This window comes from Rhinolophus sinicus, linkage group LG03, assembly GCF_036562045.2.
Source record: "Rhinolophus sinicus isolate RSC01 linkage group LG03, ASM3656204v1, whole genome shotgun sequence".
NCBI classification, from domain to species: domain Eukaryota; kingdom Metazoa; phylum Chordata; class Mammalia; order Chiroptera; family Rhinolophidae; genus Rhinolophus; species Rhinolophus sinicus.
The window spans coordinates 19,324,699-19,613,056 of NC_133753.1; the positions used below are offsets into that span (position 1 = coordinate 19,324,699).

Genomic DNA, 288,358 nt, shown 5'->3' on the forward strand with positions numbered 1-288,358 from the left:
GGGACATAATTCTCAGTATCAATCATCATTGTACAATATGATAAGTAGGTAAAAGATGAGGGTGATGAGACCATCTGCATTATTATGCTCAGAAAAGTAGATAGTCCCTCACTGCAGGACTGCGTTATAAACTGGCCCTGTGCAAATTGCTGGAGCAGGTATCAAAATGTCATAATTCTTTGTTGTCGGTGGTTGTCTTATGCATTTTAGGATGTTTAGCAGCATTCCTAGCCTCTTTTTAGAGGGGGAGAAATAACAAATATACTTTCTGGGAGTGTAATAGGAATTCAGAAAAGGTCAAGGGAGATTTCATAGAGGAAGTGGGTTATGAATAGGATCTTGAAGGATGTTTGGTGTTGGCACATCAGGTCAAAGAGCTCAGTGATTAAGGGGTTACTGTTTTCTACCAAAAGGAAGTTATTGGTACCTCAATGAGAAAAAATTCCGTAAGCTACACTATAACCACTGAATGAATCATGAAGATGTTTGGTGTTGGCACATCAGGTCAAAGAGCTCAGTGATTAAGGGGTTACTGTTTTCTACCAAAAGGAAGTTATTGGTACCTCAATGAGAAAAAATTCCGTAAGCTACACTATAACCACTGAATGAATCATGAAGATGTTTTACAGACAAATTTCCCTGATGTTGCAGACCTAGGCATAACTTTAATATTTACTATGTAGGTAGAAGTGGAATTTGGAGGCTATTGTGTGCTTCTTCCCAATACCATTCACGTGTGGACCTATACCACTCAGTGAATTATTTCTCCTCCACTTTTTCCTGGTTCTTGTCTTCTCTTGTCTCCTCTTCTTCAATCCTCTTTTATCTCTTGCTTGCCTTCTGTTCCTTTATTCTTTTTCCCATTCCTCCATTCCCTCTTTTCCTCTTAGATTAGGCTAATGGAGGCCTGTGAGAAGAGAGTCCTCAGTCATGACCAGTGTATTAGTTTCCTGTGGCTGCTGAAACAAATTTCTGCAAACTGGTGGCTTAAACAATGGAAATATATTATCTCATAGTTCAGAAGTCCAAAATTGTTGTCAGTGGGCAGAAATCAAGGGCTGTGCTTACTTTGGAGGCTCTAGGGGAAAATCCATTCCTTGACCCTTCCAAGTTCTGATAGCTGCTGGCGTTTCTTGGCTTGTGGCTGATCCCTTCCTCCAGTCTCTGCCACCAGGGTCCCATGGCCTCCTCTGTATGTCAGATCTTCCTCTGCCTCCCTGTGTCAAGGCCACTCATGATTACATTTAAGGCCCACTCAAATAATCCAAGATAATCCCCTCATCTCAAAACCCGTAACTTAATCAAATCTACATATAAGGCAACATTTACCAATTCTAGAGATTAGGACTTAATATGTTTGGGCATATTGTTCAGCCCACTGCAATCAGAATAACACAAAGAGTCATTTTTTTCACACATAGTAGACAGTGTTGAGTCCATGTTAAACACCATATGAGCCTCTCTGGTGGATGGCACTTCCCAGCATGAGAAGGAGTCATACCTCTTTATGTGTCTTCTGTTCATTGGAACAGTGTTCTGTGTTTCAGCAATACATCCCTGCCAAGGATTGAAGAACAGAAAGGGACCCATTGTAACTGTCTCGTTCCCAAATAGTGAAGGTCAGGACCGAGAGTGTGTTCCTGACAGAGAGCTCCCTATTTTCCTCCTTAGACTTTGATGCCTGCTTTTTGGTAAGGAAAGCCATCCCCTGGGCTTAGTAGGTTCTGGTTCAAGTTGCCAAGGTACCTTCTTCAACTCAAGGTGGAGGAGATACAGAGAAACTCACAGAGAGGATTGATAGGAATCCTCCCTGCTAGAGATACTGCTAAATTCACCAGAAACATTGAGACTGTGAAAACAGAGATGTGTTGCTCCCTTCACATTTAGCTTTCTTTAATCCCATCACCCACAAAGTATCTGGGCCAGGATGAGGAGGGTGAAATATAAAGGAGCATGAAAATTCATGTCACTTTTTTCCTACTCAGTATCAATTATAGGCAGACCATTTTCTCCTGCTAGGTCCTATGGGGCAAGGAATCCAGATAAATTTGCAAGCATTAATTTTTATGGGCTCTAAAGCCCTTATGCATCCTTGCTCATCTATGCTCAAAATTCTTATTCAATGAATTTTAGCATAGTGATTCTAATGAGAAATATTCTTTTAAAAGATCATTTTAACACAATTCTAAGACACACTGAGTTGTTATAACCCCATACATCCAATAACCACTTTTACTTTTTTTTCACATTAGCTTATTTGATATTAAATGGGGTGCAGTTTCTATGGGGATATTTGGTTTCCCAGTAATATTTGACTAGTGACCTCTTCTGCCCCATGGGGGAATTATCTCAGAATCTCTGTTGACCAGGAGTGCATTTTCTCAACTCAGTGTTTCTCAACCTCATCACTATTGAAATTTTGGAGTAGATAATTCTTTGTTGTGGGGTTGTCTTGTGTATATTAGAATGTTTAGCAGTATTCCTGTCCTCCTCCCTCTAGATGCCGTCTCCTTGGCAAGTTGTAACAACCAAAAATGTCTCCAGACATTGGCAAATGTACCCTGAGGAGGGGGCAGAATCACCTCCAATGGAGGATTACTGTTCTAGCTCTATTATTTCTAGCCTTTATGGATCCCTTACTAAGTGCCAGTCACTAAGTGGGCATGTACTAAGCACTTTATTTGTATTAATAAATTTGAATTTTATGAACTTTATTATTCTCCCTATTTTATCATTATTACCCCTATTTTACAGATATCATTATTATTATCCCTAGTTTACAGATAAGGAAACAGAGGAACAGAAGTGTTTGAACAAACGTGCTATGATTACACAACTTTTAAAGAGTGGAGCCAGGATTTGAACTGGTCGTTAGGATTTAGAATTCACGCTCTGAGCCATGATGGTACGGCTGCTGTCTGGTGCTCACTTAAGAATATGTTGTTACAGACTTGAAAAGCATCTTCCTTTGCAGTTATTCAAAGGTTAGATATAAATAAACTATAACAATGGATGGAAGGATTAGGAAAAATCCTTGATTGAGATTATACTATGAGCATCCTGAGACTTACATACGTATAATTTATTTTGTTCCATCCTCACAGTAGCCCTATTAAGTAGATATTGCTACATTTTTTATATGGGCGAACTTGGCTCCAGAAAACTAAGTGATATTCTCCAAGGTAACAGCCAGTATAATAACTGTCAGAAACAGAATTTGACCCAGTGCCTTCTGACTTCTAAGCCCATGTTCTTCTTATTTTACTTTCATACCTTCTTTGGGTTTTAAAAAGGTGGAGGGAAGGGCATTTATAGGTTCTTCATATATATCTTCTGGTCCAGCCTCTTACCCTGTACAAATTCCAAATTACTTGGAGCTGACACTTAGAGATTTTGAGCTCTCACTTTCCTTCCCCAAAGCCTTCTGACAGAGTCTAGGAAAATGTGCACGCACAAGTGGGTGGGCATGAGCACCCGTAGACCTAATGTAGATCCCGGCTCTCCCACTTTACTGTTCTGACTCTGGGCAAATTACATACTAACTGAGAGCTTCAGCTTCCTTATTTGTAAACATGGAGCTAATAATAGTGTCCACGCTGCAGGGTAAAGATTAGACATAACATATGAAAATTCTAATATTAGTTGGTACCATTTTGCTTATTAAAATCACAAGCTATGCATTTTGCCACTTTCCTTTTTGTTCCCTTCCTTTGGAAGCACTGGCAGTGTTTCCACTCCAATTCTTCCTATCCCCATCAAGGATATCTGGTAACCTGCCATTTAGAAATTCATTAAGATTCATTATTGATTAACATGAAGCAATCTTGGGAGCAGACAGAACATTTGAAGTCTTAGTTAGCTAAATACACTTCTGAAGACTGGTTTGGGTACCTGGAAAAGCGATATGAAAACAAGGAGACAATGAGTTCACAAGATTGTTTTTCAGACAGATCATGTGAAAAAGATTATTGTGGAAGATAGCATCCCTGATCTGTATTTACAGAGAGCAATAATGAATAGTAAGAGCTTAATGCAATTTTTCTTTCTTTTTGGATTGAGAAACAAGTTTTTGTTTAGGTATAATTGACATGCGACATTATTATTAGTTTCAAGTGTACAATATAATGATTCAATATTTGTATATATTGCAAAATAATCACAGTAAGTCTAGTTGACAGCCATCCCCAAACATAATTTTTTCCCTTGCGATGAGGACTTTGAAGATCTACTCTTTTAGCAGCTTTCAAATATACATATAGTATTAACTATAGTCACCATCCTGTATATTACGTTTCCATGTCTTATTTATTTTATAACTGAAAGTTTGTAACTTTTGGCCCCATAAAATTTTGTTTTCTTTTATAAAAGGCTGAATTTTGAGTTAGATAGTTGAGACTTAACCTAGAACATTTTTATACTATAGATGTAGGAATGTGCATTTGTGTGCATGTGCAAACATGCGTATAATTGAGGAGCGGGATGGGAAGGAAGTACACGAAACATTAAGGAATGTAATTCTGTAGGACAATATTGTGAATTTCACAACTCAAGTATATGGGAAGATATTAATAAAGTTCTTGGTACTTCTAAATGAAGCAAAAAAAAAAAAATCCTACATTTCATAGGAATATGTTTCACATGTACTCAACTCAATGGATTGAGACCTTGCAAGGTGACCAGTTACTCAAGGGAGATGTCTTTAAAAAAAAAAAAAGTTGATGGAGAAGAAGGTGTTCATATCTAGTTGCCTTGCTGAGAATGTGGGTCACAGTTTAAAGAGATTCCAAAGGTAATGTGATAATATGGCATGTCTACTCAAGGGCAACCAGTGGAAATGTTCTGAATCAAAAATAACTCAACATTTGAGAATTCTGAGAGGACATTCAGTACGTCTCCGTCCAGAGAAATTGGGAAGGAGGGATTTGTTAGTTTGCTCCAAGAGATTAAACTTAGTATGTTATACATTATTTGTTGAAAATGTTAAATCTCATTGCTATTTAAATTTCAATGCAATAAAGACTTCAGGAAAAGCTGATATGTATCCGGCAGAAAACAGTTAAATGATTTAAAAAAGATGTTTTTGCAGTCTGCGTGTAAACCAAGGCTGTGAAATTCAATTAGATGTAGGTAATCATGCTATCACATTCTGGTTATCAGAAATGGTCATGGTGAAATTCTGCCATGGTATACTGGATATCTGCCATTTCAGCAAATGCCATTATAATAGCAGTCTGTGCATACCGGTAGCTGAATGATTGCTAAACTTCTCTTTTGTTTTCACTCAGTAATGGGTACCATAAAATTTCACCCAAGAAAGGGACTTGGAAACAACTCCCTTGTCCTATTACGACAGAATTTGACCTGACCATTTTCTTTGTGCAATCAAGAAATGAAGATAAAATGACAAAATTATTCCAGTTGTTAGTCCCTGGAAGTCACATATGTTCATTCTATAATCTGGTGTGGGAATCAAGGAATAAAGAATTTTTGTTTTGTTTTTGTTTTTTTTGTTTTTGTTTTCCAGAAAAACAACCTATAGCTTCAACTATGTCAGAGGAAACTTTATTTTTTAAAAAAACTTTATAAAGAAGAAAACAAGAAAAATCAGATTAAGAAAGTAAAATGTTAATCTAGGTAGGAAGATGACAAAGAGAAAGGCAATATGGGCTCATAATTTTATGGAGGTAATTGATTTGGAAGATGAGGTAGTGGATCAAATATGGAACCTGAGTTTTCTTTCTGGCAGTGATATGCCAGTCAGCAAACCATCATTCTAAAACAGAACTATATTATGGTTTATAACTTGCAGGTGAAGAGAATAGATAACCTCCCTTAGCCTTTTATAAGAGCCAAGATAAGCCATTCAAGGGAGAGACAAGTTTCTAGGAAAAGGAGTTACAAGAACCTATCTCCCACTAACTGTCACTTGGGTCACTGAAAATACACATACATGCCCAGGATGTGCATAGATGTATTGGAAAAGGTGGCAACATTAACCCTGCGTGCTGCAGAGTGCAAAACACTTTAAAGACAAGGGACAGTGAGAGAACAAGAAGCCAATCAGAGTGAAGAGGATGTTTGAGCAGGGGGGGAGGGGGGCATATAAAGACTGTGTTTGCGACTTCTCTCTCTCTCTCCCCTGTCTCTGTTCTAGCTGACTTCTGGCAATCTGGGCAGGTATTTTCAACTCCAAGAGGACAAAGGGGTCTGGTGAGTCCGGGGTCAACTATACTATATTTACTCGCATATATTTTGCAGTTGCTCTGCGAGACTGGTTAAATTCTCATTGCAAGGACCAGCGTTCGCAATGTATTCTACTTGTTTACTCTGCACCTGCTTAAGAAGTCTGCCATTGACATGTGAGCTCACAAATGCACATTCAAGAAATGAGTGGAATATGTAGCTGTCACTGCTTCCTCTCATTCTCTCTGTTTGGGAGAGGCCGGGATGACACAGGCTTCCATTTGTGAAACAGGGTGGTGCTCTCTGCAGCCTATTTGGCAAGTACACGGATGTTAAATGAGTCTCTGCTTTTGGAGGTCTCCTTTGGAGGAGAGGCAAATTATGGTTTTAAGGTGTCACATTTTGAACACACTGTTCTCTAGGAACTGTTTTCATGTGAGTATCAGAAAATAGAAATATTAGTCTAGAGAAGAAATTCCAACTTTTGGAAGACCTATGTCTCAGCTGTGAACATTTCTTAATGCCTGGCGCTGCTCCTGGAGTGATGCTTTGGTTAAGTGATGAGGCCAAACACAGCAGCAGAACAAGTATGGCAGTGGTATTCAATGGTTAGCTCTCGCTCTTTGTTTCCATGACATCTGTGCAGAGATTTTTTTTTTAACCCATTTTACAAGTTATCATTTTTTTAAGGCTGGGGGGAGGGGAAGAATCTCAAATGCCATTCTTTGCTTATCCCAATATTAATCTAGTGATTACTCTGTGAGTTTCAGCTTGAGATAGAGGACCATCTATATGAATCTGTGCAATAAAAATAGTCTAACATATTTGTTGTTCACGTTGAGGATTGAGGCCATACAATGCAATGCTTTACTTTCGATTGTTTTAAAATAAAGATCAAAGGAAATTGATGGATGGTTTCAAAATACAATGGTATTGTTCGAACTGAGGATCAAAGGTGTTTGTATTATCCTTTACCTCACAATGAAATTAATTCCCAATTTACTTACATGTATATAGAAAGGAATGTAGCTCACTTAAAATTATTTTAGGAGGGAAGATAATTAGGACCTTAATAACTATTGGGTGGTATGGGACTAGGTAAAGGAACAACTCGTTATTCTCATGATTGTTACTTTGTTCCTTATTCTCATCATTAAAAGTGATCACTAAGAAAAAAGTTCAAAAGATATGTTTGATATGTTCAGTCTATATTCCACCATAACCTTGTGCTCTGATAACAGTCCTGCGGACTTCAGGGTACAAGCCTAACGTGTGCTTGTGTTCCACTGTGGGAACTTGACACCTCCCAGATGTTCCTTCTTGAGAATTCGGGCTGAGCTAGCCTATTGACTTTATCACCCAGAAAGGGAGAGACAGAGAATTGGGATATGGGTGAAACCATCTGGTTCGATGTAAGTCATTGTCAAGATTCTAACTTTTATCTGTGAGGCGCAGGGAGGGGGGAGTTCACAGGTATTCAATAAGTTATTAGTAACCTTTATTATAACTACAAATTCTCCTTATCTGTTTTGCTTTCAGCCATCAATGAAGAGCAGGAGGGTTCTTAAGAATACTCCTTAAATGTCAACTACATTGACTTTGTTTTGTTTTAAAGCTTCTCATTTCACCTTTGCATTGTGTGCTAATCTATGACTGCCTTGACTCATTTTAGAAGCTTCCAGGACATAAACTCTACATAGTACAATTTTTAATTTAGCAAATTGTGTGTGTGCATGTGTATATATGAACACATACATGTATAGGTGGCTTTATATTATTAAGAATGTTAGTTTTTCTTACATAACACACACATGTGCATACTATTGTATATTTATATAAAGCGTATTATTTTCCAAAATTCTTCTCTTAGATGATCTTATTTTGCACTTCCTAATCACCCTCTACAAAGGTTAGATGACTTGCCCAAATTCACTCTTAGTAAGTGGGAAAGCCAGGGCTAGCAATGAAGTTTCCTGATTCCTAGCCAAGTGTTCTTTCCACTACAACAGCTGTCACTGGTTACTGGGAAGTCAAGGGGAAGAAGCTGATTTAGCTTCTCTGAAGTTGAAAATTATTGATAGTGACTGAAAAATCAAAACTGCAGTTATTTTTCAAGTTAGTTGATTGAAAACAGTCCTATCTGTAATTGAGTTAAGTGGTGTAAGTAGCCATGTGTGATAACGTTGATATGTTCTGTCTATATTGCACCATCACCTGGTGCTCCAATTCTTTAACATTACCTATCTTTTTGATTAACTTTTTTGACAACTAAGCCATCTCATAGCTATTCATTATACTAGTAGTAAAAATACGGATGCAAGATACCCTATTACTGAAGAATATGCAAAACTAGAATCCTGAACCATATTTTACCCCAATTGCCAAAAGAGTGGCACTATAATGAAATTCTATTTTCAATACTGCTCTTTAGTCAAAAACAATTTTAACGGAAGTCAGTAATTATGGTATACAAATTGATAGTATTATTTCAAGGTTAAAATTTGGTGAATCATTATTTTTTGACATTCTCTTTTGAGACCCCTGTTTCTTTATCTAATTTATGGTTAAGTCTAATAACAGAGGTAAAGCAAATTAAAATGTCTTTAGTTTGTTCAACCAACACTCACTGGCAGGGTTAGTAAAAGAAATGGAAAATTGCTACTTCATTACAAACAGCAGGATAATCATAACCAAAACCAACCAAACGGACAATTAAATATTCTCTGTTAGAACTCAAAATACTGTTACCACATAAAGAGCAATGGAAAAGTCCTTGATAATAACGTTGGTGTGATAATGAGTATTCAGAAAGTTCAGACTGACATGTTAGACTTTTGTTATCAAAAAACCTGTTTGCCACATTCCTTGAGAGGTTAAATACAGTTACTATATGACCCATCAGTTGCATTGCCAGATATATACCCATGAGAAACAAGAGCACATATCCACAAAATAAACTTGTATACAAATGTTCAAGCAGCATTATTAAAAAAAAAGAAAAAGAAAATTTGTCCCATAAGGTCCTAAAGGTAATTTTCACAATTGAAACAATCGTGTGTTTTTTTTCTTTAAAAAAAAAGGTAAATTCTTGGTTCCATTGGGGTAGAGGGTAAGATTTATAATGACAAGAACAAAACAAAACAAAACACCCAAATGTAGTGGCTTACATAGATAGAAATGTATTTCTCACATTACATTTCTGCTGGTCCAGGTGATGCAGTAGACTGACTCCTCTAAGTCATGAAAGGACACAAGTTCCTTCCTTCCTGCGTTACCATTTCCCAATGTCATGCTCAGCATTACCAAAGCTGGGTCTGTATCACATCTGTGCTTCAGCCCATAAAAGAAGGGATAGTAGAGATCCAAGAGCAACTGTCTTTAAGGAGATGACCCAGAAATGATATATCAATTCCATTCTTCTCCCATTATTTGTAACTTCAGCACATGAACTTACTAACTAGCTTCAAGGGATGCTGGGAAATGTAGTTTGTAGCTAGGAGGCCATTTTCCTATAAAATGGGGTGGAGGAGGAAGTTTGGAGGGTGGAAGGGTGAATAATTTCTTTCAATTATTAAAAGAAAGTGGAGAAAATGGGATAATGGAGAACATCTAGTAGTACCTGCCACAGGCACAATATACAACATTAAATGCATTTATTCAAGCAGTAATAATGAATCATCAAAGACATTCAAACACTTAAAAAATGAATTAATGCTGGTAGTACTTGCGTTATTTAAAAATAGTAGTTCTCACGTTTTCTCAGTCTATGTGCCGCTTCTTTTGGCTCATAGGTAAAAGTTGTGCCGGTCGGTCATCTATACTCTGCACAAAGATTTATCTGTGTACCTGGCTCTGTTTTTAATTAGAAGATAGGAAAGTAGTTTCTAGTTTTTACATAACACAGTAGATTAGACAGGCATGCCATTTTTTTTCTCTTTAATATTACTGAAGAATGAACTTTCTACTCATCACCTTCCTTACTTCCTATTTTAGGAAGTCACTACTCCCATTGGGCTCCCAACTTAAACACAGTGCAGACTTGGTTTACCTTCCTCTCCTCTGTATTTGCCATCTACAGACTCAGCATATCCTGTCAACTCTATTGCAGAAACATTCTCCAATTCACCTGCCACCCTAGCTGGGCCTTTATCATTTTGAGCCTGGAACTGTTTCCTAACTTGTCTTTCTATAATCAAGTTATCTTTACTTCTTCTTAGTTACATATATATAACTAAGTACACTTAGTTATACTTACTTATACAAACTCTTCACATTATTACGAGGTGGTCACCCCCAAATAAATAAAAGCATCCAGGCACAATTCTCCCATCCTTAAAACATTCCATTTGTTCTTTGATCTCTATAGAATAATATCTCAGTTCACTACTTTGACATACAAAGCTCTTCTCAGTTCAGCTGTGGCTTCATCTCTCATCACTCAGCTCCCACCCAACCTAAGTTCTATCCAAACTTAATGCTTTGCTAATCTCCAAACCCAACTGCTTTTTCATGCCTCTATACTTTGGTACATGATGTTCTTGTGACCTAGAGTAGCCTCTCCCATTTCTTTCTGTCTGAAAACCTTCTACACTTAAAAGATCCTATTATAATTATGAAGTTACTTCCCCACATGAAGTTGGTCATCCTTCTTTGGTCCCATAGTACTCTCGTGTATCTTAAGTAGTATCATAATTATGTGTTTACAGACCTATCTCACCCAGACTATACCCTCTTTTGATAGCCTTATACAATGCCTGGCACATAATAGCCAGTCAGCAGATGTTTGATTGGGAACAGTGAACTGAAGACTCAGTAACGAGGCATAGCACTTGTGATCCATTGGCCGTTGAACAACAAAACAACTATTTGTTGAACAGTTACTCTTAGAAAAGCTCTGTTGCTTGGTACTATGAGGGGATCAAGAAAGAATAAAATAATCCTTGCCCTTAAGTCTTTGTCCTAGCTTAAACTTTAATTAAGCATCTAAGACTGATATTTTGAAAATTAGAATATTTATGTCCCTTTTTAATTGTTATTATTTTGTTTCTATTAAATTATCAAGTCCTTGAAATGGACTCTGTTTTCATCATTGTATCCCCAGCTCTTGTCATTGTTCACGTAGGAGGTATTCAAAAATCTGTGTTGAAAGATAAATCCATAAGGAGTTTTCACAGAGCGACTGTATTTAAAGTAAGTCGCGTAGCCTCTATAGATACTTTTGGAGATGAGATGAAGATATAGGTACCAAAAGAAGATTTAGGTCAATCTGAAACATCTTAAATGAGGATTTAAGAAGACTGAGAAAGTGTGGAAGTCATGTCAAGGATATAGAGAAAATGCATTGTATTAACCAGCTACTGCCATGTGAAGGTTGCCTAATAAACCACCTCAAAACTCAGTGTCTTGTAACAGCAAACATTTATGTTTACACTCGTAGATCTGCTGATGTAGACTGGCTTAGTCGAGAACCTCTGTGTCAGGCTGCGGGTCATCTGAGCTGGGGATGGCTCCGGGCTGTGGTGCAGGTGTGCTTCTTATGTCTCCATCCTTGTGGTGTCTTATGGGGGGAGGGTATGTGCAACCTGAGTGTGAGAGGGACAGGAATAATGGTGACTAAGGATGTGCTTTCATTCATTGTTCGCAATTATCCTTGCCCTTCCTTTGTTAGAATTGTATATGTATACCCTTTGCCATATGATTTTGCAATGCTTCCACTAGCATGAATGGAGGATACTTCCCAGCCTCAGGGATGTTGGGATTGGCCATGTGGTTTGCTTTGGCTATGGAATGTGGGCAGAAGTCATAGAGTGCCAGGTTAAGGCTAACACCTCAAGAGACATCTTGATTTTCTGTTCAGCCTCTTGTGGCTCTGCTCTTTGCCATAAATAGAACTTGCCTCCAAATCCATGGTGATGGAAGCAAACTAAGGTTTGGTGGTAGGCACACAATGGAGTATACAGATGTTGTATTATAAGGTTGTACACCTGAAATGTATATGATGTTATTAATAATGACTCCCCAATAAATTTAATTAATTTTTTTAAAAAAGAACTTGCCCTTGTATAGCCTCTGGTCCAAAGGGGGATGAGAAATATGTGGTGTCAATTTGTTCCTGACCCAAAGCTTAGTTTAGAGCCCAGCCCATTACAGAATGAAGCAAATCTGCCCCTGCTAACCCTCAAAGCAGTGAATGAGAAAATATACCCTATTGTTGTAAGACAACAAAATATACCCTCTTGTTTGCAGCAATAGCTGACTAATACAGGTGTGGAAATAGGCAAAAACAGGTAGTATTCAGAAGTTATGTTGGAGAAGAGGCTAAGGATTTGTTGAGTGGAGGTATGAATTGGATGTGTGATTGACAGGATAAAGGAGCAATAAGGGAGAAAGACTCAAAGCTGATTGAGTGGTCAAGTCCAGGTTGAATGCTGATATCATTGGCTAAAATAGGGAAGTCAAGACAGACTAGTTCAGTACCCATAGACTGTTAAAACCAAATGAGATTTTGAAATTATTTTGGAGATTGCAATCTCTAAGGCAGAATTTGTCTGCAGCATGGCCAGTATAGTGTTTGTTTGTTTTTTTAATTTGAATGTATTAGGTAAATCATGTACTCTCAAGTTCTTTACCTTCCTGTGCTCTTCTTAATCACACTCCATAGCTTTCAATGCATTTGAGTTCATGTCCCCTAATAATCCCATCACCACTTATCCCCAGGTACATTGATTTTAAGATGAATATGAGATACCTGAATTACAATGATGACAGCGTATGAATTGAACACTTATTATGGGTTCAGAGATTATTCTAAGTGCTTTAGTCATCTATCTCATGAATCCCCATTTCATAGATAAGGCAAACGTAAGTGAAGTAGCTTGCTGAAGGTCAACAGCTGCAAGGGGAAGAGCCACGATTTGACAACTGCAGTTTGTTGAACAGTTTCCACTAGGTCAGCTCAAACATGAGACAGGGATTATTTTTGTGTAAACACTTTCCCCAGCTGTCCTATCTTTACTCCTCTTTCCTTTTGCGGTAGCAAATCCCTTCACGACATCTTAGCCAGATTTATAACTTCCCAGTCACTTTCAGGTGTTAAAGGACTGTCCAATGTAAAACTCCAATCTCTATATCAAATCTTCTCCTTCATGATCAACAGGTTGGTCTAGAGCTCAAGGGAACTGAAGGAGACGAGTGGTGGTTTTCTCTCACTCCTCTCCCACTCCTGTACCTGGCAATGTGTGGCCTTTGTGGGTGTATTTGAAGGGGGATTGGGACAATGATCTGGTTCTCTTATTCTCTTTTCAAGGTCTGTGACCTCTGCTGTTGAGTGATGGCTGGTGAAAATAATAGAGGAATGGCAGATGTTTATGGATTCAATCACCCAGGTTGTACTTCTCTTTCTGTAGATTGTCTTTGCTTCTCTGGCCAACACAAACTGGCCTGCTATGTTATTTGTATAACAGGTGTCCAAATGCTGATTCTATAGTATGTAACATACTATACAAGAACATAGAGTAAGTTCTTTGTAAACAGCGTGGGAGTAGGATTCCCTGAACCGTATTACACCTGAGTTAGGAGTTCCAGCTCTGGCTCTACCTTGCCCACCAAACTCCCATCCCCAACATTATACATTATAGCTTCTTGATCCTGGGCCCCCTTGACTGGGTAACTTCCAAGGAAAGCTCTAGTAGAAGTAAATACCTCCAAGAATACTTCCAGGGGAAACAAACTCAGCATCCTTGCCACACCACAAGGTAGCATTCCAGAGGTTCTCTTCCACCTACCTTCTCCAATCTAACCTTTCTCACTAATTCTTTCACTTAAGAGAGCCTGATATAGACCAAGTCAGCTACCCAGGCAGCCATTCAAAGAGGGGGAATAAGAAAGCTAGCTTCCTCTTTCTACAGGCATCCTCCAGTCATCAAGAGCAGGTCTCTTTTCACTTGGCTGTGGTATGGTTCAGAGGTGGTAGATTTTATCTCAGGCCATCTCAGAGTCAGCACTCTTGACTCACTATGCAATCTGCCAACAGAGAGAGAGGTAAGGTCTATAATATTGACTTTCCCTGGAACTGATAGTTGAAGCTGTAAGGATGGGTGAACTCTCAGCGAGAAAGAATGTAGGGAGAAGGGTTGAGTGCTAAGGACTATCACATTTGAAGAGTGAAAGGATGGGTGGAAGCAGAGACAGTCTGAGAAAGAGAATTTTGCAACAGAAAAGGGCCCTGTTCAATCCCCTCATTTTTCTATATCAGAAAGCAGAAGGAAAAAGAGGTGGAGATTTGCTTAAGGTTACACAGCTGATTTGTCGTAGAGCTTTGACCAGATTCCCCTGGTTGCTGGTTACTGGTGAATTTTCAGAGAAGTAGGAAGAGCTTTGGATTGCCTCTAATTGGGAAATCAGATAACTGGGCTTGTAAAGTGAACCAAATTGTTTTTACCCAGAATCCCAGGCCTTCACTTTGCTGTGGGGATGTGTCTATAAAGATTAAAGTAGCCTGGTTTTTGAATAGCTGTTTACTGGAAGCCTGTGCCACTTTCAGGTGGGAATGCTGGAGTCACTAGAAGTCTGGCTTCTAGGTAAGTGGAATTGTGATCAAAATCAGTCTGTGCCTGGCTCCTTGGCAATTCATTGGCTTAAAGAATTATGGCGATGGCTGACAGAAAGAAAGGATTCTCATGCAACAAAAATGATTTCAAAGGAAAACTTTGAGTGTGTGACTTTTCAAAACCATAGATTAGAGCTGTCTAGTACATTCTTTGTTGCATGTTCAAGATAGAAAACCTACAGGTGAAACTGCTGTAAAATATTCTTTCAGTACTTAAAAAAGTAAACTACTCAGATTTATTTTCCTTCAAATAGCTGAACCAGGCAATGATTCTTTGGCAACATACTGTTAGAGAAACTATGGGGAAATAGATATGACAACTCCAGGGTGTATCATATAAACCTACATGAACCCCTGTGAAGGGCAACTTTTCAATATTTATCATATTTTCAAATGCACATGTCCCTATTGACACAGCAAACAGATTTCTGGAAATTTATTCCCCCTGAATATGGCTTAGTTACCACTGATATTATTTACAAGGATATTGTTTGAACAGCAAAATATTGGAAACAACCTAAATATCAGTTGGGGAGATGTTAGATAAATTGTGGTATAACCATAAAACGAATTATTATATACCTGTAAAAATAAAAATAAGGTAATGATGTGGAAAATATATATCTTGTTTATTAAAAAAAACCACCAAGATACACAAAAGTTTCTAGAGTATGCTGCCTTTTGTGTAAGAAAGGAGGAAAAAATATATATTTGTGTTTGCATACACAAGAAGCAAATAAATGTGGTTGCCTGAGGATGGAGAGGGATAGTGTGGAAGAAAGACCTTTCACTGCTTATATTTTTATATATTTTTTGAGCTGTGTGAATGTATTTTCTACTAAAACATTTAAAAACAAAGTAATCACTTTTAGGTACCTTTTTTTTTTTCTTTAGAAATAGAGTCTGCGTTCAGTTACTAGATAATTTACTCATTTGTGGATTATTGATTAACATTGTTGGTGTTTGGAGAAAAGTTAGATGTAAGCATCAGGTGTTTTGAATTCAGGTCCATCAATGACTAATTGTATGTTCTGAGATCAGTCCTTTCTTGTCATAATTCAGTTTTCTCATTAGTAGAATACTTTAAGCCAGATAGTTTCTGTTCTCCTACTTATGAGTCACTTTTTTCTTTCCTTTAATGAATGATTATGGAATGCAAAACTATCCTGACATTTCCCTTTAAGGAACTTCATTAGGAATAAGCATGGTGGCATTTTGGCATCAGGATGCTTTGGTTGTAAGCAACCGAAACCCACTCAGGTTAGCTTAGGTACAGAGTAGCTCAGAGAATCAAGGAAGAGCTGGAAAAAAACAAAGAAGCAATATGTATATTCCTTCCAAGGCAACGCTATTGGAGCACTCCTTTCAACTTGCTTATGTGGCTGTGTGTTTCTGATCAAGGTTCAGATTCCCAGGAGAAAAAAGAAATATCTATCTGAAGTAAAGGGAGCAAAGTCCTGTCATTGCAGCCACTCCAAGAGCTCATGTCATGAGGGATAAATGATTCTCCAATAAAGGGATGCTGGGAAAACAAAAGCAATGTCTGTCCAGGAAAGTGTTCTTCTGAATAGTGCTACTCTTCAGCCATGTGGTCGATTGGAGCCGATAGGCTCCATCTCATGTCTCTACCTACAAGTCAAGATCAACATAACAGTTTGTGTGAAAACAGCTAAAACCAGGGTAAATTGTGCTATTGCTATAAGAAGAAATTGTATCTTAAGCCACTATATCATTGTTGTAACCTAAGGTTGAGGAAAAACTGTTCCAGCGGTTGGAGGATAATTTTTAAAATTGGCAAAAACTTAAAATTCACATGCATTGAAAATAGTGGCCATGATGTTTTATCTCATAAGAGTTTAAATATTTCATCACTAGTCACTTTTGTAAAGGACTACAGTGTAACAAAGATGTTTATATTGAAATTGTCCATCTTTAAAGCAGTTGACTTCTTTTCACTGGAACTGGCCCTGTTTGTTGCTTCTTGTTCTTCCTCGCAGTAGTTACTGTTCCAGGTCTTACAAGAGGCCCCTGTAGAAATGCTTTCTGAATTGGAAGCAATCTCTCTGATTAGTCAATATAATTCCTGCCTCATACAGATGAGAAAACCGAATCCCAGAGAGGTTATATAAGTTGTCCAAGATCATGCAACTAGTTCCACAGCAATGGAACTAGACAATAGACAGCTTGAATGTGAGATGGTCTTTTTTACTGTTTCATGTCAGAGACTCAGTCTAGTTCTAATTCTAGTTGGATCAAGCCTAGGCATGGAGAGGTGAGCATCATGTGTCATTCTCTGGCAACCTTCTAGGAGTGTCTCAGTCTTTGTGCTATTCTAAATATTTTCTTTCATTATGGTCTTAAAAACTGACTTTTAAACACATTACCAGGTTCTCAGAGATGTGATCCTCCAGTCTGTCCCTGGCCACTCTCTACACTGTTAGGACAGTTTAGAAGCTTATGTCATCGTGTTTACTATCTTTCTGTATTCCACTGGGGGATATCCTTGCATTTCAGTCTTCCCAGCTCTTCTAATAAAGAGGTGCTTCATTATATCAAAATTCTAATAAGAAGGGTGATCCTTACTTCCAGAACAAACACACATATTTCTTGTTAATTTTTATATAAATTTCTACAGTAGAAAAAAACCATACTTCAGTGTGTCTAGTTTTACCTTTATTTTTGGCAGTTCCTTCAGAGCAGAATGGCATATTGTGGAATATATCCAGGTCTCCGTAGTCAATGTAAATATAATGAAGTTAGTCTTTCTTCCTTTCTTCTTTCTTCCTCCCTTCCTCTCTTCAACCCTGTCCTTTTTCTCTCTCTTTCCTTTTTTCTTTTGTATTTTATTTACCTTGAAAGAAAGCATTCTTGTCTTCTCTGGTAAGCTGAATTACTCCTCCTCGTCGTCTGAGCTATGCCCAAGGTATATGCAGCATGTCCCCAGATGGTTAGACTTGTCTGTTCTTACATCCTGTCTGGTATGTGAGACATTGTTACAGCCACTTGAGATTTCGGGTACATTTTATGCAGTTATTCCTGTGGTCATTTTGTTTTTTTAAGGATCCTCTTGAGATCCTCAGACCTCCATCTTCTCTTCTGAATAGTGCTGTTTGCAGTCTTTTGGTTTGTCTTAATTTTGTTTGATCCAGAATCATCTGTCTTCTTCCTCCTTCCTTTTCTCTGTATCTCTCCTTTCTTCTTTCTTTACTTCCTTCTGGATCCTTTTCACTCATTCCCTAATTTATTTGTTGAATAGATATTTTGGGGTCCACTATTTCCCAAACACTGTGAAGTCAGAAATGAGTATCTTTTTCCTCTCGTAAAATGGGGAAAAGAAGATAACCTACTTTGTAGTATTCTGAGAGATAAGATACTATGTGTAAAGAGCTTAGAACAGTGTCCAGTAGTCAGCAAGTACTAAAAATGTTAGCTGTTATTATTTTGGTCAAAATAACTGCAAGGCCCCATGTCTTCCTTTTCATATTCAAATTTGTTCTTGTACTTAACATGTTTTATTTTTCTTTTCTCGGAGCTAGACCTCTAGCCATTGGTATTTATAGTCGTTTGTTTTATATTACTTGTTCTGATTTGTACTTTTTCCATTTTAATTACTCTATCAGACTTCCTTTGAACATTATTTTCCTATCTCCTTTGAATTTTCATTCTGCTTTGTCTATTTATCTCAGGCTGTGTTACTGCTATGCTTACAATAGCTCTGCCCTTCATTCATTCAACAGGGAATATATGCTCGGCACTGTGCAAAGCCTTGGAGAGGCGGGGTGAACCAGGCTCACAGGCTCTCTGCTCTCCTGAAGTTTTATATTAGAGTAGAAGACAAACTAAGTAAACACATAAACAATATAATTTTAGATAGTGACATGTGTTATGAGGAAAATAACATAGTATAATGAAGTAGAGAATTGGGTTTAGGTGAGTATGCAAGGTTGTTTTTTTTTTTTTTTTTAATAAGATGATTAAGGTCTCTCTGAGTAGGTGACTGAGCTGAGAACACAATAAAATAAGAAAGGGTGAAGAGCACCACAGGAAAAAAGAAGAACAAGAGTGAAGTGGAAATGAGCTATTTGTGGAACAGAAAGAAGACCACTGTGGCTGTAGCAGAGCCAGAGAGGATAAGGTGGAGAGGAGAAGATGCTGGTGAAGTGGAAAAGGGTCAGATCACATTGGTTTCTGTTTTCCGTCCTCCTATTGGATCACTCCTTTCTATAGTTCTATAGGGAAGGCCCCTATAGCACTGCTTATAGAAGACTGTAAGATTTGGTACTGATTTGGGATGTTATTGAGGGTTATACGAGGCCATCAGATGGTTTTTGCCCAGGGAATGAGAAGACATGAGTTTGAAAGATCATTTGAGCTACTGTGTTGAGAATAGAACTGTGAAGGGAAAGCGACCAGTAGAAGCAAAGGACCAATCAGAGGCTATTCTTTTGAGTTAGAATGGTGTTTTGATTTGTTAAATCCAAGTGACCCAGACTGACTGACACAAGATGTTTTATTTCATATATAAAAAGTTCCAGGGTGTGTGTTGTTTCAGCAACTCAGTGGTATCTTCAAGGAATACGCTTTGCCATCCCTGGATTTTGTTTAATCCTCATGCAAGGCACAGGTAGTTGCTGTAGCTCTGAGCATTATGCCCTAAAATGGCCCCATCCAGAGCTAGGAGAGAAATTATTACAGCAGGTGTCGGTCTCTTAGCAAGTGTCTTCTCTTCTAAATTTTCTCCATACCTCTTTGACCAGAGTTGGTTACTCCTGAACCTATCACTGGTAGAAGCTATGGAATTATCAGTATTTACTTGGCCAATGATTTTGAGATGGAATGGATAATGGAGAGTCAGCCTCTCTGCTGTAGTCCGGAGGGAGAAAAGCACCCAATGCCTAGCGTAATGTGTGGTGTACAGCAGGACCTCAACCACAACTAAACCAAGACCAAAGCCAAGCTAATGCAATGACTCTGCTTCTTTAGACACTTTAGAAAAACCTATATCCCCAGGAGGCATTTCTGTTTCCAAATAAGTTTGTCTCGCCTATAACATAACAAAAAGATATTCAATTCACTTTTCAAGTTTGCTTACAAAGAGAGTATTTGAATGTGTCTTGTATGACAGGTAATACTCTGGGAAGTTTACACGGAGATCTGTGTTAGACTGCCACCATCCTTTGAAATAGGTATTTCTAAATCCATTTTGTAGAACAAAAACTGGGTTTAATTACATTGATGAGGCTCACACAGGAATTTTTGTTCTCCAAAGTCCATGTACATGCTTCTCTAATTTTAAGAATAAAAATATTTTTATGGCCATAGTTGGATCTGCATACTTGAGACTTAAAAATATTTGAATAGATAACTTGCCTAGATCTTGATAATTGAATCTCATTTTTAGCTTCCAAGGACTTACAGGCAGTATGAAAAGCAATAATCTTCAAATTTATCAAGTAAAGATCAAAAGTGATATGTCACCTAGAAGCAGACTTCACAGGCGTATCTCTTCTATCTGACAAGTCACATGTAATAAAGACAGTGATTAATTATGTTGAAAATACTTTGGTGGGAGGAAGGTGTTGTTTTGTGGATATTAAAAGGGGTATTATGAAAGACAAAGTTGACAAAAAAAGCAGACTCTTTCCACCTGAAGGTAAGTTATTTATTCCACTCAGTTTGGTGTTTTGTCTTGGTGTTTCTAACCTCTGCTGCAGTGTGTATTCTGCACAGATATTGACCAAATCATAGCTACTGGGATGTAAAATTAGGTAATTTAAAGATTCACTTCTGATTCCTAAGATATGCTCCAGAGCATACTGTGATATGCTTTAGGGCATAAAATGATCTCAAGATGGGTCTAAGGGGGAAAAATATCTCTGCAGTAAAAATAAATATTGCATAGTGGTGCAGTGGTGAGAAAATAATGTTCTTAAAAATTTTCTGAACACCTGTACTTTTCATAAAATCAGGTTGTAAGGCAGGAAAGTAAGCTATGTCAATTGTTGACTTTATTATACAACGGAAACTAAGTTATTCAGTATCTTATAAATTGTTCCCATCAGTTCAAAGCTAAAATTCACTTTGCTTTTTACTAAACTAGTTTTGGATCAATGTGTGGAGCTAGAAATAAATATAAAACCTCTGAGAGAGGTTTGGTATACCCAGATTTTAATTTGTCCGTGGTAATGAGCAAAAATGGAGATGGTAGCCCTTGAGGGTCCAGTTCTAAAGAATAGCGTATTGGTGTAGAAAACAAGATAATTCTACCAAGGCTTTGATTGATCTGTCATTTGCATAATCAGGAGTAAAGGACAGTCTTAGAGTATAGTCTTCCAAATAACTTTTATCTGTGTTACCAGAAAACAATGAAACAGTGACTCAGTGCTTCCTGAGCATGTTCATTTCTACCCCCTGGCAGAGCTTCTAATAAGTGAACTGATCAGAAAACAGTGGAGGAAAGTAAGCAGAAAGAGAAACAAGGAATCTGGGTTAATTTCCAAACTGAATAATCAGCTTGGAAGAAAAGAGAATTGGCAAGGCTGTATAGAAGGTTCCATGATTCCTTCATTCCTATTGTGGCAGCAGTGTGTGAGCTGGCAAGAGAGACCTCTAAATACTATGGATAAACCTAATCATTTCTCAAAGGCTCCCATTTAACTCACTGTAATTTAAGATTACACAGCCCTACTTGCCCTGCATACATCCTCTTCTGTGTTGAGTCTACAACTTTACTTGAGAACCTAACAATCATTGCTCTGAATGGTGTGTTAACATGGAGTGTTTTGTAGTTGGTGACATACTCGGGGATTTGCAAGCTTGGCCCGGGAAAAGAAAATCTGTCTTCTTTCCCTGAATCTTGGAAAAACTTGGCCACTATCTCAATGGCTCATATTCCTGGATTGCTTGTCCCAACCTTCTTTTTATGATTAATTTTTTTTTTTTCTGCTCATTTGTGTTGCCCCAGCTTGGTGCAGGGCAAAGACCTCAGTGAGACTCACAGGCTTATGTCCCAAACAGCTTATATAGTGCCCTACAGAGCAGAGATTATTTGAATCCTTTGAAAACCTGCAGAGCTGCTATTGATATACTGATTTTACACATAAGGAAATGGAACTCAGAGTTTAAATTATTTCCCCAACTTCACAGAGTGTCAGAGCCAGGATTTTGATACAGGTTGGTCTCATGCTGAAGATCACGCTCTTTCCACTAACTATACTATGTTATCTCCCAGTTTTATATAAAGGTAAAAAGGTAAGCACCTTTTCCATTGTATAATAAAGTCAGTTTCCACTGTATAATCAAGTCAAGAGGTAAAGTGGAAAGTCGTCTTCAAGTAAGACGGTGTGTGGTATGTAGTAAGCATTTACTAAATATTTCTTGAATGGAAAAAAAAAAGGAATTAACTAGCAGTTGGTTTCTGGATTTTTTTTTTCCCCTTTATACTTGCTAAGTATTTAAAAATGAGCATTCACAACTTTTACGATTACTAAAAGAAGGAAAAAAAAAAAAGAAAGGAAAAGGGGTTACTCTTTTCCATAAATGAAGAAAATGTTTCCAGAAATAAAAAATGCCTGTAAAGTTTTGGATAAGGAATGTTCTTCAAAGGTCAAATTATCACTGTGAACACTGGGTCAATTATTATGGGTTTAGTGGGTTCAGTTCTTAGAATGGTCAATGTCACACAGCGACCTTGTAATTCTCTTTCTCTGGGTCTCTCCATCTGTGAACAGATTTAATCCCTGTCACCCAGCTGGGAGAATGAGATGTTCTAATGAGTACAGGGATGTAAAGTGCTCTCAGAGGCTTGGATAAAAGGCTCTGACTATAGAGAACAGTGGTATAAGTAAAGTTGCAAGCCAGAACGCATTCAACAATTACTTGATTTATAGCCCACAAGGCTTTAAACACATCATAGAGAAGTAGAGAAGGGAAATAAATGATTGCCAACATGCAGCCACAGACCTTGATATATAATAATTGCATAGGAAAAATTATACTCTGTGAAAAAACTACCTTTGAGGTTCTAATGTGAGATGAGGAGCTACCTCTACTTTTTGGATCTGAAGCATAAGGTAAGAGAGATACACATAGATTTTTGAAATTTGGAAAACAGAATTTTGGAAGGGAAATCTTCAGTTCCAATGATTTCTAAATTTAGAGATGTGTTGTCAAAGAAAATACTGGGACCAGAAGCTTAGCTTAATAAATGACACAGATGATGTAGGGCAAAAATGCTGAATCCCATGCCACGTCATCAATTGCATGAAAGAGTTGTCCTAATGTCTGGAGCAGCACTGTTCAATAGAACTTTCTATTATGATGGAAATGATATCTTTTGAGCCATCTAAAACAGAAGCCACTAGCCATGTGTGGTTATTGAAAACTGGCCAGTGTGACTGAGGAATTAAAATATTAATCTTTAATTTTAAATAATCTGAATATACATGTGAATAGCCACAGGTGACTACTAGCACAAGTCTAGAGACAACGTATCGGAAGTTCCTATTTCCTGGCCCCTGTTCTAAGCATGGTTCATTCCCATGGTCATGATGGCTTGTCAAATTCAATAGGGTCAGGAAAGCCCAGCACTCTTAGAAATCAGACCTCAGTGGGAGAAGATTCTTTTCCCCATTATTCCATGACTCTAGAAATTCTTAAGCCAGTGCATCCTCCCACAATAAGGAACCCAAAGACCCCCTCAAGTAATTGTTGGCTTCTTCATTGAATGACTACTTCTCTGTAAATAATGGCAAGGGACAGACTGACCTAGGACTTTTTAAGAACGCTGATTCCATATGAATCCCTCTGTATGCATTCGTATTCACATACACATTCATTCGCTCAAAAATTATGGAGTGTCTATCATGGGGCACCTGATGTTCTTTCCAAGATAATTTTCCACTGTTAACATTTTGATGTGCTATGTCTCACCTCCACCCCATATGCAGTTGGGGGTTGCATAGCATAGAGGAAGGATCTTTGGAATTAGACCAACCTCAGACTTAGCCCTGTTTCCCAGAACAGGGTTTAGCAATTTTTTTTTATTGTAAAGGACCACATAATAAATATTTTAGGCAACGTGAGTCATATAATTTCTTTCACAACTATTCAGCTCTGCAGTTGTAGTGTAAGTAAAGCATAGATGATACATAACCATATGAGCTTGGCTGTGTTCCAATAAAACTTTATTTATAGGCATTGGAATTTGAATCTATATGTTTTTTTCTGTATCACAAAATATTATTTTTCTCTTGAAGTTTTTCACTCATTAGAAAATGAAAAAGTTATTTCTTAGCTCATGGGCCCTACAAAGACGGATGACAGAATGTTCGGCCCATGGGCCGTCGCAGTTTGCTGACTTCTGGCCTAGACCATAACACAGTCATCCCCTTTACCCCTGGTTTCGCTTTCTGCAGTTTCAGTTTCTCAGGATCAACTTTAGTCTGAAGATATTAAATGGAAAATTCCAGAAATAGTTCATAAGTTTTCAGTTGTATGCTATTCTGAATAGTGTGATGAAATCTCATGAGTCCCACTCCATCCTGCCTGGGACGTGAATCAGCCTTTATCCAGCGTATCCTTGCTCTATACACCTTCCGTTCATTAGTCACTTAGCCATCTCGGTTATCAGATCAACTGTCACAGTAACGCAGGGCTGGTGTAGCCCTTATTTTACTTAATGTCCCCAAAGCGCAAGAGCAGCTGTGCTGGCAAATCAGATATTCCAAAGGGAAGTCAGAAAATGTTTCCTTTAAGCAAAGAGGTGGAAGCTCTCAACTTAATAAGGAAAGAAAAAGATTGTATGCCGAGGTTGCTAAGATCTGCAGTAAGAACAAAATTTCTATTCATGAAATTGTGAAGAAGGAAAAAGAAATTTGTGCTATTTTTGCTGTCGCACCTCCAACTGCAAAAGTGACAGCCACAGTGTTTAAGTGCTTAGTTAAGATGGAAAAGGCATTAAATTCGTGGGTGGAAGACATGAACAGAAAACGTGTTCTAATTGATGGCAGCATGTCGCTCCAGAAAGCATTGAGCCTATAGACAGACTGCAGCAAGGGACCCCCTGAAATGAGTGGCACCAAGCCATTTCCTGGAGGTAAGGGATAGTTACACAGATCCAGGAATAGATTTAGACTGAAAAATAAAAAAAGAGAGGAAAGGGTAAAGGGTGTTAAATATATGGTGACAGAAGGAGAATTTGAGTGGTGAACACACAATGCAATATACAGCTGTTGTACCATAGAATTGTACACTTGAAATCTATATAATTTTACTAACTAATGTCACCCCAATACATTTAATAAAATTTTAAAAAGTTAACTGGAGGGAGAGACCACATTGATATAACTATTATTACAGTATTTATTCTATTTTATTATTAGTTATGGTTAATCTGTTACCATGTCTAATTTATAAATTAAACTTTATCATACGTATGAATGTGTGTGTAGGAAAAAACATAGTATATATATATATGGTTCAGTTCTATCTGCAGGTTCAAGCATTCACTTGGGGTTTTGCATTCCCCGTGGATAAGGGCGGACTGCTGTAAATGAGAAAATACATATGATGTAACTAAAACTTCTTTATGAACGCTTTAGTAACCCTATAATCCATCGTGTGTGTGTGTGTGTGTGTGTTTGTATATTGGTTTTCTTTATCTTTGGATTTTTAAGATTTTTCCAAGTTTTAATCATTAACATTAAGATGAATGTCTTTGTTCATAAAGACTTTTATTATGGATTATTACGCAAATTGTAAGCCATAAATATTTAAAGATTTTTATTATGGTGTTGCCAGCTTGCTTTCCAAAAATTTTACAAGCTGTATTCTGCAGTAGTCCTGAGTGGTCTTTTGCAAATTTCCTATAGGTAGCTCTGTAGCTTAGTTACCTAGGTTCTTAATCCATATTTTAAAAAGTCCTGCAAACCTACTTTAAAGACAAGTAGACTGAAATATCCTAGCTGGAATATTTGCAAACAACTGAAAAGTGCATAAGTACTATTTATTGAATTAAAACTCCTCCTGCTAGGAATCAGACATTTCTGCCAATAAAACAATAGGCATGGATTTATTTGAAAACATATGAAAAGTTGATCTTATGTGACATGTATATATTTGGATATGCCATGAGTCACAGGAGAGTCTCTTCTTGAGAATTGGTCCTGAAAGATTTAGACAATTGTCTGAAGCCATATTTATGAAACATCTATAATATGGGCTGCAAGTCCAGTCCACAAACCACTGATAGTCTGAGGTCAAGTTTTCATCCTTCCATAGAGAAATGCATAATTGAAGCTAATGCTATTCAATTTAAATGTGAAGATCTACTTTTTGTTGTTGTTAAAATGTCTTTTGAGAAAATATGTTCTGTAAAAATTATTTTTCACAATGATATTTGACAAAATAAGTAACGTCACATCCTATGGGTCTTACCTAAATCAATATTTAAATATGTATTACTGTTGTATTTTATATATAATGTGCATATATACGTAACATTTCCATGAAATATATTAGTCTAGGATTACTATGTTTAATATTAACAATCTGTGCTAGTTGCTTCAAAAATATAATTTACCTTTTACAGCCATGTGAGTTAGGTATTATTATCTCTTTTTGTTTACCGATAAAGAAATGCAGGCTAAGAGAGGTTAAATAATGTACTTGAAGTCACACAGCCAGCAGGTTGCGTAGTGAAGACTTAAATTTAAAGATTTTTTTCACTATCTATTCTGCTTCTTTATATACTACCACATAAATTACTTTAAATTATTAGTAACATTTTGAAGTCCCTCCCAACCCCATGATCCCAATCATTTAAAAAAAGGATTGTTTATCATTGACTTATGAAAATAGCAGAAGAAGCACATAGGAACTGTCACTGAAATCTTAACTTCTATGATACAGCTATTCTTTTCATGGGCTTATTTATGATCTGTTTTTATGGGTAGGTGCATAGTCCTCTTATGCACATCAATTCTACCACCCAACAAATGATACAAAATTAAGTTTGAAAAAGAAGTCATTGGGGTCATGCCGTGTTTCCCAGAGTGAATTTCCTTCAGTTGTACAGTCATTCTGCTGGAAATAGGGTTACCTGGGACATTGGGAACCTCACAGCTACTTTCTGTCTTACACTGGTTATGATGTGTTATTATACTAGTTGGGATTGGAAGTGATGGGTAATATTAATTAACATTAATATTAAATAAAAGTTGTGATAAGTGCCTCAGTGGAAAAGGACAGGATGCTAAAGAAAAGTGCGTAATGTTATAAGGTTTCTCTCTTTGAGTGGAGCTCTGGGGAGGGAGGTTTAAACTGAGATTGTGGGTTATGATGAGGTCATTCCGGTGAAGACTGAGCAGAAAGGGGGTCCGCCTAGGAAAAAAGCAGCACACAAGGGCTCTGAGATGCTATGATCAAGGGAAGAATGGCTCAAGTGGAGACTGGCACTAGGGTTGGCAGCCAGGATGTGTGGGACATTTGAAATTTATATCCCAACAGTAATGAGAAGCAATGTGGGGGCTTAAGCAGCAGAGTCACATGGTGAGATTTGCATTTTAATAAGGTTACTTTGGCTGCATCCAGAATGGATTGGAAGAACAGAAAATATGCAAAGCAGTCATATTAATAATCTTGTTGAGCCATAATGGGGGCTTAAAGTAAGGTGGTGACGGTAAAGGTGGAGTAAAATTGATGTTTATGAGCATTATCCAGAAGACAAAATTAATGCTTGAGCTTCTGGGAACAGTAATTTATCCTCTTTCTCTATCCTCTGAGATTGGAATAAATTGGAGAAAGTTGACCCATGAGACAATTACATCATTCAAGGGGAGCTTAGGTGTGTGACCGATTATTTCCTCATGAATTCTGTCCAAGTCTAGAATGTGAAATGACTCTCTAAGGGAGTGTTATAGCCCATAGATCCACTTTCCCAGGATTGCTATCTTATATCTGTGCAGGCCCATCACAGGAAAGAGGGACATGGGCTTCCAAACTGCTTCTGCAGGCCACACCTGGGCTCTGATCCAGGTGTGAGTCCTCCTGGAGACAGAAGAGCAGAGCGCACCCACTTTTAAAAAACATTCATTGAGATATAGTTTATGAAGTGTGGTAAACAAAATAATGGAATCCCAGAGATGTCCGTAACTTAACCCTGGAACCTGTGCATAGGTTACCTTTCCTGATAAAAGGAACTTTGCAGAGGTGATTATGGTTAGGGACCTAGAGATGGGGATAGTATCCTGGGTTATCCAGGTGGGTTTAATCTCATGACATGAGTTCTCAAAACTGGAAAAACTTTTCAACTTGGGTTAGAAAGATATGACAGTGTACTAAGGGTGAGAGAGATGTGACTTTGCTAACTTTGAAGATGGATAGGAAAGTAATACACATGCCATAAAATTCACTTGTCTAAAGTAAAAAATTCAGTAGTTGTTAACATAAATATACATGATGTAATTGAGTCTTAATAGATTTGCCTGTTCTGGACATTTAATATAAATGGAATCATACAATGTGCAGTCTTTTGTGACTGGCTTCTTTCACATAATCTAATGTTTTTGAGAGTCATCCAGGTTGTAGCATGTATTAGTACTTAATTAGTACTTAAACACATTGTGCTTATCATCAGTTGAGAATTTGGGTGTTGTTTTTTTTTCACTTTTGAGCTATTATGAATAATAGTGCTATGAAATTCGTGTACAAGTTTTTCTGTGGTCATAAGTTTTCATTTCTCTTACACATAAGTACGAGGGAAATTTCTGGATCACATTGTAACTCTGTTTAACATTTTAGGAGCTGCCAGATGGTTTTTCCAAAGTAGCTGCACTATTCTACATTTCTACCAGCAATGTATTAATATGAGGGCTCCAATTTTTCCACATCCTCACCAATACTTGTTGTCTGTATTATTATTATTATTATTATTATTATTATTATTACTTTCATCCTAGTGGGTGTGAAATAGTGTCTCATTATGATTTCAACCTTGCATTTCTTTAATGATTAAGTATGTTGAGCACAGACGATGAATTAAGTTTTCATGTGCTTATTAGCTGTTTGTGTAATTTATTTGGAGAACTGTTCAGATTCTTAGCCCAGTATAAAATTGGCATTTATCTTTTTATTGTTGAGTTATAAGAGATTGTCTTTACACATGCTGGATAAAAGTGCCTTATAATATACATAGAATTTTCAAATATTTTCTCCCATTCGGTGTGTGGGTTGTCTTTTTCATTTTCTTGATTGTGTCCTTTGAAGTATAAAAGTTTTTGATTGTGTTGAAGTCCAGCTTATCCAATTTTCATTTTTCTGCTTGTGCTGTTGGAGTAACATATAAAAATCATTGCTAACCCAAGGTCACAGAGACTTATGCCTTTGTTTTCTTCTAAGAGTATTATAATTTGTTAAACCCATTTTTTTAAGTTATCAATTACATTTAGATCTCTGATCCACTTTTAGTTAATTTTTATATGTCATATGAGGTAGGTGTGTTCAACTTCATTCTTTTGCATGTGGGTGTCCAATTGTCCCAGAACCATTTATCAGAAAAACTATTCTTTCCTCTATTGACTTATTTTGGTCCCTCTGCTGACAATCAATTGACCATAAATGTGAGGTTTTATTTCTAGATTCTTAATTGGAATTAATAATTTCACTGATTTATTTGTCTGTCTTTGTGCTGGTGCCACCCTGTCTTGATTACTGTAGTTTTTAGTAATTTTGAAGTTGAGAAGTATGAGTCTTCCAACTTTGTTCTTCTTTCTCAAGATTGTTTTGACTCTTCTGTCTCCTTTGCATTTTCATATGTATTTTAGGATGAGCTTGTCAGTTTCTATTAAAAAAGAACAATCCACTGGGACTTTAATAAAGTTTGCAGGGAATCTGTAGATCATTTACAGTCATATTTTCATATGATATATTTTGATCCATGAACGTGGGACGTCTTTTTGTTTATTTAGTTCTTCAATTTCTCTCAATAATATCGTGTAGTTTATAACATACTTAACTTTTTTTTTTTAGTTAAGTTTATTTATGTTGTAGCATAAATATCCAAAGATGGAACTACAGAATGGCCTGGCCCCTTCTCCTAAAGTCACCAATTCATTTCTTTTCCTCTAAGGAAGGTGGGGAAAGGTGGGATGAAAAGAAAACTAGAAGTGTTATTTCCTTACAATTCTCTGTTAGGACCAGGAGTTCTGTCAAGGCCACGTGACCAAAGAGAAATAAGGATTCTCTCTACTAGAGAGAACCTGATGATTGATTGGATGTAACAGTTAAGGGAGAAGAAAGCATCAAAAATAATTCCCCAGTTTCTTGTGTGAGCACTTGGAAATACAGTAGTACTATTAGATGGGGAACATTCAGAAGAACCACTTTTGGGAGAATAGATTGAGCTTGTCTTTGGACATGTTAGATGTAAGGTGCCTTTGAAATTTATGAAAAAGGACGAATATGTAGTATAGCTATGGACCTCCGAGAAGGCTAGCGGCAAAGTTAACTTGGCTTACTTAGCATATTAGTGGTAAATGAAAATGTGCAGAGCAGTTGGACTCAAAAGGGAAGTTTATATGAGAGGAGAGCCTGGAGCTAAGTTTTAGAAAACTGCATCATTTACTGGTGAGGTAGAACAGGATGAGTTGGGGAAGTTGAGAAGAGGTAGAGATGTCTATAGTAGGAGGAAACGGGAGATTGGAGTGCCCTGAAATCAAGAGTAGAGAATGTGTTAAGCAGGAAGGATCATGTCGAATACCATAGAGAAGTCAGGTAAATACAGAGAGCTAGACCAAATTTGGTGAAATCGAGGTGATTGTTGACCATGGCAAGAACTGTTTTTGGGGATTAGTGGTAGGGTGGAGACAAGATTCCAAGGAGCTAATAAAATATAGAAAGAGACTAAAATAGAAGTAGTGACTGTGAATAAAAACACAGAGAGAGGTAGCTGGTGAGGGAAATGCAGTTGAAGATTTTTTTTTTTTCTTTTTAAGAGAAGAGAAACTTGAGAATGATTAAATGTTAACGCCAAAGAGGCCACAGAGAGAAAAAGGATGAAGATGAATTAATGGGGCTGAACAATCCATAGGGCTTGATTCTTAAGAAGGTAGGTCTGTCAGAGGACCCATAGTACAGATGGATGGATTATCCTCTTAAATGAAGAGATTATCCATTCATCACTGTGGAAAGGCTATCACATGTGTCGATGCAGGTACCTTTTAGGTGTTGCTGTTTGTGAAGGCTTCAGTTTTCTCTGTGAAGTAGGAGGATGAGGTCGCTGACTAAAAAGGATTGGGCAGGTGGGGGAGGCTGGAGATTTAAAGAGAGTAGAGAGTTGGGCATATTACTTACGATGAATGAAGGAGTGAGTCAACAAAAGAGGCATCACAGTATTGCTGGATAGTATTCAAGATTCAGTGTTCCTGCAGGAGCAGGTACTATGGAGATAGAGACAAGCAAGTGATGTGATTGATCCTAAATGCAGATGACTGGGGCAATAAACCTAAAATGAAGATGTGGTGGGTCTACACTGAGGTCCCTTCTAACTCTTTTCTTGTTTCCAAGAAGAGTCTAAAATTAGTAAAAGCATCTTCCATGTTAGGTATTTGCGAAGGACTTGAGGGTTATGAGCAACAGTAACTAAATGCTCATCTTCATTTCCCCACAAGGCTAGACAGTGTTTCCATTTCTGTTCAGTTATAAAAAAAGAGCCAAGGACAGCTTTGTAGAACAAGGATTTCTACCTCAGTTTCCTCCTCCAACTGCCTGGTTCTAGCAGCCCGGAGTACTTTCTTGCTGTCATGCGATTGGTAACTACCATTCAGAATAAGATCCCAGACAGAAATTTGTGTCACCCCGTTGGAAGAGGTCATTGGAAGAGATGCAACTGGCAAGGTTAATTTTGTCATGGGGTATGCAAGGGCATGTGGCAAGCTGGTGGTCCCCACCATATCTAAGCACAGAGCCCACAATCCTTGGTTGTGATCAGAAGCATGGGGAAGGAAGCAGTTGCACTAAAAGTTATCATGAGGTTAACTGTATTGAATCGCAGGCCTGAAGTTTCTCTAGCCATAAATAATTCCAGAATGCCATGGCAGCCTTGCTCTGTTACCCTCCTCCTCATCTCCTCCTGGTGAGACTTTTATGTGTGTGTGCCTTGGCCACTTCACAGTTACCCTGTGAAGCATATGGTAGTGGAAACATTTATCACATTATGTGCTGAAAAAAGTAAAAGAAATGGGAGTTGGCTGAACTGAACCAGTAAAGCAGGGACTGTTGATCAAGGAGTCGAATTAACTCTCAGATAATAACCATGTGGTGAGCACATTTGTCACCAGACTGAAATATTAGGTGTGTTTCTCTCTGTATGTGTTTTAAAGAAAATTAGTTGTCTTAAAATGTTGTGGGGAAAAGCACTTAATGACAGAGTATAAATCAATGCTTTTGGTGGAAAATCAGAATGTATTTTAATTAATATTAATCTCTCATACTTCTTCAAGGTCCAATATTTAGAAATGACACAGCTCATTTTGATAAGGAGGTTGGGAAATATTTTACTTTCAAGTAACAGACTATGAGTAATAATGGTTGGAAGTATTACCGCTTGGTCATGGTAATAATGATAATAATTATTACAGCTATCATTTATTACTTTGTACTTGGCACTCTGCTAAGCCCTTTGCACACATTGTATCATCTAAGCCGCACAACAACCTTGTGAGCTGGTACTGTTATGTTATGATATTTATTTGACAAGTCTATTTAACTAGCAAGAAAACTGGGCACTACTAAAATGTCAGGGCTGGAATTCATACCAGAGTATATCTGTCTTTAGAGTCCATGCTGTTCTGTGTTCTGCCATTTCCTCTGTGACTGTACTATCTCCATGCCTCAGTTTCTTCTATATAAAATAAAAATAATTAATAGCATCAGTGTCATTGGGATTTAAGGATTAAATGACACAATGCATGTAAAACTCTGATAACAATGCCAAGTACATAGAAAATACTCAGGTAAATGTCAGTTGTATGGACTGCTCTAGAGTAAATGATGTATCTATTAATATCAGAAGTTTTGCGGCTTGTGTTCCTGATCATCTGTCCCTTTACTCATTGATCTGCTTTCTTGCAGTAGCTTGAACAGGGCTGACATATCCACTGACTCTTTCTTGGGATCCAAATCTCACATCAGCTAGCTGGTGCACAGGGCTACAGTTTATGGAACTAGAATAAAATAAAGCCTAAATGGCCCATAGGGAAACCACATTCATAGCCACAGTTTTGTAACAATGTGCTGTATTCAGCTAAACAAAGGCTGTGAAAAGAAAAGATGGCGTTCAGCAACGGGCTCTTTGAGAAGAATGTGGTTCATTAAAATCCACAGCTTTCTAAAGTGGGGCAGCAAAATCAAGACCACCATAAGAAAATTTGTGAAGGTCCATTGTATGAGGATTTCTAGGGCTTGAGATCATCTACAAGTGAAAGAAACCAGACAGAAAGAGAGCATTAATGGGTATAAATGGTAATAGCTTCTTGTCTTCTTATTCTTCTTTTTAATCTTAAAGGAAATGACCTGAATACTTGACCCATCATTAAGTATGAGTTTACTTTGTAAAAAGATTTTAAACCACAGATTCAATTTTAAAGAATAGTTATAGGACTATTAATTTTCTGTTTCTTCATTAGTCAATTTTACTGTTACTGTTTTCCTAGAATTTGTTCTCAAATATGTTGCTGTAAAGTGGGACCCGATATTCTTTTATTATCTTTGAAATATTTGCAGCATTTTTACATAAGTCTTCTATTTTACTCCTAATTTTACTTATGAAAGTATTCACTTATTTTTTGATAAACCTTGCCAGTGTTTTGTCAATTTCATAAGTTTATAAGAACTTGTAACTTATGTTAAAGACTTACATGTGTATATGAATTAACACAATTAACTTTATAATTTTTTAATTTTATAAGAACCAACTATTTTATTTGAAGATTATTTGTATCCTAAATCTGTACTAATAGTTTTTTACTTTCTTTGATTGTGGATAAACTATCTGTGCTCAAAGCTAAATCTAACCCCTTCATTTGTACATTACATTTCATTCCTTTGTCCTACTCAAAGGCATTGGTCTGACAATTCTTTCTCTCCCTGCATCGTCATATTTCTGTCTTGTTATTGGAACATTTCTATCAGCATAAATATGCTCTTATTTCTTCATCTTACAACAAACAACATTCTCTTGACCTCACTACTTCTTCCAGCTGCTGCCCTATTTCTCTCTTTCCCTCTATAGCGAAATCTTCTTAAAAGTTGTCTGCACTTGCTGTTTCCAATGAATGTATCCTCTCAGTTTATTCATTGAACCCACACTAATCGGGCTTCTGTACCCCTGCTCTGAAACTCCTTTTCTCATCAGTGTTGCTAAAATCTAGTTGTCCTTTTTCTATTTGACTGATCAGTAGCATTTGACACAGTTGCTTATTCTTTTTTCTTCCTGTGGCTTCCAGTACACCACACTCACCTGGTACTCCTACTGTGTTTCTAGCTACTGCCTCTGATTTCTTTTGTTAGTTCTTTCTCTCATATTTTATATATATATATATATATGGCAACTTAGCAGGCTCTACCTTCAAATGAACCTAGCCTCTCCCCTTTAATCAAGGGATTCTAGGCTTATGTATAGAAACTGGATGAGAGGCTATGATACTGCATTGTGTCAACTCATGCCTGGTTTCTATCAGACTTGGAATTGTTCTTATTTTATAGGTCAAGTAACATTTTAGTAAGTTATCTGTGCATTTCATTTCTAGAGACACTAATCCATTTGCCAGTGCCAAAGATATCAAAACCCATGGCTTACCACTTTATTCCTTCTGGCCATTATGGTAAATGCTTCCATAACGTCTTTGTCACTTAAGCACTGACACTTGGCCTCTGCAATCGCAGGTTCCCACTGAAGATCGGGGAGCACAGCTCAGTGGCAGCATCTCCCACTTTGGTCCCTACAAAGGACAGCAACCAGAGAGCTTTTCCAAGATTTTGGTTCTCCCCACACCAACGTGAACAGAATGTCCTTTGAGCTCTCCCAGTGAATGTCACGTGGATTAAGGGTGGTGGTGTGAGACTGTAGGTCGCCTCTGATAAATCTGCTCTACCACTCTTTATTTCCCCAAGCCTTTTGGATCTGTTATTCTATGTTTGCCAGGGACATCCTGGCATCTCAGTCTCATTAAATGCAGGATATTAGAGTCAAGTGTCACTCAATCAAAATAAACTATTAGAACCACTTACAATTAACACGTTCAATTCAGACACACTCCTCAATGCATCAACAGCAATAAGTCTAGTCCTTTGCAGATTTCTGGTTCCTCCTCCTTGGTCTAATACCCTTAGAATACTTCACAGCATCCCCTGTTCCCTCTCTGCATGTGTTCCAGGCCACTCAGAGGATGCATCCACACTGCAGTCGTCGTCGTCTTCATTGCCGCAGTGCTGAAGGACAGTAGCCACTTGGTTTTCCAAGGACCTGCTTTAGTCGGCATTTCACCACAATCAATCACAAGTGATGCTTTGATGAATCACATGCCAGTGCATGTCGTGGTTCACTAACAATCCATTTCCCATTCACAAGCAGCTCAACACTCATGCCAGCCGGCAAAATGACCAAATTAACCATAGCGTGCTATGTTAATAGTCTCTTTCACGGGACTGTTCCTAGTGCCAACATCTTTATCAGTTAGGGTTCATCAACACCAAAGCATATCAGGTTTTTTAAACGCAAATTATTTAGTTTAATGAATTATTAACTATGTCTAAAGTTATTTATGTAACAGAAAAAAGAGAGAGCGGGAAAGAGATCACTGAAGTGTCACAGAGGTAGCGGTTGCAGGAAGCAGCTGCCACCCTTAGGGTTGAGGGCAGGGGGCAAGGAATAGAGGTTGGAAATTTTAAAACCTAGAAGGTGGGGAAAAGACCATGGTGCTGAAAGTCAGACTTCTGATGAAGTGGCCCTGATTAGCTGGGTCTGTCTGTCTGTCTGTCTGTCTGTCTGTCTGTCTGTCTGTCTCTCTCTCTCTCTCTCTCTCTCTCTCTTGTTGGTGGTAGTGGTGGTGGGTGATGAGGATGGTTTTATGAGTATTGGAAAAGCTAAAAACTGGATTCAGCAGCTGAAAAGGATGGCAGCTACCAAGGTCAAAAGCATTGCTGGGGATGCTCATGGGAATAAGAACAGGTCGGAAGCAAACAGAAATCCTACAGCAAACAATTGGTGACATTTTGGGGCTTGTTACTTGCAGTCAAGCTACACTTTAAAGAGTTACAGCTTAGAACATCACTGTTAAGGCAAAATGAAGAATAAGTTCTTAGAAATGTGTGAAAATAGCACATGTCCAATAGAGACAAAAGAGTGGAAGAAGATATTACCTTTCTGTCCCTCTTACTCTGTGCATATCTAGAAGCAAACGTTTGTGTATATGCATATGTATGCAGGCAAAGCATTTTGGGTTAATCCATATGAACACCCAATTTATATTTGCCACCTTATGATATTTCTTGACTAGAAACTGTTGTATCAAGGGAATTAGTGAATGTATAATGTCAAAATATCACCTTTTACTGTGTATTTATTTGGAGCACTTTAGGGTGAGAAATATATTATTCTGAAAAAAAAATGTGCAAAATGTGGTTGAACTTTTCAAGAGCTGTAATGGTGAAGAGTTGCTAAATAGCTTTATATTTGCTAACTCTTCACTTGAGATTTAAGTGTGGCTCGTGGGAAGGAAGAAGTAAAGTGGCTTTGTTTTCAGACACATGTGTTTATCTTGAAAATCGTAAGGGAAATCCTGCAATATTGCTGACTAATATGAAAGTTGCAGGATGCCTGGTCAATGCAGAAAAATTAATTGTATTTCTATATATGAGCAATAAATAATTGGAAGTTCATATGTGAAAGTATAATAGCAATAAAAGCATGAAATATTTAGACATGAATTTATAAAATATATGAAAGATATATGCTTTAAACTGTAACAAGTGTAAACTGTAGTATTTGCTAAAAATATTAAATATATTAATATTAAATTAATTCATCATTAATTGCATATATTAAATTAATTGAATATATTAAATGTATAATATAAATATTGATATTAAAATAGTAAAAAATTATGTTCTTTAATATGAAATATGTCTCATAGAAATATTATTTATGAGAGGAATATAAAATAAAGCCATAAATAGATACTATACAGGTAAAATATAGTAAGTAAATATAGTATCTAAAATAAAAAGTACTGACAATACCAAGTGTTGGTGAGGATGTGGAATAACTGAAAAGTTCACACATTGCTTGAGGGAATAGAAATGGTACAACCACTTTGGCAATCAGTTTTGCAGTTGTTAATGAAGTTAGATATACACCCATCATATAACCCAGCAATCCCACTCTTGAGAATCCAAAGAAATGAAAACATATTATTGTCCACACAATAAATTGTATAGAAATATTCATAGAAACCTTGTGCATAATAACCAAGAACTGGAAACCTCAAATGCCATAAAAAATGTTATGCTAAACAAAAGAATCCAAATACAAAAGACTGTATGGTAGCATTCATGTGAAATTCTAGAAAAGTCAAAACTACAGTGATAGCGAGCAGACCAGCAGGTTGTGGAGATCAGGGGAGAGGGTTAACTGTAGAAGCGGAAAGAACTTTTTGATGTGATGGCAATATTCTGTATCACGATTGTGTGGTATTTATACAACTGTGTACATGATTGGTTAATCTCATCAAATTGCTCATTTAGAGCTGGTGAGTGTTATTGTAGGTAAATTGTACCTTAAAAAGCTGATTATTAAGTTTGCAAAAGCAAACTTTATTGTCTTTCATGACAGTAAGAGTAATTTACCCTTTCACTCGAAAGGTAGTCCCAATGCCTCTTGTCACTTTCTGAGGAAACAAAGTGAGACGACAACAATGAAAGAGAATTCAACTTTCAAAATTTCCCTTAACTCAGAGGAATATACCCATAAAGTGTAATTTCACCTGTTCATTCACCAAGGAAGTAAGACTGTCTTCAAGCATACATATATATTTTTTTTTATTTCTGGAACATGTCTCAGACTCTTTATTAAAACCCTTATTAAAAATATCATTTTAAGTTTTGTTTTCACTTGATATTTTAACAATTGGTGTGACAAGGTTAATAGTTTTTATTAGTGAATATACAGATATTCTGTGTGTTGTGTCATCAAAGAAAACATACTCTCTAAAAGAAAGAAATGCTCTGTGTTTTATTGCTTCTCTATGCACAAATCAGAAATGACAAAAATGCACCTCATTTTATTTTGTTAAAATTATGAAGTTTGTAGAAACCTTTAAATTTATAATATGATCTTTGAAGGGTTGTGGAAATCTTTAAATCTATAATATTATTTTTGAGAGGAAGACTTATTTATTTTAAATGATAATGGCATTTGCTTAGGTTTATATGCTATACTAGATTTTTATATACATTAGCATAATTTAATTTTGACTTGTTCAGACAGGTGTTTTTTTTTTTAATATGGTCTATCCTTGAGAATGTTTCATGTACACTAGAAAAAAAATATAGTCTGATGTTCTAGGATGAAATGCTCTATAAATGTCAATTATGTCCATTTCATCTACTGTGCCATTTAGGGCTGCTATTTATTTATTTTCTGTTCGGATGATCTATCCATAGCTGTCAATGATGTATTTAGGTCCCCTAGTATAAATGTATTTTAGTCAATTTCTCCCTTTAGTTCTGTTAGTAGTTGCTTGGTATATTTCAGTGCTCCCTGATTGGGGGCATAAATATTGATAACTGTTATGTCTTCTTGTATAGTCTTCTTTATCATTATGAAATCTCCATCTTTGTCTCTTGTTACCTTTTTATTCTGAAGTCTGGTTCATCTGATATCAGTATGACTACACCTGATTTTCTCTGGATACCATTTGCTTGGATTGTTCATTTCTACCCTTTCACTTTGAGTCTATATTTGCCCTTGTAGCTGAGATGTGTCTCTTGGGTTTAGTTTTTTGATCCAATCTGCTACTCTGTGCCCTTTTATTGGTGAGTTCAGTCCATTTAGTTCAGTCTATTACATTTAGGGTGATTATTAATATGTGAGGATTTCCTGTCATTTTATCTTTGGTTTTCTGGTAAGACTGTGTCTCCATTGTTTCTTTGCCTTTTTGTTGTTGTCTATTTCTGTGTGGTGGTATTCTATGGTTTTTCCCTCTGTTTCTTCTTTTATTATGTTATACATTTCAGTTCTGGATTTTTTTTTGAGTGGTTACCATTAAGTTTATATAAAAGAAAGTTTCATATTTAGAGTATTCCATTTTCTTCAGCATGCTTACTTTCTCCATTCCCATATTCTGGTTCAGGCCTTTACTCTCCCCACTTTTATGTTTTGGTTGCCACAAATTATCCGTATTTATGCTGGTCAAATAGCCTCCTTCAGTATTTCTTGTAGTGCAGGTCATGTGCTAGAAAATTCCCTCAGTTTCTGTATGTCTGGAAAAATCTTTATTCCTCCTTCATATCTAAAGGATATCTTTGCTGGATATATTATTCTTCGCTCATACTTTCTCTCTTTCAGTAGTTTGAATATTTGATTCCACTCCCTCCTGGCTTGTAGAGTTTCTGCTGAAAAATATGATGATAATCTAATGGGCTTTCCTTTGTAGGTTACCATCTTCTTTTCCCTGGCTGCCTTGAGGATTCTTTCTTTGTCATTGACTTTAGACAGCTTCAATACAATGTGCCTTGGAGAAGGCCTGTTTGGGTTGAGGTAATTAGGTGTGCTATTTGCTTCTTGGATTCGAGGATCCAGTTCTGTCCACAAGTTTGGGAAGTTATCATCTACAATTTGTTTGAATATACTCTCTGTTCCCCTCTCTCTTTCTTCTCGTTCTGGTATGCCCATTATTCTTATATTGCTCTTTCTGATGGAATCAGAAAGTTATTGTAGAGTTATTTTGTTTAAGTCTCAAGTCTCTTTCTTCTTCCATCCGTGTCATTTCCAGTTTTTTATCTTCAATGTCACTGATTCTTTCCTCCATATTGTCAACTCTACTACCTAAGCTGGCTATTTCATTCTTCATTTCTTTTATTGAGTTCTTAATCTCCAGAAATTCTATTTGGTTCTTTTTTAAAATTTCAATCTCTTTGGTAAAATGTTCATTGTATTCTTTGATTGTGTTTCTGAGTTCATTAAACTGCCTGTCTGTGTTTTCTTGCATCTCGTTGAGTTTTTAAGAACTACAATCTTGAATTCTCTGTCATTTAAGTCACATATTTCCATGTCTTTAAGTTCATTTTCCGGAGACTTTTCATTTTCTTACTGAGCTGTCCTGTTACCTTGGCTATTCATGACAATTAATGATATATTATTTCTCTTCCTAGACATCTACAGGAGTGGGTTCTACAACAGATTGATAGAAAGAGGTCTTTCTTTTGTTTTCCAGTAGGTATTAGTAGAATGTTTTATTTTCTCTCTGACTGCAGCCTGGTATTTTTTTTTTAATTATTATTTTTGGAAGAGAAACTGAAGCTAAGAAGGGTGAAGTGACTTATTCAAATTCACAAAGCTGTTAAGTGGTAGAGCGGGGATGTAAACGAGATCAGTGTCCCTGGCTTCAAAGTCTACATTCTTCTAATGCGAGCACACACTGCCTCCAAAACTAAGGAGGTGAAGATTGAGGGGGAGAGAAGAAGAATGATGTACTGCTCTGGGAGAAAGTAAAAATTCTGGGAGCTTCAGAACACAGCCCTGCTCCTTAGGCTGAGAAAACCTAGAATTTCTAAGACTTTAGACCCAAGCATTCTGAGTACCAGGAAACACGGGTGTTTGTGCAGTGCAAATTAAATCAGGCTCCCTGAGGGTAGACCAAGGACTGATATATGTGTATATATGTATGTACATACCTCTGTATGTAGGCACACACACACACACACACACACACACACACACACACACACACTGTGTTAGTCTGCTCGGGCTGCTATAACAAAACTCCATAGACTGGGTGGCTTAAACAATAGACATTTACTTTTCATAGTTCTTGAGGCTGGAAGTCAAAGATAAGGATGCCAGAGGGTCAGGTTCTGGTGAGAACCATCTTCCTCGTTTTCGGACAGGCCACTTTCTCTCTGTGTTCTCCATGGCAGAGAGTTATTTCTTGCTCTTCTCTTACTCATTAAATATTTTTTTTTCAATTACAGTTGACATACAGTATTATACTAGTTTCAGGTGTACAACATAATGATTAGACATTTATATACCTTACAAAATGATCACCCTGGTAAGTCTAATACCCATCTGATATCATACATAGTTATTACAATATTATTGACTATATTCCCTTGAGGGTTAGGGGGATGGGTGAAAGGGATTAAGACGTACAAATCGCCAGTTATAAAAATCGTCACAGGTATCTTTCTTCCTCTTCTTATAAAGATACTAATACCCATCATGAGAATGGGCTCCACCCCCATGAATTCATCTAAACTGAATTATCTCCAGTGACCCCACCTCCAAATACCATCAACTGGGGCTTTGGGCTTCAATATATGAATTTTTGGGGGACACAAACATTCAGTCCATCACACACACACACACACACACACACACACACACACACTCACACACTCACACACACCCTGCTGATTCTAATGTGCAGCCGAGTTTGCATTAGGACACTTGCTCTTAGACTTTAAAAATCACCTGGAGTATTTGCTAATAAATGGGCACCACCGCCACAGTTTCTGACTCTCTAGGTCTGGAATTGGGCTCCAGAATTTGCATTTTTAAAACGTTCTCAGGTGATGTTTGTGCTGGGACTTGACTCTGCGAACTGTTTTCGAAGTTGCTGACTTCTGATGTGTATAAGCTAGTAGAAATTATTTGCAACTAATTTTAATCAACTCTTGATTTCAGGAATTCAGTTCACAGAAATTCTTTTATTTAGTTACAAGTATTTATTGACTGCCACATAAAGGCTAGGCCTCCTGTGAGGTTCAGGGCGCACCCTAGGAAGTAAGGCTGATAGAAAGTCTGCTCTCAAGGGACTTCTGTTTTCTTGAAACCCAAGACTGAATGACTCACTCCTTTGTATTTCTATTGCAGTCTCACTTTATTTTGTATTTGTCTGTGTATCTCCCCACCTATGGTGGGATTTCCTTGACAAATTGTATGTCATTCTTTCACTCATTCATTCATTCATCATTCATTTATTTATCAGTTCACCATATAGTGTACTTGCAAATGAGATCCAGAGTAAAAGCTACAATCTTTGTCCTTAGGTAATTGCTTGTGTAGCCTTGAAGGCAGCAAATAGAAAACTGCAAGACAGAGCAATACATGTGAAAGAGGCTATGGAGGATGTTGTTGTTGCCGTGTCTCCAGTCCCTGCCTACTGCTCCCTTGCCTCAGCGGCTGCAAATGCTAAGCTAAGGTTTTGTCCCTCTCACCTTTTGTTGGAGACTGGCTGATGGAAACCATCTGCCCTGGAGATTGCAGAGAGATAACCACCTCCCTCCTTCCTTCTTGGACGAACAATCGACTTCTGCCAGCAGAACAAAATGGGGGGAGCAAGGAAGTCAGAGAGATCTGCAAAGGATCCCTTAAATGGCTAATGTGACCGGGAGCATATTTGCCTGGGATGTGAGCCTGAGTGGTGCAGGGATGAACACTTTTCAGTGACCCAGGAAACCACTGAATGCTATCTTCAGACTCTAGGGATTTTAAATGGGTAAGGGGCGTGATCACATTTCCATTTTAAAAATCATCGCTGTGACTGAAGGGGGGATTAGAGGAGACTAGGAGTAAAGTGAGTTTGGAGGCAACGGAGTAGTGGTTAACTGTCCTGGCTCTGGAGCTGGGTTTCCTGAGTTTGAATCCCTGATCTTTTACTACCTGTAATGCTTTGGGTCAGTGTCACGCAGAGCTTCCGGAGGGATCTCTGCTCCCGCTCCCCACATAAGTACGCAGGATATGGTGAGGCCATAAAGGAACACCCACGGAGCCATGGGTAGGGGAGTCATACCACTATAGTCTCACTGGAGGCTGGATTCACACGACATGTGACCTGCTGTCCACTTTTCTGCCAACAGACCGACTCCTCTCGCTAGCTGCAATCCGCCGTGCTAACTGCAATCCGTGCTTGCTAGCTCAGCCACCATCTTCTTGCTAGCCCCCATTTTCTGCTAGCGTAGCCACAGCAGTTATATTAGTGGCCAATGGCTCACTGGTTACAGCTGACGGCCAACTAGCCACAGCTGATGGCCATCCAATCACAGTTGATGGCCATTTACTACCTGAGCCAGCACCTTTCTATGTGAGGCTGAGAGCCTGGAAACTGCTTTCTGGGGCTCTGTCCCCACAGTCAGTATATGTAATTTTCTTGGTTCTCTCAATTTCCTTATCTGTACAATGGGGATAAAAGTAGAATTCACACTTTAAGGTTGTGTGAGGATGCAATTAATAAAATCATGTTACACACTTAGAACAGTTTCTGACTCATAGAAAGTATTCAACAAATGTTGGCTATCATTATTGTTTTAATAGTAGTGGTAGCAACAGTAGCACAAGGAGAGAGAGAAGTAGCAGCAGTAACCGTAGTAATATTTAGATGAGAAATGATTGGACGCTAAAGAAGGAAAGGGGGAAGAATTTTGTTTGATATTTAAGTTTTTTTAAGTCTTGGTGACAGTTTCGTTTAGGAGAGGTAAAAAGTAGCTTGGGCCCTGGCTAGATAAACAATGGTGCCGTTTCCTGAGCTGGGACCACAGCAGGAGATGCTGATTTTAATGGGAAAGTTGGAGTTCAGTGTTGTATATATTGAGTTTGAAATACATTTGCTACATCCTTGGAGAGAGACTCATATGTAATAGGAGAGGTTATACAGGCCTGATATTGGAGAGACAGAGACAGATTAGACTTGAGATAAATATCTGATAGTCAAGAGTATGTTTACAACTATTGCCTCTTTTGGGTGCCCACATTTTAAAATTAATAATTGAGAAAATAATTGGAACAAAACAGCTTAACAATATTTAAGCAGAAGAGTAGAATGGAAGCCTCAGGAGGACCCAGCAAAAAACAATAGAAAATGCAACCTTAGGAAGAGGACGTGGTACACCCCAAATCTCAGGTCGAACCAATAAGGTCTACTATGTCTGTAAAACTGCAAAAATAGATTCTCATTGTCTAGGAAATGTCTGCATTTCCCAGCCGCAGAAGGAATAAAGAGTATAAAAAGAGAAAGTTTTACGTTTAAAGTCACAGATGACATTCCAGTGCGAGGTGAGGGAAACATCACATTTGAAACCCACGTTCCCTTTGATAAATTTCTTTTGTACACAATGGCTGAAGCAGTTCCACAGTGTGTAATACTAGCTTTGTAAGAAAAACTGACTTATCTCAGATGTTTAAAACCAAAACCAAAACCAAAACCAAAAGCATACAGTTATCATAAAAGGCTACAGTGATCTAAAAATTAAATGAACACATTAGAAAACATTATAAAAAAGAGGAAAGGGTAAGTATAATTGTTCTGGCATCAAGAGTTCCCGTTCCTCTGCCAGAATTAGGTAAAAATAAAAATAAAAAAAAAAGCTATAAAAAATAAAAATAAAACAATTAGGCTTAAATTGTATCTTACAAAACTAAGTGTGTAAGGCATGTAATATTACTTTATTTCTTTTAAATCAAAATTAAATTGGACGCCAATCGTCAGTACCTCAGAGATAAAGGTACGTTCACTCTGGCTTATTATTGGGACTCCCTCCCTATTTACAAGTGTTATGCAAAGAATATTTGGTCAAGTCGGTGTTTCAGGGCTTCATTCTGGTTACCATTGTTGCCTTTCCTCATGCTACTGTCAGGGCCTAGGAACCTGAATTGTCAACCGAAAATTGCAGACTTAGAAAAATATATTTCAAGAACAAAGAGGGAAATCAAGAGATTTTAAAATGAAGGAAATCTAAGAGAATTTTTTGCCAGCAGATCTAGCTTATCTTAAATGACTAACTAAAGGAAGTTACCTGAACAAAAATTGTGTTCGATGGCTAAAACAAAATTATAACACTCTTTGATATGGCTCTGAATATATGTAGAGAAAATATTGATTACAGTTATAAGTGGGGGGAGGATAAAGGGACATAAAGCAGGAAAGGTTTCTATATGTCACTGAAACTGGTAGAATGACTGTGATAAGTTATGTCTAAGTAATGTAATACCTAGAGCAACTACTAAAAAAGCTAAACAATGAGGGAAACTAAAAAAACGCTATTGATGAACTAAAATTGAATTTTAAAAATTTACAAAAAATCACAAGAAAACCAGAAAAAGAAAACAGAAACAAGGAAATAGAATAAACAGACAACAAAAATAATGGCAGCTATCCAATTTATCTATTTTGTTGTTGCTTTTGCTGTTGGTATCATATCCCTGAAACCATTGCCTAGACTAAATTCATGAAGATGTACACCTACGTTGTCTTCTAAGAATTTTATAGTTTAGACTTTTACATGTAGATCTTTGATCTATTTTGAGTTTATTTTTGTATATGGTGCAAGGTAAGGATCCAACCCTTGACATTCTGTTGAGAATCAATTGACCGTGAACAGAAGGACTTATTTCAGGATTCTTAATTTTATTTCATTTGTCTCTAGGTCTATGCTTCTACCAGTACCATACTGTCTTGATTATTGTAACTCTATAGTAGGTTTTGAAATTGGAAAATGTGAGTCCTCCAATTTTGTTTTTCTTTTTCAAGTTTATTTTCGCTACTCTGACTCTCTTGCATGCATTTCCTTATAAATTTTAGGGGCAGCTTATTCATTTTTGCAAAGAAGTCAGCTGGTATATTGATAGGGACTGCACTGAATTTATAGATCAATTCAGGGAATATTGCCATTGTAACAATGTTAAATATTCAGAACCATGAATACAAATGTTTTTTCCATTGATTTAAGTATTTAATTTCTTTCAAACTACTTTGTAATTTTCCAAGTATAAGTTTTGCAACTTCTTAAATTTATTCCTAGGTATTTTACTCTTTTTGATGCTATTTTAAGTGGAATTATTTTCTTGATTTCTTTTTTTATTTGATCACTGCTACTATATAGAAATACAATTCATATTTTATATTTTGATATATCTTGCAACCTTATTGAACTCATTGATTAGCTCTAATAGTTCTTTGGTGAATTTCTAGAGGATTTTCTAGGTACAACATCATGTTTCACAATTAGAGATAGTTTTACTTCTTCCTTTCCAATCTGGAGCCTTTTATTTAAATTTCTTGACTAATTGCCCCAGCTAACATGTTGCATAGAAGTGGCACGAGTGGACATCTTCGTCTAGTTTCTGATATTAAATATGATGTTTGCTATCGGCTTCATGTAGGTGATCTCTTGTGTATATTTTCAACACCAAGGCGATCATACTAAGTTTGTTAATTTTTAGCCTGATTTTTTCACTCAATATACCACACACATTTCTCCATATCATTAAATGGTCTTGTACGTCACTGTAATGGCTGCACATCATTCTACTATATGTGGCCACATTTTAAAATTAATTATCTTGTCCATTGGTCTGAGGTTAGTTATTCTGAAAATTATTCCATAAGCCCATGTGGTTATATCCATGGTTGTTTATATTAGACTAAAATCTGAGAGGTAGCATATCTGGGTCAAAAGGCATGGACCTGCGATAGATTTTTCTAATTCAGTGTAATGTATATTGTACTTGTGTTTTTCTCTCCAATGGAGTCGTCAGCTGATTTTAGAACAGAGCCCAGGTTTTACTTCTGAGCATCCTCCATCGTACCCACAGCAGGACCATTCATCTGAAGGTGCTTAGGGAAGACACTTAAATAACTGGATATCTCTGCAACAAATTGCTTATTCTTAAACTTCCCCATCATCTCTAAGATATTTCAGTGGTTTTCCTTTTACAGGCTTTTATAATATAAAATACTATATACCCACACCTTTTGATAACATTACTATTATTTTTTAAAATACTTTTCTTTAGCCAACTGTATTTTATACTCATTACTTCTATGGTGTCTAATTATGAAAGATATTGCAAGTCTTTGTCTTCTTTTCTTTTTTCCTTTCTATGCAAGGCAGAGCAGGAAGTATCAGCGACTTGGTTCTTAAGAATCCAGTGTTTAAATAGTTCAGGGTTTGGTGAGTAAATAGAGTTGGTAGAAAGTTTAGTTTCTTTTAAGTTAATAGCTGGATTGAATGAGTATCTTTGGCTTGTCTAAACAATCTCACAGGTAATAACAATAAAAGCTTGCAACTAATACACACAAATTAACTGAGAAATTGGGTGTGTTTAGTAGACGGTTTGCAGGGAGGAGACTGTGAGGAGCAAGCTGAATTAAACAATGGGAGGGGAGGAGCCATTTGAAAGAATGGGAAAGGGGCCAAAGGAAATTCATGACAATCTGTGCCTAGTGAATCACACAGGAAAAGATAATGGTTATTAACTGTGAACAGTCTGAGCTTTTATGCTGTTCGGGTTTACTGTAAATTAGTTTGGGGGGCACTGTGCTAAGGAACAAATGACACTTTGTTTAAAGAGAGAGAGAGAGAAATAGTCCTCATACTGGGCTCTGTTTTACTTCAGAGTTGTTTTCCAAGGAGTACTGTAAGAGCCTTTCCTGAAATGTAACATTTCAATGCCTGGAGTTTCATGTCTACGTATAATTTATCTCATACATTAAAAGGGAAAGATGCTTTTATGAAATTTTAGTCACCTGTTAGGAAAATCCATGTCTTTTAAAGTTTAGAAATTCTAGGGTTTCTTATCAAGACATCTACATCTGTATCCCCAGCTTCTTAGCAAGGAATGTAAACACGCCAAAGTTTAGTTCCTTTATTAATATTTATTGAGGTGCAAAATGGCAGTGCTGTGCAGACCTGGGCAGCACAAGGTCCTTGTGCCTGGAAATTTTAGATTTTAGATTTCAAGTAGTGAGATGAAAATAGAATAACACAAGCTCATAATGATGCGGTATAAAAATGTATTGTGCAGCTTTTATGGATCTGAACTGCTTAAGACCAAGACCAAACCAAAACACGGAGTACCTATAATATGAAGAAAAGCTTTAGAGGACCTATGGGGGTAGTGGCTGGAGAAGCCAGGTAAAACAAGAATGGATCCTGTTGTGCAAAGAGCCGGATATTCTGGGTGAGATGGGGGCTTGAGAAGAAAGCGTGGGACACCGGTCAGCTATGATCTCCAGTGCCTCTTGATTCCGTATCAAGTTATAAAACAGGAAAAAGATGTGTTTCCCCGGTTAAGGGGAAAGAAAAGAAAATTTTAGGAGACGATAGGTTGGTATAAATACTGTATGGGAACGCAAAGAAAATAAGGACTCAAAGCTGTGGATCAGTATGATGAGCATGACACTCAAGAGTTCAGCATCCTCTCCCAGGGGCGTGGTGCAGCCTTTGTGTCCTGGAGCAGTCCACAGAGAAGGCTTGGAAGGGACTTGCTAATGGTTGACGGACTAGAAGGGGACGTAGGGTGCTGAGAAAGACACTAGTAAAGTTATCAGTTACTGGTGCGTATCTTCCCTTTATCTTCAATTTCTGGATTCTGAGAGCCTTCCTCATTCTTCTCATGGCTACTACTCCAGTAGGATTATTACCTATCTATGCCTGAGCCATTATACCAGACCCTTGCTTGGCCTTCCCTCCTTTTGCTTAACCATTTTTTTATACTGATGATCAGTCTTTTCAAAACCCCACTTTTAGCATGTCTGATCCTGCCTTCTTGAAGTTCCCGCTTCAAGTTCGTACTTTACTAATCATTTTTCAAATGCTTCCATGAACATCTATAAAGCTTATTTCACACAGTTCTTTTCTCAAATCTTTAGCTCTTGCCTAAGTCAGAGTTTTTATTTTTGCTTCTGTGATTTTGCTTAGCTGTTTTCTCAGCCCACTTCCCTCTGTTTAGATTCCACTCAACCTTCAAAGCCCAGTCAAAATCCTATTTTTAACAAAAAACCTTAGGCTAACTACTGCAGCTCACAAATATTTCTTTATTTTCTTTTCTCTTTGCCAAGATATAAGTCTATTAACTGGGATGCTGCAAAAGAAATTACCTCATTTCACATTCTGTTGAATACAATGGTTTCTTATATTTCCATTCTGCTTTCTAGCCATAGAGGAAACATTTTGATAATGGAAGCCATTCTGAGATTCCCATAGTACGTCAGGCAGTGCTGGGCACCAAGCAGTTAACTCATAGCACATGCTCCTTGACTGAAGAAGCCATATTGAATAAGATACAATGTTGCAAGTATGCAAAGTATAGGAAAATGATCAAAATTGAATGGCATGAGTCAGAGACAGTTTCCAAAAAAGATAATATAATTTTGCAAAAGCTTTTGTTCCTTCTTTCTTCAGACTTTGAATGGGAGGAAGGGGTAAATTCTAAATATTATATGGTCCATTGTGTTGTTTGGTACAAACATTCTAGGGAAAATGGAACCTGGAATATTTGATGGGCCCTCCAATTATGGCATGTCAACCTGGCGTGTGCTTTATTTTCTTTTATGCCTCAGAATGTCTGTTCTTATTAATAGTGGAGGTTATCCAAGGGCAAAGAATGTGTAGTCCTTTTGACCAAGGGCTACTTTCCAAAAATAAAATAGCTCACTAATTATTATCTCTTCTGTCTCCAGTCCATTTCTGCCATACACAGCAATGAAGGATTCCATTAAAAAACATTACTATTTTATTAAAAATGCTAAATTGATCTAGTATTCTTTTTAATTTCCCAGTGGGTTTTGAAGAGATTATGGAACCATCTGTGTGTGCCCAGAAGTGGTAATAATAATAACAGAAGACTCTACCTCAACTTTGGTGGCCCTTTCTTTTTCAAAAGTGACCTGAGTGGGGTCATTGTCGTTACTGATTATAATTGTCTATCTTCTTCCAAACTGATAACAAGGGACACAATATTTCTCAATACTCTTAGAACATAGTGTAAAAAGGAATGCTTACTGAAGTAAGCAGTTTATACAGACTACTTCATGGACTTATTCAGTAATCAGAGTTTATCAAAAACTAGAGCCAATTCATTCTTAATTTGTTTTTACGCACGGTATAATCTTTAGTAGGCTGGTGAAACTTATGAGCAAACTTTTGTGCCAGTTATAAAGCTATTGTTCCTTAGCTTCAAGCCTACTATTCTGAAATCCAATTTGCGATGCTGAGGCTAAGACTTTGCAAACCACATTGCAGCATGGCCACCTGACTTCCCGCTAGGCTACGCCAATGGAGGGCTCTAGTCAAAAATGACAAGGCTGGAGGAGGAAGAAGAGATTTTCTCCTTCCTGTTTGTTTCCTGCCTATTTCCTCTTGCTGTGCTATACTTTTCCATCGCTGCATCAGCAGTGTTTTCCCACAACAACAGCTGAATTCATTTTGCAGCTTTTCCAACATTGCAGAGTTGGGTTGTGGCACCACCTCAGAGACATCAGCACCAGCTAGAACCCTCTGCAGAGAAGTCCGAGTTTCAGTTCCACTGGGTCGTCCTCTAGATGTCAACCTCTTCCCTTTGTTCTCCCAGACCAAGGAATGAGGCTGCCTTCTGCAGTAGATACCTCCATAATACCTTAATGCAGTGGTAGGCAAATTTTCATATGTATTGTCTATAGATGCTTTTGTTCTGTAAGAGAAGAGTTGAGTAGTTGTGATAGAGACCCTAGGACTGCAGAGCTGAAAGTTCTATGGTATCTGGCCATTTTTACATAAAGTTTGCTGAACCCCGTCATAGTGTTATTCTCACCTTTTAATTAACAGGTTTACACAGAACTAAAAATTTTTGTATTAAATCCTCTGTTCAAACAATTGATATGATTTCGCTCTCCTGCTTGGATTCTCATCAATACAAAACTTGGTTCCACAAGTGGTCCCAGGAAACAAAGACTCCAAATGAAAATTTGGGACTGATTTGGTCATGTTCGTGGACTTGAACACAATGCTGAATGAAAGTAGGTACTAGTAAGTAATCCATGGCATTCAGTATCATCTCATTTAATCAAATTATCACCTATGATTGACTGTGATGAAGTGTCTACTAAACAAGTGCCTACTAAGCTACTGAACTTGACCACTCTGGCAGTAAGGATGACTATAAGGAAACTGATGTGGTATGAATTTTCTGATTGCACTGGAACTCTTACAGAAAGAAAATGGCTAACTCAGAGACTTAGAATTTCTACTGCAGCCCTAAAAGAATATTTTATTTTTTGTAGCCAACAGAATTAACATTGCTAAACATCAAAATTTAATTGGACAGGATGCACAATTACAAAAAAATGTTATTCACAGCTTTTCCAAGTCTTTCAAGTACAAGTACTGAATCTGACTTGGGAAGAAATGTACCCCTATTTAGTCTGGTGAAATCTATGAATCCCTTCTCAGATTATTGCTTTTTGATGCATAAAATAAAATGTATAGAATCAAAAAGAAAACCAATTATATTGAAATATGGTAAAATGTAAATATGGTAAATGTTTCGTTTTGTTTTGTTTTTTAAAAAAAACAAAACCAAAGAACGTGTTCTTTCACATAAACACTGAAAGAACAAGATCAAAAGTAGGTCTTCTAAGTGCCATCATTTTGAACACTCTTTCTACTTAATATCCCAGAGTTAAGTGTTACTTATAACATTAGGGAGATGAGGAGGGTGGAGAAATATCTCTGGCATTCAGCTTTAGGTTAGATAAACCACATTAACTCTAGACTTTTACTATAGTGCATTTTTTTCTTCCCTGGATTTTCAATCCTTTCAACATTCCCTTTGACCAGTGACTTGTGCTAGGGTTTTCCCTCGGTATATACAGGAACTAAGAAGACTACACAATGTAGAAGTATTCTGTGTTTCTTCTATATGTCCTTTGCTTGTACCTGCTTAGCCATTCTATTATCATGGGAGACTATTTCTCCAACCTCAAAGAATGTGTTTTATTTATTAATTCTTTTTCAAATTCTGCTCACTCAGTGAATGATTCAGAAGGAAAATGCTCAGATTCAGGTGAAGAGAGTCATGCCAAATACTTGCCAGACCACAAAAACTTCAGCTGCCTGGACTAAAAGCTGATTTCAGTTGCTTAAGAATTTGGGGGTGAAAACGCTGTTTGTAGTGAACTTGTAGAAATTCTGCAAATGTCACAAGGACAGGGATCGTGTCTGTCACTTATTCAGTTGAAGAACCATTTAACAGTCTGCTTTAATGAATTGTTTTATCTCTTTATCATCATTGGTTAGACTGTTAGACCCTCCAATAATTTACAGTCTCAAGGGTTACAGTTTCTTTCCCTGGAGACCCTGAAATTCTGCCCTGATAATTCTGTTTACGGAAGATGGTTTATTCTGTTCTGCTTGTGCTTTGGTCTTCATGCCCTAACCCAGTGGTTCTCAAGTGTGAGTATGCTTCCGAATCACTGGCAGGCTTGTTAAACTATGGATTACTGAGCTCCCCACCAATAGTTTCTGATTCAGTCGGTCAGGGGTAGGGCCTGACAATTTGTGTTTCTAAATAGTTCGCAGTTGTGGCAAATGCTGCTGGTCTGAGGACCACACTTTGAGAACCACAGCTCTAACCAGCCACCAATACCCACTCGTTCCAGAACATTCCACTTTTGTTCACAGATAATATGTTTCTATTCTCTTTTTCCTATTTTTGAGATCATTTCCCTTCCACTCATTTTAAAATATGATGCTAAATGTGCTAAACACGTGTAAGTCTTACCATGTAACTTAACAGCTTTCAAAATAGGTAGCTTTCCTCTCATATTAGTCATATGGGGGTTATAGTGATGTACCTAGTTACCTACTAGTTGGTGGTTTGGCATCTCCAACTATCACAGCCATGCTTCTAAATTATGCAAGCTCAAACAGACAAGGACAAATCAAGGGTCATAGTAGAATTCTGTGCTGGGATCAAGCTTATTTCTGTTCCATGATGGAGTTCTTCACCCCAGCAGTATCATTTGCTCATCACCCCTGCCTCTAGCTATCAGTAGAGGTGTTCCCTGAATACTTGTTTTGGGAAACAGGAGGGTTCATAGTTCCATACAGTGATTCATTTATTGTTCCCAAAGTAGTTTCAACTCAGTCATGCCTAGGTTGTTTGAGAGATCTCAAAGTAGATCATGAAGTTGGTCATCACCAACAGGCAAGAGGTGTAAATATAACCCATGCTAAGTGTGGTATAAATGCCAAGGAAGCAGTTTATCTTGTTCAATTCCACTAAGGGCAAGTGACACAGCAGCTGCAGACCTGTCCATAGTGGCCTGAGGCGTACATGCCGGCACTTTGAGGTTCTTGGCTCTATCTCCACTAGTGGGAAAACCTTGCATGTGATCAGAGCAGCAATCATAATGGGACTTGACAAAGTAATTGAGAGAGGCAGCTGCGTTTGCAATGCTGAGGACTAATTCAATGGATTTTCTTCCCTGTCTTCAGCAGCATTCAACAGCTTCTTTGGTGACCAGCTACGTCATTTGGCAGCAGGCTCAAGTGCTCACAACTGCACAGAGCAAGGAGCATTCTGAACAGTGATGTTCCAGTTTAAAAGGACAGAGCTGCAAACAAAGGTAGGGTTTTATTTTGGGTAAGATCCTTTCAGCTGCACAAAATCTCATGCCCGACCACATGCCATTCACCACTCCACACTTACAGCACTGGGCATATGTCTTCACTCTCTTATTCTTCAGTCCTGAATGGGGGGTGGATAGCTGCTGTCAGCATCCTGTCCTGAGTTTCCTTTGTCTTTAACTCTCTCCATGTCCCATTTTCCTCTTTGCTTCTCTTCTGTACCACTTTAAGCTCCTATCCCCTCCTTCTTTGGGGGCCTGTGTTTTATTAAGATGATTATTTTTTTTGATAGTGGTTTGGTTCCTGGAGTGTAATATTCGGTGTTTTCTTTTGATGGGAGAAAAGTCAGTTTTTCAGCCTTTACTTGGAGTACAGAGTAAGACCAGCTCTGCCTTCCCACAGGTTTATAGTAAAAGTAACTGCCTACAAAATATTGTGATACTGCTTCATTGCACTTGTCACAGTTAGGAGTTGTGTACATTTGAGTAATTATTTGTTTGATATCTGTCTTCCTCACTGAACATAGGCCACTGTTTTCTCCACTATTGGGTCTCTAATGTCTATCAGAGTGTCTGGTACACAGCAGCTATATAATAATATTTGTTATGGAGAAGGAAAGAATGTACATCTCAAGTGTACCAGTTGAGTCATGGAAAAACCTTGGCTGATCTTAACTACACTTTGGAAACGGTGCTCTGCTTTAGAAAGGATTGTGCAAAAAGACCTAAATTTTATGAATGAGTTTGGTTTTTTGTTATTGTTATTTGTTTGTTATTTTAGTTTATTTTGAGACATTCAAGTGATGGTATTTGTTGGGTGGAAATAGACGATATATCACTCAATAAGAAGAAATATTAACTATGATGAATTATACAAACTTTCTATTCGAGTAACTTGTTACTGGAATATATTTACTGCTAGAGCTTTATGTTATGTTTATTAAAACTTTGGAAATACGGTCTATACTAGTTTTGCTAGGGCTGCCATAAAAAAGTACCACAAACTAGGAGACTTAAACACCAGATATGTATTGTCTCTCAGGTCTGGAGCCTAGAAGTCCAAGATCAAGGTGTCCTTGATCAAGAAGTCCAAGATCAGGGTTGGTTCCTTCAGGGAGAAATCTCTTCCATGCCTTTCTTCTAGCTTCTGGTGGTTCCTGGAAATCTTTGGCCTTCAGTGGCTTGCAGAAACATCACCCTGATCTCTGCCTTCATGTTCACATGGCATTTTCCCTGTGTATCTGTGTCTTCTTATGAGGACACCAGTCATATTGGATTGGGACCACCCTACTCTAGTATGACTTTATCTGAACTAATTACATCTGCAACAACTCTGTTTCCAAATAAGGTCACTTTCTGTGGTAGTGGGGGTTAGGACTTCAACATAGGAAGTTTTTTGAGTGGACACAATATACCAATAACATGATCCAGTAAGATACAGCTGTTGAACAAAAGATGTATCTGCTCAGCCAGAATCTCCATCCGTAAATACCTCCCCATGTTCCCTGCCAACTCCTTTCAGTGGCAGAGTTTCAATCTTTTTCTGATGTGGGTTTAGGATGATCCTGGCTTGGCAATTAACTTTGATTTAACTAGTGAACCTTTTTCAGAGAACCAGCCAGCAGGTGGGTTGCCAGCTGGCACATCTCTCTGTGCCATCTCCCGTGACAGGGACACTCCATGAGACAGTATGAGAAAACTTCTAATGTCTACAGAGAGTGTAAAAATTCTCCTTCTCATTGGCACATGCAAAGCAGTCCCCTCTGCTCCCCTAGTGTGTGAAGAGGGCAAGTGAGACTTTTAGGGTAATGTCTAGCTAGTATTTGCTACTCAAAACTCTGACATCAGCAGACAGAAGAGTTCCTATGAAAAGAAGAAACTAGGGTGATGAAATACACTGGAAGCATCTGACACAAATATTTTACTTCACCATAGAAAAGGGGAAAGTAATGTTTGACTTCTGGCTGAATGTCCATGAGAAAGACCAATATTTAATCTTGTCTCTGGCATGTTATCAAGAGAACATGTTACATCACTTGCCTGTAGCTTCCAGGTGCTTAAAAAAGTAACTGGCTGAGATACAAGGGCTTCCCAAATTATAAAATTCAGAGCAAGTTGGTTGTCCCTGTTGATGCAGACTGTGCTGTAAAGTGCATCCATCAGCGATGCAGTCATTGCCACTGTTTTGGGATCAATGAAGAGAGGGAGGCAGCTGAGCCATCACAGCCAGGGCAAATGGTTTGGCCCATGGTGAGTTAGCAACAGAGGGTGAACTCAAATGGGGATCTCTTGCCGAATGGGCCAGAGTGTTCTTTAGCAAACAATATCATTTGGTGAATGAGTGAGGAAAGAAAGTCAGTGATAAAACCAAATAATTTAGGAAGCAAAAAATGCAAGTGGTGAGAATAGGTGACAAGCCTGAGAAAGTATTACAAAATGTGGCTGGCTTCTGGTCCTGACCACGCATGCAATCCCAACAAGTTACCCCCACACAGTGGGTCTTATTCTTTCTCACCTGGAAGTAAGGGTAATGGGATAACTCATTTCTAAGGAGGTTTTAGGATAAAACTTCCATAATATTATGATTTCAAGCCAATTTATTAGAGTCTCAATTCCATATATCTTTAGTTAGCCTCGATCTGTCTTGATAGTCTTAATGTTTTATATATTTAAACTTCCATCTAATTGGTTCTCATATTTTTATAAATAATAATTAAATTTTTTCCTTACTTCTATGTTTTTAGGGTGTCATTGACACAAAATATATCCCAAAACTATTTTATACAAAGCAAGTGGCCAAAATTAGAAATATATACACCGGGGGTGCCAAAAACCTGTATACAAGTAGACACTTTGGTCAGCGTTGCTCAAGCAATAGTTCACCGTAATCAGAAGTGTCTGGATTCTGATGGTAACCACTTTGAATACCTCTTGTAACTGCAGAAGTTAAATGGGACTTGTATTCATCTTTTGTTATTGGTATACATTATTACAATTTTAATAGTTTTTTCCTTTCTTAAAATGTGTATACAGTTTCTTGGCACACTCTGTATATGTTTTGCCATGTTTCTGAAGCTAAGTATCTTAAAAAGATTAGCTTCGATGACATAAAATAAAATTGAATCCCCTCTCCCCACACAATAACAACAACAACAACAACAAAAATCAGTGCGTTCTAAAGCAAGCCCCTTGGTGTATATACGAGTACATAAGATCCTGCCTCCAGTTTTTCAAACTATAATTGTGAGGATCACTAGACATAAATAAATAAGTATATAAGGAGAGAAGAAGTGCCTATGGAAGATGAGCTTCAAGACATATACTGTGAATTTAAATCCACAGTATACGGATTAGATGGTATTTGGAAGTATAGTAAGAGTCTTCCCAGTGAATGTCTAGTTGAGTCAGGCCATTTTGAATTAGCAATCAATGTAGCGGGAATTTAGCTCAGGCAAGAACTTAACCTCCACACAGAAGATCCTCATAAAAGTGCTAGTTGGGGCGGCCGGATAGCTCAGTTGGTTAGAGCGCGAGCTCTCAACAACAGGGTTGCCGGTTCAATTCCCACATGGGATGATGGGCTGTGGCCCCTGCACCTAAAGATTGAAAATGGCGACTGGACTTGGAGCTGAGCTGCGCCCTCCACAACTAGATTGAAGGGCAACAACTTGGAACTGATGGGCCCTTGAGAAACACACTGGTTCCCAATATTCCCCAATTAAAAAAAAGAATTAAAAAAAAGTGCTAGTGAGCAGCAACCATAAATGCTCTGGTGTTAACACAACTCTGTGATGCTGTGTTACTCAGTCATGTTGGATGGTGGGAGGCCATGTTGGATAGTGGTCAAGAGGATAGGCTTCCTGTAGTCCAGTCGTTGTTTTAAAATTTTAAAATACTATTTCCACTTCTCACAACTGTGTGACCCTGGACTAGTTATATCATTTTCTGAAGTCTCAGTTTCCTCCCTGTAACTTAACGATGGATCTCAGTACCTATTTCAGTTTTCTTTTGTGCATGAGGATTACACAAGATAATAAATGTGAAGTGTTCAATTAGAGTGGCACATAGTAAATGTGTAATAAGTATTAGGTAATAATTAATATTATACTTGTTCTGATGTCCTCCATCTTGGAGAAACTGAGTCCATCCCAGGAATAGATTCAGAACCCAATGACTTTCTTTCAATGGAGAACAACATTTCAAGTATCCCAGAACCTACCATCACCTGATAGATCCAGATCTGAAGAGAAAAAAACATCCCTGAGGTCACGCATGGGTACGGTGGTTCTGCTGTTTTAGGAGCGCCCAGTCCATTACAAGTCTAAACAATGTGGTCCTCGCTCTGAGCAGAAAACAGTGAGCAAGGAAACATCTGTTTTGTAAGAAGACAATTCAGACTTGGTTTTCAGGGCCTTTCATAGTCCCAAACTTATCAGCTATGGCAGTAGCAGCAGTAAGAATTACTGACTTTGGCACCCAGAGATTGTGAGAAAATAAAAATGGAAAAGAAAAGGTAGTTTGCAACCTCAAGGTGAGTAAATAGAAATGGGGTAGGAAAAGAAGCCTAGAAAGACATGAAACAATCTGAATGAATCTAAACATACACCCCTAGATATATGGAAATGCAGAAATGACTTTCAGAGGCTGCCCCACTCAAGTAAATGCCTGGCCCCTCCTTGAGCACATCTAATGGTGGGGTATTTCATTCTTCTTAAACATCTCACCCACTCTCAGTAGGGACTAGCTCTATGTAACTTTGTAGAGACAGTAGTGAGGAGAAAAAACAAATCATTCTAATCGTGGTTTGGATCTGGCTCCATTGTTTAATACTTCTGAACTTTGGATGGAAAATAGGACATGCATGCATGGACATCATAACAGTATCTTCTTCAAGGGGTTGTTGCTGGTATGCAATAAAATAATACATATAACTCATACAGCACAATGCTGGACACATGACTAACACTAATGGAACCAACTGAGTGTTCAATTACTGTTGTTATGATTATTCAGCAGGACTGTCTGGCTCCAACATTCTCATCTTGAACGATTGACTTCATCTCTCTGTACTTTTATTGCCTCCTCTGTAAATGGGGATTCCAGGAGCATCTATGTCATGGAAATGTTGAAAGAATTAGATGAGTTGATACAGATAAAGCTCTGAGAATAGTACCCGACACATAATAGGGGCTCATTCAATGTTACTCCTTATTGATGGAGATCTTCTGACCAGTTGCTACTTCTGTTTTCACGCTGTTTGCACAATGAGCGTTTCTCTCAAGCAGAACTTGTGTGACCTTTCTAGCTCTCTCTCTCCACGAGAACTCTTCCAACGTAGGATCAAATTGAAGCAATAGGTTTAAACTTCCACATTGCTCATGTGCCTCCCAAGAGGATGAGAATAAATCCACTTCCAGGGAGGAGACCTGAGGAAGAGGAAGACAGTAGTTTCAGTGCGATATAGAAGGAACATGAAGTATTCTGAGAAAGGTAGGCCCAAGGTGGGGATGACAACGTGGTTTGTTTGGGAGCCTGGCACTGTGGCAGATACGTGAATGGCTCTGATTATGGGGAACTTGCTCTGCCAGATGCTGCCTTTCATAAGTGTGAATTCCACTTAGGTAACACTTGGTACATACCCTTCTGTATCCAAAGCTTGCTCTTTACAAGTTTTTGGCAAAACGTGGTATTCACTGGTAACACCCAACCTATTCTATATTTATTCTGAGTGCACAGGACTAATGAGATAATCATAGCCTGGGGCTTAAGTGGTTGAAATCTCTAAATCTCCTGACCTATTCATAATCTTTCTTTCCAATATTATGTAAATCTCATTAAGATACATTTTTTTTATTATTATTCATGTTATGGAAAAAATTGCTTTTTTTGTCATTGAAAGAAAAGTTGGCAAGAGACCACGTGTTTTGTTTGAGCTACTTGGTTTTATTTTCATGATCAAATAAAGGAATGTGTCCCCAAGTGTAGGCAATTCTTTTAGCAGCAGTTCTGCTCAGCCTTTTGCTTTTCGAGCAAGGGAGCCTCTGTGAGGGCCTGAGGGCACTGGTGTGAAGTTGAAACACTGCAGAGTGAGGACTTGGCCTGTCTTGACTCTTATTTGGGAATGGTTCCTAGAAAGACATGGGCCCATGCACCACAATAGGACAGGAACCCCGTAGAGAACAAATTAATTCTGATGAGGCTCTACCTAGAATCCTCTGGCCCTTTGCCTAACACATCTGTCTGGGCACCAATCACGTAAGATTATATGTTTGTATACTAAAAATTGCAGGGGATTGGAGATTATAGAAATGTTTTTACAGAAGTGACTTAATCGAATGAGTTTTCCTAGGCAGAGATGACATCAGCATTAATGGAACTTTCATGACATTCCCCATTTATTTAATCAGTTGTTTGATTCATGACATATGGTACAACTTCATAGCATATGAAGTGGTTCTGTAATTCTCTTTGAAGTTTCTAAATTATTTTGAGGGGGGAGGTTGCTGCCTAATACTAAATAAAATTTCTTGAAACCGTGGTCTCTGCTATGGGATGAGGCAAGGAAAATATTTAACCATTTTGTGTGTGTGTGTGTGTGTGTGTGTGCGTGTGTGTGTGTGTGTGTGTGTGTATGTGTATATGTAACGCCATACTCCTTCCCACGTATCTTTCATTTAAGGTAGCATAGTCAAAACAGCCCTTTTAGAGAAACAGAAAACCAGGGTTCTCTTCCTGTCACTGCCACCAACCAGTATGCTATGGCGAATGGGCCACTTAACTTCTTTGGGCCTCAGAAGGGAAGGGTATAGACCACATGACCCCTGGATTATGCTTTAGCAGTCTGTGAAGTGCAGCAAACCATTGGCTTTAGCCTTCAGGGGACTACTAGGACTGTGGCCTCTTGGGCCAAGCAGTCAAGGGGGTAGAGAAGCAAGGAAATGGGAAGGGGGACTTTTTAATGGGGTACAGGAGGGAACCTGGGGTATGGAGGCAGGGTCTGTCCTTTGCTCTCTAAATGTCCTCACCTCCCTATCCTGAGCAGTAGGGCTAAGACTAGGGGAGCCAGCATTGTTTCTCCTGCCTTTACCCCATGTCAGCTCCTCCAGGAAAGAGGGTGCAAGTCCTCCATAATTCCCTATATGATTCATTCTTAAAGGGCATCACTCTTAGCGTTTTTATGCTAGAGGATCAAACACATTTGGACTGAGTCTGAGTCTATGTTTTTTTATTCATGTCATGTCTTAATATGTTAGACATGCAGATAAAAATTTTAGTTTCTCAAACTTCCAAACTCTGTGTTTCCAAAAGCATGAAGTCCTGCAAGCTACATAGCTGAATAATGACTTAAAATTTCACTTTTCATTTGACTATTTGTATTTATAGATATAACCTTTTTAGATCCAGCCTTTACTTAGTGACACATTAGTGGCGCATAACAAGTCTTAAGTAACTTAAAAAAATTTTTCCCTAGAACACTTTATCTTTAAGTATCTTAATGAGATTTAGACTTCCAACCTTAATGTACTATAACTACTAAATGAAGTGTGCTGGTCTCCATCAGATGTAGGCAGAAGGCATCTTTATTTTCTACTCCCCTAATCTTCTTATATCCCTTTTAAATCGATTGTCTCTCTAGGCAGCCCTTTTGGGTAAAGGACCTTAAACAGCTCTCGCACAGCTGTTTCCCATGGGCTATGGACCCCGTGTAGTACTGGGGAAACATTTACGCGTTCTCTTCTCTGCTATCAGTGCAAGAACAGTTTGTTCTCCATACAGCCCTCAAAGTATACACTACAGGAAGCTGCAGCTAGCTTCTTGCCTAGAGAGTTTTTTTTTAAGCATGGGTCTCACATTGTACCCTGTACCCTTACAAACTCTAAAAGAGATGCAGGCCAAGCTCCCCAAGTGGTTGTCTTGAAATGTCTTTCATTTTACATGAAATAAACAGGGAGTCCCCACTGTCCCAACTTCCCCATTGGCAGGGTAGGGGCATGTGGAGAGGGAGATTCACTGAACTCCAACAAATCCCTCCAAAAAAGTCCTCTCTCCTTGCCTCTTTAACCACGATCCTTTTATCCTCTTGAGAACGTTGGGCTAAAACTGCAAAGCTAGTTTTGTCTATTTCCTTTGCAGGTGCTATATAGATATTCTGACACCTCAATTTGTGCCATTATATTATATTATATTATATTATATTATATTATATTATATTATATTAATTATATTATATTATATTATTATATTATATTATGCTATATTATATTATAATTTCTATTCTATTCTATTCTATTCTATTCTATTCTATTCTATTCTATCCTATCCTATCCTATCCTATCCTATCCTATCCTATCCCATCCCATCCCATCCTATCCCATCCCTGCAGGCTCCTGAAAGGTAGAGGCTTTGTTAAGCACATTTATATTCCTTACAATACCTAGCTCAGTGCCCCGTGTAGTAGGTACTCAATATATGTCCGATGAACAAATGAGTGAATGAGGGTAAGCCTTAACCCCGCTTGCCTGGCTTTTTGAAGAATGAGCAGCTTCTGTTAAACGGCATACACTTTCAAGTTAGTCTCCTGCATTCTACTTCTCATGTAAGTACTGTTATTAAACTTCTAAATCCTTAACAGAAGGCTGTTTTTTGGCAGTGAATGAACTCCTTTTGTCTTCTGTCCCGTGAATATCCTAACCACTTTGTCACTTTGATCTAGGGGGCATTTCATCCTCAGAAATGCAAAGGAGTTGGCAACTGCACAAAATGGGTCCTATTTCCTACTGCCATAAAATCCACTGCTCTTGAGCCTTTGCCCGCCCCCTTTCATGATAATGTGGAAGCCACTAAATTGCAGTTACTGGCTGTGGCCACGACCGTCAAAAAATCGTGAATGCCATGTGGATTTGAGGCTTGCTCTACTAAAGAGTCCACAATGGCTTTACTGTAACTGGGTTAACTAGAGCTTGGCAAACAGCGATCCAAGAAGGGTGATACCACCCCCTCCCCCCTTCCAGGATGTTGGCCTGATCTTCTTGTATTTGTGCAACTGGCCCATCCAGAGACCCACAAAAACTGGGAGGAGGGCCCTGGTGAGGGCTAATCTCTCTGGGTCAGGTTGTCCTTTCTCAGCTCTCTTTTCACACAGCCCCTCTTCCAGCGATGCGAAGTAGGTTAGAGGATAGCTTTTTTTCTTTTGCTATTTGAAATACAGCATTTAGGGTCATGCTCTGAATAATTTGTGCTTGTTAGAAATGACTGTCTTCCTCTTGAAGCAATAACAAAGAACTACATTTAAATTAAATTCAGCCAAGCAAGAGCCTCACCACAAAATCAATGGAGCCAGGCATTCTTCTGAGTTATTTTGATTTTTTTTCCCTCTGTAATATTCTAGGATATAAATCAGCAAAGAGATCCCAGAATCTAAAAACTGCTGGGCCATAGTTCATAATGTTTTTAAAATATTTGTTAATATTTGGGATGAGTATGAAAAGTTAAGATAAAATATTAGATGCAATCATCTTTGCTATCACTCAGTTTTATGTTTGGCAAATTTTTTTCCCCTCTATTTCCTAGTATAAAATTTCAAGTATAGATGCTTTGAAAGATAGCTTCCTTTAGTTATTAAATCTGTGAGACCTCAAGATACCAAAGCCATGTCAAATACAGTTTTAAAAGTTTGGCTATGCTACATAAATGTGTTCTTATACACATACCAAATGTCGCATCAGTAGTGAGCGACGAGCCATATGGTGGCCTCATGTGCTGGGTAGAAGACTTGTTATGTCAAAACACAGAAACATACCTGTTTTCCTGTTAAAGACTTTAGTTTTGAAGGGGCAGCTTACATTCACAGCAAAATTGACAGAGTTCTCATATACCCCAGCCCCCACGTGTCCCAGACTCCTTAATCGTTAACATCTCCCACCAGAGAAACATATCTATTTGCAAAATATTCTCTATTCACAGTGTCTATATTAAACGCTACTTCAGTACTCAAAGAATTCAATATGTATTCGAATGCATCACAGCAGTCACACTTTCTAGTTTTTCAAGATCGAAAAACTAGACATATAAATATCTGGAGCTTCCAAACTTGTAAAGTCAAAAAAGTTCCATCAGTTATTTTGATAATTTGCCTTGCGGTTGCTCTGTTCCAATTAGGGACTAATCCTGTCTAATAAACCTGATGAGCAGGTTAATTATTAACACTCACTGAAAAATTAAAGTCCTCATATACGTCACCTTGTCAGTATGACAGACAATATCATTGTTATGTCGTTGTAGGAACATGCATTTCTTTGCTATGTTTCTGCTTTCAAAACAAAGAGGAGATCCTTAGTTTTAGTCAGTACAGCTACTCTGAGCAGTCATTCTACCTGGTTTTTCCACCGGGTATCTTTTCTATGCTTGCTGTTCTCATTGCAGAATTCCTTCTGTGTGGCTTTTGCCCTGGTGTCCCTTAAACCCAATACATGTCCACTCCTTCCATATTCACTTTATAGCCACAAAGGAAATACGTCTTCTTTTCTATCAGGTCACTCCTCTTCTCCGTACTTCTTTGTTTTTGCCCCCTCATGTCCTCTCCCAGCACAGGCCTCCTCTAGTGACTTTGACCTTGAGAAGCCTTGCTCTAAATTAAGGGTGATGTCTCTAGGAATGTATACATTATTTCTTCAAGCTCTGAAGTGTGTGTGAGAGAAGACCCCTTTTCATGACGGAAGAAGATACATTTTGATTTCCTCTTAGTTCAAGCATCAAATTTTTCCTGAGTACTTTCTCTCTGCTGAGGTCAGTTACCTTCTACCATCTCCAGCTCCACCTCTGGGGATCCCTTCTGTCTTTGCTAAAGTGTCTATCGCCAATACTTCTCAAACTTCGATATTATTAGAGGCAGCAAGGTTAACTTCCTGAAGCCTGCTGCCCCAAAATATAGTCTTCCTGAACCCATCTCCAGAAATGCTGGTTAACTCCGTTCGTCGCAGATGGAGTTTGGGAACCATTTCACAAACATGATTCTTAAATGGTCACCCTGGTAAATGCTAGTTTCCATCTGCTCTGTCTGTGGCAATGTTACATTTGTGACCTCAGTAAGAATTAAGGAAAACTTGTTGCTGTGCCTGTAAAACTGTGAAGGGGGAGGAGACAGTGGATGGGGGAGGGTAGTTGAAAGACAAATGCTTTTATTTTCTGACAAACATTTGGATTCTGGAGAAGTTCCCATCTTACCATGTTTCAGAATATATTGTTCCTTTGTACTGAAGACACAATGCTGTTGAGATGAGGCTGATTAGCTCATTCTAGTCTCAGGTTTAGATACCTGGCCCCACCCCCCACTCTTTTAATATTCTATCCAGAGTAACTCAAGCATGGCCAGGGTGGTTGTGATCTATGGACCCAAGTGCATGCCGTTTGTTGCCAAAATACCTCAACCCTGACCTCAAAGAACCCATCTTCGATTGATGAGGCCACTGCTATTGAATTATTACTCTGATATTTGTTCTTAACATCTAGAACTTAGGAATAACTTCTCTTTTGAATACTACAAAATGTATTGAATAAAATGTTATTTTTTTGTACATTCAAATGTTCAAATTTAATCCAATGAAATAATTAAACATAGCCATGTCACAATAGCGGAAAGTTCTAATAACCGTTTACTTGGATAATGCTAAATTTTGAGGGCAAAATGTTATAAACTTTGGAAAAGGATCAGTAACTGAGCTTATATAGGGGATTCTTGAGTTTGGAATGGTAATCCCATCTGGGTTTCTGCCTGTACCTCTAGGTGTGGGTTATATTTGAGAAGGAAATTTTCAGCTCAGGAGATAAGCCTGGGAGCCAGGAGTATTAATCACTAGGAAAATAAACTTGGCTCCAATGTCCCAACCTCTTGACCTGCCCACCCAGGTGTATGGATGGAAGAATGAGGAGTTGGTATTTTAGAACGCTTCTTGACAGATGGGAAGGATATCCAGCCAAGCAGGGAAACATGCTATTTGTAGAACTTGACAATTCAGCTGCCAGTCAGTGTCAAAATGGTCCAGCCAGGCAGGAAGGATCTTGGCAACAGGTATGGGACTGAATGATGGGGATTTAGTCAGCATGTCTCCAGCCTTGAATGGGCTAGAAACATTAAGGAAGGATCCCATATTTTAGAGTGTTGCCTGGAGGATATGGGTGTCATGTCGTTTTCTTTTGGCTCCTAATGAGCTCTTGACCAATAGCAAGTTAGTGTCTCCACCCACTCAATAGGCTTAAGACCCTTTTTCCAAACAAGGTGATTCATCAATTTTGCAAAAGTGAGGTTTAACTTTTTCTGTATTTGTACCCAAAAAAGTCAATTTCTTTTTTTTATTCTTTGATTTGGAAATTATAATTGTTTGTTTTCCTCAAAACATTTATGAAATCAACACTATCACATCATGAAGGTTTCTAACACAAATAGTTCCAGTACTTTGAATCTTATAAATGAATGATCTTTACTGCTGAATTTTGTCTTTTGTATATTACTAGAATTTTTATTAATTTTCAGTTAAAGATATAAAATGAAACCTTATAATACATCTGAACCCATGAATAATTTAAATTAAAAAAATGAAAACCTAACAAAACCTCAAAAAAAGAATATGAAAGTTTATCTTCTCACTCTCATAGTTATTTTGATTTATTCTGTAGTCATGAGAGCTTCATGAAAAATTTACTATATTATGAATAAAGCTGGAGCTTTATTTACTGCACTGCAGCCCAACACTCTCTGGTTTACTGAAAGGTTGAGATCAACAGAGTTCCACTTGAAAATAAGGTTATTAGTTGCCTTGGAGTAATTGCCTTTATAAGGCAATAATTTTTTAGATATGACACCAAAAGTATGAATAATCAAAGAGTAAATACTTGAAATAGATTTCATCAAAACTAAAAACTTTTGTACGTCAGTGGGCACTATCAAGAAAGTAAAAAGGTGACCTGTAGAATGAGAGAAAAATATTTGCAAATTATATATCTGATAAGGATCTACTAGCCAGAATACATAAAAAAAAACTATTACAACCCAACAATAAAAAGACAGGTAACTCAATTAAAAGTGGGCAAAGAATTTGAATAGCCATTTCTCCAAAGTAGATATAGAAATAGCTAGTAAGCACATGAAAAAATGCTCAGTATCATTAGACATCAGGTAAATGCAAATCAAAACCACAATGAGATACTACTTCATACCCATTAGGATGGTTTATAATAATAATAATAATAAAAGAGATACTAAGAAGTGTTGGTGAAGATGTAGAGAAGTTGGAACCCTCATGCATTGTTGGTAAGGATATAATGGTACAGGCTCACTGAAAAACTGTTTGGCAGTTTCTTATAAGTCGAATATAGAGTTATCATATGATACAACAATTTCATTTCTAGAGAATTTCACCCCTATATACCCTAAAGAAAGGAAAGTATATGCTTAAAAAAAACCAAAAAAAAAACAACTTGTACAAGAATATTCATAGCAGGAATATTTGTAATAACCAAAAATAGAAACAACCCAAATGCCCATCAACTGATGAACGGATAAACAAAATGTGACATATCTGCCCAATGGAGTATTATTAAGCCGTGAAAAGAAATGAAGTAATGATCCATTCTACAATATAAATCAATCTTGAAAACATTGTGCTAAGTGAAAAAGATGGACACAAAAGGGCACATATTGTATGTGTGATTTTATTTCCATAAAATGTTCAGAATAGACAAATCCATAAATACACAAAGTAGATTAGTGGTTGCCAGGATCTTTGGGGAGAGGGGCGTGAGACAGACTGCTTATGCAGATGGGGTTTCTTTTTGGGGTGATAAAGAGTTTCTGGAATTGGATAGTGGTGATAATTGCACAACTTTGTGAATATACTGAAAAACAGTGAATTTTACACTTTAAAAGTGTCAGTTTTATGGTAGGTGAGTTATGTCTCAAATACATACTGTGTTTCCCCGAAAAAAAGAGCTAGCTGGGCCATCAGCTCTAATGCGTCTTTTGGAGCAAAAATTAATATAAGACCTGTTCTTATTTTAATATGTTCTTATTTTTAATATATTAAAATAAGAACAGGTCTTATAGTACAATATAATATAATATAATGTAATATAATACTGGGTCTTATATTAATTTTTGCTCCAAAAGACGCATTAGAGCTGATGGCCCGGCTAGGTCTTATTTTCGGGGAAACACAGTAGAGGTGAACTTGCTTCTATCCACCAGTATTATTGCTGTATTCACTTTAGTTATTATCTTCCTTTGTCTACCTTTTCCTAAAGGAAGATTTTATAGTGGTAAACTAAAATCATAGATGAACAAAATATTAAAAAGCAGCAATTACTTTTGCTTTTTAATTTTTTAACAATCTTTTTAGTTTAGATTACTTTCAGATTTACAGAAAAGTTGCAAAGACAATATAGAGAAATCCTGCATGTGCTTCATCCAGCTTCCTCTAATGTTAGCATCTTACAAAACCATGGGACCAAGACCAAAAACTAAGAAATTAACATTGATATTAAATAAATTCCAGACTTTATTCAGATGTTATGAATTTCCCCACTAATGTCCTCCTTCTGTACCAGGATCCAATCCAGGGTACCACTTTGCTTTTAGTTGTCACATGTCTTTAGTCTCCTCTGATCTGTGAGGGTCTTACTTTTTCCTTGTGTTTCATGACCTTGACAGTGTTGAAGAGAATTGTTCAGATATTTTATAACATATTCCTCAGTTTAGGTTTGTCTAATGCTTTTCTAGTGACTAGATTGAGGATATGGGTTTGGGGGATGACGATCACAGAGGTCGCATACCTTTCTCATGATATCATATGAAGGAGTACATGGTATCCACAAGATATATCACTCGGGATATTAACCTCGATCACTTGCTTAAATTAGTGTTTGCCAGGATTCTCCACTATAAGCTTAGTATTTTTCCCTTTCCGTACTCTGTTCTTTGGAAGTGAGTCATAAATCCAGCTTATATTCAGGACAGGGTGTGGGGAGATTAAGCTCTACTTTCTGGGAGAATGTCTTAGTCTATTTGGGTTGCTATAACAAAATACCATAGATTGCGTGGCTTGTAAAGAACAGAAATTTATTTCACACAGTTCTGGAGGCCAGGACGTCCAAGATCAAGGCACCGGAAGATCGAGTCAGAGCTCACTTCCTGATTAATAGACAGCTATTTTCTTTTTGTGTTCTCACGTGGTGGAAAGCATAGAAATCTCTCTGGAATCTCTATTATAAGGGCGCTATCCCATTCATAAGAGCTCTACTTGATCAGCTTCCAAAGGCCCCATCTCCCAATACCATCACGTTGGGGCTAAAATTTTAACATATGAGTTATGGGGAGACACACACATCCAGTCCCTAACAACAGGAGAGTATCTATATACATTACCTATAATTTTTCTGTAGAAAAGACTTGTTTCTTCTCTTCTACATATTTACTCCATCATTTATTTATACCACTCTGGACTCGTGTATTTATTTTATATTTGTGGTATAATCCAATTGTATGTTATTTATTTTGCTGCTCAAATTGTTCCAGCTTCGGCCATTGGAGCTCTGTTAAGGTTTTTTTTGTTGTTGTTATTTCTTTGAAGTTTTTAAATATTTAAAACTTCTTTTCATAGAGCACTTTCTTACTTTCTGGCACTACAAATGCTCTAGGCTCCTCTTGTATGCTCCCTGTGCCACACCTAGAATCAGCCCAGTTTTTGGTGTTTTTTTGTTTTGTTTTGTTTTGTTGTTTTTTGTTTTTATTGGAGAATGGTATGAAAACCAAGATGTAGGTGCTGGGTATAAAAGCAGAAATGTTTGCATAGTGAGAATATGTCAGGTTGTGGGAAAGGAAGGGATCAGCTGTCAGGTAAAAGAAAGAGGAGAAAAGAACTGAGGGAGTGGGTTAGATGTTAGTTGATGATTGAATGATGCATTGAAGCTGGAGATAAAACATGGCACCTACTGGGTGACCCTGGGGAAGCAGTATATGTGAATATGCATGGCAACTCAACACAGGCATTTTAAACTGATAGCGAAACCCTGGGATAAATATGTAACAAGTCACCTTTGAAATTGAATATGCTATGCAATTTTACTAGAACAATTCATAGCTGACCTTCCGACCCAGCTTCATTTGGATTCCCCAAACTGAGGACTGCTTGCTATTGCTGTCTTTGCCCAGAATTTCCTTTTTATGAAGTAAACTCAAATAGTCACTTAAAATATAAATGGGGGTAATAACGATAATGATAACTAGAGAGTGCAATTGTTTGGGATTCTGAAGCTCCTGCTTGTGTTTTATTATTATGACTTTTTTTATTTTGTCCCAGGCATAGGAAGACTGGATACCAGGCATGCAAATAGCTGTGGTGGAGAAATTGGAAGGGGGAAACCGTGTGAAAGTCACGGTACAGCAGGCAGGGAAAGCACTGCAATTCTGTTCTCTCTAAACCTGAAGTGCAGAGGCTGGCTATATGGCAGATTGTAAAGGAAATCTGCTTAATAGGAGAGCAACGAGGTGGACAATCTTTGCCGTACTTATATTAACATATGGGCCCCTCACAAAATACATTTTGAAAATGCTGGCAGACACATTTTTTTTTTTTCCCAGAATGAAAACTGGAGAGTGCAGTTTTTTAGCAACTTAAGATTTAGAATTGTACTATAGATAAGCTAGAAGTTATAAAAAAAGCCCTTCCTGAGTCAGCTAAATGGTGAAATGAAGTCTCCCAAAGTTGGTTTAGCACGGGTGGGTAACATAATAACTGAGGAATTGTTGATTCAATCCATTTAGGAGATAGAATCAATGTTTGGATTCCACCTCCTTATTTGCGGAGGGTACCTGAGGGGCCTCCTGTAATTAACAATACATTGTTGTGCTTGTAGAGTCCCTTTTATCTCAGAAACCTATGGTCCTGGAGGGAAAAGATCTCATGTTTACCTTAAACAAAAGTAAATGGGATCTTTCATTTGATTTATACAACTGTGTTTTCCCACTTCTCTCTGTCTGGAGGCAGCGTGGCTAGGCCTCAGTAGGCTGGGCTGAGGATTTATCTTGCCTCAACTGATTGCTTGCTGCATGGCTGTCTGCCTATTGTGCTTGCTCTGGGCTCAGCTGTGCTTCCTCCACAAATTCATATGTTGAAGCTCTAGCCCCTCGTGCCTGAGAATGTGACTGTATCTGGATAGAGAGTCTTTAAAGAGGTAGGCAAATTAAAATGAGGTCACGAGGGTGGGTCTGATCCAACATGACTGGTGTCCTCATTGAAGAGGAAATTTGGACATAGCACAAACAGAGGGAAGACAGTGTGATGCGACACAGAGGGAAGGTCTCCATCTACAAGCCGAGAGAGGCCTGTAACAGATCTTGGTCTCATGTCTTCAGGCGGCACCAACCCTGCTGACACCTTGATCTCAGACTTCTCAACCTCAGAACTGTGAGGCAGTACATTTCTATTGTGTAATGCAGTCTGTGGTACTTTGTTACCGTAGCCCTAACAAATTGATACAGTCCTATACAGAATTATTACAGGAATCTTTTCGGGGAGAGAGAAAACTAGTATTTGTTGAGTCACTTGTATAAAAATACATAAATAAACTAAAGAACTCCCTTAATCATCACAACTACCCTTGACTTCATCATATTAATAAATAAACGGACAGTTGGAGAGAACAGGTAACTTGTGTAAAAGCAAAGAGCTGGTGGTGGAATAGATTTAAGCTCATCTCTTCCACTTCCAGTGCTCGTCCTTTTTACTCTGTCATTGGAACGAAACTGCAACAGGTAACCCAAGTCCAACCCTTAGTATAATTCCACAATGACTTCAACAAAAGATATATTTACTTATATAGGAGTAAGCCCCAGGAAGCTGTAATCAGAAAAAAATCCAAGCCTCTCAATGAAGGGAACCCCAAGGATGACAACAACCCTCTTAATAATCCATGAGTTACTTTGGTCTCCCACTAGATGGTGCTAGAGCCTGTTTCTATGTCCTGAGGTAGCATGGTGCCAGGAGCTCAATCCAGTATTACTTTGGGTGTTTGGGCTATAAATTATTTTGGTTTAAAATTTCTTTCCTATTGATGTTCATGTTTCTTATAATTGAGAAAGGGAATCCTTAAAAGTGCCAAAGTTAGAGAGTTATCCACCATAGTTGGATGGCAGGAAACATACACCATGTTCATAGTGTGAATAATACCTCATCCAATGAACGTAGGACACTTTTTTATTTACGGAGAGGTCTTTAATACACCAATTCGTGGTTGAATGCATAGAGAACAAGGGATTTAAAATTGTTCTATTTCAGTTCCTCTAGTGATTGATTCACTCTGGGGAGAGGCATATAACTGCTCTCTGCCCTAGTTTTTCCATTTATAAAATAGAAATAAAATATGGGACACTTACTTCAAAGGGCACTCAGAAGATGAATGAGGTAGTGTCTCTTAAAATACTCTGTGGTTGTCGGAGAAATAGACTTATATCCTCTTTGCAAATAGTGCAAGAATGATGATCCCTACAACTTGACTTTGACACATCAATGCTTATTTGAATCTTTTAAACCCACTCGATCACAGATTCTCCCCCAAGTACTTTCACTACTGTTTTCCTCAGTAAGATAAAAAAGGCATCCACATGATGAAAACTACCATTTGGGGAATGGATTAATAGGTGCCTTTCAGTTTCTCAATGGAAGAATTTGTTTTGCCCTCCAGAAGTAATTTCATCTCTAATTTTCCCCAAGCTCAAATGCTCTGCTAAGGGTAACATTGAGGTAAAGTTTCTGGGTAGTCTCTTTATTCATAGTGAGCGGGAAGGTTTCCACTGTACTTTGTTTTCAACCTATTTTCCAGATGTGTTTAGAAAGGCACATTGGAAGATGCATTGGGAATGAAACACTATGGCTTTATCAAACTAAATAATATTTTGTAGGTTTGAAATATGCTATAGACTAAATGTGTCTCCCCAAAATCCATATGTTGAAGCTAAACCCCCAAAGTGACTATATTTGGAAACAGGGCCTCTGAGAAGGTAGTCAACTTAAATGAGGTACAGACATATCTCAGAGACATTGCAGGTTCTGTTCTAGACCACCACAATAAAGCAGGTATTGCAATAAAGGGAATCATAATCTTTTTTTTTTTTGGTGCTTTTTGTTGGTGGAGGATTTTGCCTTCAATTTGTAAAAAAAAAAAAAAACAGCACATCTGTCAAGCACAGTGAAGCAAAGCACAATAAAATGAGTTATGCCTATAATAAGGTGAGGCCCCAAAGAATAGGATTAGTGTCCTTAAAGAAGATTCCCAGAGAGGCTGCTCACTCTCTTTCTCCTCTCACCCAAAAAACCCAGCAACTTCCCATATGCGCACAAAATGGGATGTCAGCCTCAAAGCCAGGAAGAAAGCCCTTACCAGAAATCAACCATGATGAGATCCTGACTTCCAGCCTCCAGAACTGTGTGAAAATAAATGCCTATTGTTCAAGCCACCCAGTCTGTGGTATTTTGTTATGACAACCCAATATGACTAAGACAAAATATCTAAGAAAGGGGTTGGCACACTTTTACTGCCAAGGTTCATGTAGGAAATATTTTAGGCTTTGCAGTTCATACAGTCTTTTGCACAACCATAGCAGTATGTAAAAAGTGAATGAGGCTCAATAAAACTTTATTTATAAAAACAGACAGTGGGCCATATTTGGTCACAGGCCATAATTTGCTGGCCCTTACTCTAAGAAAACACAAAAACAACTTAAAGTGGATGTATTCAAACTTTTTCCTCAAAGGCAAATTTTCATTATCACTAAACAAACACAATGTAGTGACAATTAATTGTCATTTCCACTTCTTAAAAGTCCCAACCTATAATTCCCACAAGTAATAATATAGTTACTTTTAGGCAAGAGGCCAATGGGCTAATGGTTATTTCTATGACTAAGTCATATAAATTCTGAATCTCCTAAATTTTTTTGTATCTCCTAATCCAATAAAAACAATCTCTTTAATATTTTGTTTTTTTCCTACATGCAACATTCAGACAGCGTTATTTATGGCCAAAAATGTAAGTAGCCTGTCTTTCCAATGTAGATAGCAAGTTCATTGTCAAGCCCTTTTATAGCTTCACATGTGCCAGTTCTGACAGTCACCTTCCCTCACCCCTTTCTTTCCATGCTGCCAAGCACTTAGCTAGGTTTCTCCTTTTCCTATCCATGGGGTATAATTATTTGAAAATGTCGCCTCATTGGCCGCCATGGCCCTACTATGACTGCCAAAGTTTTTGGCTCGATTGTTCAGCTACAACCACAACCACCATTTACAGCATGCTTATTATGTCCCAGGCACTGGGCCAACTGTTTTCCTAATATTATCTCATTTAATTGTTATAACATTCCTATAAATAGGTATTATTATGTCTGTTTTGTAAGCGAGGATACTCAGGTACAGAGCATTTAAGCAAAGGACCTGTAATTGAAGCACTGGCATTTGGTTTGAAACCCAAGAGTGTCAGAATCCAGAACCTGTATTTTATTCACTCCTCTCTGTTGTCTCTCTGTAATGCATGTGCTTTGAATATGCTGTTTCTCTTTTCTTATACCCCTGTAATACCCCAGAATATAATCTGTATATAACTCTCAACCCTCCAAAAAAAGCTGTGAGCACTGGAGGTAGGATGTATTATACATTATTTTAATGAAAAGGATCTGGGTATTTCATTTTTGTGAATTTTATAATCTAATATCTTGTAAAGATGGATTTTTTTTTTTTTTTTTAGATCCATGCATGTACTATCTTAGTGCATTGTTTTCCACTGAGTTAAATATGGGTCAGTCAACACTGTGTCAATATCCTTTTATCTATGTCTTTTATTAAGACTATTGACTCATATAAAATAGGGATGATTTAGCTTTGTTTTTTTTACCTGTAAGGGAACATACTACTATCTGGGAAAGTGGAAAGATCTCGGGCTTCTGTGTTAGGCAGAACTTGTGTTAGCCTTTTATTTGCTTCACATATTACATAACCTCTTGAGACTTGAGTATCTTTAGCTATTAAATGAGTTAATAATATGTCTCTACCAGGGTGATTGAGGTTTAAACTAACATTTGTAAAGTACATAGCATAGTGCCTGACACATAATAGGCTGCTAGTAAATGTTAAACCTCTAATGGCATTGATCAGATGACAAGTATCTTCAGAAAGGGTATAAATGGATCAGCTGAAAATAAATGATTATTGTATTTCATGAGATGTCAGAACCATATGTACGTATTTTTGAGGTTGAATGTTGTTGTGTGTTTAGGAAAAATGTAGTTTTCTCATTTGGAATAAAAATGACATTCTGGAAGTCCTTGATATGACAGGGAGCTTTTTCAGAACAGCAAACTGTGAGACACATGGCTTAGATTTATCTTTGAAATACGCAATTTAACTTTTAAATGAAGGGGAAAAATGCTTGGGGCAAAATGTGTTTTTGGTTTTTTTGCAGACTAAACACCATGAACTTCTCCCATCTCTTGCATATGTACTTAGTATATACTTGGGTTAGCAGATCAGGGCAGGGATGCAGAAATTAACTGAGCCCTTATTTCATTGTATTTATTATTTAAGCCATCATGTTGGGTCAGCAACTCACAGTGCTGACTTGGAGGCAGTCCTCTGAGACAAGAAGTGGAGGATACAGCCAGATTTTTCTTGCCTAAACTGCCCCTAATATATCAACCAATTATAGGGATCAAATGTGATCATCACTCCTGATTTGCTTTGTGTATTATCTGAGGGAAAATGAAAATAGGAGACAGTTTCCTTCCCTTCCTCCCATGTCTATTGACTTGATCTGCCATTAGTTAGTGTCTACTCATGGGATGCTAAGAAATTGTGGTATTTATTGGAACTACACATGATTAAGGAAGCAAATCTAGGAAAAAAAAACAAACTCTAAACTGCGTTAAGACAAATATGGTATATTATTTAGGGCTTATCTTATATTTGTGGACCGCTGTACCAGCAGAGCCTGTGAGTATTTCCCAATCTGGGCCTCAGGTCGTGTTGACTCGGAACACAGTTAGGAGCTGACAGTTGCACAATGAAGAGAAGGAGTGACAGGAAAGAGACAGTCACCTAGGCTATCTGGCCCCTGAAATGGGGCTGCCACATTTAGCAAAACAAAACAAAACAGGATGCCTAGTCAAATTTGAATATCAGATGAACATGAATAACATTTTAGCATAAAGGTGTTCCAACTATTGAATGGGACATATCTATACTAAATAAAAACTTACCATTTGTTGGAAATTCTAATGGACATTCTGCATTTTATCTAACAACCCTACCCTGGGAGTATGACAAAAGCAAATGTGAAGGCAGAGCCATGGGTCCAAGGCAGACAAATTGAGTGGCAAGCAGAAACAGACACAATGAATGGAGGTAAGAGGATCTTGAAAATTAGGAGAAACTTGTTTCGGTATAGGGAAGCTGTTAGATCTCCTGGCTATGACAGCAACCAGGAATTTTGCTTTCTAGAGTGTGTCCTCCTCAGATCTTCCTGGCATTTCCGAATCCACTATTTCAACACCGGAAGCACCATCTGGCAGATCCTTAGAATTAAACAGACCGTGCAGTGGGAAATGCCCTGGGCTATGAAAGGTAGATCTATGATAGAGTGTGGTTTCTGCCACTTATTAGTGACATAACCAGTCAAATAAACTAATCTCTGTGAACTCTAGGATCCCTGCATCTAAAACAGAGAGCTACTGAACTGGATCACTCATTCTTAAACTTGTTACTGGCTAAGCATCTAAAATGTATCAGAATCCCTCTCCTTCTTGTGTCTTCCGTCTTTCCATCTCTACTTCATTTTCACTGAGTTACCTAAATAAATAAATAAGTGTCTTTAACTTCACGTCCTCTGTTCCTCCCACGAATGACATATCTCTTTCCTTCTTCTCAGAGCCAAACATCTTGAAAGAATAATCCCGACTGGTTATGTTTCTTTGTTCTCTCCGCTTCTCAGTCCATCGTGGTCTGGTTAAGATCACTAACAAGCTCTTCACTGCTAAATCAAATGGATGCTTTTCAGGATTGTTCATCAATGGCATTTTTGTAGCATTTGGCACTGCTGGTGCACACCTCCTCATCTCTGCACTCTATACATTCATTTCCTTTGGGTTTTGGCACAACCTATCAGCCTTCACAGGCTCTTCATCCTTTTGCAAGTCCTTTATGGAAAATGAAAATAGGAGACAGTTTCCTTCCCTTCCTCCCATGTCTATTGACTTGATCTGCCATTAGTTAGTGTCTACTCATGGGATGCTAAGAAATTGTGGTATTTATTCGAACTACACATGATTAAGGAAGCAAATCTAGGAAAAAAAACAAACTCTAAACTGCGTTAAGACAAATATGGTATATGATTTAGGGCTTATCTTATATTTGTGGACCGCTGTACCAGCAGAGCCTGTGGGTATTTCTCAATCTGGGGCTCAGGTAGTGTTGACTCGGAACACAGTTAGGAGCTGACTGTTGCACAATGAAGAGAAGGAGTGACAGGAAAGAGACAGTCACCTAGGCTATCTGGCCCCTGGAATGGGGCTGCCACATTTAGCAAAACAAAACAAAACAGGATGCCTAGTCAAATTTGAATATCAGATAAACATGAATAACATTTTAGCATAAAGATGTTCCAACTATTGAATGGGACATATCTATACTAAATAAAAACTTACCACTTGTTGGAAATTCTAATGGACATTCTGCATTTTATCTAACAACCCTACCCTGGGAGTATGACAAAGGCAAATGTGAAGGCAGAGCCATGGGTCCAAGGCAGACAAATTGAGTGGCAAGCAGAAACAGACACAATGAATGGAGGTAAGAGGATCTTGAAAATTAGGAGAAACTTGTTTTGGTATAGGGAAGCTGTTAGATCTCCTGGCTATGACAGCAACCAGGAATTTTGCTTTCTAGAGTGTGTCCTCCTCAGATCTTCCTGGCATTTCCGAATCCACTATTTCAACACCGGAAGCACCATCTGGCAGATCCTTAGAATTAAACAGACTGTGCAGTGGTACAGTGGGAAATGCCCTGGGCTATGAAAGGTAGATCTATGATAGAGTGTGGTTTCTGCCACTTATTAGTGACATAACCAGTCAAATAAACTAATCTCTATAAACTCTAGGATCCCTGCATCTAAAACAGAGAGCTACTGAACTGGATCACTCATTCTTAAGCTTGTTACTGGCTAAGCATCTAAAATGTATCAGAATCCCTCTCCTTCTTGTGTCTTCCGTCTTTCCATCTCTACTTCATTTTCACTGAGTTACCTAAATAAATAAATAAGTGTCTTTAACTTCACGTCCTCTGTTCCTCCCACGAATGACATATCTCTTTCCTTCTTCTCAGAGCCAAACATCTTGAAAGAATAATCCCGACTGGCTATGTTTCTTTGTTCTCTCCGCTTCTCAGTCCATCGTGGTCTGGTTAAGATCACTAACAAGCTCTTCACTGCTAAATCAAATGGATGCTTTTCAGGATTGTTCATCAATGGCATTTTTGTAGCATTTGGCACTGCTGGTGCACACCTCCTCATCTCTGCACTCTATACATTCATTTCCTTTGGGTTTTGGCACAACCTATCAGCCTTCACAGGCTCTTCATCCTTTTGCAAGTCCTTTATGGAATATGAACACTTACGAGGGTTTTCTCCTGGATTTCTACTCAGTCAGCAAAGTATCCTTCCACTGGCTTATGCATTGCCATGCTTCAGGTAGCATCTTTATGTTAATGAATTAACATTTTCAACTCTAGAGCTAGATTCTTCTTCTGAGCTCCATATTGGTATCTGTAAGTATAGGATACCAAAAATCGATACCCTATGGCCACCTCACATTCAATATGGCCTAAACCCCTGTTGCTTCTGTACCAGCGAAAAGAATGCCTTTTTTTTTTTTTTCTGAACAAGCAAGAAAATGGCAACAGCAGCCAGATGTAACTCCTTGTTCAACTCCTATTTGTCAGATAAATGTATTCTGAATGCAGACATACAGTAGCCATTTGTAATTATGATTTTTTTTGAAAGGTAAATATGCTGGTTATGGTTAAAGGTGTCCAGTATCCTTTTGTTCGACCATATACCTTCACAAGAGGTATTTCCACAGTCTTCAGTCATTTCCTGATTGTCCCAGACATATTTTCTGTTGATAATATTCAGTATGCTTTTTTTTGATTGTACAGAATTTTTGACATACTTCTCTATTTTATCACGTGCAAAGTCATTGCTGTGGTTCCCGTGTTATCAATGCTTGGCCTAGTTTGGGATCATGAGGCAGAGTATCCCAAGAAGCATATGCTGATGGTATATTTTTGCCTCGTGGCTCTTCTGCCAACAAAACAAGGGACATTTATCACAGACCTCAGTTAAAGCTACATACACTACACTGATTATGTGCATTATGGGTGCACTTCAATTTACCAAGGGCTATGCTTCTCAAGAATTGTTCTGAGGAGTGACGTCATAGCAATGGCGGCAGCGGGGCGCACTTTTTGAGTTCTCCGTCGGATCTTATCAGAAACGGGAAGCTTATAACCCATCAAAGGACTCTCTGCTCATCACGCAGAACAGCGAAGAGACTCGCGCAGGGATTTCTTGCAGGTGGGGAAAAATTGGGCGAGCAGGGGAAGAAGGAAGGGAGCGGAGCGGAGACACGCCGCACCTGCGGCGGCGGTGGGGACGCGGGTTGGGATCGCGGTCCACACCTGTGGCGGTAGAAATTCGGCCCCCACCCTCGGGTTGTGGAAATCTGCGCAGCATATCCAGCATTAACTTCAGCTAATAACCTCAGTTGGTCCTTGGGCCGGACAAGGAACACAGACTCCGTGCCTGGGCACCTTCCCCCGCTCTTCTGACCCTACCCCCGCCTTTCTAGAGACTTGATCTAGCCCCTGCACTAAGGAGCAGCGGCAGATTACAGAGGCGCCTTGGAGCCCCGGCTCCGGGAAGACAGGCGGGCCCAGGGAGGAGGCTAGGAGCTGGGAATCTTCCGCCCCCAGCCACCACCTTTTCTGGCCTGCGGGAAGAGTGTTAAGACAGCGGGGCTGGGAAAGAGAAGACCCCTCCTTCCATCCCCAGCCCCCACCCTTTCTAGCCAGCCTAGAGCGGGGCAAACACATCCCCAGCTGCAGAGACGCAGGGGTTCCCAGGAAAAAAGAGAGAACACAAAAGCCAAGTGCCGGACTCTACTTTGCGTCCCACAGCAGACCTCTCCCTCCCGCAGAGGGAGGATATCTAGCATTTGAGACTATTAAACTCCATACCTGGGCCCCTCCCCCCGCTCTTCCAATCCTACCCCACCCTTCCAGAGACTTAAACTGGCTCCTGATCTGAAGAGCAGTGTCAGATTACAGAGGAGCCTTGGGGTTTGGGCTAAGGGAAGACTGGCCGCTGGCTTTGGTCCAGGGAAGAGGCTGAGAAGAGTGTGGTTTGCCCTGGACTAGGAGACAGAAGACTCATCCACCCCCAGATACCACCGTTTCTGGCCTGTGGGTGGGGTGTGACACAGCTGGGCTAGGAAAGAGAAGACCCCTCTTTCCATCCCCAGCCCCCACCCTTTCTGGCCTGCCTAGGGCGTGGCAATTACATCGGCGGAGGCACTCCCAGGGATCAGCAGTAAGTGGTATATACAGCACTCAGCTTTCAGCAGCTGAGGAATTCCCTGCCGGCCACACACACACACACAGGGAAGAGGTGCCCTAAGACTCAGGAGAGCTGGACACAGGGCTGGTGGTGCTATTCTCGGTGTGCATATGTGCCGGCAAGGGCAGAAACTGCACTGACTTTGTAAAACCTACTGTCCAGACCCCTCAGCCCCACGCATCTAAAGCTGCAGCCTCAGAGTCACTCTGGGCATCAGGTGACCGGCTCTACCTGCACAATACGCAGGGGATTACTTGGTGGGCTTAAGCCACAACTGGCGCTGTTTTTTTTTCCTTTTTTTTTTTTTTTTTTTTTTTTTCTTTTTTTCCTTTTCTTTCTGTTTTGATTTGTCTTTATATTTTTGACATCTTTGCCTGTGTCGAGTGGGGATTCTGTGCTACAGCAGAGAACAACTTGGAGATTATTTGGTGGGCTTAAGCCACAACTGGTGCTGTGTTTTGTTTTTTTGTTTTTTTTTGTTGTTGTTTGTTTGTTTGTTTGTTTGTTTTTTGTTTGTTTTTTGTTTTTGTTCTGTGTTGATTTGTCTTTATATTTTTGACATCTTTGCCTGTGTCGAGTGGGGATTCTGTGCTACAGCAGAGAACAACTTGGAGATTACTTGGTGGGCTTAAGCCACAACTGGCGCTGTCTTTTTTTTTTTTTTTTCTTTTCTTTTCTTTCTGTTTTGATTTGTCTTTATATTTTTGACATCTTTGCCTGTGTCGAGTGGGGATTCTGTGCTACAGCAGAGAACAACTTGGAGATTACTTGGTGGGCTTAAGCCACAACTGGCGCTGTGTTTTTTGTTTGTTTGTTTGTTTTTTGTTTGTTTGTTTTTTGTTTGTTTGTTTGTTTTTGTTCTGTGTTGATTTGTCTTTATATTTTTGACATCTTTGCCTGTGTCGAGTGGGGATTCTGTGCTACAGCAGAGAACAACTTGGAGATTACTTGGTGGGCTTAAGCCACAACTGGCGCTGTGTTTTTTGTTTGTTTGTTTGTTTTTTGTTCTGTGCTGATTTGTCTTTATATTTTTGACATCTTTGCCTGTGTCGAGTGGGGACTCTGTGCTATAGCAGAGAACAACCTGTCTTTATATTTTTGACATCTTTGCCTATGTCGAGTGGGGGTTGTCGATTGTTTTTATACATGTGAATGTATTTGACTTTTTCCTTGTTGTTATTGTTGTGCTTGGTGATTTGCTTTGTTCTGTAATTGCCCTACCAGTGCCCAGGCAAACACAGAGAGTCAGCCAGAATGAGGAAACAAAGAAACATATCCCAAATAAAAGAACAGAAGAAACCTTCAGAAATGGAACTAAATGAAGCAGAGGTAACCAAACTGTCAGAGACAGAGTTCAGAATTCTGATGATAAGAATGTTTAAGGAACTTAGAGAGGACATCAAGAAGGATGTAGAAATCATAACGAACAACCAGTTAGAACTAAAGAACACAGTTACCGAAATAAAGAACTCACTTGAAGGAATTAACAGCAGGTTAGATGAAGCAGAGGATCGAATCAGCGACTTAGAAGACAAGTTAGCAGAGATCACCCAAACAGAACAACAGAAAGAAAAAAGAATAAAAAACAATGAAGATGGTTTAAGAGACCTATGGGATAACATCAAGCGCAACAACATTCATAGGAATACCAGAAGGTGAAGAGAAGAAACAAGGGATTGAGAACATATTTGAAGTAATAATGTCTGAAAATTTCCCTAACCTGATGAAGGAAACCAACATACAAGTCCAGGAAGTGCAGAGAGTTCCAACCAGGATAAACCCAAACAGGTCCACTCCAAGACACATTATAGCTAAAATGGCAAAGATTAAAGACAAAGAGAGAATCCTAAAAGCAGCAAGAGTAAAGAGCTTCCCAGAAAAGAATAAGCTAAAGGAATTCATTACCACCAAGCCAGCATTGCAAGAAATACTAAAAGGACTTCTGTAAATAGAAGAAAGACGAAAACAACTTATCCACAAATTTAAAAATGGCAATAACTATGTACTTATCAATAATCACTTTAAATGTAAATGGTTTAAATGCTCCAATCAAGAGACATAGGGTGGCTGAATGGATAAGAAAGCAAGACCCTTGTATATGCTGTATACAAGAGACTCACCTCAGATCAAAAGACACACACAGGCTAAAAGTGAAGGGTTGGAGTAAGATATTCCATGCAAATGGAAATGAGAAAATAGCTGGAGTTGCAATACTTATCTCTGACAAAATAGACTTTAAAATGAAGAAAATATTAAAAGACAAAGATGGACACTATATAATAATAAAGGGATCAATTCGACAAGAGGATATAACCCTAGTAAACATCTATGCACCCAACATAGGAGCACCTAAATATATAAAACAGATATTGACTGACATAAAGATGGAGATCAACAGTAACACTATCATAGTAGGGGACTTCAACACACCTCTGACAACAAGGGACAGGTCTTCCAGACAGAAAATCAATACGGAAACAACAGCCTTAAATGACACATTGGACCACTTGGATTTAACCGATATTTTCAGAGCATTCCACCCCAATGCTGCAGAATACACGTTCTTCTCAAGCGCACATGGAACATTCTCCAAGATAGACCATATGTTAGGCCACAAAGCAAGTCTGGATAAATTTAAGAAAATTGAAATCATACCAATTGTCTTCTCTGACCACAGTGCTATGAAATTAGAAATGAACTACAGGAAAAAGACTGGAAGACACACAAATTCATGGAGGCTGAATAATATGTTACTAAACAATGAATGGGTCAAACAGGAGATCAAGGAAGAAATCAAAAGATATCTCGAGACAAGCGAAAATGAAAATACAACGACCCAAAATCTATGGGATGCAGCGAAAGCAGTCCTAAGAGGGAAGTTCATAGCACTGCAGGCCTACCTAAAGAAACAAGAAACATCACTAATCAACAGTTTATCTTCACACTTAAGGGATCTGGAAAAAGAACAACAAAATAAGCCCAAAGGGAGTACAAGGAAGGAGATAATAAAGATCAGAGCGGAAATAAATGAAATAGAAACCAGAAAAACAATACAAAAGATCAATGAATCCAAGAGTTGGTTCTTAGAGAAGATAAACAAAATTGACAAACCTTTAGCCAGACTCATTAAAAAAAAGAGAGAGAGGACCCAAATTAATAAAATCAGTAATGAAAGAGGAGAAGTGACAACAGACACTGCAGAGATACAAAAAATCCTAAGAAATTTCTATGAGCAACTGTATGCCAACAAATTTGACAACCTGGAAGAAATGGACAATTTCCTAGATGCATACAACCTCCCAAGGCTAACTCAAGAGGAGACAGAAAACCTGAATAGACTGATTACCACCAAGGAAATTGAATCAGTAATCAACAATCTCCCAACAAACAAAAGCCCTGGACCAGATGGCTTTACAGGTGAATTTTACAGAGCGTTCCAAAAAGAATTGTCACCTATTCTCCTCAAACTCTTCCAAAAAATCCAGGAAAACTACAGGCCGATATGGCTAATGAACATAGATGCAAAAATCCTCAACAAAATACTAGCAAACAGAATTCAGCAATATATTAAAAAGATTATACACCATGATCAAGTGGGATTCATCCCTGGTATGCAAGGGTGGTTCAACATCAGGAACAAGGCAAGGCTGCCCACTTTCTCCACTTCTATTCAACATAGTGCTGGAAGTTCTAGCCACAGCAATCAGACAAGAAAAAGAAATAAAAGGCATCCAAATCGGTAAGGAGGAAGTAAAACTGTCATTATATGCAGATGATATGATACTATATTTAGAGAACCCTAAAGACTCCACCAAGAAACTATTAGAGCTGATAGATGAATTTAGTAAAGTAGCAGGATACAAAATTAATATTCAGAAATCAGTTGCATTTGTATATACCAATAATAAAACATCAGAAGGAGAAACAATTCCGTTTACAATTGCTCCAAAGACTATAAAATACCTGGGAATAAATTTAACCAAAGAAGTAAAAGATCTGTACTCAGAAAATTATAAGACACTGAAGAAAGAAATGAAAGAAGATACAAATAGATGGAAACACATACCATGTTCATGGATAGGAAGAATTAATATAGTTAAAATGTCCATACTGCCTAATTCCTATCAAACTACCAACGACATTTTTCACAGAAATAGAACATATAATCCTAAAATTTATATGGGATAACAAAAGACCCCGGATATCTTCAACAATCTTGAGAAATAAGAACAAAGTGGGAGGTATAACAATACCTGACTTCAAATTATACTACAAGGCTACAGTAATCAAAACAGCATGGTACTGGCATAAAAACAGACCCATAGATCAATGGAACAGAATAGAGAGTCCAGAAATAAATCCATGCCTATATGGCCACTTAATCTATGACAATGGAAGCAAGAATGTACGGTGGGGTAAAGACAGTCTATTCAATAAATGGTGCTGGGAAACTTGGACAGACACATGCAAAAAGATGAAGCTGGATCACCTCCTTACACCACATACAAAAATAAATTCAAAATGGCTTAAAGATTTAAATGTAAGATCTGAAACCATAAAATTCCTAGAAGAAAATATAGGAAGAAACTTCACAGACATTAGGGAAGTAAGAGGAAAAATAAACATGTGGGATTACATCAAACTAAAAAGCTTTTTCACAGCAAAGGAAACCATCAATAAAACAAAAAGGGATCCTACTGATTGGGAAAAGATATTTGCCAATGATATATCTGATAAGGGGTTAATATCACAAATTTATAAAAAACTCACTCAACTCAACTCCAAAAAAACAAACAACCCAATTAAAAAATGGGCAGAGGACATGAAGAGACATTTTTCTAAAAAGGACACACAGATGGCAAACAGACATATGAAGAAATGTTCAACCTCACTAACCATTAGAGAAATGCAAATAAAAACCACAATGAGATACCACCTCACCCCAGTCAGGATGGCTATCATCAATAAATCAACAAACAACAAGTGCTGGCGTGGATGCGGAGAAAAGGGAACGCTGGTGCACTGTTGGTGGGAATGCAGATTGGTGCAGCCACTATGGAAAACAGTTTGGAGATATCTCAAAAATCTGAAAATGGAACTACCTTATGATCCAGCAATCCCACTCCTAGGTATCTATCCGGAGAAATCCAAAACTCCAATTCAAAAATCTTTATGCACTCCTATGTTTATTGCAGCACTATATACAATAGCCAAGACCTGGAAACAACCGAAATGCCCATCAGTAGATGACTGGATTAAGAAACTGTGGTACATTTATACAATGGAGTATTACACAGCCATAAAGAAGAAAGAAATCTTACCATTTGCAACAACATGGATGGACCTAGAGAACATTATGTTAAGTGAAATAAGTCAGAAAGAGAAAGACAAATACCATATGATCTCACTTATATGTGGAATCTAAAGAAAAGAATAAGTGAATGAACTAATCAGAAACAGTTTTGGAAAAATGGAGGAAAAACTGAGGGTTGCTAGATGGGCAGGGGGGTGGGGATAAGGGGAAGGTGAGAGGTTTTGGGAACGTACAGAGGGATAGTGGATGGGGGGAGGGGGGTTCACACAGTGTGAGGGATATAAATGATAAATGTCTAAGTTTTGCTTTGTCTTGTGCACCTGAAACTAATTAATAAAAAAAAAATAAAAAAAAAAAAAAAAAAAAAAAAAAAAAAGAATTGTTCTGAACACATTTTATAAAGAAAATCACATTTTCCTAGTGATTTAAATTATAATTTCAGAGATGTGTGCCCTCATTAAAAATGTTGGCACTGAGGCAAATTAAAATCATTCTTTAATGTGAAAAACTCTGCAATAACATCCTGGGGGTGCCAAAAAATGAATACACATAAACATATTCATCTTTTGTTATCAATATGTATATTGAGTATTACAATTTTAATACAGTGTTTTCCTTTCTTAAAATGTGTATACATTTATTTGGTACTCTTTGTATTTATGATGAAAGAAGTGCCTCTGAAAAATTATCCACAAGATATCAGAAATGAGGAAAATACTTTGTTGGATGTTTTTTAATTTCAAAAAATTTCAAGAAAAGAAGTTACTCTAGAAACAAATGGCAAAATAATATTCATCTTAATTTCTACAGTTTTATTTGTACTGTTTTATTTTGTTTTGTTTTGAGGACGGAAGAGATTATCTTAAGGTGGGGTGAAGGTCATTGAAAAGGATTTTCTCAGTCTGTTCTGATTGCAATAACAAAATATCATAGACTCAGTGGCTTAAACAACAGTCATTTATTTCTCACAATTCTGGAGGCTGAAAGTCTGATTTCAGGTTGGCAGCATGGTCAAGTTCTGGTGAGAACCCTCTTCCAAACTTGCAGATGGCTGCCTCTTGCTCTGTCCTCACATGGCAGAGATAGAAGAAGAGTGAGTTCTCTGGTCTCCTCTTATAAAAGCACTAATCCCCTCATGACTTCATCTACACCTGCTTACTTCCCAAAGCTCTACTTCCTACTACCATTGCATTGGGGGTTAGGACTTCAACGTTTAAATTTGGGGGGAACACAACACTTAGTCTGTTAAGAGGGATGGTCTACCTGCCAGAAATATACTCTGCATATCTATAAGTTGGTAGCAAATTTTTGTTTTGAGATAAAAAAATATTTGGCTGAGCACTTCTTAGAATACACATTATTTAAACTGGGAATCAAGTCTTAATAGATTTGTTGTTCTGTTGATGTCAAGATCTGTGGCATTGAATGAGTTGATGCGAGGGAAGATTTTATTGTGGTCTTTAGACCATTGTACACCTGGAAGAAAAAAAGTTCATAACCTTTGATAGAGGCTACCTTTTCTAGCATTTTGAGTTGACCTTGTGTCATTTCTCTGTATGCACTTACCTGGACACAGAATAAAGTTGAGGAAGAATCAGGTAAATAATTCAGCTGAGTGAAATAAACCAGGTCCAGCTTTTTACTCTTAAAATCTTGCTATTTTCTGTGGGTATTGACTATTCCAATAGAGTTTAGAATGATGGCACTTAGGAAAAAGAACTAATTTTGAGGGGGTGGAGATCACTTTAATTTTTAGTGAAAACATATATCCACACAAGGCCAGGTATGTATGTGAATATTCATAGTAACATTGTTCATCATAACCCCAAACTGGAAATAATCGAAATGACCATCAATTGATGAGTGGATAAACATAATGGAATACCACTCAGCAATGACAGGGGTGTACTACTGATAAATGCTACAACATAACTGAACTTGAAACCATGTCGCTTAGTGAAAGAATCCCAATGCATAAGACTATGTGTTATGTAATTTAATGTGTATAAAACATTGAGAAACGACAAATGTGTACAGACACAAAGCAAATCAATGCTTGTGAGGGGTAGGATAGAAATAAGGATTAACTGCAAACGAGGGGCACAAGGGGAATTTTGGAGGTGATGATAAATGTTCTAAAACTGTACCGTGGTGATGGGTGCACAACTCTATAATAATTTTCTAAAAAGCATTGCAGTGTATATTTGCAACGGGTGAATTATGCTATAAAAATTATACTTCAATAAAGCTGTTGAAAAAAATAGCTTCTAATAAAGCTTCTTGTTATTCCTCAATGTAAAACTGTTGAAAACCCATCTCTTAGGGGGATTGTCTTTGCTCTGGTTCAGCCTAGGTTTCTCTTCTTTTAGATTACACTGATCTTAACACTATGGTCTTTTCACAAACCCTTTAGAGTCCATTCAGAAGCCCTCCTGGCCAACTGGACACCTATTTTCCTTGGAAAGATGGTGAGGGGGAAGGTGGGGCTACTGTGACCACAGAATTATCAGTGACTTTCAGGCACAAGCTGCTTAGCAGAATGACAGGAATTGTAAACACAGTCATTGGGCGGCACTAGGTGAGGACCTCTGCCTTTTTTGGCTCTGCCAGCCAGACGTAAGTGAAGTGTGGCCTTGGCAAATCAATGTAATCGCTGCGCTTGACTCCCATTATGAGCCCCAGGGGTACAGTTCCTGATGTATCGAAATTCTTGAATAATGTCCATCAGCATTTTGCTAGCGACGTACTGCACATCAAGCATGTTCTCGCTTGAGGAACTCTCTGCTCATCTCTCAATCAGAAGCTTTGGAGAAAATGCCGAGCACTGTTGAAAAGCAGACAACAAACAGTAATGGAGCAAGAATGGGGCCCTGTTAGTGCTGTTAAGTCACAGCAAACGCATCTGATATTCTCTCCTTAATCTATAATTCTCACCATTACTCCTTTGTACACAGAGCAAACGATGGTTATAAACTTGTCTGGATAGCCAGTCTTTCACAAGTTTCTACATACTAATTCAGTTAATAGAATCCAATGCCTAAGTGTAGTTTCCAAAGAGGGCATAAAATCAAAATGCAGCCCTTGCTGTTTGTTTTACAGTCACTAAAAGATGGGAAACTATTTCTGATTTTCCACAAGTGACATGAAAGGCCTACTAATTGAATCATTGAACATGGTACATATGGAGGCACTGAGTTATTCTTTGATTTGAGAACTAATACAAACAGAAGGAGTACAGTCATGAAGGACATCCCATTAAAGCATTGCTCTAAGGGGATGTGAGTGTGCTCGTCATAAAAAGCTGACCACCGTACACGGTCCTTCACTTGTGCACAGCATTTAGAGGATGTGATTAGACTGCGGCACAGCTAAATCTGTCAAAGGCCAAGTCATTCTCTAATGTAAACCTTTAGACAAACAGAATCCCACTATAAGAGGGCTCCATCCTTAAAGACATTTAATTTGGTCTCAGGAATAAAATATACTCATTTTTTTTTAAAGCAAAATGATCAAAACATGATGAGTACCAGGACGAACAAAATAGTTCATGCTTTCTGAGAGATTTGAATGTTGGTTAGAAGAGTTAACAAGAAAATTCAGGAGGAGGTAGTACTATAAGTCTACCTTAAATTGGGTGAAACCTGGTCGTTTAGAGAAGAAAATGGGGGCACGGGGTGGAATGGGGGGAAGGATTCCAGGAGGTGTTGAACATGGAGGTGGAACACTTAACTGTTTTGTGGATGGTAAGGAGAATGGTCTGGCTATAGCATAAATTATATATTAGAGAGTTAGGGGAGACAAAATTGGGCAGTATTTTATACTTTGTGGATTGTCTTGAATGCTAGAATGACAGGTTTAGATTTATTCCATAGATGGTGAATCAATGAATGTTTCTGAACAGGGATGTGGCATTATACAGATGATATTCTCAAAACAGAGTGCCAACTCTATACAGAATGGATTGAAAGGGGAGGACCCTAAATACTACGGGGGTCCATTAGAAAATGATAGGAAAAAACAAACAAAAGGAAAAATGGATAGGTGTGGAGTGAAAATTTAAAAAACGTTCTCTCTTCTCCTTCCTCCTGATCTACAATGTAACCCACAGTTAAACATCTGGATGAATAGGAGAGTGATTGTAGCACTGACCAAAAATATTCATCAAAAAAGAGAGCTAGTAGAAATAGAAAATGATGAGTTGTAAGTAATAAGTGTTGAATGCAATGTTTTGAGCAGATATCTAAGGAGGCCATCAACAGGCAGTTCTAAGGACACACACATGAACTGTTCTGTGTACTGTTATGTTTCCAGTGCCTGTGGCAAGAGCTGTAGACAGTAAGTGTCATATCTGGTGAATAAATTGGAATCAATAAATATATAATAATGGAGATTTGGTTTAAATGTAAAGAACACAGATTTGGAAGTTCTCTGCACAGACATCATCGTTTAAATTGTGAGAAGTAAGTTTTTTAATCACACACACACACACACACACACACACACACACACACACACGGAAAATGACCAAGTGCCAAGTCTTGAGAAAATCTTCTAGTGAGGAAGTGTGATAAGACCAGGAACCAATAAAGAAAAGGCATAGATCAGAAAGGCAGTAGCCTTGGTACATAAATTTTCTACAGTTTTAAAATGGTGGGTAAAAAGATTTCAGTGGTAGTTTTAGAAGAAAATTGTTTCTCTTATAAATGTGAGGAAAATGTATGTCACGTGTATATTGATGAACATCAAATAGTGACAAAGCCTGTTTACTTCCTCTGGGGTGATACTTTACTTCACTCATGATTATATAAAAATTAATTTTGGAAACTGAATTAAGCATAATTTAAAAAATATCTATTCCGACCAGTTGTGTACTGTCCAATCCTAGAAAATATTTCTTGTGAGTTTCCAAAGGGAATTTTTGCTACAATGTCAAAAGAAAAAAATACCATCCACATTTTTCTTACAGTAGGAGTACATGAGGCTCAATATTTTCCATTTTAAAATCATTTTAAGATATTGTCCTTGAAATTTTCACCAAGTTAAGACAACTAGTTGTTTTTTTTTTTTCAATAAGTATTATTAAACTGTATCCATATTGGGGTTTTGGCTATAAATGCTTAAAATTTAATATAATGAGAAATGAGGTTGGAAATTTTCTCTTGAAATTTCAGATTTAGTATACTTGATGCTCAAAGTATATCTGCCAAACAGCCAAGATCCACTGACAGTTACAATTTTTTTAAGTTTGACACAGTTGGTCTTTTCTCTAGTGTTCCCAAAATAGGCCCCTTGGCCTTTCAGCTCATAAATTTAGCCCAGCATATTTCCTTTTGAGAATCAAAGAACCTCAACATGGAACACAAGCATTTTCTGATCCACATACATATCTCCACAAAGCAAAGAAAGAAAGATTCTGATGTTTCATATACTGTTATTCTCATAATTGATTCTCTCATAATCGAGGTGAGCTCTTCTCTTAGAGAACTTGGCAGCATTTGAAAAAAATCATTGCTTGAGAACAAATGGCACCAGGGAATCTAAACTGATTATTTTTATTTCCTCCAATTTTTTTTGCTAGTCATCTAGATTACCAACCTAATATTTCTAGAATAGAAATAGCTTATACTACAATCCTCCTCCTCCCCTTCTTCCTCCTCCTCCTCCCTAATTCTGCTCCTTTGTTTAGAAAAATTTAGACAGAACTGTGAAGATAATTCATCTCTTTGGTAGTTGCCAATGCTTGAAGGAACATTTTATTCCATAAAATACTTAGTTAAACATTCAGAGTAAACTACTAGTTGAATAAACTCTCCCATTGGTAGAACCATCACAAGTCAACCAAAGAAAATAAAAGTTAATGATTATTTTTTTGCCAAACTTAAATGTGGTATCATCTGCTGAGTTATCTGTTTGAGGATTAACTACAGAAATTACACAAAGAAACACCACAGTGTTCTTTAATAAAGAATACTACTTTTAGTTTTATATCCCACATATTAGTGAAGTTATATGGTTCTTGACTTTTTTTGTCTGGAAGGAGAACTGACTCTGGGTGGTGAACACACAATGCAATGTATAGGTGATATATTATAGAACTGTACACTTGAAACCTATATAATTTTACTAACTAATGTTACCTTCAATAAATTTAATAACAAGTTTTTTTAAATGAAGAACACTACTTCTTCCTTTAAAAAACACCATAGTTCTTTAATAAAAGTTTTGGAAGCATTCAGAGTAAAAGGTTTAATGAGAGTCACCAAAGAAGGAAGATTACACTTTTTGCAATTCAAGGGGCTATTTCACATAAAATTTTCAGCCTTTGAAGATTCCTGGTTATAAGTTTTAGTAATTGCCAACTTCATGTGTGGGGCAGTGAATGGTGGTTCTTTTTTTTGGGCGGGGGGTGATTTGTATGATTTTTGTTTAAAATTTTTTTTACTCAAATGTCATTCAAGAGGGTCATATGGTGCCATTACTCTGTGTTTTTAGACTTAGTTTGTACTGAGAAATCTGAATGTCATCATTTTACAGAGTTTGTGATATCAGCCTTATCATATTTCAGAATTTTTTTTTTTTTTTTTTTTTTTTTTTGCCAACATTGACAGCTACCCTACTCTTTCCCCCAGACAAAAACACCTCATTACCCATCCCTCAAAAACCTTATAAAGACAGGAGCTGCTGATCAGGGCCTGACATCATTTTCATAGAACTCTGGAATCTAAGTTGTGCAAGGGAAAAGACTTTCTTATTCATTGCTCAATTCCCTCACCTAGGAGAGTCAATTCTCAGAAAATATCTGTTGAGTGAATTTCTTAAATGATATTTGTTTAATATCATCAGAGATGTCAGTGGTGGATAGTGAATGGTGGGGCTGACTACTTCAAATAACCAGGAACTCCAGTAAGCAATATGTTCATAATTTCCCATCTATAGCTACCTATTTAGACCCATTTAAAGATTCCTGGGGCCATATCCAAATGGTCTTATGTTTGATCTGTGTTGTAGCTTGTATAGTCAGAATGAACTATAGCTCATGGGAAAGGAAATGGAAAATGTATGATAAACAGCTTTCATGAGACCCATAGTCCCATTTTTGACATTATAGTAGATTCAATTACTGTATTTATCTTTAAGACATAAAATTTTATTATATTTTAATAAGCAGGAAGCTGATCAATATAAAATGCATCACACAAATAAACTACATTGAACATAATTGAGAAATAATTACTGTATGTTGCATTAAATGTAGTGCTTATTATGAATGTGTTCTGATACTGTTTCTTGCACACCTCCCACAAATAGGAGTATTCGTTTTGATATTACTTTTATGTATTTAATGTTATTAAAGCTACTGTATTTTTTCTTAATTTTCTAACTTTGCAGTTCTTCTCCCTAGATTCACATCTGAACCTCTCAGGGGACATCTCTCTCTCTCTTCTCTTTTTCCTTTTTTCAGAATACTGTTCAGTGTAAGGAGAGAGAGAGGAGAGTTTGGCCTTGAGATTTACCAGGAAGCCAAATACAATTGAGGTCAAAATGAAATTGATTGACGATTGAATGATTTGTGATTTTGAAAGAAGGTGATTTTTAGAAGAAGATGGAAAGAACATATTTATGGAAAAATGAAGATGGAAACCAGATGAAAAAGGAAAAATAAAAAAAAAATAAAAATAAAATAAAAAATAAAAAATAAAAAAAAACAAAACCAAATTGCTGCAAGGATGTAGAGAACCTTCATACATTAATAGCAGGAGAGCACCTTGAAACAACTATTTTGGAGAAGCAATTGATACAAGCTATGTATCTAGTGGAGCTGAAAATGCACCTGACCTAAGATATTTTATATCTAGCTAAGTACCTTAGAGAAACTTTTCCCATGACCACAAAGACACATGTATTAAAATGCCCATTTTGACATTGTAATTGTAGTAATGTATTAATAATTGTAAGTAATGTAAATGTCCATCAGTAATAAAAAATAAAAATAAATGTGTTCTATTTATCTGATGAATAGTAATCATTGGGTAAAGTGAATGAAACCATATGCATCAATATAAATATAAATATAAATAATAATAATAATAATAAATAAAAAAAATAATGAATGGGATAGTGTGATATCACGATGTAAAAAAAAAAGAAGAGAGAATTAGAAACTAAAATGTAATGTAATATTAAAAAATATAATATATTGTCTGTAATAACAAAAAAATATAAATACTAAACTGTGTGGAAAAAGTAAACTACATTAGTAGGGTAGTGGGGGGAAGGGTCAAGTAAGAGGTTAAGGAAAGGGGGATGGGGGGAAGAATAGGGAAAAAACAAAAAAACAACTGAACTTTTTTTTTTTTTTTTTTTTTTTTTTTTTATTTTTTTATTTTTTTTATTTAAAATATAATAAAAGTCTAAGGTAGTGGATGACTTGTTATTTTCTATTTTATTTTATATATTTTTTAAATATTTTAAAAAAAAAAAAAAAAAAAAAAAAAATTTTTTTTTCAATTTTGGATTTATTTATTTTTATTTAAGTTAGAGAAAGAGAAAGAAGAGAAAGAAAAGAAAGAGAAAGAAAGAAACTGAGATAAAAGCACTGAGATTGAAAAAATGAAGTATGTCGGGAGAGAGGTTTAGAGAGGAGAGAGACTTTGAGCTCCACACTTTGTGCATCATGTTGCTCCATGTGCATCTTGCTGTCTCATCTGTCTCATGCATCTGTGTCTTCCTCATTCTTGTATTTCTGATGCTGAGCGCTGATTGACGCCTGACAGCAGATCAGAAAGAAAGAAAAGAAAGGAGAAAGGAAAAAAAAAAAAAAAAAAAATGAAAAAAAAAAGGAAAGAGAAAGAGAAGAGAAGAAGAGAAAAGAAAAAAAGAGAAAAGAGAGAAAATAGAAATAAAAAAAAAAAAAAAAAAGAAAAAAAAAAAGATTTATTTTTTAGCCAAAGAAAGAAAAAAAAGAAGGTGCATGTTTGGGGGGAGATGGGGGGCTTCTTTTTTCTCTTCTTTTTTTTTTTTTTCTTTTCTTCTTCTTGCCTATAGAGCTCCCTGAAACTTAAAAAAATTAAATTTGAATGGAAAAAAAAAAAAAATAAAAAAAAAAAAAAAAAAAAAAAGATAATCAGTAAGTAAGTAGTAGTAGAGTTGTGTAGTAGAAAAAAAAAAAAAAAAAAAAAAAGAGGATTTTGTGAAGCTTTTGCTGATGATTGAAAAAAGCTTTTTTTTGTTTGTTGTTTGTTTGTTTTTTTTTTTTTTTTTTTTACAGGGTTTTTACAGTTTTTGTTTGTACCACACAAACACACAATTAACCAATTTTACTGGATTAAAGTGCTAAAAAAAAAAAAAAAAAAAAAAAAAAAAAAAACAACCTGAACTTTTCAACAACAACAACCACAACTTGCACAACAACAACACACCAGCACACACAGCACTGTCTTTTTAGGAGTTACACAAATGACTGTAATGGACCACCCTCCCTACCCACCCCCTCCCCCCCCCCTGACCTTCTCTACTTGACTTCTTTCTTGAAAATAAAAGAAAGGAAGAACTGAAAGGATTTTGATTTGATTCAGGAAAGGAACGATACGATAGAGATAGTTCTGAAAAGAATTCCAAAAAAAAAAAGAAAATTGGTTTAGGGGGTGTACTAGGTGCAGGCAGGCCCCAGGGAGTACTTCTAAGGTGACCATACTGATGACTGATATGATGCAAAACTAGTTACTAGTTACTTTTTTCTTTTTTTTTTTTTTTTTTTTTTTTTTTTTTTTATTCATTTCAACATTTTTATTATTCATGACACATCCATGGGAAATGCACCAAAAAATGCACAAAGCATGCCAACAATGACAGAACAACATTTGTGATTATGTGAATGTTATGTGTATACCCCTACCTGTTACCTCCTTGTGTGTATGTGTGTGTTTTGTGTTTGTTTTTGTTTGTTTTTTTTTTTTTTTTTTTTTTTTTTTTTTTTTTTTTTTTTTTTTTTTTTTTTTTTTCGCAAACGTAATTGTCACACCTCACCGTAATTAGAGTTTTTTTGAAATTAAATTAATTAAAAAAATTGATTGAATTGAGAATTGTGAGAAGCTTTAATACTAAAAATAAAAATATGGAGCCATGAAACATGAACAACACACACACACACACACACTGCAGCACACATGGAATTTTTTTATTTGATCTATGAGTCACATGTGTGTGTGTAGTGATGACATTAAAAAATCCCCATCCATCATCCCCAGCCTTGCAATTAAAGGTAACTTGAACTTTGATCTTTACTTTTTATATGATCATTGATATCATGAGATGAAGAGATGAAAGGGTACAGCTGCTGAGTTTTACAATTTTTTATTTGTGGTTGTGTACATCATAAATCATCAAATTCTCACCCACATAAAACCAAGTAATCCTAAGATAATTCTTGTCTAAAAAAAAAAAATTTATTTATTTTATGACATTAATATAGTATCAAATAAAAAAAAAAAATGGAATTGGAAGGTATTGAAATTTTTTTTTTTTTTTTTTTTTTTTTTTATTTTTTTTTTTTATATTTTGGAAGCTAAAAAAAAAAAAAAAAAAAAAAAAAAAAAGTATTAAAAAAATGATTAATATCTAAATAATTTAAAAAAATAAAAATAAAATGCAATGGTACCCATATTATAATAACTTAAATTTATTTTTTTTTTTTTTTTTATTATATTATTATTTAATATATACATATTAAATATATACATAAATATAAATAAATAAATATAATATGTGAGTGGCCTGGCTGACCCCTCTGGCCACCCCACCCCACCACCTTTTTTTGTATGGATGTGAGCTAAGAATGATTTTCACTAGACTGCTAAGACTGATTTTCACAACCACTATTTAAGTGGTTAAGGAGATAATAATAAGAATAATATTTTATGAAGAAAAAATTGCAAATTTTTTATTTTTTGTTTATTTATAAAGTTTTATTGGGATATAACCACACTCATTCAGTTACGTATGTTCTGTTGTTGAGTTGAGTTGTTGTGACAAAGACCACATGGTCTAAAAATCCTAAAATATTTACTCTATGGCCCTTTAGAGAAAACATTTGCTGACCCCTCAATTAAATATTTATTTTGTTGTTATTATGTTGTTTTCCCCCTCTGAGATTGGTATAAACAGCTCTTTGTCAGTCTTTGGTTTCTGGTGTCTGCTCATCATTCATCACATCATCAGTAGTCACAACAAAACAACAAGACAGCAAACAGACAGACATATAACACACAACATACAAACAACAATAAGCAAAAAAAATGTAAGAAATCCTGAGTGAAGGAAGACTGAGGACTGAGAACAGACACTTCCAGTAGAGGTCTAGCAGCTCTAGCTGGAAAGAGAGATTATTTAACCAATTTTTTTAAAAAATTTTAAAAAAAATATTTATAAATATAGAAAAAAAAAATAGAGAAAGTATTTAGAGAGAGACAGAAGACAGAACACAGAGATGAATCTGCTTCTTCTTCTTCTTCTTTCTTTTTGTGCTTAAACTTATAGCTGTGTTGTGTCCTGTGTATTTGTGTGTTTTTTTTTTGTTTTTTTAAAAAAAAAAAAAAAAAAAAAAAACATGAAATAAATGCTGTCAAAGTCTGTGCACAGAGTTTGCTGTGTGTGTGTGTGTGTGTGTGTGTGTGTGTGTGTGTTGTGTGTGTGCCCTGACAGTTTTTTTTTTTTAACTATTTTTTTTTTTATTTATTAACACATTGGTTGTTGGTTTTGTTTTTTTTTTTTAGTATGCTGATGTGTGTCTGTGTGGGATGTGGATGGATGGATGGGGGGTGATCCCATGTATAAAACTATAATACCACCATACAGGACACAAAAAAAAAAAAAAAAAAAAACTTCTTGGGATTTGACCAATTTCTCTGCCTTTCTCTGGGGGAAAGTCCAAAAATGATTTTTTCCTAAAAAAACTTTTTTTCAAATTTTGAATTTTTGAATTTGTGTCTAACATTGCTATTTTGCTACGTCTCTCTTTCAAAGAGATTGTTTTTTGTTTTTTTTTTTTTTTTTTTTTTTTATATAACTAAATACAGTTTTTTTTTTTTTTTTTTTTTTTTTTTTTTTTTTTTTTTTTTTTTTTTTTTTTTTTCTTTTTTTTTGGGGGCTTAAATAGCAGCAAAGCAGCAACTAGCAAAAAAAAAAAAAAAAAAAAAAAAAAAAAGAAAAAAAAATTTTTTTTTTTCTTCTGCTTGAGAGCAAGAGGTTTGATACCACTCTCTCTCTCACCACACACACACAGTTTCAGTTTCATTTTTTTTATTTTTTTTAAAAAATTTTTTTTTTTTTTTTTTTTTTTTTTCTTCTCTTCTCTCTTCCTTTCCTCCTTTCCTTTCTGTTTTTTCCTTCTTCTTTTTTTCTTTTTTTTTTTTTTTTCCTGTACTCTTTTGCTCATGTGTGCAAAAGCACCGTTTTTTTTATTTTTTTTATTTTTATTTTTTTTAGGTAACATGGATCATGATTTCAACTTAATTGTATAAAATGTTGTACACTTTATAGTCAAATCCACTGTCATCACTCCATGCAAAAAGGAGAGAATTGAAGAAACAAAGATAAGCATATTTTAGCTCTGACCAAGTAGAAATACTTAAGGAAAAAATAAATGTATCTTATTTATCTTATCTCCTTCTGTCCTTATGTCCTTCCTCGCTTCTTTTTTTTGATAGTTCTGTCCTACTCAGTTTTTTTTTTCTTTCTTTCTTCACTCCATTTCCATTTCTCTGCTTCTCTCTTTCTCTCTTTCCCTCTCACCTTAGTGTAATGATGTATTAGTTTTCTGTCGCGTAGTATAACAGAGTACTGCAATCTTGGTGGCAAAAAATAATACCCATTTGTATCTCATAGTTCTGTAAGTCAATGTCCAGGTGCTTGATTGGGTTTTCTGCATAAGGTCTCTCGGAAGGGGTTGTACTCTGGAGTCTTGGGAGAGAAATCTCTGCGTCTAGGCTCATACAGATTGTTGGCAGAATTTAGTTTTGGAGAGTTGGGACTGCGGCTCCTGCTTTCTTGCTGGTTGTTGACCAGATCTCTCTCTTTTTTTTCTCTCTCTCTCTCTCAGGTCCCCCCCCCCCCCCCCCCTTTCATCTTTGAGAAGAATCCTCTCACTCACCCCCCTCCCCTCACGTTCTCTCTCTCTCTTCTACCACCAGGGAAAAAAACTTTACAGGGCTCATATATTTAGGTTAGGTCCACCTGGATAATTTCTTTATGATAAAAAAAACTGATTGGTAATCTTAATTAAAATTGCAAAATCCCAGCAAAAGGGATTTTGCAGTTGTAATTGGGAGTAACAACCAGAGGAGGTAAGTCATGGGGTCGTTCTAGAATTCTGCCTGCCATAAATATAGCACTTTCTTCCTGGGACCGATTGAGACATTAGTGATCATCAAAGCTGACCCTGCCTTTTATATATGAGGAAACTCACTGATATCTTCAATAAGCTTAGCTGAATCAGATGTTACCAGACATATGAGATCGGGACAGGTCTCTATAACTCTTGCTAATGTGTTTTCTTGATTGCACAATGGTGCTTTTCTTATGAAAGTTGTAGAATGCAGAATTACCCCCCCCTTTATTTTTTTTGCAACTTTCAACCAATGCTTATCAAAGACAAGTCGTTATTAAGGGCTGAAAGGTGGAGAGGACTTGAGAAGAGTTTTATGTTCATTCCTTTTTTAAGGATTGTTATGAGTTGAATTGTGTCCCCAAAATTCCTATGTGGAAGTCCTAATCCCCTGCCTCCGAAGGTGATCTTATTTGGCAATAGTGACATTACAGCTGACTAGTTAAAATGAGCTCATCCAGAAGGAGGATAGGTCCCTAATCCAACATGACTGGGTTTTTATAAAAGGAGAAATTAGGACACACACACACATAGGGAGAATGCCATATGAAGTCATGTGGGGTGATGCTTCCACTAGCCAAGGAATGACAGAGGTTGCCAGCAAATCACCAGAAGCTAGGGAGAGAGAATGGAACAGATTCATTCTCACAGAGCTCAGAGGGAAATAGTTTTGCTAACACCTTGATCTTCTAGCTCCAGAACTGTGGGACAAGAAATTTCTGTTATTTGAACCACCCAATTCATGGTACTTTGTTAAGGTACCCTAGGAAACTAATACAAGAGTCAATTAAAGTGATCTAAACTTTGAAACTGTAGCCTATCATAAAAAAAAAGTTACATTTTAAATAGGTGCCATCTGAGTTCTAGTAGAGACTGCAAAGTAGTCTCAGAAATTAAAGATACTTGACTTTGGTAAAAATATGTTCAATTTTTGAGTGTGTGTGTGTGTGTGTGTGTGTGTGTGTGTATCAAACTCTTATTAACTAGTATGATGTTAAATAATACCAACATAAAAATCTTTCAACAACTTGAAGTAAACACTAGGGACTATCTTTGCATCCCAGCCCTGGCACACTGACACATTTATAGCAGGAGCTCAATAAATGGTTGTGGAATGAAAGAACGCAAAAGAGGAAAGCTGATCAATATAAGGCATCGCAATATCAGTTCAAAGAAGTCTCTAAGGAAACAAACAAAAAAATGTTTTCAATTTAAAAGCAAATGTCTTAAATATATGGGCCCTTCTTAGGGGAAATTCTAAGTTTACCAAATTGCTCATTCAGCAAGGACTGATTATACATCCATGACCTGCCAGGTACAGAGGTAGAATGGTGAACGAGAGAGACCCAGAGCCCAGCCTCTTGGAGCTCACAGCTGAGTGAAGATTTGAAACAAATACACAGTGGCAGTTATTTATAATTACAAATTCTCTTAAGTGCTGTGAAGGAAACAGGGTCTTCCATTCTTGCACCCACCTGTGGTAAAAATAAATAATAAAAATATATTGCAGCTCCAGCCGCAAAACCAAAACTCCATAGACTGGGTGGCTTAAAACAGAAATCTATTTGCTCACAGTTCTGGAGGCTGGCAGTCCAGGATCAGGGAGCCAGCCTGGTCGGCTTTTGCGTTCCTTTTCAGTGTGTGTTCACATAGCCTTTCCTTGGTGCTTGTGTGTAGACCGAGCTCTGATGTCCCTTCGTCTTCTCATAGGGGCACTGGCCTCATCAGATTAGGGACTCACCCTTCTAACCGTATTTAACCTCTATCACCTCTATCACCTTCTCATAGGCCCCGTCTCCAAGTACAGACACTTTGGGGTCAGGGCCTGAACATAGGAATTTTGAAGGGACACTAACATTGATTCCATAACTCTTTTCTTCAAGTTGTTCCCCCAAGGAACAGCCAGAGTGAGCTATTTATAATGCAAGGCAGATCATATCACCCTCCACTCAAAAGCATCCAAGGACTTCCCATTCCAGTCAGCGCAAAAGCCAAAGAACCGATGGTGACACCCAAGGTCCTATTCCACCTGACTTCACCATTGCTTCTCAGCCTCATTTTTTACCACTGTCCCCACCTCAGTCCACTTCAGCAGCACCAGCGTCTTACCTTCCTCACACCTCCAGGCACCCTCCTGCTCACGGCCTTTGTACCTAGTGTCCCCTCTGCCTGAAACACTCTCTCCTTGGCTGGTTGCATGCTTGTCCCCCCACCTTCCTGTCTTTTCTCACATGTCACCCTCACAATTAAACGTTCCTTAACCCTTCTGTCTAAAATGACATGAAACAGCTAAATGTTCTCTCTACTCATTTACTAATTTATTTTGGTCATTGTCTGCTTCTCTGACTAAAATGTTAGCTTCACAGAGGCACACCTTTTTTTTTTTTTTTGTCTGTTTTGTTCACTCTTGTATCCACAGTGCTTAAAACAGTTCTTGGCACATACTAAGTACACAAATAAATTTGCTAAATGAACAAAAAAAATAAAGTGTTGTGATAGGGAAGAATAGGTGAGATCTGCCTAGGTTAATACAGGAAGGCCTGTCTCAGGAGGAAAATAAAGTTTACGCCTGAAAAATAAGACACCATTTATGGGAAGAATCAGAGGGAAGGCAGTCATCCATGAGGAGGGAAATATGAGTGAGGGATGTGCTCCAGGAAGAGGGAAGGGTATGTGTTTTGAGTTGGGAAAGAGTTTGACATGGTTCAGGAAGTTATAGGACGTAAGTATGTTGGAACTATGACAGAAGAGACAAGGGCTGAAGAGGAGGTTGCAGAGGTAGGCAGGGGCCAGCTTAGAAAGCACCTCGTAGGCCACGCTAAGGAATTTGCATTTTTTTCTTTGTGTGGTGGGAATCCAATGAAGATCTTAAGTAGGGCAGGGTTATGTTCTGATATAGCATTTGTAAAAATAACCCTGGTCAATAGGAAGAGAATTGGGGTGGGCAAGAATAGTGGCAGGAAAGGTATTATAATTGTCCAGGTAAGAGGTGATGGTAACTTGCACTAATGCTCTCCTCCCCTGACTTTATTTACCCAGCCAATTTTCTAGCTGATTCTCTTTAAAGGCTTATAGCTGTAAGAGAGGTGGCCATCTGTGGACATTCCTCTTCACCAGTTACCACTCCTTGGTTGCAGAATGAGCATATTTGAAGCTCAGTGACAATCATAGGGTTCTACAGCATTTATTCGACTGGCAATACTGTTCTCAGTGTACTCGGTGTACCTAAGTGGGATCTGAGGGTGAGGATTATTTTTGTATTCACACTCTCCAATCCTTACATGGGTTATATCTGTGCTGCACAATTTTCTAGGATACTGATCACGTGAGTAGAGAAGACCCAATCGGATGCCCATTCTCTTCATCTGCCAAGTGGGGACATTCCTCATTTTCAAAGACCACAGTCTCTTCTGAGTTACAGATGGAGGACAGGATGAGTGAGTCAGCAGGGACAGCTCTAAAGGGGAAAGGAGATATGCAGAATGAAAAGTCCTCTAAGGACTATTTCAGAACGTTTCAACTGAAGCTCTCAAAGGAGTTTACCAGTTTTCCATTACCGGCCGGGATTTTTCCAGCTGAGGAGAGAGGGGGCTTGCAACGGTAAAGATCCTGGGGGCAAGAAAATTGAGTTCCCCAAAGTCCTTGGCTTGTTTTTCAAATTTTAATAAATACGTAATCCAATCTGCCTATTCTAGGACAGAACTAACATTTTATTTGGATGCAATACAGTGTACGATTGCAATGGTTTTTTAAAATTTCAGTTAGACAGGAGTTCCTGAATCTTGCTATTGTCCAGAAAATGGAAAATGGATGCTACTGCTGAATCTTAACATCTAGATATAATCAAGGGCAACAAATCAAAATGGAGAGGTCCATTAACCAGCTCATGCACAGATCTAAAAATATGTGCGAGCAAAATTCCTGAGGGCAGTAACTTGGTGTGTGATGGCATTGACAAAACTTACAGGTAAACAGGTGCCCAGAACACAAACTGGAAGAAAGATTCTGTATTTCCCAATGATTGTTACCCTTTTTTTCAGTGACTGTCATGCTTGTGTTTATTTTAAGCAAAGATTATCATGAGAAAGGAATTCCTGGTAAATTGTAGGTTTACTTAGGAGGCTTTAGGGAGCTCTGGCTTTGCTTCACCATTGCCCAGTTGCTATTTGCAGGTTTACTCCATTGGAAGAAAATTTGGAAAGTGGGTTGTTGAAGAGGCCCTCAACTGCATCCCAGTAGAAACAGGGATTAGTGGTGAGAGTTCATGACAGGCCATGCTTTTGGAAATTACATGCTGAAGAGTGTGACCAATTTTGCCCCACTTCCTCAGCTTGGTATGCTGGCCCCTGGTATATTTGTGATTGAAGCAGAATTTGCCTCTGCTAGCAGATCTCACACTGTGTGTGCAGAGTCTCCCCAGTTACACAGCCATATTTCCACCAATGTGAAAAAATGTATTTAGCTACAACGTAATACACAGATACTGCTATGATGGTGTCTGCAATAGGTAGCTGGAGCAAGTGTATCCTGTGGGGCCTCTGGTATAGTGGTAAGATCTCTGGAGTTTTCCCATCTCGGTTCAAATATCCACCACAGCTCTTGCTACCTCTTTGACCTTTGCCAAATTATTAAGTCCATGTGCCTCAGTTTCCTCATCTGTAAAATGAAGATGATAATGGTAATTTCCACACAGGTAGTTACATCCTTGACCTGTGATGATTAAATCAATTGATTCATGTAAAATACTTAGAAACATAATGAGGACTTAGTAAGTTCTTAATAAATGTTACTTTTTGTGTTGTAACACAAAGTATATCGTGATCAAAATGAGGTCAGAGGCCCGATTAACATCATGTCAACATGAAAGAAAGAGTATATGCTTATTGGAACATGTGGTCACTTTGCTGTATAAGAATTTAAGAGAGAAGGACACAGTTTTACTTAAACAGCTACCCGGGGCTCAAATGCATGCTGTCGATGTGGTGAAACAGAGTTTTTCTAAATCATTGATATTTTAGTGCTGCTTTGAGACTTTTATTCTAGTCACATGTCCCACCAATTGTGATGAGTTTTTAAAAATGGATTGAGAACAAAGAAAGATTGAGGTTAATTGCTTCATGCCTTCTGTAGGCACTCCCCACCCCTACCTTTGAGCATCTTCAAGTGACCAGCATCTCATATAATTCTGCTGCTCCCTTGTTAATAATTCTTCATTAGTTGACAGATTGATTGAGTCGCTCATTTCTTCAAGAAACTTTTTGAACGTATAATAACAATGATGATTATAGTTTTTATTAAGTGCAAACTCTGTGCCAAGTATTGTGAAAAGCACTCAGAATTATATTTTACTTAATCCTCAAAAGAATATATGGAGGAAGGAATTACTATGCCCATTTTAGAGATTAGGTTTAATGAGATGTAATATCTTACCAAAAGTCACTTACCTTGTAATTGGCAGAATTTGCACTCAAGTCCAGAACTGTCAAATCAAAGAACTACGTTAAACTCCTTCCATGTTATCAGACCCTGTGCCACGTGTTGGCGAAACAAAAATAAATGCAGCCAAGACCCCAATTTCAAGGAGATCAGTTTAGGTCAGGGACCTTATGAATACGAAGAAAGACAACATGGTGGAATAAGTGTTAACATAATGCGCTTTGCTCTGAATCTTTCCTTCCTCCATTATTGAATCGCTCCTTCCTCTCTCTCACTAAAATTTGCCTGTGTCATGTTCCATTTGGTCAGGGCTTTAATCTCAGATAGGGAATTAATAAATAATTGGGTGTATGGTTAGAGACCTATATCCCAGGTAATTTCACAGAGTGCTCTGGAGGTGGCATCTTAGCTAAAAGACTGACTTCTGTAGGCATCTAGGGACAAGGAAAGAGCAGGGAGGTTAATGGTGGGGCTGTCTTTGAGTCATTACGTAAAAACATAGGGGCTGTCATCTGTGTGGCAACTATACATATGGCTCCTTTATTTGAACAAAGGAGGAGACTTCCTTACCTCCATTCCTTATCCCTGCCCCAAGCAAAACTTTCCTACCTTTGCTTCTTCACCACCTGAGTTCACCTTTGAAGAAAAAGAAGACAAAAAGTCTTAATATTTCACAAAATTGGACAATTTTCTTTTGGAGTCAAATCTGGCAATGTGACTAGGAAATCTTTGGGGGAAAAAAAAGTTCTTGGTATTTCCTGCTTCTTTGCAGATAATGAATTCAGAAAGGATAACTTCCCCCCACCAAGCTTAAAAAAAATGTTTACCTACCCTTCTGTTTTCCAGTCCACACTGGTATGATAATATTCAGGAGGTCAACATTTGAAAATGGGTTTTGAAAAAGAAAACCACCCACACTCGAAAAACTATTTTCCTTCCTAGTAAATGTAATTTTAAATTTCAAAGGCAAGATTTAGGTCAGTGGTTTGGGTCATTTTTTATTTTACCCAAACTGGGCCACCCTTCCCTTATTGTGCAATCTAGAGTGATCAGAAAGATGTCAGGTAATAAAAATCCAGCAGGAAAAAAAAAAAAAATTTGGAATACATTCTGCTCAAAGTTGCATGCCCTTAAATTCTGCTGACCTCAGCAGGATTTGTACATTAGTAACAAAGGGCAGAATCTGGTCCACTGATTTTATTATCGTCAAAGAGGAGATTTTTCTGACTGTAAAATGGAAAAACATAATTTATGATTCAGACCCAGGCTGACAGGCTGAACAAGAGATGGAAATTTACCTGCTGTGGCTTTAAATACAAAAATATGCAAGTGAGGGGAGATGGGCAACACCCACACATGACCGAGAGGCACTCGGGTCCAAAGTGACCTTTCAGCTCCTGGAGCATCCAAAGCATATGGACGCAAGTCAGACACGGTCTGCAAGTAAAGTTTATTATGACATGGAAACAAGATGAGGTGTGGCAGGCTGACTGGACAAGTGACCTTTTTAATCTGTCAATCTCTGTTATTCTCATAAATCATTTCAGTGCGAAAGGCAGAGCCAAGAAGACTAGTTTTCACCTCATACATAAAGCTTTAACTTGCTAGTGCTGACACTTCACCTGAACTAATCACCTTGGATGGACGATGAAAATATGGATGAGGTGCAAAACGGATGTCCCTTTGAAAACCCTTGCCTGTTTCCTTCTTTATTACCCCCAACAGGCTGTCCTCATATTTGAACTTGTCTACTTCTCACTGCCTACCTTTATTTGACCTTTAAATGTCATAAGAATGTGCTGCTTTTCTGTGCTAAATGCTCTGGTGCTATGGTCCTTTGGCTGTTTGGTGACTACATTTCAGATATAACTAACGTGATTCCAATCAATTGATCTATTTGTTTTTGGAATTTGTGACGCTGTTAATGTATAGACTCTCTAACAAGTTCAACTTTAATGAGGATGTTTCTTTTAATCTTGCTACCTTTCTCTTCAGGTAGCTTTTCAGGAGTTCATATGTTTATTCAATAAACATAACCCAGGACTTATACATAGTAGACATTTAATTAATGTTTGCTGAATAGATGAATGGCTTGTTATTTATGAAAGATGTTGTATTTGAACTGAATCTTGAAGGATAGTTGGAATTAAATAAGTGAATGCAGAGCGGTGAGAGAGTAAAGTCAGAGGGGTGGGAAGTACATGCATATATGTGGCATGGGCCCCATGCATGGTACTAGGTAGGTAATCAACAAATGTATGTTGAATGAATGAATGAATGAATGAATGAATAGTGGTGTGAGGCACAGAACAGACAGAAATATAATTATAAAGTTAAAGAAAGATAAGTGTTAAAGTTGTAGCCCCTTCAGGGAGCTTAGAGTCTAGAAAAGGAATTGCATCTGTAAATAATTAATAATAAATCATTTATTAAAAACAAGTATTTACTGAGTACCTACGATATTAGCCAAGGTTCTCTAGAAAAAGAGAACCAGTAGGATGTATCTCTCTTTCTAGATGGGTGAGTAGGTAGATAGATAGATATAGACATAGACATAGCTAGATTGGTATAAATATCTAAACTTATATCTATATCCATATGTAGTGAGAAATAGCTCCAAATATCTATCAACAGAGACTTAAGGAATTTGCTCACAAGATTGTGGGGCCTGGCAAGTCTGAAATTGGCAGGGCTGGCCAGCAGGCTGGAAACCCAGAGAAGAGTGGATGCTGCAGTTCAGATGTAGTCTGCGAGCAGGATTCCCTCTGCTTTGGTGGAATCTCAAACTTTTTCTCTTAAGACCTTCAGCTGATTGAATGAGGCCCATTCACACTGTGGAGGGTCAACTGCTTTGCTCAAAGTCTACTAATTTAAATGATAATCTCATCTAAAAAAATACCTTCGCAGTGACATCTAGATGGGCGTTTGACCAAACTTATGGTTTCCATGGGCTAGTAAAATTGGCACATAAAATTATCCATTGCACTCACTAAGTGGTGGGCCTTCTTCTGGACACTAAGCATAAAACAGTGAATAAATGCAGTGAAAAAATACCTGTGATTATGGGGTTTGCAACATACAAATATGTGTAATTTACATTATAATGTATCATAAGTATCATGAAGAAAAGTAAGATAAAAATAAAGGGAGACGGGAAGCTACGATATTACGGAATGGTGAGAGAAGGCCTCATTGAGAAGTTCCTATTTGAGTCAAGACCTTAGAGAAGTAAGGAAGTAGCCATACAGATATCTGGGAGAGGAGTAGTCCAGGAAACAGAGCAGGAAATGTAAACTTTAGCAGGTGGGTGCCTAGGATATCTGTGGACTAGCTTTCAATAAAGGCTTTAATGTATACAAAATACAATATATGCAGAAGTGTAACAGTCAAAGCTTGCTATTGGATTATAGTGGAAAGAGAGGTTATTTCCAACTGGAGCTTTCTTGGACTAGACGGCAGTGTCAAGTACTTAGTAGATATGGAATTAATGTTTTCTGAAATAAACGAATGGAACCGCAACATAGATGGTGCTGTATTTGGGCTAGATATAGAAAGATAGGTAAAAGAGCAAAGGCGAGAGAGCAAGGAGAGTAAGTACAAGGTATTTTTGAGTTGTGGACACTAGTCCAGAGTGGCTGAGTCATGGGGGTTTGGTGGACTGGGGATGGGGAATGTAAGGAACACAGGCTAAAGGGGAAGGCTGAAGCCAGAATATAAAAGACGTTGCATCTAGGCCGAGAGCTTGGGTGTCATTTTATAACCAGTTCCGAACCATCCACTTTTTAAAGGAGGGGAACTGTGAAGTTAGATTGTGATTTAGGACAATATTTACTAAAGAACATTCTTTACACCACCAACTTAATTTTCAAACAAATCTGAGACATGCTACGTTAAACAAAGTTAAACAGATTTTTTTCACTGCAGTAATGCAAATAACTCTTAATATGCCAATACGCATTGTAAAGCTGAAAGAGATGGATATAATATGCTATGTTTTCCAAATATTTTTGGCCACAGAAGTACTTTTTGGACAGTGCATTGTCCACATTTCATTGGAAACCTGCTTTAGGCAGATAACATTGGTTATAACACTTGATTGAAGGTACGCATGAAAGGAGAAAGATTGAAGGTTGATGGAATAGCCAGAGTGAGTTAAGAAGGGCCTGAGAGCAGTGTCTCAGTGGTGGTCCGTATGGCAGTCCTCGCATCCTGCAGCCAGTGGGCAACGTCCAGCAGAGGAGAGGGTGTCTGGACGGACCCTTAGACACAGCCTAGTCCTGAGGTGGGTCATTTCCTTGTCAGCCTGAGGGGGGTTGGGAGAGAGGCAGGGCCCCAACCTGCATGCTGGGGGGATGGGTACAGCGCTCCAACAGCCAGGTCCCACAGCCCCTTTCCCATCTGCAATGAAGGAGCGAGGTTGGTACTGTCATTCTGTGCCCATCACCAACATTTCCAGCCTCAGCATCTCTGCTGGTTTTCCTGGGGTCGGTCGGGAGCTCAGATTCATTCCTCAGGGGGCCTCTTACCCATACCTTGGCCTCCAAAACGTGTCCCTTTGCTTGGGGCAAATAGTGCTGCAAAGGGCTCTGGCAGAGCTTTAAAGTCCTATTTTTTTTTATCTCTAGAACAGATCTTTATTAGACCGCAGAGGAAAGCTGGGCAGAATTTCAGGGCCTCCTTTGCATTTGGGAGCATTTGCGATGAATGAGGGGTCTGTCACCCAAATCTACTTCTCAGTGCAAGACCATAGTTCTGCCTTCCATTTTGTCTTCTGGTAGTTGTGTTTTCTCCAAAGTGGAATGTGTCCACTAGAGTACAGGTCAGGTGAAGCCAGTGTAATGCTCCAGTGTCAACAGGTGATCTGGTCATCATCATTGCTGTCTGTCTGGGCAGTGCTGGTTGTCACCAGGGAACCAGGGTCAACCAGGGAGAAAGGGAGCTGAGACTCAGAAGCATCCTAGTGACATTTTCCACTGGTTTCAGGTGACCCAAGGCCTGCAGGCTATTGGTCTGGTTTGCAGAGGCCCAAATGGTGCCAAGCAGAGCCTGCATTTCATTTTCCTGGCTGCTGCTGTATCAAATCTAGAATCTGCCTTATGTACTCGCCCAAAAAAACAGAGGTTAAAGTCTGGGATGGTTTTCCACTCCTGCAGTTCACTGTGGTTAGTTTTTATGACTCAGTCCCCTTAGACAAATAAGATAAACCAAATACACAAGACTCTGAGCAAGATGGCTAGAATTTAATTAAGACACAGGAAGGGGTCCAGTTGGTATATTTACACACTCTGTATGTCAGTTATTTGCAGAGGAACATTAAAAATCTGAGGAGAATGTGACCTATATTTGTCCGAGTATGTAAATAATAAAGTCCTTTTGCCAAAAGTTAAAACTGTTTATAGCCTGTAGAGAATTTCATAGTAACTATTTTTATCCTGTCATTTCTGTGTATCTTATGTAAACATCACTCAGAGAGGATTATCTGCAAAGCAGGAATTAGTTTGCATTAAAAATAAGATGTACTCATCAAGCTTTCAACAGAGATACTATTTTCCAAATTGACATGCTGTCAGGGGCCTTCATGACTGCAATGATATCATAATGAGAAAAAAGTAGCACGTGCCGAAGTGATCCAAGTGTTCTAGCTTTCTACCCAAATCTCTCTTGACAAGTGGAATGAATCCCCAGGAACACTCCAAGGATCTCTGTGTGTGTGTGTGTGTGTGTGTGTGTGTGTGTGTGTGTGTGTGTGTGTCTGTCACGTGTCTCTTTCTGCCAGTGAACAGCCAATTTAACTATAAGTCACTAAGTGTGTTCTTTTATATTCCTGAATATTTAGGCAGTGGAACCAGCTGTTGATGTGGTTACCCACCTGTGATCCTAATTAGTATAGAGGCAGCCATTTAGCTCTGAGAATATAAAAAGCTTGAGTTGAGATGTCCCAGATGTGTTTGCTGCCTACTGACATCCTGTGGTTTCCTGGATCTCTGCTTCCTAAATTTGGGGGTGAAAGGCCGTATAGTGTGGTGATTAAGAGTGAGGACCCAGATCAAAAGGCCTGGTGTTAAATCTTCACTGTGCCACTTTCTAGTTGTGTGGTGTTGGGAAAGTCATGTAACCTTAAAGGACCCCAGTTTTTTTTATCGATAAAAGCGATACCTATTTAGTAGGACTGCTGAGAAAGTTAAACCATTTGAAGTATGTGGAGTGTGTAGAACAATACCTGACACAAACTGAGCACCCATGAGTATTTCCATATTACTATTCCTGTTTGAGATCATTTTGCAGGTGTAATATTTTTATAAAAAGTTGTGCAAATAACTGTTAATGAACTGAATTCTTTCTAGAAATATTAGGTTGGTGCAAAAGTAATTGCGCTTTTTGCAATTTTTTTTTTTTTTAACCTTTTACATTGTAATTACTTTTGCACCAACCTAATACTTTTAGGAGAGCTGGGTATTTGAAAGAAGGTATAGGAAATGCTTTGAAGAGTGAAAAAACACCTCACTCTCAGGATACTAATATCTCTCATTCTTTTAGAGGGTGAAGACATACCTGTATCTCCACAATATTTGATCAGTGGGGCTGCATAATCAGAGGAATATGCCTCTTCCCCACCTTTTTTAGTTATACAAGTGATACAGGCCTGGGACTAGAGTGAGGCACTAGACACATACACACAATTTTTTAATATTATTAAAAATAAAAATTAATGCAAAAAATTTAATAGTGAACACAATATCAAAATTTTAAATAAATACAGAATCAACATTATTGATTTTCCTTTTTGACTTACTCTTCCAATATGCTTGTCATAGCAGTAGGTAATGCAATAAAACCATTATATAAAACCCCAATTTTTTCAGAAATATGTATAACAAAATTGGTTAACATTAATGGATACTGATGTGGTAAGCACCATGATAAATATTTTAAATGAAATGATTCAGTTAATACAAATACTCCCATTTACCCATAGCTAAACTGAAATGAAGTGACTTGTTCCAAGCTAGTGATTGGTGGAGTTGAAATTCAAACCCAGGCCATCTGACCATAGACTTATATTCCCGTCATCAATGTCTTCATAGTGTGACTCAAGGACTACTCCAACCTAATTACTTGTAGGTGCCTGCTAGAGACACATACTTCTAGATATAATCCCAAATCTACGGACTCTATTACTCATGATGAGGCTTGGTTGGATATCTGCATTTAACAAGCTCCCTCTTCGCTTCACTCCAGTTCACGTTTCTCTCCCCACAGTTCTCCCTGGACTTAATCACTGTTAAGAGTTTGTATATCCTCTCAAGCTTTATCTCTGCATAATAGTTTTCTATTTGTATGTTCTTACTTCAGGGGAGAAGGACTGTGAATATAATGTTTCATGTTTATCTTTGATTTAAAGGGAAATCAGTGTTAACACCATGCCTCAGTAAACTTATTTTATAATTATGTCATTCATATAATTTTCTTGGAAGCACTGTTTTTTTGGCCAGTTAAATGTATTATTCCCCTTTTCTAAAGGGTAGTACTATGACCATTTACAATTAATGTAGTTATTGATATGACTGGATTTAAATCAACCATCTTTGTATTATTTTCTATAGGTAACTATAGTTGTATTGTTTTCTATAGGTAACAGTTTCTATCTTTTATAGTCTTTGTTCTTTTTTCCTACTTTCATTGGATTAATTGAATGTTTTATTATTCCATTTTATCTCTACTATTGACTTTTTGGCTATACTTTTTTTAGGTGGTTGTTTCTATGATTTATAATATGCATCTTTAATTTACCATGGTCTTTCTTCAAATAATATTATACCACTACACATATACCGTGTTTCCCCGAAAATAAGACCTACCCCCAAAATAAGACCCAGTTAAGATTGTCAGCCACACAGACGCATTTAGTGCGTTATGACCATATTCCAGAAGAAGATGACATGACTGTATTTGAATAAATGTAGATTGTTGTACATGAAAAAACAAGATATCCCCTGGCAAGAAGCCCTAATGCGTCTTTTGGAGCAAAAATTAGTATATACCTGTCTTGTTTTCAGGGAAATATGATATAAGACCTGGTCTTATTTTGGGAGAAACACGGTATTTTCCTAAAGAATACTTTGGTATTCTTCCATCCCCTTGTCCTGTGTTATTGTCATCATACATTTTACTTCTACATATATTATGAAGTCCATACTACATTATTATTAATTTTATTTTAAACAGTGAATTATCTTTCAAAGTGATTTTTTAATAACAAATTTTTTTGTGTATAATATATATATATATATTTACAGACGTATTGCCACTTCTGATAGTCTTCATGTCTTTGTGTGTGGATTCAAATTTCCATCTGTATCATTTTCCTTCTGCTTGAAGAAATTCTAGCCATCAATTCTTAAAACATTTTCTCTAGAAAAGTTTTTAATTAACCTTTCTTTTTTATATATATTTTTTTCTGGGCATAGAATAATTGGTTGAAAGTGTTTTTGTTTCACTACTTTAAAGATATCACTTCATCGTCTTCTTACATGCATAGTTTGTCAAAGGAAGTCTGCTGTAATCATTATGTCAGTTTTTTATATGTACTATGTTTTTCACTGAATGTTTTTAAAAGTTTCTCTTTATTACTGGTCATTAGCCATTTTAATAGATTTGAATTGAACTGATTTTCTTCATGTCTGTTTTTCTTGGGGTGTTTTGAGCTTCTGGGATCTGTGAGTTTATAATTTTTATTAAATTTGGAAAATTCTTGCTATTTTTTTTCAAGCATTTTTCCTCCCCCCTTTTTGTATGTTTTATCACTTGATATAGTCCCAAAGTCCCTTAAGTTTCTTCATATGTTAGTTTTTTTACTTTTTAAAATATTTTCCTTTGCTATGTCTTCAAGTTCACTGACATATTTTTTTCCCCCTTGGCATTATCTAATATATTGTCAATCCCATCCAATGAATTTTTCATGTTAGAGATTGTTTGATATTGTTCTTTTTTGCATGTTCCGTTTCTCTCCTCATCATGCTCATCTTTCGCCCACCCCATCTTCTTGAACATATTAAGCATATTTATGGTAGCTGCTTTAACTAATTCTGTCATCTTTTTATATCTGGATCTATTTCTACCAATTAATTTTTCTCCTAAAAATAGTTTCCCACTTATTTGCATTTTTGACTGGATACCAACATTATGAATTTTATGTACTTTTGTGCTGCCTTTTGTTTTATACTTTACTGTTTGGCTTTGTTCTGTGTTGCAGTTAAATTACTCGGAATCTATCTGATCCTTCTGAGGCTTGTTTTTAAGTTTCATTAGGGCAGACCTAAAGTCAGCCTTTAGCCTAAGACTAATTTAGTCCCACTTCTAAGGCAATGCCATACTGAGGACTTTACCTAATTCCCCATGTAATTGAAGTTCTTTTCACTCAGTCTGGTTGTAACATAACTATTCTTAGCCCCGTGGGAGCTTCAGGAATTGTTCACCTTCTTCCTTCCCTGGCCTTGGATAGTTTCCTCTCACACACATGCACATCAGCAATCAGCCAAAAACTCAAGGACTCTCCCTCTTCAGATCTCTGGGGGTCTTTGTCTGTGCAACTTCCTCCTCTACTGTACTCTACCCCACAAATTCTGTTGCTTTCATCTTCTCAAATTCCAAACTCTGTCTCCTTCATTCTGACTTAAATTCCAAACCCTGTCTCCTTAATTCAGAAAGACCTCTGGTTCTATTTGGGTTTCCTTTTTCTGCACTGTAGTCTGGAAGCTCTCCAGGAAGTAATCTGGGGCAATTATAGAGCTAACTTTGTTTTAGTTCTCTCAAGGATCACTGGCCTGTGTTGCCAGTTGTCAAATGTTTGAATATCATTGTTTCACATTTTTCCTCCAGATATATTGTTGTTTAAGATAGAAAGACAAATGTAGTCTACATTACTTCATTATGACTAGTATTAGAAGTCCCCTTAACAGTAGCACTATTTAAAAGTTAAGGCTATTTTATGTAGTATTTAGTCTACATCACAGTCCTTCCATTCTCTCAGATTAGAAAGCTGGGACTTAGACAGAGAAATCAAATAATGCTGGGGAATGGTATAGCGTAGAGGTTAAGAGCATGGCTAAAGACCTAGCACCAAATATTGGATTCTTCACTAATCAGCCATTCGACCACTCTGTGTTTGTTTCAACATTAGTCATAATCATAATAACATAATAATATCATCTAATTCACAGAGCTATTATGTAGACTGCATGGCTTGATACATGTGAGGTGCTCAGAACAGTGCCTGGCAAATACTAAATTCTCAGTAAATATTAGTTATTGTTATTTCCATAGTCACATGGCCTGTGGTGGAGCAGAATCTAAAATAGGGTCTCTGTAGCTCTTCAATTCATGTGCTTTACACTATTTCATGCTGCTTCTGAAGAGTGAAGTTTATGCACATGCTGAATTAATCTGGTAAAAAAAAAAGTCTTAATAGTCTTTCCTTAACATATATTGAATGCATTGTTTTAGGTTCCTAAATATTCAAACAATAGAACTGTTTATGATGTAAAGTTACCCTCCAGTAATACAAATCAATTTAGGGACAGTGACTTAGGTCTGGGAATACAAAAATTGAAGTTAAAGGGTCACAGATGTCTCTACTCCGTACAAGAGGCCAATGCTTTGGTAACTTGGCAAACAAATGTTGCACATATCTTTGATACATGATTTTTTCTCTGCTTTTTTCTTCAGGCCAGTCTTTTGCCATATACCCACACTGTACCAATTCAACTCAAATTCAACTCAGAGCCCATGCAAATATTTGGGATGGCACCCTGTCCGAATCACAATGCCCAGGGGGGCTGGACTGTTTTCTGTAATTTTCTTTCACGTTCGAAAATCTATGAAGGACTATTTCAATGAAAGGTTAACCTTTTTCAGGGGCTGTGGTTCTCTTTAGATACTGAGAACATAGTGAAAAAAGACATTGGCTCTATTCTCTTTATGCAAAGGGAGAGACAAAGGAGAGATAGAGACAGAGAAAGAGATAGAGAGAGAATAAAAGTAAGTGATCAAATAAAAACTTCCATTATATATAAATGTTTATAAGAAACAAAATATTCAGGGCACCTCAAAGTGATTTTATCTTAAATGTAGTCAATAAGACTAAGACCGTCTGGTAAACCCAGTGTTGGAAATGCCTATAAAAAGCTCCCAGTGTCCTAAAGAAGGTAAGTAGTGAGCAAATTGCAGAGTGCTCCTTCCCTTTTCCACCAGCTTATCTATGTTGTTAAGCTCTTAAAATAATTATCTGTTCCTTCCTTACCAACCTGGCCTTCTTTCTTCAGAATTCATTTCAATTGATGTGGCTTTCCTCTCAAAAAGATAAGTCTTTTAAGGGCAATCTGTTTTTCTTATACTCTGGGGTCACGTCAGGCCTTCAAGGGTTTAGTGAGTTTAAATTCTTTTTTTCTTTTTTTTTAATTTCTTCATTTCTTTTGTGTCTCTGTTATTTCCCTTTATGATTACATCTGAATGGAATTTCTTCTCTTTAATTATCAGTCACTGGTGTTCTTCACAACTCGCTTCCCAAGCGATGAGGAGCAGCTGGTGCTTCCATGAGGTAGGGAGGCACTGAGATGGCCTCTCCCCTATGCTTAGAAGTCCTGTTAAGAATGTACCATGTTTAAATGTAGTTCCTTTGTTTGTTTATCTGCAATTGCATGACTGACCCTAGCTAAGTGAAACCTGATGAAAGAGAAGGGAGACTCTCATCACCATCCACTTTTTTTTGTTTGTTTGTATTCTTGGCCCACTGAGTACATTTTCCCAAGTTTCTGGCATTTCATTTAAAAATTGATTTGGAACAATTTTTTTGTTGTTGTTGCATATTTGAAAACAAAGGCATTATAAGCCCTTTTGGGTTTTCCAAACAAAGCTTTACAAAATGGTTAACTCTGTGATATAAGAACAAAAGTTCTGTGTTTTTATAACTATTTTCTTTTGGGAACAAGAGTGATGGTATTGTAAACAATCAAAGCTGCAATCTTGAATGAAAAGTACACTTTTCATTCAAGTGTGCTTGAATGGTGCACAATGAAGGGTCTTCTCTTGAATCTTAGTATATTATTATTATTTTTAAAATTTTATTAGTTTCAGGTGCACAAGAACTTGGTATATTATTAACCATTTCGCATTGACACACAAAGAAATTCTCATTTGACTGTTTTAATTCCCTGGGGACCCAATCTGATGTGAAGTGACTCATTCTCCATGCACCAATCAATGCTTGTGCAGATGGAGGTGGCTAAACAAATTGAAGCAAAATGTCGAATTGCATAACATTACCTCAGTCACTCCTGAGAGCATGATGTGCTACTACTTGTAGGCATCACCCCATTCTCAGGGGTGTGTTTCTCCACACATTTGAAGCAGAAGCTTCTATGTTATACATGTCATTATATAGACCCATGAAGGATTGCTTACAACCTGGAGCACATTCTAGAGGAAGGGTTTGTTGTATTTCCACAGTCTTTCTTATAGAGCATATCTTGGTTTTATAGATAGGTATAAACATAGAAGAAGTTTGAGTAAATAGTCTCAGGAAATAAAAAGCCTTGCAAGTGCAGGTTTTAATTTGGTTAAGAAAGTTGCTATGTTGAATGTATATTTATTTTCCTACAGGTGTCTCACATTGATTCAGGATAGTAGTGGGATGCAGCCTTTCATGGCCAGAATGCTCAACTTTATGTAGTTTTTTATAACAGTGGTTCTCTACCTTGTTTGGGCATTAGAATACCTATGGAACTTAAAAAATAATAATAATACAGATGTCTGAGCCCTACCCAAGACTTAACTGAAAACAAATTTGTTGAGGTAAGATCTAGGGATTTGATTTTTTTCTCTTTTTTAAAAAAGTGATCTGATAAGTATCCAGGATTGAGAATCATAGTGCACTCAAAATAAAGTTTCAGTTTTTATTGTGGGTAGCTTTACATTTCTAGCCATACATTACAGAATTATCAGAATAGTTCAATTAATAGTTAATTTAAAAGATTCTGGCATATCCAGATAGAATTTTTTTAATAATAAATCTTATAAATCTGGTTTGAGAATGACATTTTATTCAGTGAGAACATCTCTCCTCTTTCTCTCTTTAGTCTTTTACTCTAAAATAAACAACAATCACAACCACCTCTCTTTAGTGAGAAGCTGCTGTCAAACACCATGTTGGCTTTTTCATTCAATATCTCATTTAATCTTCACATTTATCCTGTGGAGAAAATATAATCATGCCCTTTACAGGATGAGACAAGTTGGGCCAAGACACATGGCAAAAGTCAGAATTTAAATCAATGCCTGTCTAATTTCAAAACTTGTTCTTTTCTATACCAGCCACTCTCTCTCCTTTCTTTTCACCTTTCCTACCCTTTTCCTCTCAGCTTCTGTGCCCTTTCATTTTTGTCTTGTTTTCTTTATCTTTCCATGCCATAATATGCCTGCTTGGAAAAATGAGAGAGAAGGGTACATATTGTCTCATAATTGTGCTTGGTAATAATGATTGCCTCAGTCTTCTTGTAAATATTTCCATTTGGAGAAGTTCTCATAGTCACTGATTTGACAAACCTTGGTTTGGTATCCCTTGACTAATGGAAATATTTATATTTTTTGACTTCTTCATTTTAAAGAATGTCCTGGGACTTGCGCAAGAGAATATAAAAACCTGCTGTCTCTCTTTCCATTTCCAGACCCAGACATGACCCCAGTACATTGAAGCATCTGCTTTTAATTTTATATCTTTTCTATCTTAAGGGCCATCTTTTGGAACGAGTGTTTAAAGTAACTCAACAAGCAGCAAATGTGAGACGAAGGCGATGAAGGCAGTGGTTTTGGTTAAAAAGTGGCAGACATTGCGGAACTGTCTGTGTTACCTGGACTTTGGTTGAGTCATCTGTATGGATGGACTTCCATCTGCGCTTCTCATGGGAACCCCTGCATCTAGCTGCTTCTCAAATACCGCCCAAGAAATACAACATTGCTTGTTGCTTTCTCCTCACATCCATTTGCTTTTCTCTCTAGGTGGGGGCATGAAGGAAAGGGGCTAGGGCTAAAAATTACTATTCAAAATAAGAAGAGAATTTAAAAATTGCTATTCGTTATGGAGAAAAGCTTGAACTCTTCCTGTGGAGCTGAGGAGAGCATGTACTTGAGAAGTCAGACTCCATGTGAGAGCTTATAATATTTGGCTATAAATTTTAGAAGGGACTCATTCTGGATGCAGGGAACACAGAGATGAACAAATTCTTTTGATCAATTTCAGAATTGAAAAAATTGATCAAATTTGCAAGGGTAGAATTCTGCTTAGCAAAATACATTGCACATAGTTGATGCTCAATACATATTTGCTAACTGAGTGTGCAACCAAAGAAGACTAGAAGGAGATGTTAGAAGAGACAGCTGAAGCCACAGTGCAGTGATTATGGAGTCAGAAATGTCATTTCTGCCCATAAGACCATGTATGATGTGGGCAAGTGACACAGCATCCCTGAGGTTCTGCTGCTACTTCAGTAAAATAAGGTCTATGACATCAACCCCACAGATTGTTGTGAGAATTAGACGCAATGTTCTATGTGAAAGTACTTCGTAAATTACAAGCTATGAATAATCAATCAAGAAAATAGAAGGATGTGGCCATCACAGATAGTATGGATTTAGTTAACGGTTTTGTAGAAAGTCACGGAAGTGACATTGATAGGGGTAACATTACCTAGGCTACATGTGTTTGGACCTAAAACCTATTGCTGTTGTTGAAGATAAAAACTTTGGTTTAATGTAAATAATTGAGTCAGGGCCAGGTCATATCTTGTAAGTGCTTGTAGTTCCAGTTCCAGAGTGTCTGCTCTAGAGTAGATGTTCAATGCATGTTTGAAGGGGCAGATGGATGGATGAACATATGGGTGTGAGGCTACGTAGCTCTGGGTTTGTTTTTTGGTTCAGAAATGGAAAAACGGTTTTTGATATTCTCTTTAGCTCTACCCAACCCAGTTTTAAAAGAAAACCAACATAATGTCGTTTACTAAACATTTTGGTAAAACATCCAGTGTTTTACCTCATTTTCTAGAAAGGCAGATGATGGCATGAAATACTGCTGAGAGAACAAGGCTTGTTCTGTGTGATTGGAAACCACATTTTCTGAATTAGTGTTATAAACATCTGATGAGACTGAGCCAACTGCTAAATGATTGTTAAAGCAGAAAAGAGGTATAAAGACTGTGCCATCAGCCTGTTTTCTCACATGCCATAGAGTTAGCACTTGTGGTGCCTGCTGGCAATGGCAACCAATATTCTTATTAGGCATTGGGGTGGGAAGGAGGAACCAATCTTTGTGAGGAAGGCAGCTTCGTATGAGATATGATTAAAAAATATGGTGCATGTTTAAAAAAATATATTACAGTAAAAAAATGCATTGCCATTAATCCCCTCACTTTGAACACACATATCCCATCATTCTTGCCACTTTCTGAAGCAGTTCTGGAAGTCCTCTTTGACAAGTGTCTTTAGTTACGCTGTCATGGCTGCCTGAATGTCCTGAATTGATTCAAAATGTTTCCCTTTCATGATCATTTTGACTTTGGGGAAGAGCCAGATGTTGCATGGTGCAAGACCCCATGAATAAGGTGGATGAGGACACACCGCCATAGTTTTATTTGACAGAAATTGCCTATCAGAAGTATGTGACAAGGAGCACTGTCATGGTGGAGGATGAAGTAAAGACACTCATGAAAGAGGACTTCTAGAACTGCTTCAGAAAGTGGCAAGAATGATGGGATAAGTGTGTTTGAAAAAGGGGGGAGTGTTTTGAGGGGGATTATAGCAATGTGTCTTACTGTAATAATTTTTTTGTTATTTAAACATTCACCGTACCTTTTGGTCACACCTTGTACAAAATTAAGGACAATTATGAATGAGACATTTACACTAAGTTCCAAGACTTATATGAACCTATCAGAATTTCAAAAGCATATCTCACAATTTGTGTATTCATTTTGAGGTTTTGTGCCCTTACATTTTGTCCATTAACATTTTGCACAAGAAAAAAAAAATTGTGTGTGCTTGTAAATAGGTATCCAATCTATTGGTGGATTCAACCAAGTAGCTCTTTGGTTGCACAAACTTGTTTTGATAGTTTGAAATACCCCATAAGGAAGCAAGACACAAAAATTTGACCCCTGGAGGCTAACAAGATAGACATGAAACTCTATGAAAACAATCCAGTTCCTGTCATTGCTCCCATGGGGAAAATTTCTTGGGATATGCAAATGAATCAAGTTTAAGCCTACTTAAGAGAACTAGAAGGAGTAGTCATAGACAAAGAGGCACAATTATTGGGCTTATCTATGTCCATGGGGCAACATTCATCGAGAAAGGATGCTTCCCGATGACTGGACAGCCAGCCAGTCTCCAGTCATAAAATCGTAATTATAGTGCCTAATATGTAAAGGAGAGAGAAACCTGGAATTATGGGCAGTAGAGGATTCCTGCAAGGCACATGGATATTACTTGTAGCCAACATTGGTGTGTCTGAGCTTAACAGGTAAAAACCCATTCCCTTCCCTTTCCCAATTTAAAGACCTTAGATAATCCCTGGAGCATTGGAAGCAAATTGGTGATCCTATTGTATTATTGGGTAGAGTGTGGGTGTAGAGAACCTCTCCACTATGTATCAGAAAATATTTATTAGCTAGACACTATATGTCAACTATTATTCTAGGTGTTTGGGTTGTAATGATGAACACAACAATATCACTGCCTATATGATGCTTATATCCTGAAGGTGAACGCCAACGGTGATCAACCAGCCAGATAAACATTTATTATAATGTCAGATAGAGATAAATATGGTGAAGAAGTATAAAGTAGGCTAAAAAAAAATACAGATGAGCTGTCACAGGCTAGGGTGGCTATTTTAGAGGAAGTGGTTAAGGGAGTCTTCTCTGAGAAGTTGACATTGGAGAAAAAAGCTGAATGAAATGAGAAAGCAAGTCATATGATGGTATGGAGGAGAGTGTTATAAGAAGATGGAGCAGCAAGTACAGAAGACTTGAGATGGGCTCAAGCTTAGGTTCTTAGATAAGAAGAAAGGAAGTCAGTGTGCCTTAAATAGAAAGATCATAGGGAAGAAAATGAGACTGGAGGGATAGACAACAAGAAAAACAGGGACCCCCGTGTAGATCATGGTTCAAAGTTAGATATCATTCTCAATGTGATGAGAAACTATCAAAGGGTTTTGAGCACGTGAACAATCTGAATGGTTTGTGTTTGAAATTCATCTTTCTGTTGCCATGTAGAGACTAAATTTCTTTGGCCATTCACCATGTGAAAGCAAGACCAATTATCTGTCCCCTTTCATGATCTCTAACCTATAAAGAATATGAGTTCCTTTAGGGCAGAGAAACCATCTCTACATATTTTTATTCCCAGTGCTTTGCCTTATCCTGGCACTTCATTTGCACTTGCTAGACATTGAATTTATTCTGGAAGGTTGGGACATACAGAAAGTTTGGCTTGACACTGGAGACCAAGACTAGATGGGGCAGCCAGTTAATTTGTGGTCATGATGTGAAAGGCAGATTTAAACTACAGAATCATTAAAATGTTTTCTTCCTCCTTGTCAGTATTTGATAAGGTCAATGAGTGTTGGATAAGAAGTAGATCTTTCTTCTTTGATGGGACCCTCTGGAACTTGTTTTGACCTGTGTCCATAAAGTCATCCTTTTCTAGCTAAATAAAAGAAGCAAATCTGTGCAAGTCTCTTCATAATTTTGACTTGTGGGTGTCAGGCAAGTCTGTGAGCTACCGCCCTTATTATAAACACCATGTCCAGAGGAGGTGAACGTTCTTAATTTTTACAGTCATGATGCAGTCATGCTTTGAGATCATCTGAGAAGTGCTGTAGAAGCACAAAGTATTATTACTATTATTATGGCAGTAATAACTATGATTATAATGCAGTTAAGGGGAGCTGAGGAGGAATGGCAGTGAAGGGTGAGTAAGCGTTCCCCCCATATATCAGTAAGATTTGCATGTGTGTGTTGAGGGCATAAGGAGGCAGATGTGGGTATTGAGATACCATTACTGAACAACATGTACTCAAATCCGTTTTGATGAAACTGTGTTCAGAAAACATTGTTTCTGTTCCATTCTATTTAAAACCTAGAGCACAGATTTGCTTTGTTTCAGTAATAATGTGTTGATGTGAAATATGATTTCCCTGTATATCACTTGGGATGTGATGGTGAACGCAGAAGCTCTGAATGCAATAGGAGGTTGTGATATAAAATACTTATTGCAGATATTACTCTAACTACTCTGGAGGACAAGATGTGACAGAAGGTCTATAGTTTGGCATCTTTGTCGTGTACGTTTTTGCCATTTTTTCCCTTTATCTCCATTTTTGGAGTCTGTGATTTTGAAAAACTAATACTAATTCAACAAGCATTTATGGAATATCATTAAATGCTATGCTTGGTATTAGGTTGGTGCAAAAGTCATTGCGGTTTAAAAGGTTAAAACATTGCAAAAACTCCAATGACTTTTGCACCAACCTAATATTAGTTTGCAGGATTGATGGGATGAATATGGTTTGTTCTCTGCCTTAAAGGTTTTATAGGTCAGTGAAGGATTCAGACAACAATATCAATGGGTCTGATGTGTTAAATTCAAGCTTTCCCATTGCCTGAGGGCCATGATCAAATTTATACTTTGGATATCTCTCTTTAGAGTCAGTGGTAGAATGGATTTAAGTGGGTTGAACTAGAAGAAGGAAGAGCCTGATCGAGATCATTACAGATGTATAGATGAGAGATAAGTGCCTAACTGTTAAGTCCTTTGAAAGATTTTTCATCTCTGAAGACCAAATACTTGGCATTATTTATCATGAGACCAAGTGGAGGAAAGGACTGGTTTGTAGGTTTTGAATAATTTGTGTGGTTACAATATTCAGTTCCCTGGTGGTGTGTCCTGGCTGTGAGTGGAAGAGGACGGTGATAATTTTGCTGAGGTGGGAAATACCTGGACATTTCCTTTGAGTTTGAGAGCTTCTGTGCAATTGAGGAATTGACTTACCCAGAAATGGTGTGAGACATTCTTATAGGGGGCTAGAGTTGCATGTGACATTCTGGGCATGATTCTAAATGTTGCCTAACAGAGTAGGCAAAAGGTAATGACCAAAATTATTACTTTTTTTCTACCAGCCTGGATTGCCAAGGGAAATTTTAAAGAGCTTCTTTTGGGATTTGAGAATTAGTCTAGTGGGGAGAGAGAGGGAGAGAGATGGAGAAGCGGGGGGAAGGGGGAGACTACATCTGCCTTGCCTGGGATAGATACAGTGGATTTTTGAAGATTGCTGGTTGTTCATTTCAAGCATAAGGTTCAACACATATATAAACTCAGGGCTATACAAGATAAACTCCATAAATTTTTCCCTATCCTGAGGAGGTTATAAATCCCATGACATTTAAGATTATAGAGTAAAGAAGCTCATTGTTTTGAATTTATAATTTTGAAAGGCTGAGTATGTCTTTGTGTCAACACTGGGAAGACCGTAATCACTATGAATTAATGATGCAGAGTACTTTTACAGGGGTCATGTTCTATCCACTTAGACACTCAGAGGTCGGGAGGACATCTGGAACTTTTCTTGTGTGCAAATACTTGCTGTTAATTACAAAAGAGGCTTAATTGAAGTCAGCCTAACTTCACACCAGGCCTGAGTTATAAAGTATGACCAGCTATTTTCCAGTCCCTCTGAGAGTGTGGGAAAGAGGAATGACTTAAATTGAACCAGGAAAGATAAAGTGAGGAAGCCGCTTTCTTAGTACAAATAATTTAACAAACAAACAGTAGAAGACTGATATCAAGTCATCAAGAAAAAGTCTTGATGACCATTGTGGTGAGACCTGAAAATGCCTACCTTAGTTTTGCCAAACTTCTTTTCCTAAGAGTTTCGATAACATAAGAGTCTGCCACCTTTTAGGGATCCTTACAAGTATGGCTAAGGACCTAGATAGCTCTTTAAGTTCTGTAATAACCTAATACTGCTTTTTAAAATATTTTTTTGATTTTTCGATTACAGTATACATACAATATACATACATCCGATAAATCTAGTACCCATCTGACACCATACATAGATACTACAATATTATTGACTATACTCCTTATGCTATACTTTACATCCCCATGACTCTTTTGTAACTACCAGTGTGTCCTTCTTCATCCCTTCCCCTTTTTCACCCATCCCCCCAAACTCCCCTTCTATTTGAAAACCATCAAAATGTTTTCTGTATCTGAGTTTATTTCTGTTTTGTTTATTCATTTATTTTTTTCTTTAGATTCCACATATAAATAAAATCATACGGTGTTTGTCTTGCTCTATCTGACTTAGTCCACTCTGCACAATACCCTCTAGGTCTATCCATGTTGTTGCAAATGGCACAATTGCATTCTTTAGTATAGCTGAGTGATATTCCATTGCATATATGTACCATCTCTTCTTTATCCATTCATCCATTGGTGGACACCCAGGCTGCATCGACGTGTTGGCCATTGTGAATGATGCTGTAATTAACATGTGGATGCACCTGTCCCTTCAAAGCAGCATTTTGGGTTTCTTTGGATAAATACCCAGAAATGAGATTACCAAATCCTTCTTTGTGTCTTGTTATAGCCTTTGTTGTAAACTCTATTTTTCTGATATAAGTATTGTTCCCCCAGCCTTTTGTTTGTTTGTTTCCATTTTCATGAAATATCTTTTTCCCATGCCTTTCAATCTGAAGTGAGTCTCTTATAGGCAGCATATATAAGGGTCTTGTTTTCTTATCTATTCAGCCACTCTAGGCCTTTTGATTGGAGCATTTAATCCATTTTCATTGAAAGTAATTGTTGATGGATATGTAGTTATTGCCATTTTATTATTCATAATTTTTACCATTTTTTTTTTTTTTTATCTTAAAGCAGTACCTTTAACATTCCTTATAATACTGGTTTGGTGGTGATGAACTCCTAAACTCTGTTAGCTTTTTCGCGTCAGGGACACTCTATCTGTCCTTCAATTCTAAATGATAGCTTTGCTGGGCAAGGTAATCTTGAATGTAGGTCCTTGCTTTTCATCACTTTGAATATTTTGTGCCAATACCTTCTGGCCTGCAAAATTTCTGTTGAGAAATCAGCTGACAGTATTATGGGAGCTTCCTTATAAGTAACTAACTATTTTTCTCTTGCTATTTTTAAGATTATTTCTTTGTCTTTAACCTTTGGCATTTTAATTATGATGTGACTTGGTGTTGGGTTCTTTGGGTTCATCTCATTTGGGACTCTCTGTGCTTCCTGGGCTTGAATGTCTATTTCCTTCACCAGGTTAGGGAAATTTTCCATCATTATTTCTTCAAATAGGTTTTCAATTCCTTGCTGTCCCTCTTCTCCTTCTGGTATCCCTATGATGCAAATGTTGGTACACTTGAAATCCCAGAGGTCCCATAAACTATTCTCATTTTTTTTTTTTTTTCCTGTTCTGATTGGGTGTTTTCTGCTACCTTATCTTCTAAATCACTGATTCAATCTTCTGCTTTATCTAATCTACTGATTCCCTCTAATGTATTCTTTATTTCAGTTATTGTATTCTTCATTTCTGACTGGATCTTTTTTATATTTTCAATCTCCATTTTTATGTTTTCTATTTCTCTGTTGAAGTTCTCACTGAGATCATTGAGAATCCTTATAACCAGTGTTTTGAACTCTGCATCTGGTAGATTGCTTGTCTCCATTCTGTTCAGTTCTTTTTCTGGAGTTGTGTTCTCTTCTTTCATTTGGGACGTGTTTTTTTGTCTCCGTATTTTGGCTTCCTCCCTGTTTTTGTATCTATGTATTAGCTAGAACTGCTGTATCTCCCAGTCTTCGTAGAGTGGCTTTATGTAGTAAGTGTCCTGTGGAGCCCTGTGGCACAGTCTCCCTGGTCACCCGAGCTAGCTGCTGCAGGTGTGTCACTTGTGGGAGTTGAGTTGTTCTGCTCTCCTATTGTAGTTGAGCCTTGATTCCTATTTGCACATCAATGGGAGGCACTGACCCTTGGGCTGATTGGTTGTGGGGATTGGCTGTGACTAAAGTGGAGGAGCTGTTGTGCAGGGGCTGATTATACAGAGTAGGGTTCACTTTAGCAGGGCTTTGGTACCTGACCAGTCTGCCCTTTGGGTGTGTCATCCTGGAAGGGGCCACACCACATGCCAAATTCAGCTGTAGCCTTGCCCTGCTCAGGGTCACCTGGAATAAGTCACAAAGCAATCTGCAGATGGCTGCCACCCATGCTGTGATAGAAAGTGCCTGGGAGAGTCCAAGCCACAAATTGAGGCTGGCTGGCACCAATGCTGGTCTTGAGGCTGTTCAGCAAGAGGTATGGAGCACCTCAACGTCTGATGCTGCTTGTTTGTGGTTTGTGAATCTTTGAGAGATTTTAGGAAAGTCCACAGCATGAGCCAAGACAGGCCATTTGTATGGGAAAGTCGCTGGAAATCGCATGGGTGGGCCCACAAGCTGGGTCTCAGGGAATCACTATGGTGGACAAACAATGTTAGCCAGGTTGATGGAAACTCAGATATGGCACACCAGGAGGGGTGAGGGCTCAACAAAGAAACAATGGTTTTTGCCAGCTCCTCCATCTGGGAGAAAGTTGCCCCTCCAACCCTTGCCCTAAAGCCAGACAATTCAGTGTCTCCCCATATGTTCCTGGCACCTTTCAAGCTGCTGCTCCAGTGTTGGCGCTCAGACCAAGTGAGTCCACCAGTGAGCAAGCCTGTGTGCATGTTCTTTAAGGAGGAGCACCTGTGACTCTAGCTGCCCTCATCTCACTCAGCTACAATCTCTGCTGGTTTTCCCAACCAGAAGTTGTGGGGACTTATTTTCTCAATACTGGAACCCTGGACTGGGGTGCCTGGAGTGGGGCTGGGACCCCTCGCTACTCCGGGAGGACCACCATCGCTGAGATATCCCTCCCAGTTTGCAGCTGCCACATGTGGGTATGGGACCAGCCTGATCCACATCTCCACCCCTGCTACCAGTCTCAGCATGGCTTCTTTTGTATATTTATAGTTGTAGGACTTCTGTTCAGCTAGACTTCAGGTGATTCTCAATGATGGTTGTTCTGTAGTTTAGTTGTAATTTTGAGGTGGTCATGATAAGAGGCAAGTACATCATTTACTTACTCCACCACCTTTACTAGAAATCCAATCTAATATTGTTTTTAATTGGAAATTACCTTTGTAGTATTTGCAGAAGTGTACACCATTTTGAATTTAGAGGCGATATTTCTTGTCTCTAAGTAAGAAAAGGCTTTCCAAATTCATTGTCAGTAAACATCTTTAGTAGAGCAGATATAATATAGGTTGCACACGGAGACACACTCCACAATATGAAATCACTCCCTCCTATAGCTACAACAATGATTTTCTTTTCATATCTTCAGAAGAAGCAAAAAATGGTCCCCCGTTAAGGCTTATAGGTGTAATTCAATTGACATTTGTGAATACTTTCTTATGATAGATATCATCCTAAATGTGTCCATGTGCATGATCTCATTAGATCATATTTTATTAAGTGAGAAAATAGATATAAGAGACTCATGATTTTTTTTTCCCAGAGGCACAGCTGAAATGTAGCAGAACTAAGACTTGAAATTGCTGACTTTGATCTTTAAGGTTCTTTCCTGTGCATCTGTATGACACACTGTTCATAACTCCCTGGCTGTCAGGCAAACAGGCAACATCCCTATTTCACTCACCGCCACCTTCAACCTTCTCCCCATTCCCCAAGCTAAATTCTGGTCTACTCATTAAAAGTTTCTACTCTGCCTTAATTCCTCAGCTACTATCTCCATTCATACACAGAGTTGATACACAAACTTCAGGATGCCCTTGACTTTCAGAAATGTTGGTTTCAGAGATCTTCATATACCCCACTGTTGTAATATTAAGGGGCATACTATAGAGAATCTGTTAGTTGTAACTCCCAAATATATCTCAAATATGTCAAATTTCCTCTATTACTACATTTTCCATCCTAGTTCAAGCCACCATCTTGAAATACTACTGTAAAAGTATTCTTATACTTTCCTATTGAGAGTATGGTCCATGGACCAATAGTATCTGCATCCCCTAGGAGCTTGGCGGAAATGCAGAACCCCAGGCCCCATCCTGGACTTGGAGAATTAAAATCTGCATTTTAACAAGATCCCCAGATATTTCTGTGCACGTGAAAGTTAGAAAATCGCTGTTCTGACAGACCTCCCCACACTCTCTTTGCCTCCTCCATTACATTCTCCTTTTTGCATTCAGTGTGATCTTTTAAAAATGTATGTTCATACCATTTCTCCATTTTAAGTCCTTTAATGGCTTACCATCTCACCTATCATAAAGCCCAAACTCTTTACTATAACCTACAGTGTCCTCCAAGATCTGATTTCTACCTATTGTCAGGCACACTGACTTCCTTTAAGTTCCTTAAATGTACCAACAAGACTTGCCTTGTTATTTCCTTTACCCAGAACACTCCCCTCCTGCTCTTGGTATCATCTTAGTTTTCTTGAACTTTTGTCTCAATTTAAATGTAACCTCTTGAAGAAAATTTACCTGAGAACTCCAAGTAGTTTCTTCTAGTTTTTCTCTATCATAACCATTCTGGTTTCTTACAGAATATGTATCTCAATTTATCATTATATTATCTATTTATTTCCTAACAATTGTCAACTTCCCCTATTGGACTATATAAGGGTAAAACCTGTGACTATTTACCTAGTACTTAATACATTGAATGGCACAGAGAAGATACTCTATAAATCTGTTGCACAAATTAATAAACATAGTTGTGCTTCTTGCTTACTGAATTTTTATCAGGAGTATATAATTTAAGAGAAATTGATAGTGTTTATGATACTTGTAATTATAATTCTTGTCCTTACTTGTAGTTTCACCTGAATTACGTTCGGTTAGCTATACAGACTCTAGAAGTCTTTCCTAATATCAACTTTCAGCATTACCAGTATAGTAATTTTTGTGTCCAAACTATTTGTAAATGTGAGCTAGTTCTCATTTACCTACTGTAACCAACAAATATTTCCTTATATTAAATATCCAGCTATCTTTTTAATGGAAACAGTAAAGGTTTTCTACAAGTATAATTGGTTTGGTCCAGAGTTGATAAGGGAGCATATTAGATAAATATTCTTTCTTTCTTTCTTTCTGTTTGTTTTTCATTTGTTTGTTTGTTTGTTTGTTTTATAGAAAATGCAGTAAACGATGAAGGAGTAATGAGTTCAAGGATTGATGTCTTGAAATATTAGGCTACAGCTGATGGCTAAGCCAGGGTCAGAAAAAAAGAACTCCCTTATGAGACATCATTGCACAATTGCATAAAGCAGATGTGTAATAGAGGCTCATATCTTTCCCTGAAACATCTGGCATTAGTCATCATGAGAAGCAGGTGCCTAGGTTAAGCAGATCACATGTCTATTCCAGGATGACATATTTGTGTTGTTTCTGGGTTGCATTTGAATTTTCTTTGGCTCCTCAAGAACATTAATGATCAAAATGATAATGCAGAGAAAGATTACCTAAGAAAGAGGGTAAACAAAGTAGCTGCTTCTTCTGACATGATCGTTCTGGATTTTAGAAGAACTAGTAGTCACCCTGTGACTGACAGCCCATGACAGTCCAGATGTGATGTTTGTATACTTGTTGTGACAGGTTGAGTCACAACTTCCATGGATGGGGTTTGTCTCAGAATGGAGGGTTTGCCTACTAATTAGCCAAAGTCTTTGTTAGGCCAACTGTGGGTCAGGGTGTCATAAAGGTTTACTGAATTGTACCCTTCCTCTTAACATCAGCCATTGTGTCTCACAAAGATGAAGGTTTGTGCAGCATGGTGTTAATTCATTGATCGTTAGATTTCCAGGGTGAAAACCATCTGGCTATTTAAGTCCATGCACACTGCTTGGATTGTGATCTCTTGGTATCCCATGCGGAGTTTGTCTGGAACTTGTCAATATTTGATGTTCTAATAGTGCCAGTTTTTCTCAAGGTGTGCTATACAGACGATCTGTTTCAGAATTATGTAACATGCTAGTGGAAAGCATAGATTCCTGGGGCTGTCCCTATAAATCTACTGCATCAGAGTGTCTGCCATAGAGTTTTAAAGTATGTTTTCAACAAATATTCCAGACAACCTTTATGAATTCTAAAGTTTGAGAACTACTAGCTTCTCCTGAAGTTAAGTGTGTGAGTTTTAAATTATTTCTAATAGGCATTAAATAGAAATGGGGATTGAAATAGTCAACTTTAAATATAAGGATTTTATGGATCAGCAAGAATCTTACAACCCATTTTTGGCTTGTCAGCTATGATGCTAATGAAAATTGTCCTATAGTTAACCCTTAGAAACGTAAGTGTATAAGTCCTGTTCAATAGTGACTCTTCATAGGACAAAAACTTAATTTCAAAAATGGTTTATGTGGTTTGGAGTGCATGTGTTTGCAAAAGAAAGGAGAGTTAACTGGGGCCTAGCTTGTATGGGGATTTTAGATCACTCCTTATCCCAGGTCAGATACCTACAGAATATGAGGACTAAGAGAAATTTTGTCTTCTTTTGTTCTTTAGTGAAGTGGTTTTAATTTGTTTTTTTCTGGTCTTTTGCTTTTGCAAAAGAATAGATATCCATTATACCTAAGCTCTTCTCATGCCATTTTTTTAAATCTATAGTGCAAAGATGCAAAAATCATCATTTAAAAATCACTCAGGTTTTCAGTCCTCACAGTTACAACTCATTTCTTAGAAATGATTATTGAACTATACTATACAAACAAACAGGAAATACACAAACTGAGTGTTATCATGTCACCAATACTGATATCAAGAAACAGAACTTCACCGATACCCCAGAAGTCCCTCTTTTTCCTAATTCCTCACTAAACCATTTTTTTAAGAAAAAAAAAAAATTCCTGATGTCTAGAAGTCATTTTATTTCTAATAAATGTCTACTCACTTCATTTTTTCTGTAAAAATAGTCTTTCTGTATGTATTTGAATCTTTAGCATTTTGATTATTAATATTAATTTGATCTGAACTTTCCTGACTAAATGCTAACTTAAAAAAAAAGCAAAAAACAACAACATTCTTTTTGCTAATTTATAATTCTACAATTACCCTTTCATTGAGTGAAATTCTCTAGGTTCAACTTGACTCACTTCTGTCTATTCCATGTTTTGTTTCTAATCTGGAATGTACAATTTAAAATTTCAGGGTGGTATTGAGAACATACTCAGTAATTACGGAACACCCAGGGCAATTGTTTAAAGTACATTAGTTTAAAACAAGTACTTGACAATTTCTTCCATTTTATCCAGTGGAAAAACTTGGTCAACAAGCCAACCAACTGTGTGGATGTAACGAATTTAATGCAGTAGTTTATTTGGGACGAGGGATAATTCAATAGGAATTGAGACTTGGTATATTAGGCAGCTACAAATAAAAATAAACGTGGAGCTATTTGGGACTTCACATGATTTTCTATTTTAGTTACAAATCAGACTGGTACTTTCAGCAAAGGACAAGCCTATTGTCTGCAGGATTCAAACGAAGGGTATCATGGCCATGTGAAAAGAAAACTGTACTTAGGGTCTAAAATCTTGTTGCGTGACCAACAGTCATATAGCCTCCCTGTAAGGGTCAGTTTTCAAATTTATAAAATTAGGATAATAATATTTTCTTGAGAGGTTGTGATGAAAAGTAAAAGGTTAATATTTCTAACATCTAAGAAAATGCCAAAACATAGTAATTGCTCAGTCAGTGTGGACTTCCCCTCTCTTCAGCGTAGGAGCATAGAATTTTCAAAGGAATTTAACATGGGAGGCCTATTCTAGTAGAAAATAAGACAACATTGTGCTATATCCGTCTCCATACATTCTTAAATGCTTATTTGTTGTGCCAAACAAATGCATGCTAACTACATAAAAATTTGGAAATAAAGATACACAATAATAATAATAATAATAATAATAATAATAAGTATATAATTCCCATAATTCCACAGTCTCAGAGATAGCCACAGTAAATATTGTTTTTCACAGGCATCTCACTTACCACTGTATTTCCTTAGCATCCCTCAGAATGCCTTGCACAGAGTAGGTATAGTCAATGTTTGAGAAATTGAACTTTTTCCAAGAAGATATGAAAGTGGTTGGAAATTCTTTGTGGATATTAATTATTGCCTTTGAATGGAATCTAGTAGACTTTCTGGTCTACCTATTATTTTTTCAATCTTCAAGGACAGCTACTTATCCTATTAACTTCTCAAATATCTCTAGGGACAGAGATCACAAGATCTCATTTTACAAAAGAGTAGGTCTAACAGCAGATGTTAATACACTAAATTGTTTTAAAGTTCTATTTTATTATACTTTCATTGCATTTTAAAATTAAAGATGGGTTTTTCTTTTCTTCCCTTTTCTCTTTTAAAGGAGTACAGCCTGGTGGGAAAAGCAAATATAAATGCCAACAGCTGAGTTGTAGCCTCTGCTCATTCATTCATTCATTTTCCTGCCTTGGGATCTAGGTAAGTAGTGCAATTTCTGTCACCTTGTAATAATAGGGGAAAATAATGCTTGTGATGCTTTCCTCTCATGGGGTGATTATGGAAATCTAGTGTGATAATGTACGTGGTGATGGCTCCCATGCTGTAAGTTTTTTGTATTGATACAGTAATAATAGGAAAATTAGTGAACATAACATTAATGACTATTTCTGTTGGGCTATACTTGAAAGGAATGAACAGAATTGGTGTTATTTCTGGTTTTATTTCACAAAGCAGTTCATATCTATGCCATTCATCATTCTAGATGAGTGTAGCATCTAGCGGAGCTATACCTAGGAATGCAAAAGTTTCCAGCTCCCTGGAACTCGTGTGGAGTATCGTGTCATCTCTTTACTAAGTTCCAGTCTAGAGATTCAGAAAGCAGCATTAGAAAAAAAGAAAAGGAGGATATTATATTTTCTATCCCTCATCTTTCCCAGGAATGTTCATTTATATCACCATTTTACCTCAGTTTCTCTACTTAGTTACCACATGATGAGAAGAATAACTGTTATCCAAAATATTAAATGGGATACTTAGCATTTGGAAAATAAATAATATTAACCCCTAAATGTCATAATTATATAATATAATCATGTTCGTTCCCTTTTCTTCCTCATCACAACACCAAAATGTTTACTTCACAGATATGAATGTTTGATAACTTAAAATAACATGAAAAATGTATTACATTTATTTCACCTAGAAATAGTGTAAAAATCCACGCTGTTAGCTACATGGATTAAGAAGCTAAGTGCTGTATTTTCAGAAAAGATGTTTTATTGGAAATGTGTTTGCTTTGCGTAATGCACAGACATAAGCTACAATTGGGTTAATGACTTAAATGTGAAACTAAAGCCACAGAGGGGATAGGATAAAGCACAGGAGGGTAATTTAATGATCTTGAGTTGGAAAAAGCTTTTCTTCCCGTGATAGCAACTTAGAGGTCATAAAAGAAAAATATGTCACATTTGATTACACTAAAATTTATGACCTCTGTTTGGGGAAAAAAGTAACCATAAAACAAAAGGTAAACTGTGGAAATGTATTTATAATTCAGAAGCAAAGTCAAATACTTGCCCAAATGTTTTAGATTTTCGTGACATTTAAACTTTTTCCTGTTCTCTTTTCATTGTTTTCAGTGGGAATCCCTTGCATTGTTCTTAGGATGAGTCTCTTTCATTTCTTTTCAGCCATGATTTCCAGTCCCCTCCTCTCTCCTCCTCTTCAGTCTCCTGCCGTCCCCTCATCTCCTCTCCCCCCTCATCACATAGCTGCTCCACAGGAAGAACCAGCTTAAACACATTTGTTAAATTATACATTTTATCTGCTTCAAAGAGTCAATTTCACTCTTTTTTCTTAAGCCTATGTTGCCATAGAACTTCCTCAATTTTTTAATGTATGCGCTGCCAAAATTACTCCAACTCTTTTAACTTTTTAGTTTGAAATTACCCTAATTTCTTTGTTTTGTAAAATCCTGTGGAATGGCACCTCCTTCTCCCCACTCTCCACCTTCCCTTCATGCCTGAGAGAATGCTGCTGGGGGTCACACTTTGGAAACTTTGGCTACAACCCCTCACAAACTGGGTGACTGGGCTCTTGCATAACTTCTCTAGATCTTAATTTCTTATCTACAAAATGAAGATGGTAACGATAGTACCTCATGGAGTCGATGCGAGAATTAAAGGATATGATGCATGTAAAGTGCTTGGCATATTGTGTATGTTAAAGAAATGTTAACTATTGTTATGATTGTCATTGCGTCATTTCTCAGTTCTTTTGTATTTGAAACACAATCTGTACTTTGTATTCATATTCACCTGGAAATATATGTCATGTATGTTATTTTGTCCTGGTTTCGGTTTTCCCACCATTCTGATTGTTCTTTACTAACATCATTCTCTTCTAGCTACTACCTAATTTTTCTCCTTTTATTGCCATGTGGCTTGAAGGAATATTCTATACTATCAAGTTTGGTTTCAAAATTTTAGAAACCCTCAACTCTGAAAAGATGGTGGTGCCCCCAATACCTACCTGTCTACAAATCAAAATAAAATAGTGAATTTTGAAATGACACAAAATCCTGTAATAATTACTTCTGGTTTACAGATGAGAAAGATGAGCTTTAACTGATGAAATTAAAGTAGGTTTTTCATTTTATGAATATAAAATTCTGAATCATTTCACTGAATCTGAACTTTTTGCTTCTTTAGAGGGGCAACTGTTGAGTTGTTGTTAATCTCTGTATTAAGTAATTCAGCCTTGTAAGCCAGTTGCAATTTCTTTAAGACACATATATACATGCATACTACTATATGTGTATATATATATATATATATATATATATATATATATATACACACGTACACACATTTAAAACACATATATATATATTATATATATATATAATATATATATATATATTCATGATATTGTTCAAAGTACATAAAGTCTGGAGAGAAATGATAAAGACATAAAGATAGCAGGTTTCTGCACAGGTTTCTCAAAATTTATGAGTCTCCTTTCTTCATCTGTGCAAATGGGGTCATAACAATATTTGCTTCTCAGGGTTGCTATGAAGATTAGGAAAGATTATGCAGGTAATACCACTTGAGAAGTTATTAAGCACCACATAACTTAAGTGAATTAAATTTAAATGTGTCATACTTCTTTGTCTCATTGAATCATTTAGATGTGAGATCAAGGTCAATACTGGATAATTCCTACCTACCTATTCCCAGCTGTTCAGCAACACATTCCAGCATGCTTAGTGAGCACAGCATCTTTCCCACCAAACTCTCAGTACCAAGATGAAAGTTTTATTTCATGACAAAGGAAAGGCCAAGGGGCAGACATGAAAAGTAATATCCACTTTCTAGACTTGTTGGGAGGTTTAAATACAATTATTTGTAAAGTATTCACTATACCACCAAATGCATAGGGAATGCTAAATAAATGGGAATGTGCTAGATTGGTATTGATAATGTGTTTGGAATGGAAGCAGGATCCATTCTGATTTTTGGTCAAATTCAGACCTGAGGTTCAAAATTTAAAGAAAGTGAGGGGCAGAGTTAGATTGAAGTGAGGACAGCCAGAATTAACATGGAGACAAGTACAATATATGTAGAGAGAATAGCACCAATTCACATCATTTTCATAAAGAGTGATTTTGTATAGCGAAGCTTAGTTTAAAAAATACTATAATTTTCTCATTGCTTCCTATGGATATAAATTAGAAGGCCTTTATTTTCCTGAGTGTCATGGAGTTTAGGGTGCAATTTTGGGGGTAGCACCTGTGGATGGAAAAGGGGCACATGTTAAACCTGATAATCTCAGGAGACTGAAAACAACCACATAAGATGGCATGAACATAAAAATTCCTAACTAAGGTGGGCCATGGCGGGAAGTCATATCTTTAGCCTGAAGCTTCCTTGATAAGGTCAATCTTTACCTAAGTGAGCCTGCCTATTGTCTTTTTGCACCTGAAGTAATATCCTTGGAATATCAGTAATCCTATTTTCTGGGCCGGAGCATGAAACTACAGAATCCCACCTTGTTATTCTTTTCCCCTGATTACCATCTCTATGTGAAGTATTAACTGTCCTGTACCCACCTATGTAGAAGAAGTACCGGTCTCACCAATATATTTTAATCCAATCCCAGAGATTTCCCCTGCTTTGCTTTCTCTCACCTCCTTAATCTACCACCAGTGGATTTCACGTGAAACCCGCCTCCTTCAAACCACCATTTTGTGGACCATTTTCGCAGTTTGTTGAGATTTTGCTTCCTGGCAATTGTTATCAGTTTGGCTCAAATAAACTCAAAAGCTTTCTCTTAGGCTGGATGTTTTTTCATTGACACACATAAGGCAGAGCTGAAATTTTCAGCATTCTAAAGGGGAAAGGTATTTGGAGATCTTGAGAAAACTGGGGAAGGAAGAGAAAAGAGTCAACAAGTTTAGGCAGCATGTAGTGAAAGAGGAGAGGAAGAGAAATCCTGGTAGTGATTTAGAAAAGAAAAGAAATGTCTAATGGAAGCCTTCAAAGGTTTTGGAGGGATGTGTACTTTAAATCTCTTCTTCAATCTTTGCTACAAAATCTTCAGTAAAATCTGCACTGCTCATGAATGCTTTGATGTAGATGAATTCCTTAGAAGAGCAATGAGACACAGAAGTACCACTGACACAGAGCTAGCACAGAGCTGATGCCTGTGAGAACATTTAAGTCACTATGCCTTTCCCATCCTCTTTTCCTCGGACAGCCATTGCTCTCAGAGGCTTCTATTCTGCAGAACAGGCTTCCGCATTCGTAGCTTTGATGTCACCTTCAAGTTAGGCTCTGGTCTCTAGAACCCACAACTCTACTTTACATTTCCCTTGAACATGCATACTACTTTGATGTGAGGCTTTAAATGTATAGTTTAAGGAACAAGGAGGCAAGATCATAGAGATGGCTGTAGTGCTAGTCGCAATAATTGCTACTGGCTGTGGAGAAAATCATGGTATAATGAAAAGATCCATGTAATTTTTGAGTTAGATCCACTTCAACTTGAATTAAGGTTCTGTCACTGTTGACAGTGTGACTTCAATCAACTTCTATAACTTCTCTAAAACTTAGGTGTTCTCATCCATAAACCCTTTCCTTGTGGAATCGTCAAAGATCCACAAAGACAGGTAACAGTGGTGGAGGGCAACAAGTTGAAAGTGCCCAGTAAAAATCAGCACTGCTTATTAAAGCTAAAGATACTTTTTTTCATGATTTTAAAGAAGTAATATTCCTCCTGGCTAAATATTTTATAGAACACAGTTAGTTCTACAATAAACCAAAAGACAGATGCACTTTGATAAGTGTTTATTTATTCTCTTTTATAAGAAAATAATTACAATAATCAATGAAATGTTCAGGTATTCTGATTTTTATTTTAATTGTGAATAAGATTCAGATATACATAGTAGTAGTTAGTATTGACAGCCTATGTATGAAACACAGTTTTTAAAAATTATCATTATTAAACTACCAAGAGCATAAACAACTTGCTAGCTTCTTTCAGCATAATTTTTTAGATATTAGTAAATTGAACATTTCCAATACCAATTATATACATTACAAAATAGCAACAGTGATATACTACATTCCCAAATATACTCATAAGATTTTTATTATTCAATTAGCATATCAACTTAATTTACAGTTCAAATACTAAAGGGAGGACTACTGAACCATTTATTAGACAAAGACAATGAAATTATTTTTTCTCCTTAGTCAGCTTCAAATTTCTAGTGCATCTGGAGCTAGGAAATGCCAACGAATTTGAAAAGGAAATAATCACAATCTCTTTGCCAATATTTTCTGTCTTAATAAAACTAAGGATTATGGCTAACATTTTTTATTTAGCTGTTTCTGGGCAAAATTTTACCTTCTATAAATATTGCTTACATAACAAACATAGTGGTGTTTGATATATAATGGATAATAATGGCTGTTTTGTAGAGATGTCTTTATTGAAGAAAATGGTTGTTCCAATATTTAAACATTTATGGAATAACTAAGGAGGTTACAAGGCAAGTTAACTTTCAAGTTTCTCAATTCATGATACTTGTTCAGCTTTAAAGTTTCTGTTTCTATTAAACGGAACAAACAAAGGCTGTACATAAGTAGAGACCCCCCTGAACAACCAATATACAACCATTTAGTAAGTCAAGGAGAAATTAGAAGGCTTACACAAGAAAGAATTTTTTTCCCAAATAGAATTTTAAAACTACTTTAACTGGGACCAAGTGATAATTAATAGAATCCTTTACTAAGAGTAGATGACCTGACCTATACTTAACAAGCATACTTATTCACCTTCAAAGCCAAGGGAAAATACTTCTGCAAGTAGGTCAAAGGGAGAAGTGGTTTTTCTTAGACGTTTGTATGATCTATCATTGCTTGACTTTTATACTGTGGAATAAGATACCACAACAGATATCATGTGATTTCTTTACATTTCAAAGGTACACATAAAAGACTTTTTGTCATTCTGCAGAGTTGAGAAATTGTATGATTCCTTTACAGTTGATTCCAGGGCTTTTCTAAGACCTTTAATGAAAACAGGTTTTCAGATTTTTTCTTCAGATCTTACCTCAAGCAATTTTTGATGTATTAAAATTTGAATTAGCACAAACACTATCAAATTTTTTATCAAATAAGCAAAATCTTTGTTATAACATTTTTTGGAAATTACTTTTATAATTTTGGTTTGTCATGTATATACTTTTATGTTCATATGACTTAATGTTGTTATAGTGAAATATAACCATCCCAAGAATTAAGCTGTAATGTGCTACTTGACTTTGTAGGAGAGGACATTTTTTCCCTCTACCCTTTTAGGTTCTTTGGCTGGTCTAATAATCAAATTGACATAAGACACATTAAGAGGAGAAAAACAAGTTTAATTACATACCTATGGGGGCCTCACAAAGGCAGTGAGACCCAAGGACCTGTGCTAAGGAATGAGATAGGGGCCTGGGCCTTGAGAGAGAAGGGGGGTAATTTATAGGATGATAAGAAGAGCAGATGTTTAATAATTAGATGTTTGTCCTGGCATGCAGATAGATCATTCAGATAAAAAGTCTTCTCTATTGCTGGGCAAGGCCCTTTATCTAATTCTTTTAGGTAATTAAGGGAGAGGTAACACTTTTTATTGCGATTGTTGGGTCTTGATTGCCTTCAGTTCAAAATAATCCCACATGCTAAAGGGCACATTTAGGGGAGGCTTGTCCTGAACCCCTTCAACATAAAATTCTGTAGACATTAAATTGAACATTTCTGAATTAAAAGTTTTAAATTTTCTTTTTGTGTATTGGGGCCAATATATTTTTAAATATTTTTAATACTTTTGTAGTCCCTAAGTCTTGTACCCAAATATAATTTTTTTTTTAAATCCGAGGTTATTTCCTTCTATTCCTTCTATATTTCACAATTGATTGCTTTCTATCTAACATGTGTTTGTTATTGCTGACAACTAACTGCTTTTAAAGTGCAACCATATTTTAAACTTTTCATCAAATTTGCAATTATTGGCCATTTAATGCATAATTAATTATGATAGCTCATACCTAATGAAAAATATTAAAAAGTTAACCTCCTAGAGATTCAGTACAATCCTTATAAATATCCCAGCTGTCTTTTTTGGTTAAATTGACAAGCTGATCCTAGAATTCATATGGAAATGCAAGAGGACTAAACAACCAATCTTGAAAAAGAAGAACAAAATGGGAAGACTCACACTTCCTAATTTCAAAACCTATTGCAAAGCTACAGTAATCAAGACAATGTGGTACTGGCATGAGGATAAACATATAAATCAATGGGATAGAATTAAGAATCAGGAAATAAACCCTAACATTTTTATTCAATTGCTTTTTGACAAAGCGATCAATTCAATAGAGGAAAGAAGAGTATTTTCAACAAATGATGTTGGGAAAACTGGATATTCACATGCATAATAATGGATTCGGATGGCTACCTAACATTATAGACAACAATGAACTAAAGCAGATTGTAGTCTTAATGTAAGACTTAAAACTAAAAAGTTTTCAGAAGAAAACCAGAGTAAATCTCTGTGACTTTGGGTTAGGCAATGGTTCCTATGGAATGCTATCAAAAACATAAGTAATAAAAGAGAAGACTGATAAGTTTTAGTTCATGAAAGTTAAAGACTTTTGTGCTTTGAAAGAGATAATCAAGAAAGTGAAAAGACAACTCACAGAATGAGGGAAAATATTTGCAAATCATATACCTGATAAGGTACTTGAATCCAGAAGATATAAAGTACTCTTACAACTCAATAAGACAATCAACCTAATTGAAAAATGGACAAGGGATTTGAACAGACAGTTTTCCAAAAAAGATATAGGAATATCAAATAAGCACATGGAAAAAAAACAACAACTCAACATTATTAGTCATTAAGGAAATGCAAATCAAAACCACAATGAGATATTACTTTATATCCACTGAATGGCTATAATAAAAAGGAGAGACATTAATAATTGTTAGCGAAGATGTGAGAAATGGGAACTCTCATACATTGGTGTGATTGTACATGTTACATACAGCTACTCACAAAAACAGTTTAGCAGTTCCTCAAAAGGTTGAGCGTAGAGGTACCACATGACACAGTAATTCCACTCCTAGATATCTACCCAAGAGAGATGAAAACGTATTTTCACACAGAAATGTGTAAACAAATATTCATAGCAACATTATTCATAATCACAAAGAAAAGTGGAAACAGCTCAAATACCTACAAATTAATGAATGAAAAAACTAAATGTAATATAGCCATACAATGGAATATTATTTTAATATCATTTCTAAAAAGTAATGAAGTACTGCTACATGCTACATCTATGAACCTCAAAAACAACATGCTAAGTAAAAGATGCTAGTGACAAAAGATCACATATTATATGATTCCATTTATATGAAATGCTCAGAATAAGTTAATCTTCAAAAACAAAATATGTCAGTAGTTGGCTAGGGATGGGAGAAGGGATAAAGATTAAGGAATAGGAAATGACTGCTAATGGGTGTTAAATTTCTTTATGGAGTGAAGAAAATGTTCTAAAAAAAGATAATGGTGGTGATTGTAGAATTCTGTTAATATACTAAAATCCGTTGATTTGTATACTTTCAACAAGTGAACTTTATGGTATGTAAATTATTTATCAATAAAGCTGTTAAAAAAAGATAACCTCTAAAATGCAATAAACTAAGTGACGTATAAGAGTTTCTCATGATAATTTTTTATAATAATTTTATTAATTATTATAATAGTAATTTTATAATAATTTTCTGTTCTTCATGTTTTCTCCAGAAATAATCTGTATATATTTAATTTCATGATTTCCATCTGTTTCTATATTTATTTTTACCTCTACCTCTTCTTATTTTTATCTCTATTTGTATGTCTCTCTATACAATTCAGCCTATAAAATTTAAACACTGTAGTGAGATATGTCTTAAAATCTGGGTAATATAGCTATCTATGTCATCCCCTGTTTTAATAAATGTCAGTTTCGATTATTTCAGTTTAATGTGCACTAAACTAATAAAACCACTTTCATGTTTATACTTAATATCAGCAGACATACTTGGCAATTATAGATCATAGTTCATACTGAATAGCCTCAGATGAATTATTGCTTTCTCAATCTTGACATTTCTTATTAAAGTATAAGAAAATTCAGATTTATTTAGGAGACAGAATGAAAGACATTAGAATTGTTTCACCTGGGGAAAGAAAGCTCATGGAGAAACTTATAGTATTTGAAGAATAGTGGCCAGTTAGTCTCTGTCTACTCCGAGAAATAGTCTGAAAGACCATCAAGAATAATTTTTTGAATGTCTAAGGGAGAAATTCCTAAGAGCAAGGATTTCAAACACTGAAATGACTTAGCAAATGTAAGCCTATTTTTTTCTTTTTTTCTCTGTTTAGGAATAAAGCAATCCATGGGAGTCATTGTAAGCATAATGGCAGAAGTCCCTAAATGAACTAATCAGGCACTTCCCCTCCACCCCGCCCCAGTAAATTTTTTTCGATTGGGAAAGTTCAGTATGGACTAAATATTTAAATTACTTTTGATGTTTTTCACATCCGTATTTCATGATCAAGAACAACTTCTAGTGAAATGGATCAGTGAATTAACCACCTAGCTTTAGACGAAAATGAGGAAGTTGATAGGGTTGTTCTTTGGTATTCTTTCTTTTCCTTCTTCTTTCATGAATGATATCTCTTCCTGGTAGGCAGCATGGTGTAGTAGAAAAACATTAGACCTGAAAATGAAACCCAGTTTCCCACCTACAAGTTGTGCATCTGGTCCCAGTTGCTGAACCTGTCTGAGTCTCTGTTTCTTCATATTCAAGAGGCAGGTTATCAGTCCTGCTGTATGGGGCTGGTAGGAGGGTTGAAAGACACAATGTCACAATGCACTAGAAACAGAAAAATGTTTCCTTTCCCTGCCTTTTAAGATCTCTCCTGCCACAAAAGAAAGCAGTACATTTAAATCATCCTAAAATGTTATCATCTTAATAAGTTACTCTTTTTCAGGAATATTTGAGTTTAGAAATAGCCTGTGTAGAGTTTTAAATACCATGTCAGAGGTGAGGAAGGGAGACATCTGAGGGCATTTTAAGTTCCCCTAAATAATATTATAGAGGTAATCATGTACATCATTTACACATGATTCTAGCCAACTTGCTCATGGCATTACACAAGTTATCAGCTGGTTGGCAAAGGATGCTTGGCTTAATGGCTTTGATGTAATGACCATTTATATGGCATTTTAAAATGATGACAAACAATGAAATATTATTCAGCCTTTAAAAGAAATAAAATTCTGATATATGTTCTAACATGGACAAACCTTGAGACATTATGCTAAGTGAAATAAGTCAGACACAAAAGGACAAACATGTTATGACTCCACTTATATAAGATACCGAGCCTAGTCAAATTCATAGAGACAGAAGAATAGTAGTTTCCAGGGGCTGGAGGAAATAGAGGGTGGGGAGTTATTGTTTAATGGGCATAGAGTTTCAGTTTGGAAAGATGAAAAAGTCCTAGAGATAGTGGTGACGGTTGCATAACAATGTGAATATACTTACTGCCACCAAACTGTACACTTAAGAAAGGTTAAAATGTTAAAATTTATGTCATATATATACCACAATATCTAAGGTACAAAATAAATGATACAATGTAAACACTGAAAAGTATACAGCTTCGAAAGAATGAAAAGATACACCACAGACTGGGAGAAAATATTTGTGAAAGATATATTTGATAAAGGGCTGTTATCCAAAATATATAAAGAATTCATAAAACTCAACAGTAAGAAAAATAAATAATTCAATTAAAATATGGACCAAAAACGTTAAAAGACATCTCATCAAAAAAGACATACAGATGACAAATAGCATATGAAAAGATACTCCACATTGTATGTCACTAGGCACATGCAAATTAAAACAAAAATGAGATATCACTACACACCTATTAGAAACATAAAAATCCAGAACTCTGACACCAAATGCTGGCAAGACTGTGGAAGCAACAAAAACTCTCATTCATTGCTGGTGGATATTTAAAATGGCATTGTCACTACAAAAGACAATTTGACCATTTCTTACAAAACAAAACATAACTTTACCATGTGATCCAGCAATCAGACTCCTTGGTATTTACTCAAAAGAGCTGAAAACTTATGTCCACACAAAAAACTTGCACATGAGTATTTATAGCAGCTTTAATTATAATTGCCAAAACTTGGAAGCAACCAAGATGGCCTTCAGTAGGTCAATGGGTAAATTGTAGCATTTTCAGATAATGGAATATTATTCAGCACTAAACAAATGAGCTATCATACCATGAAAAGACATGGAGTAACCTTAAACACATACTGTCTGAGAGAAGCCAATCTGAAAAGACTGCATACTGTATGATTCTAACTACATGACATTCTGGAAAAGGAAATACTATGGAGAGAATAAAAAGATCAGTGGTTGCCAAGGGTTGGGAAGAGGGAGGGATGAATAGGTGAAGCACAGAGGATTTTCAGGGTAGTGAAACTACTTTGTATGATATTGTAATAGTGGATACTTGTCATGATATGTTTGTCAAAACCCATAGAATGTACCAAGAGTGAACTCTAGTGTACCACACTGATGAGGCATGCTGATAATGGGGAGGCCATACCTCTGTACTCTCACGGGTTGTATGGGAAATCTCTGTATCTCCCCCTCAATTTTTCTGGGAAGATAAAACTGCTCTAAAAAATGTCTATTTTTAAAACTTGCATAAGTCATAATTATGTAGCGTGATGGATTTTCATGAACTTGAACTCATTTTTGTAACCATCACCAGATCAAGAAATAGAACATTACTTGCATACCAGAAACTCCCCACGCAACTCCTGGCAACACTACCCACCTGCTGTGAGTAACCACTCTCCTGACTTCTAAGAACACAGATTAGATTTTCCTGGTTTTCTACTGGATACACGTGGAATAACAGAGCATATACTCTCGTATGTGGCTTCTTTCACTAACCCGTTTTATTTGTAAGAGTCAGCCATGTTGCCTGTAGTTTCAGATTGTTCATTCTCATTTTCGTGTAGTATTTTACTGTGTGAATATCTTGTAATTTATTTATCCACTCCACTATTGACGGATATTTGAGGAGTGCCCTGTTCTGGGCAATAATAAAATGTGCTTCTGTGACTAGTATAGTGTATTTTTTGTGAACATATGGATAGATTTATGTAGACTATATACCTGGGAGTAAAATGGCCAAGCCATAGGGTATGCATCTATTCAGCTTTAATAAATACTGTGGAGCAGTTTTCCAAAATGGTTGTTCCAGTTTACACACCACCAGCAGCGCATGTATGTTCTGATTGCTCGGCATCCTCACTAACCTCACCGATTTTGTTATTTTTATTTCAGCTGTTCTGGTGTGTAAGTGTAGCCATATCAATTCATATTGTTTCTGAAATGGCTTCTCAATCGCCTCTATCAAACATATCTAGATGTATCTGATTTTGGTTAGGTTGATGCTCAAACTTTTGTTTTAAAAAAGCCACAGCTTTCTTTATTCTTTTACCTTATATCTAAATACTTATTTTATATCTTTACTCATAAATAAAACAGTGGATATTTGGTCTGGGTTCCACTTTTGTTTTACTGGCAAACACTTCAAAAGACACTGGTATTATCAAGATTCCAATGGCCTGGTATGAATAAATTATATAACAGTTGTCTCTGCAGAATTAGAATCTAGCTTAATGCTTTTGAGATATTTTTGACAACTGTCTTGCTGATGTAAGTAATGTGACAGCCTGTTTGTGTGGAGAAGGAAAATACAAACATTTGAGATCTCAAGTGGGTAAAATTACAGATATTAACTAATAAAAATTAATTATTTATCTAGTAGTATCCAGGACGTATAGAAAAATTGGGCCCTGTCAACTAGAAGCTAAAGACAAAGCACATTAAATCTTACCAATTCAGATTAATTGAGAGACAGTCATGTAAGTGTTAAATTTGAGTTCTATAAAAAAATTGCTTTATATATTTCGAGTATATACTACATAATTGGTCACTACAGTGTTTATCAGAGGTCATTCAGGAATCTGCTAAATTTATAAAAAGTGAATAAATAAACATAATTCATAATTAATTGTTTAAGGATTGATAGAAATAGGTACTCAATTTTTTTCCAGTCAGTTAAACATAAACTTTGCAGTACCATGTATATTAGCAATTTAATATACCATTTCGTCTTTGTTTTAGCCTTTCTCTGATCTATCACAAATTCAAAGTGAGTAGATTATGAATTAACTAATTAAGTGTTTTGTAACACTTTAATCTCAAGGATTCCCAGAATTAAAATTACATGCTTCCAAACAGAACAATTATTTTCATATCAATTTATTTATATAGGTTGGTAACATGTGCATACAAGTTTCTACAACTCAATTAACCATCATTATGTGTTGCTATAACTGCCAAACAGAATTATACTATTAATAATATATTTCTAGATACTCCAAAATGTTACAAAATCCATTAACAAGTCTGTCAGTCTTGTTTGTGTATTAGCTATCGTTTAAGGAATAAGCACTTTAAAGATGGAAGATGCATTTCCATGTTCACACTAAAATTAAACCCCAGGGCCATACAACTGTTGGATGGCTAAATCTCTCTGATTTTGAAACAAGATCCATCATGAGTCTCCTTATTTAGCTATCCTTGAAGGGCAAAAAAAAGATGCCCTTTAGGTATTTAATTAGATGAATTCATTCCTATCCTAGTGTTATTGGGGGGGTTACCAAAGGAATATAATACTAGTTGATACTTCAAAAGGCTGTGTGCCAGCTGAAAAATTATATATAGTTTTCAAATGAACAATTAGTGATCCAACATTTGCTGCCATTCCATTTACCACAGAACTGCCAGAAGTGTTCATCAGTTGCTATGTTCGTAGATGATACACGGAAGTCAGAAAATTAATAGAGAATTAAACAAAAAATAAAAAGAGTGTCTCTTAGAATCATGTTAGGAAGAGGAATGGAGTTTCCAAAGAATCACAGTAAAGAATAACAAACATGACCTGTTATAGTTAATGTCATTCCATATATCATTTATTGGCTTACATTAGACTTGGATAGTACCAATTCTTATTCAGGCAGATGTGGCATGCTAGCATATAATCTTCACAGAGACAGGGAATTTTGTCTATTTTAGTCACTGCTATATCCCCAGAGCCTAAAATAATGTCAGACATATGGTAGGTCCCAGTAAAATGTGTTGAATGAATGAATGATAAATGGCAATTTGAGCTTCAGGTAAATTGTAGCAACATAAAAAATTAGAATTAAAATAGTAATTTAAAGCCAGTTCTCTAGATATCATTTATTTTCCTTAAAACTTCCAGATAATCACAGAAGGCAAACTTCATGAACTCCTCTCTTCTTTTTTAATGTAGTCCTCAAGCTGAGAGCCTACTTGTCCCATGTCCTTTATGACCAAACTCTTTGGAAGAGCAAACTGTCTCTACCCCCTCCTCCCACGCAGTCTGGCTTCTCCCCTCCCATTTTCCTGGATCTCACTAATGTCACAAGGTCTCCCAATTATAAAACCTGATGATCTCTTCCTAATCTTTCTCGCTCTCTCTTTCTCTCTCGTGCAGCATTGGGCCTCTTCGCCTGCTCCTTTTTGTGAAGCTCCATTCTTGGCTTCTGTTTCTCCTTTTCTCCTGGTTTTCCTCCTAAATTATTGCTTATGTATAGGCTCCCTATCTGACTTTGTTCTGTTTATTGTTGCAGGGAGAATTGGTCATCCTCAGTCCCACTTCTCTTCTTGGTATATATCTTTCCTTCTGTGACCCCCTTCATTCCCTCTACCACAACCCTCCTCTCCATGCTGCAGACTTTCTCATCTATATCACCAACTCTGACCTCCCCCTTTAGTCCCACACCATTATGCCAAAAAGCTTTCTAAATTTCTCTGCCTCTATGTTCCTTAGATTGAATATATTCAAATTCAGTCTATTCAATATTTAAATCAATGTCAGTTCTTAAAATTCGTGCTATCTCTTGTCTTCCCTATTTACTATCTTCTCAGATACTTACGCAAGAAGAGTAATGTTTATTCATCACTTCCCATTTCTCCCCCACATCCAGCCAGCTACTGAATCCTATCAATTCTAAAAGTTGATTTTCATTATCCACAGTAGTTATGTTCTGTAAAGTCACTTTGAGCAATGAATTAGTGAATACTGAATCACTGCTCCCGAGGGAAAATACAGAGTTAGGATCCTGGGAGCCTCTAGTCAAGATGTTTTTGTCAAATGGTTAATGCATAACCATGTTCGGGGTGTTTAGTTTAAAGACACCTTAATTAAAATATCTTGTTGATTCATTAACATTGGATTCACAGCCAATAAGCAGCAGTGTAACTCATGCCTGAATGAAGTTATCTAACACACATATTTTCTCTATAAGACACATCACAGCCTCCTTATACTTAGGAACACGAAATAGCATTGTGCTTGGGGGCCATTTTAAACAGTGAAATCGCCAACAAAAAGCATAAGGTTGTGAAAAACATGGCACTAAATAGACTGTGGAAAGGATACTTGGTTTCAGTAAGAAACTGTTGACAAAAAAACATTCAGCCTAAGAGAAAACTTGTAAGAGTTTATTGGAGCCAAACTGACAACAATTGCCAGGAAGCAAAATCTCAACGGATTGAGAAAATGCTCTGGAAAATGGTGGTTTTGCAACTTATTTTGTACATTAGAAGCAAAGGAGGAGGGTTGCATGAAATCCATTGGTGGTAGATTACGGGGGTGGGAGAAAGCACACAGGGAAATCTCTGGGGTTGGATAAAAGTAAATTGGAGAGACAGGTACTCCTTTTACATTGGTGGGTACAGAATAGTTAATAGCATTTTACAGCACATAGAGATGAAATCAGGGACGTGAATAACAATTGAGGGATTCTGTAGTTTCCTACTCTGGTGTGGCAGGTTGTACCTTGAGGGGTCTGGAAAAAGGGATTACTCTGACATTCTAAGGGCAAGTTATTTTAGATGCAAAAAGACAATAGACAGGCTCCCCTAAGGTAAAGATTGACCTTTGTCAAGAGAGCTACAGGCCCAGGATGTGACTACTGCCCATGACTTGCTTTTAGTTGGGAATATTTATATTCAGACCATCCTATGTGGTTATTTTTGGTGTCTGAGTTTGTAGGGCCTGCCCTGCTGGCCTCCCCTGAGCTTCTCAGGTTTAGTATGTGACCCTTTTTTCATCCACAAAAGTGAAACAGGTAAGCAGGACATTGTTTTGTTTGACCTTAGCTGGGAAAATGCACATTGAGCAACTCAAATTTTTAACCACTGTGTATATCTCTGCAAATGACTCCAAGTGACATGAGTATTAATTTGGGGGTTACAAAAAATTGTTTAGTGAGTCAGTATACTTGCAAATGCAGAGATGTTGGAAGTACTTAGGATCAACTATACATCTGAATCCTATTCCTTCATCTCCATTGTTAATTTCAGATGCGCATCATTTTTCACCTAAGTTATTATAGTATTTCCCTAACTATTATCATTGACTCAGGTCTCTCTTTAATTCTTCCTTCTGCTGTTTTCGAGAACTCATCATTGATCTGGACACAATTTACTTTAAAAACTTTCAGTGTTAACCCTGCTAGTAAAGGGATATATTTAAATATATCAACACAATATATAGAATAGCCTCAACCTACTTTTCTAGGCCCATCTTTCATACCCAATGTGGGGGCTAAAAATATATAATTTTCCTCCCACCTTGTAAATTCTTCTAGCTGGGCTCAAAATCAGATTAGCAGAGACAGATTAACAGGAGAAAATGTCCAAGTTTATTATATGGATGAACATTTGGAGGTCCATAAGAATATGAAAACCTAAAGAGGCATTGGGCAGTTGAGGTTTATATGCCATTTTGTATAAAGAAAAAAGGGAAGGGGGCAAGGGTGTGGGATTTGAAAGGGAAATAAGCAATTTACAAGTAGCCAAAACTGAGCTGGACACGTGGCAAACAAATTCTTGCTGGATAACCCACAAACAGTGGAATACAGTGAGGAATCTAGCTAACAGGCCCCTGATCTGATGCTTCCTATCTAATGCTTAGGTGAATACGCTAAGATTTCCTTTCCAAAGCAGCCCTTGCTATTTTAATTTCTTAGGCAGGAAAGCGAGAGGGGGTGGGTGTCAGAGGTGCTTTCTGAGTCTTTTGTTTCTTAATAACCAGCTTAAAAATCAATATCCCAAAAGGCACATTTTGGGGTGGCAAAACTTTGGTCCCTTTCACCACACACACTATTTTCCTTTTGAATGTAACTATTTAATGTTCAACCAAAACTATATTGTTATTTTATACCTCTTGGCCTTTTCATATTTTTCACAGTGAGTAATAACCTCATCCCCCTTCATTGCTTGTTAAAGGCAGGCCTCAGACGTTATCTCCTTTGAGTAGCCATTTCAATCTTTGTCAGGCAGGTAGTTGTCCTCTCATCTTACTTCTATAGATGATTGGAATAAACCTGGACTCTGTTATTTCCTCAGGCCTCCCCATGCACTGTGCCTTTTTTAAAGGTAGGAGCTATATCTATATAATTCCTCCTTCTCCAGTCATATCCAATCAGTTATTAAGTTGTATGAGTTTAGATTCCAGAATATCTAATAGTACCAGGCTTACTAGTATCTGAGTCTTGCTAGTGTGGATGGAAAAAGGGCCATGTATTAAACCTGACAATCTCAGGAGACTAAAAATAATCCCATAGGATGGCATGAACATAAAAATTCCTAACTAAGGTAGGCCATGGTGGGATGTCACATCTTTGGCCTGAAGCTTCCTTGATAAGGTCAATCTTTACCTTAAGTGAGCCTGGATATTGTCTTTTTGCATCTAAGATAACATCCTTAGAATGTTAGTATTCCTTTTTTATTTTTGGACTAGAGCAGGAAACTACAGAATCCTACCTTGTTATTCCTCTCCCCTGATTACCATCTCTATGTGCTATAAAAAGTGAACTATTAACTATACTGTACCCACCTATGTAGAAGTACCTGTCTCTCCAATTTACTTTTATCCAATCCCAGAGATTTCCCCACTTTGCTTTCTCCTACCCCCTTAGTCTACCAACAATGGTTTTCATGTAACCCTCCTCCTTTGATTATACTTTGATTATATATATATAAAATATGCTGCAAATTGCCATTTTGTGGAGCATTTTCTCAATCCATTGAGATTTTGCTTCCTAGCACTTATCGTTAGTTTGTCTCAAATAAACTCTTATAAGCTTTCTTTTAGGCTGGATGTTTTTTTGTTGACATTAGCCTAACAATAGATGTTTGTTAAATAAATGGATGAATGAGTAAATAAACAATTGAACTTTGGTCAATTTATGAGGGATTTTTGATTGTTCATATACTTTTATTACAGTTCATAAGATATCAAAAGTGATAGTCTAGATTATCTATGTACCCAAATTAAAGCAACTGGAGTATATAAGTGTGTGCTACCATTTATTCCACTTATTGCTAGCAATCTTCAGGATTGCATCATGTTTCCTGTTAAATGGAAACAAGATGACAGACATTTTGAAATTCACTCTGAGCTGGTACCACTTGTATTCAATTGGTGTGGGTCAATTACCAATAATTTTTTTGCTAACAAGATTGTTTAAAGAAACAACGAGAAAAGAAATGTATTAAGAGTCTGAAATATATTGAGTTACACACATTATTTTATAGTTAGTTTCTCTGGGGGGAGACCATAAAACAGAAAATGATAATATCAAAAACAGTTCAGTGAAATAGTTTGTTAATGATTGCTTGAAAAACTTTATTTATTTTTCCTTGAGGAGTAATAACATTTGAAATCATGGCTGTCTTTTGCTGTGATCCACCTTTATATCTAGAAAAGTAATTTATATGCTGATGAATTTAATACCTTTTGCCCTCATTTTTAGATGAACATCATTGAGTTACTTGGATGTTAGCAAGAAAAATTAAACCTCTGAAACGCTTCATTCAGAAATAGAAATTGGGTGTTTTATTATATTTTTCTCTAATGGATGAAAACTATAAAGGATGCATTTGTATCTATGAGAATCTTGTCTTCTATACCTAAAATGTGTTTTAGTATTGCTTGGAAGCTGTAATAAAGCTTTTATCTCTCCCTGTGTTCATAAATGCTTGTGTGTATGTGTCTGTAACAAGATAAACACCCCACAAGGCTTATGTATGTATGTGTATCTATTCATTTATTTTTCCTTCTGGGATTGGAATTCACAATCAAATACTGAGAAGGAAAAGTAGCACTGTGCAGTATAATGGGAAGAGCATTTGTTCTTGACACTTTGGTTCTAGTCTTACCTCTGCCTTTACCAGTAAAATTATGTTGCTTAGAGCAAGTCACTTAGTATCTCTGGGCCTTGTTTTTCTTACCTGTATAAATGCATCAGTTGGACAGCATAGTTTCTAAGATCACTTTAGTTTTAAAATTCTTTGATGAAAGATGAAAATTCAGTTACTACAAGGATGTTGAAAGAAAGATTTATTCCTAACATGGAATAGACATTTAGTACATATTTGTTAAATGAAGGAATACTGTGTGATGGGAAATTTTATGTGTCAACCTGACTGGGTCACAGGATGCCCAGACATTTGCTCAAACATTATTCTGAGTGTTTCTGTGAGAATGTTTCTGGATGAGATTAACATTTGGATGGGTAGACCGAGAGAAACCGATCGCTCTCCCTGATGTGGGTGGACCTAATCCAAACAATTGAAGACCTGACTGGAACAGAAGAGCTAACAGGGAACTTCTCCGGGTTGATTGTTTAATGTGGACATTGACCTTTTCTAGCCTAAAATGTCAGCTCTAATTAGGTATCAAGCTTGTCAACATTTGAACTAGAACTTACACCATTGGCTTTCCCAGTTCTTAGGGCTTTGGACACAGACTAGAATTATACACTGACTCTCCTGTGTTTCTAGCTTACCAACTCCAGAGCTTGAGACTTCTCAGCCTCCACAATTACGTGAGCTAGTTCCTTATAATAGCCATCCATCCATCCATCCATCCATCCATCCATCCATCCATCCTATTGGTCTGTTTCCCTGAAGAACCCTAATACATTTATAGCATTCCCCTTAATCCTTCTTTCTTCACCTATATGCAGTTAATCATTAAGCTGTGAATTTTGCTTCCAAAATATCTGGCATCTTCCAAACCTAGATTTTACTGAATTGAAGCTCTTGTGAATTTTTTTAAATAATGCACACTGTATCTTCTTTTATTCAATTCCTCTTCACACAATCCTGTGTTAAAAAGTGGACCAACAATTTTCTAAAGATGTATTTCATTATAAACAAGTAGAGTTTTATCCAGATAAGTTTTTGACACTTTTTTTTATTTAATAACATGGGCTCTGATGAAGTAAAGGTATAGGACTACAGTACAGATTATTTCATTTATTTAAAAAAATACAAGGAATTCATTTTGTATTTAAAATAAAAGGATATTGGGGAGGAAATAGTGAATAGTCCAAACTATTGGTACCAAGGTGTTTAAATATAACAGTCATCCAGACGTGTCAATAATGCGGATGTGTTCTGGAATCATAACTTCCTCTTTCCAATACCATAATTAATAAGTAGACTGTGTTAGGTGCTGGGGAAAGAAAGATGAAAAAATATATGGTCCTTAATTTTAAGGAGTTAAGTCTAGTAGAAGAGAAACAGATATGCATTATATTATAGGGAAGAATCTAAGTCCTGTGACTGGAGTTGATTTTCTCCACTGTTGAGTGAGATAATAATAATAGTAGGTACTTCATACCATTATGACATTTACATTAAATGGTATCGTGTTACTTTTTGCCCCATATCTCAATGGCTTTCTGAAAACCCACTTGTGTTTCTCCTGATACATGAGGGCTGCAGGTTATCTGCAGTTTTGCTGGATTTGATTGGACTCTGCTGGGTTCCAGGAGTCTTTTCATTCTGGGAGTCATGTTAAGGAAGCATGATAAAACTTCTTGTTCTCATGGCAAAGACAAGGGTAAGAGAGACAGAGCCAGACTACATGTGAACATGTAAAGCTTCTGCTCAGACATAGGGTACATCTGGTTTACTCAGATTTTATTGGCCAAATCAAAGCACACGGCCAACCCAAAATTAATAGACAGGAAAGAATACTTAGCCTTCTAAGAACATGGCACAAGTGGATGGCAAATAAATATTTATGAACAAATAATGCAATCTACCACAAGATGTAATACACATAAAACATGTAAAACACTTGGCACAATGTCGGGCACAGAGTACTTGTATAATGATAGTGGATAAATTATATAGAAACACAGATAATGGAATAATTTTGTTCTTGCAGGGAGAGAGAACAAATATTTAGTCTATAGCAACAACTAATAATTTCCTATAAAAAACATCCTTAATTTTATATAATCCTAAAGGACAAAACGCTCGGCATCCTATCTTGAAATACACTGATCTCTGTGCCATTACAGAAGCTAATTTTAACCCTTGGTCAGTTTGTAGCTTTCTTGTATGTGATGTGACTTCTCAAGGATAACTTTGCAGTGAACATTAAATGCCGTCAAAATGATATGAGTCAATACATACAGTCATTGTGTTGAGGATTTTTAAAATGTTAAAGCTTAATTTATTTACAATGAAAAAATGAAGTTTCTGCAGCAAAAAGTGAAAATTCATTTATTTTCCTTTCTTGATCCATATTTTAATATTCAGACAGCATTGTTCTATGACTCATTGGGCTAATTCCCCCTGTTTATGACATATTTCAATGCCCACACATTTTTAGTTCTCATGACTTTCTTTTGTTCATATGTTTCAGTCAATTTTGTTAGCTATTCATCATTGTATTAGACAAGTCTCTATTACTTTATCATTCAGTGTCTCTCATTGTAGGCTTTTTGGTCCCCTACCCCTACTGCCTAATGGAATTTAAATCACAAAATGAAGCAGAAAGGAAGAAATAGGATGCATGGGATATATGGGTGTGGACAAAAAAAGGGCTACATACTAAACCTGACAAGCTCACGGGAGGCCTGCCTGGCAGGCCTTACAAACTCAGAGACTGAAATTAATCACATAGGATGGTCTGAACATAAAAATTCCCAACGAAATGTGGGTCATGGCTGGTAGTCACATCCTTGGACTGTAGCTCCCTTGACAAAGGTCAATCTTTATCCTAAGTGAGCCTTTCTATTGTCTTTTTTTTGCATCTAAGATAACACACCCCTGGAATATGAGAGCAATCCCTTTTTCCAGGGCACAACCTGCTATACCAGTGCAGGAAACTACAGCATCCCTCATTGTTGTTCATGGCCCTTGATTACCATCTCTGTGTGCTATAAAATGCTATTAACTGTCCTTTACCCACCAATGTAAAAGAAGTACCTGTCTCTCCAATTTACTTTTTATCCAATCCCAGAGATTTCCCTGCTGTGCTTTCTCCCACTCCCTTAATCTACCACCAATGGATTTCATGTAACCCTCCTCTAATATATAAAATAAGTTACAAAACCACCATTTTCTGGAGCATTTTCTCAATCCGTTGAGATTTGCTTCCTGGCAATTGTCATCAGTTTGGCTCAAATACACTCTATATAAGTTTTCTCTTAGGCTGGATGTTTTTTCGTCAACATGGGAAAAATTATTAAGAGAAAATCTGAAAAAATATGAAAACAATGAGAACAAAGACAAAAAATGGTTGTTTTGGTTGGTGGATCCCTTGAGGAAAAGTCCTTCATAACCACAGAGATGTAATGGAGAAAGAGGAACCTAAAAATGTACCCCACACAGTTGGTATTTGCTGGGTCGATCCTGCTTTTCCCCAGCTTGAATTGGTAGTCTTAATTTTTAAAATATTGAATAAAGCATTCTTTGAAATACTTACGTCAGGATTGATGGCCTATCTCTTAATATTTCCTACTGAAAGAAACCAAATTAATTAAAAAAACACACACCATACAACAGTTTTTAGATTCATTTCAACAATTTACCAGCACATTCCACATAGTATAGATATACCGGGGGTGCCAAAAAAATGTACACAAGTAGACACTTTGGTCAACGTTGCTCAAGCAGTAGTTCCCCGTAATCAAACATGTCTGGACTCTGATGATAACCACTTTGAGTACTTCTTACAATTGACTTGTATTCATCTTTTTTTATTAGTATATATTGGGCATTACAATTTTAATAGTTTTTTCCTTTCTTAAAATGTGTGTACATTTTTTGGCACGCTCTGTATGTATTACATATGTATACTATGAATAGATCATGTTTAAAGTAGTTGGAAGATTCTGTAGGAGTGAAGACTTACTAAGAACCAAGCACTGTTCTAGACAACTTCCATTCATTATCTCCTGTGCTCTTCCCAACATTTCTGAGATGCTTGCTTATATTCATTTTACATATGAATGAATTTAACCTTACAGAGCTTAGGTAATTCACCCACAGTTTTCAAATGAGAACTAGGACTTGAACCTGCTTTCTCACTCTAAAGCCTGCCGGAGTTATTCTCTACCATGTTTTCAAAGAGCTAGGTGAGACTTTTTAAAAAATGGGTTTGGAGAGCATTAGAATGAACCTCTGAATAAATACATCAGTTTTACATACTCACTAATTTAAGAAAAACTAGGCTTCCTTCTTTTAATTATAATTTTATTATTCTTGCCCTCTTCTTGTTTGCTTCTAGCTAGAAGCAGAAATTGTTATGTACCTTTGACTTAAGAATTTATATTTTGTTTTTAATCAATGTAGATATATTGTTTACTGTTAGTGAATAGATTGGTACAACCTTAATGAGCACAAGTCAGCAATATATATCACGTGTTATAAATGTTTATATTCTTCAACTAATAATTCTTCCATGTAGCTAGTCTAAGGAAATAATCTGATATGTTCCCAAATTATGTGAAAGATGCTCATTGCAACATTACTATAATTGCAAACAATCAAAATGACCAACAATGAGTTACTGATTTGATAATTTAGAGTATAGCCATATGAGGAGATTCTATGCACCCATTAAAAGTCATAATTTAGAAGAGTAATAATTTAGGTCAGTGTTTAACACTATTAAATGAAAGGTTTATAAAACAATGTATAAAGTGTGATTCCAACTTTATTTAAGTTTATATAAATCTGTAAAAAATATAAGCATACATGACGAAAGGTTAACGATAATGATCTGGGTAGATGTATTATGGAAGGTTTTAAGTTTATCCTCAATTTTGTCTGCAGTTCCAAAGTTTACACAATAAACATATGTTGCTTTGTGGTCTAAATAAATAATTAAAAACATTAAGATTGTGAATTTAAAAACACGTTTTCCAATTTTATATCAACAAATAAGTCACACAAGGAATCAAATTTTTTGGCATTTTCAGCTCATCTTTTCCTACCTGTTTCTAGTTTGGAATGGATGTTGTAATATACATATTCTCATGATTCTTTTTAGCTTAATTGTTTTGTTCATGAATTGTATCCGATTTCCAAATAAACCATGAAGGAAACTCATCCATACCTTAGAAATGTTTTAAGGAAGCTGCCTGACCTAAAGGCAATAGGACAAATGAGCTGTGGACTCCTTTCTCTAAGAAAACCCAAACTCTGATTTTTAAAAAGCATAAAAGTTCTAGAGATTGCTCTGCTCATTGTTATACTGTTTGAGGCAGTCCACAAATACTGTGCTTCATTGTACTTCAGATTTTTTTTTAATCCTTGTATCCTTATTCTTGGAATTATGAAACATTATATAATTGATGGGTACATCTCATGCAGTGGTGTTTCAGTCCCTCCAAAACACTTTTTTAAAAAAAAATTTGAAAGTGTTTCAAATATGTACCTACCACCTACTCTACTCATTTACTACCAAATATACTACCAACAAGAAATATATATATATATATATTCCACCCCAAAGATAATTGCAATTCTAACTTCCGTGTCCATGTTCCAAATAAGAAGCTGAAGTTAGGGAGCTGGAGGTCAGACTTCCAAAAGACACAGCTGAGTCTCATACCTTGAATTCCTGAATCTCTTACCTTGACTTCTTATCAGTCAGTCTCTAATTAGTCAGTCCCCATTGCATCAAGCAGGCAACAGGGCCAGGCTGGAGGGGATGCCTGTCTCTCCTTTCCCTCCTTGTTGCTCTTTAAATCAATTTTCATCTGTACTATGTGAAAATTTTGTGTTTCTGTTTATTCATTATATTTCTCCCTCCCTTCCTGACCACAACAGCCCCTCCCACCCCAGTCAAGATTACCCTGATTTTATCCACTTTCTCCCTCTTCTACCCTTTTTCACCCTAATTTTGTACACATATTTGAGGTCCCCCTTTCTTTCCTCTTCCTCAGTTAATTTGGACAACTGGGCTAGACCTCTACATTTGGCAAACATGGCAGCGATAAACCCGAGGAACTCATTCCATTTAAATAACCAAAGGATTCAGAGCCTTTCATTTCTTCAATGTAGTAATAGGATCAGGGAAGCCCTCTCCCTATCAGCTCTGCATTCTATGTTGCACGGATCAGGTGTGGAAGCCAGTCGTAATAACTACCCAAGTACCTTGTCTAGAATCTAGTCTAGAATCTTTGAGTTCTTGCCTTAGTGAACTGTTCAATCTGACACAGTCTCTAGGTTTGTTTCTGTTTCTTATTGGTGGCTGTTGAATTGGTCAGCATCAGAAACAGTCTTAGAAGGTTGCTGGATCGCTTTCAGAGCCTGCCAGCCACTGTGTTTTCAGAGGTGGTTGGTGCTTTGAGGTATACCTTACAACAGACTCTGGATGCAAACAGAGACCACTTGCCTGGGCTTTTCTACTTCGCATATAGGGACAGAAGCACAAAAGTGGTCATGAAGCATCTGGCAAGCAGTAGCTTTACGTATTGCATAGTAGAGATATAAAAGAACATGTCTGTTGGCTTTGGATTCTTCTCATTAAAAGGCCAGTCTATTTACAAACAATGTGTTAGAAAGGGATATATGTATTTTTTTCTGAGAAACACCCTAAATTATGAATGCCTTTATAACTATTATACAGCATATAATTTATACAGCTAGGTACTGTTGCAAGGATTTTATATTTATTAGTTTATTTAATCCTCACAACTCTATGCGCTAAGTACTGTTATTATTGTCATATCTCCATTTTATCAATGAGAAAATGGGCTCGGAGTGTTTAGCCGAGGGTTATACAGCTAATAAATGGTAAATCAGACTTGGAACCTAGGCGATCAGGCTCCCTCACCCTATACTGACTTTGGTTAACTAAGATGTGTCCCCAGTAAGCTGTAGTACCGATGGGCCTGATTTTAACAGCCGCAGAACCATCCCAAATACCTTCTTACACCTCAGTTGTTATTCTGGCGGATGATACAGCGTTGAAAGGCAGACAAGTTTGCCTTTGCTAAAGGCTCGTGTAAAAGACACCCATCACTTGAAAGACAGCCCTACGGTTCTATATGGCAAAGAGAAAATTATGTCATTCAGGAGATCGCCAGCAAAGTCTCTGAGTTTGAACAAAAACATCAGAATCTAAATTGAAACCACTCAAACCAAGCCGGGGGTGACCTTGCCTTTCAGATTATGCTAATAGGCTTGGATTGACATTACAAACTTTCTGCAAATGGCGGGCAGACATCAGACGCAGTTTCACCTTTTGCTTGACCATTTATTAACCGGGTGACTACATTTATTTATCTTTTCTAATCAGGTGTGGAGGCCACATTTAAATTGGTTTAAATATTAGTCTTATGTAATTCTGCTGCTTAAAATCCTTCAATCTCTTCTAAATGCTTGGAGAGTGAAATCTAAACTCTTGAACATGGCTTTCAAATACATGCAAAATCGTATCCTTGCCTCTTCCCAGGAGAGATTATTCAAGACCCTGTTCAAGCAGAATCTGCCACTTACTCCTTCATACATTACTCTGTTTTCAGTTCATATCCCCAGTGCCTAATGTAGTGCCAAATATGTAGCAGGTTTTTAATTAATTTTTGCCAAAATAAAATAGCATAAAGATTGGAAACAGACTTGGAAATGCCTTTCATATGGGAAGGGGGAGGAGAAAGCAGAACCAGGAAAAGAGTGAGAATGGGTGATAAAAACAAAGAATAGCCATTAAAGTTAGAGAAAACCAGAATAGTCATGGGAATTAGAGAAGGACAAGAGTGCTGTGTAATGAAATCAGTTTCCTTTTGCTTTTTAAAGAAGAGGAGGAAGTCAAAATTGTCAAATATAGCAGAAGGATCAAAGAAGAGGAGAGAGAAAAGGCATTTTAATTGGGTCAGTAGAAATTTGGGAGAAGAGTTTTAAGAAATTAGTGGGTAGGAGGTAGAAGCCACATGATAAACACTGAGAAATATGTGGCAAGGAGATTGAGGCAAGAAGGACCCTTGAGAATTTTAATCATGGAAGAAAGAGCAACATCATGGAGCTGATGTTGGAAGTTGGAGGGTAGAAGAGAGGTGAATGGTGTCCCTTTTACTCCCCGAAAGAATGTGTATTAAAACTACCCCTTCCACTTCATCTGTGGAAGTTAAAGAATGTGATGTTGTCACAATTTACACATTTCTTTCCATACCAACTACTTCTGAATCTTGGAGAGATTGCTAGGATAAATGTGGAGTGTGAAAGGAATGGAGTGTCAACAAAAGAACATCCAGCCTAAGAAAAATTCTTGCAAGAGTTTATTTAAACCAAACTGATGGCAATTGCTGGGAAGCAAAATCTCAACAGATTGAGAAAATGATCCAGAGAATGGCAGTTTTGCAGCTTATTTCATATATTAGAGTCAAAGAAGGAGACATAACGAGGGTTACATGAAATCCATTGGTGATGGATTAGGGAACAGAAGAAAGCAAAGCAGGGAAATCTCTGGGATTGGATAAAAAGCAAAATGGAGAAATACTTCTTTTACATTGGTGGGTACAGGATAGTTAACATTTTCAGCACATGGAGATGGTATGTGGGCAACAAGATAACAATGTGGTCTCGAACTCTGGTGCTGGTGGTTATGCCTTCGAAGATTCTGGAAAGATTACTCTGACATTTCAAAGGTATGCTGTCTTAAATGCACAAAGACAATAGACAATTTCCAAGGTAAAGATTGACCTTTGTCAAGGAAGCTATAGGCTTAGGAAGTGACTACCCACCATGACCTGCGTTTAGTTAGGAATTTTTACGTGCAGACCACTCTGTGTGGTTACTTTGGTCTCTGGGTTTGCAAGGCTCACCATGCTGGTCTCCCCTGAGCTTGTCAGGTTTAGTATATGGCCCCTTTTCATCCATATGGGTTTAGTTGAGGAAAAGTGACACGCACACATGTGCTCATACCCACAAGTTGGAAAGAGACCTTAATATATGGTAGTTATTTTTTCAATTTTTTCATGGCATTTGTGCAGGTTTTTAAAGTAATGCACATTCATCATCATTATAATATAGTCACCTGGAAAGAAAAGAAAATCACATGTAATTCCTCTGTCCAGAGAAAACTATTAGCTTATCCACTTCATGCATGTATATGTGTATAAATATACCTATTGCATAACTTAATTTTAGCATCCTAACTCAAAGTTTTAAAGATTAGATAGAAGTGTAGTGGGTTCATTCACTGTTGAATTCATTTGCTCTTAAACTAGTTAGAACTGCTTATAACTATATTTTTCTTCCCCTGTGGAAGCTCCTAGTACATTTTTACATTTAATGATTATGCTGTTTGAATGTGGTCTCACAACACTGAGAAATTTATAACAAAGGTTTCTGAATAGCAAGCTAAGGGCAGAGGTTCTAGGCTTAATGATTCCAAAAGAAATGGTCACTCAATAATGTAAAAATTCTACAGAATAAATAATTCAGGCTTTCCTCTTGTACCAAAATAAACTCACCACCTCAGCAGTTCCTGATGGGCATCTCATTTCCTGAATGCTACCTCCATGATGTGACAGCTCCTTTGTAACCAGATCAATCACGTTCGGAGCCCTTCAGTTATCCAGAGAGTATGACCAGGACTATCCTAAAACCCCCAGGAGAAGCTGTGCTTTCAATCTTCAGAACTGGCAGATGAAGTGAAACTACTTGGAAAATAAGCTCTTGCCCATTTTTGCTATGTTTTCAGTTGACTGCTATGGGACCTAAGATTTGGCTCTCTAGTGAGACTTTTGGGGAAACTTGAACTCTGACCTTAATGAGTGCCATCAGGTTTGAAGAAGAACGAACACAGTGTTGTTACATATGAAAACCGGTCCCTTACGAAAACTATAGTTTTAAGGCACCACTTTTTTAGTGTTGGTTTGAAATATCCATGTCATATACAGGAGAGATGAAACTGGCCTGACTTCTAATGCCAGCTGCACTCTGATAGTTCTCTTTCCTGTCTTTTACAATGTTCTTTACATGTCATGCCAGAAAAATAATAATTCTGTGAACCTTTTTACCCCTGATAAGTGCTCGCACAATGAATTTAATTAAATCCCCCTTTATCTATTATGCTGAAAACAAGGAATTAAAAATATCCATTAAAATGACGATTACAGTCACATCAAATGGATTTCAACACATGACTAAAATGATATGAGGGTAGCCATAATCATGTGAGGCCCAATATGGTGTATAAATTTTAAACCTTTTGAAACCCTAAATTATTTTAATCTCCAAATGTAATTATCATAAATGTCAGTCAAACTTTCTCAAGGCTTCTTTCTGTTGAACAAAAAGAAACAAATGACACTGTGAAGGCTTTAAGCTTTACAAACTCATGATTAACTCCTCCATTACCAGTGGGTTTTCGGGCTCAGAAGAAAGAAGACATTTTTAAGTGTGTCATAGGGCCTGAGAAATAGTTTGCAGAAACTATAATGAGGAGATTTATTGTCAGTGGATTACAGCATTCTTTACATTAGAGTTGGCTGGCTGATAACACCAATAAGTTTTAAACAACAGCTATAGATTTTGCTTTTTGCTACAAATTTGTAAAAATGACTATGTAATAATCAATATGTGATAATATTCAATTTTATACAATAGGTAAAATTTTTCCTCTCCTTGGCATATTCAGCAAGTAGCATTCCAGAGCCACATTTCATGTTGAAACAGAAGTAAATAAAGGGATCGTCGCTCTCATGACATCAAAGCGTATATTGATAGAAACCAAATGCTACTGCTCAGGTAAAATTTGTCCGAGGAAGGGTGGAAAACATACCATTTATTGAGGATAGAGAAGCGAGTTTTAGTTGAGGCACTGGATTAAGAGATGACGTTAACAGAAGAGACACAAACTTAGTTCATTCTTTACCACCATTTTGAATAATATTTTTAATCCAAATGACATATTCTGAAGCATTGCTAAGAAAGAACTTTTTGGGTTACTGTACATTATCTATGACTGGGTCTCACAGACATCTAGAGGACAAATTACCAACTCTTTGCATAGTCTATCTCTCTTCTGACACCAATCATTACACTGTCTAAATTCCAAATTTCAATTAGAAAGAAAGCAAACTCACAATAAACAGCAGTTCAATTGTACACAGGTTGTAAAAATATCTGAAAATTGTCTCTTAACCTGTTAGGTGTTTAGAATTAACCTCATACACCAGAAAGGTAACCTCGTTAAAACCATCCTCACATCATTCCCACTTCATCACACCAATCCACGGCTCCATCTTTATTGTTTTTTCCCCTGCTTATTTTACTGTTTATCTGCTACTTGTCCCTTTGCTATTGTTGATAAGGTCTGAAAGCCTGTCATACTGAGCCTGCTGCTACTCCATTATTTTCTTTGAACAAATGCTATTAACCACAGCTGTGTAAGGATCTATCTGTCTCTTTTATTATGGTATAATTTCTATATATGAAAGTAATTTGCCCTCAGTGTCTGCTGATGATTTCCATTGTTTGAATTGACACATTGCTCAGCTCTCAACCCTTGGCTGTTGTCTGCCCTCTCTTTCCTTCCCTCCCACTGGAGCAATTTTAGCTTTTCTTCTAAAGCACTACTTTAAAATTAATGAAAGTAAAGTGGCCTTAGCCCTTCCGTGACCAAAAGGGTGGCATAACGAGACTGACTTGCCAACTCTTGAATAACGTCTCAGTTTGATGCCTCCTTTCTGAGATACGATTATTATCTGTAGTTGTGGATTGCCCTATGGATGTTATTATTAACCTCAAAAGTGCCAAGGGTTTTAAGAGAAACTCAAAACAGGAAGCTGTTGTTAGATTCTGGTACAGAGGCAGCAAGCAGTGATGTTACTACCATCGACAGGAATTGATCCAAACTAAAGGTTTTTGGAGCAGAGGCAGATTCTGACCTCAGACATGGCTGTGAACATTGAATATATCATGGGTGTCCCTGTTGGTGGTTTTACCAATGTTACCTTGATGTCATATTTTCCCAGATAAGATTTGGAATGAGGTGCAGAAGCATAGGAGGCAGGATGGGAGAGAATATCTATTGCATATCTTCTTCAAGTTTGTTAAACTTCTGCGTTTCACAAATGAGTAAACTAAGGTTCAGAGAGGCTAAGTAAGTCTTCCAAGGTTACTCAGCCAGTAAGTGGCAGAGTCAAAATTCAAACTCCAAACCTCTCCTCTTCTATTGTATCTCTGCAATGAAGCTACGGGGTAGCCCAACCTCTCTTGGCAGACACCAAACTAAGGGTGTGGAATGGCAGAGGGGTAAAACAGTATTTCCTCATGGGCACGCTGACATTCAGGCAAGATAGGGCAACACATTTGTGAGGTGAATGCTGACACACTATAATTGCAGACTAGTGAGCTGGATAAAGGCAGCCAGACGTAGATCATTGAGAGCAATTGTTTATCGGTTGTGAGGCGAATCCTGAATCATCCATAGCATCTGAAAATAGTGCCTATGGCCTCGGATCAGACCAAACCGAGGGCTTTATGTCTTTTGTGTCATTAGCTGTATCTGTTTGGCATGTGCGGGTTTATGCCTGTGTGTGTGCGTGTGTGTGCGTGTGTGTTTATGCATATGCATGTGTGTGTGTGTTAGTGTTGTGATGAATCGTGGGATTAGCCTGATCCTGATTTACCTTGTAATAAACTTAAAACGTCACTTCACAATGCTAAGAGCCAATTTTGAAGGCTCTGCCACTGTTACCAGCTAAGCTAAAGCCACCATCATCTCTTGCCCAGATTACACTAAGGACTTCTTAACAATTTTTCATGTCCTCCTATATTCTTTTTCTATCTAGCATCCAGAGTGCTCCCTCAAAAACATAAATCAGGCCACATTATGTCCCTCGTTGAAACCTTCAAATGGGCCCCCTGCACACTTGCATAACGAGCAACCCATGCAAAGTCCCTAAGAGCCTGGAGGCCTTTGGATGGTCCAAACTCTGCCTATCTTTAGACCAATCCTTTTCTACTCTGCCCTCACTCTGCCTTCTCCGGCCACACAAGCTCCTTGCAACTCTCCCCGCACATCAAACCTGCTTACATAGCAGATTTTTTGCACTTGCTATTCTCCTAACTGGAATTCTCTTCCTCCCATGGCTTGCTCATACTCACAATATTCAGGTCAAAATAAGCTTCCCTGAGCCCCCACCCCACCCCAGCCATTCACTTTCTATCCCTGACTGTAATGATTTTTCTTCATAGCACTTAACACTAATTGGCATCGTATTGTCGATTTACTTCTAGTTTGTTTGCTTTGGCTTCTTTATTGTTTGTCTCTCCTTCTAGAACATAAGGTCTGAGAAAAGAAGGACCGTTTCTAGCTTGTTCCTCACTCTGTTTTCTGTACCTAAAGTGCCAGACACATAACAGTTTCTCAATAAATATCTTTAATGGATTAATGAATAAATGCAGGGTTTTTTTTACAACTTTAAAAGATCCGCATTTGTTTTGCACCCCCAAGTGAGTGAAAAAGTAATCAGAGTTCCACTATGTGCTTGTTAATAAGTATTAAACTTAAAGTAGGTGCTGGGACTACAGGTACAAATAAGGCAGTCTGTGTTTGAGGAACTGTCACTGGAGAGGGAGACATATAGTGTAGTGTTATGACAGAAAGAAGCAAAAGTGATGGAAGTCAGGACAACATTCCTGATTTGGTTAAAGGAGAGGAGAAGATGGAAGTGGGAGAAAGACAATTAGAATTTCTAGACCTTTCTGGAAAAAGTGACAGCTCAGCTGAGTCGCAAAAGATTCTTGAGATTTATCTAAGAGTGCAGAAAAGGTCAACTCAAGCAGCAAGAGGAGCTACACATGAAAATGGAGAGAGAGAGAAAGAGGCATTAGAGAACTGGCATTGGTCTCATTGATGCCCCATTTATTCTCAAACTAAAAAGGAATGAGAGTAGCAAGAAATGGTGCTTTAAGGTGAACATAGACAGGTAGCAGATTTCTTGGTGAAGCAAACAAAAGAAAATCTTTCTTCCACAAAGCTTTAAAGAATTTTATATTTACTGAAATTTTTGGAAACTTTTAGAAGGGCTTCATGGTTCTATATAAAGTTCACAGGTGAAAACTTGGCCCTTATAGATTCTTCTAGTTCTAGTCTAGGTAGACATTTTTGAAGCACTTTGTTTACTCTAGATATAATTACCTTTTGAGACTTGAAATAAAGAAATATGTCTTTATTGTTAACCTGAGATTATATATATATATAGTCAGGATCTTGAGGGCTCCAAAATTTCAGCTAAGTCCAGAAATTTGGGCTGAGAACATGAAGACAAGCCCCTCCTGGTATCAAAAATGGCATGCGATCTTTAAAACAAATTTCTATGTGGTCTGTATTAATATAAAAGTCTCATCCTAAAGCCTCCGTAGCAGACAGCATTGTATGCAATGAATGGATCATGTAATGAAGGCTAAGTGGTCCTCGGAGCATTTCAATTTGCGATTTCAGAGCCTCAATGTATTTTACAGTTGATGCTCAGACAACTAAATGATTCCCCCAGGGCTTCCCTGTTCTACCAGTGAAGGGACTCAACATAAATACTTTATGGACAAATGATGGCTCTTTTGTGTGGATTTGTTAGAATCCTGTTGGACTTCCAGAGTTGAACTCAAGTCTACTGAACTGGCTTAAAACATTATTGTTGACCCTTCCCTAATTTTGCTATTATGTAGCAAAATCTCAGACATTTTTATTATATCCAGTTGCAAAAAACAAAACCAAACTCACTGAAAAAAAAAAAATCACTGGGTTGCTTACAGATGTTTTAAACTTCTGGGGAGAAAGCTCTTAGAGCCTTTCCAGATACTTATTCCCTCAGAGTTCATCGTGACCAAATTCACAAAGCTGTTCTCTGGCATGGCTGATAATTGCACAAGCAGATGTACCACTTAATGCTTTGATCTTAATGTTTGTGAGTTAAACAGAGGTTGAGCCTTGTCAATACTTTAAGGGGAGCTCTACAAGGAATTTTAAAGGTCTGCAGCAATAAACCTTACTTTTTAAACACAGTGGTGCTCAAGATTGACCTGGAGTATGGTGGTTGTCCAAGAAGGTTCCTGGGGGCTGTCCAGAAATTTATTCATGCAGCCATCATCCCTGATATCAATTTTTAAAAGATGGAAGTAATAAATTATGGCAATTTTTTTAATTTAAAAAATTGGGGGAAAAATGATTCTTGGTCTTTAAGAAACAGATGTGTTTAAGAAACACAGAGCCTAATCCAAAGGTTCAACTTTCATATCTATACAAGGAGTCCCCTTCATCAGGTTAAAAAAAAATTTTTTTTTTTATATCTGGATCTGTTCTTAGTCCTATATTTCTACGTGTCTACTAGAAATACCAAACTCACTGCGTGGAGAGAAAAGTTATTATTTTTCTCTCCTCCTCTAGGCCAACTCTTCCTTCCCAACTCTGCGGTTTCTAACCCAAGAAATAATGACACTGTTAGGGTACTACAGACATAAATGAGGTAGCATCTTTGATTCTATAGTTTCCTCCATCTCCAAAATCTGTTGAGTCATTTTGGCATGTCGTTCCCTCCACAAAATGACTCTTGAATCTACCTTTGCTTCTTTATTGCCATGAATGATTCAAGATTTCATTAATTACATGACATGGGACTAAGAGTACAAGGATCCTCCTAAACAGCCTCATGTCATCGTCGTGATTGTTCTCCTCCTCCTCCTTCCTCTCTCTCTCTCTCTCTCTCTCTCTCTCTCTCTCTCTATCTCTATCTCTCTCTCTCTCCCCTAAATAATGCTAGAATTATAAGCTTCCTTAAATCCTATTTTTGTCATGACACCTTGCCCTAAAATTCAAACTTTGTGCCTGGCTTTAACTGTCTTCCATTGCTCCTCCATACATGTACCTTCTGGTCCCCTTTGCTCTTTGCACATATCATCCATTCAATTCTGTTTCTCTTTTGCTCTCTGTACCATATCATGCTCATTCTATTAGGGAACTTATCAAGAGCACTCGAATAGGGGGTCAGGGAGTTTGGGTCCTAGTTCTACTTCTGTGAATTATTTGTGTGAACTTAAACCCGTCATTAATCCTCCCTGGACATCAAATCAAACATGTTCCGAAAGAAAGATGCTATAGCAATAGCAATATCATCCAAAGTAAACATGAAGGCAAAAAGCATTGCTTTAGAGTTTAAGAAACACTGAAAATAATGAAAGGCTAAATTCATTAAGAAAATAAAGCATTCTCAATTTGGAAGTACATAATTACCTCAAATTTTGAATCAAAATTTTATAGAATTGCAAGGAGAAATGTACACTAAACTCGATCAATGTTGATGCTATATTTCTTAATTTTTGATAGTATAACCCAACTAAAATACTTTATATCTATATGTCTAAAAGATTTGAACACCAAAATCAGCAAACTTGTAATTTACCTATGTGATACATTGCATCCAATAGTCTCATAGCAAACATTCGTTTTAAGCACATATAAAACATTAATGAAAACTGACCATGTGCTGACATGTACTGAAAACTAACCATAAATTAGCCACAATAAATTTCAAATGCTTGATAGCATACATATCACATTATTTGATGCCATTAAGTTAGAGATCATTAACTTCCTAAATACAGAAAAAAATATTGAAAATTAAAATAAATGCTACTAAATATACTCTTGGGTCAAAGAGTAAATCACAAATTTAGAAACTACGTAGACTTTAATAATAATGAAAATCCTACTGTCAAAACTTTGTTATGCAACTGACGTGGCGTTAGAGGCAAATTATTAGCCCTAAAGAAGAAAGGGTCAAAATTAATGAGACAGACATCTTACATATTCAACTTAAGAAGTTAGAACAGCAAAATAATCCTAACAAAGAAGGAAGAAAATAATAAGAACAGAAAGTAATAAAATAGAGAATGAGGAAAGATAGCAAAAACCAATAAAACCAGAAGTTGGTTCTTTGAAAAATACTAATTAATTAGATGAAACTCTGACAAGATTGATCAAGAAAAATTTGGTAGAAATCACAAATAAACAACATGTATTAGGTGCCCTTGAGTCGGCTCCAACTCCTGGCAACCCCATGAAGGAGTGGTATCCACAGTGTCCTGTCCTCAACAGCCCTGCTCAGCCCCTCATGCCTATGGCTTCTTTGATGGAGTCCATCCATCTCCTATTTGGTCTCCCTCTTTTCCTGCTGCCTTCTATTTCCCCAGCATTGCTGTCTTTTCCAAAGAACCTGCCTCCTCATGATGCACCCAAAGTAGGACAGCTTCAGTTTTGTCATTTTTGCCTTCAGTGATGTTTTAGGCCTAATTTGCTCTTTGACCCACCTGTTCATCCTTCTGGTGGTCCAGGGTATTCATAGAGCTCTCCTCTGACACCATGTTTCAAATGAGTCGATTTTTTCTTATCAGCGTTCTTCACTATCCAGCTTTTGCATTTGTATATAGTAACTGGAAATGTGAGTGTGTGGATGATTAGCTTTGGTCTCTAATGACGCATCTTTGCTCTGGGTGGTCTTTCCTAGTTCTTCCATTGCTGCCCTTCCCAGTCTCTGCCTCTCTTCATCTCTTAGCTGCAGTTTCCATTTGAATGGATAACTGAACAAAGGTAAGCAAAATCTTTAATGATTTCAATGTCTTCATTGTGTAGGTCAAAGTTATGTATTTCTCCTATAGTCATGATTTTTGTCATCTTGATATTCAAATGCAGTCCTGCTTTGGTACTAGAAATGAAAAAGGGGACAGATGTTATGCAAATTAATAGGATACTATAAGTAAACTATGCCAAAATATTTGAAAACCTAGCTGAAGTATATAAATTATAGAAAAATACAACTTGTGAAACTGACCCAAGAAGAAATACAATATATAACTAACTATGTAATCATTTAAAAAGTTGAAGTATTAAAATCTTTCCAAAAAGGAAGCACCAGGTTCAGATGGATATAAGGGCAAATTATACTAAATTTTAATTGAAAAGATAATTCTAAACTTACACAAACTCTTCAAGAGGACACAAAAGATTATTCTCCAGCTCATTTAATAAGGCTAATAATAACCTGATACTAAATACCAGGTAAAACTGTTAAAAAAAAGCACCAGACCAATCTCATTACTAAACATGGACCAAAATAATAGCAATTTAAATCAAGTGATGTATAAAAGAGATAATCATGACCAAGGTGGGGGTATCTCAATGACAGTCTAATGTCAAATAAATCGTCACATTAAACAGATTAGAGAAACTGAAATGTCAAATTGCTAAAAAGGCTTTAAAAATCATTTGGTGGAATTTCATATTCATTTAAAATTAAAAACTCTTAGCAAACTGTCAATAAAACAAACTTTCTTTAATCTAATATAGGATCTATAAAAATCCTGTAGGAAGCATCATATTTAACTGTGAAATCTTGAAAACGTTCCCTTTTATATCAGGATGAAGTCAAAACTTGTTTACCCAGAAAATTCCGCAGACTCTATAGAAATTTGTTTATAATGAATATGAATTTAACATTGCTGGATACAAAAGTCAACATACTTAAGCTTCTTGTTAGGTATAATTTAAAAAAAACAAAAACAAAAAAAACCCTAAATAATGTTCTTGGGTAGGAAGACTCAATGGTGTAAAGTTGTTAGTTTTCTCCAAGTTGATTTATAGGTTAAAAGGAATCCTCAACGAAAAACTAAAAAATGGGCAGAGTGGGGGGGTGGTGGTAGAAGAGGGTAAAGGGAGTCAAATATATGGTGATGGAAAGAGAATTGACTCTGGGTAGGGAACACACAATGCAATATACAAATGATGTATTATAGAAATGTACACTTGACCTATATAATTTTACTAACCAATGTCACTCCAATAAATTTAATAAAGATTTTTTTAAAATGGGCTAAGGACCTCAACAGACACTTCTCCCAAGAAGATGAACAGCCAATAGATATATGAAAAAATGCTCAACTTCACTAGCTATTAGGGAAATGCAAATCAAAACCACAATAAGCTACCACCTCACACCTGTTAGAATGACTATATCAACAAGACAAGTAATAACAAGAGTTGGTTGGAGAGGTTGGAGAGAAAAAGTAACCCTCATACACTGCTAGTGGGAATGTAAATTGGTATAGCCACTATAGAAAACATTATGGAGGTTCCTCAAAAAATTAAGAATAGAATTACCATACGATCCAGCAATCCCTCTTCTGGGTATCTACACCAAAATTCTGAAAACATTAATCCATAAAGATGTATGTACCTCTATGTTCATTGCAGCACTATTCATTAAAACCCTATACTCATAAACAGGAAAGCCCGTACATGTGTGCGTGTGTGTGTATCTGAGGGCTTCTTGCCCTGCCACATATTAAGACTAAACAAAGCAATCAATAGTTCAAAAAATGTGATAACACATGCAGGGATAGACTGGTTGGCAAATGGAGCAGAAAAGAGAGTCCTCACATATACTTATGCATATGAGGGCATACAATTAAGTTTACGAACTCATCCTAGAAAAAGTGTTACATACCTCATTGCTGAATATCACTATGGTGACTCCCCTTGGGAAGCTACGCACCAATGCCAGTGCCTCGTCCACTCTTCAAAGCAATTTTGACACTCTTTTTCTGGAATGGCCATCAGAGCTGTCGTCATATTACCCTTGATGTGCTGAATGTCATCAAAATGTCTTCCTTACAATATTTCCTTTATCTTTGGGTAAAAAAAGAAGTAATTGGGGGCCAGATCAGGTAAGTAGGGAGGGTATTCTAATACAGTTATTTGTTTACTGGTTAAAAACTCCATCACAGACAGTGCCGTGTGAGCTGGTGCATTGTCATGATGCAAGAGCCATGAATTAGAGAAAAGTTCAGGTCATCTAACTTTTCACGCAGCCTTTTCAGCACTTCCAAATAGTAAACTTGATTAAGTGTCCAGTTGGTACAAATTCATAATGAATAATCCCTCTGATATAAAAAAAAAATGTTAGCAACATCGTTGCAACAGGTTTGTGAACTTAAATGTCAGACTTTGTATATGGAAACAATTTATTAAATAATGGTTTTTTTATATCAGTGAATAGTATATGAAAATTATAAAATAAATTAAATCCCTACCATATACCATAAACAGATACCAATTCAAGTTTGAATGTAGACTTAAATGTCAAAGCCAAAACTAGAGAAAACTGTAGGAGACAAGAAAATGTATTTTTAACTCAGAGTAGAAAAGGAATTTTTAAAGAAGGTTTACATAAACCATAAAAAAAGACTGATAAGTAGTACTAAGTTAACATTTAAAGATGTTAAATTAACAAAAATTATATAAAGAATGTAAAATGAGAATGTATATTTCAGGAGATTACTACAGAACGAACAACCAAACAAAAAAAATCGATTAGTAGTTAGGTATCAATAAGAAAAAGATAACAGGTCAATAGAGAAATAGGCAAAACAAACATACAAAGAACCTAACAAATAATAAAGAAAATAGAACACAAATGGTTCATAAATATATGAAAGTCACTCAACGTCACTTGTATTAAGGGAAGAACAGATTAAAATCACAATTAGATACATTGCACACATACCAGATGGGCAACTTTAACAGTCTGAAAATACCAAGTGATGGAGCTAACTTGAAGCAATGGGAACTCATTTAATGGTGACAGGAAGGTAAATTAACTCAACCACATTAGAACTGTTTGAAGTTACCTCGTGAACTTGAACTTGTGTGTATTCTCCTTGCTCTAGAACCCCAAGAAACTTCTCAGTGTGCGCTAGGAAACATACACAAGAGAAGCAGTTTCTTAGTAGGGTTATGCATCAGAGCTATCTGGAAACAACTGAAATGTGCCTCAGTAGTTTAATACATTGTGATATATCCATGTAAATGGAGAACTATTCACTAATGAAAAGAAATTAACCTTCCCTATACATCAGCATGGATGAACAGCAAAACTTCAAACTGAGGGGAAAAAAACATAAGACAGAATATAGTATATACATCATGATTAATTCCTTTGAAGTATAGGAACCAACAATATATTACTTAGGGCAACTTGCATAGGTGGTAAGAAAAACAAAGATATGATCAGTATGAATTAAAGATATCTCTATTCCACAGGGCCTTCTAAAATACTGCTGATACATTTTTTTCTTAACCTTAGTGGTAAATACATGGGACTTTATATTGTTATTGTTTAAAATGTTGAGATTTGTTTCATGTTCCACTTTATGAAATGTTTCAACATAATAATTATAAAATAAAAGTTTCAGTAACACATTCTCACTAATAACCTGTTCTAATTTTGGGCATGTCTACATTATACTCTATTTCTTTACATGACGCTGAAATATTCAGCACTTATTCTTTGTTTGGTCTACAAAGTTTCAGAGAAAATCAAATCTTTCTTACACATGACAGCCTTTTAAGTACTCAAAGACAGTTGTCTTGTCTCCCCTTAGATTTCTTCTTTTTCAAAAATCAACCATCCCTAAAGCAGGTTTCCAAACACCTCACCATTTTGGCTACCTTCCCCTGGACATGCAGCCAGAACCAAGTGCAACATTCCAGTTTGTTCTGGCCAGTGAAATGTCTGATGAGACTATTAACTCTCTTGTTAGAGACACTACATTTATTGACATAGCCGAAAACTGACCTAGGTTTCCGTAGCCTTGAGCACCTCATTAGTTTATATTGGGCTCCTCATCATTCCAAACCTTTAAGTCTTTTTCACATAAAAGTCTATGTAATAAGATTGTCTCATCCTACACTTGTGAGCTTAATTGTTTTAAAACTACATGTGGAAATTTACCTTTATTCCTATTGTTTTGTCTTAGAATTCAGTTACACTGTTCCAGCCTGTTAAGGTCTTTGCAATTCTGATTCTGACTTCAAAGTATTTATTTTTCTTCTGAGATTTGTATCATCAGAAAATTTGGTAAGCACTTAACGTGATTAATCCAACATTTGTATAAAAACCACCATGCATGAGGAAATATGCTAGATAATGTATATTCACCCCAGTGATTAATAAAACACTAAAATGGAAACATCCAAAAGTAAAGACTTCTCTCCAAATAGTCTACTCATAATCAAAAACTCTTGATGTATGATAAAAGCTGACACATACATTTACAATCCATATTTCCCTATCATTTTCCTGTAAAATTTTCTCCGTTCTCGGAATGAACCGTCATGTCTGTGTTGGCAAGACCGAAATCTGTTCCTTCAGCCTTGACTGAATTTTCATCTGTGATTGATTCCTCTGTTGTGATACCTCAGTCTCCACAAAGCTAACTATGTGCCAGATTTTCTTTTTGCCAAAACCTGCCTTTTCCCTTTGTTATTATCCATATTGATTAATGGCTTTCTCATCCTCTCATTCAGTTCTCACAAACTTGAAGTAGTTCTTTTTTAATTTAAAAAATTATATTGACTTTTGGCTTAGTGTAGAAGAATGTAAGATCCTGTTATTTTTTTAAAAAAGGAAAACAAATAGCATAATAATACAATTACAAATTAAATAATCCATAACCTCAGCATCCAGAAATGAGCGGTCATATTGATGTTTTTTCTTTCTAGTCATTGTCCCGTGCATTAAACACAATCACTATTCACTTACCTGAGTGTGCAAAAGTTTTAATATATTGTGAATATGTGTAACTAATAGAATAATCAAGAAAGTATCTGTACAACCAACCATGTCAAGAAATAGATTATTGCGAACACCCAAATGACCCTTGGATGATCTCTCTGTGCTATCTTCTCTCCTTCTCTAAACATTTCTATTCTTATATGATCTGTTTTTCTTATTTTTTAAACATTAATTTAAATGAAATAACCTGTATAATTTTTGTCTAGTAAATTGTTTTGTTCTACATTATGTCTGTGAGATGTATTCACATTATGTGTGGGACAGTAGTTTATTCATTTTCATTATTGTATAATATTCCATTGAATGACTATGTCATATTATCCATTCTAGTGTTGATTAGCATTTGGGTTGTTTCTAGTTTGAGATTATCATGAATAGCATGGCTATGAATATTCTTGTATATGTGTATATATTTTTTTCTCTTTGAAATATGCCTAAAAATGGAATTGGTTAATAGGACAGATGTATATCCAACTTTCATTCGAGGTCGGACAATTAAGTCCGTGGACTCATCCTATATACCTCATTGCTGAATATCACTATGGTCACCTTCAGAGTACTCACGTTGGAAAGCTATGCACCAATGCCAGTGCCTAGTCCACCCTTCAAACAATTTTGGAACTCTTTTTCTGGAATGGCCATCAGAGCTGCCATCGTGTTAACCTTGATGTCCTGAATGTCATCAAAATGTCTTCCTTTCAATATTTCCTTTATATTCGGGTAAAGAAAGAGGTCATTGGGGGCCAGATCAGGTAAGTAGGGAGGGTGTTCCAATACACTTATTTGTTTGCTGGCTAAAAACTCCCTCACAGACAGTGCCATGTGAGCTGGTGCATTGTAGTGATGCAAGAGTCAAGAATTGTTGGCAACAAGTTCAGGTCGTTTTCATCTAACTTTTTCACGCAGCCTTTTCAGCATTTTCAAATGGTAAACTTGGTTAACTGTTTGTCCACTTCATACAAATTCATAATGAATAATCCCTCTGATATCAAAAAAGGTTAGCAAAATTGTTGCAACGAGTTCATGAACTTAATTTTCAGACCTCGTATATAATGTATTTTTTCCAAAGTGGTTTTATTTTAGATCCCACCAGCAGTGTATACGAATTTTAGGTTTCCCACATTCGCACCAAAATTTAGTATTATCAGTCTTATTTAGCTACATCAACTGGTTGGTATATGTTGATATCTTCTTGTGGTTTAATTTATATTTTCCTGATGTGTCGTAATTTTGAGCATCTTTTCATTTGGAGATCTTCTTTTGGGTGCTATCTGTCTGTCTGTAAAAATATCTTTTCCCAGGAAGTGGCTTACCTTTTGCTCTCTTAATGTATTCTTTGATAAATCAAAAATTTTAATTTTAATGTGTTTTCCTTTAGGATTAGTGCTTTATATGTCCTGGTTAAGAAATTTTTGCTTACCTCAAAGTACTAAAGATTTTCTTCCATAGTTTCTTCTGAAGTCTTCATTGCCTTATCTTTCACATTTAGATCTACAATATACCTATAATTGATTTTTGTATATTATGTGGGAAATGTTTTCTTTTACAGTATGCCTATCTAGGTGACCCAGAGTAATATATTAGAATGACCACTCTTTCTCCAGTGCTTTGCCATGTCACTTTTGTTATGAACCAATTGTATGTATATGTAAGGGTGTTAATGCACTAGTATGTTCTGTTCATCTAGGCATCTGTTCTGTTAGCAATACCATGCATGCTCTCTTAATTACTAGAATTTTAAAATAAGTCTCAACATCTGTTAAAGTCCTTTAATTAGTTCCTCAAGATTATCTAGGCAAACTTTTGCTCTTTGAATATTTGCTTCATTTTAGAATGAGCTTGTCAATACCTACCAAAAAACCCCCAACAAAACAATGACTTAAAAAAAAAAAAACTATTTCTTGAATTTTGACCGCCAGAGATTTAAATGTGGAAAGATCTACTTGAAGACAATAGATATCTTTATTATATGTTCATTACATATTAACATATTCCATTATTCTGATTATTTAAATCAGGTGCCACAAATTGCAACCCCTGAGCTACTGTATTTCCCCGAAAAGAAGACGTAACCGGAAAATAAGCCCTAACATGATTTTTCAGGATGCTCATAACATAAGCCCTACCCCAAAAATAAGCCGCAGTTAAGATCATCAGCCAGACGGACGCATTTAGTACGTCTGTTGCAACACACAAGGGAGGTATTGAATTATAAAATAATAATATTAATATATAATTAAATATAAATAAATAATATTATTGACGTTAGTACTTAAAATAAATGATACATTATAATTAAGTATTTGTAAATACCCAAGCAGTCACCTTTGGATGAGAGGTAAATGCCTATGTAAACAGATGAACTTAAGACTTATTGCTGAATGACCAATCAGAGTACAGACACAACGCACGAATAACTTGCACACTTGGTAACAAACGGACGTGATTGTGTCTAATATGAATCTTCATAATTAAATACATTGTATGTTGTAATGGATACACAAGTGTATTAATGCACTTGTGTGAAATAAAGAAACGTTTTCTGAATTTTTGTGCCTGCAATTTTTCTTCGCTTTTGTGTGGACCATCATTTTTAACTGTGATCATTTTTGTTGCTACTCCTGTCTTGTAAGTCTTCAATTAACACTTGATTTAATGGTAGACTTAAAGGGAATAATATTTTGACCCCCAGACAAGATGATTGCAGAAAGAAAGAGCTGTTCCATCGAGTACAAGAAAGGAATCATGGAGGACTCCAGGGGGCAAGAATCTTACGGCTTTCTGCAAAGAGAATAAATTGGATCTCCAAATGGTCCGAAAATGGAGAGCAGATTACAGTAACCTCAGTCAGCAGATGGATGAGGGAAATGCTAAGAAGCACAAGTGTGGATCAGGTCAGCAACCATTATTTCCTGAGCTGGAAGACATCATCTGTGAATGGATTGCTGACAGGAGAGCAAAGGCTTTGGTTGTGTGCAGGGCTGATATTCAAGCATTTGCCCTTGCAATGGCACCACAGTTAGAAATATCCCCAGAAGAATTCAAAGCATCACAACACTGGCTGGGTGGCTTCCTTCAGCGATATGAACTGTCTCTAAGAAGATCAACACTGTTCAAGGTGGAAGACATTGAAGATATTAAACGTGCACTTGCATTCAAGTCATTTGTTGATGGCACCGACTTTTCTAAATACCAGTTCTCCAACATGATTGCTATGGATGAAACTGCAGTGTTTATGGGCCAAGGATCTCAAATGACAATTGATCAGATGGGTGCCTCGTCAATCTATATTCCCTCCACTGGTTATGAAAGTGCATGTGTTACCTGTATTTTGGCAATTTATCTGATGGAAAGAAAGCCCCACCTCTAATCATCACTAAAGGCAAGAAAGATAAGGTTGAATGTGTTTTAAGCTTTTATGTTCTGGAAACCAAAAAGCCTGGTGCACACAAGTAGTTATAAGGAAGTGGGTTAATTTAATGCTGTTTTGCAAGGTGGCCAAAGAGGTCTGCTAATCTGGGATTCAGCCAGCACTCACCGTGCTAAAGACATGAAGAATTTTTTTGCAGAGAGAAGAATAGATCAAATAATGATTCTCGCAGGAATGATTGCCTAGCTCCAGACTCTTGATATTGCAATAAACAAGCCATTCAAGGACCATTTGCGCAGGGAAACCAATGACTACATTGAAAAGAGAATGGAGAGAAATCAGCGTGGAAACTTTGTGAAGCCTAGCCTGCGAGAGGTTGTGAGTTGGGTGAAGAATTCATGGGATAGAATCGATGGCAGCTATGTTGCCAATGCACTATGAGCAGGCTATACGGACAAGAAGTGCTCATTTAAGGAGAGCTCTGTTGCTGGACATGAGAGATTGGAGCCAGTGGTTCTACAGGAAATGGAGCTGCAAGAAATTCAAGCTGGAATTCGGGGTTTGGAGAGTTATAATGATGTTACAAAAGAAACCGACATGACTGTTTTTGAATAAATGTAGATTTTTCTACATGAATAAATGTAGATTGTTGTACATGAAAAAATAAGACATCCCCTGAAAATAAGCCCTCATGCATTTTTTAGAGCAAAAATTAATATAAGACCCGATCTTGTTTTCAGAGAAATATGATAAATACAGTCCTCTGACAATTTTTGAAAGTAAAGTTTTATTGGAAGACAGCCACACCTGTTTGTTTACATATTGTCTATTTCAACATTGGTATTGCAATGTAGAGCTGGATAGTTGTCAGAGACCATCTAGCCTGTGAAGGCTAAAATATTTATTATTTGACCCTTTACAGAAAATATTTGCTGGCCCCTCATTTGGATATTTGCTTATTTGTTGCCATAATATTTTATATTTTTCTGTGTGGAAATGCTTTACATATTTTCTTAAATTAATTTCCAGAAATGAAATGTATTTGTATGTTGTAGATGATATTTAAAAATTTCATTTTCTGGTCATTGATATTTGGAGAAATACTATTGATTTTTATATATTGACTTTGTACCCATCTATAGAGTCTCTTTTATTTTCTATGTACAAATTCCTATCCATTTTTATTTCTTGTTTTGAACTTATACATTTTTATGAAATTGGTAATAATGTGAATCCTTGTTTTTTAACTGATAGCAGAGGGAGAGTTTTCATATCACTATTATGTAGGATGTTTGCTGTAACTTTTTTTTTTTAGATAACTGAAGAAGTCTTCAATGAGCTTTTATGATGAATGGCTGTTGAATTTTATTAAATATTTTCTCTACATACATCGAGATAGTCATATAATGTTGCTTCTTTATTCAATTAATGTGGGAAATTATACTAAGTTTTCAAATGAAAAACCTCACATTACTGAAATAAGCTCAATTGATTGTGATGTATAATCCTTTTGGTGTTTGTTTGCAAATAGTTCACTTAGATTTTTTTGTTTTTCTCAATTGTGATGATGAGTGAGATTGCACTATAATTTTCCTTATAAGTTGTGATATCAAAGTTATGCTACCTCAAAAAGTGAGTTGGAGATTGTCTCTTCTTTTTCTATTCTCTTGAATAGTTTGCATAAAATTAGCATTATTGCTTCCTTAAATGTTTGGTATAATTTATCTATGAAGTCATCTGAGCATGAGTTTTCTGAATGTAATTGAATTAGATTATTTTATAGTTACAGAAGATTCCACTTTACGTTAAGACATATAAGATATAAGGTAGTGACAGACCGTTGTGTCTTCTGTAGCAACTAGAAAAACCTGGATGAATTAAAAATATGCAGTTTATATCTATATCTCTAAACCTACAAAAATTAGAAAATTGTGACTGTGTAGAGACTGAGAGACAATTTCCAGAGATTGAAGATACCTTCTAGATGAGCAGAGGTTGGCATCCATTTCCTCTCTGGCAGCTTTCACCAAGTCCAAGCATAGGTTCATGTTCCAATACAGACAGGCAGATATTACTGAGGGAAAGAGATAACAGGAGCTTTCACCAGAGGGATGGCATAGCTGCTTGGAATCTGGATGAGTCCTAAATTCAAAGCTGATTTTTCCCCTCTATATTTCTCTGTAGGACTCTTGTCTAGGGTTTTGCAGAAGAGAGACTAGTTCCCTTCTGTAGTTTCAGTAAAAACTATTTCCACATTTTAGTAGAAGCCAAAGTTCTGCAAGATGGAGAAGTTTGTAATGAACACAGAACGGTTCACACCTTTGTGACTTATTCTAACTAAAGCAACAACCCATCTCTCACCCAGCTCAATTCCTAATTAGTTCAAGATGGTCAGCCATTCACTCTGTCTGCCTGAGAAAGGAAAAGTCGTGCCCTGTCTGAGGGCGAATTACATTGATTCCAGTCTCTATTGTCCTTCCTGGCATACATAAAACAATTATATAATGTGTGAAGAAGGTAGAAAATGTGATCCATAATCGAAGAAAAATACGTGTCTCCAGACCCCCAGATGATTTAGATATTGGAATTAGAAAACAAGGACTTTTAAATGACGATTAAAATTTATTATGAAAAATAGAATTAAAAAACTGACAAACTTGATTAAAAAAAAGATGGAGAATTTTGACAGATAAATAGAATCTAAAAAATTTTTCAAGTGTATATTATGGATCTGAAAAGAAAGACAGAATCCAAAATTAAGAACTTACTGGGAATGGCTTATTATTAGATTGTACACACTAGGTAAGATTAGTGAATTAAAAGGCAAGTCAATAGAAATCAAAATGAATTAATAAAAAGAGTTTAAGATACTTGAAGAACACTGTCAAACAGTTTAATGTATGTACGAGTATGTAGTCTCAGAAAAAAAGGAGAAAGAGAATGAGACTTAAGCAACATTTGAAGGTATAATGGACAAGCATTTTCCAAAACAAGTGAAAGAGATTACCCCAGAGATTTAAGCAGTACAGAAAACTCCAAGCAAGATAAATGATGTAAAGAAAAATTATAAACTTTATAAACTATGACAATTTCATCAGTTTTGGAATGTTTTTGGCATTTTGTTTCTCCTCTGCTAGTAGTTCGGAAGTTTATTTTAGACTAGGGGTGTCCAAAGTTTTTTCAACATTTTTCACCAAGGGCCATATGCGGTAAAATACACAAACAGCCGGACCACTCACTCGAGGTGAAGTACATATTGCCTCACCTGGTTTATTTAAGTAAACTAGATATATTTTTTGGAATTTGCTGCGGGCCAATAAAAAATGGATTGCGGGCCGCAGTTGGCCCGTGGGCTGCAGTTTGGACACCCCTGCTTTAGACCTTCTTAACGTATCTCCTAAGTATCTTACTCTCTTAATTTTTTTGTATTTTTCATGCTTTTAAAAATGTGTGCTTTATTCTGAATAGTCTCTACCCAATTGTCCTCAAATTCACTAATTCTTTCTTTAATTGCCACTTAGCTCTTCTCAAATTTATCTATTTTCTTAATTCTGATCATTGTATTTTTACTTGAGTCACTTATTTTACAATTTCTAGTGGGATTCTTTTGAAATATTTCAGATTTGAATTTTATTTTCTTGCACATATACAGCATAGTTTTAAAGCTGATTATCTAGATATTTGATCCAGCATTTATTTTTAATAATTCTATTACTTAGATATTTGATTGCTTTGTTTCCATTGGCTATCATTTCCAACCCCTGGCATCATAGTTTTTGTCTATTTTTTGTATCTACTTAGTTTTGATTGAACATAAGGTATTGTATATAAATAATTGTGGAAACAATATGTAAACAGGATGATGTTACTTTCCCTCAGCAAGACTTTACAATTGTTTGACAGGTGGCTAGGGGCACATACAATCTGGGGTAACCTTATCTAATTTCAGGGTTTGAGATTATTATCTTTATTCCCTGTAAGGGTTAGTATATTTTTAAATTTATTCTTGCTCTGGTGTAGCTTTTTGAGTTCTTAATATAAAACATCAAGGTCTTGCATTTTAATTTTTATCTCTCTATCCTAAATTTTTTTTCAAAACCTCTACTTAGGTTCTTAGTCTCTCAGCTGCCTTTCTATAATCTAGAAACACTCTTAACAATTAAATTGGTCCCAGATGCCAGACACATCTCTTTGGGTCCTTTTCTCCTAAATCTTTGCCCTGTAATTTTTTACTGTCTCCTAAGGTCTCATATATTTAATAAATTAATATATATATATATATATATATATATATATATATATATATATATATATTCTAACTTTTCTATTTATTTTCAATGAGAAGATGTGCTTGAATTAGACCATCCCCAACTTACAATTGTTCAACTTATGATTTCTAAATTTTATAATGCTGTGAAAGAGATAGCACACTCAGTAGAAACCATATTTCAAGGTTTGAATTTAGATCATTTCCAGACTAGTGATACGCAGTACGATACTCTCTGGTGATGCTGGGCAATGGCCGTGAGCTGCAGCTCCATCAGCCACAGTCATAAGGGTGAGAAACTGACACTCTATAGTGTGTTCATTATGTTCGATGATTTTGCCCAGCTGTGGGCTAATGTTACTATATGAAGCACATCTAAGGTAGGCTAAGCTAAGCTATGACGTTGGGTAGATTGGGAAAATACTATGATATATTTTCAATTTACAATATTTTGAACTTAGGATGGTTTATTGGGATGTAATCCTATTGTGAGTTGAGGAGCATCTATACCTATTTTGGCAGTATCACCAAACACAATTTTTAAATAAGTATTTTGTTAGTTAACTTGAAGTTTGGATGCTTATAACAGCAAACTCAAACCAGTGGTTTCAATAAGAGAGAGGTATATATCTCTCTCACACTACAAAAGTCCAGAAATAATTCACCCAGTGCTTATTTGGCATTTCCATGGTCATTAGCAACCCAGGACATTTTTATATTTCTGTTCGATCAGACTTTTCATGTGTTTTCCATCCTTGAGTTTGTCACAGGGTCTGAGTTGGCTGCCAGAACCATAGTCACCACATCCTCATTGGAAGCATAAGTGGAAGAATGGGGGGGAAACATCTTAATCCTCATGGTATCTTCTTTTCACAATTAATATAGTATTTCTAGTACTAGGCTTTTCCCTGATAGAAACTAGATAAATAACTTTCTTGCCAGTCACTGTGTGGTATAAGGTATTGCAAAATATATAAGGGAAAATAAGAGAGGAATGGGAATGTGTGGACAGAGGGTCCAGACTTTACAGTTCTCCGCAAGGCAGATTTATGGGATGCTAATGAAACGCAGCTTCAGGCTTCTCACTTGCAATGCGTTCCCATAGTCATATATTTCTGCTAAATTTACACAAATGAAGTATTTTAACTATTGGTTAAAACAATTGTCTTTTTATATCCTGACATTATTCTTTTTTTCATATGTCTTGTGTTTAGTGGTTGGAGAGAAGCAGGCATTTTTTAGTACAAATGCATTTAGTTCAGGTTTAATGGGATGCATTTGTGTTATTTGCAGTCATTTATGCACAGTTAAGCTCTTGCTAGCTGTCCTGCTGTGGGATCGCTTCTAGGAATACTGCCCTCCATGACAAATCAACTGGTATTGTGATAACAAAGTAAAGGACCAGAGGACTAAGAGATGTTGTGAAGGAAAAATATGGTTGGAAATATATAAAATAAGAAGTTCATCACTGAAAAATTCAGTCTTACAACTCTCACAGGAAGAAAAATTTGACATCCCTCCTAAAATTTTACATTGACTTTAATGGGTTGTAAAGCTGAAAGAAAAATCTTCTAAATAATCAATAATAATAAGGAATTTTATTCCTATTTGCAGGTTTATAGAAAAGACTATTACCTTTTTAGTCTCTCCATAGAAAATTATATGACAATATTATTGTATGATAAATAAGTGAACAAAGAATTTATAGTTGCAAAATGTAAGAAATAGATCAGGTAGTTAATTTAAAATTCGTAATTTATTGTGATGTCTCTTCAGCATTCTGAATAGCTATTCACTTTTGTACCTAATTCTTGTATATATAACTATGTATTTTTATTATTAAAGAGGGTCCTCCCAAATTTTAGAAACCTCAAGTTTTCAGAAAATCTGGGTTTACCCCTGTGTTCTCTTTTGTGCTACATTATTCATTAAGAAAAACTAGTGGAAGACTCTCCCAATTTGCAAGCCAAAGTCCTTGGATCTGCAAATCAACAAACTCAAATCACATGAGACTTCCATTTTCAGGAACAGTAGTCCTCCTCTCTCTTTATGGGCGGGGTAAGAATAGAGGGAGGGAAAACAGAATGTTGGCAGGTGAAACTGCTTACCTGATTCTGGCAATGACAGAGATTGCAAGCCTCTCAGGCTGGGAGAGTCTCATCAATCAACCCGTACTTGAACTATTAGCACTGTCAGCTTCCTCGTAAGAGATGACAATTCAAGGGTAGCTTTCCTCACCCACAGAAACTCCCTTAGTCAAAAGAGCCAAACACTTAATCAGAAGGAGGGGCAGGAATGCATATCTCTGGCAACCAGAACTGGCCCTATTGACGTTCAGTCTCCAGAGCTTCTTGTAACTCCTTTTTGCATGACTGTGAAAGAGAACCTCAACAGAAGCCTTTGACTTGCTGGTACAAGAGTTCGGGCTGGGCTTGCATCCTTTGCCTTGGAAGGGAGTGGCTGTGGTGCCAGGAACAGGAAGGTTAAAACAACTTTGCCTATATACTCTCACAAGTGATGTCTGATTAAAAAGAATAACAATAAACACATGCCGATATTTGTTTGTACTTGCATTATCTTTGTGGGATGGGCAGAAATGAATCACTGGCTAAAGATATTAGAAATGAAAGCCAGCCATTAAGCTTTGCTCTCATTTGGTAACAAGAGGAAGACTGTAATGAACTATCTTTTGGGGTTGTGAGGATTATTTAGATCTGAAAGCAGAGGTGTAATTTTTTGACTCTAAAGAAATGGGATCAATGGCTAAAGAGTATCATGTAACCCCTAGTATTATTAAATATATCAAGTATTTACATGGTTTAAAGAGAAATCACAGTGCAAGTTGAAGCTTCTGAGTTCTAGCAGCTCAGACAGTGTCATTTCTATGTTCACAAAAATCTATCCTATTGATGGAGTTAAAATTTTTTTGTGTTTTTATATATTCTATTATTTTGAAAATAAATGGCTAAAAGTCTGCTCCATAAGTTTCCATTCTACTATTGGGACCTCATGACCAAAATCACTTAATTTTATTTTTATCTACTGTAGAAAGAACAGAGATCCCTTTTTGGAGTAAAACGGGGAAGTCATCTCAGTTGGCCTTTTCCTAAGTTCTTTCCTCCTTACCTTCACTCCTAAATTACCCAGGGAATCAAAACTATGCCTGTTGGCTACTTAAATTAATGAAACTGCTAATGTGTAATGCAGGAACATCAGCTCCGTGTGCTCTAGATACATATATGAATAGAACTACTGGGGATGCACACTTGCCCTGAATGTCAGTGTAATCCATGTAAATCAAACATTGACTTTACAATCCTCATTCCCAGAAACCTAAGGTAAGAATTGGTGAAGAGATATGGGACTTGAACACGCTGTCCTTAGGCCTAGAGATCAGTCACAAAATTGGCTGATTAAAAATAAACTCTCCACAGCTCCTTTGAAGAAATCTCTCTTTAATGTTAAAGGAGATATTTGTTGGCTTGTCTTACAGCTTTATGATTGCCTTTAAAGCAAGACCAATGTAAAAGAGGCATTAGTTTCACTCTTTGTTTTTTAACATATCCCAATTCAGCCAGTCGGTTATATAAATTAGTGTTTACGCTTGCCGTAAAACAGTGGTTTTTATTTGGGGTGATTTTGTTCCCCCAAGGGACATTTGATAACATCTGGTGACATTTTTGATTGGGGGATCAAGTGAGATGGTACAACTAGCATCTAGGTAGATAGAGACCAGTGATGCTGCTAAACATGATAGAATTTACAGGGCAGCACCATAACAAAGAATTATCTGTCCCCAAATGTCAATAGTGCTGAGTTTGAGAAATCCTGCTCTAAAATAGTACATGTAAAGTAGAAAGAGTGAAGTCTCTTCGATGATGGCATGTTCAAAAAGTTTTATAGGCAATTGAAAATGCATCCTTTCTGCCATGAGCTCCCAAGTGTCTTGTGTCATCATTAATTATGGCTATATCAGCTGACTTGAGTAAAACAGATTTTATTGTTGAACACTATTTTTATTTTCACTGGAAAAGAGAATGGGTTGGAGTGGACAGTTTCGCCTCTGTTGGCTACCCTGTGGTCAAGTAATCTAGTTGCTGTTTCAGAGTAATCACTCAGGTTGGGGTAAAGCCTGCCAGAATCTAGGACTTTTTATAACTTGCATAAATAGACAAGAGATCATGATGTCTCTTGTAATTGTTGTTATGCAAGAATTTTGTCTACTATTACTAAGTTAATATTTGTTGTTTCTATTTGTTATACTACTTGTAAGATTAACTTCTAAGTGTAGAAGTCACAGGCGATATTATTTAGCAATTACTTGATAGTCTATTTGGATAACTAAAAGCAATTTTGTGGAATTGATAGGAAAGCATATGGAATATAATATATTCACTATTAATGTTTGAGGGATTTTGATGGAATTAATATAAATGTTTTAAAATTAAAGTCCCATTATCAATTTTGAAAATCATATGAGGTATGACAATTCAGTTCGTGAACTCATCCTAGAAAAAGTGCTACATACTTCACTGCTGAATATCACTGTGGTCACCTTCAAAGTACTCCCCTTGGGAAGCTGTGCACCTATGCCAGTGCCTAGTCCACCCTTCAAAGCAATTTTGGAACTCTTTTTCTGGAATGGCCATCAGAGCTGTCATATTACCCTTGATGTCCTGAATATCATCAAAATGTCTTCCTTTCAATATTTCCTTTATCTTCAGGTAAAGAAAGAAGTTACTGGTGGCCAGATCAGGTGAGTAAGGAGGGTGTTCCAATATAGTTATTTGTTTACTGGCTAAAAACTCCCTCACAGGCAGTGCCATATGAGCTGGTGCATTGTCGTGATGCAAGAGTCAAGAATTGTTGAAGAAAAGTTCAGGTCGTCTAACTTTTTCACGCAACCTTTTCAGAACTTCCAAATAGCAAACTTGTACAGTTGACATAAATTCATGACGAATAATCCCTCTGATATCAAAAAAGTTGAGCAACATCGTTGTAACAAGTTTGTGAACTTAATAGCATAATTACACACAGCCCATTCCATATATCTCTCCATTATACTTATATCTTAAAAGAAACTTTAGTTTATTTGAATTTTGGAATCATTTCTGAGTTTTACAACTATAGTGAGATACCAGAAGAAAACTAGAAGATAATTGTAACACCAGAATAAGTCATGTAATAAAGAGACAAAATAAATGAGCATTATACACCCTATGGAATTTAACAGTGATGTGAAGTCACTTAGAGTGTGGAGGGCTATGATAAAGGACAAAAATAAGCTAATATCTGTTCCTGTAGAAGGTAGAGCAAAAGGAAGTTGATGATTTATAAATTAGAAAGGATTGTTTTCTGAGAGTGAGATGGTTGAATGTAGTGTATTATTATGGAAAAAAAAAAAACAATTTGGAGTCTCTTCTTTGAAGTTTTTAAAAACAAAAACATTTAACTTCTGTTCAACAGTTAAACTTTTTTCTTTTTTTTTTATCTGAATTGCAGCCTGTGTCACTTTCCTGTGGCTGCTATAATGGGTTGCCACAAACTGATTGGCCTTAACTAATAGAAATTTGTTCTCTTACATTGTGGAGGCCAGAAGTCTGAAATTAAAATTAGTATCACTGGGCCGAAATCAAGATGTCAGTAAATTCCTGTCCCTCTGGAGGCTCTAGAGAAGAATAATTTCCTTGTGTCTTGCAGCCAGCATTCCTTGGCTTGTGACCACATCAGTCCAATCTTCTAGGTCAGTATCTTCTAATCTCTTACCTTCTAATCTCTTTTTGCTTCGTCTTCTCATTGCCTTTTTCTCTGTGTGTGTGTATAAAATCTCCCTCTGCCTTCATTTTATAAGAACCCAAGGGATGGAATTTAGGGCCAACCGAAATAATCCAGGATAATCTCCCCATCTCAATATCCTTAACATAATCACATTTGCAAAGACACTTTTTCCAAGTAAGGTAAAGTTTAAGGCCTCCAGAGATTAGCATTTACTGTCTTTTTGGAGGAAGAGGGGACTTTTTTACCCTACCACAAAAATTGAGGGATAAATTCGTTGAGTACTTCATGGGCACTTCCAGTATTAGGATTCTGACCTTGGGCAATTTGCTTAACCCCTCCATAAACCTTGGTTTTCTCACTTACAAAATAATGACATTTAGGTCAGAAGATTGTTATGAAGACTAAATGACTCAATACAATTTAAAAGAGTGGCTCATACATAAGAACTTCTCAATAAGTGTCCACTGGCATTACTTGTTAGTGCTGTTTATGTTGACAGTATCATTAACATAAAAGAAGGATTGTGTGAAAAGGTAATTGGGTACTTGCTTCATGGCCTATGATATAATCCACATTTCTTTACTGTTATTTTTGGTTTGACAAATTTAACTACAGAAGTAGTTAAAGTAGTGACTTGATGTCTAAAGAATGTATCTGATCTGCTTTGTGGAGTTTATTTAACTTTGTCTACAACAGGGACAGCCTAGGCTAACCCCTAAAATTGAGTAGGAACTCAAAATCCAAGTTTTACAAAAGTTCCTATTAAGAATAATAGCCTCGGGAGCAACAGAGATATACTATTCACTCAGAAAAGAAATTATTCTATACTCTAAGAATGTCTGAATCACCTTTTCAACTTTTTATAGACATAAGTAAAATCTCAAACTTTTGGATTTAACAGAAGTCTTTTCCTGCTAAATTGAGCACAATTCTTCCATAACTTGACTTGTTTAATATGTCTCCCATTCAGGTTGACCTTTCTACTTGTAAAACTATAAATTGTACTCCCCCCGCCCCATCATTACTGTAGTATACTAAGCAGATGTTTGTTAATAACAAAACAATACTTTGTTTACAAAAACCTTTTCTAGTCAAAAATTTTTCTGGCTTTTATAAATACTGACATTCTGTGTTCTAACATACATTTTAGGTGTCATCCTTTGAAGAAGGAGTTAGTGTGCTTACTGCACACACTGATTGGAAGGGTATGTCATTTATTTTAGGGTAATGTTAGGCTATTGACAGAGTCATTGACAGACTAGACTAAAATATAATATTAATTTGTTTTTCATTATTAATATGATATGATTTTTAAAAAATGAAATTTCAACTAATTATGTCAAGGGTGCACGAATGGAAACAGTACTTCCATTTTTCTTTGTGCATTTCACCAAGAAATAACCATGTGTAACTCAAGTGCAATGGCAATCTGTAGACCTTTTGCTATTTGAAATGCTGTTAGGTTAAACAATATAAAATTGCTGTTCTTGTAGGTCAATAAAGGTTGAATGTAGTGTTTCATATAGTACAAAGTAAACAGACAGTACCCCCATGAAAAAGGAGCTCAGTTTTCCAGAGCTATTAAATGAATGTAGCTAGATGAAACATTTAAGCGTCTAAGGAAATTTTTGCATTTCCATGTTATTTATATTTCTCCCAGTAAATATAAACTAAGTCCTGTTTCACATCCTTTACTTTAATGTTAATGATCTTGGGAACATACATCATTAAAAGAACGGAAATGAATGAAAGAAATTCATAGTGGGAAAAGCTAGGTAAACAGAAAACAATGAAAAATGCAGATTGTTACAAACTTTGTAATCATTTCTGTTTGACAGTGTTTATCTCTTTAAATGTTTATCTTCTTACCCATTTTTATTTCATTTTTATGTGACTCATAAAGTTGGATATCACTCAATGTTTAGCTCTTTGGTGTCAGAACACGGAAAGCAGATTGCCCTGGCATTTTTATATACTGTAGGAAAAGAAAGTCATTTTCATTTATTGAGATTTATTATTTGAATATGTTTTCCAATATAGCAAAGCACACCTACAAAATTTAATGTACATGCATATGCAAGTACACTATTCTGGAGTAGCATCGGGTAAAATTTTATACTTTCTTTTGGAGAAAATGAAGAAAATGAAATAGATGCATATACTTCTCCGATCCCACCTTCCACCGTCTCCCTTAGTGATCAGTGATATTGGGAAAGGTATTATATTTTCCATAAAACCCTCTAAAACATCCATTTATCACTTCTTGGGCCGGGGGTTGTTCTGGAATGGTAAGTAGTTGAGAAGATGCCAGCTCTCTAATGGAGGGATTATTACCTTTTGGGAAGTGTTTGATGGCTCAAGGGAGCAGAAAGACTTTAGGGAATAGGCGTAGAGGCCTGTTATTATGGGTTTTACTAAGAAATTAAGTTTTACATTCATATGATATTTGCTTTTATGGTAAATTTCATGATTTTCTTGTGTAAGTGAAGTTTCAGAGAAATTTTACATTGAGAAACACATTAGCTTGGCATTGATCACCTCCATGAATTCTTTTCATCAGCTTCTGTTCTATCAGAATTGTCAGATTCTTATGACCTAGTTGGCTATGTCGTATCATATCTTGTAGTATACTGCATTTTGGAATGGATGTAAATGAGTAAACTGAGACCATCTCATAATTTAAAAAGCAATCTCACTCTGAGTCAGTATGTATACTATATACCAGTAAAAATAAATGAAAGAAAGGAAATGACTGTGGTTCAGTAATTTATGAAGAATGTTACAGTTTTATTTTCTATCCATGTACATTTTAAAACCACCTTTGCACAAGGATACCAAATGAAAGTTTGGATTCAAGCTCAGAAGTGATCCGAGAAAATGTCTCTTTCTTTCTTAGTGGCTTGGCAGCTAGTCAAAGAGTTAGTAAAAAAGGAAGATATGAGAATAAATCAACTAGATAACTAATTTATATGATGCTTTCTGTAGACAAAACATTGTACATATTTTGGAGAATCAAAAACCGTGACTAAAACTTCCTTCAAAATTACGTGGGAAGTGGGAAAGAAGGTGGGGTGGTAGAGATGAAACAAGATTGGTTACGAGTTTATATTTGCTGAAGCTGGTTGATGGGTACATGGGTTTCTTATACTTACCACTCTACTTTTGCATGTGTTTGAATTTTTCCATAATAAAAAGGGTTTTGTTTTTGTTTTTGTTTTTAAATCCCAGGATTTAACTGTTTCCTAGCGGGAGTTTTTACTGTAAATATGGAAACAAGAAGGTTCATTGTATATACAATGCGTTCTGTATTTCACACATATTTCCAATTTCCACATCTTTCTGGAGCTAGCTCATAAAATTTCCTAACAGGTAAACATCCTCAGCATCTCTAACTCTGCTTTCATATACACTGTCAGGTGATTTGTCATGAGAGGACAAAGGTAACAAAAATTGCAAATAAAGAAATAAGAGTGATTACCTAAAGTATAGACTGAAGAGAACTGGAAGAATGAAAATTTGGAGTAAAGTCATGCTGAGTAACTAGACCCACTTTTTTTCTTGCAGCAGTATAAAGGTTCCAGAGGCTACAATATTAGACAGTCACTAAGTTGTAATCTCAATGTGCTTTATAAGCTTGCTTGATGAGGTACCTGTAAAACCCAAAAATGAAATTATACAAGTGTGGTCGTGGAGAACTAAAATTAATCTGGTCACTGCCATCCCTGCCACTGATGGATTCTTTAATTAGAAGTGAACTGCTTTGCCAAGAAATGCTTCTTTGTATACACACGACACATACACACACACACACTCAGGGGGTGACAGTTAAGTTCACGAACTGTTGCAATGATGTTGCTAACCTTTTGATATCAGAGGGATTATTCATTATGAATTTGTGCCAACTGGACAAACAGTTAACCAAGTTTACTATTTGGAAGTGCTAAAAAGGCTGTGTGAAAAAGTTAGACGACCTGAACTTTTCACCAACAATGCATGGCTCTTGCGTATGACAATGCACCAGCTCACAGCACTGTCTGTGAGGGAGTTTTTAGCCAGTAAACAAATAACTGTATTGGAACACCCTCCCTACTCACCTAATCCTAATCTGATCCCCAGTGACTTCTTTATTTACCTGAAGATAAAGGAAATATTGAAAGGAAGACATTTTGATGACATTCAGGACATCAAGGGTAATATGACGACAGCTCTGATGGCCATTCCAGAAAAAGAGTTCCAAAATTGCTTTGAAGGGTGGACTAGGCACTGGCGTCAGTGCATAGCTTCCCAAGGGGAGTACTTTGAAAGTGACCACAGTGATATTCAGCAATGAGGTACGCAGCAATTTTTCTAGGATGAGTTCGTGAACTCAATTGTCAGACCTCATATGTATTATATATTTTATATATATATAACATGTATATAATGTACATTATGTATATATGAAGTAGATGCAAATATATATATATATTGGGGGTGCCAAAAAATGTACACAAGTGGACACTTTGGTCAACGTTGCTCAAGTAGTAGTTTGCCGTAATTAGAAATGTCTGGATGCTGATGGTAACCATTTTGAGCACCTCTTGTAACTGCAGAAGTCAAACGTGATTGTATGCATCTTTTGTTTATCGGTATATATTATATATTACAATTTTAATAGCTTTTCCTTTCTTAAACTGTGTATCCATTTTTTTGGTACCCTCTGTGTATGTATCTCCAGGTCCCTATTCCTTGCTGTTACTGACAACATCTGTCAAAACAAAGCTTTAAGCAAAGTTTTTTCATTTTCTATGACTATAACAACTTTGTGTATTGAGGAAAGATGAAATAATCCTAAATAATTTATGTTTCAAGGTCAAAAGGTACTATTTAAGTTTCTCTAATAGGATGTCTACAAAACCATTGTTTTAAATCTATTCCGTTATCAAGTACCAGATTTCTGTATTTGATTTTGCAGTACTACATTTAATGGGACCTGTGTATTTTCTTCATTAACCCTTTCTTCACTCTTTTTACATAGAATTGGCAAATCCTTCCTTACTGCCAGACTGTACAATGCAATTCTGTTATAGCCCCTGTAACCTTGCATTGCTTTCTTTAGTTTACATGTCTGTCTCCCTCTACTGGACTCTAAATTTGTTTTAGACCAGGAATCCTTTTCAGTCTTCAGCTGAATGACTGGCTCTTTGCAGGTTTCAGGAGATGTTGCAAGTGGATGGCTAACTGAATAAATGTCTTATGGTAGCTGATCGTTTGAGCAATTTAGAGCTAATTTTCTAATATAAGCAGATGTCGTTGGCTTTTTCCTATCCCTTTTCCTCACATTTCTCATATCCTTTCACTGTGGCTACATACAGAAAACAAAAGTATTTTACCTTCTGACTTCCACTTCCATGTCTTTTCATGAATTAACTTCTCCATTCTTTGTAATTCTCAATTTTCCCATTATTTAGCATCAACTGTGATCAAGGCAAATGCTTTGTATGTACTGCCCGTCTCCCCAATCTTTATTACATTCATTCTTCTAAAACCTGTCCTGCCTTCCATGCTTTTGCTTTGCCCTCTGCATTTTTTTTTCCCTATTGCCTGCTAACTCCTAGAAAAGTCATTCTGTGACCCAAGCAAACAAAAAGTTTTGATAGCTCTTTTGAGACCCATAGTCCTGAGGTCCCAAGGTAGTAGGAAAATATTTCTGTGTAGAATGAATAGAACAATCTTTTAAAGAAGATACAAATAGTACCACAAGTATGGGCAGGCACTGAATTGTGTTGAGGCTTGAATTTATCAAGCACATTGTCCATTAAAATCAGTGTTTTTTTCTCCTTTGTTACGGAATGTTTTTTTATTACATTCTGGTCCAAAAACCATAGGAGAACAATTTTTTCTCTAGCACCAGGGGTATTTGGGTAGATTTTCTTTCTATTCTCCCTAGAATCATGGAAGACGCAGAAGTGTTACATGGTAAGTAATTTAGAATTAAGGCACATGCCCCTCTGGAGGGCTCTTAAACTGGTTCAATTCAGGGTTAAGTATGGGCAAAGAGTCAGATTGATTATTATTCTTCAGGCAAAGTTTGCCCTTCCCTAATATCCCCAGTTACTGGTAATCTTTCCTGTTTTCCACTAAATAACCAAAGTTTTCTTAAAGTCAAGTGGAACAGGTTGGTAATTCATACTAATATCAGATCTGGCCTGCCAGGAATTTTTTTCCCCCCAAAGACTGTTTTATTAGAGGAAATCTATTGACTTAGGCAGGTCCAAATAAACTTATTAGCCAAGATTGCTTTTCATTTTTAGTATTTTTAGAACAAGACCAAGTTTCTTAAAAATATGAATACATTAGCCACCAACATGAGATAAATATGGGAAGACATTTTTAGCTCCATTTTACAGGTAGAAAAATCAAGTCAGAGGTTTGTTTCTGGTCATATGGGCCAGTATGACCCCAGAAATAGATTCTGTGTCTGATGAATGAAGTCTGCCAGAACACATCATTTGATAAGAGTTGAATGCCAATTTACTGAGTAAGCTAGTATTATTTAACACTTATCAGGAAGCAATAGAGACATTTGCTCTGAGGAGATTGAGATTCTTTGATTTGTATATAATTTAGCTCATTACTGACACAAAAATCATAAAGTGTATTGGTTTTATTTTAGGAAGGTGGATCTGCGGTCTTTAACACATGATAGAAAATTCCCCTGAGAAAACAAAATAAGACTATTCAGGAATTTGTATGCACCTATTTTTAAAGTAAACATTTAGCTATATGGCTGTGTCTTGATAGAAGACTACCAGTGTCCATTTAATAAATGAGGTTGGATTTTAAAAATAGATTTGAATTTCATGCCTTATATTTCGTGCTTGGAAGATATGCTAATCCTTTCCTATCTACTGCCTATTTGGAAAGCATACAGATTTATTTAATCACACACAAAAAAACTAGTCTTCAAAATTGAAATGGAAACAGAGCCATAATTTGTGATTATGGTATTCTGCCATTAGCCCAGTTAGATGTTTTCATGTTTGTGTTATGTATTAACTTATTCTAAACTATAATTTAAATAGCACCACAGGCTTTAAAAGGTTTTGAGAGATTATCTTATTAGCCTCCCTCCCTACCTTGAAAATAGGTCCAGTGATAAAATTTTCATAACCTCCCTTGGTAATATATCCCATTGTATAATCATCCTCATTGCAGGTATTTTATCCCCATATCAAACATGGATTTCTTTATATTACAGTAAATTCTATTAGCTTTACCATCTCCACTGAGGCTGGAATAGAATATCTAGCTTACTTTCTCTGTACATTAGTATCTACTGATTGTTGAGAGAGGAGGTGTGGCATCCTTTGCTCTCGATGGGAACAAACTAGACTATTACCTCTGGAATGGCATGAACCAGCATGCATCTTAACATATTTTGTTATGCTCTATGTTCATGTACTCAGCATATGAGTGAGGCAGTGTATAAGTGATATTTTTAAAAGTGCTTGTAAAACCATTTATAAAGAATGACCTATTTTATTTTTAAAACTTAATATCATCTGGTGGTTTCCTATGAGCTCTGGAATAAAATAAAGTAGAGGAAAGGTTGTTCCAAATATGATGACTGTTTTTGACCATTTTCCTTTGTTTCTTTTCGTCTATGGCATTGGGTCAAGGATTTAGGGAGAATGGAGACGTTGAATCAAATTTTAGGAAAAGAGAGGGTGAGTTCAATTTGTTTATTTTGACGGGTTTTTGTTCTGAAGGAATTCACCATGTATAATTTTACAGAGTATTCTTCTCTATCCTCCTACCTTCCCCCCAACCTTGGGTGTCTCTAGAGGCTAATAAACTATTCTCAAACTTAAATAACTCTTCGACAGCTTCATGACACCTGGAGAGGCTTGGGCAGCTGGGAGTGGAGACTGGCCATCAATTTAGATCTAGACCAGGTCAATAGCATATGAAAGCTGTTGTCTCCTAACAGCTGTTCAGTGGCCTTTATGAAATGAGGTTGTGGCTTCCATCCAGTTTCTGGACAGCTGTCTTCTTCACGAAATGCATTGCCACAATTGGCATTAATTGGCTCTGCAGACAATTCATTGAATCTTCTCTTTGCTCCCTTCCTCTTTCTCCTCTCCAACCTCCTCATCTTCCTTCTCTTCATTTCTGCTTTTCCCCTCCTATCTTTTCCCTTTTCTTTTCCTTCTCTGTCTTACCAGTAGGTGGCCTGAAGAAAGAAAGAGCAGCAGCAGTTCCTTAGGGAAGAATGTGTTAACACCTCAGGCTGTGCTCTCTGCCAGGGCTTGCCAAAAGACCCAAGACAAGGCTGTGGGGATAAAATGCATATACCTCCCACAGCGTCAGCCTTCTCTGCCCCAGCCCTAAGTTGCTTTGCTCAAGGTGTGTCAGAGTTTACTCTGGGGTTGTCTATTTTATCCATTGAGTTTCCCCTTTCATCACAAGGCAGGGCACATGGCTGTGTTTGTAGAATGGATGGGCCCACAGGGAATTTTGAGTGATTCAGTAGTTGTGGTATAAAACCTTCATTATACCTCACTTTCCGGCACAACCAGGAGTTATTAGACACAGAAAGTTACACGGTTTGTTACTCTTTTCTCTGATAAGAGCTGCATGTTTTGGGGCGATATGTATGGCAATCATATTCCCAAACCCAAAATCAATACACCTATCCTGACCAGACATTTTTTGGATTTATAATGTATTTATTTGACAAGTTTTCAATAAAGTCTAAATAAAACTCCATTTTAAGTTATATTTAACAAATCACTTGAATTAAAAGGAATAAAATTCTACAAAACTAAGACTACTTGAAAATCCATGGCATGAATTATTAACTTCGATTTTTTTTTTTTTTTAATGTTCTTTGGCTCCTTCAGATAACAATAAGGAAACAGTGGTGGTAGTTTCCATCCTTGAGATGTTTAAGTCTACTTTCAGGTTATCCAACTTCATTTTCTCAGTCTCAATTTGAAAGTCAAAAAGTGGACTAAAGGAAAACTTATCACTCATATATGTGTTATTTTTCTAACCAGAAGGAGGCAATATCAGGACATGATGTTCTCTTACTATGTAAAGAGAAAACATATAAACAATTTTACAGTGGTTCAGCGCTTACGAAGAAGTCCAAAGCATTGTGCCCTAGGATGCCTGACTTTGGAATTTGAAACGTGCGTACAACGTTGTCAGGGACATTCCACCAACACATCACATATTGGTTTTTATTTAACTCATTACAATGTTGATTGCTAGGAACACTTACATGACCAAGAAGATAGCCAAGCCTTTCAAATGATCTTATGAAATCTAAATGAGGAGCTTGTATTGGGGCAATATTAAACAGATGTGAAATCTCAGATATCCTTTCATATTTAGAAGGTAAAATTACTTAGGATAACCACTTTGGGCAAGGGTTTTGAGTCGCAGAGAAATGACCAGGACCCAGAAAATAGTCATGTAGGGAATAAGTGAGGTTTAGAGTTGGGGAAAAAATATCCCAGCACCTGCTCTGACTCTACAACCTTGATGATCCACTTTCTCTTAGCTATATGATGGGATAAATCATACTCTTTCACTTTATGGGTTATTTTTGTTACTTAAGTATAAAGTTACTTGAAGATCAAAGCACTAAATATTAGTAATAATTAGAACAAGGAACTGTGAACCGAGTGTAAAAAGAGAAATAGCTTTGGAGAAATGTAATTTCTAGAAAGGACAGATTATCTAACAGGTAAAAGAATGACTCTCCGTTTTGTGATTAATTTATTTATTCATTTATAAAAAATGATAAAAGAAATCTGAGAAATGACACAATCAGGTTGGCTAGATGCCGTTTTGTTCTTCTATTTTTAAAAAAACCACTCAAACACTTTGATTTCAGAAATATAAAGCAAAAAGCAATTTGATTTATAACAATTGATAGTCTGGATGTGCCTTGAACTTTGCGTTTAAAAAGAAAGCATTTTTCTGGTTTTCTACCAAGCCCCTTCCTTAGCTTACCATTTACAAACACACCTCTATCCCTGAAAGCAAATGACAAGTGAGGAAGGATTGGTTTATAGACGCCAAAGTCTCTACCTCAAAGAAGTGCTGCTTTAATTCAAACAGGACAAAATGAACGTCTGAGAAGGGGTGAGATTATAAGTTTTGGGGAAGCAAGTAAGTGAAAGCATCATTTCCTGAGTGCACACCTTCCTCTGTCATTGTTGGCTAGGACTGTAGCTTTCCCATCTGCACTAGCTAAAATACCATTTCCCTCTTTTCATCCTTTCTTTTCTTCCACAAGGATATCAGAAGATTGAGAAAATGAGTGGAGTAAATGTGTATTATGAACACAAATAGTATTATTTTGTTAAGAATGTCTGCTAATCATAGGAAAAAGTATTTTTCTATGTGGTTTATATTCATTTTTCTCAGCTCTGAATGTCTTCTCTAAAAATTTAGTCCATGGGATGCAAATCCAAAACTCATCATGGACTAAATTGAAGATAAAAGTGAAAGAATCAGGTTTTTCAGACAATGGGGGCTGGTGAGGGTTGTGTCACTGGGGAGGGCCACACCCAAGTTCACCAGGGTTTACAATTCTGGGGCACTCCAATCATATCATAGTGTATGTGAGTGGTGCCCCCTAGTGTGGAGCAATGGATGCCCTGCCCGTTCATCCATTCAGTACATCCTTCTTGAACTTGCTTTGTGCCAAGCATGGTTCTAACTGCTGGTTAGACAGCAATGGAGAAAGCAGACAGGAAATACCTGGTCTGACAGAACCTAAAGGCATTCTCATTCAATTATTTTTTTAACGGCAGAAAGCACCATGCCAACCAAATAAAATGCATCTGCATGCAGAACTCGGCTCATGGGGGGTGGGAGAGTCTTTTAAATTATTTCTGTGCTCCTGCAGGTTTTAGGCCCAGGAAAAAAACCCCAGAAATGTACTGACCACAGGTTAGCACCCAGTAGTTTAGCTCATGCTTCGTGACAGCTCTGTGTACATAGGAAAGTCAGCTGATTAATTTTCAATTAAAATTCTATTTACCCAACTCAGTGTCTGTACATGGCACTCCTTCTTCCAAGAAAACATAATTCCTAGAGATTAGCTGTTAGGTAAGTGAGGAAGGAAAATTGAAATGAGGTGGGGTCATGGCCTTCTGCCAAAGCATTGTCTGCCTAAATACCTGTCTATCTTGGAGACTAATGTGAAAGATGGGACATTGAGCAGTGGTCACTGTGGCTCTTGAACAAATTCAAAGTCTGTTCCTAACCACCTACAAATTTAATTAAATTTTTTTTCAAGCAAAAAGGAAGATTCCCTAAAGTGTCGGGTCTTCTAGGAGTTATGCTACCAGAAACAGGGAAAGTGCAGGACGCAAAGAGCTCTCTTACCGTAAAGAATGTATTTCTCAGTCTTATGACATCTTAATGCTATTTGATGGAAAGTTTTAATTTAATTTGCATATAGGCAAAACGGAAATAAAAGGAGGTCTGGTTACCTGGCTTATTTTCAGGTCTGGAAGATTTTTTTTTCTTCTTTTTTTTTTGTTTGCATTGGAAACTTCGGTAAAATAAAAACGAACACTTGTATTCATTTTCTGCAGGCTTTAGAGAAATGCTATGATGATACTCAAAGAATTTAAAAAGTTTTTTACCTCACAACTCACTTTGAATTTTTGTAAGTAAGATTGTGACTCAAAAATATTTAAGGAACCTAGGTCACAAATTTGATGAGAGACAGAGTATATAGGTATAAAGATCAAATGTAAGAAATAGAGCACAGATGATCTTCCTCTTTTCTACCTGTCTTCCAGGATCTTTTCTTTCCAAACCCCCTCATCATAAATGAATAATAGTAGTAGCAATAATAATAATCAGAGGAGAGAGTGTTAACCTATCAAATCTACACTTTATATTAAATTACATTTCCCAAAGTTTGGAATCATTTCCTGAAAACCGTCAAAGGTATTAATTTTTTTTTCTCTCTCTCTCTTTAAATCACAAAGCAAAATTCCACTGTCCCTCCACCCCCACTTCTAAAAAAAAAAAAAAAGTTGTCGAGTTTTGCTTTTCTATTCACTGCAGTCCTGGCCAAAGTAAAGCCCTCTTTCTCAATGACGTCAAGATCTTTACCAAGATTAGGCTTTCATTTCTCTATTGCAGCAATTAGCCAGGGAATGTATAAAAGGCTTCAGGGAGACTCACTAGGCTGCAGAGAGAGCACTTTGCACCACAGATAGCACGAAGGGAAGCCAGAGGGAGTGAGCCAAAGGAGAGGAGTCAGTCGCTCCTGAGGAAGGGTGAGCGTGAGACAGGCTGGGAGAAGGAGAACAGAAAGTGTGTGTCAAACGGAGTAAAGAAGGGGCAGAAAAAAACTACCCTAAAAGCACATTTTAAAAACTCTGGCAATTCAAGAAAGAAACAGGCTACGTTTCTGAACATAGAGACAATGAAAAGCTACAGAAAATTTTGCAGTTTCTGCCACAGCCTCATAGGTGCTGGGAAATGAAAGCAGAACTGCCTGTCTTTAACCGACTCTGAGAGGGGTAACTGGATTAGGGACGGGTACGCCAGTTGTTGTTTTTTTCTTTCTTTCTTTTTTTTTTTTTTAACATCTTAAATCCTGAAAAAAAAAAAAAAGGCAGCAGCTCGGAATTGAATGAATTGATGGGCACAATCCAACTGCTGGGCTGGAGAGACTGGACTTGGTCTTGCCATTTCTGCTTCTTTGAAAGAGGAGACAGCTTGGGCTTCCTTTTAATTTAGTTTTTCTCCTTCTCTCCCACCCCCCAGCCTTCCCCTTTACTTCCCCCCACTCCCTCTATTACCACCCCCCTTTTAAATAAGAGGGTGAAGGTGAACCACAGCGCACAAGGGAACTGACTCAGGAGGCAGAGAAGATGGGCATCCTCAGCGTAGACTTGCTGATCACACTGCAAATTCTGCCAGTTTTTTTCTCCAACTGCCTCTTCCTGGCGCTCTATGACTCGGTCATTCTCCTCAAGCACGTGGTGCTGCTCTTGAGCCGCTCCAAGTCCACTCGCGGGGAGTGGAGGCGCATGCTGACCTCAGAGGGAATGCGCTGCATCTGGAAGAGCTTCCTCCTCGATGCCTACAAACAGGTGAGCTGCGCCGAGGGGCTTCTCCTTAGGTCAGCAGGGGCAGGGGCTGGAATGTTTGGGACTGGAGGCCCCTGGGAGCACTAGAGTGAGAACTGTGGAACCCCATCTGGGGGCCTAGTGGTTATGCTCAGACGAACTCCTGCCTTTACTTTGTCCACCTGTCACACAAGTTAGATTTGGGGGTGACGTGTAGTCAGCCATGACTAAGTGCGATCTAATAAGGAGTTGTTGTTTTTTTAAGAAGGGGCATTAATGACTTGCTGCCGTTTTGGAGTAGAGGGTATTTGTGTTGGCACAATAAGTTCGGGAAAAGACTGAAAATATTGGGGGAGGGGAGACTGCTGCATTTAATCTGCTCTTGTTATAAACTGCGATTTTGATGTTTTGCTTGATGAGCTGCTATGTGAAGTGCATTAGGAAAGACAGTTCAATGGGTGGACATTGAGAAGCAAGGAAAAAAAAGAAAATGCTACTCAAAACTCTTAGAGCATTGACAAGAACTTATCAAAATGGTCACAGCAGGTGTGATTTGGCATAATACCCGCTTCATTTCCGGTAGAGGTAAGAGTTAATGTAAGCAAGACTGTGCAGCGTCATCCTTTACACTGATTCTTTTGAAGTGGTTATCAGGCACTGAGTCCCGAGTTACTAGATATCAGTTTGCACAAGAAAGATCTGAGAGCTGGCTGTCAGAAATCCAGACTTTGTAAGAACCACATTTGCTTTCTTTCTCAAAAGCAAAATAAGTTGTCTTAGAAAGAGCAGATATGGCTATGGTTTGTTACAATTTCAAAGCTGTTACAAGGCATGCCTTGAGCACTGGAGTGGTGGCCTCACTTACCTGCAGAAGGTGTGTCCCAGGGGCTGTTCTCTCCAAACCAGATACAGGATCTTTGTTTCTAAGCGAAGAATTTTGGCATTCTAACCTTTTTGCTGCTTGGAGTGTCCTAAACTCAGATCTTAAGGGGCAAAGTGGAATATTTTGTCATTGGTCTTCAGTCAATTGCCCCCTCCCCCTCTGCCCATATGACTCCTGAAGGTCCCTGGGCAAGAAAAGTTGACTCATTTGGCAAAAGTTTCTATGAAAGCAGACAATCTTGGTTATCTCCAGCAGTACTGGGGAAGCTTTTCCAAAATGCCAGGAAGGGGAGTTTGAGAAGACTATGGAAGCCAGTGAAATGCTATGCTATAGTGAGACAACACCTCAGAAACAGAAATGAAACTCAGAATAAAGAGGGGGTTGAAAGTGCGTCCTCCATAAATAAATACTAGAAAACTGAACTTATGTACCAGGAAAGGAAAAGAAGTCACTTCTAGTCACGAAGAATCCAGAGTAGGGTGGTTCCAATGGAAATCAAACAAGTGTCCCAGAAAAATTGTGAATTAAGGAAGTTTTACTATAATGTATGTCTTTGTTATTGAGGGTAATCTGTAGAAGGTTTGCGTTTTTTTCTAAAGTCCGGAGAGTTATTACAGCTCTCGATAGTAAGTGAAAAATAATATGAAATGATGCTCGAAGTTCTAACAATAAAACTCATTTCTGTATGTGGGGCCAATGGGAGATGTGATAAGAAGCACTGAAATGCTCATTTCATTCCCACAAATGTATACATTGAATGTGAGATTTTTGTTTTGTTTTGGGAACAGAGAATTTGGAGGAGGGTGGGGAGAGCATAGGTATGTCAGGCATATTAGTAATTAGGAAGATTCATCATCTACATCTGTATTTTGTAGGTCTCAGGAGATAGCGTGGCAATGTCAGTGGTTTGATCTCAGCATATTAAACTCTTACTTTTTTGAAAGACAGCTGACTTGTGCCTATAAAGAAAAGTCTCTACTTGGGAAAATTTAACTTAGATGCATACATACTTATATAAATATCATTCACCCGACGTACAGGGTCTGCAATGTTACCCACGTATATGAAGTGAGGTTCTTTCTCTCATTAAGCAGCTTATTGAAATTAAAAGGGAAAAATAAACAAATGCCTCTGTAATAAACATTATTATTTATTTCTCTTTCACTAACATATAGTGTTCCATCATGTTGCTTTATTATGAATACTTTGTTTTTCCTATTCCAAGAAATTGAGAAGGATGAGCGATTCGTTTTCTTTTTTCTACATATGGTTTGTGTAGTCCTCTCCTGTATTGTTTCTGTCTATTGATTTGATTAGTGACCAAGTTCACTACCAATGTTATTAAGTTTTCTTTTAATGATTTATATAATAGCTATCGTGAGAGGAAGAAACCCAAGAACCCACATGTCCAGAGACAAGACTGGACTGGGTATGTAATGAATGGAAACATTGCAAATACAGCACTAAATTGAGTTTTTCTTCCATCTCCAAGTATGGCAAGAGTGGTGGTTGCTGTGGTGGCATTTGAGGGTCACTCTGAAACAGGTCGAATCACTTCCCTGAATGTTGTTGTCATCTGTGCTACCATCTCTAGATGTAGCCCTTTCTAGAGACACACTGGAGGAGGTTCTGTTTGAGATGGCATCACTGTATTTCACAATCCTGACTTGCATTATTTTGAAGATGGCACCCCAAGAAACAGTTTTCCAGGACGAGGGGTATATGCATATGTGGTACAATTAGGCATGTCATCTCTAATTTTCCTTGTTGAATGCCAGATACTTGGGAGAAAGTGCAGTAAAACTATTACCCCTGTGTTTGTCTCCTACATGAGGTAACAAAGAAATTAAAGTAGAACAAGACAAAACAAAACAAAACAAAACAAAAAACTTCATCAAAACATTGAATGGGATTTAAAATTAACTTTGTAGGGAAGCTTTTAAAGATAATTTGGGATTTGTTAGGGGGAGTTCCATGCACTGTTTTGATGAAACTGTAAGCCTACGGAAATTTAAGATGATTGAGATGAATAATAAATATTTGTTATTTAAGTTGTCCTACTCAGTGTCATTACATCTAACACTGCATCCTCCTACTGGTGCTTAAGGACTCAAGAATGCAACCAATAAGCAGAAGACCCTGTCTGGGAGCCTAGCTCCTACCTAAATGAAGTGTAAAAGTAAACACACAGTATAGATGCTGACAAGCAATTTAGCTTCCGCATGGTTAATATTGCAGTGGCACAGAAAACATATTCATTTGAACATATAATTTTGGTTTTGAAAGGTTCTCTTTAACATTCTCCTCCTCTTCTTCATTCACCTCAAACCATTTGACACTAGTTTCTACAATGGAAAATGGCTCTTTTAAGAGAAAAACATTCTCAAAGAACACAAAGAGGCCACAGCCAAGCTTGTCCATCACTTGGATAAAACAGTGGGAAATGATAGAGCTTAGAGTTACATTTTTAAGGTAGGAATCAAAAAGAGAATGGTCAAAAGGGAACTGAATCCAGAGGAAAGAGTAGGTAGCTTATTCTCCAACTCTAATTTATTTGGCCAATTTGAATGTAAATGGTTAAATCACTGCTTAATAAATGTTTGGCTAAGTTTGTAAGGACATTGATGTAGACTGGTCATTATGTCAAGGAATTTGAAATTTCCTGATAGTGAACAAAGCCAATCCAGGGCTTTGGATAGCAAGAAGGATGTGTAAATATTGTTCTGCTACCCTCCCCCTCCCCCATTTTTATCATTTGCTTTACTTTCTATCATGAAATTAGGTGATATTTTGTCCAGAAGCCTTTCTCAGGCTATGGAGTAGGGGACGGGGGAAAACAAGGTTAGTAGTATATGCTTTATTTTCAGCTTCTGCTTGATGAATGGTTCTTTCTTTTATTCCCTTGCCCTGCATTTCATAGTCTACATGCTAAAGCAGCGTTATTCTTTTCCCCATGCACTGAACACTGTCAATAAAAGGAATCTCATCATCAAGGGAATCAAATTTGTAAATATGCCATATATTGACACTTGTTCATATTTATATATATTGCTATCACAACATTTGAGCTTGGCCCAGAGATGTCCCTGTTGTAAAAATGCAAATCTTTTATTTACCTTCCTTTTTGGTGTCGTATTGATGTTGATTACAAAACCATAAGGAAGGACAGCTGTAATCGTGCAGAGGAGAGAGATAAAAGTCAATGATGACGATATTGCATTTTACGTATGTCCTTTCTGATCTTTGCAAAATAAAGGGACCCTCTGGGAACATCGGAACTTCAAGACCAATTAGTGGAAATCATGCTTCTTGTGTTTGGGCACTAAATACTAGGCAGGGTTCTCTTTAGAGCAGCTAATGCTGGCAGGGAAAGAGGTACCGACCTAATTACTCTTCCGCAAGAGTAAAAAATGCCTTTTGAATGGCTCTTTGGCAAATATGTCTCATTAAGGACAAAAACCAAACACAAACCCTCTAAGAAGGAGAAATTAAGATGATAGGTAACTTGTGGCCAGGAGACTTTCTGTGCCACTGTGGGAAATTAAAACAAAGTTGGAAGTACCAGGGGATAACTTGTTTTTGTTGAGCTTCTTTCCTGCAGCCTAAATGTTATTATTATGAGACCAACTTTATTTTTTTTTCGTCATTCTGGCTCTTTGTCAAGGGGAGCTTTGCTCCTGGGGGAAGCAAAGAATCTTCCATCATTGAAGGCAATGGTGATTCTCCCATTCCATCTCTGCAGGGTGCATAACCAAGCAAACCAAGAAATTCTGCATTTGAAACTCTGGTCATCATAGGAATTTCATTTTCATGGTGATCTAATGTGAAAATGAGAAATGAACAATAATGTCCTTCTAAAAGACTTTCTTTTTAGTTTAAAGCAAACTTTCATTTCTAAAATTTCTAATTTTTTTTCCTTATTATTACTAAATTATCCTTCATCAGCAGGTTTCAGTCAAGATGGACAAATTTTACAATTAGTATGTGATGCTTATAAAAACAGACTCCTGGTCTACTCATATTTGGACTTATAAATCATGGGTGTGTGTTTTCCCCCATAGTATTATTTTTTTAGCATTATTTACTTAATTTTTTTTCTGTTACAGTTGACATTCAGTATTATTTTATATTAGTTTCAGATGTACAGCACAGCAGTTAAACATTTATATAATTTATGCAGTGGTCCCTCTTATTAGTCTAGTACCCATCTGACACCATACACAGCTGCAACATCACTGACTATATTCTAAGTGCTGTACATTACATCCCTGTGACTATCTTGTCACTACCAATTTGTATTTCTTAATCCCTTCTCCTTTTTCACCCAGCTTCCCAACCACTCTCCTCTGTGGCAACCATCAGTTTGTTCTCTATGAGTCTGTTTCTAATTTGTTCATTTATTTTGTTCTTTAGATTCCACATATAAGTGAGATCATAAGGTATTTATCTCTGACTTATTTCATTTAGCATAATATCTCTAGGTCCATCTGTAAATCAATTAACATGATATACCGTATAAAGAAAATGAAAGCTAAAAATCATATGATTATATTAATAGACACAGGAAAAGCATTAGACAAAATCCAGCATCCCCTATACTATTATTAATGGTGTTGATCTTACCTATGCATTTCTCTTGCCTGGTCATTCTCATGAATAAGATATCTGTTTATGACCTTCTAATCTGCAGTAGGGTCCCATGGATGCTCAACAAAATAAAGAAGATTGGCTATTTCATTTTATGCACTAATTGGTTGAGATAATCCAGAACAGATCAACAGCATGAGGTACTGATTATGTAGTACTATGTAGTAAGTACTCTACAGTAGGGTTCCAGGATTCACATTTCTCAGTTATCTGTCTCGGTGAGCTCATTCATCTCCCAAATATGATTATGTTCATTGCAGGTCAAGGTTATTATAATATTAAGTGTAAAATTCTTCACTGATCCCTCCCTATGATGATAACTAGCATTCATTCAATAATTCATTCAACAAAACGAATATATATATATGTGCATATATATACATATATACATATATGTGTGTGTATATATATATATATATATATATATATATATATATATATATATAAAATGTAGATATCCCAGCTTAACAAAATGCCAAACACCACCACATAAAGAGCATTATGTATTTGGTAACTTTCTTAATTTTGAATTTTGGCGTGAAGGTGTTATACTAGTTCTAAATTTTCTAAAGTAAGCTCGTATGTCTGTATTTTGGAAAGAATTATGTGGCTGAATTATACATTGTCACTAAGAAGAAGAAGGTACTTTAACTTTCCAAGAAAATTAACTACAGGTAACAAGAGAGTCACCTGTCACTGAAGCATCAAATTAGATTATTCAGTTGAATAACCAGGAATAATGCAAAGATCAACAATTCTGCTTGGGTGCGAGCCAGCGGCATCAGAGCCCCATTTAACAAGACCCCACCATTGTTTGTTGGTCTTAAAAATGACTCTAAAAAGCAGGTGCATGTTTTCACCTACCAAGAATCCACAAGTCTAAGTCCAGAGATGATTTTTCTCCTGTGTATGGTTGCTCACTTAACAAGAAGTAGAACAGCTAATGGGTTCAGATCGATTTGAGTGCATTCAGATCTTTATGTTACAGTACGTTGAGGAGCACAGCACAAAAATATCATTAAAAGCAGCCTTCCTAGAACATATACTGATATTTTAAATAGGAAAGATCTAGTGGGAAGGTGATGGTAATGCTACCTACCCCTTAAATCTACAAAGAAGTATAAAAAGAACCCATAGATTAAAAGGTTTGTATCTTTAAAATGTATATCTTTCCATTTTAAGTATATTTTAATACTTTAGACATGAATATGGCTTATATAAAATAATCCATCTAAAGGGAGCTTATTAGGTTTCTTCATCTAGTGTTACTTGTCAATTAACCAAGAAAATTAATATAAATAAAATAACCTTTTGCCTGATAGTGACTGAAAATAGATGTACCTATTTAGATCACACCAACAGCTTCTGTTTCTAAGAAAGAAGAGTGTTATTCTAAGATTTCTTTTAGAAAACTAATAGTACATGTTTTAAACCTGCCCTGCTCAGATTTTTCAGAAAGGAAAGAAATGACTTCTTCAATTCTTTTTCTACAGTTAAAAATGAGTTACACATTAACATCAGTTAGAAGCTTCTGAATAAAAGCCCTTGAGTGTTTTATATCAGTTTGGATTGTTGAGTCTTAACAATTCACATCTAAGGGACTTCAGTTAACATCAGTGTTATCCATGTGACTGTATTTATATGAAGGGAATAAGTTGATACAATTGGAAGTATTTTGTAATATTAAGGATAGTGTATAAAAATCAATTGTACTTCCGTAAATTGTCCCTGATGTTATTGGCTTTGATTGAAGCTTTCTAGGGGAAGATCCAGTTATGTTAACTCAAACTGAAGTAATTGGCTCTTTCATGTTGCCTGCTTTTTATTATGAGTTTACAGATCCAAAGGCCAGCAAACTTTCTTTCAGTCTGTGTTCAACTATTTAAACCATGAGTAAAGGGGGCATAGGGAACAATTTTCTTCTATACCTCTTCTGTCTGAGTATTTTATAATTCAGAGTAGCTTGTTAATAAAATCTATGACAGAAAAGTAAATGGTTTGTGACATCCTAGATAGAAAATGGGAAAGAAACAGAACACATGAGAAGTGAGAAAGTAAAAGTAGAATTCTGGAATAATTTTATGTTTTTGTTCATTTGTTTGTTTGTTTAATGGAAATGATGAGGTTCTAGTTCTAAGAACCCAAAGTAAGCAGTAGCTGTAGAAACTTCCAGGAATGATGTCATACTGAGGAGAGTTCAAATCACTTCTAAGGATAATTTTTATTTTTAAACATAGAATTGCCCAGGGAAGATGGCATTCTCTTTTACATGTTTGGGTGGCATCTAATAATGGCAACCTACACCCATACAGTGATTAATCATGGACAAAGAGCTATTTCCTTTATATTGTCTTCCTATCACCATTTTACAAATGGGAAAGCTGAAGTGCTGAAGAGGTTAAATGGGACTAGCTCTTTTTATAAATGGCAGACCCCAGATTTTCTCGCTGTGGCCAAGAATAGAGCTCATTGGTATCACTGAATTGATTGAGATTAAATGACTTAGCATCATGCAAGAAAAATAAAGGTCTTCCCTGAGTATTTTAGAATTATGAAGTGGGAATTCAGAAAGAAGTACTGTGTCCCATGACTCTGATAATTTGTCTTAAAGTAGACCATTTAACTTTTAAAATGAAGTCAATTAATCATTTGTTATATAATGTGTGCTAAGCTTTGACAGCAAAGTAAGGATAGTGAAGAACACCAGCCTCAACTTAATTATGAAGAGAGTTAACTGCAGTGCCTTCAATGATAAAAATAATTACCTTCAGTGACTATACAGAATGAAAAAGACTTTGATTCTCTTTAGGGCCATTCTTTACATTACCTGCCATGGTGCCTCTTTACTCAAATCAATATGTTTACTGCAGTCTCTGAAGGAAATACCACATTTTATTAGAGCCCATTGTTTTTATATAGAGTGAATTAAAGTGACAATGTGTTTAATGTGGTATTCTCTCCCTCTTTCTTTTGTTCACCACCAGGTGAAATTGGGTGAAGATGCCCCCAATTCCAGCGTGGTGCATGTCTCCAATCCTGAAGGAGGTGACAACAGTGAAAATGGTGCCCAAGAGAAAACAGTTGATGGAACCGAGTGCCACCTTCTTGACTTTGCCAGCCCTGAGCGCCCACTGGTGGTCAACTTCGGCTCAGCCACTTGACCTCCTTTTACTAACCAGCTGCCAGCCTTCAGCAAACTGGTAGAAGAGTTCTCATCAGTGGCTGACTTCCTGTTGGTCTACATCGATGAGGCTCATCCTTCAGATGGTTGGGCAGTGCCTGGGGATTCATCTTCTTTGTCTTTTGAGGTGAGGAAGCACCGGAACCAGGAAGAGCGATGTACAGCAGCCCACCAGCTTCTGGAGCGTTTCTCCTTGCCGCCCCAGTGCCGAGTTGTGGCTGACCGCATGGACAATAATGCCAATGTAGCTTATGGGGTAGCCTTTGAACGTGTGTGTATTGTGCAGAGACAGAAAATTGCTTATCTGGGAGGAAAGGGCCCCTTCTACTACAACCTTCAAGAAGTCCGGCGTTGGCTGGAGAAGAATTTCAACAAGAGATGAAGTCTAGATTAGCTGTTTAAAGGTATGATTGGAACAGAGCTCTTTTTTTTTTCTTTAAATACATGTAAAGGAAGGGAAACAAAGAACTGAATCCACTATTTCAACTGAGTCTTGTTGCCTCACGGAAAGACAGGAATTTACATGTCAGAAGAATATAAACCTCTAATATCTCAATACTTCTTTCACCACTCAAATGGCATTTGGCTAAATAGTAGCCCCATTACTTCTACTTAAAAAAAAAAGAAAAAAAGAAAAAGAAATTAAAAAGCCCTGACTAAAAAGATCCCAAGATGAAGAGGAAGAAACCCTCTCTGATACACCTGACGCATGCTTTGCGACCTGGAGAAAAGACTTACCTGAATCACTACTATGTTAGGGAAACTACTGTCTTTGTTATATAAGGGGTATTGCCTAGGCTTTATTCAGCATGGATAGAGCCCAACTAGAAATTTCCCAAATATTTTTTTATAATGAGGACTTGAGCCCAGGCCATGTGGTGAGGACTTTGGTGTTTAACATGTTAGAGTCGTTCCTAATGTGCTAGTTTCTAGTCATGTAGTGCTGTATACTACTCTGAATATCCCAGAACTCACAGGTGTATTTTTAGATATCAAGAATGATTCCCTCCTGGAGGGTTAGAATGGTCATCTGAAATTTGAGAGTTACTTTCTAGGCAGGTAAGGAAAGCGCTAGAGGAAAATCAAGTTGACAAGTTAGGAAAAAGAGGCAGAAAGATTAGGAGGCTTCATAGAGTTTCACCTTGAAGCGATAAAGAATGGGACGAATTTGTTAGCCATAGAAACATTCACAAGGCCAGAGAAATAAGAAGCTCAACTAAGCATAGCATAAAGAATATACATAGGAAATCGATGTACTTATCAATACTCCTAGATTGAGGGTGAAAGGGGGATTGAAAGGCAAAAAAACACTCTTCAATATTTGTATTTACAGGTTTTTTTTTTGTGGAATAATTACTTTTTGAAACATGTTTGTGGTGTGTATATTTTCAGTGGGTGAATTATACCCCATGATACCAATTAAAGGTAAAACCAGTGGATCCATTAGTGCTGGTCTGTCCCTCTCCATCCCTACAATTAAGATGTGGCCCCAGTTATTCTTGGTCCCACTCTCTGTAGAAGTGTTCTCTGTCTCTCTCTCTCTCTGTCTCTCTCTGTCTCTCTCTCTGTCTCTCTCTCTCTCTGTCTCTCTGTCTCTCTGTCTCTCTCTCTCTCTCTCTCTCTCTCTCTCACACACACACACACACACACACACACACACACATTCATTTTCAGATGCTGTGGGAAGTAGGTACCCTAAGCATTCAGCTGCAGCACTGTTTTCTTCCCAAAGTAAACTATAATGAATGATTAGTGCAAACAAATAAGGTTTCTTCAGTTGCAAAATAGAGGAAGAGAAAGTTAGTTTGAGACAATTCCCATCAGTAATTTTGGAGACCTTGATATAAGGCAATCCTCAATAGTATGGAATTTGGTAAAATGGAATTCCCATTGACATTTGAATTTGGACTTTGGGTCTTCCTTTGTTCCTATTAGTTGAGGTCTAGTAATCTAAGGCCTCTAAAGAACATTAATATAATGTTATTTTAATATATATGTATATATATATGCCATATTTCTCTTTAAAATGAAGACATTATAGTTTTACCTATAAGTAATATAAGTAATATCTAAATATCATAACCTCTAAAAGAATAGACCTACTAATTTTATATCATAAATTTTTTATTGTAAATTTAAGGATGCTATCAATTCACAATATATGGTTGTATTTATATGTACAATCAAAGGTTCTTATGACCATTCCACTAATAATTGAATCATAAAATATAACTAATAGAAAAAGATATCTAAAGTTGGAAATATCTTCCTGAACTAGTTGCCTGAAATGAAAAAAAAAAGTGGGAACTGAGTGTGTAAGAACCAAAAGTCTATTTTTTTAAAAAGCTGGAGCAACATAGTCATATTACTAGTTAGTCTATTATTTAGAGTTTTAAAGCACCATTTTAACTGGATTTTTTTTATAGCAACATTTAAGCTTCTCAATATCTTAAATCCTACAAAACACACCCACAAAAAACAAGGCAGATTTTAACAATGTGACGTTATCAAACGAATTTCTGGAAAATCACATTGAGAATAGATTATTTCAGAGTCCTCAATTGTTAAACTCTATAACTCGAGGCTTATCAGTGGGTCCCACTGATTTTTATCTTCAAGATGGTGTTGTGATTTATGTGGTACACAAGTGAACAATCGGTTGCCGTACACTCACACTGTTGTCCTTAAACTTCCCCTTTGTTCTACACGTACAATGATGGAACAGAATGTTAGAGAAGCTGGTGGGGGGATGAGATTTGGCTAAAGCAGCCAGTACTAGTCGTCTGGGGAAAAGGATGGTGAAAAATCACCCAGTTGTGATATATTTTTAAAGAAGGAGAGAGTTGTGTGCGTGCAATTCCTCTCCCTGAGGATAGTCCAATGGAGAAATGAAGCAGTGGAAGTAGACATACAAAGGCATAGGCTGAATATCAGGGAAAAAGATGTTCAATTGAACATAGAAGAATCACTGGAAGAAAGGCTGTGGGGGGCCAATGGAGAAAGTGAATTGACAAAGCTCAGGAATCCTATAATATTTAGAATGGCTTGGTGTTATCAGAATTATGATAAGCCTGTAATTATGTAACCTATTTATCTCAACATAAACTTTTATGATTTCCTGTGATGTATCTTTTATGAACTTAACAAAACTCATTATTTCAGATAGAGGGGAATCGATGCTTAGCTGATATGCTCAGAGTAATTATTAGATTGTCAATACCCACCCACCCTATCCTGTCTTTTATAAAGTATGTTCCTTTGAAGAATTGTAGTTCTTATTCTCACAAGGAAAACATTTTATATATATATATATATGTATATATTTAAATTTTATATACAAAATTTTGAGTTGTTCTTCTTAGTGCTAAAGCATCTTTTCCCCCTGTGTTTACATGGAGCTATAGTTTAGCTTTTTAAACTGAATTACCTTGTCTATTATTGAAATAGTCTCCAAGCAATTTTAGATAGTATCATAACATTTGGATTCTCCCAAACATGTAATGTTTGAAAGGCTTGTCTTGGAACTATTCAAAACTTTATTTTATTGCTTAGAGAAAATATTAGTGGAATCAATAATTACTTTCTTAAATGGGCATGAACGAAATGCCTGCACAGTAGTGTAGACATGTTTGATACAGATATGAAAACCTAACTGACCTCTTTAGAAGCAGATTAGTTACTCAGTTTTTGCTTTGTATAGCTAAAGTGACAGTCATTTAACTTATATGATGTTTTATATTTATGTTTTAGATATCTGGTCCTATGTCTTCACCTTGTTTATAGAATGTATCCCCTGATTTTTGGTAATATCAACTTCTAAAAGGCCTATTGATTTAATTAAATTTTGCCATTAACAAGGTAATGCCTCTTCTATGATCAAGGAGGAAAAAAAAGAAGACTGCTGTCTTTCATTTTGCCTGAGTGTATTTCACTATTTGGGCTCTTGAATAAAAATTATGAAATATGGTGAGGTCATGCATGGGTACTGCCTTGCTGCCTAAAATACCAGAGGGGCAGGTTAGAGACAATACCTAGGCCTTTGGGAGAATTCCCAGCTGGATACAAAGTACCCTCAGCATGCCCTATGAGCTATGTCCATAGCAATAAGAATGCACTGATGTATAGGACTTCCCATTCTGTAAATCCTAAGAAGATAAACCTGGATATTTATTCCACCTGACCTCTGACTGATGGTTTAGAAAATAAGCTTAATTAAAATCACATGGCCATTGTAAAGGGGAAAATGTAGACATTGACTTCTGTCCCACTGAAAGATTAATGAAAATCTTTGCCAGCATTTCAAGCTTTTCAGATGACATGCCCAATGTCATCTCTCTCAGCAGTGGAGATTAACAATGAGACTTTTAATTCTAAGAGCTTAAAAAAGAGATATTGCCAAAAATCAGAGCTAAAGTGTTTTTTGTTATATTATAACCTCCCTAATTCTTCCTCCTTCATCTTAAAAATAGACGCTAAACCCAACCTTCATTTATAAGTCCAGAATGGAGCATAAATACAACCTCACTTGGTGATCAGCATTCTCTTGGTTGTGTCTTGAGGTCCTTTGTGAAAGAAGGGGACAGGACCTGGGAGGGTCAGGAAGTTGCTAACTGGGAAGAACTGGGCTCTGATGGCTTGGTCTACTGATTTGGGAAGATTCAGAAAGAAACTTCTCACCATTGGAGGAGGGCTGAATGTCACTGAGTGACTTTAGGGAGAGCCAAATATTGGGCCACTTCCTAATGCCTTACATTCTGGGTAGCACCAGAAGCAAGGTCTCAGAAGTAAGAGACCCAGCTCTGTTCCACGGTGAGTCTGAACCAATGGAAAGCAAACATGTACAAATATCCAAACAAGACTGCTCACGCAAGTCGGGTCTTGTTGCCCGTCTTGGGCAGCAGCACCAGAGCTCCAGGGAGTTTATTTAATATTTACTGAAGAGACTTCGAAGACCTAGGAGATGTTTAATGAAGTCACTATTTTGGCTCAAAGCTCCCCCTATCTGGCCCCCCTCCCACCACCCCTGAAAAGCAAACAGGTAAACACGTGAATGAAAGAAGCCCACAGAAGGGGGTGGGAAATAAAATTCTCTCGAGACTTCTCCAGACCATGTCACTGGTTGGTGTGGTTTTTATGTATGTTAGAGTTGGAGGATGTGAAAACATAAGTATCCAGTACTTCATAACCAAAGCCATTAGAAGATGTTGGGGAGGGAATGTTGGCCAGTTTTGTTTAGTTATGCATCACATTTTCACCAGACTCCATCACTAGCCCAAGTAATCAACCCCCGAAGAGGGAGATTGGGATGTGCCGAGGTTACCAGTGTGCGAATGATAACTACTGATGAAAGAGTCATCCACTCAGTCAGTGGTTGGATGTAGTCACATTAGTTTGCCTCGGCCGTCTTTGTCTTCCTAGCAAGGAGACTATTCGGGGCACGATGCTATGAGCACTGGGTAAATGTGGTGAGAATGCACGTGTATATCTCTGCTTCTTGGTTGCAGAAACAGAAATGCTTTGGAGATTATCAGTAGAACGAGTGTTATTATATTGGTGCTGAGTGGTATGTGTGCTTTTACAATTTGTTCTTGTATTTTAGTAAACTTTGAATAAAAGAATAAAGTTACTCTTTGGTTCTATTTGTTTATTTTAGAATTACTCTCTAGACCTTGCCCCTGGCTGGGACACATTCATGCTTGACAAGGGAAAGAGAATCCATCATTCTAATATTTATTCCTTGGTATTTGTGGGCAAAGTTGCCAGCAATGCCAGGTTATTTTAATCTCATGCTGTGTGCCAGAGTCTTCAAGGAAATCAAGACAAGTTAAAAGAAAATCTTCAGATACTTTCCATATTCATGAACAAGTTGCACACAGAATTCATGGAAAGGGGCCTGTTAAAGAGACTGTGAAGCAAACTTGTACTTTGTTATATTTATACCCCAGGTTTTCCAAGTGCAATAAATAAACTTTGCAGGAAGTTGATTAAAGCAATACGTATATACACATATTTACACACACATTGTGTGTATGTATGTATGTATGTATGTATGTATGTATAAGTATATAATTTGTTATATGATTGTCAGTGCAATAACAAGGGATGAAAAAAAAATCAACCTCTGAACACATTCATATCAAACACTTTCCACTGTGAGAAGGTATAAAGGATACGAATGGATTACAGAGGCAGTGGCCTATTAATGACAAGGAATATATTTGCAACATGGTAAAATACATACATTTTGTTCCTGAAAACAGGTGACTTTATCAAAGTATTAATATCTCTTGAGACTCTTGCTCATGATTTCTTACACATAATCATTTCGTGAATAGTTTTCGTGTCTTATAGAATATTCCAGATTTTAATAGAAATTTAAAGAATCGTTACTTTGACGACTATTGATTGAGTTTCTATTCTTTGCAGGATGCACAGTGTGCTAGGTGCAATGGGATGTGCAAAAGCAGTAAAATTAAACTCATAAAAACATGACTTCCTCAAGGAACCTGTCATGGATTCATCAAGACTCTACAAGTGACAAACTCAAATTAGTCTACAAAACAAAACCGAATTTATTGGCTAACATAACCGAGCCCTGGCAAAGATTGGGATGAAACTTGCCTCAGGGACAGCGGGATCCAGGGACATAGAAACCTTCAGTGCTTGCTAGGTCTTTGTCTCTTCTCATTTTTGGGTGTCAGCTTTTTAGTTCAGACCACTTTGTTCTTATGGTGGGCAACCTCACTGGGGGAAGCTTCTATTTGCATTCGAAAATGGCTGAGATAGAGCTTGACCCTGCCTGCAGGGAGGGGCTTAAACTGGACCAGCTTCTGTTACACCCACGCTCTGTTGCCATGGGACTAGGGTCTGTTACCAGAAGAAGGAAAGCAAGAAGTGCTGGGAATATACAAAGGTATGAGAAGTTAACTCGGTGAGCATTACTATTTTTTTATTGAGGTAACGTTGCTTAATAACATTATATAAATTTCAGGTGTACAACATAATTCGACATCTGTATAATCTATTGGGTGCTTACCACCGAAAGTCTACATTCCTTTCATTAGCATATATTTGACCCCTCTTTACCCAATTCTCCCTCCTCCAACCCCCTTCCTCTCTGGTAACCACCATACTGTGGTCTGTATTTATGAATTTATTTCTGTTTTGTTCTGTTAGCTCATTAGTTACTTTTTTGTTTTATATTCTACATATTCATAAAATCATATTTTTTGTCCTTTTCTGTCTGACTTACTTCACTTAGCATAATATGCTCAAGATCCATCCATGTTGTTCCAAATGTCAATATTTAATCTTTTATGGCTGGGTAGTATTCCATTGTGTGTATGAGGGCTATGTATGTGTACCACATCTTCTTTTTCATCCATTCATACATCAATGGACACTGGTTGTTTCCATAGCTTGGCTATTGTAAATAATGCTGCAATGAACATAGGGATACATATATCTTTTTGAATGAGTGTTTTTATATTCTTTCAATAAATACCCAGAAGGGGAGTTGCTGGATCATATGACAATTATATTCTTAACTTTTAAATGAGTCTCCTTTGTGGCCACATCAATTTATAATCCAACCAACAGTACGTAAGGGTTCCCTTTTTTTCCACATCCTCTTCAACACTTGTTATTTCTTGTCTTTTTGATAATAGCCATTTTAACAGGTATGAGGTGATATACCATCATGGTTTTGATTTGTATTTTCCTAATAATTAGTGACCTTGGACAACTTTTTGTATGCCTGTTGGCCATCTGTATGTCTTCCTTGGAAAAATTTCTATTCAAATCCTCTGAGTGGCTATTATTTTTAACTTCCCTAATAATAAAAGATAAATAAGAATAAAAGAGCATCTCAGTAAGTGATTGGCTATTCCAACCAATAAGAAGTTCAGAGAAAGGAAGGACCCTATGGGTAGAGCTCTCAGAGGAGACTTTGTGGAGTTTAAAAGGACTTGAATTGACCTAGGAGGATGGGCAAGATTTCGATAAAGAAGATGGACTGTTTTCCACTTAGTCAATGTGAATTTACTAAATAGCCATGGATTGTGACTAAAAAGGCCCAATCAATCAAAAAATATGACACTAAATATGTCCATTATCCTTAGAAAGGAGAATTCGATTCAAGTCAGTAAAAGTTGAGAGAACTGAGGATAGGAGCTATGTTTTATATTTCTTTGTATTTCTCCCTCTCTTGGGTGAGCAGACATTTAAATAACTAAAGTACAATCACCAATGAATGTCCTCAGCACCTATTAAATAAAAAAAGCACTAGCAATCAAAGTACTACATTCAGTGGGTATATATGTAAATGATATAAAATATGCTTTCCCATTCTGTAAGTGTTTACATCTAGTTGGTGAATGAAAAATCTAAACATGATAATATCTAATGTACCATATAACCTCCGAAGGTACTGAACCTTAAAACCTTGAAGTTTTGCCATTTAACTCCATCCAGAAGGAACTATATGAGAAACTGGAGAAAAAACATCGATAAGAGTATTTTTAAAATAAGGGGGTCTTTCAGCCAACATTGAACTCTTTAAGATATTCCAGGAAATTTTGTAATAAAAATGTTAAGTATAATGCATTGTACCAGGGCATTTTGCAAAGGCATTCATAATCATTTTCCAATTTTCCAATTAAATAGGTTAGGATTCACTATGGCCTAGGCATCTTAGTCCTAGATATATGCCATAGACAAAAGGAAGCTATGCTAGAGTAAGAGACATGGACTCAATCCCCAACGTACACTAGTGCAAAAACTTGAAAACTTTAATCAGGAAAATGCAAGGTCTGTTATTGTGAAGTTAATGGACCGTCCCAGGTGAGCTTGTACATCTAGGTGTGAGGAATTCAAGGGGTCTACCTGCAGGAGCCAAGGCAGGCTACAGCATCACTACAGGTTGGCTTTCCATGGAGCACATACTGGCATGTATGCCTTGTAGCTTAAATACCCAAGGGGAACAATTCTGGGTCTTGCAGCTGCGTACATCTTTTAGAGTAGTGGCAGAGATTCCATGAACCTTGATAAATTGTGGCCATTTTAACTGGCACAAACCAGGGACATTGGACTCAGAGAATGCCAGGTATCCGGGAGCTCACCCGCTCCCTTTCCTGCTTCAGAAAAGGTACTTGAACGTCTGTTTCCTCTCCTGCCTTTGCCATCCCCTTCATATTTTCCCTCTCCCTTCAAAAAGATAAGAACTTTAGCCTGAATGTGGTGAGCATGGAGATGAGATAGGATAGAGAGTGTCGCATAGTTGGTAAGGTCTATGTAATTCTAGCAAAAATCTTGATTTATACATTTTAGACAACACATGTGAAGCAATTTAGGTAATTTATTAAAATGTGTACAAACCACAGGCCTACATATCCTCATAGGCCACTGCCATAGGAGATGACATCTCCACTTTAATGTTGCAGGATAGTTATTTATCTGCTTCAGCCACCAAGTTTTCATTGCCTTTTATGTTTGTGCTCACCTATGTTTCAAAGGTTACATTTGTTATTTTAACTGTTTGGGGTTTAGGTGCTGTACCAATTCTAATGGGAAAAATTGTGTAAATGTTTGACATAGTAAAGATTCTTTAAAGTAAAGAAAATCCTAAGGGAAATTTTAGAAACTCCCACCCTCTGATGGTACTAGAGGAATCTAATCCCCCATTTCCAACAGTCATCATCCTGTAGAGTCAAACCTCCTCTGCTTTTGTAATTGCTTCACTTTCCTTCCTCAAACCCAACACTAATTATTTCTTTTGTCAACTCCACTAGTGACTATCCATTTAAGTGTGCTCCCTATTATACTTTAAGGTTGTATAAATATAGACTATTATATGTTATAATGACTGAAATCCCTTAAATTCATTTTTTACCACTATTTCTTATGGAAAAATTTCTTTTGGCATATGTGTTTTCAGTTGTGCACAGTTCTTAAAAGCACCTCCCGTGGGTACATCAAGGAATGCCTACTCATATTTTACAAAGTTCAAAGTTCTGGCCTACATCCGTTCCTTCCCTTGTTCTGGTGCTCTGGGCTTCCACACAGATTGGCAAGTGATATCAAGTCCACATTTTAGTTACACCTTTAAAAGATTTGTCATTTTCTATTACAGGTCAACACATCTATAAATATATTACTAATGGCAAGCTATGTAGTTCATTCCATGGCATAAAATGATTACCTTGTAAACCCTAGAGAAAAAAGAATCCCCTTCGTATAATTAAGGAGAGAGATATTTGAATTGAATTGACAGTCACCATCCTAGAGACCAGGAAGAATAGACCAGGCATATTCCTACTGGGTGTGCCATGATTATGGAGAAGACATCAAGGCATTACTCAAGGTAGGGGCTATTTCTGTTTCTTAATGATTCAGGTACATCTAGTTACACCCATAGCCCAGAAACACCAAACGTGTTTGTACGCTGGTTTTGTGTGGAGCTGGACGGCCTCCAAGTAACGTGCAAGTGGCAATAATCCCTTGAGTGCTATGTTGCTTCACTGGCTTCTTAGTCACTCTTTGAAAACAGTCCTCTAAAAGTCACCAGTGACCTCCTTCTAATCTAGACAAGTCCAGAGGTAATTTTTTTCGGCCTTCGTTCTCTGTACGTCACAGCATTTGGCACTTGTAACACAGCTTCTCTCTCTTTTACTGTGCCTTCCTCCCATTTAGTCTGTTAAAAGTGGATGTTGCTATAGAATTATTCCAATGTATTTTGTTGTTCTCTCTTGTAGTCTTTCTGAAATAAGGAGAAAAGAAATCTCATTGCAGATTCCATTAGTTATAGTAAGCACTAAGTTTGCCTGTGAGGAGCAGAGAACTAAATTATAATGACTTAAACAAGACAGAAACTTATTTTTCTCTCTCATGTGAAAGGCCTGAGGTAGGCAATCTGAAGCAGGTAGAGAAGCTCTGTCTCATGATGTCCTTAGAGATCTAGGCTCCTTCCAACTTTCTGCTCCACCCTCATGATGCCTCATAGTTATTATACAAGATGTGATCAAAACATATGGTGAATGTTTAAATAAAAAAAATTATTACAGTAGAAGAAACATTGCTATTAATCCCCCTCAAAATACTCCCCCTCACTTCAAACACACTTATCCCATTATTCTTGCCACTTTCTGAAGCAGTTCTGGAAGTCCTCTTTCATGAGTGTCTTTAGTTGTGCTGTTGTGGCTTCTTTGGTGTCCTGAATTGATTAAAAACATTTACCTTTCATGGTCATTTTGACTTTGGGGAAGAGCCAGAAGTTGTACAGTGCCAGATCTGGTGAATAAGGTGGATGAGAACACACCATAATGTTTTTATTTGACAGAAATTGCTGTACCAGAAGCGATGTGTGACATGGCACGTTGTCATGGTGGAGGATGAAGTAAAGCCACTTACAAAAGAGGACTTCCAGAACTACTTCAGAAAGTGGCAAGAACTATGTGATAAGTGTGTTCAAAGCAAGGGGGAGTATTTTGAGGGTGGTTAATGGCAACGTATCTTTTACTATAATATTTTTTTTAATTTTAACATTCACCATATTTTTTCGATCACAGCCCATATATCCATATCTCAGGCAGAAGGGTAGAAAAAGAAAAAGAAAGGGGCAAAGAATGTGGCTACCAGCTGTCTTATAAGGAGATTCATAGAAGCTGCTTTATGGACAATTACATTTACATTTCATTGGTCAGAACTTTTGTCACAAGATAACCCTACCTGCAAAGGTTAGAAAATGTAGTCTTTATTATGGACAGCCATGTGCCCACTTGAAAACTCTATTACTGTAGGAGAAGGGGAAAACATATGTCTAAAGATATTCTCCTTTATTTTCTTCTAGCAGTTTTAATATTTGCTTTTCGTAAGTATGTGTTTAATCCACCTGGAGCTAATTTTGTTTATGGCACTATGTAAGAAATTTAATTTGACTTTACTTTCCAATCAGATAACTAATTATTGTGGCATTCTTTATTCCTTTTCTCCCAATGATCTATAATGCCAGTTCTGACAAGTTTTCATATATATATATATGTATAGGTCTATCCCTATGCTCTCTATTCTAGATTTTCCTTGTCTATTTTTCTCTCTCCAAACCAATACCATTCTATATCTTATTATTAGGTTGAACCCTGAGAATTTACCAATATTTGTTTTTAGCGTATAAAAATGTCAATTTTATATGATTCAAAACTAATAATTTCATAATAAGCTTTGTTATTATTACAAATTCCTTCCTTACAGTTTCCTCACATATACTTTTATTCCTAAGGAACATCTAGGTTATTTTTGGCACTTTGATTTTTCATATAATTTTAGAATCAGTTTTCCAAGTTTCAAGAAAAAAACATTTTTAGCACTTTAATTGGAATTTTGTTGAATATAACTTATTTTGTGGGATAATTGACATCTATATTGTATTGCATCTTTCCGTCCATGAAGATGGTATATCTTTCATTTATTTAAATATTCTTTAATGGTTTTTAATGAAGTTTTGTAATTTATCAATAAATATTTCATACATATTCTGACATGTTATTTTGGTGAAATATTTTAGTTCTTTCTTCTTTTAAATTGCTATCATTTTATACACAGACATTGTTCATTTATATATACTTACATATTGACCAATTTATTTGCTTACTAGTCCTTGAACACCAGGTCTACCTCATGAGATGTGTTTCTTTTATCCTAAGTACATTTCTTTTAATGAAAGTGTGTTGATAGTAAACTTTATCTCTTTCTTTTCTTTTTCTTTTTTATTTACAAATATATGTTTTCACTCTTGTTCTTGAATTAAAGTTTAGGCAGAGATATAATTATAAATAACCTTTAGGAGATATTATTATGCTGTGGTTTTTTTTTTTCCCAATGTTGCTGTTGAGAATCTGTTGTCAGTCTGTTACCAATTTATATGTATTGTTTTTCTTCTCTCTCTGACTGCCTCTTAGTTTTATCTTTGTCATTAGGGTTTTGAAATTTCACTACCCTTTGCTGAAATGGAAATTTCCTTTTATTAACTCTTATTGGTATTGTGATTCCTGAATTGAAGATACATGACTTTCAGGGAGTCTGAAAAATTCAAAACTATTAGTTATTTTAATGTTGATACTGCCCCATTTCTTTATTTTTTCTGTTAACTCCAGATAGATGTGTGTATCCTTCCATTTCCAAGTCTTTTATCCTAAAAAAATTTTTTAGGGCGCTGCATTATTTTTTGTTTCTTCAGATCTCTCTTATGAGTTTTTCAATTCTATCTTCAGCTGTGTCTAATCTGTTGTTAACTAATTAACTGAATTTTAAAGTTCAAAATGTATATTATTAACTTATGAATGTTCTTTTGAGATTTTTCCAAATGTTCCTGGTTATTTCTTGAAAGTACCATATTCTATGGTTCTATTTCTAAATTTCTTTTCTTCCCCCAAACTTTTGAAACATATTTTAAGATAATTTGTATCTTATTATTCCAACATCTAAAGACCCTGGGCTCTTTTTATCTGACTCTTGTTATTAATGCATTGTTTACTTGTGCTTCGATAATTTTATATTCTTCCTTTTGGATGATATTAATTTATGGAGATTCTGAGGAATTTAGGTTAAGAGAATTGTTTTTCTAGACATGATCTGTGTTTTCTTTTGTCAGGTGTTCTGGGCCACTAATAAACTGGAAGCCCTTAAAAGTTAATTTTGCTTGCAGTTTACTAGAATGCAAAGGTAACAAGTGTTCAAGTACTTAACCCATGTGAGGATAGCCTTGTCATTATAAATTTCAATGGAAAACTCATTTTTCCTTTCTAAAGCAAACTGGTTCCTCTGTTGCTTTCTTTCCCAGTGGATGAAATTTTTTTCTCCCTTAGATTTTTATTATGAGAATATCCCTTCAAATAACCCGACTCTCTGCAAGAGTTTCAGATTTTAGCTATAACTGTGACCCAGACTGAGGTCTTGACCATTAAAACCTGAGCATCTGGATTCCTGCAGTTCGGAGATGCCCCTGGGCAGTTTGTGACAACACTTGTTTATACCCAGTTTCCAACTCTCTTGAGCTTCTTCTTCTTCCTTTTTTTCTTTTTCTTTTTATTTACAAATATATGTTTTCACTCTTGTTCTTGAATTAAAGTTTAGGCAGAGATATAATTATAAATAACCTTTAGGAGATATTATTATGCTGTGGTTTTTTTTTTTCCCAATGTTGCTGTTGAGAATCTGTTGTCAGTCTGTTACCAATTTATATGTATTGTTTTTCTTCTCTCTCTGACTGCCTCTTAGTTTTATCTTTGTCATTAGGGTTTTGAAATTTCACTACCCTTTGCTGAAATGGAAATTTCCTTTTATTAACTCTTATTGGTATTGTGATTCCTGAATTGAAGATACATGACTTTCAGGGAGTCTGAAAAATTCAAAACTATTAGTTATTTTAATGTTGATACTGCCCCATTTCTTTATTTTTTCTGTTAACTCCAGATAGATGTGTGTGTATCCTTCCATTTCCAAGTCTTTTATCCTAAAAAAATTTTTTAGGGCGCTGCATTATTTTTTGTTTCTTCAGATCTCTCTTATGAGTTTTTCAATTCTATCTTCAGCTGTGTCTAATCTGTTGTTAACTAATTAACTGAATTTTAAAGTTCAAAATGTATATTATTAACTTATGAATGTTCTTTTGAGATTTTTCCAAATGTTCCTGGTTATTTCTTGAAAGTACCATATTCTATGGTTCTATTTCTAAATTTCTTTTCTTCCCCCAAACTTTTGAAACATATTTTAAGATAATTTGTATCTTATTATTCCAACATCTAAAGACCCTGGGCTCTTTTATCTGACTCTTGTTATTAATGCATTGTTTACTTGTGCTTCGATAATTTTATATTCTTCCTTTTGGATGATATTAATTTATGGAGATTCTGAGGAATTTAGGTTAAGAGAATTGTTTTTCTAGACATGATCTGTGTTTTCTTTTGTCAGGTGTTCTGGGCCACTAATAAACTGGAAGCCCTTAAAAGTTAATTTTGCTTGCAGTTTACTAGAATGCAAAGGTAACAAGTGTTCAAGTACTTAACCCATGTGAGGATAGCCTTGTCATTATAAATTTCAATGGAAAACTCATTTTTCCTTTCTAAAGCAAACTGGTTCCTCTGTTGCTTTCTTTCCCAGTGGATGAAATTTTTTTCTCCCTTAGATTTTTATTATGAGAATATCCCTTCAAATAACCCGACTCTCTGCAAGAGTTTCAGATTTTAGCTATAACTGTGACCCAGACTGAGGTCTTGACCATTAAAACCTGAGCATCTGGATTCCTGCAGTTCGGAGATGCCCCTGGGCAGTTTGTGACAACACTTGTTTATACCCAGTTTCCAACTCTCTTGAGCTTCTTCTTCTTCCTTTTTTTCTTTTTCTTTTTTTTTTTTTTCAACCTGTGAATTTTTCTTATTTCTTTGCTGGTGATCTATGCATTTTAAAGTCTATCTGATTTATCCAGAATTTGTATCCATGGTCTGTAGGAGAAGGTTTTTCTGGAATAGGTAGCCAATCCTATTGGGGAAAGCAGAACTTGCTGCTATTTATTCCTTGGGAATGTTATCCATTCCAACGATTATTATCATCAATTCTATGCTAACTACCATGAATCCAAAATCTATGTCTACAAATGTAAACTTTCAACTGCTTTGTATTTCCCATGATTATTTGTTAATATTGAACTAAACTTGAACATTTCATCAGCTGTTAAAGCTCAAGGTGTCTGAAGTGGAATTTATCTTCTTCCACAAACTGATTCTCCTAAGAAATGTTGCTGTTTTGTTGTTTTAACAATTCAACATTGTTCCTAGTTTTTAGCCTATAAATCTTGAAAATACTAAAAATGATTACTGTACCTTCATATTTTTTCATACAACCTATCACTGTCCCCTCTCTTTGCCACAATATCTATATTATAAATTACCACTCCTAATTCCTACCTAGAACACAAGATCTAACCACCTCACTTAAGATTAATTTGATATAATTTCAATGCATCTAGTAAATATTGGTCATCTGCTTTGCGAAAGGTAGTATGCAGGCTGCTTCAAATGATACAAAAGCCATGTTAATTGTCCCTTTCTTTAAGGGTCTTCATTTCAAGCTACTAATAAAAAAGAGGTAATCTACCAAATTCATACATATTATTATTTAATTAAGTATTGGTTAAATATAATTAATTGCCTAATTGACTGGATCAGGTAATACATGTATGGGTAAGAGCAAGAAAGAAGTTATTTCAATGAGTGGGGACAAGAAAGAAGAGGTTATACTGTTTGCTAGAGTTAGGGAATGACAACAAACACAACATAAAGAAAAACAAAGCTGAGAGAGATGATTTACTGATGACATCATTTCAGTAGCTACATCTAGCTATACTTAAATATAGCCTAGCTAAATAAGTCAATAAATTGCCCTCTTCCCTTTAAAAATGTTTCTTTAGCTTCTTTTTGCTAAGCGCTCTTTCACTGTTTAAAAACAAATCTTTATTTTATTCTAGCCAGCCTTCATTTCCCTGTAAGCGTCCAGTTGGGGGTTAATTTCTGGAATAAAATGAATCCTGGTTATTCACCCCGAGTGAGGTTTTTATCTTTCAGTGCCCTAAGATTCCCCCCTCCTTCTTGACTCTGTAGTTACTACCTATTCCTCAAGACTCATTGTCCCCTTGAAGTGTGCCCGGGATCTTCTAACTCATTGTTTTCTTCTATTTTGGGATACCTATTACATTTACTTTTTGTTGTTCTTGAACAAAACAGTAAAACAACATGTAGCTAAGCATTAAGTATTTTCTATTTCTCTTAATCTTAGCTTTAATGAAGGTTTAATATAGGAATGTAAACATCATATGGTCATCTTTCAATCCTCCTAGTGATAAATATAATGCCTGATTCATAGTTAGTCTTCAATACATGGTTATTAGACTAAATCTTGTAGAGAGAGGACTATTTCCTGAGGGGGGAATTGTTCATTCCTCCCTCATTTGCCACCACTTGAGCAGTGAAGTCTCTGATTCATATTTAGAGAGCAAATACTTTGTGACTCGATGGGTGATCAGGAACTTTTGCACCCAATGTAAATATTCTTGCATCATACCTATGCCTTAAAATTCTGCTGCAAACAAAGAAATCAAATTATTGGTTAGAAATATGGATAATTAAAAGTTAGTATTTTTTACCTAGTTTCAGAAAATTGTTTTATCATGTGATTCATTAATTTACAGTCTTTATTTGAGCCTCTGATTCTAATTTTCCATTAATAATATTGAGCTTTAAAAATCATGGAATTTGTGTGTTATGTGTGCTGAACTGTCTCCATGAACTAGTATAAAGAAATTCTGGTTTTGGATTTGGAGAAACACATATTTGGATTATTTACTGTTGGGGATTCTGTTACAGATGGCACTGTTAATTGATAACTAGGAAGGCAGAGATCGTGTCCTGTTTATTCTTTTTATCCCCAATACAGTCTTGAACATGGTAGATGCTCAATAAATATTTCTTGAATAAATGAACAAAATAATGTATATTTATAGTAAGGTAATATAGGACCACAGTTTTGTTTATAGAAGCTGTACCTTGTACAGTGTCCTATTTTCAGAACTATGTTGATATATTTTCATTCAAATAAATTGGCATCCTTTTCTCAAAGGATTTATTTATCACTCAATAAGGCAATATGTTAATGCAAACAGAGAAGAGAGGAGGGGTCAAGTGAACATGGGAGCAACAGATAGGTGTGTGAAAACACACCTGACTTTTTAAGTACCAAATAATGTAATTTCATCAGACGTCCTTATTGCATTATAAAGTTTGTCAATATACAGGCTGGTGGCCTGAGTGGTCAGAATACCTAGCTTCTTCTTGCATATGACCAGCTTTGCGTGATAATCACCTCATGTGATAATCACTTTCATGGTCCAGTTTCATTATTATAAACTAAGAGTCTGGCTTAATTTTGTTAAGGTCCTTCCCAGTTCTAGAATCTTATATTTTATACTTACTCCACATGTGTTATATGTTCCCAACTTACTGGTCCACAATTGGAGGCACCAGTCCTCCCTGCTGTTACTCAGCCTGAGAAGGTAGTTTTCATGCAGGGATGCAAGTCTGGTGTGGTCTGACTTTCCTATTTTGAAAAAAGAAATCAGGAATCTGGATTTTTATGTAAAATTTCAAACTTTTAAATATTGGCCCAAAAGTCCAAGTTTTAAAACACTGTTTGATCCAAACTAAGCATAAAAGCTCATTGGGTTTGGCCCATGGGCTACCAATTTATGTTTTAAAGCATTGTTTTCTGTCCTTACCATTTTCAGTAAGTAGTTTTCTTGTCAGTGAAAAATAGTTCCTGCATATTATTTTCTGCTGCCTCCACAAAGAATAGATCTAGTCCAGTAGAGTTGGGTAATTATATGTGTTGGTTTAGTGTTCTCGGATGATACTGTAGTTATGACATAAGGAAAAACTTTATCTTGGTCAAATTTCACTTCAGATCTCCAAGGTATGCTATGGCTACTTATAGGTGCTAATCAGAGAACTGTCACATTATTTGGGAGAAGAAAACAGAGGTCTACAAAGGACTTCAAAAGTACTACAGCCATCAATTTAGTAGAAACCTGGGAGTCTATTTTGTATTTTTGAGCAAAGGGAGAAATGTTGTTTCACATCTAATCCAATTACATTTCTTCTACGAGTCTCATGCATGGTGAGTCATCTAAACTTAATTTAAATTTAATCAAATCACAATGGTGTGGCAGAAAATCACAGGGAGATTGGAGTCAGACTTGGGTGTGAACCAATTTTAGTCACTAATTATATGACCTTAAAGTTATTAATCTTATCTGTGCCTCAGATGCTTCTTCTACAAAAAGGGAAAATAATGCTTACCTCTTATGCTTGTTGTGGGGAATACAAGTAACACATGTACTGATATGGAGTGTATAATAAATAGCCAAACTTAAACTAACTTTAGCATACTTCTTTTAAAGCACCTTCCATGTGAAAGTTTCCATTTGTGCCCTATAGAAGAAATAAATGTGAACAAAGTATTACCGCAGCTCTCAAAGATTGAATGCTCTAATTGGGGAAATAAAGTATAACCATATGTGGTTATCACTTATGGCAGACTCTAATGTATATTAACAGACAGCATGAGCGCACATATAACAGCTCCTTAAATGAACATTTTTATTTACTCCTCATTGAAAATTCCTTGACTTATAGTTATCTCAGTAGGAAGAGGTGGATTGAGAAGAGATGCTAACAAAGACCTTTCAGGAGAAGGAAATATCATAAGGAAAAGCATATTTTCCAGAAAGCATAGGACATATAGTGAAAACATTGATGGAAAATATAATAGGAATGTAAGAGAGAAAATATTGGAAACAGGTTTTGGACAGATGGTACCATTAGCAAAGGTATTCAACTCCCCCATCACCAGATTCCAAAAGAAATGGCCAAGGTCCTGCAAACATGTGAGAAAATGAGAAATTGTGAAACCCACTTTCTAAAAATGTCAAGAAATTTCAGCTAGATAAAGTTAAAAAAAAAAAAAAAAAAGGAGATAAAATAAAGCATAGAAGCATGACCTAAAACATGTTCTCCTATAAAGAGCAAGTGTTCTCTGCTTGGAAAAGTAAAGATTAGAAGAGAGCAGGTAACTGTATTGGGTCTGTAGTTCAGAAAAGTGGCAGGCCTGGGGTAAGAAGTCGCAAGAAGCGAAAACTAGAGGGCCACAAGTTTTTCTCATTGAGAAATGAAGGAAATTCATTGGGGTTCTCCTGTCTAGTACAGGCCAAGTACAAATGAAGTTTTTTCTTTATCTAGAAGGACGTGTAAATAGGTACTATCACCAAACACATAGAAATGATGCTATATTCAAAAAGATAAGACCACCTTTTCATGGGTGGAAGAAGAAATTAGAAGTGTTCTCATTCCCATTATTAACATGACTAAGGAATTCACAGTTATGAAAATTGAGCAAGCAGTTGTGAAAAGGAGTATTCTGAAATCATGAAAGATTTCATGGGAATTTTTAAAATGCTTAATTAAACGAAAGCAGTGAAAAGTTGATTGAATACACTGAAAATTGAAAAATTATATTTGCAACTTTGAAAATATCCCCAAGAACCTAAGGAATTAAAAAAAAAAAAAAATGGAATTCTTAAGAGAAAAAAAAAGAAAACTGAACACAGGTTTAGGAAAAAGTCTACACATAGTAGAATGGAAATCAGTAAGGAAGACAATGAAAGAACAGAAAGAATAAGTAAAGAAGTAAAAGAAGAATTGTTCTGCACTGAAAAAGATTCAAGTTTTAATTGAGAGGACTCACCAATTATCAGGTAAGTTTAATGAAAATATACCAACACCTATATGTAACTTGTTGAGGTTTTTAAAATAAAAGATTAAAAAATAAATAAACTTAAAAGCATAGAAACAAATTGAAACAGGTTGGATAAAAAATAACTAAAATGGGGCTGGCATGATACTTCTCCAAAATACTAAAGACAGTAAGAATGGAGAACGAACAAAGGGTTTTAGATTCTAAAAGACTGTTATGCAAGAATTCTATACTCAGAAAAATTGTCATTAATATGTTTGAAAAAGATATTTCACATTTTCGGGGGCCAGGAGAGTATGTCATCACTGTACCGTCCTGAAAAAGAGAAATTACTTAAACACACGTCCTGGGAAGACAACTGACAGTTAAAACAAAATAATGAACTCAAGAATAAGAACGTCATAGTTAAAAAAAAAAAAAAATTGGTTTTGAGCAATGAAACTATTTTAATAATAATTATTATTATATTTTCAATATAAAAATAATCTTTAAATAAAATACCATGATAAGAAAAGTAATAATAATAATTTGGTCTAAAAAGTCAGATTACGTACATAAAAACCTGGAAACTGATGAAGAAATGAAAGAGTGATAAAGTAAAATCATGTCTTATCACTGGGAAAATAAATGGATACCATCATCATCGACACTAATAACTAGAGAAATTAGGTTATAATATATTTTTAAAATAGAAGTTAATCTTTTCGTCATTGCTAGGGAGAGAACATGTAAACCTTCCAAATCACTAGAGAAAAGATAATGTCAGATAAATGTCATGATGCAATAATTAAATACAATAAACAGTATTTATACATACTAAAATGTTAATAATTGTTGGTTCTATATTACCTAACAATGAAATAAATTTACTTATTTACCTTTTATGCTTGTCTATATTTTAGAACAAACATAAATTAATTATATAATAGAAACAGATAATTTATATTTTTGAGTCAGTGAAGCATATAGTACTAAAATAATTAAAAATTATTTTCAACTATGGAAAAATGCTATTGATATACTATCAAATGAAAAAAAAAAGATGTTTCCACTCATGTAAATAAGGACATATGTAGCTAGATGAAAATATCTTTGAATAGTGAAATTAAGATTAAGGTTTATGTCATTTTTTATATTTTTTGCACAGGTTTTCTAATATTACCTAGGGTTATTTTTGTAACAAAAACAAACAAATGCCACTGAGAGCTTGGCTGGGACTGTGATGTGGAGGATTTGAATTCCAGATTAAGGGGTTTGGATGCATTCTTGGTCAATGAGGAGCCACTGAAGATTTTTAAGAAGGGAAGTGATGTGAACAGATTTGTATTTTGAGAAGATTAAGACAGAAGTATTGTTATTGTTTAAATTGGATTCGAGTGGAAAATTGACTGGGATTTATTGTAATGGTCTAGACAGGAAGTAATAAGAGCCAGAATGACATCTCTGCAGCATGCGTAGGAAAGAGGAGAGACATTTGATATCATAGAGAGTAACAGTCAAGGGGACTTGGTGACAGCATTCAATGTTAGAGTTTGGGAAAGACAGAAACCAACGAGACACAGAGTCAAAGTTATTGGGAGAGCAATGATGCTGTTAGCAGGGTTAGGATAGTGAAGGGAAGTAGGAAGAGGAAAAGGGTTAGGAAAAAGGATGATGAATTTGATTTCAAATATGTTACATTTCTGTTGCCGAGGCGACATCACGTCTTTGAGGTTTTATGGGATAATGGCTGCATTCCACAAAGGAATGTGGAGTTCGAATGGTCTCAATGAAGGAACCATCTTTCCCTTCCCTGATAGCACCCTGTGGCCAATGACGCACATAAGTGCCTGCTTCCTTCCCTGCCTTGAGTTTGGAAACAGCTCTAGCCCCAATATCAAAGACAATACCTAGGTCAAAGAGTCCCTAATTGATTCCTAGTATTCACATCCAGAACTGCTCTTAGACCCTGGCAACTAAGGTCCGTGCACTGGACTTGGCACTTTTTAGGGTCAGCCTCTCCCTTAGGGTGTGAGGAGTCTGCAGAGCCCAGGGCAGGGTGCTCCTCTGCACTAAACCTCCCCTCCTCACTCTTATACTGCTGCTGGAACCTGAGATGTTCTCCGGACTTGCTCACTTCTCTTCCCCAATCAGTCCTCCCAAGAATGAGCTATGCTGCTGTGTTTCCCTTGACCCACTTGGGGTGGCCAAGGGGTGATTGTTTTGGAGGAAGAATATGGATTGAGGTGGGTGTCCAATCCATGTGGCTAAGGCTCTTTGTGGTGAAAGATTGAAGCAGATGTGGAAAGGAAGGTGAGTGGGCCACAGTATAGGGCCTTCACCTGTACTTTTGCCATGAATCACACAATATACCTGGCAGAGGGCAAGCAGAAGCAATATGCAGGACAGTTAAAGGGCACTCAAAATCTAGGAGTATATTGATATTTTGGCTCCTGGTGCTAACATGCTGGGTATACTGGCTGGTAAGGGGAAAATTCAACCCAGACTTTTTACAAGGCATTTCTTCTAAACCACAATTAGAGGCCCACTTGAAGAGTTTGCTTTCCCTTTGTGACTCACAGAAGACTGAAATCACCATTTCCTGTTGAAAGAAACACAAGAAAAGAGATGTATCACACTTTGGTCTACCCTGGTTTTCTGTATGTTGGTCTGATTCCTCAATAAAGACCATTTCCTTCATGCTTCTCTTCAATCCATGCTTCCTTCCATATCCTTATCACCATTCATGAGCCCCAAACTTCTCTTAAAGAGTAGATTTAACCTCTTAAATTACTTGTATAACTGCCTCCATCCCCTTTTTAAAAACTCTGTCTCTACACGAAGCCCAACTGTCTTCTTTTATCATGTAGCCCTGAATTTAACGGCCACAGCTGATTGGATCAAAGTGATGGCACCCGAGCCAATGTTCCTACTGTGTTTACCCAAAAATAAGACTGTGTCTTATGTTAATTTTTGCTCCAAAAGATGCATTGGGGCTTATGTTCAGGGGATGTCATCCTGAAAAATCATGCTACGGCTTATTTTCCAGTTAGGTCTTATTTTCGGGGAAACATAGTAGGTATTAGAAAGCAGTGATGATGCATTGCCTAAGATTCCATGTTGGACCATAAGCAACCACAGGAGGCCAATCAAGATAAAAAGGAGATAGAGGCCAAGATGTAGACGCCCATGCTGCCCAAGAGAAACAAAAATGTTGCCCCACTCCTGGATTTCCCAGTTCTAGTTCTTGTCCTTATGTGGCCCTGTTTTCCTTTTTCTTTTCTCAGCTGCTTGTAAAACTTGTGCTTTCATATAGCACAAATCTTTTCTATAAACTTGCTACGTGTCTGTTCCTTGTAACAAAGAATCACAAAGACACACTTGTCAACTATACCTGGGAAAACTTAAGTCATTATTCTTAAGATTCAATAGTTGACTCTACTGGATTTGGTCATGCTGACCTTTCATCTCTCATAAAAATATTGGGGCATGAGAGGTTAAACAGCTTGTCAAGGTCACTCAGAAAACGGATACCAGATTTGGGTGAGAAATCTTGACTTGGTTTTCTTTCTTTGTCTGTTCTCATACTAAGTTCTGTTCTACAACTCAGTCCTACTTTGTAAATACTGATAATTGAAATGCAATCAATGATTTATCAAAAATACCTACACACCCCTTGGTATGATGTGCAAATCTAATCTTTCCTGGTTAACTAATTTTTTTCTCTCCTTTTCTTTACAGTTAGTCCTTCTTCTTAGCTTATTCTAAATGTTATGCTGAATTAAGAGGACTGTGAGCAAAGTTTCTGTTTGCATCTCTTTCACCCTTCTGGCTTTGCTAGAAACTGCTTCCTGGGAAGGCAAGATAATAAACTCAACTTTATATTCAAACAAATCATTTGGTAAAACTATTGAAACACTAGGCATTTGAACAGTACATCAGAGCTCCCCCACTAACCTCAGGTCTCAAAACTCAGTGGATCCTTACTGTGGACAGTCACAGGTGATGAGAGACATGGAACCATCTTCTTTATCCAGGATTTGTTCGTCTGCTCTGATTTCTAGGAAGCTCTGAGCTGGGCTGCCTCAATTGCCCGGAAGGGATTCTCTGTATATTTGCCATGGATTTTATACAGTCCACTGTGGAATTGCATTTAGCAGAGAATATGGTTGGCAGACTCTCTCCAACCTGCTTCCCAGATAATTTTGGCTCACATGCAGAGATGTTGCATTATATTTCAGCCCTCATAGCAAATATGTAGGTAAAAGGGAAAAGGAAGTTATAGCTTCAGATCTTATGAGACATTTCAGTTTATAAAATGCATTGACACACATAACCTTACTTGCTCTCAGAAAGCTCTATGAATGAGACACTATTATCTCTCTCTCGTTCTCTCTCTCTTTTTTTTTTACAGATGAGCACACAAGCCTCAGAAAAGTTAATGACTTTGATAAATGGCAGAGCTAGTATTTGATCTCCAAGTCAAGTATTTTTTTTTTTTTACCTGTATCCCACACCCTTTCATTGCTTTACTCAACAAATGTTACTTGAGTACCTATATGGATTGGGCAGTATGCTGAGAACTAGACACATAGTAGTGAACCTCTCTCTCCTTCTTGGGAGATCAGAGCAGGGGTGGTGTCCAAACTGAAAAGGGAAGGAAGAAGTGATAACGGTTATTTGGGCAAAGTGGGAGGACTGGGAGCATTCCAAGTCAACCAAATTTTTATCTCTAAACTACCCCAATGGACGTGAAAAGTAGAAATTAGTCAAGGAAGCTAAGAACTAAATTTCCACAATTGTGTCATCTCATACTTAAATCTCATCCTTAGATTTCCTTTTTCCTTTAAGAATCACATGTCATTTTAATATCTTCTTTAGAGCAAAGAAATCTTAACACTTTTCAAAATGGCTTTTTATTTTTTTCACGAACTTAATGATAATTGTTTGGCAAGCTCTTTTGACTGTCTCAATGATAATTGAAGATAGAGTTTTGACTGTGTCCCTTTCACAAGAACTCTGAGGTTGCCCCCCTCTTTCAGGGCCACCCTTTTCAAAGGCTGGGGCCTACTTTTTCCAAAGCCAAGTGGTATGGGTTTCTTACACAGCAACCTTTAGAAAGAGGACAGCTGGTTGCAGGAGCAGGGCCTGTTCCTGGGTATTCCATGGTGTGTTTATGCCGAAGGGCAATACCTCCAACCAGTGAAGCCAAGTCCTGACTCTTCACGACACACAAGGCACCTGTCTCCATGGCAAGGACTAACAAAGTCAGGCGGGACCAAATTAACAGCCTGGTTTGGATGTGTTAGAAGGCTGACTTTGCCAGCCCTCAGATAGGCAGTTGTCAGAAAGGAAGAAAGGATATAATTCATGATAAATCATTAAGTCTTTGGAGCATAGTTTCATCATCTTTCTAATGAATCCCATTTTCCACTGGCTTTGAGAAGTCAACACCCAGTGTAATAGACATTGCATTCAGAAGCAGGAGAATATTCCCAGGGGGGAGGGAAGGAGATGGTTTATGACACAGCCTTGAGAACAGCACTAGAAAGAGAGCAGGGAACAGTGCAAGAGCAGGGCACAAAACTGGCCTAGGTTGGATCACATGTAACTGTACAAGAAGGTAAACCCAGGACACTTATGTACATAGGCCGTCAAGGGACATGGTTAAAACTGTATTCAAATATCATTGAGATAGTTCTTTCTAAGTGAAGTCATTGGAAGTAGCTGGGTTGGAAATTCATGAGGGAAAAACTCAGTACAAGGTAAATAATTAGGGGCTAGGGAAAGAACAAGGGGTGTGGGCAGGTGTCTTCTTTCTGCTTGAATGGCTTAGAAGGCTTGATTTCAGGATGAGTTAAATTTATAAAACTTATAAATGAATAAATTAAGGTATCAGAAACACTTTTAGTGTGACTATTATAGCATTATTATCATTAAAATTAATAAAACTTAGTTCTTACTTTGAAGGAGTTCACAGCTTAGAAAGGGAGATGTAAATTAAAGAATGTTAGGGTGTGATTTAGAGTGTTTTGCATGGAGTACTAAAACAGTACAAGGGGATTATCTCTTCCTGGGAGAGTTAGGGAAAACTTCCTGGTAGAGGAGACATTTTGTCTGAATCTTGATGGGTGAAAAAGAGTTTACCAGAATGAAGAAGAAGGAAACACATCCCAGGATAAGAGAACTAATTACCTATTCCCCCACATACCTCTCTCCACTAACTCCTGTTGATGAAAATCAAACGTGTTATTTGAGAAAGTTGACCCTTGTTATTGTCAAGGGTAAATTTATCGTATTAGAAATAAGAGCCCTAAGGATAGAAAGCAATGTGGTCCAATAGAAATATAATGTGAGCCACAAATGTAATCTTATAATTTGTAGTAACCATATTTAAAAAAAAAAAGAGTAAGGGAAAATAGTATAATTTGAATAATATATTTTATTTAACCTAACATATCCAAAATATTTTCATTTCAGCATGTAATCAATATAACCACATATAGGTGATGTTTTACATTCTCTTTTTGTGCTAAATCCTTGGAATCTGTTATGTATTTTATGCTCTATCACATATTTCAATTCAGGCTAACTACATTTTGAATGCTCAGTAGACACATGTGGTTACTGGCTCCTGTATTGGACACGTTAGAAAACCAGCTTGTAATTTTCAGGGTGGTCTACCCTCCAGGAGGGCAAACTTAGAATGGGTCACAAGGGAGAGGGTGAGACTACAGAGACAGGGTGCTTAGCAGGAGTTCAGATGCCAAGCTTTGCTTGTTTCCTGATTTTATTCAAAGCAAGCCAGCAAGGTCAGTGCCGGTGTCTGCTGCTCCACCCGTAGAAAATATGTTCAAGTCAAGTTTTCCTGGGAAAATTCTCATTTTTAATTTTATTTAAAAAGCCCACAGGTTATTCTTCTCAGTGCTGACTAATGTTTTTTCCAGCTCTCTTAAAAAAACAGGTCCCTGAAATGTCCTTCACATATTAGCCCCAGTGGACCCTGTCTCTGTTTCATAGAAACGTTGCACAAAAATGAGCTCATGGACCATCTCATCCTGGCCAGAGGCAAATAGAACTGTCTGGGGGACCAGGAGCAGAGGTCAGAGGCGAGCTCAACGTCCCTGACATAATGAGCTGCTATTTTCAGTCATAGAGACCAGTCATAAACGGTGCCCAAAACTGACTCAGCTCTGTCTGAGGCTTAACAGAGGAGAGGTCCTGGAAGCTCCTTGGTCCCATAGATTAGGATGGCCACGGGAGCCAATCATGGTGGACTTTCCCTCTTATGCTCCTGACGGACGCCCTGGCACGTACCCAGACTTCTGTCCCTTGTACACTACCAATACTTAAAACAGTGCATAGGATGCCACTGCACTTGACCTGGTCTTTTTCTCTAAGGAAAGTTCCCAATTATACTTTTACTCCTGCAAGGTCAAGGGAAGCTACCCAGCATGGGGCTGTAGCTGCCAAATCTGTATTTGAGACAATCAGGACCAAGAAACAATCAGTAGAAGCCACATGCTATCCTTACTGCTTATGAGAGTTGCGTGTGTTGTGTATGGATGCCAAAGGGCTATTTGAAGGATATAAGCTATTTCAGTTCATCCTTTTAGGCAGTAGATAACTCAGGATCTCTGTGAAATTTGCTAGGGGTAGTTAAAAGTCATGTACTCAGGAAAATCCTGTATATGTCTTGATGGATAGCCAAGCCAAGTCAGAATGGAAATACTAAGTAGTTTTTGTTTGTGTTGTGTCATCATCATCATCCATTATTATTATTACTATTGTTGCTGTTTTCTACAGTTTGGTCATTTCTTGAGACTTATATATCTTGATTATTTAAGTGTATTTACATTCTCTCTACTAAAGGCTTTTAGTTGGCCTAGTCCGCCAGAAGAAAATGTGTCTACAAGTATGTGCATATATGCAACTTCAGCCTTTATTTGAGTACAGGTAAATAGATAAGACAAGTCATTATTAAAATCAGTATAGCCTGGGTCATTACCCACAATACCATCTGCATGTATTTTATCAAGCCTCCTTCTATTAAAAAGCCATTAAATTACTTCTTGTAAGAAGCTTATAAATTAGCCCATGTGACAGATAAACAGGACGCCAAATAACTTTGTTTTAATTGTCCCTGCTACCATCCAGTGTCACTCAGCCTATTTATTCATTGACAGCACTTTAATTAAAGATACCCTAAATCTGATGTTTGTGGATTGAAGGGTAAAAGTAGGACTGCAATACTGAAATAAGAGGCTGAATTCCACATGGTTCTACTTATGCAGAGCAATTGATAGCATGATTTAAAATATGTACCTCCCTCTGGCGGAAAATGATTTGTTTGCTAATAATTTGAAGAAGTCAGCAAAAGTGGAGAGGATTTTGCAATTGTGTTTGCTTATGGAACGTTACTCCTAGAATCTCACTTGAAACCCATCTAAACACATTGTTATTCTGGGTAAAGGGACCTGTATTGTCCTTGGTGTGTATCAGCGTATATTATGTATATGAAGCTTAATCCTCCTTGTTCCCTGTGACACCAGTTCTATTGTAGTCCTTACTGCCTGTGGGAGTTGCCTGTGTTGTGTATGTATGCTTTGGGGCTAGTTGGGGATGGCCTAGCCAAGAGGCCAGCTAGTGGTTAAGTTCTGTATTGCTGGAGCTAGACAAGATTTCTCATCCAAGACAACAAAAGATGCTGAGACCACAAGAATTGGCTCAGTCAAAAACAGTAAGAATAGAACCAAGGACTAAATTTCAAATGAGAATGAAAATTAACACTAAATCTGGAGGGGCCAAATTTGGAGACCAAATCTGGGAGTGCAGAGGCAAGAATTTGGAAGCAGGTAGATTTATCACTGTTGAAGAGAAACAAACTTTCTTCAACCCTCAAGATTCTTCTGGCTGGTCGACATGAGACAGATTAGCAAGAGAAAAATAAGCACATTTGATGCATACATATATATGGGAACCCCACATACATGACAGAATCAGAGACCCCACATGCAGGAGAAATTCAGAGAGAGAAAGGGAGATCTAGGTGTACAAGACATTTTGAGCTAGTAGTGAGGTAACAAACCTTGGGGGCTTCAAAGAGTCATTGAAGGATGATAAGAACAGATGTTTAGTAAATAGAACTTTGCCCTTCTGTATACGCGTAGAACAGGTCAAAAGAAGACATCTCTTACGGTCAAGGCCCCTACTTCAAACTCTTCTAAGTAGTTAAAGGGAGGGGCAGAAGTTTCTCTTGAGCCTGTGGCTAAATTTGCCTTTAGCTCAAAGTAATCTGCATACCACTGAGGCACATCTTGGGGTGGCTTGTTCTGAACCCCCACACCACCTAACTAGTAAATGCAGAATTTGGATAATAAACCCTTGTTTACCATGACTCTAAAGCTCTTTGTATAACACACCATACTTCCTCTCTTCTATTAATAACTAGATTTTAGATTTTGGTCAAGTCATTGAACCTACTGTTTTATAAGTGCAAATATAACCTGACAAGATGGTTATACTCGTGAAGAAGTTCTGAAAACATTATGCAGATGTAAGTCATTATCATCAGATAATTATGCACCTCCCAGGAATACTCAGACCTGTATTAAAACAAAAAAAGAAAGAAAAAGAAAAAATGAAGGAAGGGAGGAAGGGAAAGAGAGAGAAAGAAAAAGAGAGAAAGAAAGAAAGAGAAAGAATGAACAAAAAAAGGAAGGAAGGAAGGAAGGAAGGAAGGAAGGAAGGAAGGAAGGAAGGAAGGAAGGAAGGAAGGAAGGAGAGAGAGAGAGAGAGAGAGAGAGAGAGAGAGAGAGAGAGAAAGAAAGAAAGTTGTGTCTGCATGGCCTATATAGCTGTGTGAATAGATAAAAATGTAGGACATTAGTGAGCTCTTTCATTTTCATATTCCTGAATTTTGATGGACAGTTTTTCATGGAATCAAATTTTTAATTGATTGAATTGACTTGTTAATTAAATCAAAGCAGCTAAACCAACCTCGTATAGACACATTAGAAACACACCATTCTGATCATCCTTGTTCCTCTAGAATTTTAGGGCTTGCAGTAGGGAAAATCTTTTGAAAATCAAGTTTGCTTTGGCTCTCCATGGGTGGGCGATTGATATGTCATAAAGTTCACCAAGGAGGCTGTAATGGTTCTACCCTTTGGGCAGCTTCTATGATTGGCTTCTCTTCTGTGGTTCCACTAAAGGGCACATATAAAACTCCTTTGGTGAGGACATGTAAAATGTAAAATGCAGTTAACACATTTCTTCCACTGTTAGGTGGAGAATGAATTTTCCTTCCTATGAAAAATTAGTATTTCTTGAATGTTTTTATGGACATCGAAACTTGTGTGACTGAACATGTTTCTGTTTTTGCTTTAATTTCCACAAAGTTCTGAGACAAAAATTTTGGCTAACATAAATCAATCATCTTACATATATACGCGTGTGCTTACGTGCTTATATATTTGTGTCTGGCTCCTCCCTCTTTCTTTAATGACTGTTTTTATTTGTATTTTTTTCCTGATTTTAGTTTTAAAAAATATTGTATGCTTGTATTGCATGTATTTCCTGAAAGCTGACTCAAGCCCTATGTGGTATATAGACATTTAAACAACTAGTAAAATTTGCAATAGTGTTAAACTGTATACATGACCTTAGTACCTCTAAGTGATAAATGGAATAATCAGTCATGTGATGTTTCATTTCATCATCTGGGTTTCAGAAACATCAAAAAAATAATTTTCCCCTTTCCTCTCATTAACAGAATCCTACTTGTCCTTCATGACCCAGCTCAAGCTCTGCTTTCTTCATGAAGTCTTTTCTGCTGTTCTAACCAAATGACTCTTTTTGGAATTTCCATAGCACTTTGAGCTCAGAGTGCATAGTTTAACATTCAGTTATGCTGCTTTATATTTTCCCTTTGTTGTTTCCTCTCCAGCCATACTGGGTCTGCTTACTATCCCTTAACTCTGCCTGGTTCTTTCCCAGCTATGGCTATGTTCCTCCGCTTCCACCTGTCTGAAATGGCCTCTCTTGCCTTCTTCTTATCAGATTCTACATACTCACCAGGGTCCATGTCAAATAATGTTGCCCCATGAAACTTGCATAGCCCATGACAGCCAAGGACATCCCTAAATTCAAAGTGCCTGCCATCTATTTTATGAAAATTACTCTTGTACAGATTTTTGGATCTCTCCCATGTGGTCCTTATAACTCAATATTGTAATGATTTAAATTTCAAATTTAACTTGGGGAACTACAGAAAATATATGGTTGTTACTAAGATCAAATTCACGTCTATTCCTATACCCTGTGACAGTGGTCCTCCAAATTAGGTTTGAATCAGAATCACCTGTGGCAGTAAATAAATGCAAACACACAGGGTCTAACCTAGACTGATGATGCCTGAGGTTTTGGCCTGGATTCCTATCCTATTTTGATGCATGGCCAAATCTAAGAACCATCGGTCTATGAGGAGACCTGTGGAGAATAAGTAGGGAGAGTTTATAAAATCGCGGAATACCTAAGTTTAGACCTTGCTAGAAAGAGATAGATCAATCACTCCTTAAGACAACAATGCATGTCAGTGGTTAGAGAAAAAGTTTAACTCTAAACTAAATGATAGTTCCTTAATATGTTGCTAGATATTGTGACCCTTTTCAAAGTATGTTTACGATCTCTTTCATCTCTTACTTTATGTTCTGAGTCTTTGTTCTTTTTTGTTTTTTACAACAAAAACAAACCATGGAATCTATATTGCAATTACCTGAATGCTCACCTGGGGGATTCAGGACTTGTTCTTGTCCAAACTCATATTACTACACCTAATATCTATATTAGTCTGTACCCTGGGTTGCAAGTGATAACATGCCAAATCAAATGAGTTCAAGCAAAAATGGGAATCTATTAGATGGGAGTTTATTGCCTATGGTAGGGGCAGGTTGGCTGTTAACAAACCATTGCTCCTCTCTTATGGGTATGCAGCTGCACTCATTTCCCATCTTCCCTACAGCTGGCCATGCCCACGTGACTGGGTTCTGCCAATTAAATGTGGGCAGAAGTGATATATACCACTTCCAGACCTGACCCATGTATCCATCCCCTGTGCAATACTCCATTTTCTTTTCCCGTTGTATCCCTTTGTGGTGAAAGCTCCAAGCACAAAAGAGAAGTGGTGAGCAAGATGAAAGATACCTGAGTCCCTGAGTTACTGCTGCTCAGAAAAAAGCCATCTAATGGAGAGACACAACCACTACGGAATGTGTGAGTGAAATAAAAAAATATATTGTTTTAAGCCACTAAAATTTTGGAATGGTATTAACCATTGAATATGCTGGGTTAGCTCACGTAATAGAAAGAAAAAAAGGACAAGCTAAGTTGTGATAAGTAGGGGCTGTTAAGCAATTGGGCTCCTTCAGAAACAACTAAAACCAACATTAAAATGTCTTTACAAATGTCTGGTTACTTTTTTTAAAGAGCACTATTAAACTGTCTTCTCCCAGTCCGTGGGAAGTGAGAGAGACCAGGTGCCATAATGTTTCTCAGGGGAGAGAGATTTGTTTGGAATTTAGAAGCAAGTAGGAAAGGATAGAGAAAGGCATTGGATAAGACCCAAGGGGGTCATACTGAAGTTTGGTGCTTTGTCTATTGGGCCCTTGAGTTAAGGATGGTTTTTCTATCTTCCCTCAGGGGAAAGGAAGACAACTCTCTATTAATACTTTGATAGGGCTTAGAATCCTGAATCTCTGCCTTGAATCTGCTAAAAAATGCAGAATGTTACAGTGACTTAGATAATCAGACCAAAGAGATGTGTATTTTACTCTTATAAATTATTAACATTTTACTTATTTGTACACCTTGGCTGCTATATAGAATAATAAGCAGCTTGAGGATTTTCTATCACACTGTTTTTGACTCCATGGTCTTATTTTAACAAGTGGCTAAAGTTTTCTCATCAATGACTTACTGATTTTTCATGTCTTCCTCCCCCCACCCACAAGTTTTATTTGGATGTATGAATTCTGGTTTAAAATTCTGTTAAATTTTAGAAAGAAGGCACACGACTGTTTTAGAGCACGCCTAAATCAGGAATGCCTCTTTTTTTCTGGACTAGATCATATTTTGCTTCTTTGGGTTCTATTGGGATGGGTATTTAAAAATATCGATAATCATATACTGATCAAAGAGGTTGAATATCCCTTGTTCTCTACTAAATACTTTACAATGTCAATGAACACTGGACTATTACCTGCTCTGCTTTTAACTCTTTGTTGATGACAGAAAACTACAACAGTCAAAACATTCCCATTGCCCAAGGACCCAAAATGGAACACAAACAAAAACAAATGAATCTCAGTGTCTTACAAATGAACCACAAACAAGAAAGAGGATGGGGAAGGAAAGAGCTAAGTAAAATCATGGTAAACAGTATTGAAACTGAATGCTGCAAAGTTAAACATAGAAAGAACTGTGAACAAATCTGTGCCCTAGTCAGTGAATTTGTTGTTCAAAGAGATATGGATTAGCAATTCTGCAACTTCTTTTTTCATTAGTTTCAGATGCACAAAACAATACAACAGCCAGATATCTACACCCCGCACAAAGAGACAACCCCCTTCCTCCAATCCACCACCCCTCCAACACTGTACATAGCTGCTACAGTTCTACCGACTCTACTCCCCACGCTGCACTCCACCTCTGTGACCACATATAGACACATTTAATTATAGTTGACATTCCAGACCATTCAGCTTCAGCTTCAGGTGTGCAGCGCAGTGGTCAGGCATCCACACGGTTCATTAAGTGGTGTGGTCCCCCCAACAAGACAAGTGCCCATCTGACCCCCCACCCCCACTGCAACTTTTTTATTTGTATTCTAGGACTGAATATAATGGCATGATAATGAAAGCCAGGTTTCTTCTTGTCAGAAAAAAGAACTTGCAAATAAGCAAAAGGGGAAGGCCAGAGAGAATGCTGTATTAAAGAACTGGAATCAGAGGTACCAGGATGAGCTCCTGGTTTTAATATACATGGAAATAGATATGGGTGTATACGTATCAATGGGTTAGACTATATCCATATATTTCCAGTTCTGCCACTGAGAGTGCTTAGAGGTAATGAGAACCCAGTAGCAAAAAACACCCAGGTCCAAGAATTTGGTTTCTTAATACCATTCACCAGTTACAAGATCCAGACTCCTCAGAGAAATGTCTAATTCAAGGACTGGGGTCAGAAACATACATAGTGAGCCTAGAATATTTTATGAGGCTGGCATGTAAGGAAGTGACCAATAGCTGATGGGAACATGTCAAGGAGTCAACTTAAAGGAATTCCAAATGATATATCTAAGACAATCTATGTAATCAAATAGATAATGATAGTAACAGCTTAAAATACACAGCATAAGATAAATATCCACGAGTCCATACAGACATGAATAATTTAGTGGTGGAGAGGGGACAGGTCTTTAAGTTGAATTCCAATTAATAAGTGAGGAAAGTGTGGTGGAAATAAATGTCTGAGAAACTGTCAAACCAAGAGAAGACTAGGGAGACATGGCAACTGAATGTAATGGGACATCCTGGGTGGGAGTCTGGAATAGAAAAGGACAGCAGGTACAACTAAAGAAATCTGAATAAACTTTGGACTTTAGCTAATAAGGGATAAATGTTGGCTGATTAATTACAACAAATATATTAATGTAAGACGTTAGCAATAAGGGAGACTAGGTGTACAATATATGTATGTTTTAAAATTGTTCAAAAATAGTCTATTAAAATTTTTTTTTAATCATCGTTTGGTAAATACCATAGTAGTAATTGTTACAGTCAAGCATTGTTAGTGGATGTTAAAATTAGTGGGCCAAAATATGAAGAGAAATAGAACATGGAATGTAGTTTCAAAGTATCTCAGAATGAAATGCTTATTAACTACAAAGGGAAAAAAAATAACATTATAGTGGAGAAACCCAGCAGACAACACCTTATCCAAATGATTAAAGGTAACATCGCCAGTAATAAACACATCAACAGACTGTCCCTCCTAATAGAATGAAATGTCCCTATAGGCAGTGCTTCTGAAGTCTTACTGTTTATATGAATCACCTAGGGATCTTGTTAAACATGACGATGCTGGTTGAGGAGGGATGGGGCCTGAGATTCTGAATGTCTAGTGAGATCTCTGATGATCTGACAGCTGCTGTCAAGTGGATCACACTTTGTAAATCAAAGCCTGTAGGAGAAACCTGTCACTTTTTCAGCAAAGGGGGAGTGAAGGTCGGGGTGGGGTGGAAGGAGAGTGTTCTCTTCCCTTTTATGACCTTTCTCCAGGTTTTTCTTTACCTTACTTGAGATACGAAAGGATGCATTTTTTTCCTCAATGCTTTTTTAGCATCATAAATATCCAAAGCTCAAATAGGTATTATTTCTAAGAAAAAGCTTTAAGTGAGGGATTTGCGTGTGAGAAGAGTTTTCATTTCTCAGAACAGATAGGTAGCTCATCTGTTTTAGAAGAAGCAAGAAATCCGCATATACTTTACTTAATAGCAATAGGTGGTAGTCTCCGCCTGTTAATATTATCTGGTGTCCATGACTAGGAAACACTGTTACGCTGTGTATGGGAAGGACATATTAACGCACCATTTAGGGAATGACCTTGAAGGTCTATCACAGCTACCATGAAAGCCCAAGAAGTGCATTAGCACAAACACTGAAGAGAAACTTTCCAGCAGCTTGGGGGCAGTGCATAGGGCAGAAGACGCGGCATCACTGTACACTCACCTGCTGGTGTTACTTCAGATGGAATTTTGTGTCCTCACAGAATTCTGAATTTGGTGGCTGTTCAGGCTTCTCAGTAGTCAGCTAGGTTGCTGCTGGCCTGGCCAACATCCCAAACATTCCCATTTCAGAGATAACAGCTGCCTAATGATGGAGAACTAAAGGGCCCTCTTCAGCAGGACCATTTGAAAGAGCACTTGAGCCATTTTGTTCTTGGCCTTGGGAGTTGGACTGAATAGATCCTCAATTGTAAGCAAACGCGAATGGCTTTGCTCCCTGGTGTGATTGCATGTTTCAGGGTCATATAGGAATTCATGAGAGCTCAGCAATCCTCATCTAAGAAAATGAAATTGGGGTGGGAGAGTGTTCAGCTGTCAAGATTTTGGTCAGCCCCTGTGGAGGCTCCCGCTCAGCTAGCTGCTGGCACCAAGTCAGAAGTGGCTGGAGATAGTATATTTTTTATTTTCATTTTTTTGTTGTCCCAGGACGTTTTGTCTGGCTCCACGTAACAGTCTCTACTTTCAATCCTTTTGCTCTCAGCAGGCTTTCCTACTGTGTTCTGTCATGTTTGAATCAATGATTTGGAAAATCTGCCTGGCTTTCGGTTTAGCCTCGTTCCCCCCTCCCGCCCAGTGTAATCTTGCCTCACCAATTACCTTCCCTGATTTTGTGTCTTACATCTCACAGACAAGTGATATTTCACCTTTCACATAATGCTAGAGACCATTTTCCCTGCATTTATCAAGATCTCTTAAGGGAGGTGATGCTTTCCAAATTTTGAAGGATAATCATCTCTAATCTAGAATTCTGGTCTAAGTCAAACTTCCAATCACTTTTCCCAAAAAGAGTCAATAGTGTTTCTGATAAAGTATTTCTTGAAAAACTCTTGAAGGTATGATGCACTAAAATAAGGCAGAAAATAAAAATATAAGAATCTGGAATCCAGGAAACACGGAAACCAACACAGAAGAGGACTGAAAGGAATAGCTAACTTGATGATGAGGAAAGGTCCCTGTATGGCAGCTGTGAAACAGACCTGAAGATTGACAGTCTGGGCTGGAACAAGAGAGGAAAGGACCCACAGAGGAATTCAATTGAACTATATTGAGAGTTGGGAAGGAGGCAAAATATGTGTGCAGGAAGGGAAGGCATGTAAAAATCTTCCATCTACTAACACGGGATAAGAAAGAACACTGTACACATGCTGTGAAATATGAAGAGGCAAATAGTAGGAAGGAACAGCTAAAGGAGTTGGAAATGTTTGCAGGTGTTTGCCTCTGAGGATGAGACCTGGAAAGAAACACAAAAGAAATGGCTGTTTTTATTGAAAGCCTTGGAAAACTGTCCATATAATTAATGTATATATGAAAACATCAGACAGTGATTGTTTTTATTTTCAAATAAGTAGGTGGAGTGATTTACTTCAAGGGATAAGTAACACTGGTAATGGTCTTAAGAGTCAGGTGACTAAAGTAATTCAATTCAAAAACCAGTTACTAAGCGTGTGCCTATGGAGACAAAGACAAATAACATTTCTTCCCTCAAGGACCTCAAAATCTAGGCCACATTAAGACTTGCACACAAATATTATGATGCAAAATGTGATAAGAAGCATTGCAAATAATGCCCTGGGGAGTATAGAGGAAGGAGCAGTGACGTCAGAGCAGCTGGATTTGGGAAGGATGTGAGGAGAGTTGCATGTGAATGGCATTGCCCAATACCCTGTGTGAACAGGTTTCTTTTCCAGTTCTTGTTCCTCTTTTTTCTTTTTCTTTTTTCATTTGAACAGAATGTAAATGATGAGGAACCTCTTTCTTAACTCTAAAATAACCTTTGGGTTAGGAGAGATAGAAAAGGGGAAGAGCACTGCAGATGAGAAGAAACTATAAAAGACTTGCAGGGTAACAAGGGGTGTTTGAAGAGAGTGGCAAGTATTACATGAGAGTATAGAGTGCATGAAAGAGACCTGACCTGTGCTCAGTGAAGAACAGTGACTGTTCAGAGAAAATCAGTCCATTCAACCAAAATAAATGAATGAGATCCTGAAAGTAAACTGGTTCCCAGTGGGTCCTGGGCAAGCGTTGTGGCCGTCCTTGTAGTCCCCAGTACCTAGCTAGTGTCTGGCATGAGATACGCAGGCCGAGTTACTAGAATGGAAATAGCCATCTGTCTTTTGAACTAAATGCAAAGGGACCATTCCCTGAAGGATCATCACTAATGATACTGCAACTAGTAACAGCAATGCTGATGACTCACATTTACTGAGTATTTAACACGTGCTGCATTGAGACGAGCACTTCATTGAATCATCCTGGTTTCTCTAGGTGGCAGGTATTATTAATAAGTTTATTTCATAGGTCAGCAAAAGTGAGAGTTAGGGAAGTTGAGTGGCGTGTAGATTTTGATACAGATACCTTTCTTCTCTTTATTCTAAGTTATGTAGGTGTTTAGATCAGCCGTTTATAAAATTGTGCAACATTTTTAAGGGAACATGATATTGTGATAACACTTTATTTTATTCTGCAAGGAGCTCACATTGTTGCATTTCATTTAAAGTTGGGCACAGAATTACATAAACATGATCCAATTGTGGTTTAAAATAGTACATATATCTATCTGGAAGAAAATGTAGCATACTATATTTCATTAAGTCTAAGAGGGTATCAAAAGTATGATGAACCATCATTTCATATACCACTAAGAAATAAAATATGCTGCTCACTAAATGATGACATGCCACCAATTGTGAGGCATTATCCCATTTTGGAGATGTTAAAATGTTAGAAAATGTCCATCTTATAATAAGTGAAATATGCAGATTATAGGGTAATCATACATGGTTTAAATTCTCTTCCTTATAAATTTCAGCCAAATACTTCTTTATACTCTCAGAGAATTAGAGACACAAAGAGATATTTTGGGGGGAAAAAAATAATGAGATAAAGTGATTAAAAGACTCTCATGTTTTAATCACTTTTATCTCACTAAATTTTTTTTTAATTTAAAGCAATGTTGATAAAACAATATTAGGAGATAGAAGGGGCTCTGGCAAATCTCGGTAAAGAGGTTAAGGAAAAAATAACACTGTTGCATAAATAGAAACTATATTAAAAGCAGCAGCAAATAATGGGATGGGTATTCCTCAAAACATTTCGAACTTCAAAAGTATCATGTCGGTGACATGGCATTCAGGCTTGAAGATGTCATGAAAGAAAATATAATTAGAGAGCTGATAGATATGAAAGATAAAGGAGACTGAACAATCATATAATCAATGTATCTGAGGTATAGAACACATAGAAATGGAAGTATATTCAAAGATAAAATAGAAGAAAAATCTCCATAAATAAAGGAAACAAGAATTTCTAGGATGTCAGGGTGGGAGATGAGCCCTACAGACATAGAGACAGAAGAAGCAGTTCACCTTTAAGTGTAATGTGCTCTCAGAGCTTCCCCATTGCCACTGCAGAGTTCTAAGACCAAATATACATACAAAATTCTATACCTATCCAAGATATTGGTTTAGCACAAATGCCACAGAATGGTATTTTCAAGCAAGCAATGAATCACAAAGTATAGCACTCATGAACCCTTGGATAGAAGAAAAAACAAAAACACAAATGCAAAAATTTCCTTGATGAATAAATTCAGCCTCCCAAGAGATACATCAAATAAAGAATTCAGAAAAAAAGAAGCTGTGCCTGAAAGCATTGTCAAAGAACATAGAATCAATTTAAATATGGTTTGAACAACAGTAGAAATATGATGACAGACTGAATGTAAATGTTGAAAACCTTGACAATGTAAAATTAAAATTTGGTGCATAGATACGTGACAGTATAGGAAAGGAGAGGGGGAGAGAGTGTAGGTGGGGAAATGCTGTCATATTTCATATCTGGAGGTATTACGTAGCATAAATATTGCCTAAAGTGGAAAAAAGTAAAGAAATAGAGCTTTAATACTCAATATTAAATTATAAATACAATCACTAAGAAAACTACCATAAGGAAGAATAAAAACAGAAACAAACTAGATAAAGCACCACATAACAATGTGTAGAAAACAAAGAAATTTTAAAAATACATATAACAAAAATGGTTTTAGAACCCAACTTTTCTATTATAATAATGACTATAATAAAATAAAATTATCTTTTCAAAAGAAACAAAAATTTGCAGTTTGGATTTAAAATGAACTACAACAAAAACAATCAAATAATCCATGTGGTTAAAATATAAAAACCCAAAAACAATCTACATGTCAACTAGTTGGAGGCTACTTAAACATATTTCAGCCCAACCATACCACAGACTACTCTTACAGTGGTTAAAAAGAAGACAGATATCTATCTATCTATCATCTTCCATTCTTTCATCCATCCATCCATCCACCCATCCATCCATCCATCTAATATATACAATACATATATATATATATATATATATATATATATATATATATATATATACACACACACACACACACACACACACACACACACACACTTCTCAACTGCAGGACTTTCTACTTCATATATATACATATGCATATCTATATGGGTGTGTGTGTGTGTGTGTGTGTATAAAGTACTGGGGGTGCCAAAAAAATGTATACAAGTGGATACTTTGGTCAACGTTGCTCAAGCAGTAGTTCACCATAATCAGAAGTGTCTGGACGCTAATTATAATGACTTTGAGCATCTCTTGTAATTGCAGAAGTCAAACGTGACTTGTATTCATTTTTTGTTATCAGTGTATATTGAGTATTGCAAGTTTAATACAGTTTTCCTTTCTTAAAATGTGTACACATTTTTTGGGTACCCTCTGTATGATGTGGTTAAAATAGTCTGTTATCTGAAAATAAGTTGCAGACAATTTATAATAACATGAAATTGTTTGATTAAGGAAGTTTATAAATGAATAGAAAATTTTGGAAGGATACCAAGAAGTTATTATATTATGTCTTGAATAATACAATCCTATTATATCTTTCTGACTATTTAAATATTAATGATGACCATATATTACTTTTAAAATTAACTTTAAAAAGTAAAACTTGCTTTCCATTTAAAAAAGAAAATGTTTTCAGCTGATTTTTTCTTCCATTCCACTATAAAACATAATGCTCTCATTGCAGAGTTAATTATAAAACAAAGACTAAAAATAGCATAATACAACACAGGTTCGTTTTCTATTTAAGCTAGCTAAATTAATGGAATTTTGGAAAGAATTTAGCATATGTTCACCATTTATATATATTTTCCCACAAAAAGTACAGTCACAATTTAAAATCAGATCTTGTAAGGATATAGGGTGTGTTTTAGAATTTTTGTTTGGTTTTTAAAATGGAACAAATCTCCAAAAATAACAACTTTTTTTCACCTTACACAGAAAGGAATTTTCAAAGTATATAGGAAATTTAAAAGACCAAAGAAAAAAAAACACTATTAGAAATATTAAGAGAATTGCAGGTAATTTTTTTTTCCCTTAAACTATCTATATTAAAAGTTCTACAAGTAACATATAGCATTTTTGCAATGGGACGAAAAAAATGATAAGAAGGAGGCAAAAGCCTAGTTTTGGTATATAAATTTCCTTTAAAAAAAATCATATGCTTCTCAACTGCAGGATTTTCTACTTCCTTTTTGGCTCTCCTTCCCTTTCTCCCTTCCTTCAAGCCTTCCAACTGAAAACATCTGTTGAACCCCTAACAAGTGTAGTTTCCCTGTAAGAGTTTCTATTTCAGTGGTGGAGCGAGGTACCACTACAAATAACAGTAGAGTATATTTAGTGTCAAATAGAATGTTGAGAGGCACAGAAGAGAGTATGATCAATTATTTGATCAACACTATCTTAGTGTTTTGTTAGAGGAAACCCAACGAAGAGCAACCTTCTTTAGCATTTGAGTTTGGAACAACGTAAGAGATTAAGACAAAGAATTCAAAAATCATCCTGGAAATCAAAATTTTAGGTCTGGGAAACTTAGAGATTAATATAATGGGAGACATTTGAGCTGAATCTTGAAGAAAGGTGACAATTTTACCAGTCATTTAAAATAAGGGAGTTAGAGATTCACAGCCTAAGAAACTACTCAGCAGGAGTTAAAAATACACAGTAAACCATACAGTTTGGCCAAAGGACCTGCTCTGTGGCCTGGTGGGTGTGAAGGTGATAGGCCAGCAATTGAAGACTGGTGTTTGCTTGTCAAGAAACATTAAATGTCACTCCAAAGACACTGAATATTATCTAAGTGATTTGGTGGTCTGTGAGGTTGGTGGGTAATGATGGAAAGGACAAGAGATTTTACAATCACAGTGATAGGAGGTGAACAGACATGAGATTTTTGTGTATGTCAAGAAATAGAGTTTTTCAAAGCTTAGAAATGCTGTAGTAGACAATGAGATATCTCCACAGATTTAAAATCAGAAAAAACACATAAAGATAAATAGACTGTGAAGTTAATGAAACTTAAACTTCTGAGATCTTCACTTCCCAAGCCCCGAAGAAGCGCCTCCTGGAAAACTATATATTCTTCAGACACCACAAAGCTTGATTCTGCCTCTTCTGACCATATCTATGCTCAGTATGGTGACCTGCATATAGTGAACTCAAATAATGGTGATAGTCTATTGAGTAAATTATTTCTCTAAGTTACTTTCTCTTCTTTTTCCCCTAAATCTCATGTCTCTGCCTTCTCGGTGAACAGGAAAATCAGGAGCAAGCAGTAACACCCTTGGTCAATAATGGTCACAGGTGTTAACTTTCTGGAGTGGATGTTCTCTTCCTTGCCATTCTCAACAGCAAGAAAACAAGAGTGAGTGGCCTCTGCAACACCTGGGCCACTGTCTTCTGCTTCCAGACCCTGTTCAAGCTGGAAGTCCATCAGTTCCTTGAATATGCCAGGTTCTTTAACTCCTCAGGTCCTTTCTGTCAGCTGTTTCTTCAGTTTATGTTTAAAACTACAGTTTATGTTTAAAATCTTTCTCTTTACTCTGGGGGCTGCTGCTTCTTGTTCTTCGCATCAGTTTCAGTGTCACTGTATTTGCTCAGATAGATGTACTTTGATCTGACCATCTGCAGCCATAGCTGTTAATCTCAAAATCTCAATGGCTTAAAGCAACAAAGGTCTATTTCTCATTCACATTTCAGGCCCAAGTGGCCCAGAGAGACAGTTCCACTGTTGTAACCATTCAGGGGCCTAGGCTGATATTTGCCCCATTTCACTGCATGTTCCTACAGTATCCTTGGTAGAACAGAACAGAGAAGGTGGAGAATTGTGCTGGTACACCAGCTCCTAAATATACCCATATGAAAACGACACGCCTGCCCTCTACTTTTTGGCCAATGCAAAGGAACATGGCCAGGCCTAAAATTAAGGAGCTAAAAAGTACAATTGACTCCCACATTTGGAAGGAGAGAGAACCAGAAACATTGGCTCTCATGTTGGCCACTCACTTTATCTAGAGCCAGTCCTTTGTCTTTTCTCTATCTCAGTGTTGTGTTTGAGAAAATCCGATGAAGAGCAACCTTTTTTTACCACCTGAGTTAGGAACCACTTAAGAAATAAGACAAATAATTAAAAAATAATCCTGGAAATCAAAATTGTAGCTTTATTCCTGAATGCTGAACTGGAGGAAATAGATGAGATATCTGGTAACAGAGAGCTTCCTAATATTTAATGCCACATTTAGAGCGGCAACTTTCATAGAGAACTTTCAGAGGGAAGCTGGTGCCTAAGAGGAAGGAAAAAATGCAAAGGTTGAGATATACATGCTGAGGATCTGCTCTCAGATTCACCAGTCATGTAAGCTGCCCATCTCCCCAGAGGAGGAAAGAATGAGGTGGTAGAAGAATGTTAACACGAGAATGCAAGTTACATACCGGCAGAATGCATCTCTGCCTTGTTCTAAGTTGTGTCCGCAGTTTTCAGCTAAGCACAGGGCACACAGAAAAGGATTCAATGCCTATTAATTAAATGAAGAGATTAATTAATTAATCAATGGGTATCTGCTAATACCTGAATTCGATTTGCCAGGTATAACAGTTGCACTGAATAGAGCATAAAAGGCATTGTCCCTGGAATGAATCATATAAGGGAATTAATATGAAAATAATATTAATTAATAAAATAAATATATAAAACTATTATAATATTTATCATAGCAAATGACTTCAATTACATCATGCAAATCAATACTGATAGATGTGTTTATGTTATTGTATATTCTATTACAAATACATAATTATATACTCAATTATATTATTTACTGTAGTAGTTATACTATTCACATTTAATTATGTAAATTATGTTTATAGCATTATATTACTATACATTTATTATTATTGCTATTATATTATTTAAGATAAGGACTATAAACTGACCTGCAATAGCTTAAATTTATCTGTGGATTCCTGAGTTGAAATTAGAATCTCTTTAATATAAATTTTAGGCTGCATTATTATGTGTGTGTGTGTGTGTGTGTGTGTGTGTGTGTATCTTCTTGTCCTTTGTCTTAATTTCACTCTAATAGCATCTGCCTTAGTTGAAAGTTCAGAAACAAGTGGAAGATAAGTCTAAAGGGAAAACAGATGGTAAGTTAAAAATTTTTTAAAGGAGAAGAGCGCAAGAAAATAATATAGAGACAACAAACTTCATAGAAAACTCAGAAATCTGATACCACATAAGAATATTCAGCACAGTTATGAAGGATGAGGAAGGTAGGGAAGGGGAAGCAATGAGATTTAGGCTTAAAATAATTCTGAATGCAATGACAGCTAACACACACACACACACAAAATGTAAAAGGCACAAATTAGAGAAAAAATAGAACCCTGAAGACTCAAAGACTATCTTGTTCCAGCCCCCAAACTCAAAGTCAATAATAGACAGGGATTTGAGTAATATAACTTCACTTGGTAGCCAGGGTTTTTTCTGAGACCATCAGGGCATTGAAACCATACTAGAGTGAATTCAACTTATTCAATAACCTAATTAACATCAATTAATGTAGGCCAGTTACTTTCATCAATGAGTGTAAGCTCTTAATGAAGTCAGGGGTCATGAGCTCAATATGGAGCAGATAACTTTTATCTGTTGGAGAATATGCATTGTAGCCTTAACCCTGGTCATAAGTGTATTTGGTGATGAAGGAAATGGAGGTTGCAAGGGGTGGGCTGCAGGCAGGGAAAAATATATTTAAAAAGAACATTCACAGTTTATATATAATCTATTACTGTATTGGAAAAACAAATATCTGTGTTGTGAAGTAAGTTGGTAGTGTCATCTTTATTACAAAGGACAAAATAGTATTATTTGCTTAACATCAATAGGTTATTCAACCCTACATTACCTGTGTGATTCAACACCAATGTTTACCAATATGTAAGTAATTGGATGCTTGCCTATTCTTGAGTGATTTTCGTATACTTTTGGCAAGAGAGGTTTGGTATTGTCCAAGTAAACACTACGTCTTGGAAGTGACCTTGAAACACGATTAATGTATTTGGAAATTGATGAGTTGGAGATAGTTGTGGGAAGAGGATGCACTTTCTAAAGTTTTGATACATAGTCCAGATTTAAAGATAAAGCACTAAGAACTTCCAACATATAATGGATCGAGAACATACATTGATAAGTATTTTAAAAACTGTAGGAAAACATTAGATCGTAGAAAATTTAAGTTTCAATGAGAACATACTCAGCCAATCCTGAATTCAGAAGAGACTCAGTACATGCATCCTTAAATGTGTTCAAAGGAAGTTACGGATCAATAGTATACATGCTGTATATGTAAACTCACATGTAAAGTATATATAGCTACTTAAATATGTGTGTGTGTACATGTGCATGTGCTTAGATGCAACTGAATGTCAATGGACAAGATCCAAGTACATATCCGTATTTAAAGAACGGATGTATTATATTTTTATTTATTATTTTTTAAAGGGATAGCTGCTGAGGCTAATAATTTCCTGTTTAAAGGCTAATCTGATGACCTCTGAGATTCTGCCCACCTCAGCATTTTTTATAGAATTACAAGCATTGAGAATTTACCGTGTACAATGTCCTTGACATTTATTTTAAATTACTTAAGTTCCATACAAGAATTTCCAATAATTTAAGTTCCAACAATAATTCCATAAACTCTGAACTATTATTGTCTCTATATATTAGAGACGAGGAGATTGAAGCTGTAAGAGAATTAGTAATGTGCTTCATGCTAAAGCGATGTGGACAAAAAAAAGTGTTTGGTTCTATGGAAAGTAACCTCACAGGGTGATCTGATCATAAATTCCTAACTGGGCAGGTCATGGTGGGTAGTCATGCTCCAGGCCTATAACTTTTTGGTAAAAGGTTTATCTTTGCCTTCAGCAAGCCCCGTCCATTGTTTCTGTTCATCTGCGTTAATCCACCTTTGAATAACTACCCTCAAGAGAGCATATAATCTTGTTAACTATCCTGTAATCCAGTCGCCACCTTGCTTCCTCCCACCTCCATGTAATCTTCCTTATTTTCCCTCTTTTAACTTCAAATGCATGAAAGAAGTTGCAAAACTATTATTCTTGGACATGTTTGAGATCTTACTCCTGTTGTCAGTCTGGCTGAAATAAACTCAATAAAAATTCTCTACAGATTTGGACGTTTCTTACGTAGACAGGAAGAACTAAATTTTGTCTGATTCCACAAATCCATCTTTTAATTCTATGCCGTACTCCTATTTTTACACTTTTTGTCAGAACTGGTAGCATGTAAAACTATGTCCATGGGTTTAGGCTGTAAAATTTTCAAAATTCAAAAACATTTGTGAAATATAAAACAGTCAAAAACAAACAAAACACTTGATTTTCATAAGTGACAAGGCACATGGACTTATTTAAATAAGCAATTCGACTTGACAGTAAAAGGCTAAATGGAAATACAAGTGTGATTTTACTACTTACTATCACTGAAGCTAATAGGTGACTTTCTATCTTAGCTAAAATATGAACTCTGTATGATGAATTATTCATTACTTGAGCTAAGTTTGATTGTGAAATCCTCTAAAGAATTTACTTAATCCTGTTTTTCCAGTTAGGGCTTTTACTTGCTTCAGGGAGAACTTGGTAGTAAGGGGAGGTTCATAGAAAAGGAGTAAATAAGAAAGAGATTTTTCTAACCCACCTCACTAGGGAATATTTGGGAATTTATGGAGAGACTACCATAAAAAGAAGAAGCAACAAGAAAAACAATAGCTAACATTTCTTGAATGCTTACAGCTTGTTAGGTTCTGTTTGGAAGGTTTTACCTATGATAACTTGCTTAATCCTCACAAAACAAAGGCAAGAATAAACCTGATAAGAAACCCAGCTATTATGGCATTTCTTTTTCTGGTAGAGGTGGACTCTGCTTAATGAAAAAAGTGAATATATCAATCATATATGTGAGCTGTCAATCATTTGCTATGGGGAAAGAATCATAGTTATTTTAAATATCAAACTTTTTAAATACATTTTAACTGAGATTGGATTTATAAAATGTGGATTTAGATAGAAATTTCAAAAATATCATTTTTTGAATTAAAAAATACACACTCTGTGCATCTCACTTTTATTTGTCTATCAACTCCACTAAGTCTAAAGATGCCTGGCTGAACCTTAGAGAGATAAGGTTACCAAATACAGGGAGTCTTCTTTTATTTTAGTTTTTGGAGGTGTTATTAGTCATTTGCTAGATCTGTACTAAATTAGCGACTTGGGGTTCTCCAGCTGCAAGACTCAGTCTCATTTTCATTTCCCTTGGTCTCACTTCATTTTTCTATGGCCATGAGCCATGTTAGCATAAGCAGTTGAAAAGTAGAAACCATAGGCGTGGAAAAATGTTCCTTCTACTTTTCTAGATTGTTAAGATGGTCTAACAATTAAATTGGCATAAGACAGATTAACAAGAAAAAAACAAGTTTAATTTTGTACATATGGGAGGCTTATAAAATTAGGAGGCCAAAGGGCAGTCAGACAATTGAGGCTTATGTGTCATCCTGAGCTAAGGAATGGGACAGGGGCCTGGCAGCTTCTAAGGGAAAGAGAGCAATTCACAGGAAGGTAAGAAGAGCAGATGTTTGGTAATTAGATGTGTGCCCTGCCATACAGGTAATTCTTTCAGATAAAATTTATCTCTGGTAATAGCTCCCTTTCTGAGCCAGACCCCCTTTCTAAATTCTTTTAGGCAGTTAAGAGAGAGTGAAAGTTTTTCTTGCATCTGCTGGGTCTTGATTACCTTCAGCTCAAAATAATCCACATGCCAAAGTGGCACATTTTGGGGTGACATGTTCTGCTCCCCTTCAAAGCACAGAATGCTTAAATTGGAAGGAATACCCTATATGTCACGTAGTAGCCTAACTCTCATGTGTTTATATTGTCAACGTAAGAACATCCAAACCTGTAGAGAATTTTTATAAAAATTTATTTGAGCCAAACTGACTGAGAAGAATGACAGTTTGCAGTTTCTTTTATGTATTTGGAATTAAAGAGGGGGTATAAAGAAAATCAAATGGGGATTGGATTACTGGGTAGTTAAGATTCTGTGCTCCCTTGAGGGTGGTTATGATGTAGAATATTTTCTTTGTGCCAGTATCCTGTCTGATGAAACCAAAACATTGAAGCACAGACCAAGGAGAGGCGAGGAGTTGTAAAAGAGGATAGTTTATTAAAATAAAGAGTAAAGAGTTGCAGCTCTCGGAACAAGAGGGGGTCCCGATCAGGTTGCCCACTGAATGAGGCAAAAGTTCTTACTTTTATACCTTCCCTTTCCTGCTTGGGGAAGGGGGCTGGCGCCTTCTAATGGAATTCCTCTATCAGGTTTGTCCTGTTTGCCCACCCTAAAGGGATTAACAACCCGTTCCTATCTATCAGATCTGCTCCTTTGTCCGACCAAAAGGGATCTGAGATAATTTATTAACCTCAAGGTGCAGCGTTCTCATATCTTTGTCCTGGAGTGAAGGAGACATTCCAGAACCTGGAGTTTCAGGATATGGCTGCTTTTTTGTTTATTCCACTAGGGTCCTTCCTGTCTACCTAATGACATGTTAACTAACTTGTCTCAATCCCCCCTCTGAAGACAAAACCCTAACTGCTGTTAGGGAATAGGGGCAATGACTGCTCTGGCTACTTCAGGCTGAGGGGGGGCGTAGTAGAGATAGATTAGCAGCTGGAGCTTGTCCAGAGGTCTAAGTGTTCCCAATAGATGAACAAATCCAGATGAGGATGTTGTTGTCCTGTAGGCCATCATAGCCAACCAGTGGGTAGTCTGTAAGCTGAGATGCATTGTAGGCAACAGCATGAGGTAAGCCCTATAATAATGGATAAAAGAAAAATGAGAAAAGTTTCTTTAAGTCCTGCTAAACTGGGAAACCAGGAAGTAAGGAAGGATGCATCTAAGCCAAAGCATCCTGTCTGTTTTTAATATTGGAAACTATGTTATGGATTTGTTGGACTTTATCTTCCGTTAATTGAGTTGTCAGAAAGACTGAAGCAGCATAATCCTTTAAAGTTTTCAAATTCTTGATTGTGTTTGAGGAGTAGGTAGTCTATGGCAGCTCAGTTTTCGAAAACTGCTTCACTGACTTGTCCTAACTCTTGGCCCATGGCATGAATAGCTTGTGAGGTAGCATTTAGGGCCTTTGCCATTGAACAATCAATGTGGCTAATCTCTACATTTAAGGCTATGGTCATAGTAGGTACTATAATAAGGATATATATATATCGGGGCCAAATAAATGTATATCGCTGTTATAGCTCAAGTCCAGAGTAAGTTTATTGTGATATTTAACCTGATGAGGCTTTTGGGGTAAGAAGACAGTTAATCTCCTGAGAGAGCAGGGTCCCCCAGTGTTGTAAGTTGGGACATACAAGTAGGCAATCTTCCCACAGATGGGAAACCATCTAGCCGGCAATTTGACGTGTGCATTAGAACTCATACAGGTGATAGAGCTACAGTTTAAACTGTTACCACCTGAAAGATTAGGGCACTGGTTGCAGCAGCCAGTGAAATTAACACATTGGTTAGCTGGAGTTACGGCTCTTTATCCTTTACTCACTTCTAGTGTTTGGGTGAGAGCTATTAGCTCAGCCAGTTGTGTGCTGGCCCCAGAGGGAAGGCTTGTATTTTCTAAGATATTATGTAGAGTAACTACAGCATATCTAGCCTTTTGTATGTTATTTTCTATAGAAGAACACATCATTAAAGAGCATCCAATCTGGGTTGTCTAGGGGTGTTTTTTGTAAATCTGCTCTAGCAGTATAGGTTTGCATTCAAACTTGTTGGCAGCTAATTCTTCCTCAGTCTTTGGGAGGAATGCGGCAGGATTAAGGGAGGAGCAGGTGTGTATTTGGATTACAGGACTTTCTAATAAGAGGGCCTGATACTGCGCGAGGAGGCTATCAGTGAGCCAGTGACTATTATTTGCAGTTAAAAGTCCTCAAATGTGATGGGGGGCAAAGGTGGTTAAGTCTTGTCCCATCGTGAGCTTGGTGCTTCAGGAACCATGAGGGCAGCTGCAGCTATGACCCGGAGGCTAGCTGGCCAGCCTGTTGCTTCAAGGTCTAGTTCCTTACTTAAATAGCCTAATGGTTGTTGTGAGGGTCCCCTAGCTTGCGTTAGGACTCCCAAAGCCATTCCCTTTCTGTTATATATAAATGAAAGAATTTTCCTGTAAGAAGGTTTAAGGCTGGGGCACTTAACAGTGCTTGTTCTAAAAGGCTAAAAGCTTGTTCTGCCTCTGAGCTCCAAGGTAACATGCATATTTGCAGTTTGAGTATCTTTAATTAATTGGTAGAGGGGACGGGCCATTTCTCCATATCCCAGGATCCATAGGTGGCAGTAGCTGGTAATGCCTAAGCCCCTTAATTGTTTCAGGGTCTTAGGTAGGGGATACGTGGAGATGGGACGAATTCTGTCCTCCCCCATTTCCTTCAGAGATAATTAGCCCAAGGTATTTATTTGACAGAAGTCTGGCACATTTGGGTCTTGGTCTTGGAAACCTTGTAACCCTCAGAGGCTAGAAAATTTCGAAGGGCAGTAGTGCCTTGGCTGATGAGGACTTCAGATGGAGCACACAATAAAAGGTCATCAACAGATTGTAAAAGAGTACAGCTGTTATAGGAAAACTCTGACAAGTCCTTAGAGAGGGCCTGTCCAAAAAAGTGTGGACTATCCCTAAACCCCTGAGGGAGGACCATCCAGGTAAGCTGTGAAATCTGGCTTTCAGTGTCCTCGAGGGCAAAGAGATATTGAGAGTCAGGTTGCACGGGTATATAGAAAAAGGCATCCTTTAAATCTAAGACCATGAACAATTTGGCACTTTCAGGTATTTGGGTTAGGAGAGTGTATGGATTTGGAACTATAGGGTGTGTAGGAATGACTGCCTTGTTGATGGCCCAGAGGTCTTGAACCAATCTCCATTCTCCATTTGGTTTGGGAACACTTAAGATGGGGGTATTGCAAGGATTATTGCATTCTCTAAGGAGCCCTTGTGGTGTGAGACTGTTAATGATAGGAATTAGCCCTTTCAGTGCCTTGGGTTTTAGAGGGCATTGTTTCTGGCAAGGAAATAAAGTGGGGTCCTTAAGATGGATGTGGACTGGAGCGGCTGTTAAGGTGTGGCCAATAGTCCCTTGTGTCCAAACATCAGAGTTGATGTGGCTTCTACTACTGGGAGGCAGCTAGGAATAGTCCAGGGGCTAGAACAATAGTTCCCATTGCCGTCATAATATCTCTTCCTAATATAGGAGGTGGGCTTCCGGGCATGTTTAAGAATGAATGGGAGAACGTTAGGTTGCACCATATGCAGTAATTGGCTTGTCTGTGACTCCACGGACAATAACATGTTGATTGGAGAGGGTTCCTTCTATTTTTGAAGTGACTGTTGAACTTCTTAAGTTAACATAGGAAATAACAGAATTGAGATTAGGATCTAAAGCAATGGGCAGCAGTTAGAGCCAGGGCTTCGAGTTCTTTCGATAAAACTTTTCTAGAGTCCTTTTTAAGTTTAATTTATTTTACATTTTCTTTAGGGTATAGACCAATGATAAGGAACAGGCTGAGTTAAATGAGCCCAAATCTGGGGGCTGTCTTTATCTTTACAACCAAGCAGTTTTCAGAGGAAAAAGGTCCAGAGTGAGCAGTTGAGACAGAATAAATGGTGTCTATATCAATTAGGAAATTATAAAGACATTTAAACAAATTCCTGGCCTTCTCTAGGATCTGAGCCTCTTAATCAGGGATGTAACAGTGGGCCAGAACCATTAGCATTCCCTGCCAGTAAGGGGAAAACATTAGGCTAAGCTTCCTTATATTGGCCTATAGCCGATACTGAGGAAGGCATATGAATTCCAGCAGTTCTATAAATATAGAAGTTAACTACTAGCAAAACTTAGCTTTTAGATTTAATTTTTGAATAACCAAGGATCTGATTGAGACAATATAGAACATAGAAGTTATTTTGGTGACACATACAATCTTTGCTTTTCAGGCGGAAAACTTTTTCAGTAGCAGACCAATAATCTACCAAACTTTCTTGGTAGAGAGAAACCATATATAAAATTCTCTCAAGATTTTCCTTCTCAAACCTTTAACAACTTTCTTAGTCCCCCTTAGTTTGTTTTTTTACCCATTCAGAAATAACCATCTTAAGGCAAACTACTTTCTTTCAGTACCTTCAAAAATGCATTTCCATACTTTACAACTTCCTTGAAAGCACACATACCATTTTCTTCCATATTAGAATCCATAACCTTCAGAACCTTAATTTTTACTGACTACCAAAAGCAAGCAATTAACACTTCCATTGGCAAATATATATTTGGCAACTTTCAAAAGCAATGGCTTTTGTAATAAAAATATAAGATATATTTATTAACAGATCTTAATTTATCTCTTAACATTCCTGTGACAAGAAGCCAGCAATAGATGAACTTAGACCTACCTAATAACTAACACCTCAACATTTTGTTATTTTGAAATATTTAGATATTTAATAATTTTTATCATTTAACACAACTTAGTAAAACTGAAATTTTAAGTTACCAACAGATGGTGAGAAACCTTGTCCAAACATCCACATTATATTATTACTGAAAAGTTTTATCTGGTAATAGGATTTTAAAAGTTAAAAGCAGGCTTATTTAGAATGTTACTACTCTGGGACTCCAGTCAAAAGGTTATTTCCCTTACAATGAATCCCACTGTGGGTGGTCCCTGCAGGACTTAGAACTATAGCAGCAGAGTCAAGGCAAGGGGTCTGCCTTGAGAACTAGCCATTGGTTTTTTAAAATTGCCACCTTTTTCCTTCAGTTACCTCAGCCTCAGGCATTCCTGTTTCAGGTGGATTAGGAGATGGGTGGAGCTCCCTTTTTTCCCTGAACTATCAATTTAGTTCTCTTTTTTATGTCCCCAATGAGGGTTTCTAGAAACTTGGCACATCTGGCCATCCCTTTTACAAAATAAATCTAACTGTAAGATAGTATCATAGTTGTTACTTCCCTCAGGAGGCCAGGTTTCCCTATCTTCTCATTTGTATTGAGGCCAAACTCAGAACAAAAGACCAGGTGCCATTTTTTCAGAGTCTGAGGGTCAAATTTGTCCCAATGTTTCAAGACGCAATTCAGGGGGATGAAGGTTCATGGGGGTTGTTGCCCATGTGAAAGGAAGAGCAGAAAGGCATCCTTTTGCAATTCATCTCCCATAACTTGAACTAGGGCGTCCCCTAGAAACGTGGGCTGCGGACATAGCACAACCGATTCTGGGGCAAGTAGGGAGACACAGTGCCAGGGTTCGTCGTGCTTACCTGGGCTGCCCAGCTGTGCCTCTGATGGGCGCCTACCCAAATCTGTGTGTGTCCCCAACTGAATGTCTGGCACTGGCCCACAAGTCGATGAACGCTGTGACCGATAATGAGGTGCTTTAAAGTGGAGGGATGTATGGCCTGACTCGGCATCTCCAAATAATGGCAGTCTTCAAATAAAGGTATTAAAGGAGGGAGTGCATATGTAAAGCTTGTAGGGAGGGCATACGGCCTAGTCCAGAGGGAGTGGAAGGAAGCCCTGAAGCCCAGTATGTGAGGGGGGCACAAAAAGATATCTGAAGCCCCAAAAAACTTTGGATAAAGCTACTTCCTTAAGGAAAAGCGAGTCCGGAATATGTTGGTTCTCCTTAAAAACTGCCTGGCAGTGGCTGCAGTGGCTGCGCTGGCGGTGCCAGAGGAGCTGTGCCCTTGTGGCCCTTCCCCCTCCTGGCTGTTGCTGCAGCCCCACTGAGCTGGGGGCGGAGCCAAGTGACAGAGAAGTCCCACGTGGTCCCCAGAGGAATACAGTGAGATCATGGAAGAACAGAGGGGATGAAAAAATCAAGTCTCCAGAGAGACAGTATGCTGTACAAACACAGACCTCACTGGTACTTGGATTTGTCTTGAGCCTGGCCGGTCCTAAATGACCTGTTCCAAGACTGGGTTATCCTGAGTTTTCAAGCGGCAGATGCCCTAATGGCCATTTAACTGTCTGAACCATGCCCACCAAGGACGGCAAACAAAAGAGGTATAAGGAAAGTGAGTGAAAGATTTTAGGGTCCCCTAAAAGGGGATTACATCCTGGCTGGTTTGTCAAAATATGTTACTGGAGAGTGTTGAGGAGGCCTCACAGGGAAGGGACCCTGGGCCAATGTCTCAAGAGCTGGGGGGAGACAGTGACAGGATGAAAGAACAACATGGTTGGAGGAGACATCCCACTGGCACACTTACAGGCCGTCAGGCAGGGAAGGGACCAGAGAGACCTTTGGGACCCACTGCAGAGGGGCCATGGTAAGGGTCCTTCAGTTGTCTGCAAAGGCCCACAGTCCTGGCCACGCACCAGCATTCAGCCTCCTTGCAGAAAGGGAAAAAAAGCAACAGAGGAATAGGAGAAAGTAGCAGGGAGGGGAAGGGAGAGCCTCCAAATGGCACCCTTCCGGGCAAAACTTCCTCAGTTGCTACCGCGGATCGTTCAGGCCACCTCGCGCCATTCTCGGGCTCCCCTCGTTACAAGAGAAATGGTTGGACAGTAGCCAGCATTCCCCCGGCTCAGTGCCGGAGGGAATTGACCAGAGCCCTTCCGCAAAGCCTTTATCTCCGTGGCTTAAATTCAGCATCCGCACTGGTCGCTTTTAAATGGCTGACAGAAGCCCGATATTTGTGTGACAGGAGAAAGATACAAAAAAATGATGAAGGCCCATAGGTGGGCAAGTAGAAAGGCACAGATAATATTCATCTCTCCTTCAATCCTGGACGAGCCCCCAAATGATATAGAATATTTTCTTTGTGCCGGGATCATATCTCATGAAACCGAAGAATGGAAGCACAGATCAAGGAGAGGCAAGGAGTTATAAAAAGGGATAGTTTATTAAAAGTAAAGACTAAAGAGTTGCAGCCCTTGAAACGAGAGGGCATCCCGACTGGGTTGCACAGTGACAGGCAAAAGTTCTTACTTTTATACCTTCCCTTGCCTGCTTGGGGAAGGGGGCTGGTGCCTTCTAATGGAATTTGTCTATCAGGTTTGTCCTGTTTGCCCACCCTAAAGGGATTAATGAACCCACTCCTATGTATCAGATCCTAAAGGGACTAACAAACCCATCCCTATCTATCAGCTCTGCTCCTTTGTCCAGCCAAAAGGGATTTATGAGATTATTTATTAACCTCAAGGCACAGCATTCTCATATCTTTGGCCTGGAGTGAAGGAGACATTCCAGAACCTGGAATTTCAGGATATGGCTGCCTTTTGTTTATTCAACCCAGGATCTTCCTGTCTACCTAACAACATGCTAACTAACCTGTCTCAGTTAGGGGCCTCCAAGGTGTCTGAAAAAGGGTATTGATCTGGCATTTCAAAGATGTGTGAACTTAGCTGCACAAGAACAATAGACAAGGTTTGCTTAAGGCAAAGATAAACCTTTCACTAAAGAAGTTATGTGCCTGGGGCATGATTATCTATCTACTATGACTTGCCCAGTTAGGAATTTATGATAAGATCACCCTGTGAGCCCAGTTAGAAAGGCTATCATCAACAAGACTAATAGTAATAAGTGTTGGAGAGGCTGTGGAGAAAAAGGAACCCTCATACACTGTTGGTGGGAATGCAGACTGGTGCAGCCGCTATGGAAGGCAGTGTGGAGGTTCCTCAAAAAATTACGAATAGAATTACCATATGACCCAGCAATCCCTCTTCTGGGTATCTACCCAATAAATCTGAAAACATTTATCCATAAAGACATGTGCTCCAATGTTCATTGCAGTTTTATTTACGGTGGCCAAGACATGGAAACAACCAAAATGTCTTTTGATAGATGAATGGATAAAGAAGTTGTGGTATATATACACAATGGAATACTATTTGGTGGTAAGAAAAGATGAAATAGGACCATTTGTAACAATACGGATGGATCTTGAGATTATAATGCTAAGCGAAATAAGTCAGACAGAAAAATCAGAGAACCATATGATTTCACTGATATGTTGTATATAAACCAAAAACAACAAAAGAACAAGACAAATAAATGAGAAACGAAAACTCATAGACCCAGACAATAGTTTAGTGGTTACCAGAGGGGAAGGGTGGAGGGGGTGGTAGATGATGGTAAAGGGTATCAAATATGTGGTGATGGAGGGAGAACTGACTCTGGGTGGTGAACACACAATGGGATTTATAGATGATGTAATACAGAATTGTACACCTGAAATCTATGTAACTTTACTAACAATTGTCACCCCAATAAACTTTAATTAAAAAAAAAATCACCCTGTGAGGTTACTTTCCATAGAACCCCTTTTTCCTCCACACTATATAGATGAGGAAGGGAAAAAAAAAAAAAGACAATGACTATAGAGTGGTAAAGTGACATGACTTTTACTGAGAAACACTTTTTACTGATTCATTTTTTTCTGCATTGATTGAATTGTCTACATGTTGTAGTAATGTTTAGTTTGGGCTATTGTCTCAGATCATGCAGGTAAGTAGGTAACTAGAAAGTAAGTATTTTCATAGACTGGATTCTTGACTATATATGTCAGTGAAATTTATAGTTTGATTCCTCTTCAGCCTATCTTTTATTAATAATATAGTTATTCTTTCAAGAAGAATAGCTTGACCATCATAGTTTATATCATGAATATCAGAGTCTATTTGCAGGCATCTAGCTTTACATGTGTTCTTGACCTTTGTGCTTTTGCCCAATAATTCAATGAGTACAAAGTAATGAATATATCATAGATCATACCCTATAAAAATTAATGGCTTAATTATAGACCATCTCTTTAATAATTCTCAAGAGTAGTACTGGGTCATCTCTCTAAATTCCAGAGAGGGAAGTGTACCTCACTGACATTTTCTTATTGAGAGACAACCAGGGCAATTGGTTTCAATAAATACTTAATTTTTACTCACCATATGCTGAATACAATGCTGTCATATGGGGAACCCAAAGAGATGAAGGATATAGTCTCTACCTATAAGAAGCAAGGTGTTGGCATGGGTAAATCAGAAGAGGAATTTAGTGGCAAGATGAAGTAGATGGGAAATGAAAATGCTGAGTTGAGTGAGGGTGAACTTGTTCCAAGTGAAAAATAACAACTCTTGTTTATTGAGTTCTTATTTTGTTCCATACACTATTCTAAACACTTCACTTGTATTAATATAATAATATGTAAATATATATATATATATATATATATCACATATATATACATATATGTATATTTTATATATATATATATATAATAACATATTAATCTAATTTATAATAATCTGATGAGGCAGATACTACTATTATTCTCATTTTGCAGATGAGGGAAGCTAGACAGAGATGTTAGTTTACTTGCTTATAATCAGTGCCTATAAAGAGAATGTAACAGATTTCAAATCCAGGCAATATAGCTCTAGAAGCCAAGTGGTAAATCACTAAACCACAGTTGTATGAAAACTGGGCCTTGAATAACTGATTAATCCATGACAAACATGATGATTTATTTGACAATAGACACAAGTCTTAAAGGAACCTCAGGAGGCCATTTTGTTTCCTATGGATTGTAATCATTTTGCCATTTTATTTAGCTTTATAGATGTTTTTAAGAGCTCTATTCACCTCAGTGCTGGAAAATTTGGGAAACCATGCCCTTTAAAGAAGGTAATCATTATTCTGTTTACTAAGAATGTTTTAAAAGATATTTAAAAAATATTTTTAATATTTTGTTTTAATAAAATTTTATATTTTAGAAAAGTATATTTAATAAAATATAGCCAATTAAGATATATTTGATTAAATATTTTTAAAATGTTCTTTTTAAAGAGTCATTATACAAAGAGAATCAAAATGACTTTACTCACTCATCCTCCAATCAAGGAGACTACCTAGTATGACCATCACACTTTTACTTATAGGCTGTATGAAAAAGATGAAATATCTTGTAACTTTCACTAAAGAAGGGTGAAGGGTGAGTATATAGAGTTGGAGGAAAACAGTATATTAGATGAAGGGCAGAATGTAAGGTAGGAAGTCCTATGCGGCAATGTCAGTTTTGTAGTTGCTACTCATTGAGACAATGGTAAAATTGCCATTCAAGGCGCTCATTCATTCTCTTTCCTAATAGCTTTATGCTTGCGATGATCAGGAGAGGCATAAACTAATCTTTTAGGTAGATAACCAATCTTTCAGCAACTCATTTTAGTTCTTCTTCAAGAAATTTGAAAGGAACCATTGTAATGAAATCAATCCCTCTTCCAAAAATCATGTCACTTTAGTTTGACTTAAGCTCAATAGTATCAAAGACTGCTGATTGTTCAGATAATTATCCAAGATAAACAATTACTGTCCAATTCATTCAAAATGCATCAACTTCTTGAATAAGTTTTCCTGGTTTATATTCCATGAAGTTTCGAGGCGATTAGGGAGAATCTTACAGTGGAGTTCCAAATGCTTTTTCTTCCAAATCTATGAGACTTCTCAGTCTATAAATGTGTATCATTCCATACTTTGAGAGAGCTGAGCATATATACTCATAGATCTAGGGTAGTAATCCTAACACAATATGCAAGACACATTACTCTCTTGATCATATCAAAATATCCAAGCCATATAATTCAGGTATACTTTAATGACAATGCAACACACGGGCCAAAATCCAAGGTAGGAATTGCTTAACAGTTACTAATAAATATTTCCCAATGTCTTTGGTCTTTTACTGTTAAAATGATTATCTTAATCTCATACGGGCATGGCAAAACAACATGCCCTCTCTCATCATCAGGGAACTTTAGATGGGGTAATAACTGCAAATGGGGTTGGATTTGACCTATAACTTTTCATGACTATGCTGCCAAAGCACTGACACCATCATCAGATTTAGTCACTAGAATCTTTCCAAACAGGCTGATTGGGAGTTCATACTGTCCTTTGACAAACAACTTTGCTCATTGACATCATTTCTAATGCCATGAAGAGATAAGGTTTGGAAGATAAGGCTATAGGATTGATCATTTGGACTGAATTAGGCAGTCACTGAAACAACTGGTCAACCCACTAGAACTATAACTAAATAAATACCTTAAACCATAGTTTTAATGAATTGATTACATTTCACAATGAATTGAGAAATAGTTTGGCACAGTGAGGCAAGTGGTATGAGAGAAACCAATTGGGCACAATGGAAAGAAACCTGGTTCTGACAAGCCACATAAAACGGGCAAGTCACTTCACTGTTCTGAGTCCTAGTTTTCTTATCTATTAAATATTGAAATTGTTACTGGATGATTTGTTTAATTAGCAAAGTTTATTGGGAAATGTACTGGAGTAGTTTAAAGTTATTTATTTGAAGCTGGTTTAAATCTTTTTTATAATAACATTTGCTGTGGGAAATCAAGAGGACCCAGTAGTTCTTCCTTCAGGTTCTCCCTACTCCCACACAAAACATAAATGATAGCTACATAGTGAGTTATTTGAAAGAAAGGAACACACTTTGGTTACCATTATAAAGCCACTTGTCTCACATAATAAATAGTTTTCAATACATTTTAGTTGAATGAAACTATCTTTTATTCAAATTTGAAGATCAAAGGGCAAATATCTTTGGAAGTCTTAGAATTATCTATTAATTTAATTCCAAATCAAATCTTTTGGGATCCTATTAAAGGAGCTATCTGCTTAATTCATATAGTTTTTTACACTGAAATAACCTCTTCCTTACTGCTGTTTATGGAGTATCCTTCTGTCCCTTCAAGGAGCATGGTAAAGTTGTCAGAGGTCAGTTCGAGTTCAAAAACTCTTCTTTGTCAAGAATATATGAGAAAACTACCTGTTCTCTACTACATTTTATCACCAAGGTTAATTTGATTTAGTGTTGTTGGGAACTAACCTAGTTTTGTATGACTCCAAAAGTGGGACACTGCTAAGGACTTTTATTTCTCTTTGCAGGAGCTCATAGGACTATTGTGGCAATTTAATGTTGTTATGTGTGTATATCTCCCAGTAGCATGCCTGACCGGGGGGGGGGGGGGGCTGTTAATTATAAATAAACATTTGTTATCTCTCTCTCTCTCTCTTTGTAACCACCAGGAAATACATATAAAAGTTACATTTCATTTAAAAATATGTTTCTTGTCCAAAGTTATCATTCCAGAGTTTTTGGTTTATTGGCTCTTTATGCGGGAGTTGGGGAAGTAGCTCCAATTTCCTGAAGGGGTAAATACATAACTTTGAATTTCTGTGGTTAATTAGTCTTTTTGACCTCTTTTGATTAATATTGGGAATGTTGAATATAAAATTTTAGCCAGATTCCAACCTGAAGTTTTTTTGGACTACATTCTTCTTCCTTCATCAACCTGTTAAAATTCAAAAGGCTATTTGTCACTTCCTAGTGTCATCACCAGTCCATGATATTAGCCAGCTGTGGGACAGCTGCCACATTCCATTCCAGAAATGACTACAAATCAGCTATTAGTGAAGGACCCCAATATGAGAGCCTTTCAGCTACACGTTAAGTCTCTCAGGAACAGAATCCTAATTTGTTGGGTTTGTGTTATTACCCAGGCTTGGCCTACATGCACAAACCAGCTTGGGAATGAAACAGAGATTGAATTCAGTTTAATTCCTTTTAAGTGACTGACTGAAACCTTTTTATTAGTTTTCCTTTCCCAGTATGACTAGTTTTATTTCCTCTTCAAATTATTGTGTCTAAATAGACAGGGCCTTGGAATGAGATCACCGAGTCAACATTCCATTATGAATCTTTTTTGACTGGAAGGAATAGAAGAGGGAGAGGGTAAGGTAGGGAGGAAGGAGGTAGGGAATTAATTGTGAAAACATCCCAGACAAGAGCAAACACTGGTGCCCAATGTCAGGACACATTTTCATTGCAGTTGCATGGAACCAAGCACTCTCGTTATTTGATTTGGGAATATTTAGTGAGGTCCACTTGACTTTTCCAGAATGGCTTGTCTTGTGTCCATTCCCATGGTCAGTCTGTCCCTGAACTTCTCAAAAGGTCTTTCCAGAGACCTGTACTAAAAAAGAAATTTTTACAGGTTTCCTTAGAGGAGTATCCATACTGGACTCTTCTGACACTGGTATTAATTTACGGAGGATGGATGGAAATTTCCTTTATTCCTGTTTTTCTTTGTTTTTCTTTTGAGCCAGTCCTCAACTTAAATTTAATGTTATTATGTAAAGGGAAGAAAAAAATTTACCTAAAGAAGAACCAAACAGGCTTCAGCTCAAGCTTGTAGTTAAAAGACGCTGCTGATTATTTCTGTTATGCTCCCATTTTCTTTGTGTTTCTTACAAATAGGCAAATATATAGAGACCTATTCTGATTACAGAATGACTCCATAGTCCAATTAACTGACAGAATAACATGTAATAATTATTCGATTTAATAGGCTTTTGCTTCACTTAGTAGGATCAGTACAATTTTTTAGAATATGGGAGAACCTGTGAAGAAGTTGCCTCAGCCAATAGGCAGAATTAGGGATAGTATTATATCCAGTGCACACAAGCACTGAACAATATCACAAGATTTTTGAATTAATGATACAACCCAGAGTTTGGATTCAAAATGCCAGCTGTTGAGAAAAAGCATTTAAGACCAAATGTTTTATACATTTGTGTCATGGAAAACAGCCATCTGATGCACTTGCTTTTTCTGCAAGCTGACTCTCTCCAAGTTAAACAGGGCGATGCCCAAATAGTGTTCCATGAATTCTACAACCATGTTTTCTCTGTATCAAAATTCCCATTAATTGGTCTAAACAGCAGTGTGGTATTTCTACCTAATTGCTTCTTTCCAAAAACCAGTTAATTGACAAAGACGCTTAACTCCCTCAAAAGTTTGGTTTCCAAGCATTCTGAAAAATTCAAAGTTGTACCCACTCATTTAGCAATTTTGTTGTTGTTGAGCATCTATTGCTATACTAGACGCTTTGCAATCTACATCCAAATTCTTATCAAGGTTTGAGTTAACCTTAAGGGGATTAAGGAGATGTGCCTGAAACATGTCCCTATTCCCAGGATGGATTTTGTGTGACATCGGAGGAAATTTGTGAAGTCTCTGGATTACTAGGGCATTTTCTAAAGATCTGCTAAAGGTACCTCCTCACTGACCAAGAGCATTGGAGCGGGATTGACAATGAACAATGCAGTTTTACCTGTTGTTTCCAACCTAAATGCTACATTGGTATAATGAGGAGGGAGAGCTACGCAAATTACTCTTTCCTTTACACCTTTTTTTCTCATGCCTAGATTAGAACAATAGAGAAATCCTCCTCCCTCAAAAGATTAATTGGTTTTCTTGGTGTAAACCTCATTTTATACTGAAATTACTGTTAACATAAGTGAAGGAGAGACCCATGTATACATAAGGATACATGTGATGAACGATTAATGGTGACAGATAGTAGGATAACATTTATGTAACTGCTAGCAATACCGCATCTTTTTAGGAATGCATACATATGTAGTAAAAGAATAAACACATATATGGAAATGATAAAATAAATTCAGGTAAGTAGTTAACTCTACCAGTGAGAGAAGGGAATATAATAAGAAACTTAAGAGAACATCAATCACTTTGATCTGTGATGTTTTATTTCTTATGCTGAGTGAAGAATTAATGGATTCTGTTATATTGTTTTTATATATTTTTTGTACTTCTGAAACAGCTCAGCATTAAAAATGAATGTCTCAGGTGAGGAGTTAAGGATTTTGGACTTTGGAATAACACAGACCTAAGTTTGAGTCTTGGTTCTCCTGTGTAATAACTGTTTTTTGAGAAACTTATTTAAACAAAGATCAATTTCTTCATTTTAGAAATGAAAATGCAATGGTACTTACCTTCTAGGGTTGTTTTCTGGATTAAATGAATTAATGCATTTACAATGTTCAGCATATTGCTTGACATGCTGCACTCAAGATACATTATGTATATACTTATACATAAAGTGACGGTTATCTCATATACTTGTATATAGTATAATTATGCCTTTTAAAACTTACTGAGTCGCATAATTGTGACTAAGTCATTTAAACCTTCTGAGAATCTAATTCTTCATCTTGTGAAATGGAAAAAAAGTAGATTACCCATTCTTTCTTTATCACAGGATCTCTAGGAGTATTAAATGTAATAGTATGTAAAAATATTTTGAAGTATTTGAAGTCACATAATAATTTTTTACTTAGGTCATCATTAATTCATTAATTTACCAATTTTGTTGTTGTGGTTGAGAATCTACTGCTATACTGGATACATTGCAAAATTTTGTTAATACAGTAATGATTTAAATACACACACACACACACACACACACACACACACACACGGTTTCTATCCTCATGCCCTCTTACTAGTAAAGGAGATCAACAATAACCAAGTACCTTAGCCAACTGGTCAACTTGGGCTACTATAACAAAGTACCATAGGATATGTGGCTAAAACAATAGACATTTATTTCTGACAGTTCTGGAAGCTGACAAGTCCAAAATCACTGGCAGATTTGGTGTCTGTTGAAGGCCTTCTTCCTGGCTTGCAGATGTCTACTTTCTTCCTGTGTCTTCACATGGTAAGGGGCAGGGCAAGCACCCCCTGGTCTCGTCTTCTTTTTATAAGGGCCCTAATCCTATCCTGGGGGCCCTACTCTCATGAGCTCATCTAAACCTAATTACCCCCCAAAGGCCCTGCCTCCAAATATCATCATACAGTGAGTTAGGGTTTCAGCATACGCATTTTGGAGAGACGTGAACATTTAGTGCATAAAAGCAAGGAAAATGAAGAGACAGGAAAACATGTGCCAAGGTTTTTTAGTAGGAAGGAGAGAGTAATGAGGACTTAAAGAAGCCTCACGCTACTCAACAGAGGTGAGAAGTGGATGTTGTGGTGATATGTTGGAGAAGTAGGAGTGGACAGACAATAAAATTCTTTGTAAATATGTTAAGGATTTGGGTTAAAGAAGTCACTGTAGGACTTTAAGCATAAGCTTATGTGACCAAATCTATTTCACAAGGTCATTCTAATGGCCATGTAATGATCAGATTAGAAAGGTGGAAAGAGGGGAAATAAGTCAACTAGTTAGGAATGGTTTTTATTAGTCTAGGAGGAGACTCTAGTAGTTTGGAATAGAGTAGAGGTGGGATGATGTTAAACAAAGTATACATATTGAGGAAGAATGGGTGATGGATTGGATTTGGGTTGGGCGGAGGTGAGACAGGAAGAAAAGTTGTCTGCTTCATTGAGTAATATTAAAGAGTCTGTCCTTTAAACAAACGATTGAATTTAAAGTCTTTGAATGGTCTTTTAAAGTGCAGCACCTTATTGAAAGAGAAATTAATCCATTCATTTAAAATATATTTAGTAAAGGCAAAGTACTGGTCATTTAATGGTAAACAATAGAGATAGGTACAATCACTGCTCTCATAGTGCTTGCAGACTAATAAGGAAGAACATAGCTAAACAAATAAACAGGTAAATTTATCACAAAATCTGATAAGCCTGAGTCATTTTCCTTTGGCTGCCATAACAAATTACTACAACTTGGTGGCTTAAACAACAGCACTTTATCCTCTCATACTTCTGAAGGTCAGGCAGTGTCACTGGTGTCAGGAGGGCCACACTCCTTTTGGAAGCTCTAGGGGAGAACCCATACCTTGCCTCTTCCAGCTTCTAATGGCTGCTGGGATTCTTTGGTTTGTGGCTGCATCGCTCCAATTTCTGCCTCCATGTTCACAGTGCCTCCTCCTCTTCTGTGGCAAAATCTCCCTCAGCCTCTCTCTTATTGGGGTACTTGTGATGACATTTAGGGCTCACCTGGAGAACTCAGGATAGTCTCCCCATCTCAAGGTCTTGTAACTAAATCACATTTGCAAAGTCCTTTTGGCCACATAAAGCAACATTCACATGTTCCAGGGGTTAGAACATGGACTTTTTTTTTTTGGGGGGGGGGCTGTTTTTCAACTGACCATATGCCCTATGAAGGAAATAAAGAGGTTATTGTGATGGAGAACAGTGGTGAGGATTTACTTGGTGGCCAGAGGGTAATAATGAGGAAGAGTGAAATTAGCTAAACCAAAGAGACAGACTGAGATCTGATTTGCAGGTGTCAGGACTTTATTCTGAATGCATTGGGAACTTAAAAAGGGAATTGAATTAGAAAGGCAACATGATTTTATTTACATGTTTAAAAAGATTATTTTAGTTGCCGTAACGAAAACTGGTAGGAGATGGATGGCAGTGGAAGCAGGGAGATATGCCAAGAGGCTACTGTGGTCCTAAGGGCCGGAGAGCACGATGGTTGGAACAGGGTGGTGGCAGTGGAGATGTAGCATCATTGGCAAAGCTGAGGTTCATGTTAGAGGTAAAATAATCAGACTTAGGTTGATTGGATGTGGAGGGTATGGGGAGCAAAGAGGAACAAGGGATGACACTTAGATTTCTAGCTTTAGCAATTAAATAGCTGATGATGTTATTTACTGACATGGGGAAGGGAGATGCAGGAGGGAATAAGAGAGAGAATTGGGAATGCTAATTCTCAGACGACTATGAGTCTGTGGAGCTATCAAGCAGAGAAGAGGTCTAGAGCTCAAAAGGTATGAGTCAAAAGTATAAATGAGGGAAGGTTTAGCATAGAGGTAATAATTAAATCCATGAAAATGGATGAAGTCATTTAGGAGTTGTATGAAGTAAGAGGAGGAGAGTTCAAAGCAAAACACTGAGGAGTCCCAATATTTAAATGTAAGTAACAGAGGAAAAGCAAGCAAAAGAAAGTTGGAAGAAACGACCAGTAACAAAGCAGGAGAAATGCCCAGAAGAGTATATTGTCACAGAAGTCGAGAGGAGATTGTTTCATTAAAAACATAAGATAGAAAATGTTCTTTTCATTTGACAATGTGGAGGTCACCACTGACTTTGACAAGAGCAGTTTCAGTGGACTGATGGGATTAAAGCCATGGGAAGGGGTGGGGGGGGGGAGCTCATGGGAAAGCAAAGGGTGAATGTAAGTGAGAAAATGGAGCACACAGACAATTTTCTGGAAGTTTCCTTGTAGAAGAAAGCAGAAAATAGAGATATAACCAAACCAAGATTTTAATTTTAAAGGGAAATGCTATTAGTGTATATTTGTATGTTGTCTGAATAAGACAGAGAGGAAGAAATCTGGCGATATAGTGAAAAAAATACTTCAGAAAAGGAATATCATAATTTTCAGCAGCCCCATCCGCTTTTCTCCTCTCTGATTTTCATCTTTTTTCTAACCCTCTCCTGGGAAGGAGAGAGACTCTTTTTACATTAACCAAACTGTCCATGTCTGTTGGAGAGGCTATGCCATTCCTGGTGGCTTTCTTAGAAAGGCCACTTTCACCTATTACTTTACTTTTTCCCCCTGAAATGTCCTGGAGTTTCTTTTATAAATTAAGAGGAATTTTCCTCAAAGCAGTTTTGGTTTCAATCTCACACATTACGTGTATGTCTTGCTAGCAACAATTCTGCCAGATCATTTTCCTGGATTCTAGCGTAAGGTGGGATGGAAAGGGATGCCAGTAATCAGATGTTCTCAAATGCTCTTAGAATGGAGTGGTCCAAGACACTACATCCTTCCTCCCCCATTATCCTCTCTCTTTCCTCTACACACAGCTCCCAACAATATGCCATTTTACGCTTTGTCCTATTTAGACCTGGATTGTTTTCCCCAGATAAGCGTATACAGGCAAGGGTTGGCTGGAGAAGAGGCTTCTGAGCCTTGAAAACACCAGGCTGCAGCCCCCAGCTTTGCCTCTTCACTCTCCTGCCTTATGCGAGAGATGTCAGGGTTTGAATACCCACCCTGCCACTAATGCTCTGACACCCCAATCAATATATTCTTGTCTTCTTTGTGAAAATAGAATTTTAAATGTGCCTGGAATATATGAGGTAGCTTTAATTATCGGACATGGAGGAAGAACCGGAAGTTGTGGCTGTACTCCTTGGAAAAATGGGACTCATGCTTTCAGTTCGGTGTAGTGCTGTTAAGCGAAAACTTATTGTAAGGAGAAAGTTAGCAGAGGCAGGAGATCGCTTTCCTCTGCCCACTCCTTCCTATGATTTGAATTTGAACAGCCTGTGATTTGTAAACACTAATCTCTATATGCTCCTAAGGTTTACCTTGAAAGTTCCTCTATGTCAGGGAAACTGGCGGTCACCTCCCCATCAGAAGGAAAGCATATATTCTAAGGGATCAGGAAAGATCAAGGTAATATTTTAGCAAAATGATTGAAAAAAAAAAAAAAAAAGTCCATTCCGTGTTGCCAAAAATTTCACCTGAAAAAACATGAGTTGGTTCTGAAAGTTAACACATGCAGCGGGTCAAAAGTCCATTGTTGCAGCCACAGGGCAAAAATCAGGTTTGATAATGATGTTCATAAAACTGTGACATGGCAGTGCCCCAGAGGAGCCTGATTAAGAGTTGCAGTTAAGAGCCAGCTGTCCCAGGGGCACAGATTCTGACCTGTGTGCACACTGAGGCAGTTTGGAAACACTTCTAATCTGAAAGGCGCTTAGCAACTCAGCCATTCGTAGCGATAAAAACAATAACCCCAAGAAGAGTACTAATGCCAAACTTAACTACCCTCCCCACAACCTGACCACAAGAGAATGGTCATTTATATTTTAGATATTTGTATTTCAGGGAATAATTTTAGCTTAGGGAACCTAATCTATGATCATGGGCAAAGTTTCTTTGTAACTTGCTCTTGCAGTGGTAGAATCCCTTATCTCAACAGTATGCGTTGGGACTAGTCTAGAATATTCTGTGTTCTCCCAAAATATGTTCTTCTTTAGTTGCTGTCTTAACATCTGGGGGCGGAAGGAGAGGGTGAGTGATGTTTAGAACCATAATAATAATAATGGGAGAATGGAGTGTAGAGATGAGATTGACTTTGCCTTGTTGAAGAGTGTTCTGAAATGCATTGCTGGCATTCTGATTCTAAAATAAGGGCTACACATTCTGGTTATAAGCAGAGACATAATATAACCTTGCAGCTACTAGTTGGTGAAGCTGAAAGCCCCTAGTCTTTCCATAACACCTTAAAGGAGAATTTGGATCAACCAAGATGATACCAATTTCCAAATGTAGCTATGAAACCACCTCCCATATATTCAGAGCCCATAAGCCGGGTTGTATATTTCTCAAGCTCTCTAACATGTCCTTCCTTATGTTGCTTTTCACTACTCAGTTAGCATCTCTTCAGAAAGAACAAGATGAGCAGAACAAAGGAAGTGACATGGCATAGAGAGGACATCAGAACCAGGACCATTGCCCCTAATTGCTCTACTTCAAGGGTTTATTTGTTTGTTGTTGGCTTCGCTTTCATTCCCAGAGAGAGCCCTTTAGGGCCTCATCAGATTCTAGTTTCGACTGTGGTTTCATGTAGAGAGTGACCTGTCAAAAGCCAGTGGAGTAAACGCAAGTGAAATGGAGCAGACACTGGAGACTGCCAGAAGAGCAGAGGCTGCACTTCATTACATGACTAGATTCTGACAAGGAAAAGCCAGGAGGTCAGGAATCCGAGCTGCCCTGGTAACTTGGCAGCTGGACCTTCGGCCATGGGGCAGGACACCAAAGTTCAGGGCAGACTGTGTTTCATGGCAGCTCCAGGCCAATTGAATCATACTGGAATATGAGATGGAAAAGACAAAGCCAGGTCAGCTGCTCCATTTACCAGGGGCCAGAAAAAGACTACAGTTTTCCCTCATATTTCCTTTCCAGTGTTACTCAAGGCCAGGCAGTATTTAGAAGGCCTGAAAGAGTTTTGGTCATTCTCGGAGGAAATAGTCACAGCCCAACAGGTTAAAAGCATTACTTGACATTTAGGAACCAATTTCCTGGGTCCGTTGTACCTCTTGACTTCTATGTTCTTAAATCATGACCAATGGCTTGCCCTTACTCCTTTGTATTTGCACCTTTCAAATGTTTACTCTTTCTTCTTGATTTTTAGGCATTTTCGTGTCCTGTGCCAAGTCATTAATGAGTGAACAAATGTTTCCTGCAATGTAGAAATCTGTATTAGATATTGGGCATAGGCTATCCTCATGAGGGCCTTTTCAATGTCCTCTGGTTGGTGGAGGTCATTGTTGCTGCTCCTAACCATAAGGCGGTTGAGAATAAATACTGAATAAAAGGATAGGGTGCTAATAATTATAAGAGCTCAGATTACTGAACGGATTAGAGTAAATCAATATCAACTCACTGAAGTGCAATATGGCTTTCTTTTAACCACTGAATTGACCATTTTTCAAGTGAGCATACAAATACAGGATGACTGTAATTCTTTCCCCTTCTTATGATACCATAAAAACTGGAAGAAGAAAATTATTTATTAAATGATTATTTGGCTAACACAATTCCTAATAACTAGCAAGTTTCTTGTAGGTGGCAAATATGGGATCTGGGTTGGGGGACTGAATCAACACACTTGACCAAACCTAAGAGGTCTTGGGAGCTTTGTCTTATAACTATTATCAAGCATAAATTATGTTCTGTCTTGTAACTGTTGTCAAAATCATCTTATTCATTAGGTTTTAAGTTCTTTTTTCCTGGAGTAATATCTTGCTCATCTTAATGTATTACAGTGCATCTAGTATGTTGCTTGCCTTGTAGGGACCAATCCATAAATATTCAAAAAAATGTCTCTGAGCCTTTGGGCACACTCTTCTTCCTGAAAGCTTCTCTAGTACCACTGCTTACTTATTCATGACTCTTTTGCTAGAATAACTCATACTGAGCTTTCAGTTTCAGGTTATGTTGCCACGCAGCAGCCTACCTGTCTGTCTCCATGTACTTGCCCCTAAAGCAAGGAGAGTCTGTGAGACAGATCCTTTCAGGGACATTGCTTCACCTTTGTACTTGCACCTTATGTCTCCCTGTTTGGCCCCAGAAAGATGGCTGGCCAGCCAATGACAAGTAAGATTCCCCACGGGGTGGGGGGGCAACTCAAGCCAGGCACAGTCGAGTGGGGACCAACAGAAGAACCCACGGGGTTCATAGAGGTGGGCACAGCCCCCCGTGGTCCCCTGGCTAAGGAGAGCCTCTGCCTCTGTGGCTGCATTCCTTCCCACAACCTGCAGGGGAAGAGATTCAATGGTGTGCTCTCCATCTATTCATATGCATAAAGGTTTTGTCTCTTGGGAAAGTACAGACACCCTGAAACTTACAGTTCGCTGCTTGCAGGCAAGGGTGATTGGCTTAAATCAGTTTCCTATTGTGATGTATGGAATTCACAGATCTTGAGATTGACAAGCTTTATCTCCTTTACTTCCCCACCTAAGTAATAAAAGCTAATGTGTAGGCCTGAGTGGGGGCCCAGTCCTTGAAGCTGCAGCCCCTTGGCCCCCCCGCTTGCACTCTATTCATGGCTACTGTCTTTTCTTAACCCTGCGCCACCATCCTCACTCCCCACAACCCTTGTGGCGCAGGACGCAACAAGGTTAGACATCAGCTCCTCTGAAAATCTCACTTGATCCTCTCCTGATGTTTTGGCTGGATGTTCCTCTACTGGGCTCCCACAGCATCCTTTCGTCTTGTCAAGATACTTACATCACTGTATTGTCTGTCTTCCCCCCACAGCATCATAAACTTGAGGGCAGGAGGAGGGTCTTGAGTTTATATGTCCAACACAATGTCTGGCCCAGAGTAGGAACTCAATAAATATTTACTGTTTTAATGAATGAATGCATGAAAGAGTGAATGAATAATGTGGGTGTCATGGAGGCACAGATGCAACTGTTCTGGCTATGCTTTGAGCTCCTTTCCCATCCCACAAATCGGCCCCCTTCTTTTGGAAATGGAGTTCTTCTCATCTACAGCGACCTGGGAGGTCTCATTTGAGTGATTTACAAGGAAGAGTTGTGATCATCAGGGTGTTTATTGGACAATTCTCTCCTACTGTTCTGGCTGTTATTTCACAGAAGTGAAAGACTGGGCAGGTTACAACTCACCACAGTCTCCCCACTGTGACTCTCTTTCATTTCAAGCCAGTTGACAAATGCATATTGACTTTTCTCAGTGCACATCCACTGCTGTACTTGGCTTAACAAAATCTTTACAACCACCCTCTGATTGGGTCTCTACTGTTTCCCCAACTTGCATGTGAGGGAGCTAAGTTTTATAATGTGCAGGAGGTCAGGCCAGGCTACTGACAAAGATCATTTTTGAACCAGAAGCCTCTGGGTTTACAGGCTGTGGCAGGCTGCTGGTCTCCCAGCTGCCTTGGAGGTCTCAGTTCATTATCTCCTGTCACTAAGGAATGAATTGAATAAAATGTCTCCTAAGTTTGGATATCTGTTGCTTTCTTGGAAAACAAATACTAGCGCTCTTTATAACTCCTCATTTATTAGGCAAGCTAGCTTGCTGAGTGACTTAGAAAAATTTTGGAACCAGCTGCTGCATTAACAGTGGTTACAAACAAAATTATTCACAATGTCAACCTTGATTTCTTCTTCCTTTCAATCCACCATCAGTCCCATGCCCATCTCCCAAAGGCTTGACTATTTGTCAGGGTTTTTGTTGTTGTTGTTGTTGTTGTTGTTTTTATATTAAAACGCTGTTTTCTATGGAATATCTTGAATTCGATTTTCCCTTCTGCTAGGCTTTACACTTCATCAGAATAGGCACCTTGCCTCTCAGAGCTCCTCGTCCATCTTCTCTCAAAGATTTCTGAAATTCCTCTAATCAGGGACAAAGCTTTTCTTTCGCAATTAGTAATAAGTTTTGAACCATAAATACCCAGGGACAAGTCAATTGATTGGATTGGCTATGCATCAAATTCATCTCTGAGGCTAGGCTTTCATAGTGGACAGGGACTCTAGAAGTAGGTACTCATTATTCTGTATAGCAAGCAAGAAAGAAATAAAACCGGAGGCTGGAGGTACCCAGAGAAGTTGTCATCCTCAAGGTTTGCCTGCAGGTAGCTTTTGTGGATGAAAAAGAAGCCACATACTAAACCTGACAAGCTCAGGGGAGGCCAGCAGGGCAGGCCCTACAAACTCAGAAACTAAAAGTAACCACATAGGATGGTCGGAATATAAAAATTTCTAACTAAAAGCAAGTCGTAGAGCGTAGTCCGGTCCTAGGCCTGTAGCTTCCTTGCCAAAGGTCAATCTTTACTTTAACTGAGCTGGTCTGTTGCCTTTTTGCATCTAAGATAATGTACCTTTGAAATGTCATTGTAATCTTTTCCTGACCCCTTAGGGCACGACCTCCAGCACCAGAGCAGGAGAACACAGAACCCCTTTGGTTTCCCCAATACCATCTCTATGAGCTGTAAATGCTAATTCCTAACTATTCTGTACCCTGCAATGTAAAAGAGGTGTGTGTCTCTCCATTTTGCTTTTTATCCAATTCCAGAGATGCCCCCTTCCCGCTTTGCTTTCTCCCACCCCCTTAATCTATCACCAAAGGATTGTGTGTAACCTTCTTATGTCTCCTTTGATTCTAAAGTATAAAGTAAGCTGCAAAATTGCCATTCTCTACAGCATTTTCTCAATCCGTTGAGATTTTTCTTCCCAGCAATTGTCGTCAGTTTGCCTCAAATAAACTCATGAAAATTCTCTGCAGATTTGGTTGTTTCTGACATGGACACTTTCTAAAATAATGTTCATCCCTGTATCTCCTTTGTTTTCCAAACATTGCTATAAAGATGGAGGTCGTGGGGATCACTACACTCCTTTTGCAAGGACTCATGGACACAGTGGGCTCAGTAGCACAGGTAGCCAGTCAGCAGTGTACACCCAACACCAGCCAAAGTCTTCCCACTTTGGGATTATACAACAACAGAGGAAGCAAAAGGCGAAAACACTCATGGTCTTTATTTATTTTTGTCACCTGACAAGTATTCTTTTTTACTTTAATTAAATTTATTGGGGGTAACATTGGTTAATAACATTATATAGTTTAAGGTGTACAGCTGTGTAATACAACATCTATGAACTCTATCATATGCACGCTGCCCAAAGTCTAGTCTCCTTCTGTCACCATGTATTTGACCCCCTTTATCCTCCTCATCCTCTACCCTCCTTCCCCTCTGGTAACCACCATTCTGCTGAGTTATAAGAAATGTTTCTATGAGTTATAAGAAATGTTTCAGCTGTAGGAAGTACTTTTACCAGGATGAATAGTGCTTCTCCAGGGCAATGCTTGTCTATTCTTATGTGTCTTCCAGAACCTAGCACATTGCCTGTGCTTAGTCAATATTTGCTGATTTTATTTTCATATTGATTTTCTTTGAAATCCTTTGTATTTAATAGGGCCTCTAAAGTTTTCATACCAGATTTGTAAAATGTAAGGGTGTTCCTTGAAATCTTTGTGAGTTATTTTGCCTTTTTATTTGGAATAAATCTCTCATTTGTGAGAAGTTCTCCTTTTATCAAGAAAATCAGTTAAATAAAATATGTGAAAGGAGCTGAATGCCTCCAGACATAAATGCCGTATTTTAAGCTATTATCACTATTGTTATTATTTTATAAAGAATGCTAACAGAGTATTTTGCTTCACTAAATTCAGTATGGCTACATGTCTTGGCTCACCCAAGATAATCTGGTTTATGAGGTCGACAATTAAGTTTGAGAACTTTCCACGATGCACTAACACAGGGGAAAATTCGGGAACTTAATTGTCCAACCTTTTTCATATGCCTATTGTCCTGAAGTCATTATTAATAGTATCCCCCATTCACTCCTGGAAGTGTCCTAATTTGGACAATTGTTGAGAGTTTAGCTAAGTTACTCCATGGTATTGCTGCCTCGGCATCCCTTTTGTTTGTGCAGGCAGCCTGCAGGGACCTTAAACTGACACTAGGCCCCTCATGCAAGTGCATGCCCTAGCCAACTGTCCACTGAATCACCAGCAAATGTAAGTTCCTGATACAACTATGCAACAGTCCTTGTGAAAAACAATCTCCCTGGCCTCCCAGTGCTGTATGTATACTTTATACACCCTTGTGGAGCTGAGCAAAACCCTGATCTTTTGGTTTGAATTGACCAATCCAGTCCTAGCCTGGGAACCCCAAAGCACTTTACCCGTGGATCCTAGTAAAGGCATGTGCCTGAGGTTCTTTCTCTGTCTGCACTCTGCCTTGACCTCCCTGTGTGATCCCCCCAAGGCATGCCACATACTTCCTCTAGGACCTGTGAGTAATAAAAACTTCTGTATTTATTTATTTATTTTTTTTATCTTTTGTTGAACTGGGACTCAACACTGGCACCCTGTGCTCCACTTAACAAATGTTAATTTAACAAAGTCATAACAACAATAAATTACATAGTAACTAACAATCTCATGGAGTCAAGAGACATAGGTGGTAGTTTCAGCCTGTTCGTCTATGACTCAAACTAGTTGTTTACCAACTCTCCAATCTCAGAATGGTGAGTCCCACCGTCTTAGAAAGCAACCTCCTCTTCTTTACTCAAGCACTTGTTATCATATTATCCCATTTCATCTTCCTTCCCTTAGATCACTTGCAATTATATCATCATTTTATCTTATTTACAACACTAATCAGTACATGAAATCTTGTTTGTTTATGTGTTTACCGTGTTTCCCCTCACTTCTTGCACCTCCATCACATATAAATGTAAGTCCTTGAGCAAGGACTTTGTCTAATTCTTGTAATCCTAGCACCTAGTGCACTCTAGATGTACAACAAAAATTTATTGGTTGGCTAACTAAAGTCAGAGTCTTTTTTATTTTTTGTATTTTTTAATGCTGTGGATGAAAAAGGGGTTCTATGGAAAGATGCTTCACATAGTGATCTGATTATAGATTCCTAACTGGGCAGGTCATGGTGGGTAGTCACACCTTAAGCCTATAACTTCTTTAGTATTAGGTTGGTGCAAAAGTAGTTGTGATTTAAAAGGTTAAAAATAATTGCAAAAACAGCAATTGTTTTTGCAACAACCTAATAAAAGGGTTATCTTTGCTGTAAGTAAGCCCTGTCCATTCTTTCTGTGCATTTGAGTTAGCATACCTTTGATATAACCATAACCACCCTCAAGAAAGCAAATCATTTTGTTAACCATCGTGAAATCCAATACCCACCTTGCTTTCTCCCACCCTCATGTAATCTTCCTTATGTTCCCTCTTTAATCTCAAATGCATAAACAAAACTATTATTCTTTGGAGCATTTAAGATCTTGATCCCTGGCATATGTCATCAGTTTTGGCTCAAAATCATAAAAATTCTATTGAGGTTTGGGCATTTCTTGTGTTGACACTTTTATTGGTGAAAGTATCATCAATACTTCTAAATCGAAGCCATTTAGAAGTATTTCCTCTCAGAAAAGTAGGTTTTGTAGCATTGACCAATGAGATGGTTAATTTTTATGTGTCAACTTGATGGGGCTAAAGGATGCAGAGATAGCTGGTAAGACATTATTTCTGGGTGTGTCTGTGACTACTTCTGGGTGTGTCTGAGTGTGTTTGTGTCTGGGTGTGTTTCTGAAAGAGATTAACCTTTAAATTGGCAGATTGAGTAAGAAGATCACCATCACCTAATATGTGGGTGGGCTTTTTCCAATTTGTTGGTTGAGAACCTAAATAGAACAAAAAAGGCAGAGAATGGGCAAATTTGTTCTTGTTGCTTGTCCTGGGACATCCATCATCTCCTGCCCTCAAACATCAGTGCTCCTGGTTCCCAGGCCTTCAGACTGGGACAGGGACTTTACACCATCGACTCCTCTGGTTCTTGATTGTTTGGGTTTAGATTGCATCTATACCACCAGCTTTCCTGGGACTCCAACTTGCAGATGGCAGATCAAGGGACTTCTCAGACTCTATAACCACATGGGCCAATTCTTCATAATCTCTTCCTATATGTCTTTGTATATCCTATTGGTTATGTTTCTCTGGAGAACCCTGACTAATATAACCAACATTGGACTAATGAGAAAAAAAAAGAAAATATTTACTTTGATAAGCTGTAGTATAGCTGAGCCCCTGTGGTTAATATGATTTTTTAAATCACAGGTTAAATTTTATTTTCCCTCATAAAGGCACATATACTCTATTGGTTAGTTTGCTCTAAAATATAATCGGGACCACTGGTTGTGTGTGACTCAAATGTCATGTGGAGAAATTGGGTGAAAGCTAAGGAAATAGTCTGAGCTTTAAAATAAATACTACATATTTATAAACGTTGTTGTTCTCCATAATTACTAAGTCTAGACCTCAACAGATTTTAACTAGAAAAGGAAGTCACATTTCTACTTACACCTAAATTACAATGACACCAAGCTCTAGTAGGAATTTAGTACCCTTCATGATATTCTCTAGTTATTTCTCAGAGTGCCCAAGAAAGGATTCCCTTGTATCTGCCAGGCAATCTTGCAGCCGCAGCAAAATTTTGGTGGCTGCTATCCTTTTTCTTTTCTGATTTACTAATTACCACTAACAGTAGTCTCTAAGAAGCAGCTTGAGGAAGGCTCATTATCTTTGTGAGAAATTCAACATCTAAGCCTGTAGTAGGCTTGATGTATTATTGCCTCCTACTCACAATTGAATTGCATTTCCCAGTATTTATGCTTTTTGCTTTATCGCCTTCCACACTGTGTTTCCCCAAAAATAAGACCTAGCCAGACCATCAGCTCTTATGCGTCTTTTGGAGCAAAAATTAACATAAGACCCGGTCTTATTTTACTATAGTATTTTACTATAATATAAGACCGGGTCTTATATAATGTAATATAAGACTGGGTCTTATATAATATAATATGATATAAGACAGGGTCTTATATTAATTTTTGCTCCAAAAGACACATTAGAGCTGATGGTCCACCTAGGTCTTATTTTCGGGGAAACAAGGTGTTGAGTCTGGGCTTGACCATGTGACTCACTTTGGTAAAAACGATCAGAAAACATGATTCAGGTAGAGAGTTAATAAGTGCTTGTACCAATGTTGGATGTTCAATGTCTTGTTCTATTGGCATATTCTTTTTTGTAACCCAGTTGACACAAAATAAATTTTATGACCTTGAGCCATGCTGTAAGGAAGCCCAAGCTAGCCACATGCAGAGGCCACTTGCAGGTGAGCTGAGGAACCTGGGAAATAGCTTGAACAAAGTTTCCAAGCACATGGCCCCTATTCAACTATCCCTCATGATTTAAGCCCCCAACTGTTGGCTCCAAACATTGGGAAACAGAGATGAGCTATCGCTACTGTACCTGCCAGAATTCCTGACTCACAGAATCATGAACAAATAAAATAATTGCGTTTTTAAACGACTAAATTTTGGGAGATGGTTTGTTAGGCAGTAGTAGATAACTGAAATAAAACCATTGTCTTCAGAGTTTCACAATGGTGTTGGGCTATTAACCAGACCCAACCTCATGAATATA

The 288,358-nt window shown here is 37.1% G+C and overlaps 1 protein-coding gene across 4 annotated transcripts; it reads left to right on the forward strand.

The window, feature by feature from the left end:
- The first annotated feature begins 6,153 nt into the window (after positions 1-6,153).
- On the forward strand, positions 6,154-215,977 carry DIO2 (iodothyronine deiodinase 2). 4 transcript variants are annotated; one of them, XM_019731106.2, is made up of 5 exons: positions 6,154-6,210; positions 53,324-53,451; positions 132,817-132,911; positions 201,336-201,664; positions 210,155-215,977. In XM_019731106.2, the coding sequence occupies exons 4-5, from the start codon at positions 201,443-201,445 to the stop codon at positions 210,743-210,745; spliced, it is 813 nt and encodes a 270-aa protein (XP_019586665.1). In that variant the 5' UTR covers positions 6,154-6,210; positions 53,324-53,451; positions 132,817-132,911; positions 201,336-201,442; the 3' UTR covers positions 210,746-215,977. The 4 variants fall into 4 exon arrangements, with proteins under 4 accessions (XP_019586665.1, XP_019586664.1, XP_019586668.1 ...); XM_019731107.2 differs by lacking the exons at positions 6,154-6,210; positions 53,324-53,451; positions 132,817-132,911 and adding an exon at positions 200,755-200,842; XM_019731105.2 differs by lacking the exons at positions 6,154-6,210; positions 53,324-53,451; positions 132,817-132,911 and having other exon boundaries at positions 200,738-201,664.
- Positions 215,978-288,358: the final 72,381 nt, after the last annotated feature.